The sequence below is a fragment of the Eretmochelys imbricata genome, chromosome 4 (genome assembly GCF_965152235.1).
Source record: "Eretmochelys imbricata isolate rEreImb1 chromosome 4, rEreImb1.hap1, whole genome shotgun sequence".
Classification (NCBI taxonomy): Eukaryota; Metazoa; Chordata; order Testudines; family Cheloniidae; genus Eretmochelys; species Eretmochelys imbricata.
The window spans coordinates 35068990-35357347 of NC_135575.1; the positions used below are offsets into that span (position 1 = coordinate 35068990).

At 41.5% G+C, this 288358-nt stretch overlaps 3 protein-coding genes across 6 annotated transcripts; 2 read left to right on the forward strand and 1 right to left on the reverse strand.

Moving 5' to 3' along the window:
• The first annotated feature begins 9988 nt into the window (after positions 1 to 9988).
• Positions 9989 to 28006, forward strand: CYP2U1 (cytochrome P450 family 2 subfamily U member 1). Its single transcript, XM_077815115.1, has 5 exons — positions 9989 to 10452; positions 18511 to 19146; positions 23405 to 23566; positions 25468 to 25635; positions 26170 to 28006. Exons 1-5 carry the CDS (start codon positions 10041 to 10043, stop codon positions 26346 to 26348), a joined length of 1557 nt encoding a protein of 518 aa, XP_077671241.1. The 5' UTR covers positions 9989 to 10040; the 3' UTR covers positions 26349 to 28006.
• Positions 28007 to 38687: 10681 nt separating this feature from the next.
• HADH (hydroxyacyl-CoA dehydrogenase) lies at positions 38688 to 73957 on the forward strand. Its single transcript, XM_077815116.1, has 8 exons — positions 38688 to 38868; positions 44669 to 44797; positions 49969 to 50126; positions 57070 to 57196; positions 63933 to 64022; positions 65683 to 65755; positions 70161 to 70277; positions 73453 to 73957. Exons 1-8 carry the CDS (start codon positions 38740 to 38742, stop codon positions 73569 to 73571), a joined length of 942 nt encoding a protein of 313 aa, XP_077671242.1. The 5' UTR covers positions 38688 to 38739; the 3' UTR covers positions 73572 to 73957.
• An 11125-nt stretch (positions 73958 to 85082) lies between these two features.
• LEF1 (lymphoid enhancer binding factor 1) lies at positions 85083 to 183256 on the reverse strand. 4 transcript variants are annotated; one of them, XM_077815118.1, is made up of 12 exons: positions 183037 to 183256; positions 180467 to 180530; positions 178900 to 179033; positions 124274 to 124406; positions 119621 to 119711; positions 116490 to 116573; positions 114565 to 114687; positions 113294 to 113456; positions 106988 to 107095; positions 102364 to 102412; positions 101703 to 101743; positions 85083 to 86127 (listed from the first exon to the last, which is right to left on the reverse strand). In XM_077815118.1, the coding sequence occupies exons 1-11, from the start codon at positions 183247 to 183249 to the stop codon at positions 101709 to 101711; spliced, it is 1197 nt and encodes a 398-aa protein (XP_077671244.1). In that variant the 5' UTR covers positions 183250 to 183256; the 3' UTR covers positions 85083 to 86127; positions 101703 to 101708. The 4 variants fall into 4 exon arrangements, with proteins under 4 accessions (XP_077671244.1, XP_077671245.1, XP_077671246.1 ...); XM_077815119.1 differs by lacking the exon at positions 116490 to 116573; XM_077815120.1 differs by lacking the exon at positions 101703 to 101743.
• Positions 183257 to 288358: the final 105102 nt, after the last annotated feature.

The following is a 288358-nucleotide window of genomic DNA, read 5'->3' on the forward strand; positions in this document are numbered from 1 at the left end:
GTCGTTGAACCCCCTCCCCTTCCCTTATTCACTTGCACAGGGTCAGTCGCTATCTGGTTTGTTTTTAGTAAATTAAAATATTGTAAAGCTAGATATAATGCACAGTCACTATTGTAGGGTGGAAACTCAACTTCTTAAAGTGCCTGTATATGGGCTTGATTCTAGAGAAATATGTCTAGTTCCAAGCCATACAAATGTACTATTGGTTAATTCAGGGCCTGTATTTCGTATTTGTCCAATGCATAATAAGGGCTCTGAGAGGTTAACTTCTGTAAGGCTGCAGGGATTAACCACACATCAGCAATCTATAGTGTCAAAATTAGCCTTCATACTAAAACACTACTTTTTCTGGATAGATCTTACAATTGCCTGAATATGTATTTAGCTGATGTTGATTTTGTTTTTAATTACCTTTATAAAATTTTTCAAAAAGAAAAAAGTTCAGGGAGTAGAAAATATGCTAAAAGATGAACTTGAATTGCTTCTTTATACGCTCTTTAAAATCCAATCATTAAGAGCCCTATGAAAGGCTGCACAGAAGTCCGTGATATATGTGGGCACCTCCCTCTGCAGGATGAGGTTCTAAAAAATTGTGAGTAGCCTTAAAGTACAGATTCATTTTAAAAGAAAACTAAGTATTTTGCTATTCACTAATTGAGTTCAAAATTCTGTGTTTCTCTTGCAAGAGCTGCTGTTATTAGGCACCTATGTCCTGATTCAGCAAGGTATTTGAGTATGTACTGACTTAAAGCGTGTGAGTAGTTCTATTGAAGTCAGTGGGACTATTCTCATGCTTAATACTGAATACATGCTTAAGTACCTTGCTGAACACTGACTGCTTGGCATAGCACTACGATCATGAACAGTCCCACTGAAGTCAGTGAGACTGCTTCCAGTAGTAAGTGCTATGCCCATTACTAACTGTATGCAGGATTCTTATTTTGTGTCTAACCATTAACATAATGGGCCAGAATTTGGTCCACAGAATGCAAAATGTGTAAGGAGGCTGTAGCTGTTTGTGGCAGATCTCTCAATAAAGTGAACCCCCTTTGTCTCAATAGACACCCCCTTTTTGCTGCTTTGTGGCCTGTCATGTGCTATGAAATGTTGCATCCTCTACTACAAAGTGTTGCAGTATATACATGATCAAGTTATTGTAATATTGGTGCTCTGAAAATAAGAATCAGGGCAATAATCAGTAGCATTTCTAGTTACACATTTCAATGGGGTGTTGTCCTCGCCCAATCAGTGCCTCACCTTCTACACTGCTATTTATACTCATGCTAGGCAGCGTGTACTCTGTACACCACCATAAGTGTAGACGTAGCCTAAGAAGGCCATCCTGTGAGTTTGAAACATAAGCTGAAACTCTTCTATGTCCAATGTGAAGGCTAAATAGCCACAGTATATGGCACAGCTGTGTGCATGGGTCTGCACACCTACAGCTGTAAAATAAGGTAGAGTCTGATTCCAAGTCCCTACCTTGCCCATGTGTCATGTCGAAATTTGCAAGTTAGGGACTACATATTTGCCTCGGAGCTCCATGCAGAACCACCATTGACTTTGTGACTATAAGTATCGCAACTTTAAAAATAAATCAGAAACAAATTCTGTTCTTTTGAAAACTGTTAAGAGTATTTTTGTTTGTAAATAAAGCTTTTAGCTTCTCAGTTTTACTTTTAATTTGCAGTTTTATATTTAAGTATAACAAAAGGAAAAAATATTATGTATAGGGTGCTGCAAGAGGAAATAGGGATAGTTCATGGATTTTAAATACATTTTAAACAAACCATACTTCTGTGAGATGGTATACAGGAAATCATGGTATGAGGTTGGAAAGAGGAGCTGGTTTAGAAAATCTTAGATATAACTTGATCTAAAAATGTAAGCATGCCACTAGGTAGGTTTGTGGCATGGACTAATGGCTGAGTTTTAAAAAAAAAAAATGATACGGTTTCATCTGTATATAATAGTGCTTCAGTAATGATGTCAAGAAATAGATAAAAGCCTGTTTAAAAAGAGAGAGACATTGGACATCATTCCTTTGTTCTTTTCTAGTTTTAAAATGTAGATTTTTGGAGGAGGAAAACTACTGAGTAAAATCTCTGGTCTTTTAGCTCCCATTGAAAAGCAGAATCAGAAATATTGTCACATGATAAAATAACATACTTGGCATATCTGACCATCTATTCTTAAGAGAGGCCTACCAAGGAGCTAACTTGTCTATGGCCTAACTGTAGTTAACCTCTCTTGAGCTGGGTCTTCCATGTCAAGATATGTGTCAGTGCCTTGAATATAAGAAAGTTGTTTTAAGGAAGCTTACATTATGGACTGCTTGGACTATCAACCAGAAACTTCCATTTCCTGTTCTACTAATGCTTAAGTTCCACAAGCACAAACGTCTACCAGAAAAATGGATTCTGTGCCTTCTGCTAGACCTGAAGAGGAAAAGTATTTTTTTCAAACACACATCATGTAATCTAGGGCAATGCTCTATTCAAGACTAAAAACACAAGGAAGTAGGCCAGCGAGTCCAGCTTTTGAGAAAAGTAGTTCCTGCAGATTAAAGTCGTGCTGCTCTGGCTGAGCAAAGTAGGGAAACACTCAAGGCAATATTACCCATCTCCTGGAGGATGCAAGGCCTATATTTAACTAAGAGTTTCACTGTTAAAAATCCCTTGTCTTGTATTTGCACAAAAGCTTTATATATAAAATGTCAATTATATGTATTGAAATCCTGGTATAGTGAACTTCGATTCAAGCAATTATTTTCAAAAATCTTACAGTTCTAGAACTCATTCTGGTTATGGACACAGGTGCATAGTTTGCTGATGGAATGTGTGCACAAATATATACTGAGTCAGGCTGCATTCTTGCTTTGCCATACATGTTAGAAAACTCTTAAAATCTTACACAAACATCTGAGTATTCTGTTGGTCATTTACATAGTGTTGTAAGATGCTGCCCTTGTGAATCAGCTAGGCAAAACTCCCCTTACAGGTCATGTTATAGATCTTTTTACTTGGGCATGGATATTTTATTGTATGTTTACAATCTTAGTAAAAAAGACAAGGTAACGGTTGAAAAATGAGTGAGGGGAAGTGTATTTTTGCATTGGATAGTGTGCACATTTTCCAGGTGAACAAGTGGTTGGGGTCTTTTTAGTTAATGGAAACAAATACTTCTGATTAGTAGCAGTAGTCTAAGCTCACCACCTGCCTAGCCATTCTTGTATGGAACTCTTATTGACATCAGCGGGAGATTTGCACAAGAGTCCAGTTGAAAATTACATAATAGAGATCCACACTGCTATTAAGCCACAGTGCAGATCCAAAAGCAGAATTTTGCCCTTACAACTTGTCTTTAACTACATGTATGGTAAATGAAAAAGTAGTTTTTGTTTTTTTTATTTCCTAGATAAAAGTTCACTTAACAGGAATACATCATTGTCTTTGTAAATACATACTACCTGTCCAAGTTACTGGTGTACACTTCAGAACTTTCATGCTTGGTTAGTGGATCACAGATGTCAGGCTTTAAACTATTCTGTAACTTATGGAAGATGTTATGTTTATCTATGGCAAGTGTTTTATTCTGAGAAATGTGTAAGATTTTGAAAGGACATGTAACATTAGAACAGCTTTTTTTTTTTTTCAAATAAAGTGCCTGGGAAAGCAAAGATCCAAATGGTTGTCAACAATTTGAAATGAACTTTATACAGCAAATAAAAAGACAAGCTCCTTGCTTAGAAAAGTCTACAATCTAACTCAAACACTTTACATTAGTCAATAATGCAAAAAGTGATAACATTAACTGAATTGGAACCTACAGAAGTCCTTTGTATCCATAAAACTACAATGGTACTATAGTTTTGAAACAGAGAAAGACCAAGATCTGGATAGTTTAAAAGAGTTTGATAGTAAATTTACCAGTAAGTTAAGAATTATTTTTTTACTAATTAATAGAATTTCAAAAGTTTTGCAAGTTTAATTTTGTAACTATTCTCAGTTGCTTTTTATAAGTACAGAATAAGTGACTGTTCTGAATGTATTGGATATTTCCTTATTTTAAAAAGTGTGCATGGATCATTAAGAAGTAAATGGGAAGGTGGTGCCAATACATTAACACGAGTATTGAAAGGGTTACATCTGCAGGAAAGTGAATAGAAGGGAAGTTGAGGCCTGTTTTAGCCATTCTATTTTTCCAGTGCTATGACTGACCCCCTAATTTCTGCCATCACATTTCCAGTCTCCATCCCCCAAGCCTTCTAGACTTTCTGCCTTCCTTTACTTATCTCCAGCCTCTCTACCTCTAATTCCTGTCCACCCAAGCTTCCCTAAGATTTTGTGATTTTATGTGCCTTCCCTTCAATGAAGCTGGTGCCCCGCTCCCTCTTGTGAGTTCTGGTGATGCTCTGCTTCCAGTGACTGATGCAGTCACCCTCCTCATTCAGTTGTTCCTTTGCTAGTGTGCTCTAAACTCAAAGACATCCTAATCTGTTGTGCTTGTAGTAGGAGTGGGGCAGATTAGATGGAGACAGAAAAATGAAGAGGGAAATAACTTACTGCCACATTTACTTGTGACAGAAAGGAGCCCAATTACTGGAATCTATGCGGGTGCATCTCTGGTGCCCTGGTCTTTCTGAAACTGGAGAGCTTAGCAGCTCTTTCACTCCTCGGGGAGGGAAAGGCATCAAGATTTCAAAATTTTAAACTTTAATGTTGTCATAATTTGAATTTTAGCTTTTTTTTTTTAATGTGAAAACCCTATTTTATGAAATTTCACCCACAGGTGAAATTTTACTTGCACAAAGTCACCTGAAATGAAATCATGAAAAATGAAGGACATATCCTGTTCAGAAGAAATGTAAAACTCATTGTGGCTAATTTTTTCCTCAATAAATTTTTCTCACACCCAGCCCAACAGAAAAATAAATAAGAAGCCTGTAAACTGATCAAGCTACTTCTCCAACAGATTATGAAAGAAGGAAGAAGAGAAGTTATTCCTATTTTTAAAGACATTGGAGATACTCTGATTTTAACATAATGGGAGCCATATAAATATGGGGATAGATAGAGATAATCTTACTATGCCATGTGGAGGGGGTTTGATAACTCTATATATACCTTTCTTCTCTAATTTCTATGGTGGCAAAGTTGAATTAAAATAGTGAATGCTGCTACAATGAGTGGAGAGGAAAGAGGTTAGGAGAAGGCACATATTCATCTGATACTGTTTCCCCCCCATAAAAACAGCAGAATTCTTCAATACTCTATTTATTGGTTCTTAATGCCTTAGCCTCTCTTTTTCCGAATTAAGACTGCAAAATATACTGTAATTTTTCCTTATTCTGATAAAATGCCTGGTTCAGCTAAACTGCTGCGTGCACACACTGTTTCATGCTATGTTTTCTTCATATTGTTCCAAGCTATCCGCATTCTTTTAAATGTTACTTCCCTATTTATAGAAACATGTTTTCTGCTGACAGTTCTAATTAAAGTACTGAGAGTTTCAGGCAAATCCAATGGAAGAGGCTGCATTAGGCTTCTTTTTCAATCTGATTTGTCTTTGTGAACTTCATTTCTTTTATATTGCATTGTATGGCAGCAGCTAATAAAAATATCAGCCCCTTATATGGAGCAGATTAGAGAGAGACTGTATCTAACTGTATCTAACAGTTTCATATTTGTTTGAAGAAAAATTGGCCTTGACTATTTGAAATTTCAGATATGCCCACTTCAATACACTCCTTTATAATCACCATAAATTGTTTTTAAATATAGCTCAGCTAATGTCATGGAGCTTTTTGTGGTAAATTGCTGTAGAGTTAAAGAGACATTCTAATACTGAAAAAATAAACTATTTGGGGTCGTCAGCAACCCACTTCCTCCTTTACAGCTGCTTTATTGGAGAATTAAGGCTACAGTGCTGGTGTATATGTGCCCTTTATCAATAACCTTGTTTAGTAAATGCTACTGATATTCTGCCTTAAAAATAATGCATCAATTTCATAACATAATACGGTTGTGCAGTAACATGTCTTCCAGCACAGTGTCCAAAGATGGGCAAAACACACACTGTGTGTTATGGGAGGTGCAAGAGTGCCTTTTTAGATGTGAAGCTCAGAATTGTGATCACCAGTCATAAAAGATCCACATCAAGCCCTCCTTCTCAGAGAGCAGGCCATTATAACAGCAGGGTCTTAGAGCATCAACAAATTAAAAAGATAGGTGAAATGGAAAATATTTCTGAAAAGATACAGTTCTGTTCATCAGAACTTCTTTGGCTCCAACTACAAGCTTAGAGTGGAATCTCCCCAAAGCAAGGACTGTCCTCCTGAAGGCTTTGAAAAGCATCTATAACATAGTTACAGTTGTAAGCAGTGTCAGGATGAGCTCCACCCTGACATCTAGTGGTGAGGTGTGGCAAGTTGTGGAAAAGAACTTCAGGGGCTGATCTCATTTGCATAGGCACACCCACACCGCCTAGAATGAGGCCATAGCTGCCCAAATGGTAACCTTGGCTGCTGTGGGATCCCCAGTGTCTCTGTTATTGGGGCAGGAAGAATAAATTGTTATTACCCTGATTATGGGAACTGTGCTTGGAACTGTCCTTGGCCTTTTGTTATGATGGAAGGACTCACCATCAACTAAGTAGCACTCGCTCGGCAAGGGTCATGGGTTTTAAAACTCTGTGAATGAAGAGAGGCTGGGGACAAGTATTAATACTTGGTGGTATGGGCTCCTTGGAGAGGGCCTTACATGCTAATTGCACTTCCTCCTCTCTCCACTGTGGAATATCAGAGCTAATTTTGATTCCATTAGGAGTCTAGTTACAGGCTGCTGAGCTCACTTTGGGCTAATGGTGCACCAGCACTGAGGCTTTCCTACTACAAGCTGAATTCACCAAAGAGCTGAACTGACTAAGAGCTGAAATCACTGAGCATTGTGTTAAGTAGTAGGGGAGCCTGAAGATATATTGTGGAGCAGTTTGCGGGACAGCTGGAGTGCCTTGTGGACAGGCTGGTGGAGCAGTTCGTAGGACGGCAGGAGCTGCTGGTGGGACATGGAGCAGTTTGTGGACCGGCTGGTGGAGCAGTTCGTGGGACGGTGGGAGCTGCTTGTGGGCCGCGAAGCGGAGCTGAGCGAAGGAGTTCGTGGGGCAGCTGGCGGAGCGAAGCGAAGGCCTATGGAGCTGTGGGGCGGTCAGCTTCAGATCATGTAAGGTGCCTCTTACCCTCCGTCCCATCTCCACCCAGGTTGGGAGGTAAAGCTCCGCAGATAAACTTTCGAACTCTGGGGCTGCCCTGACCAGGGACAGAGACTTTTGGGTCATTGGACTTTTGGGAGTTTGGGTGATTTGGGGTTGCTGGACTCAAGAACCAAAGGGAAAGGGGCATGCTCCAATTTGCTTGGGGTGGGTTTTTTTGCTCATGGGTTGTGTTATGAATCCTGTTGGTGGTGTTTCGCCAACATAATGCCACATTGTTTCTCTCTGTTATTAAAAGGTTTTTTGCTACACTCAGACTATGTGCTTGTGAGAGGGGAAGTATTGCCTCTTGGAGGCGCCCAGCCAGGGTGGTATATATTTGTCCCAGGTCACTGGGTGGGGGCTCGAGCCGGTCTGCAGTGTGTTATTGGAATGGATCCCCTAGATATTGAACCCGGCCCTTGTTGCTGCCAACTCTGACGGGCAGAAGGGTTACACAGTCATGGCAAATGAATAAATCCAGGCTGATTCCAGATGATAGTAGGTACACCCTGGTCAATAATTAAGATAAGAAATTGATCAAAGTTCTATAAAACAAATACATGTTTGTCATTGCTAACTACGAATTCACCCCTCCTCTGCTCCACCATTCCTACACTCTTGTCTACATTGGTGGCATCTGAAGGTGAATAATTCGGGGGTGAGGAGAAAATCAATGGCTTAAGACAGACTCCATGCTATCAGATTGACCAATGAAATGAAAAAGAGGATCAATTCTTATTAAACAATTAGTGAAACTGAGCAGAAACGAAGGACTTCTTCCTTTTTAATAGTTTGGCAGCATTCTGAGTTGTGCAAATCATTCATAATAAAAACAAGTGAACCATCGTGGCCTTGGCTGAGTTTTGGACATTGTCCTAACTACTGCTCAGGCATCCTGGCCTCTTCTTCATTAACAACATAGGAGATCTTTCCTGTTTCTGCATCCCGATATGGTTTGGGGGCTATAGCTCGAGTTTGAAGGTCTAATGTTACTACAAACTTGCAAACTGTTCTTGTGAGATGGAAAACTCACCAATTCAGCTGATTTAATGAGAATTCTACACTCATGAATAGTGCAACCTACTTGAAGTCCAGCAGTTCTCACAAGATTTCAGTTCTGTGCCAGAATCTCATGGAAATGGAAGTTCTTGTGAGATTTTGGTTACATGTGAACTAGAGCGGAAACATACAATTTTAGTTGTAGATCCAACCCAGAACCAAAACAGCAGGGACAGGTTCATACCTGGGAAGTTGAATCAAAACCTCCTCCTGAAATTTGAAATAGGTTGGACTTCAAATTGTGGTTTTGGCCCATCTCATATTACTTGTGGCCTTTGACATCAAACACACTAGAGGGTGTGTGTGTGCAAGGGGAATTTTGTAAAATCATACTTGAAAAACACAAAAAAGTTAACCAGTGATATTACTTGGTGAAATGTTGCACCTGTGTATGACAAATCTTGTCACAACTGGCTGATATTTGTAGTTCATGCCTATAGTTTATGGCATCATAGACGATAGTGTGGATAGGCCCAGAAATGCACAGTTCCAGTGCCAATAGAAGCTTGTTGTGGGTGCAGGGTGGTGCTCTAGATGGGGAGCAGGGGCAGTAGGAGCAGAGGGGAAGGTTGGGGTGTTGGGGATCGGAGAGGGAAGGGGTGGTGCTCAGTGAGGAGCATTAAAGACACTCAGTGTGGGGGGGAGATATTGCAACCTATTCCCCATGCCCATCCCAGATGTGATAACCAGTCCTGCCCCTCTGGGTCCTGCTCTTGCCTCTATCCCACCTTGCACCAACTGTGTGCAGTTCACAGGCAGTGACAGAGGGGCAGAAACATGGATCAGTCGTCCCCCCCCGGCCCTATATTTCCACTGCAGAGGCGCTAGCCCCCATTCCTCCCACCTCTGGTTTTGCTGTTCCTCAAACTATGTCTGTCTTTGGGACATTGTCATCAGTGGTGGCCCACCAGAGCTTCACGGTGATTCAGCACAGCACATAAGTGCTTTGGTAAATAGGGATGGACTGAGGCACATGCTTAAGGTTGATGTGCTTAATTTATTCCTTTAAAAGGGATTTAAAGTGAAAGAAACTAAGGCTTCTTTACTTCTGAATAAGAGCATCCACACAGGGGGCTGATGCACTTTAGCTAATGCACTTTAAATTCGTGTCTTTAGTTAATCTGGTTTAATGTTCCTGAGTGTCTCTGAGCAGAGGTACCCCCAGACTGTTATGCTGGTTTTAATTATTAGCACACCAAGGTGCCACGGGAGTGGGTGGGGTCCAGAGAAAAATGAAAGCGGATATTTACTGACCCTATTTATAGACAGTCCCATTGCCAAATATCTGAATATCTAGGAGTCGCTGAATGGATTAGACAGGTGCCAAGTTCCTCCTTCCCCCTCTGCCTGCCACCACCCTGGGCAGGAACTGCAAAGCAACGGTTGGGGGCGGGGACCATAATTCAACCAGAGCCTTGCGCTGCTTTATTTGCTCTCTTCCCACCGCCGATCTCTTTGCGGGGCTGGGGGCCGCTGCTGCTGCAAGGGGCCACTGAGCGGAGGCAGGTCTAAGGAGAAGCCTGGGGGCGGGGGTCTGGGGACGTCACGCGGCCCGCTGCGGAGCGGAGTCGGGGACTCTCCCCGGCTTCTGGGACGAGTGGCGACGGCCAGAGCTCCGCCCGCAGCCGGAGGCGGCCAACCCCCGGACGCGAGGCGGGCGGGGCGCTGGCTGGCTGGCTGTAGCCGCGCCTCGGGGAGGTAGCGGCGCGCGGCGGCGCTCCCGGGGCTGGATGGCCTGGGGGGGGCTGGCGGGCTGGCCCTGGCCGCCCCGGGACCCCGTCTGCTGCGCGCTGCTGGCGGCCGCCGGGCTCTTCCTGGGGCTCTACTGGCTGCTGAGCCGCCCGCCCCGGGGGCTCCCGCCGGGCCCCAGACCCTGGCCGCTGGTGGGCAACTTCGGCTTCGCGCTGCTGCCCGGGCCGCTGCGGAAGAAGTGGCAGGGGGGCTCCCGGACGCTCTCCCCGCACCTGCTCCTGACCGGCCTGGCCAAGGTCTACGGCAGCGTCTTCAGCATCTTCGTGGGCAGCCGCCCCATGATCGTGCTCAGCGACTTCGAGGCGGTGCGGGAGGCGCTGGTCAGCCAGGCCGAGGTGTTCAGCGACCGGCCCAGCATCCCCATCGTGGCCATCCTCACCAAGAAGAAGGGTGAGCGCAGGGCCTGGGGGAGCAGCCCAGCGAGCCCTCCCGCCCGGCTCGGCCACTGTCCTGGCGCCGGACGGCTGGGGCTGCAGATCCAGGGGTGCCTCCCCTTGCATTGCACGGGGGTCCCTGCAGGAGGAAAATGTGGGCTCCCTTCGAGGTGGAGCGTCCTCTCCAGGCAGGTCTTCCCAACCCGGCCTTGTGGGAGGGGGTGCCAAGAAAGGGGCAAACCTCACCTCTCCAAACAGGAAAGCCCCTAGCCCTGGTAATGGAGCCTAAAGGGGTGGCCGGATGGATTTCTTATCCTCACAACAAAAAAGGTTTGAGACACAGTGCGGGGAAGAGATTGGTTTTTATTTCCTGGCCCCAGTCAGTTGACATGGGTCAGATGATTAAAGGTCCCATGGCAGCCAGGGTCAATAGCCACTGACTGTGATGGCTGTTGTCACTTCCCTTCCCCCATGTACGCCGGTACAAACAAGCATAAGACAAAATGTGTTGGGGTGTAGGGTGTATCCCAAGGAACTGGCTTGCTTACCTTTCCCAAAAGTCTTAGGCCCTGCTTGCAGGGAGGAAGTATGGTGTCGCAGAGGCCTCATCTACACTCAAAGTTGAGTCAACCCAGCCACGTCACTCAGGGCTGTGAAAAATCCACATCCCTGAGTGACGTAGTGAAGTTGGCCTAGCCCCTGGGGTAGACAGTGCTAGGTCGACGGAAGAATTCTTCTTTTGACCTAGCTACTGCCTCTTGGGGAGGTGGATTAACTAAGCCGACTGGAGAACCCCTCTTGTCATTGCAATGAGTGTCTACAATGAGCGCTATAGCAATGCTGCTTTAGTGTTTAAAGTGCAGACAAGCTCTAAGTCACTGAATCGGGCCTTAGGATATCTGGGTTCAATGATCAGATCTACCACAGACTTCCTACAAGGCTTGGGCAAGACTCTCTCCCTCTTTATTCCCCATCTTTAAAATTGGGAGAACAGTATTTATGTATGTAACGGGGGAGGTAGTACAGTAAATTCATTACTTTTTTGCAAGATGTTTGGATACGACAGTGATGGGTTGGGACCTACATAGATAAAAGTTGGATAGAAATTAGTTATATTTAGGCCTGGTCTATGCTAGAAAATTAGGTTGGCTTTTCTACCTTAGTTGAGTGAAATATCCACACCTCTGGGCACCATAGTTAAACCAACCTAAGTACCCCTGTAGACAGCGCTAGGTTGACAGAAGAATTCTTCCATTGACTTAGCTACTGCCTCTCAGGGAGATGAATTACCTATGCCATCGGCAAGCTCTGCAGTGGTATGGCTGCAACCGTACAGCTGTCTCTCTCTAGCATTTAAACTGTACACAAGCCCTTAGTGGGGATGAATGAGAAGAACAGGGACTGTTTTGTATTATTAGTCAAGTGTCCAAGACTTGATATATTTAGTTCTAGATCAGTGCTAGAATATCACTACCATTCTGAGGGGCCAATGACCTCTAATCTGTCCCATGTCCATCATGCTGGTATCTTGAGTGTACATCAATTACATGAAATAAGTGGTTTCCTGACAGGGGGGGTGAGAGTTCTTAGGCTTTGGCACATCTTACTTTTGGGAAATCTAGGTTATAGAGGGGGAGTTTTGTATTTTGTCCTGACTGTGGCATGTTCTGCAATCCAATCCAGACATGGAGCTCCATGTCTGAGGGCTGGCTTCTGCGAGCTCTTCCCTGTCTCTTGTGAATTTCATCCATTGATGTTTTTCATTGTTTCTAATGAGTATAATAGATTTGGTGGCTCTTGATCTCTGAAGTAGTCCAGGTGTGGCCCCACTGAGGGCTTTAAATGTCAAGGCCAGAAGTTTGAATTTGGTCTGTATCTCGGGGAGCCAGTGAAATGTGCAAAGTCTCAAGGTGACGTGGTTGTGTGGGCTAGAAAGCAAGTTGCTGCATTTTTAACCAGCTGTTGATTTTATCAGACTTTAAGTTCTGATGCCTTGTGAACCAGGGCTGAAAAATTCACTGGACTCCTAGTAACCAGATGTGAAAGGTTGGGGCAGGAATGCTAAAGGCCTATGGTAGCATCTTTTCTCCTCTTTGGACCTCTTGGTTGCTATGTATACTTGAGGGGTAACTATCAACTGTCCCTCCCATGGAAAATTTTGGCTGCTGTTAGGATAGAGAGTGTCTGTCGCTCTCCCAGCCTCCGTTTGTTGGGTCCTCTCATGAATAACTTCAGTGCCTGCCTCTGCTGCTGTCTGTAGCTTTCTTGAGCAGCAGCGGTGGATAGAAAATGGAGTGATCTTTGACCATTTCACTGCAACCCACCAAGTTCTGAATAGAAGCTCTGAAACTAACTGTTTCTGTTAGCCCATATGTACACTACACTAACATTTTTCTTCACGTTTTCCACCAGTAAACTGCCAGAGCTCAGCTACACCCGTGGCAGCAATGTGGGGCATTAATGTAGACTGGCAGCTTCTGGCAACCTCTGTTTTAACCACCACATCATCCAGACCTGCTCTGAGTGTTAGACAAGGTGGTGATAAAAGCACCAGCAGCAAGTCCATCCTAGCATTCGCACCATTGCTGTGGCCACTGAAGCTGCACCAGTGGCTATGCAATGATGAGAAGGCTGATGAGAAATGCTAGTGGAAACAAGGCCTACAGGTACAGCTGTTAGTTTTTTGTCAACAAGGTGAGATGAGGTCTGTGTTGTGTCCTCTGCAGTTTTTCTGCTACAAAACGAAGGCTGGACCATAGCTCTTTAATACTACCATACACCTTAATTCAATAGGATAGCTGGTGTATTTGGGGAAAATCTGGGCAGGTAACCCATAATAAATACTTCTATAGGGCACATCCCTATATATCATCCCTAATGCCTCACTCTCCATGCTTCTCCTGTAATCCAATCCAAATTTTTTAACAAAGAGCCTACATTTTCAGTTGAATGTAACTACTGTATTTGTCCTATTTACATTACCATAAAGAGTTACATTTTTATTTCATAAACAAATACATGATGCAAATTGCCTGGAAAGTAAACATGATACATGTATTGTTTTTTGTAATGCACATTCCCCATAGACAAATGCCACCAAAAAGTAACAATTCTCTTGCTTCTCTGTGTATTGATATAATTGATCTTAGATAAAGTTAATCCTGAAACCATAAATAAGTTAATTAAGTTCATCATCTCGTCTAAAAACTTGTTGTGGTGACTATTACAACTTCATTTCTGGATTTAACCCAGAAGTCATGTTGACATAATTTAAAGTACATAGATTTGTGTTTTATGGGAGGTCACCAGACTCTGTGACAGTATTTGAAATTCTGACCCCCCACTGAACAAAGGTTTTGATACATATTCTTAGCTTGCGATGATGCCTTTAGTCTCTGTATTCCAGATAAATAAAGGCAATTTAAGGTCGTGACCCTGCAGTCTGGCCCACATGGGTGGACCACTATTAAAGCCACTGGGGCTCCACACAGAGAGCCTAAGCCTGCCCCCCCCCCCAGTGGTCCCCCCGGGACTCCTTGCCCATCCACACACACCCCGGCCCGGGAACACTGCCAACCTCATCCAACCCCTCCTCTCATTCCTGACTGCCCTGCCGGATCCCTGCCCCATCCAACCACCCCTTCTCCCTGACCGCCTGCACTGGGTCAGGTCGCGGCTCAGCAGCTGCGCTGCCTGGCAAGAGCTTGCAGCCCGGCCCCACCACCCAGAGCATTGCGCCGGTGGCACAGTGAGCTGAGGCTGCGGGGGAGGGGAACAGCAGAGGAGGGGCAGGGTGCTAGCCTTCTGGGCCAGGAGCTCAGGGGCCAGGCAGGAGGGTCCCACAGGCCAGATGTGGCCCACAGGCTGTAGTTTGCCCACTGTTGTAGTAATTGTTGGAAGACATCTTGGATAACTCAGAAATATATACTGGGAGATTTCTGAGCCCATAGCTGAACGGTTGTATGGGTTTCTGCCATAAGTGGTAGGCCTTGCCTATAGATGTGGAGGTTTCTTGGTTCGGGCTTTTTGGCCAAAAAACCCAACGTCTCACTGATATAACTCCAACAGTGGTAGCAATGGTGTGAACTCTAGCATTATGAACATAGAAGCCTAATAAGACTGTCTAATTCTCGTTGCTTGATGCATTTTTATGGCTTCTTCAAATTCTTCCTTGTATACACCCATTCCTGGGTACACTTGGCTCTCGGCTCATGTACAGAGCAAGTGCTGTTTTCCCTAGCTGCTTTTTTCAGTGATCTTCTGTTAATAAACAAAAGTGCTGAATCACTCCTCTTTATTGTTACCTGGCACTCAGCCAATGGGTTCAGGTTTCTTCTCTGATCTCTGTTGTTGTTCTAACCTAGTGCTATTTTAATCTGTTTCTCCATCTCTGTTAGTTTTTGCCTATAGTAAGCTAGTTGTCAGTGCTTCCAAATGAGCTGGGATTTTTGTGTTTTTGATGATCTCATATGACAGTCTTCTCTGTGGAACGATGTCTGAAAAAACTTTTTACACTAGAACCTCGGAGTTATGAACACTTTGGGAATGGAGGTTGTGCGTAACTGAACAAAACGTTACTGTATTCTTTCAAAAGTTTACAACTGAACATTGACTTCATACAGCTTTGAAACTTTACTATGCAAAAGAAAAATGCTGTTTTCCCTTCATTTTTTTAGTAGCTTACATTTAATACGTTTACTATATTAGCTTTTTTTATTTTATTTTGTTTTGTTTTGTCTCTGCTACTGCCTGATTGCATACTTCCAGTTCCAAATGAGGTGTATGGTTGACTGGTCAGTTCCTAACTCTGAGGTTCTACTATAATATGAAATTGGGACAGTCTCAGTTCGCCAGATCAGCTTTTAATGCATAAATTGAAGGGAGTTTGCTCCCTTAAAAGATTATGAGACTGTCTTCACCTGTGGATGGTATTCATGTCCTCAAACTACTCTTTCCCCCGCCCCTCTTCTGGAGTCAGGAAAAGGTTGTGCTGAATTGTGGTTTGGTTTTGTTGTCGTACTTGCTTTAGGCCAAGATAGAAGTGTTCTGTTTCACTGGAATGATTAATACGTTCTTGGTCGATTTCAGTATCAGATGTGCCTTAGTTTTTCACCTGTCCTAGTTGATGTTACTGCTGCTACCTAGAAACACTGCCCTGGGGAGGGTAATCTGACAAGCTAAGAAAACCAACAAAAACAAAAAGTGTTCTGTACAGAGAATGTATTGCTGAGAAGCTGTCCTTCAAGGCATATTTATAGGAGACAAAATGAGGTTCATTTGAACACCTGTTCACTCAGTTGGTATAGTACAGTGACTTTTTTCTTAATCAAGTACTGATCATAATACTTTGCTTACTTCAAGATCTTTGGAACTAAACAATGAGTTCAGATTTTTCAGCCTAATGCAGTCACTTTAATAGATAGTTCAGTCAGAAAATCTAATCATGAAGACCACATACCAATCTTCATTTTGCCCTTTCATATCTCTTAGATTGTCCTGAGTCTGAATAGTTTACATTCTCTTGGCATATACTATTCTTGGTACATTATTATACCCACTCTTTTAAATAACTTTTCTGGATTTATTTTAGGGTTATAACTCATTTTATGTTTAGAGTTTCGACTGTTAGGTCCTTTTATCAAAATGTGGATGCCTATCCAGTATCCAGAAGACATACCTTTCTGTTACCAATTTCTGATGGCCACTGAGTTTCTCTCTTGTGTTTATATATCTGGACATTTGTTAAATTAGGTATTAAACTCTTATCAAAGTGCCTTTCACAAATCAATTAATTTTTAAAAAAAATCTTTGAAACTTAACATTAATAGTGAGACATGTGGTTGTCATGTAGCTTTTGTGAAACAAGCTGCTCTTTCTAAGAAAACATAATGTGAATTCACCATAAGTAGCACTAAAATATTGTTTCTTGCTCTGGTGGCTTAAAATACTTTTCCAAGTTACTCTGAGGTTTAGATTGATTTGGTTAAGTCACTGTAGATAGCTGGTTTTTTGTTTTGTTTATATCAGAGGTGGGCAAACTACGGCCCGCAGGCCACATCCGGCCCATGGGACCGTGCTTCCCAGCCCTTGAGCTCCTGACTGGGGAGGCTAGTTCCTGGCCCCTTCCCCGCTGTCCCCCCTCACCCGCAGTTACGCTGCTGCGTGGGCAGCGGGGCTGTGAGCTCCTGCTGCTCTGAGCGTCATGGTAAGGGGGCGGCAGCGGCGGTGTGCATGTGCAGCAGCGAAGGGGGTTGGGTAGAGGGTCCTGGGGGGCAGTCAGAGGACAGGGAGCAGGAGGCGGTTGGATGGGGCGGAGGTTCTGGGGCGGGGTGGTCGGGGGGCCTTTCGGGGGTGGGGGTGTGGATAGGGGACAGGGAGCAGGGGGGTTGCATGCGGGTAGGGTCCCGGGGGAGGGGGTGGTCAGGGGACAAGGAGTTGGCGGGGTTGGATGGGTTGGAGGTTCTGAGGGGGAGCAGGAAGTGGGTGGGGTGAATAGGGCATGGGGGCCAGGCTGTTTGGGGAGCACAGCCTTCCCTACCCGGCCCTCCATACAGTTTCACACCCTGATGTGGCCCTCGGGCCAAAACGTTTGCCCACCCCTGGTTTATATAGTTAGTACTATAAATGTGTACAGCGTCTGTTGTCAAATCCAACAAGATGTATCTATTTGCATGTAAATTAATATTTATAGTTGACTCCAAAGAAGCCCATGAACAAAAAAAAGTTTAAAGTATTGACTCGGGGTAGATTTCATAATAAGAAATGCCCATGGAGAGCGTGTATCTAATGTTTTGAAAACTCCCTAGTGATGCAAATCCAAGGGCATTTTTACCAAGAAGTTTTAAATACATAAAAAGAAAAGGAGTACTTGTGGCACCTTAGAGACTAACCAGTTTATTTGAGCATGAGCTTTCGTGAGCTACAGCTCACTTCATCAGATACATACCGTGGAAACTGCAGCAGACTTTATATATACACAGAGAATATGAAACAATACCTCCTCCCACCCCACTATCCTGCTGGTAATAGCTTATCTAAAGTAATCGTCAGGTTAGGCCATTTCCAGCACAAATCCAGGTTTTCTCACCTGTGTGGGGGGGTGGAGGGTGAGAAAACCTGGATTTGTGCTGGAAATGGCCTAACCTGACGATTACTTTAGATAAGCTATTACCAGCAGGATAGTGGGGTGGGAGGAGGTATTGTTTCATATTCTCTGTGTATATATAAAGTCTGCTGCAGTTTCCACGGTATGTATCTGATGAAGTGAGCTGTAGCTCACGAAAGCTCATGCTCAAATAAACTGGTTAGTCTCTAAGGTGCCACAAGTACTCCTTTTCTTTTTGCGAATACAGACTAACACGGCTGTTACTCTGAAACCTTTAAATACATAGTCACCTTCCCAGGCTGTTTGCAGCTTTTATATCCTGTTGCCTAATTGTTTCATAAAAATGTAGGGGTTAACTTGAATTTTGTCTTTGATGGGAGTTGCATGCACACAGACAGTACTGGGAGGTGTGTACCATAGAGAGAGTCGTCCCATAATGTTACAGTGCAGAACAAATTGTGTTTGAATATTTGGTTTTCTCCATCTTGCTCATGGCATTTATGTAGGAGGTCCCCCCTTTTTTTTTCTTTTCTTTTTGTTTAAAGGGTTACTGCTAACGTATGTCCAAAATTTGACATTCCTGTGAAATGCTTACAAGATGGTAAGCAATAATAATAGTTCTATAGTGCCTTCCAACTGAGGATCTCAAAACGTATTACAGACATTAATTAAGCCTGTTGAGGTAGCCATTATATCCAATTTACAGATTGGAAAACTGAGGTACAGAGTTGCCCAAGGCCATATAAGAAGTCTTAGATAGAGCTGGAACAGAGTCATCTTTCTCTGGCTGCTAGTTCTGTGCCTTGATCACATGACTCGCCTTCATTTTTGGAAAGTTCCTGATCTGGTTGTGAGGGTTTTTTTTTTTCTTTGTTTTGTTTTTGGGTGGGGGAAGTGGAATTAAATGTGTCACCTTGAGAATATAGCTGCTCAATTTGGGATTCACTTTTTTTTTTTTTCTTTTTTCAGGTGTCGTTTTTGCACCATATGGTCCAGTATGGAGGCAACAGAGGAAGTTTTCTCACTCAACTCTTCGTCATTTTGGATTAGGAAAGCATAGCCTGGAACCCAAAATCATTGAAGAACTGAAGTATGTGAAGGAAGAAATGCTAAGATACGGAAAGGATCCATTTAATCCCTTTCCCATTATCAGCAACTCTGTGTCCAATGTTATCTGTTCTATGGCCTTTGGTAGGCGCTTTGACTATGAAGACATTGAGTTTAAGACCATGCTAAGTCTCATGTCACGTGCGCTAGAGATTAGTGTAAATAGCCATGTACTTCTGGTCAATATTTGTCCTTGGCTGTATTATCTTCCCTTTGGCCCTTTCAGAGAACTGAGACAAATTGAGTTTGATGTCACAGCTTTTCTAAAGAAAATAATTGCACAGCACAGGGACACCCTGGATAGAGAAAATCCCAGAGACTTCATCGATATGTATCTCCTCCAAGTGGAAGAAGAGCGAGAGAGCAACAGTGAGAGCAGCTTTAACGAAGACTACCTGTTTTTTATCATTGGTGACCTCTTCATTGCAGGCACTGACACCACTACCAACACGTTGCTTTGGTGTCTGCTCTATATGTCTCTCCACCCAGAAACACAAGGTAAATGAGACTTTTCTAACAGTACTTATTCTACACTGGACTACAAGACTGTGTTGTTGTTTTTGTATAGGGCTGTATTTTATCAGGAAGGCAAACAGGCAAGTAACCCAAAATTTTGTTAATCTGAAATTCAAGTTATAAATAGGTATAAGTAACTTAAAGGGCTAATACTCAGTAGATCACCTCAATACCCTAGTTTTATTATATATGTAATAAAATCAAATACAAGTCCCCCCCAAAAAAAACATAAGTGCCCCAAATGGCATTAACGTTGCCTACGCAATCCCTGCCATACTGTGCATTTGCCATGTAAGTTTTCTAGATATGTATCTAAGGCAAGTATTGCAGCTAGTTGACATGTCAAACTTGGATACATTGATGTTTTGGCCAGGAACCCCCTCTCTAGGTTTCAGAGTCTGAATTCCAGCCCGAGCTGCAATATCTACTAGACAAAGAAGGTTTAAAGTACGAGGCACTGTGACGTGGCTGTAGTAAGTTTTGCCTACAACACTTCTGTCAGTGCCTCCTAATCTAGAGTAATCTTTTTAAAAAGGTCAAGGTAATAGTTTATTGGAAAATAAATCTTCTTCAGGCAAAGATTGTACAATAGGACAGCAGTTCAGCGTTTTGGAGATAAATGAGTTCGCTCAGTGCTAATTTAAAACATCATTTTATTGCCTGTTGTTAGATTGGAACAGGAACAGCCAAACACCGTATCACCTAGGGACAAACTCTTTTCTAGGGTGACCATATTTCTTAAAGTAAAAATGGGATGGTCTGGGGCTTGCCCAAGCCATTGCATTACCTGTGTTGACCTTAAGTCTTCCAGCAGCTGTCCCACAATGCCCAATACTGACCGTTCTGGTCACAATTCTGAACTCCACTGCCGAGGGCTCACAGGGAGTGGAAATCGCCCCCCTCCCCCTTAAAACCCTACAAAATTTTTAAATGCATTTTCCTGATTGTCCAGCTTGGAAGTTGGTGAGCACACCTAGCAGTTTTCCATTGTTGTGTGCAATGCCCCAGCTGACCATGCCGGCGGCATGCTCTAGACATGCTCTGTTCTGGAGCAGACAGGAGATATTGGATCTCTTGGGCCTGTGGGGAGAAAAGACATGGCAGGCACAGCTATAGACCAGCTGTAGAAATGTGGACATCTGAAAGCTGATTGCTCAGGGAATGCAGGAGAAGGGGTAGGATGGGGATCAGCAGCAGTGCCTCATGAAAGCTTGTCTCTGTCACCAACAGAAATCTGTCCAATAAAATATATTTCCTCCCCCAACTTTGTGTGTCTCATAGGAGTTGGGGTATTTTTACCACTTCGGCTAACAGAGCAATAATATGAATGAAAAGCCTTCTAAAATTCACTTCATGGGCTGGGGTTTAGAAGGTTTTTATGAGTTTCGTGTCTTTAGCTTCTTTAACCACTTACACATGCTAGTAATTTTTCTCTTTTTTGCTGTTGATTTGAACCATTTTTTGTCACTTGTTTCTGACCCCATCTTCTGTTTTGAGACGAGATGACCAGAACTGAGCATAGTATTCTAGGGGAGTGTGCAACATTTTGATTTATATAACTACACTATCTCCTTACCATATCATGCTTTATACATCATAATATTCTTCTCTGCTTTCATTTGGCCTGCCTGGGAGTCTTGCTGTGCCACCTCTTGTTCCTGACCATGAGGCTTCTTCAGCTCTTATGAGGAAGCAGCATGGTCAGGCAGTTCACAGAAGTAGCACTTGCTGGGGGCAAACTCTTCCTGTTAAGGAAGAAGCTGGGCTAGAAGGGAGGCAAGGTGAAGAGAAAGAGTTGGTTCTCGCTATCTGCTGGAAGGAGGAGCCCCACTTTTAGCTCTTGTGGGAGCTAAAGAGGGAGAGACATGGGGGAGGAGGAAGAGAGAGAGAAAGGAAAGAGACATACGTGATCAAAACTAACTGGGCTCCAGTCCTATCTGGATTCCAAAGATAAGTATATTTGTCCAGGATCTGAGGGACTTTTAAGTACTGATTTTTTTTTAATTAAGCAAAGATAATGTAGCAGTTTTGACCTGCTATTAGCTTAAAAAGTCAAGAAATCTTGCACCTTACAGTCAGCAGTGCAAACAGGGCAAAGCATCTAGGTGGTTTTATTACAGTCTCACAAACCTCTGCAGGATCTACAGACTGCACCATGGGGATACAACACTTTGGTGACATAGTGTGTATAGACAAGTGAACAATCCGGAGATGGCTCATCCTCAAAATAAAATTATTTTCTGCCCCTTGAAAAGTGTTTTCCATTGAACCACTCTGAAAATGCCAGAAGGATCAGAATCAAGGATCAGAATCTATCAAAGTGAAAAGCAACTCTGGTATCCTAAAAAGAAAAGGAGTACTTGGGGCACCTTAGAGACTAACCCATTTATTTGAGCATGAGCTTTCGTGGTTCCACGGTATGCATCCGATGAAGTGAGCTGTAGCTCACGAAAGCTCATGCTCAAATAAATGGGTTAGTCTCTAAGGTGCCACAAGTACTCCTTTTCTTTTTGCGAAGACAGACTAACACGGCTGTTACTCTGAAATCTGGTATTCTAAACAGGCAAATGGGTAACTCACTGCCATCACTGCAAAAAAGTTTTTCACTTTGTGTTCCTCATTTGAGCAGCAATTTCCTTAACAAATCCATAGATGGCAGCACGTGTCTGTTTAGCAAGTGACAATTGCTGAATCCCTTTCCCTGCCTTAGTGGTAATACACAGAACTTTTTCTTATGCTGACTGAGCAGATAATTAACCTTAAATCACAGTTGAGGAGATGGCAGGTCTAATGCTGACAGGTAGAACTGGCAAGCAAAACAACCACTACAGGCACAGGGTTTCCAGGGAAGTTGTGGATAACTAATATTAGCTATTACTTAAAATCCAAACTGTGTTATTTGGTTATTTTTTCCCCTCTGGCCTGCCCTTCATCTCTTGCTTGTCTTTTTAGGTTGAGAGTTCTTTGGGGCAGGGTCTCCATCTTCATAGTGTGGAAAGCACCTAGTGAATGCTGCTGTAGTGAGCTTAATACTATGTGAGGAGCCCTCAATGCTATGATAAATAGATTGAAAGAAGGAGCTTGCACCTTCCTCCATTACTTTGGGCTTGATATACATGAATGGGTAGGATAGAGAGTCGGCTTTCAGTTATCCTTTGGTAGGTTGGGTGAGATGGGGCAAGGAGGAAAGAGAAAGTGGGTAGAAACTCTTTCCAACACCGTGGCTGATCACAGATTTTTGTGTACTAGTAATGGGTCTGGTGTTTTTTGTTAAACTATTACCCACAACTCTGAGGAAGGCTGTGCAATTCCTGAGCCAAGGAGAGTGCTAGAGAGCCAGGACTGAGAACCGCAGACCCAAAGGGAGAGACTTTAGTTCAAGTTGATATTTGGATTTAATAAAGTAGAACCCCAGTCCATTACTACAGAGGTCTGCTGTGTATCTGAGAGGGCTATTGCTGCTACTCAGGTACTCATATACTAACTAGAGCTGGAAACCCTACAGCTATGGCTACCCCTCCATATGCCAGTAAAAGAAGGTAATCATCTTGCAGCTAAGGAAGGTGTGCCTGGTCATCCTTCCTTGATCGAAGGGCCAGGTAAGAAGGGGAGTCTCAGAATCCCACCTTTGGTACTAGATGTCATGGGGTATGCCTGTCCTGGAGCACCCCTGCTGAGCTAGTGTGGCTCTGCAGGCACTCCCTGCCTTGGTTTCATTACTCTGAGGGACATTTAAGACCTCACGCAGCCCACCCGGGTATAAAACACAATTCCCCTCTTGAGGTTGTAGTTTAGTTCCAGATTATTTTGGGTTTTAAAAGGGCTCTTTCCCTTGTCTCAGGGGTTGCACAGCCTTCCTCCTGGGGGCCTGTGGTTCTCAGTCCTGGAAGCTCGTTTCCTTTGGGAGAGGTTCTCTCTCTGTGAGCATCTACCTATAACTGAGCTCTGATGACCTTTTATTGGCCCAGGTGCTCATTAGCCAGATGGGATCTTTAATTTAGCTCCTCATGGGTAGTCTGGGCACAGACTCCCTTTAAAGGACCAGCAACTTCTGAACTCTCATTAGAAAACTCCTATGCACTTGGCTGCCTCGAAGTGAAAGTCTCTAGCTATCCTATTATCAGTACCTATAGTTTTCCTCAACTATATCATGATTGATGGTAATGTAAATATGAAAGTGCGACAGTGCCTTTGCACCTAGTTTTCATCTTTCTCTTTACTCCTCCCTTCTTTTGCATAGAAAAGGTTCATGCAGAAATTGAACTGGTCATCGGGCATGACAGAGCTCCTTCTCTCACTGACAAGACTCATATGCCCTTCACAGAGGCAACCATCATGGAGGTGCAGAGGATGACTGTGGTTGTTCCTCTTTCTGTTCCTCGAATGGCCTCAGAAACTGCTGGTAAGTGTTTGTATGTTTGTTCATTTGGGTTCTTTTTGTTTTTTTTTTATTTTGTTTTTTTACATTTTGTGGCTGAAATGTCTGATGGGACAGATGGTGAGAACTTTATGAAGATTGCAGTTATGCAGATATAGATGTAAATTCAGTGTGTAAAATGCCATCTCTTTAGAAAGAAGGGCTAGGAATGTTCATCCGATCATCCAAAGTGGTTAACTTAAGATGCCCAAGTATTTCATAATTAGAGTCCTATCTGCTGATGAACAGGAATTGCGTGAGCCTTTGTTGATAGACCCAGCCTTTGAGAACAGTAGAGAGAATCTCCGCTTTAATTTTACAAAAACAAAAAAGTCTCTAGCCCTTTTCCTGGCACAAAGAGTCTTGGAAATATTAACATGATGTAAACCGATTGCTAAGATGGAAAGGAATGTGCTGCTGGTTTTTATTTCTACAGAAAACAATAATCTCTCCAAAGTCCTCTTGTTGGTCCCTATTGTCAGGGGTGTGATGGTGGTAGACAGGAATGGGTTAACCTATGTGGGAGGTGTAGCAAAAAAATCATCTTGCAAGCCACCCAAAAGCATATCCTTCTTTAAATATTTTTTAACATCTGCTACAGTGATGCTGGCTGCTTCAAGGAGAATTCCCTCCTTTTGTCCCCCAGCAGTGTCTCAAGGTGGTCTTGGAGAGATGAACTACATAGTTCCCTTTACCTTCTGCTAGACTCTACAACAGTGTATGTGGAGGAGGAGAGCTGATGCCAAACCACTGCTGCTTTGAGTGGGATTCCTGTAGCTGTTACAGGCAGACCCTCTCCTTGCCAACGTTTGCCTTCCCCTCAGAGTCTTACGAGCTGACACTGGGTGCTCTGGCCTGGAGCTCTGACACCTCCAGCGCAAAGCCAGAAAGAATCCAACTGACCACTGAACTGGACATTAAAGGGGACATCATCCCCACCCAGTCAAATAGCTTGCAGACAGACTGCAGGACAAATTGCTGGTTGCAGTTAGCTTTTGTGGGATGGCCTGCCAGCTCTGATAAACAGCTGCCAGATAGGGGAGCCTCAGTGAATTACTAGGAACCAGAAAGGGGAAACATGATAGGCCAAGACTTACTAGACTGGAGATTGGGTAGGATTACGTGTGTGAGGATGGGGAAGGGAAGATGAAATTAATGGACATTGGGGAGAGGGCAAGGTTTTTGGAATGGATAGATTTTTGTGGGCAGGGGAATATTGTTGAAGTGGAATACATTCTGAGGAAGTCCTGTGTTCAGAATGCTGGCAGTATAGGCCTGGTCCAGTCTGTGTTCCTGTGAAACTTTTTGGGTTAGCTTAATGGTTGCAACAGTAGAAGATCTGAAATGTCTCTGCTATTCTAGATAACGGTAAATGATTTTAGTAAACTAAAGGGATTCGTGCACATCATGCAGTGTTTGCTTTGCACTGCATCACTGGTGAATTCTAGTTTTATCAGCATTAGCTAGTCATGGGAGGATCATCCCAATGTAAGGGGTTCCTCTTGTGGGACAACATCTTCTGTTCAATCTTCCTGTCTGCTGCTGGCATGTTGAGTGAGACTTTCTGGAAACATAACATGGCTGGGACTTTCCCACACTCTGATGATCCCTGACTGTTAGCATAATTTAGTATACTTGGGGCTGCTCTAAGTTGTGCTGAGAGACTAAGCTGGAGCACAGCCAGCCCAGAATCAGGGGAGCACAAGGACCATTGCACCCAGGCTTCCACCCTCTGTCCTGAGATGTGGTGGGTGTTCCTTGTCCATAGCTGAGGATCTGGGCTCTTGTTTAATTACTATAGTCCCTCTTTCATTAAGCATGAAATCTCTCACATTTGCTCCTAACAAACACCTATCAAATCTCCTGTCTCTGTTCTTGTTTTGAAGTGCTACGGGGATATACTGTTCCTAAGGGCAGTGTGATTGTGCCCAACTTGTGGTCAGTGCACAGAGATCCAAATGTATGGGAGAGACCAGATGACTTCCAACCAACAAGATTTCTGGATGAAAATGGCCAGCTAATCAAAAGAGAAACGTTCATTCCTTTTGGAATTGGTAAAATATCTAGATACAGTTGGAATGGGCTTTTTTGTTTAAAGTTTGGGGTGAGAGTTATGCTTCCGAAAAACCTTTAGCATTTGCCATTTTCTCATTTCATCATAGAAAATATTCATTTTTAAAATAAAATAAAAGTTGAACATATATGGTGCACACTGATCACTTAAGCTTTTTATGTTTTTTTTTTAAACCTCTTGGGAGTGTCCTGCAAAACACAGTAATTTAGTTCCTACCAACCCCAGCTGCCTGTTTAAATAAGTGCAACCTTCTCCCAGTAGTTTCCCCAAGATGGATCAGGTGATAGTGTTAAAGTGGTTTTACTGCCATAAAGTGTTAAGACTGTACGTGCTTCTAATGTCAAGCAATAAAACCAAATGAAATCCAAACCAAGACTCTGAATCCCAAGTTTAGAAAGTTCAGCTCTGAGTCCTTCTGTGCTTGGAACAAGATTGTAGGGAAATTGTAGGGCTGTAATTGAATGAGTCAACAGTATAAGGATCAGTAATATTTACCTTTCTAACCTCTTGTTAGGTAAACGTGTGTGCATGGGAGAGCAGCTGGCAAAAATGGAGCTGTTCTTGATGTTTGTAAATCTCATGCAAAATTTCACCTTTTTGTATCCCGAGACTGCTACAAAACCAGCCATGGAAGGAAGATTTGGCCTAACTTTAGCTCCATTTCCATTCAATATAATTGCTTTGGAGAGATGAAGAAACTTCAAAAAAGACTAAATGAAGAGATACTGTACTTAGGAAATTCAGCTTTATATTTTTATCATTCTGAGGTATGAAAACATGTTCAATAACAATGATTGGTGAACATTCCTTGATTATGAACTAGTAACTCAAGTTTAGCTGCTGAATTCCAAAAGTGACTTGATGAGAGCATGTCAGCCAATTTAATATTCTTCGTCTTTTTATTTCTTTAAGATACAGTTTACCCAATCTGCTAACGTTAATTTTGGGGCAAAGGACCAAAATAACACATGACGCTTTCAAGTATCAAGTGTCATTTTGGTCAGTATGTTCTCAAAGTGTTTTGTGTATACACTTGCCAAACAAAAGGAAGGATGTGATCAACTAATACTAAAGGAAGCATAAAATGATTTAAGGGATTTGTATGTTTGTATGAAGGAACATGGTGACTAAATGCTATGTTGCTGAAGAGTGTTAGAAATGACAAGAACAGGGATACTCAGACTAAGGCTCACAAGTGGCTCTTTAATGTTTCTCCTGCGGCTCTTTGCAGCACTAGTTGTTAAAACTGTGTGATTTAATTATTAACCAATCAGGATGCTTTTACTATGTTATTAACCAATTGTCGGTGATAAAATAATACTTGGTCAGTCATTTTGGTGTGAGAACTACATATAATAAACTATATATTTCCACATCATACTATTTAAATATGAGTGTTTTGAAACCATGAATTCACACTACTACTACTGTGGCTCTTTTGGATAATGTCAATTGCTACTTTGGTTTCTGAACCACTGAGGTCTGAGTATGACTGGACTAGACGACACTTTCTGTAACTTGAGAGGATTTTTTATTTTTTAATTTAAGTGACTTCTAATTTATAGATAGGGGCCAAACCAAAATGCCTCACTGGATCCTGGATCAGAACACTCCTGAGTATTGGGAACCTCATGAAAATTCAGGTTCACACTCCAAGGAGAACCCTATCTCATGCCGTCTCTGGGTACGTCTACACAGCCAGTAGGAGCGAGCTTTTGACCGAGTCGATAGACTCGAGCTCACGCTACTGTTCTAGAAATAGCTCTGTAGACAGAGCTTAAGTTGTGGGCTGGCATCTTCCCCCGCCCCCAGGTTTAAGAGCCTGAGCCCCAGCCTGAGTTGCAATGTTGTCATAAATATAAAGGGAAGGGTAACCACCTTACTGTATACAGTGCTATAAAATCCCTCTTGGCCAGAGGCAAAACCCTTTCACCTGTAAAGGGTTAAGAAGCTAAGGTAACCCTGCTGGCACCTGACCTAAAATGGCCAATGAGGGGACAAGATTCTTTCAAATCTGGGGGTGGGGAACAAAGGTTTTGGTCTGTCTGTCTGATGATTTTGCTGGGAATAGATCAGGAATGCAGCCTTACAACACCTGTAAAGTTAGTAAGTAATCTAGAAGTAATCTAGATAGAAAATGCGTTAGATTTTTCTTTTGTTTAATGGCTGGTAAAATAAGCTGTGCTGGAGGGAATGTATATTCCTGTTTTTGTGTCTTTTTGTAACTTAAGGTTTTGCCTAAAGGGATTCTCTATGTTTTGAATCTGATTACCCTGTAAAGTATTTACCATCCTGATTTTACAGAGGTGATTCTTTTACCTTTTCTTTAATTAAAATTCTTCTTTTAAGAACCTGATTGATTTTTCATTGTTCTTAAGATCCAAGGGTTTGGGTCTGTGTTCGCCTGTACAAATTGGTGAGGATTCTTATCGAGCCTTCCCCAGGAAAGGGGGTGTAGGGCTTGGGATATTTTGGGGGGAAGACATCTCCAAGTGGGCTCTTTCCCTGTTCTTTGTTTAACACACTTGGTGGTGGCAGCATACGGTTCAAGGACAAGGCAAAGTTTGTACCTTGAGGAAGTTTTTAACCTAAGCTGGTAAGAATAAGCATAGGGGGTCTTTCATGCAGGTCCCCACATCTGTACCCTAGAGTCAGAGTGGGGAAGGAACCTTGACAAATGTCTACACAGCTATTTGTAGTATGGTAATAACATAAGACTGGCCCTACTGGGTCAGACCAAAGGCCCATCTAGCCCAGTACCCTGTTTTCCGACAGTGGCCAGTGCCAGGTGCCCCAGAGGGAATGAGTGTCGCTCATTCCCAGCTTCTGGCAAACAGAGGCTAGGGACACCATGTGGGCCCAAGTCTGTCAATCTGAGCTCAGAGGCTTGCTGCTGTGGACTGTGTAGACCTACACTAATAGGCCAAATTAAAATCCCAGATCCAACAACTATCAAACTGTGAAAGTGAAAAGAAAACTGGAAAATGTATATACAACATGACTATAAAAGAAGAAATAACAAACTGTAATTTAATGAGCTGTAATATGTCTCTTCAAACAAGCATCCTCAAACAGTTATAGGATAGTAGAGTTGAGTTGGAACCAATACTAGCAGTGTTAGTTGTAATATATTTAACTTTGCCAAAAATTGACTGCTTTGAAATATTTACTACTCTGTTATATTGCTTTCATCTCTTGCAAGACAAAAACCTTCATGTGGTGCTCCCGTTACATGTGGTTTGTTTGTTGTCAAAAGGCTATGAGACATCCATTTGTTGATCTCCAGGTATGGTTTTAGCAATGCGAAATTTGAGTCCCTGTCAAGGACAGCATTGAAGAACCGTTGGACCAGCTCCACATGTGTACCAACTGAATTCTAGTAGGCTGTCACATGCTAAGCGTGACTACCTTTCAAGAGTTCTTAAGGAGACTGACATTTTCTTGTAGAGCAATATCATCACTCATGCTGCAGATTATGAGCAAGAGATAAAATTCATGTCTATTAGCTCATTGCCACCATGGACGACACAGCGTATTGCCATGCCGTGTACATTAGGCACGGTCTTAAAGATGCCTCAGTCCTGGAGGAGTTCAAGACCGTGGGAATCTCTATTGCTGCACGAAGATTCAGACAACTGATCATAACTAATGTCTACAGACTTCCAAATCTTGAATAGCTGAAGCAAATATTACCATTGCCCCCTCACCAAGCTGTGTATCTTGGTGATTTTAATAGCGACCACTCACAGTAGGGCTATAGCAGAAATGATGCAGCTGCTTAGCAACTCACAGGTTGGGCTTTGTTTGCACATGTCCATCTTTTTTGACCCTAAAACTATTGACTTTTCACTTGGCCAGATGGAATACTCGACCTATGTTTTCTGATTAAAGACAATTCTGGTGTTCCTCTGTAAGCTTCAGGAACAGTCCTTAGAAATTTCCTTGCAGCCAACAGTGGCACATTATTCTGCATGTCTGCTTTGGAGTTCCATTTATTTGAATCAGCACCGAAACCATGCAAGAATTTCTGCAAAGCAAACTGGGTTGCATACACTGCAGAAGTTGAAGACTGGATACACTGTATCAAACCAATCCCAGAAAACTGACTGCTTTGATCATCTTATTAAACGCATTTCTCACAACTATCTATATTTCTTGCTGGCAGCTGGAGACAGAAGCACTCTTCAAAGAACATGGGAAGAGTGGTGATCTAGACACCGAAAAAGCAGGAATAGAGTCCTTGAACTCCGCTCGCCTGAAGAGATTGAATGAAACCATGGAGGATCTGGACTTCACTCATTTCAGTTGTAAAGCCTGGGCATTCCTCCATAAGCTTGGAGCTGCTGACTTAGTGAAACACCATCAACTGAAAATTACAGCCAATTCTGTTAACGCATACCTTCTCTGTAATTCAAAGATCAAAACCGACAAGGTGACTAGACAAAAGATTGAGGAAAGAGTTCTTTTCAAATGTCCAACAAAGCCCTGCCACTTTGCTGCGATCATCTCCTTATACTGCAGAAGAAATAAACAAGGCCTTCATGGCCTCCAAAAGTAGAAAAGCTACTGGCAAGGATGGCATTTATCCTGATTTTCCTTAAGAATTTGGGACCAAAGGGACAAGTATAGTTGACAGACCTATTCACTGCCATGTATTTAAACAGGGAAGATTCCTAAAAGCTGGCATGAGACAATAGTTATTGGCCTCCTCAAACATGGGAAACCACCAAATGATGCTGTCAGTTATCACCCAATATCACTCCTCTCCACAACCTGTAAGTTAATGGAGCGGGTTTTACTGTCCCATCTCACCCTTATCTTTGAGGCCATCCTGCCAAAGGAACAGGCCAGCTTCAGACTGGGACAAAGTGGCTGTGACCAGGTTCTCACCGTTAATAGTTACATTCAGAAGAATCTAAAACCCAGAACAGCACTAATAGATTTATCCACTGCCTATGACATGGTATGAAGAGATGGGCTATGGCTCAAGGTATCAAGGGTCATCGAATACCATAGCTCTGTGCAACTCCTGGCCACAATGTTGAGCAACTGTAAATATTGCATCCCTTTTGAAAGGGCAGATCAGCAAAGCATGCATCCTCAATGATGATTAACCTCAAGGATCCCTGCTGGCTCTTTTACTGTTCAAGATCTATATTAGTGACTTATGTTACACAATTTCACATACATTGATTTATGCTGATGAAATTCCTCTTATGGAACAAGGCAAAAGGCCTCACTATCATGGACAACTTCCTCTTCACCAACGCCAAGATAATGGCAGAATACTTTAAATATTGGGAACTCTGCCCCAGTGGCTCCTCCAAAAATCTTGATAACTGCCTTTCTCCTAAACAACAAAGCTGCTAAGAAACTACTTAGTGTGACCTTCAGCAATCAACAGGTCCAAAATGAGCCCTATCCAAAGTACCTGGGTGCAACTTTGGACAGAAGTTTGACTTTTAAAGTTCATCTGAAGAAGACACGCAAAAAGCGAAGACTAGCTTTGTCCAAAAACATGTAGACGCAATATGGGGTGCCACGACATGCGGACATTTCAAACAGTGCATCGAGCACGTGTTCTTAATTGCTGAATGTTGTGCATCGGTCTGGAGAGGCAGCTTAATGCTACGATGAGAATTATAACAAACATGAAAATCAACACCTGTTCCATGGTTGCCCACTCTGGCACATGCACTGTCACCCAAGATCCAGAGAGAGAGAGAGAGACATACAGCTTGTGAGTACAAGTGAACCACGTCCAACCTGAACTTACCAGTTCATCAGGACCTCTAGAACCTTCCAAAGACATGCCTGAAATCTCTCCATCCTTTTTGGGATTGGGTAAAGCTCTTAAATTGTCCTCATTCAATCCTGAGGCCCACTGGAAAAAAATTTGGGATAATGTCTCGAACACCTGATTGCAGACACCAGAAAAAACTTCTGGGCTTCAGTCTACCCCAGAAACAATATTCCACTTCGAACTGTTTGAGAACATCAGATGGCAGATACTGTCAACTCTCTCAACTCTGGAAGTTGAGAGACCATGCACGATGTGTCTATGGAACCCAGCTGCAAACTGTGGGACCAGTCTGTAAGTCAGTGCCCACTTCAGTCATTTGCCAGTGGTATCTTAGGGTTGTACCAAGCCATTTCTGAGACTACCCGTTGGCTCACCAATCTGGACTTGGCTCTACAAATGTTGCTAATTACCCCTCTTACCATACACAAGAAATCTCCTTAGAGCAGGTTGAGGTGAAGAGGTTCCTGCACAGCTGATTCCAGAAATCTTCAGTTGCAAAGCTACAATAAAATGCTGATAATTTTTTATCTGACTTCTGTTTAAATGCCTACCCAAACACCATGGCTATGCAACTGATTGATTGATTATACAAAGTACGTACACTTACCCTCTACTTAAGAGGGTAAGTACTTTAAAATTTTGGCAGAATCCAAAGAAACGACACATAAAATAATAGGAGTACCTACATATTGGTTAAATGGATTTGCACATAAATTGCTTTTGCTGCAGTCTGCCTTCAAAACCAGTGATCTGCAGAGAAATTTGGTATGTAAAAGTCACATTACTTCTGAAAACTGTTACTTTACAAGTAGTTCCGTAAGAGTTGTAGCTTCTGATTGTACATAGAATCCAATGCTGCATAATGTGAAGTGCTGCTATACATACACTATAGGGGTAACCATTATCACTTCTGCCAGAACTAGTTGTTGCTGTAACTGACACAAAGGCCTTTCATCCCTGGCAAATAAAATTAAGGCTTCCACTAGTTCCTGAGAGAGAGATTGGAAACTACATGACCCAGAGGAAGTAAATTACTCGTTTGTGTAATTTATACCCTTCTGCTGTGGAGCAAAGTTAAATTGGTAACAGATGTAAGCTGAGAGGAGAACTGGATTGTGCAATATTGACCTACATTGTTTTTGCAGCAGATAAGTCTTGAATGTGCCCTTGCTGAATGGTGCCTACCTTTATTCAACTTGAGAATTAGTTTCACTGTAGTCTTTTGTTTAATTTTTTAATCAAGTCTTTTCTAAAGCTATTACACATTCCATTTTATTCACTAGGAGACGCATAGCAGTGACGTTGACATCTGGTTAGCAGAGCTACCAGCTTCAACCACCTCTATGCCAGCATAAGAATCCCTTTCATTTTAGTACCGCCCATCCTTCCAAAACAGTCTTAAAATGTTGACACCCTGTAAAAGGAAGAATGGTGGAGTGGGGAATAAAGAGGCATGGGGGGTGGGAAAGGGACTGCACAGAGCCCCAGCATGGTGGGAGAAAATGGGGTACCTTGGCATGGGAGATGGGGAAAGGGGTGTTGCAGAGAGTCTTTGAAATGGAACAGGATCAATGGTGGCACAGCGGGAGCTTGGGTGGAATAGAGGGATGTAAAAAGCCCTAGCACATTGCTTTTATAGACTGAACTCACTTCACAACTAGTGTAAGTATCTTCATAATTTTACATTGGACTACTTCTTCCCCTCTGTACTCCTAGGGGAATTTTTGCTGCTGTTAGCATTGTAAGTATAAAAGTGAAGCTACTATAACATTAACTTGGCCTGATTTTACCTGTATGACCTACTATCAGTACTGCAAAATTATGGGGGTTTACATACACAAGATTTAAATATAATAGAATTAGGCTTGGTCTATACTTAAAATTTAGGACAGCATAGCTACAGCACTTAGAGCTGTGAAAAATTCATATCCCGCAGCGCCATAGATATGCTGCAGTTACCGCAGTGTAAACTGTTGACTAATATATGCTAGCCAGCATCTCAATATATATAGATAATATGCATTAAGCACACATATTGTAACAGTGATATAGTCTAAATTGTTTTATACCATAATCCTGTTAATTTATTCTAAGTATCCCATAACACTTTGCATTTGGTGAAGTAAGCATTTGGTGCAAAAAATTAGGAAACTTGTCAAGATACGTTCATTCTCTGTCCTAGTACACAGCTAGGGAAGTACCTTCACGCATAAGTACTGTACCTGGAATGCTAGTATCCAACACGAAGATAAGGAAGGAACAGAACAACAAGTTAGGGAACTGGAACAAATGGATAGGTTGGATTTTAGTGATGCATGGGTGGATTTGGGTTGGATTTTTATGTGTAAGGAAATGTAACTTGTAAAATCATATAAATAATGGCAGCTGACATGTGTAACTTGGGGCACGTCGCTACATGGGATGGCTCCTCACAGACAGGTATTGTATAGAACCTTTTCCCTGTACCATATTAATAACTTCCACTAAGTGGTTATTTGGTTTATTAGTTCATTATGAAATATATGGTCAAGAGACCAAATACCCAAAGTGTGATTTAAGCAATTGACTATACAATTTCTCAACAAGACACAGCTGGGTCTATGCTTGTCAACCTAACTACCACCATCGCTCAGGGAGGTGGTGTTCCTAAAACGAAGGAAATACCTTTTCCATCACTGTAGGCTCTCTCTCCACGACAGGATTATGCTAGGATAGGTTTGGTGACAAAGCTACGATGCTATAGTCCCTGTAGTGTAGACATGGCCTTTGTAAAGATATAACTAAATTGGTAACTTCATGAGAGCAAACAAGTTGAACAGGGTCACACCCTGGCACAATAGGTTAAAGAACTTAAATGCCAGTGGGCTATATTGCCTACTTGAAAAAGGGATGTGAGTTCGGATACCATTCAAGCCAAGCAGACCATGTGACAAATTACCCATTTAACAGGGCAAGAATATTAAAGATCATTATTGTTACTGTTTATACAATGCCACACTTGGGAGTAGGGAACGTGGCAACTGGGAGTGTCACCTTAATAGCACCAAGAATTGGAACCTTGTCTGTACCAAAATCATAATCATTCTATATTATTTGTATTATTGTAGCACTAGAAGCCCTAGTTATGAACCAGGACCACCTTGTACTGGGCATTGTACAAACACAGAATGAAAAGATGAGCCCTTCCCTAAAGAGGTAACAATCTAAGTATAGAAGATAACTTTAATCATGCCATGTAGGCTGGCAATGCTACCTGAAAACCCCACCCTGTTACTTGATGATTCTGTCGAGAAAGGATTTTTTTAATTTGAAATGGAAGAGGAGTAGAAAGTTAGCAATGGGGGTGTACGTTTGGTTGCAGCAGCAGCAGAGGAAGACGTCAGCAGAAGCATTTTGGAGATACTGTAAAGAGAGAGATTATCAAGACATGCATCAGATAAAGGTGAGAGCAGTTCTGTTTCTCCTGCTGAACCTAATAGGAGAGCTCTCCCCTCCTCACATCTTTCATACAAAATACTGTGGGGTCCACCTGGCTGAAGAGAAGCGGATCTTCTTTTTCTCTTGTGCTCCTGGGAGTCCTGACTAGGGAGCTCTGCTTATTTTGCTTAATGTTGTTCTGCATATGTGAATAGGATTTGAATGTTTGGTAGTGTCTCCCTCAGGCAGAGCTGGGGTGAGCTCAATGCAGGCGTTCAGTTCATATCTGTGAATACTGAGCAAAAGAATTTCTGTTTGGGTGAAGCTTGTTTCCAGCTGTAATTGGCTAGCCTGAATAATCTTCAATCAGATAAAGTTTACTAAGGAACAAAGCACCTCATCTGTATCTCAAAACCAACTTTTGTTGCAGTGATCTTTTAGCACAAAATGCCAAAGATAGTTGAGTGCACTTAGTTTCTCCTGAGGAACCAACTTAATTTGGTGAACCTCTCAAATAAAATTTGTCACAGCATGTTGCTAACTGGTGGGATTTTATAGAGAGTCTCTTAATACTAGGTGTTTTTCTTAAAGTCCAGCACCTACATTCTTGTGATTCAGATTGTAATTAAAAAAAAAAAAATTATACCCATATGGTTGGGAAGAAAAGCCTGAAAGTGTGATCCAAGTGTAACCCAACAGACTCAAAACACTACATAGATTGTAAGGCCAGAAGGGACCATTGGATCTAGTCTGACCTCCTTTATATTGCAAGCTGTAGAACTTCCCCAGAATAATAAGCTGCCCAAGCAAGCACTTGAAAGCAAATAAAAACACAATATACTTATGACAGCCTGACACCCCAATAGTCACCACTGTCATATAATTAGGATATGTTTTGTACCAAGTATGTCTTGTGAGGTGTCATTCTAAAAGTCTTGATCTGCTAGACATTAATATCTCATTGGTTTGTATGTGCTATCATCGTATGTGAAGTTACGAAGTTTGGCTGTGTATGCGTTCCTGAAACGTTGTGAGTTTGAAAGCACCCACAAGCAGCCTCTCAGGTACAACAGTAGAAAGGCCAAACAATGTTAATGGTTTATTGAGGAAATGCACACAAGCACAAGGATTACCCCAGGAACTGTATACAATAGAAACCTCTCAGAGATAATACTACACAATGGGAACTGTTTGACCAAGGTCACAGCAAAAGAGCTTTCTAGGAAATGGGAAGAAGGTATAAAAGGGGGGACAATGACATCATAGGGGGACCTCAATCTCCCTGAAACAACATACCTGGGGGGCAAGGACTGAACTGTGGGAAGTGGTGGTCCCAGGCTAGAAGGATCTTTAGTCTGTGTATGAAAACCTGGGAAAACCAAGGCAACTTGTGCCTTAAGAGTCTGCCAGACTGCTTATCACACAGCATGAGAATTTGTTAATTTATATCCTACCTATCTAATATGTTAAGCTCAGTTTGTGAGTTTAGTTTATTTACTAAGGTAATCTGCTTTGATCTATTTGCTAAACCTTATGATCACTTTAAAATCTATCTTTTATAGTTAATAAACTTGTTTTATTTTCTCTAATCCCAGTTTGTAGAATTCATGACTGGGGGCGGGAAACTGCATATCTCTTCCCCACATTGAGGGAGAGGGTGAATTTCAATTTTTTATGCTGTACAGTTCTCTGTGCAGCACAAAACAATTTTGGGTTTACTCTCTAGAGTGGGAGTGCACTTGAATGGTGGGCAATTCCCTAGCTGAGTCTTCCCAGGCAGAACTGATTTCAGTGTCTGTGGCTTTCTGCAGCTGGGTGTGTCCCTACTTGTGTGTGTGTGTGTGTTTGGAGGAGGCTTGAGGCCCTGGCTCATCAGGACAAGGTAAGGGAGTCCAGGCTGTGGAATAGGTGGGATCATTGGTACCCACTGCATCAGGTGGCACCCCAGAATGGGGGGTAACCCATCATAATCCTTTTTTTTTAATAAACACTTTTGGTTGCAGTACTGCAGTTGGTGCTTGCTCAGGCTGTCCTTAGTAGATCAGAGAGGGAGAAGTGAGATTCCTCTGTATACCAAAGTTCATGTAATCACTGGGATTAAGCCAGTCCAGTTGAGTATGCTTGTGCCAGCGTTGAGGTTGAGCTAAAATCTTTAGAATGATCTCATGGCAGGGCAGTTGCTAGTGAAACAGATTTATCAATCATGGAACAAGCTGGGTAAAAGGAAATGTAAAATTATTGCTTGCCTTGAACAGATGCAAAATGCCAAATATTTTTGTTTTCTTTTTAAACTGTTCCTGTGAATTTAATGTTTGTATTTTTTTCCTACACAAACTCAATATTTCCTACAAATGTTGAACAATCTTTTGAACTCAACAAACATTGGGGTAATGCTTGTCATGTACAAGCAAAAATGGTTCAATTTGTTTTGAACATGTCAAATAAGATTATACAATCAGCTTTAAGGGCCTGAATCTGTACCCTATTTGTAGGTGTAACTCAGGCCCTAAGCTTTTACTTACATTGATGGTATCAAAACCTGTCTCCAAGATCAATTATTATGGTGTAGAAGACCATTCCAATTAAATGATTATAAATAATCATGTTTAAAGCTTGTTTCATGAGTCCCCTGAAAGCCGAATGAAGTCAGTGGGAATTGATGGAGCTTGGTGCCTGGTATAATTCAGCCTTCAGTATCCTACAAAGAAAAGATCACCTGTTAAATAAGGGATTCATTTTTGTTTACTGCCCATTAGAACTAACACCAAAACTTACTAGCCTAAATTGACTAGTTATATATTATAGCATATAACTGTTATATGTTATAGCATACATTTTACTGTGAGGTATTACTGTAATCAGTAACTGCAGTTGTGATACCCTTGCATGCAATCAGATTTGACCTTTGCTATGGTATTTATCTTAGGCAGCTGCTTTGTTGAGTCCACCAGTAGCAGATTCTACCAAGTGGGCTGTTTTGAACATGCATAGGATTTTTGTTGTAGGGGATTTTTGTTTGTTGGTGTTGCTGTTTCAGTCCTTTTTGAGGCGTCAAAATAGGGAGTGGTACTGTGGAAGGTGCCCCGCTTCCCCCAGAACACCTCATTCACTTTATGAAGTTGGTAAAACCTTTTAAGAATCAAAATCAGGGCCTCCATTGTATGCAATTTTTTTTCTCTCTCTCTCTCTTTTTTTAAACTAGTATAGGAGTGAAGGACAGCTTGGTTGTAGGGACGCTTATCTCTAGCACAAGAATTCCTGCTAACCATGGCTTGTGGATCCAGTAAAGAGAAGAAAAAAGGGACATGCATTTTGAGGCATGGTACAAATGTAACCGATTTTTTTGTAAAAAGAAAAGGATGCATCCGATGAAGTGAGCTGTAGCTCAGGAAAGCTCATGCTCAATCCTCCTTTTCTTTTTGGGAATACAGACTAACACGGCTTTTACTCTGAAACCGATTTTTTTGTGTGCACATTTTGCCTTTTGCTGGTTATTAGGAAGTAAGGCTAGTTAATGATCACGGGGGGGCGGGTCAGGGCGGCAGCGCATGCCTTCGGCGACGGTGCACTGGGGGGTAGGGGGTGCTTGGGGGAGAGGCGGGGGGCATGCCCAGGGACGTGGTGGGGGTGGCTCTTGCCCCTGTGGAGGGCACTCTGCCTATTTTCTGCCCCAGGAAGCCACGCGGTTGGCTCTTGCCCTCGGGACCGGGCGGGCAGCAGCCGCCCTTCAGGGCCGCGGGGTGGCCGGTGTCGCGGGGGGCCCCCGGGGTGGGCGTCGCCCGAGGCTGCCGCGGCCCCGCCCCCCCCCGCTGGGCGGCTGTTGCTGCTGCGTGCGGCCGCCCCCGCCCGCTCACTCCGCTCGCCATGGCCTTCGCCACCCGCCGCTTCGCGCGCGCCGCGTCCTCCGCCGCCACGGCCGCCGCCGCCAAGAAGCTGATCGTGAAGCATGTGACCGTGATCGGGGGCGGCCTGATGGGCGCGGGCATCGCCCAGGTGAGCGGCCGGGCCGGGCCTCACCCCGCTGGGGAAGGGGGACCCGCAGCGCGTCGCACGGGGCGGCTCCTCCCCCCACGGAGTCTCTGCCCCGCCGGGCCCCTGTCACTAGGGACAGCGGGAGGCACCGCTGCCGGGGGCCCAAGCAGCCCCTGGCCCGCCTTGAGCTGCAGCCCGGGCGCCTTGGCCTGCGCTATCCCCGGACGCCGAGCTCCCGGGGCGGGGCGGGGCGGGCCTGCCCAGCCCTCTGCGCCCCCTTCCCCCCCCCCCGGGCACGGCAGGAGGGGGCTGTGCTCCGTCTCCGGAGGCGCCTCCGGAACCGGCTCAGCCAGTTGTCACCCCAGCCATTGTATGTGAACTGTCATAGATTATTTGAGAGCAGGAGCCTCCTGGTATGTGTTTGTACAGTGCCTGGGGCCGCTGAGGATTACCATCGTATAAATAACGCTGCCTCTGCCACCTTTTTGCTCTTTTGGTTTCTGTTGTTATATCTTGTCGTTTCTGGCACAGGCTGTCTTAAAAACTTTTCTGCCATGAGTCACTTACCTTAGCTTGATATTTTAACTCTGAGCATATTTAGCTGCATAAATGCTCTATGTAGGCAGGTCTTCAAAACTTTGTTCTTAAACATCTGATAACCTGAGACTTTGGATTTACGTAAACACTCTGTTTCAACTTTTGAATACGTTCAAACCTGTATGTAGTCATCTCTTATCTCTGCATAAAAATGTGTGAGAAACTGCAACAACCCGTTCAGCATAGAGTTGATGCATTCATTTTCTTCGTCCCCTTTATGCTCCACGTTCCTGTTAGCATAGATATGAATTGGATTCAGTTTCAGTAGGGACGCAGTAAACATGTAGGGTGGTCCGTTTTCAAAAAATGAATTAAAAGTAGTTTCAGATATTGCACCTACTGCTGAGTTACCCCGTTTTGTGATTGTACAGTAACATTTTCCAGTCTTTTAAAATGTTTGTGGGGACTGACAAAACAATGGAGAAACTGACTATGAAGGGGAAATGGTAACTATACACAAAGTGTGGTTATGCACAAAGCAAACGCTGCAAAAACAAATATTTTTAAAGTCTTTCTTATAGTAATCCTAGACCCCAGTCTTGAAATTAGCTCCCATGCTGTCCCACTGAAGCCAGTGGGGTTCTGTGTGAGGCATGCAGCCTGTCCATTTGGACTCAGTGCAGGATCATGCCAGAGGGATTACTTGCAACACTATGAGATACAAAATATGTAGATGTGATTTATTGATTTTTTTAAATTTTAATATAAGCCGTGCCTTTCCAATGTATATTTGTGTTCAGAGTGTTCTTCGCAATGCTCCAATCTTTATTTGTCACGGAAGAGTACAAAGTTTGGGTTTTTCTTGTGAATCTTTCACACATTGCCTGACTGATAAGGCAGAAGAAGAAAGCCCTGTGAAAATGATTTGGTACCAGCTTGAGGAGGAATAGATTGATTGACAGTCTCGTTAAATTGCAAGAGAACTAAATTTCATTTTGTTAAGATACTGTATCCTTATTTGTAATCTTGTGTTTTACAGTGGGTTAATATTTAAATGGGATTTGCTTGTTTTCCCTTAGTGTTCAGCCATTATAGCCTTTGACTTGTAAAGTTCACTTTTAACTTGACATTTTTGTCCATCAAGTGGCTGATCGCTAAGCCAGGGACAGGACTATTTCAGATATATTTACTTATCTAACGAGGAAAATAATACTTTGAACATCTACAGCACCTTTCATTTACAGATCTCAAAGCACTTCACAAACAATAATTAAGCCACACAACACTCCTGTGATGTAGGTTGCTGCTATTTTCCCCAATTTACAGACATGAAAACAGGCACAGAGAGGTATAGTGATTTGCGCAAGGTCACAAAGCAAACTAGGAGTAAATCCCAGAAATTCTTAACTTTGGATTTCCTGTTTTAACAACTCATTAGTGCTCCCTCAGAGGTATAGCTTTTTCTGATATTCTTGTTGCCTCTATTGTGGAAGGAGGTCCACACATTTGTCTGCTACCTAAAGTGAGGTTAGTCATCTATAACTTTAATTTCTCTATAAAAATAATCTCTCACACCCTTATCACTGGAATTTGGGATTTCTTCTGAAAGAGCCTTCAAGGCCTTTCTCAATAAATGCAGTGCCACATGAGTGTGTGGTGAAATCCATAAATATGTGCGCTGAAGTTTCAGGAAGGTGCACATTATTTAAAATTCATTAGTTCAGAGAGACAACTGAACTCCATTGTGAATTCTGTTACACATTCTGACTCTTATTGGCAATTGTTTATAGAGAGAAACATGCATGGTTCTTGACAGGGACCCTAATGTGAAGGAATGCAAGTCCTCAGGGTGAAGGGATGCTTTAGGGTGTCTTTGTTCCTTGTGCTCACTGCATCCTATTGTAATTATAAATATGGGGGTTATCCCAGAGCCATGGTGACTGGGGTACTGCCTGGGAGCAGCACTTCTTTCTTTCTTTGCAATGACTTGTTTTTTCTTTTAAGGCTTTGGAAGATGCCTTCTTTTAAACCTTTGCGTACTGCAAGTGGGAGAGGTTGGCTGTTGCTCAAGTATAGGTGTAACATATAGTAAAATCCAGACTAAGAAGCAGCTGTGTCACCCCTGCCCTGCAACCTGGATTGCCTTGCAATGCCTTGCTTTACAAAACCTCACAAACAGCCTTCCAGCATGCGTGCCCCACCCTCAGTGTCTGTGTGCAACTATAGCCTGCGGGCTTCACTTGGGTTACACTCTTGCTCTCACTAGCCTAAGCTATAGTGCAGGGTGATCCCAACAGTCCTAGATTTTCCTGCAGAAGTGTATGTCTTGTACTCCCCAGCCCTCTCCTGCACAATACAAGTTATATTAAGCCTGTTATTCCTTTAATAGAAATAATATGCACACAGCTTGTAACCCCAAATGGAGTTTCCCACGCACTTCAGTTTAAACACACTGGATTAAATAAAACAATAAAATTTGTTTATGAACTGCAAAGAGAGAAATTTTAAGTGAGCAGAAGTAATGAGGCATAAAAGTCAGAATTGATTACAAGAAAAATAAAGATAAAATGTTGTTGGTGCTTATTTAACAAATTGTTAAATTAAAAAAAGTTTTCTCACCACATGCTTTCAGCAGTCTTACTGATCAAACTTCTTATATCAGGACCCCTCCCCCAGTCCAACAGCTATTTTGTCTCTTCCGGTGTAGTGAATTGATGGACAGGGGGTGGGTGGTTCCTTGGTGTTTTTCTCCCTCCTTTTTATAGTTCCCCCCAACCCCCTTGAAAAACATTTCCAGCTCAGTACCAGGAGATAAAATGTTTATGTGGAAGGATGTTCCCTGCTGCTTTTTTCTCAGCTGTTAGCTTCCTTTGTTTCCCTTCCTGCTTGATGCCTCTGTTTACTGCTTAAATGCAAATTAAGCAGTGCAAGTATTCCTTTGTTCAGGACAGACTTGTTTCTCAGTTTCTGTTTGGAACATGTGTTAATAACACAGTGGAATCTTGTAATTTCACGTGCAGTATTGCCACACGTATTTTGCCATGACAATAACGACCAGCAAATTATGAGTTTTTAAGTAATACCTTAAAATACATGATTTGTACAAAGATTATTATAGTAGTGTGTAGGGGAGTGGTTCTCAACCTGTGGCCCAAGCAGCGCATAGCAGCAGCCCATGTAACACAGTCAGGGACATGCAGGTAGTATATATATTGTTTGGATGCAGCCCACATAACACAGAGAGAGCTGCATATGTGGTCCACAGTGGTAAATAAATTGAGAACTACTGGTGGAGGGTGTGAATACAAGAGTACATTCTGTCACAATGGGATCAGGAACCGGGATTTTGTTATTCTATTCCTGATTTTGCCACGTGCACCTTGTGTGACTTCAGGCAGGTCACACATTTCTTTCTGCCAGTTCCTCTTGTAAAATGGGGACAGTGCTACTTAACTCACAGGGTTGTCTTGTTTCTTATTGGCCATTTGTAAAAAGCTTTGGCTCCTTGGATGGAAAGTACCATTAGTGCAATGTTACTACAATAAATTGACCAGCACCTCTTCCTGTTTTTCTTCTCTTTTTTGAAAGAAGAAACTGTGAATGTGGCTGTGTAAGAGTGGGCCTGAAAGAGGTGGTGGTCTTTTTAATAAGTCCCTTCTCTCTACTAGTTTCTGCCACCTGCTATATTTTAGTATAGCACCTTAGAAAACAATAAACTAGCTCAAGGGAATTTTTGTTGAATAATTTCTTTCTCCAAGTTGGAAGCATTACTTTGTTCAGCATCATTCAGAAAGACTAAACAAAAGACAGGGAATACATAGTAATAGCACATTGCAATGCAGCCTCGTAGAACAGTAATTTTGAACCTTTTTACATCTGTGGACCCCTAAAAAATTTCAAATGGTGTGCGGACCCCTTTGGATCATTGGGGCCTATCCATGCGTCTCACAACATGTGGTTTACCTCATCCAGTGCATCAAATGCCCAAAAAACTATGTGGGTGAAATCTTACAATCAGTATGTCCTTAGAGGAACTCTCACAGAAAAATTATCTAAAAAGACACAAATACCATCTCTCCTGTGGGCAAACACTTTTCACAAAGCTGCCACTCCATATCTGACTCTCAGTACTCATCCTTTAGGGAAACCGGCACAACACCTTCAAAAGGCGAGCCTGGGAACATAAAGTCTTAACTTTGTTAGACACTAGAAATCATGGACTCAACAGATTTCAGAGTAACAGCCGTGTTAGTCTGTATTCGCAAAAAGAAAAGGAGTACTTGTGGCACCTTAGAGACTAACCAATTTATTTGAGCATGAGTTTTCGTGAGCTACAGCTCACTTCATCGGATGCATACCGTGGAAACTGCAGCAGACTTTATATACACACAGAGATCATGAAACAATACCTCCTCCCACCCCACTGTCCTGCTGGTAATAGCTTATCTAAAGTGATCATCAAGTTGGGCCATTTCCAGCACAAATCCAGGTTTTCTCACCCTCTACCCCCCCACGCACAGTTTGGAAATGGCCCAACTTGATGATCACTTTAGATAAGCTATTACCAGCAGGACAGTGGGGTGGGAGGAGGTATTGTTTCATGATCTCTGTGTGTATATAAAGTCTGCTGCAGTTTCCACGGTATGCATCCGATGAAGTGAGCTGTAGCTCACGAAAGCTCATGCTCAAATAAATTGGTTAGTCTCTAAGGTGCCACAAGTACTCCTTTTCTTTTTGCGGACTCAACAGAGACACTGGTTTTATATCTCATGACAACAATTTGTAACACATCCCTTTGCCTGCTAACCCTCAGTTGCCCACTTCATTTTAAGTGGTCTCCCACCATGTGTGTTTAACCCCTTACGTTTAGAAGTCTGTGTCTTGTATATCCTGGAACCAACACAGCTGCAACATCACTGCAAATAAATAATGAAGTAACATATATAGTAAAAAGCTGACTTTTTAAGATTGTGTTGTAATAATCTGAGCTGTTTGTAACATAAGTAAGAATATTAAGTGCTTTTTAAGATTTTAAACTGACAGTCTCTCTCTTTTTTTTAAATGTTGTTTATAGATGAGCCAATATTTAGGTGCCAAATACAAAATCAAGATTATTTGATATGAACTCAGTTCTCTTTATCCTATGGTGTAACTGCTTAAATTTAATTTTCTACCCACCCCTTTTTCATTTTTTCTCCTATTAGCCCAATTGACTTGTCTGTTTTACATTCTTAATAGCTCCTTTCTCTCTCTCTCTCCCTCCCTCCCTCCCCCTTCTCCCCAGGTTGCTGCAGCAACTGGTCACACTGTGGTGTTAGTGGACCAGACTGATGAAATCCTGAAGAACTCCAGGAAAGGGATTGAGGATAGTTTGAAAAGAATGACAAAGAAGATGTTTACAGACAAGCCTGAGGTGACATCTTGGTATTTTTAACCACTGGACAAATTTTATTGAATTTGGTAGAATTACTATTTTAATGTTGTGATTTTTGGCAATTAATGCACAGATGAATACAGGAGACTCAGATTGGTAGAATAGTATTATAAATACATTCAAAAAGCTGGGAAGATAAGAAGTTAAAATATTTGCAGGGTTTTTTGATTGGGAAAGTTGGTACATCGTGTCTTTTTCTGGTTTTTCAGATTGTAGTCTTAAATGACAGATTAACCTCAAAAGCTGGTAAGTCTTTGAAAACTAAGGTTAAAGCCCAAAGTTTGAGTGGTACGTTACTTATCCTTATCTAATAGTAAGATTTCTTTAAACCATTATAAAGCACTATACACCAACTTTACCCAAAAGCAGAGATTACAAGATTGTAATGATACCATTTAAGGAACCTCAGATAGACTTGCTTAAGTCACTGCATGGGGGAAGGGAGAAACATAGCTTTGCATTTTCCACAGACATGTTCTCCCTTTGTATCAGAACTGCAGCTTACTGGTGGGCATAACTAATGTGCCTGAAATAATGGCTGGCTTTGAAAGAGTGGGCTTTCCAAACTGCACTGGGGCCATTGATAACACCCATTGGCCCATAATGTGCCCTCCTAAAGGAGCAAATGAATATGTCAACCGCAAAAGGTAATACTTCATTGTTCTGCAGGCCTTGGTCAACCACAGAGACAGGTTCCTGGACACTGAGATGTACTGGTTCTGTGGACGTGCCATGGACACTGAGATGCCAGGGTTCTGTGGAGATCAGGCATTTTCCATTTTGGACAAGTGAGAACCACGTACCCCCCCCCACATTATTATAAGTGGCGTCTCAGTGCCCCCTGTTCTATTAGGAGACCCTGTATACCCTCTTCTGCCATGGTTCATGAAACTATACCCTAGTGTTAGAGGACTTGGCAAAAGAAGGCTCAGAAGTTGCCGGATGTGGTGGAGTGTGCATTTGGCGGACTCAAGGCAAGATGAGACTAGAATCGTGGAACCATAGGGTTAGCAGGGACCACAACGGTCATCTAGTAAAATGTTTGGATGTCAGTGTTGTCAGTGCCATCCATATTATTGTGGCCTGTTGTCCACTGTACAATTTCTGCAAGACAAAATGGAGAATGTTTTTACCTGAAGTGGACTCAGAATGCTGCTGGTTTGCAAGCCTGGTACAGACAAGTAGACAATGCACCTGACACGACTGAGGTTGGATCCGGACAGGCAGGGGAAATCAGAAATGCCTTGTGTGTTCACAGGATGCTATGCATGAGAGGATGTGATTTTTAACATGCTAACGAACAGGGCACATGGCAATTTATGTGCCACTGCTTTATTGTATGTAGACATTAAGCTACTGCTATGTCGTGGATTTTGATTCTTTGGGATTTAATAAATCCTTTGGATAGAACTTTGAGACTTATTCTTCTTGCAAACAAAATAGTTTATTGAAAAATATTCATTCCAATTATATTGAAAAATCCTTGGCATCCCAGCTGCCATCAAAAAGCCAAAACAAACACACACAAAGAGCAGAATAAGCAAACCGCCAGACAGAAGTAGCAAACTGTATAAGTTCAACCACTACAGTTGTACTGGTAGTGAAACTGAATGTCTCTTGCGTGCCTGTTCTCCTTTGCCCTGGTGGGGTATGTTGTGTGCGATGTCTGTAAAAGTACTGTTCCGTGTGTGGTTCATGGCCCACCGAACCCCTGAATTGTCCAGTGGCTGTACAGGCTGCAGGAAGTGGTAGCATGGCCGGGATTCTGTGTTTGCTAGAGTTGGGACTTGCTGCCTGGTGGCTATGAGTGCAAGCAGCCTCTCACATGGGTGCTTCTGCTGCACTCTGTCCTCCTCCCTCGGTTTCTGTTCATGATCAAGGAATGATGCCACCATTTTCTCTTCCAGCTTGGCTGTCTCCCTCCCCCTCTGAACCTTCCAGTCCTCCTTCCCTTTCTGGAAGGCCAGTTGCTCATCTGCCATAGCCACAATATCCTGCAGCATTTTGTTCCGGACACTTTTCCTTTTGCTGGTTGCGTGTCAGCTCCCCAAGACTTCTAGTTTGATGCCTAGAAGTGGAAAGACCTGCCAAGGAAATGAAAGGGTGCATTATTTTGTGTCCATGGGCAGGGCGGGGGAAGAAAGCAATCTCTTTCCCCTTTTTACATTCTGCATTATGGCAAGACCACAGGCTGATACTTTTATCTCCTTGGTGGTGTTATTTTTATTATTATTCATTCTTTAGTCACTGGCCTGTTAAGAAGGTCTAGCCAGCCACATTGCTAGCCCAGATACATTATAGTAAGAATTGCATATTAGAGTCATTTAAAAATCATCTTTAAAAAATTTCACCCACAGCGGGGGGTGGAGCGGGTCTTCATACCAAAGGGCCTGTTATAAGTTTCTATTTTAACATTATTTCAGGCTAAGTAAGTCTTAGAAGACATACATCTGCCAGAGATACCAGAGGGATCTATTCAGGCCAGCAGAGGAATACCATTCCTCTGTGCAAAGGAGCTTTTCCAGTGTCAGGTGACTGAACAGCATATCTATGAAAGGAATGGGCTAGTGAGCTACAGAGTTGGCTGTAATAAGTTGCCCTGCCCTGGAATCTGACCAACCATATAGTTTCTGCTGCATGAAAAGTTTTCAAGCACTTACCAGCTAGGAGTGAGTGAAAATTCAGGCAAAAATCAGTAAGATGCTGAACTAGGATGGAAATGCTTTATAGCTATGGAAAAGACCACCTTCCACGGCCACTTCCACCCTGGATGATCCTGGACAGCATGCCATGAGTGGACAGGGATCCAGGCGACGAAATTCAGCCACCGCAGCCATTAGGACTGGTAATCCAGAAAGAGACCTGCACCAGTGCTGGCGGTGATGAAACTCAAAACAACATGCTGGTGTGGCAGAGTTGCACACGTAGTACTATGTGGTGAAATATGCACCCACACTTGCTGAGACTAATACCCCTTTTCTAACAATAACCATATAGTCAGTAAAAAGTTATCACTAGCTGCTCCTTTTCATTTTTTTCCTTTCTTGACATCCATCATGGACCCCACATGGGATTGAGGGGTGGGTGGGGAAATGGCCTGACTTGTGGTCTCAGTAAAATACAATTCCCTGCATGTAATTTTTCTTTATACCAATAATTATATTGGTTATAGCCTGGAAATCTCTCCTACTTGTTATAATAACCAAGATTTTGGGTGCCATTTACTAGATTACAGCTCCTGCTGCATTGTCACTTCCTCTCCTGGCAGTTTCAGATCAATCCCCAAACAGTTAATGTGAATATGGGCCCAGGATGTCCCCTAATTGATCCAGTTCCATGACCTGGTGCAGACCTGATGCCAGCACCCTGCTGTGTTTGGGGTTTTGCTCCTGTGACTCTAGTGGTCTCTCTCTCTCTGCCTCCAAGATTCTAAGCATATCATCCTGACTCAGGAGACAGGACTGTAGTCTCTCTATTGGGGTGCTTCCCAGCTTTTGATTGAATTCCTTGTAACAGAAGTGGCCAGGGAGTTCCCGGGCTGACCATTCCCATCCTTTGCTTTGCAGTAGATGATCCTGAGGTGCATGATTTTCACTCCGCACTGGACAGTGGTCTGGTTGATCCCTGACTCTGCCAAGCTCTTGTACTGGTTTTTGTTGCTTTTGCCAGAATCTTGGGTCTTGTGGTCCTCACACCACAGACTGACAAGAAACCTTGTATGGAGTTCTCTCTGCTTTTTGGACAAGCAAGGCTCAGCTGTGTTTGAAGTTGAGCAGTCTGCATGCAACGTAGGGTTAAATGTAGAGCAGTTGCATTTGAACTAACAGGTTGCTTTCAATGCATTGGGGGTGAGTGAGAAGTTGAGAGGTAGAAGAGCTGGAGCATACAGGCCCCAGGAATTGTGGGATAGCATGGGTGGTTTATCAGAACACAAGCATTGCAACACATGCTTTAGCTATGTCCTCACTGCAAAGTGGGAAGGCTGGGACATGGGCCACAGCAAGACACTTATATCTATGCCCCTGCATGAGCCAGCAAGCCTGTGTTCTGAGGCGGTAACAAGCATATGATAGAAGGCTTTATGTGTGGATGGTAGGGAGATTGGTTTTAAGCATGTGTCAGAGCCTGTGTCTGCACTACCATGTAGACATACCCATGGCAGGAATAAGGTCTTGTCTGCATGGGGAAATTTGCCAACATAAAAATACCAGTATAATTATACAGCTATAGTTATAGCGGTATAACTCCCTGTAGGAACATTCATATTCTAGAATAAGGAATGTCTTTTTCCACTTTAGCTTATGCTGCTCTGGAACCGGTATAAGCTAAATTGGGAAAAGGCACTCCTTATTCTGGAGTACAAGTGTCCACATGAGTTATACCGGCATAACTATCGCTGTATAATTATAGTACTATAGTTATGCTGGTAAATTTCCCTGTATAGACAAGTTCTTAGACCCCAAAATGTAGTATACAAGTGTCTGTTTTCAGCTGTACTGGATCTCTATTCTCGTTTAAAAAGCCTGCCTTTGTATTTGATCTGTCCTCATAAACTGTGTCAGTGATTAACAGTTCTGGCAGTCACAAAAGAGATTCGAAATTTTGTTCCCATTCCCAGCAGAACTCTAATACAGTGGATGTTGCCTGTAAGCCATTTCATTTCCTGAGGTGTCTGTGAAGGGCTTTGAATTATAACAGTGAGCTGTGAAACCAGATATCTTGCTTATGGAAGGAAAAACAATATAATGGTTTAAAACCAAAGAAGTCCATTTTCACTGAGGGCAGGTCAGAATTCTCTTGGGAAAGTATTGAAGAGATAAGTCAGTTGTTCACTGGAACTGTCATTCTGAAGGTTGAAATAAAGGGTGGGGTGGAGAACAGTCATCGTAAAAGAATGAAATAAAGGATCTCTTCCTTGCTTGTGAGAAGACTTGAGTTGCTGTGAAAGTTTAGTCCATCTGTGGAAGTATAGTACTCTCATAAACTTAAAGCTTTCTAACTGATCTGGAAATATAGTACAAGTTATAACGCCTAATATTTTTAAGGCTTAAAAAAGCAACCAATGAAATAAATTGACCTATGAGAACTTTCATACCAAAGAAATGAAACCTTTTAGAAATAGGTTTTGTGACTTCTGTTTAACCTTTCAGGCTGCTGCTCAGTTCATTGAGAAGACCTTAAAGAACCTAACGGTGAACACAGACCCAGTAGCAGTGGTACACAGCACCGACCTTGTGGTTGAGGCCATTGTGGAGAACCTGCAAGTGAAAAATGATCTCTTCAAGAGACTGGACAAGTTTGCTCCAGAGTATGTATGATTAAACAGAATGAACTGGAATCCATCACCACTTGTCTCTTACGTTGTTTTGAAATTTATAGCTAATATCTTTTTCTTTAAATGACAGTTTTATGTCATTTTCTTAGCTTCTACACTGAAGCAAGAAGCTTTTCTTAGGCTCCCTTTGCTTCCAGACTATCATGTGATATGGAGTATTTGACATGCCAATTGCTGATTTTCTGAACACATGGCAAGTGTAGTTACCCAGTTTATTTTCATGTTATGCCTCATTCAAGAGATTTCATGGTATGCATAGACAGAAAATGAGTTCATTGCAAATTCCTTCTGTTCCATGGATTTGTAGTATACTTTTGCTTGTCATGTTAAGGATCTCTTTGTTTGTTTAATTGTTCCAACAATATGTTTTTCAGGTCAAAGAGAAACGTTAGGCCTGAGCTTTTCTTTTTCTGTAGCAGTGGTTTTAGGGTTTTGTTTTTATAACTTTTTAATATTGGCAGTTGTTTAGCATGGCAGCCAGCAAACCAAAAGATGTAATTGTCCAACTTATTTCTGTGTAATATTTTACACATATTCCATCTTTCACCCAAATATTCTTCACAAATTATATGCATACAGCACGAGTGCAATGCAGAATTCTTTCCCTCCCCACATTAAAATAGGAATTGACTTCTAAAGGGAACAAAGGGAGAGCAATTCTCCAGTCTCAGCTTGTGAGCAAAGATTAAAAAAATATAGAGAAGCCAGTGAACCAATTAGAATGAATTATTTAACTAAACTCTTCTCCTGCTCCCCTCCTTCCCCCCCTTTCCCCCAGCTGCTCACACCAAAGAGGTTTAATCTTTATTGGTGTTATAGAAATGGAGATCTGACAGGCCCTGTCCTAAAATGGAAAATATTATCAATTACTTTGTCAGCCTGATAAATAATCAATCAAGGTGGCTGAAGAGGCGAGAATCATGATTCCAAACTCATTTTGTCATGTGCTTTTCAAAAATGGCTGCAGAAGTTCTGATCAGTAAAGGATTAGCAAATGTCAGAGTTGCATTTAGGCAGCTTGTATCCTCTGAGATAAACATCACTCGCATACAGTGGCTGGGGTGGGTACCAGCACCCATACAAATACTGTTGGTACCACTGAGTTGTAATCCTGCATTAAAGTGGTTGAACTAGAACTATCTGTGCAAGACCTAACCCAAATATACCCACAGAACGATAATTTAAAGTTCTCTTGACACAGGTATTGGTAGGATTATTATACAGGTAATACGAAGCGCATACAATACGTGAGTTCTAGTCTGTGGTATTTAAATCAAGTAGGGCTCAGGGACAAGATGTGAGATTTCCCTGCATCTAGTGAAGATGACTTCCTCCTTCCTCTCTTGCTAGGTACAGCAAACCATCCAGGGTGGGGTGACATTTTATTGTGTGGCTCACAAAGTTACATGTGAATACAGTCCAGATTCCACCAACTGGCAAGTATGGGAGGGCAAGAAATTCCCCAGGGAGGAGAATTCCATACAGAATCCCTCCCCCTTTAAAGACCTCTATTCCTTTCCTGCTCCTCTGCAAATTATTCAGTTCAGGCTATGGAGAAGTGTTTGTATTTGCGGGAGATTGTCTACCTGGATAAGTACCCAGGATCAAATAATTTTGTTTGTATTATAAAGATAGCATAACAGTTGAAATGAAGGTATAGAGTGTGCTTCAGCCTAAAGTGCAGTATATCTGGTTTCCTTTCACTGGTATCACTTGTTCGAAAAAATTCAGGAAATGCACTAAGTGGTTGAGGCACTCTGTAAAAATAAAAAAAAATAAATTAATATGTTAGCACAGTATTTACCAGCTGCTCTCATTCTTTGCACCAGCAGTAGTGGCTGCATATTATATGTTTAAACATTATGTAGCATTGGATGCCTGGCTCTCTCTACTGAGATTTAAGGTAGTGATCTACAACTTCTCACGTGGAGAAAATGAATGGTAAGATGGAAGCAGACCTATCTCTGATGGGTCACTAAATAGATATCTGTAAATGCTAGTAGTTGTGGGTTGTTACTTTTTCTAACAACTACTGCATTTTCCCTACTGTGTATTTTGATTGATATTAGGCTTTTATTTTCATTATTGGTGGTGGGGAAGGTGCGTGAAGGAAAGAAAGAAGATCCTCCTGCCCCCACGCTTTCTTCAAATCGGCACAGAAATCAAAGGATGGTGGCAGAAGGGAATTATGTTACTTCTAAGTGTCTTTTCTCCACTGGCTCAATAAAGTGATAGGATTGTAGCCAAAAGGAATTCTAATATATTCCCTACCCTAGAATGAAGGATTTTGCTTTTATTTTTATGTCTCCATCTTCCTGTGCCTTCCCCATAGCTTGGAATAATTTTGGATCCCTGTGCCCTGTATGTGCACATGCCTATAATTCTCATACCCACAAAAGAGCTGCTAGTGGAAAGGAGACAGGTTCCTAAGTTGCTTCCTTTTTTCTCCCTTCGTTAACCAGCCACAAGCCTAATTGGCTTAAGAGCTGGTGAGATGGATTTGGATGGATTTAAGAGCTAATGAGGTGTTGGGTTAGTTGACTTTTCTCCCTTTCTTCTTGCAGATCATATATGTTGCTATATGTCAGGTGGAAGGTTGGGTCTTTCCTTGTAACTCAAACCACTGACAGTGGCAAAGCTGGGCAGGGTCAGAGCCGAGACTCCTGCTCAGCAAATGTGGTGGCAGCTCCTTGTGGAGCCACTCTGAGCGGTTGCAGTGTTGGAGGGTGAGCCAGGTGTCTACTACTGCTTTTCCCTCAGAACTCCAGCATGCTCGTAATTAGCCAAAGCACTGAGCAGTGCTGCATGGAGATATCAGCCCATTCTCCCTTAAGAGAAGAATCCAAGAACTGTGGGAGCTATTGAAAACATACCTAATCCCTGTGACAGTGCAGCAACCTTTAAAACCCTGACTGATCCAGTCACAGTTTTTCTCTGTGGCAAGGGGCGGTACAGACCTTTCCTCCCCAAAATATCTGTAGCTTGCTTAGGTTGAAGTGAAGACCAAGAATTGTATAGGTAGGTTTGAGCTGGAACCGTAAACTAATTTCACATAAGTAAGCTCAAGTAGCATTTCAGCTTATTGTTAAGAAAACTGTTTGAGATGACTTAAAATAAGTTATTTATTGTACTTTGCTGCCCTTACCTCCATTTAGTATGCAGAAGCAGGTATACATCTGTATCCCACATAGTAAACTTAGTTAACTTTATAGCTGTGATTGCTACAAGAAATATAACCCTTGTGCAGAACACATAATGAGCCCCAGCCTACTTCCTTTCTCTCTCCCCCCCCCCTTTCACCCCCCATCTTAAATAAATAAGAGATGGAAAAAAACCCAAATCCCTCTGTGTGGAGAGCATAGTTTTCTACATAAGTTCTCCGAGGAGTTTAGACACAAGAAACATTGTGTCAGGTGAATTGTTTTCTACTGTTGAAGGCTTAGGGTTCACAGGAGGGGAGCCTGCTGCTATGAATCTTCTCAGGAACTTGTAGAGGTAAATTAGCTTATAGCTCAGCCAAGTTAGTGAGCTTTAAGCAGATTTGCTTCTACAATCATAAGTCTTTAAGATGCTCAAATAAGGTGGGGCTGCCTCTATCTCTCTGTGATGATGCTAAGCTTCATTAAGCTACCTGGCAGCCCCACGCAATTCACTACTTTGTGGAGCTGCTGAACTCTGTTGGGGGTGGGAGGATGGGACATTCAGGCTTGCCAACTCTCTGTTTGTACAGCTTAATACTTTTGCAGGGGAATGAAAGCTGCATGGGGCAAACAGGTAGTCCGTGGGACTTTAGCATCCCCAGAGAGCACTGGGGAATTGGGGTAGGTATTGTCCCTGCTGACTGCTTGAAATTTTATGCTTGTAGATACAAATTGACTTAAACTAAGCCAGTTAAGTGCTTTAACAGTACAGAAGTTTTGTACAAGCACAACTCAAAGCACTAAATCTGCACTCAGCAGCTGAAGGGGCTCTGGCTGCAGCTGTCACACAGGGTTTCTATTTCAGCTTAGATGAATCATGCCATTGATTCCATTGATTTGTATGCGTAGTCCTCTGCATTCTTATGGCACCTTCCATTTGAGGATTTGCTGGCACTTTACAGACATTAATGAATTTACCCTCATAGCAACACTGTGTGACAGGGAAACAGAGAAGTGTAATTACTTTCTGGGGTTTTGCCTAACTGTGTTTGCAGGTTATCTTGTTTTCAGTATTACATTTGAGAATCCTCCTACTATTTGGAAATGGTTATGATGCCTCCTCTTCATACATAATCAATGACCCTGGTAATGTCTCTGAGTTTCGTTTTCAGAATAGTGATATGGGTGGGTTCCCCTCCTTATGCACCACATGTTCTACTGTCATTGAATCAGTTCCTGTCCTGCTCTAAATAGGCCAGTGCAGGATTGTCATGTCACTTCCTGCGTCCATTATTATGTGTGCATTTAATTTATGTTGCTTCTACTTTAGACAGGTGCATCAGTTGTCATATAGTGAGAGTTCTTCATTATTTCTTTTTCTGTGAACCCCCCTGCCTTTTCTCTCTGCCTCCCTAACTGTACACTGCCAATTTCTGTGCAGTGGGCATTGCATATCATCATTTCTGTTGATCCAGGATTTATCTTTCTGTTAGGGCAGCAACCCCATCCAGGAGCTGGCTGATGTGTCTGGCTTGTGGTTTGTATTCTGAAATTGTGTTACAAAACTGGCCAGAAGGAGGCATTCTTTCATCCACAACTTCAGCATTTTTAAAGAAGGAGCTGGACAGTCTGGATAACTTCATGGAAGGCGACGTTTCTTTTCTCTTGTCTTTTGAGTTTTGAGATTCTGTGTGATTCTTCCTGGGCCCCACTAGGTGGTACTGCAGGCAAGGACACCTGATTCCAAAAAGATTTCATTAAGGGTTTGTCAATATTTCCATTTACTAAATGCTATTTTCAAAGGTTGTTAAGCATTGCTCTAAGCTGGAACTTTTACTATCTAAATTTGGTTTAAACCAGTTTATTAGTTTAAGTAGATAATGTGGGCAAGGTGCACTCGGACACAATGTAGCTTTAATGAGGATTTTTTTCTAATTGTATCTATAGAACAATGCAAAGCTTTACTTTAACAGTAAGGTTCTGATTTTTAAGCACAGAAGTGGGCATTTCAGAGATTAGAAGCTTAACTAAAAAATTCTGACCCTGCAACCATTAGTTTGTGAGAAGGAGTCTTGTCTGTTAGGTTTGCTTCTGGGTTTGTTTATTTATGAGAGACTTCTGTATGGAAATTCATTGGAAGCAATGGTGAACATTCTGAGTAAGGGTGGGTCGTGAATTGTTGTCCTTCATATTCTTTGACCTTCAGAAATCGTAACTACTGATATCAGAATTGTGGGTGCAAAACATTCTTTCATTGCCCTGCCCAAGAATAATCTGGGGGTTTGTCTACACAGTGCATTAGTCTGCCTAGAGAGGTGTAAATGCTAATGTGCACTAGCATGTTGCATACTAGCTGGCCTATGCGGACCCTGCAGGCACTCACTAAAAGTTCCCTAGTGCACATTAATGTAAGGAGTGCAACATGCTAGTGCACACTAGAATTTACATCCCGCTAGTGTGGACTAGTGCACTGTGTGGACAAGCCCTAAGGCTTGTTTTGTGGTGCTGTTGCCAGGGAGAAATGATTAAAGGATAGCTGCTGGGGAGATGTGTAGGTAAGACTTTTTAGAGACATTTATGTGATTGTCAGACTCAGAAATTCAGATATTTTACATAAAGTAAAAATGCAGTGGCTTTCACAGTCTCTTTTTACATAACAAGTGTTTTTCTAACCCCTCAAGATCTATGATGCTCTCCTGACTCAAAGAAGAAACAGTTTCTCGATTTAACAGGTGTTATGAGGTTTAATAATTGAAAAGTGCTCTGAAATCTAATTAACAGAAGGTACTATATGAATTATTTAAATTTAAGAACTGGTTTATGCCAATGGATGGATTTCTTTTCCCTGCCATTATAAATCTAAAAAAAACACCCCACCAACCACATATCTGGATATGGTCCTGTCTACTGAATGACTGTGCTGTATGCAGCAATTCTTGTCTCTTCGTGGCATCTGTTTTCCTGCTCTACTTCTTCCTTTTGCAATATGTCTGCTGTCTAGATCTCTCAGTGTATACTGTAAAAAGATTATTGGCAAAAATTTTCAAAAGCTAGACTCTTAGATCCATATTTAGATTTCTAAGAATAGGATTTTCAAAATCATGTAAATGACTTAGCAGCACAAGTCCCATAGGCTCTTTTGAGCCAATGAAGAATTTTCCTGAAATAAGAGATTTGTGATGGGGACTACAAAACTTTTCTTTGACCTTCAGAAATCTTAACTACTGATATCAGAATTGTGGGTGCAAAACATTCTTTCATTGCCCTGCCCAAGAATAATCTGGGGGTTTGTCTACACAGTGCATTAGTCTGCCTAGAGAGGTATAAATGCTAATGTGCACTAGCATGTTGCATACTAGCTGGCCTATGCGGACCCTGCAGGCACTCACTAAAAGTTCCCTAGTGCACATTAATGTAAGGAGTGCAACATGCTAGTTTTCATGGAAAAAACTCTTTTCTTGATCCAGTGAGGAGACCTATATATTCTTCTTGGAGTTACAAATTCATACAACTTTCAGAGACAAGCTTAACTATTGGTCATTGCGGTGCTATTTTTAGTTGCATGCTATGGAAGGACCAGTGAAGGTTAGTGTCAGCTATGTATGATGGGGTATTTTTAAGAACAGTTGGCCTACAATAGGCTAGCTGAAAAAAAAAAGACACTCATGATTAGCCACTGAATGCCCATTGAAATCTGTTGATCTTTAGAGCACAGACCTTCTTGTTGACAAAGATAGCTGTCATTTTTACACAATCCTCACTTCCTTTCCCCACAGAAACACAATATTTGCGAGCAACACTTCGTCTTTGCAAATAACAGACATAGCCAACTCCACCACTAGGCAGGACCGCTTTGGTGGCCTCCATTTCTTTAACCCAGTGCCTATGATGAAGCTTGTGGAGGTAAGTGTCTGATAGTATTCTGATAATAAATATTATAGCATGGCAATATACTTGTACTTCACTGAGAGTTCATTAACGTAATAGGATGTATCCCAGTGTGTAGCCCTCATGACCAGGAGGAGCTACCTTTAGAGATAAGAAGATGAAATGACCTCCATTCCAAGAGAGGGTGATGGACTGAACAGTCCAACAGGACTTTTTCATCTCTGGTTGATCCATCTCCATGCCCAATCAGCTTCTGGCTTCTCTGCTGAGACTGCCAACAAGAGCATCAGGTTTGATGATGATTTCAGTCACATGGACAACTGTCTGATAAGAACTTTTTGTGTTTTAAGTCATCAGGCAATGGGCAGAGGAATTTGGGTTCCTATGAGCCCAGGCTGGATATGAACTGATGTTAAAAGAGGTGAAAGACCCCACGTCCTGTTGCCAGTCCCCTGAGTCATTAGCTCCTTTATTGTGAATGTTTCAGAACATCCGAATCTAATCCTTAGCATCTTTGAAACAATATGTATTTTTATGCTTCTGATACGTTTCAGGTGAAGTGTGTGGAGATTTTGAAATAATTTGTTTTTAATACCAGGTTTGGATCTTTATTTCTCAGTTGTATTAAGGTACGAAAAATACAATTATTTTAAAGCTACTTGACCATTCATCTAAAGGCACATGTGCCTGGTGTCTGTCGTTTTAATAGATCATAAAATATGTATTCATCTTGCTACTTAGAGTAGAATAATAAATGCATCCCCTGTGGAAGTGTACAGGAGCACATGAAGTCCGTCCCATCATAACAACATTACTATACTCCTTACCCAATTTATCCCCCTCACCAAAATATAATGACCAACATAACAATTTTTTTTAACATCTGATGCCTATGCAGTGGGAGTAGGGGTGAGCCAGAACCCCAGATCTGAAGCACTTACCATAATTCGCTCAGACTTGGGGGGCGGGGTTGAATTTCACAGCTGGATCTATCTTTGAAATAGGTCAAACCAAAAACTGCAGAGACAAACACATATGAACTTTTGGGTATGTCTGAAAGTGAACTTTGGGCCCATCTCTGCTACGAAGCAAGATTTCTTCCTCCCCATGCCCTAAAGTGCTGTGCTTCTTTCTCTCTCCCCCGCCCCTCCGACCCCCAATATATGAATAATTCTAGAGTTTCCTCAGTAACAAACATTCATCTATGTTGTGCCTTCTGTTATAACTTCCTAGTTTTTTAGGCTTATTTTTTTGTAATAATTTTCTGGATGAAATCTTCCATGTGTTATCTCAGTCCTAAAATAAATGATATTTCAGGAAAGTTTGAACAAAATCTGTCCATCTGTTGTGTTCTGAAAATGCCAATTGATACACATTTTCTGCTGTAAAAAATACTTGAGTCTCTCTCTCTAGATGCATTAATCATATGGCAGATCTTTGCAAGCTGAAATTTTCCACCTCAGTAGTGAATATTGGGGACTGATCTTCAGGCCAACTTACAAAGTGGTATTTACAGGACTGTGAAATAGCAGAGATGTATCATCACTGGAGCTGGTCAAAACTCAGGATCAATGACCATGAGAAAATATTTTCCCACGGAAAAGAAATTCTAAACAAATTTCATTTTGGAAAACTCAAGATGTTTCTGTTCAACTTTTCCCAAAATGAAACTGAGCAGCCAGCAGCTCCTGGCTCCAAGGGACTCTGAGGGCTGCCTGGGGAGTCCCCTGCTATGGAGTAGGGAATCTTAAAAGTCCTGAGAGCCCTGGTTCGAGCCGAGGCGGTCATACTCCTGGCTCCACAGCAGGGAGTCTGGAAGCCCTGGGGTCTGTGACTGAGGCAATCTGTATGGCACAGTTGCCCCAGAGCTGCAGGCTCTGGAAGCCCAGGCTTCCTAGCAGTTCCCCAAGGGAGCTGGTAGAACACCAGGCATGTAGCCGGCAAGTTTCCATCAGGACTCTTGGAGTGCACTGGCAGAAGTTTGTCAAACTGAAATGGTTCCACAAATATTTTGGTTTGAGGAATTGGCATTTTCTGACGAAAAAAAGTTTTGTTTTAAAATTCCCAATCAGCTATAATTGTCACTAGCCTGATCCGGCAAAGGCTTTTGGCGTTGGGACTTTATGTGGGCATAAATATCTGCCTGGGATCTCTTTGTAGGGTTGAAACCAATGTTAAAAATTGAAAGAGACATACTAGTTTTTCCTTTTGTCTAGAGGCTCTTTCAATTTCAGGCTGTCCTGCAGCATCATAATGTTTGGATTGGCAAACGCTGCAGACCTGTGTTCCCTAGGTAGAATAAATGATTCAGATGGAAATAAAGAAAAACCGTAGAAATGTGTGTTTTATTATTACAATAATGAGCTTTTGTTTAGAGTCATTCTATAGTAATACAGTCATCAGACCTCTCTAACAGGAGGTTACCATATTACATAGTGAGCATCTTTACACTACCCATGGCACGTCATCTCCAGTGATTTTACTGAATTGAGTGAAAACTCTCTGATTACACATTTAACAAACCAGGCATGGCTACAAATGTTAACATTCATAAAAATTGGACAGGTATGTTGGGGTTTTTTGCAGGTGGAACGTTCTCTCTCTGAATACTGAATAAGTGGTAACCAATATGTAGAAACATTTCAGTTACCCAAGGTCTCATGAAGCTTATTTTTGTGAAACCTCAATTTGGTGCCTAATTCCAGTTGACATTAAACATTTATGTAAAGAAATGCAAGTTCAGATTCCTCTAATAATATTAACTCATTCATATTGCATATATAGAATATATTAGATTAATAGTTTTGCTATTAAATGGTTGACATAGATCTTGTCAACCCATAGTTTTGCACTGATTTAATTAAACTAGTTTACTTACATGTGCAAACCCCAGTGTGAACACTTCGATTAACAGCGGCTTATTTCAGTTTAGCTTAAGTATGTTGCCAACTTAAGTTGAACTGGAATAAGCTTTTTTTAAATTGAAATAAAAATATCCACATGGCCTTTTGAACTGGCTTAACTAAATCTGTTTAAAATCACACTTTAATCATAACTCTGTGATTCTAAGGTCAGAAGGGGCCATCATAATCATCTAGTCAGACTACCTGCACAACGCAGGCCACAGAATCTCACCCACCCACTCCTGTAACAAACCCCTAACCTATGTCTGAGCTATTGAAGTCCTCAAATCATGGCTTAAAGACTTCAAGGTGCAGGGAGTCCTCCAGTAAGTGATCCTTTATATCAATCCTGGGCATCTTTGTTTATAGTGTGACAAAGTTCCTCCTCTATCTTGGTGGGTCTTGCGCTTATTGGCAGATTTGCTCGCCTTGGAGCTTCACGGCAGCCCTCAGTTTGACCGTTTTCGTGAACCCACAGTCCAGGTCAACTCCTCCTGTGTCTGACCAGGAGTTGGGAAGATTTGGGGGGAACCCGGGCCCGCCCTCTTCTCCGGGTTCCAGCCCAGGGGCCTGTGGAATGCAGCTGTCTAGACTGCCTCCTGGAACAGCTGTGTGACAGCTACAACTCCCTGGGCTACTTCCCCATGGCCTCCTGCCACCACCTTCTTTATCCTCACCATCGGACCTTCCTCCTGATGTCGATAATGCTTGTACTCCTCAGTCCTCCAACAGTATGCATTCTCAGCTCCTAGTGCCTCTTGCTCCCAGTTCCTTACGCGCGCACCACAAACTGAAGTGAGCTCCTTTTTAAACCCAAGTGCCCTGATTAGCCTGCCTTAATTGATTCTAGCAGCTTCTTGATTGGCTGCAGGTGTTCTAATCAGCCTGTCTGTCTTAATTGTCTCCAGAAGGTTCCTGATTGATCTGGAACCTTCCCTGTTACCTTACTCAGGGAAAAGGGACGTACTTAACCTGGGCTAATATATCTGCCTTCTATTACTCTCCTGTTGGAGAACAGCGGAAACTGAACCAATCAGAACAAATGAACTCAAAGTGCATTTGTTAGCTCCACGTTTTATTTCGTGCACTAGGGACAGGATGAAGAACATATTGGAAAGCTTTCACAAGAACCGATCCTGTGCATTGCTGAGATATTGTAATGGCAACGAGACTCAGCACTTCACAAAATAGGGACCATTTTTTTTCACAGAGCTACTTCATTCCAATTCAAAAGTCACTATGGGGAAACCGAGGCAGGAGGTGGCAAAGTAATTTGCTCAGGGCCCAAGGTCTCCTGTGTTCCAGTCCAGTGCTCTGTTATCGTTGGCTATGTAAATCATCCAATCAGAGATGAGCAACAAGACCACATGACTCCAAACTCACCAACACAGCATGAATGGCAAATATTTGCAGTTTGTGAACCACCTGCAAACCAAGTATTATTGACCCAATAAATGTGTGAGTAATTTTGCCAAATTAAAAAAAAAAAAATTACTCTCCTGTAGCCGTCTGCCCGGACCCTGTCACAATAGACAGGTCTTAATGTACAATGGGTCTGATCCTGTTTTTCCAAAAGTGTCATGGGATCTTTCATGTCTGTTTAGAGAAAATGAACCTGTGTGTCTTTTAAGGCTGAAAGGCCCTATATGGTGACTGAATGGCACTCAGTTTCTTTGTTTCAGAATGACAAAGGGCTGAGGTCAGAACAGGTGAAATCCACTTGCATTGCATTACCTAAAAGTGGAGGTCTGGAAGAAAGCAAACATCTCTGACGAGGAAAGAGATTCAGAACAGAATTGCAGGATGAGCGATACTTTTGATTATACATCTGGAGAGAACGTACCCATGCCACTGCAGCAGGCTTCAGTATCAACTTAAAATGTTCTAGTGTATTTAAATTTTATATAGATTTTTCAGTGGGACATGCATTTTGACCCTGTGACACTTAAGCACTTGCTTTAGGGATCAACGGTTTGAACTCTGGACTTGCCAGTGCCAAACGGCTAACTAAAACTACACTGGTTTCAGAGTAGCAGCCGTGTTAGTCTGTATTCGCAAAAAGAAAAGGAGTACTAGTGGCACCTTAGAGACTAACCAATTTATTTGAGCATGAGCTTTCGTGAGCTACAGCTCACTTCATCGGATGCATCACGAAAGCTTATGCTCAAATAAATTGGTTAGTCTCTAAGGTGCCACAAGTACTCCTTTTCTTAAAACTACACTGTTAAGATGCTGTGATGCTGGGGTCAAATCCGTCACAAATTTCTTTGAAGATTGTCTAAAGGGCACTTATTTAGTCCATGCAGAAATTCTCACTGAATCTAACGGGACAGCTTTCACAGACACATATTCTCTTACCTGGCTGGTTCTTATTTGCATGCTCAGGGTTTAATTGATTGCCATATGCGGGGTTGGGAAGGAATTTCCCCCCAGGTCAAATTGGCAGTGACCATGTAGGGGTTTCACCTTCCTCTGCAGCATGTGTGTGGGAGTCACTTGCCAGGATTATCTGGATATATCTCACTTAATCATTTCCCTGCCATTGCAGGGGTCTCTGGCTTTGGTGCCCCTCAGTCCCTCCTGTTCTCTGTCTGTGGCGTACAATAGTCTAGTCTCTTATGGACCATAATACTTGATCTAATTTTGGTAGTTGGAATTAGTATGTGGGTGCTGGGTGGTGTTGGTGGCCTGTGATGTACAGGAGGTTAGACTAGATGATCTGGTGATCTCTTCTGGCCTTAAACTCTATGACTCCTTTTCAGAAAAGAAGAAGAGAGTTTTTAGAGATTTTTCCTTTGACAATTTGAGAGACTAGTATTTAGCATTCAAAATTCCTAGAAGTAAAATAAATTTGAGCTTCCTTGAAACTGGTGTACAGTCTTGTGTGAATGTCTTCCAGATGCTTAGCTCTAACTTCAAAAGAAGCACACTACCATTTTACTGCTGAGAAACAAATCTTGCTGCTTTTATTCCACGCTCACTGTTTTTGTGTTGATATCAGTAGTCATTCTGGTGCTTAGGAGACCAAATTCCACTGAAAATCTTGTGATGATAAAGTCTATCTGTCACTGCTTATGTAGCATAGTTGATTCTGCGTGGATGCATAGAGAGTCCAAGTTAACTAACAAATGTTATTTCCAGAGCTGCATTGGCATCATTTCTCGTTCTGGGGCGCTAATAAATAAGTAAACAGATACCTTGTTAAGTTCAAACTCTGTTAAACTCTTTAGAAAAATCCAAGTTTGCCAAAGGGTAAGGATAAAATTGCTAAGAAAATAACTTGGGTCCTTCCTACTCTTAAGCTTATAAGAGGCCTTTACACAGTTTGAAAAGTAGAAATTAAAAACTGTTTTCTTTAGACTTCATGTGTTGATATAATACAGTGTCTGTGTCTGTCCACCTGTTTATATTGGCCCAGGAAGCCATGTTACACCCTTTCTATCAAGAACTGTGTGTAAACATGGTTCTCTAGAATGTCGCCAATGTGTTTCCCTGGGCATTAGGGACCATATGGCTTTTGAAGTTTTTATACTATCCACACAAGAGCCTTTACAGTAGAATTCTAAAAAGATGAACGCCATTGCTTTGAACCTGGTGCATGTTTTAAATGTCTTACAGGAACAATTTCAGAATGTGGAGGGTACTTTGGAGTGCTTTAAAATAGGTTTCACTGTTTTGTTGTTACATGTATATTAATTTTGGTTAGTGTGACTGTTCTTCGTAATATAGGTATTTTGTGGAATATTGAGAGAACATCCTGAATCATGGTTTAATTTTTGGCACAGTTATTGGGGTGGGGAGAGAAAAGGCTTCTGGTTGCTTATTAATGCATGTTGGTTCCCTGCTAGGTCATCAAGACACCAATGACCAGCCAAAAGACTTTTGAGTCGCTCATGGAATTCACCAAAGCATTGGGAAAGAATCCAATATCTTGCAAGGCAAGTAGGTCTAGATTGTGAGGAGAGACGTGCAATGCTCAGGGGACTTCAGGTCTGCTCATTTTTAAAAAAAACTATTCATTTTAATGTGGTGTGTAATTGCATGAACACAATGAAAATTTTCTACTCTGCTTCTGGCACAGATTATCCATTCCCATGCAAATCCCTTCAGGAGAGAACAACTTGCTTGCTAAAAGTCCTTGAAAGAAAGAGAGATCCCAATCTGCCATATCATTGTGTGAATGGAGTGGGTCTGGCTGTTGCGTGGAAAGAGCAAGGGATAGTTCTGGCAAACCTAGTGCGGGTCAGGGATCGCAGTTAACTGCTCCAGTCCATTCAGACCCTAACTACAGTGGAGAATCTTGGTCCCCTTGCCCTCCAAACACCTGAGGCATCACAGCCAGTTCATGTGCTGTGTTGCTTTTGGATCCTCCACTATGGGTAGTCTATGCACATTATTCTCTCTCAGTGTGGGTCAGAGCAGTATTAATCTTCACTGCTTTTTGCTCATTCGCCTTATAGAGGGCTTCTGGGGACTGGAGTTGTGGGGAGGGGGAGGCAGCGTGATGGCTCCTCCCCTTTCATGGAAGCATCTGGCCCATAGAAAGGAGGAATTATTGTCAAGGAGTTGTTGGCATCCTGGGTTCTGTTTTCAGCTGTACCACCACATTGTTTTGTGGTCTTTGGCAGGTTTTTTTAAATCTCTGTACTTCAGTTTCCCAAATTGTAAAGTGTAGATAACTCTTTCCCTTCTCATCAGTTACTGTTTGTAAAGTAGTTTGACTTCCATGAGCAAAAAGCACGATGGAAGTGAGACCTTGGACAAGTTCCTTCGCCATTCTGTGTGTTAATTTTCCCCTTTGTAAAATTGGGATTATAATGTTGCCTGACATTGTGAAGCACTTGGAATATATACTTGCTGTATAAGAGCGTGAGGTGTGGTATTTTGTACTATTATTTATTATTATCCTAACATGGGATAGTATATTAAATAATACTGGTGTTTACAATACTCTTTCATATGTTCTATTTCTCATTTCCCTTTACATTTTTGATTACTATAGAAGCTTACATTAAAACAAGATCTTGGTTGTTTGGGAGTCAAGCTGCCCCTGCTGCATAATTCTCAACCCAGTTCATCACTTTCTGTTTGCAAAATTGACATTGGTTGCTGTTGAAGTGATTATGATGTCACAGAAGTTTGATTTACAATGATGAATAAACAGCAGGAGTAGAAAAGCTCTTAAACCATGAATGTGTTTGTTAATAAATTCACACACGAAAGGGAAGAACTCCTCTCCCTAGATTAGATCACCAAAAAAACCCAGTATCAGCAGAATTTTTCTGACTAGCTTGTATTTTCCAAGTAGCTTTCTAAGAGGCAACATTGAGTCTTTTAAGACCAGTTAATAATTAAGAATGGGGATGAGGCCCTTTTATGTTCCTCAGCCATATCTGATCACATAATAGCTCTTAGTTATGAGATTAATTTCTGTTAAACAAAAGTAGTGAACAGGTAAATCAGGCAAAAGACCGGTAGTCCAGAATGAACTGAAACTTGGTGAGCTAATCAACTTCCTTGTTGAACTTGTAATACAGCATTTGGCTATAGTATCGGTAGAGAGGGTTTATTTAGAAACTCTGTGCGTTTTTTTTACAGGATACCCCAGGATTTGTTGTAAATCGTCTCCTGGTGCCATACCTGATAGAAGCAGTCCGGCTTTATGAGAGAGGTATTTACCACTGGTATTTACTTTGTGAGATGTTGACATTACTCTGCTAAATATTAATCTCTTCAGATAAGTGTTGGGATTGTTATAAATGTTTGATCTTTTAGGAATCAGTCGGATGATAAAAAGTTGTGATCATGTCAAATGTCAGCCTATAGATGTAATTAAAAGAATTTCTCATCTGAATTTTGAGATGCTGAGCAATCCCTGGATGCTGAATCAGTATTTATAAATTGCTTATTTGAATTTTCCAATGGCTGGGAAATGCTTTAGAGATGATGGGGAGAGTTGGCTTGGTTAGAACACCTGTTCTTGGGTTAAAACGGGTGAAGTTTTTGAACGTGTTTTAGAATCTTAAAAGCATATTTACACATGAAAACTAATCCAGGATAAGGTAGGATATGGATTTAAAGTGGATTAACTATTCCAGATTAACTCCATGTGTGGACGCTCTTATTTCTGGAATAAGAGAGTCAGCACCTGAAGTTAGTCTGGAATAGCATTCTGGAATAACTCCTCCTTCTAGACAAGCCCTAATACCCATTTTCAAATGTGTCTTGGGCACATAGGAACCTCGGGCTTTCTGCCCTTGAAAGTTATATCTGCATAGCTACAGCGGTCAAGGATTTGAAAAAAACAACCCCCTGACCGACATAGCTATGCCAACAAAATTCTCAGTGTAGGTGTAGCTGCTGTTCCCACACCAACAGAAAAACTCCGGTCGCTGTAGGCTGCGTGTATACTAGGGTGTTATGCTGACTGACATACGCTCGATAGTGTAGACAGAACCTCAGTCCCATTGCCTCCCAGTAACCTCCTGCTCCTCTCCCACTAGCTCTAGTTGCTTTGGGGACTCCTGCTTTAGTGGTAGTCTCTTTTGCATTAGGATTTGGAAGGGAAGGAATCCTGACTCCCATAACCAAACCCAGCTAATCTTAAAAACCTAAACCATTTAAAAAAACAAACAAACAAGCTAGTAATGTGAGTGGATAAAGGGCAAGTTACAGACGCCATGTCTACACTAAAAAATTAAGTTGACCTAACTTACACTGGCATATAGCGTCCGCAGTAATTACATTGTGCCTATCTACACTTTTCTCCTTGTATCAGCAGCGTGCATCCTCACCAGAAGCACTTGTATCAATTGCACTGTCAATCTGGGGCATTGTGGGACAGTTCCTGAAGGCCAGTAACAGTCAATGTAAACAATGCAGTGTCTACACTGGCACTGCGTTGACCTAAGTACATCGAACTTGACTTTATGCTACTCATGGAGATGGAGTTAAGTCAGTGTAGCGGGGCAGTTACATCAGCAGGAGCAAAATTTAAGTGTAGACACTTCCATAGTTAGGTCGACATAAGCTGCCTTGCGTCGACCTAACCTCGGTAGTGTAGACCAGACCTTAATGCAATTGTTCTTATTTCAGGCACTCTGTTCGTCACTGCATGCTATTAACAATGTCTTTCCAAAGTTTTGTTTTTGAAAGCAGCATTTTCTTACAGATGAAAGCATTCCATTACCAGCATTCCAGCTAGTACATTTTAAATATTAAAAAATCTCCTTTATAGCTTATGGAAGTGATGGTTTGATCTCCAAGAGAAATTTAAACTTGTGCTACTTGTTTATCCATCAACAAATGTATCTAATTACATCTCGAAGGGAGAACAGAGCAAATTACAGTGACTTGAAAGGCAAAGGAGCGGGGGTGGAGAGGGACAGCTTTTCTCTTAGTAAAATATCACAATTTGGAATACATTATGTGGGTGTTCTAATGTGTTAAGGAGATGGCTTTGTTAAATGATAGATGTAATTTTATGCACTTAGGGAGACGATAGATTTTTAAATTTATAGAAAAAATTCTCAAGGATTTTATAATAAAATCAACTCCCCTTTGCCTAAGCAAAAACATTATTTTGATTTCAGCTTTGTTCTGGTTGGTCTTTTTTGTTGAAGAATACAAGGATTCTACACTTGTTTAAAATTTTATTAATGAACTTTAATTATTTAATGAATAAATTTAGGGGTTTGATTGAAGTTGCGTTAAAGCCTGAAGACCTGACGTTCACATTGATTGATACTCTCTGTTGGAATGTGTTAAACTTGTATCATATCTGTTCCTCTTGTGTTGATCCTCATGGTAGTGACTTGAATCAGGTTAGAAAAAGAGTATTACTCTACTAACCTTGGCAGGGAATCTAGGATATTTCTTGACAATAATAATCATTGAAACTTTAATTTTGTGGGGTCAATCATTGAAGTCCTGGGCATGCAAAGTATTCAGGCACAATAAACATTTGAGTCTGTGGGTAAAGATTTCAGGATTTCAGCTTTTGCATGGGCTTTATTCCTCTAATGAAACATTGCAAGTAATTATTTAAATTGGTGCCTTATTATGAGGATTAATATAGGAAAGTTCATATTGCGCTCTTTTTATTGAAAAACCAAGAAACCCCAGTAAAGTAGTCTGGCTTACATGGAATTCCTGTATTTAGGTAGCTCTGACTATGAATTGGGGGACAGCTTTTTTTGTGCTGTGGTCCTTCTAAGTGTATTCTGTCTTTATTGTTTCCAGGGGGCAGGGAGTTCTCCTGCAACTAGTTAATGTCGGTAGGTGGTCAGGCATCTAAGGCTTTGTCTACATTGGACTTTCGTCAGCAAAACCTTTGTTGTTCAGGGGTGTGAAAAAAATCACACACACCCCACCCCGAACGACAAAAGTTTTGCTGACGAAAAGCACCCATGTGAACAGTGCTTTGTTGGCAGGAGAGTTCTCCTGCCAACAAAGCTACCGCCACTTGTTGGGGTGGAAGTTTTTTGTCAGCAGGAGAGCTCTCTCATGCTGACAAACGGCAGCACAGCTGTCGCTAAAAGGTGCGTAGTGTAGACATAGCCTAAGTGGTAAAGTGTCTACTGAAGCTAAGAAAGTGAACCAAATATTTTGCTGTTGTAAGTAGGTATAATTCCATCAACTTCAGTGGATGAGTTGCATCCATTCTGCTGTGATGAATTAGGCCCAATAGTTTAAATCACATTGAAATTAAGTGTCATTAAAAATTATTTTCCATTAGTGAAACAGGCTAATTCTTACCATCTTTCAAAAGTAAAATGCGGATCCCAAACATTTCAACATGATTTTTTTTTAAAAGGGCACAAGAGAACATATCAGCCACAGAAAGGGAAATGAGTCTTATCAGCTGCTTTAGAAGTGGATCAGCAGTTGAAGATGTCCTGCTTAAATAAAAGGCAGTTTGAAAACTTCTTGCTCATGTTCCACAATTCAGAGTATTCTCGTTGATTTGTGAAAAAGAATGAAGCCCAGGGGCTTGAATCCTACAAGCTGGCTGCGCACTCTCCTTTCTCATCAACCTTAGTGGAAGTTGACTTGACACTTCACAGAATTGGGCCCTTTGAGACTTGTGTAACTCGATCACTTCAGGCTTGAACCAAAGTCCCTGGAAGTCAATCAAAAGATACACAAAGTTCCTTGGAGTCAAAGGGAAAGTCCCTTTAATGGCTAGCCTGTCTCTGACCTCTTTCTCTGTATCTAATCTCTATATGGCTGAGTTTTATTCTACGTTCCTTTCCTTTTTTTTTTAAAACCACATGAAATTATTTTTCAGATTCACATTATAAATTAAATGTCTCAAGTCTTGGTGTTTGGGATTTTATTAACGACATTTCTGTATATTTTGTATTTTTTGCAAGTCTGAAATGTATAGACTTACACCAGAGCAAGATATTTTTATGAAAACTTAATAATAATCAAGCACAAAATTTCTTCAGAGTGACTTGTTTGCAAGGTTTCAAACAACTTTAACTTTAGTTAAAATGGTTTTCTCTTCTTCTCTTGTTAGTGTGCCCTGGATCAGGGGTCTTTTGTATCATTATCCTCACATACAGCACAAAAGCCTCTACTGAAATAGGCAATACAATAAGGACGAAGTCAGGAAAATGGGCATTAGGCCCACAAACATACTGTGGGAGAGGCCCAGCTTTGTACTTTTCTTTCTAGCACTTCCTGTCTGCTCCTGCTTTGCTGGCTGGGCCCACGTTTAGTAGCAGTTGAGTCCCCAGGGATCTATCGGTTTATTGGCTTCTAGACTTTTCTCACAACTTTGATCTATGGGTCCATGTATTTGTCCTTGAAAGTATGCCAGTGAGGATACTTAGCGCTATTCTGGATACTCCTTAATGTTTACTGTTTTATATTTCTGCTGATAACCATTCCAAACACAACGCTTATTTCCATAACATATTTACTATGTGCTGGCTCAGTTTTAGTGGACCTGCAAAGATTACTGTAAAGAGCTGTGCCAGCATGAAATAACACTGTGTTAATTATTTAAAAATAATGGCAAATGGATACAGAATCTTCTCTGTTCATCAGACTGTCAATATTTTCTCTAGGAGATGCATCAAAGGAAGATATTGATGTTGCCATGAAGCTGGGGGCTGGCTATCCCATGGGTCCATTTGAACTGCTGGACTATGTTGGGTTGGATACCAGTAAATATATTATAGATGGTACTGTATACACATTTTCTTTCTTTCTTTCTTAGATAAATTGTAACTGGAGGTGTCAACTTAAGTCTGACTTTCCTCAGTTTAAATTCAGTGTAAGTGACTTTGCCTATTAATGAATGATCAGTCAGCATCAATAATAACATGCCATCATTTTCAAAGGCATGTGTTTACAACATGGGGGAGGTTCATCCCAAGTGACTATGGTTGTTCTGAGGGTCCCTTTGTGTGTGTCTGCACTAGAAAAATTAGTCCCCTTGTTGCAGCACTGGTGTTCGGCTGCTAATGCAGCCATGGCTCAGGCTTTGAGCAGTTTGCTAACATAGACCACTGCTGGAATATAGGTGCTTTTCAAACCGAGACCAGGCCACAGTGTGTTGTGGGGGTGAGAGAAGCATGAAATGAGGCTAAACTGTTGAACTCTTCCTCTTCCTCTTCAAGAGTGTGAGGAGAGATGTTGTGCTCCAAAGAACACCCATAAACTCACTCTGTAAAATCCCTTCCAAACTTCTCTGGCTTTAATTTGTAAAACTGACTTACATTTCCTTAGAGAATGGTGCATGTGTATACATGAAGCGAAATAAGAAACCCTTTTGCCTACACCATTTTTGTTTTGGTTGGAGGAGCCCTACTAAGTGATTTACAACAGTTATTTTGGAGAGAGAAACCCACCTCTTTAAAATAAATGTGGTTTCTGCAACTCTAATCAAACAATTAGGAAAATGGATTGCATACTGTATAAAAACAAGTTGGCAGCTTTTGAGTGCCAGAATGACTGGAGAGTGTGGCAGTGCATAGCAGCATAAGAGGGGAAAGCTATAAAGATTGAGCAAAAATATGTAATAGGAATCACAGCATGATAAGGACGTGCACATTCTAAATGCAGGCTTGTGTTTACTGGAGGTAATTATGAGAGGTAACTTGGAAGTTTGCCATAGAGTTAAGCAAGTTGGGAGAAGGGGAGCTCCATCCTTGTGGAACAGTGTAAAGATTGTGTGGAAAGTAACTGGGAAACAGTAGGAAGAGCGGTCAGAGTCCTCAGTTTACAGACACTTTTCTTGATACTATGAGGGAAAAAGTGATCATTGGGAATCATCTTAAACTAGTCTCTTTGTCAAGACGATCTCCTGTGAGTGAGCTGGGAGTATAAGTCTTCAGATTGTGGGTAGTAGAGGCTTAAACAAGAAGCATAAATATGTACATACCACTTCTAATGAATTTCTCATATAAATATTATATAGCCTTCCTTCTGTAATAAATGTGTGAGAGAGTTCCCAGTCATGTGTTTGTCATTATTGTTGCTCATACTCTACCTCTGGTGTTAAAATGTTTATTGCTGAGCACTATACTTAAGTGCTAACATCCTGAAAGCCTTTTTCAAACAAGAGCTCAATCCTCAAAACATCTCTGTGACGTGTAGGGAAGTAGTAGTATACCCAGTTTACTGATGGGAAAACCAGGAATGGTTATTTGGCTGATTTAGACTGTGTTTTCAACAGAAAGGTATCAATGTGGGTTAATAATCCCAGTGAAACTGGAGAAGCTAATGAAAATGGGTGAGGAAAGGGAGAAGAGGAATGAATTGGAAGTGACAGATATTTAGGAATGTATTCCCTCCAGTCCATTTTCCTACATGTTTTACAAACCATATTTCCCTACAGAGCTAATAGGGAAGTCATTTATATGTGTTAAAAGTTGAATGTCTCATCATTTGTAAGTGAACAACAAAATATGAAGTGCTAAAGCTCTTGGCTTTTCAATAGCTATAAGATGTCAAACCCCAAAGAAGATGGTCTTGCAGAAGCACCTCAGAGATGGGATGAATGTTTGAGCTGATTAGCCAAATGGGATCTGGAAAAACTAAAACTGAAAACCAAACTAATTGGGACTTTTTATCACCTCAGACTGAGTTTGATTCCAGCCTATTATCCCTAACCTAATGCCTCCCCTTGCTGCTTTGCTGTGCTCAATAACAAGGGCCCATAGTAATTGTGTTCCTGTAGAATTATTCTGGCAAATGTATTTTGAGGGGTCAGGTATAAGTGCTGTCCTTGCAGAGGTTACCATAGTGACACCTTTCATGACAGCTGCTCCCCAGCATGCAGTGGGTCTCAAGGTGAAGGGAAGGCCCCCTCTCACCACAGTTGATAAATGGTTGGACACTGATTTAATGACTGGCCCTGCTTTCCTGGTCAGAAATAGGAGGCTGAGGCGCAATTGATGACAAATTGTCTGACTGTAATTGTTTAAACGGCTCAGATGTATTCAGCTGGTGTTCTAAAAAGGTCTGCTTGAAACAAAATCTCACTTTCAGAAAATTCTCTTCAGTAAATCGCTTGGCTTTCTATTAGTCAGTACTTATGAGCAGTGTTACATTTTCTGACTGTTGCACAGATTAAAATCCTTCTTTCACCCTTGCTCTTCCAGTATTTTTATTACTATAGAATACCCCAGCTGCTGGGACACTGGGGATAACCTCCTTCAATAATATGTAGAATATACTTAGGGTGTAATCCATTAAGGTACATAGGTGTCTAAGTTCTGTTTTTAGACCCCACTGCAATGCCCAAAACTTCCATTCAGGTGCCACCTAACCCTATAGGTACCTAAGCTCAATCAGCACCTAAGTTTCTGCATCTGGAAGTGCACACTGCAGCCTCTCTCTAGGGACTTGGGCAATCTCCCACTGAGCAATTCTCATCTCAGGGAAGATGGCCATTTAAATCACATGCGGGGACTTTATCCAGTAGGCATGTTCAGTGGTGTGCTCCACCTCCTAGATTGGCCCCCTCAGGTGAGTTCACACAAAACAGCTGGAGGGAGGGAGGGGGAGAGGAGGATAACCTCTCACTATCTTTAGTCTAGTGGTTAGGGAACTCCCCCAGGATGTGGGAGCCCTGCAGTTCAAGACCTGCCCCCCTCTGCCTGATGAGGAGAGAGGATTTGAACAGGCATCTGCCATCTCAGATGAGTGCCCTTATCACTAGGCTTTACTGTCACACTAACTTTCTCTCTGGTCCAATTAATTAAAGTGGAAGAACTTAGATAGGAGAGAATGACAAGACCCACATGAGAATATTTCATGGAAGAGTACTGAAGTGTCCCTGACATCTAGGAGACTGTCCTCTTTGCAAATAATAAATATCACCACTAACTTATTCTTCCTTTCTCCTACCAGGGTGGCATTCATTAGAGCCAAACAATCCTCAGTTTGCTCCCAGCCCACTGCTGAATAAATTGGTAGAGGAGAGGAAGATGGGTAAGAAGACGGGTGAAGGATTTTACAAATACAAATGAACTCCAGCATATGAGGGGTTGTCAAGCCATCTATATAAGCATGTGCCATGCAGCATTTCTCCTACTACACTAGGAATGCTGCTTGACCAAGCCTTTCCTAGAATGTCTCAGGTGGTTTTGTGCATTTTGATTGCAATCTGTCTCTGAAGTGATTGTTTACACCAGTTAACAATTTCTGGGGTGAGGGCCGATTTGGTAGATTAATTTTTCTTGTAATTCTGAAAGCTTTACACACATGGTGCCTTTGTGCAGATGTTGATCTTTCAGGCACAAGACATTTTCTTGCAGACAAAAATGAAAACAGCATTCATGTATTTGAACAGTTTATTATATTAACAAAATAACTCACGCACATTTTAGTGAAAATAAAATTGTCAACAACTCTGTATTGAATCCACTGGTTTTGAATTGGTGTACTTGGTTCTAATCCACCGGGTGGCAGTCTGTTTGCATCCTGGCAAATGTAGAGGCAGAAATGCAATGTCTGGTTTTGTTTTGACATTTTTTTTTAAATTATGCTAATCTATAGAACATAGTAATAGCTGGATTACAATATAATAGTACCTTAAACAGATTATTTTTATAGATTCTGTATTTTTAAAAATTTAATCTTGAAATGATTTATACTGTCATTTGTGGCTGACTCCTCAAGAAAAAAGCTGCTTAATACTGTGTTTTAAAGCAGTAATAATTATTTCAATTGGGGTAACACTTAAAGGCTCAAATCATGGATCAGGGCCCCATTGTGCTAGCCGCTGTACAAATATATAACAGAGATAGTCCAGCCCTGAAGAATTTACCATTTTAAGTACATGGATTTATTTTAACCAGCTAGAATAAAAAGCTTGTAAACATTTTTATAAATGTTGGGGAGTCCTTTAAGCTAGCTTTTTTACTGGAACTTCTTCAAAAACTACATTTATTTTTGTAGTGTCACTCTCCTTGTACCAGGCTGCTGTAGCTGAGCTCTTTAAGATCAGGTCCCATCTGTGTAAATGTATAGGCAGGACACTCTTTGTAAGGGTCCTTGGTTTTGGAATTTTCTTTTCCCTGGGCTTGCGAGGGAGTTTTGTTAATATTTCATGCCTGGTTCAAAGCCCCCATTTTCTCAGGCTATTGTGGAAGAAATGGGTGGAGGGTTGGGGTGTTCATTTCTTTGGTAGCCCTTTTCTATTATTTAGTTTGTGATACTTTATAGGATGGGTGTCTATAACATAAATCGGAAGAAATATGAGGACAGTTCTTCCATCCAAAGATCCTGCAGAGCTTTGCAAACTCTCATTGTTCGGATAGAGAAACTGAGGCACAGAGCAGTTAAGTGACTTGCCCAAGGTCACACAGGAAGTGTGTGTGTCAGAGGCAGGAAGAGAAATCATTAACTTCAGTGAGACCAGGATTTCAGCCCACATCTGATTCCCAGTCCTGTGCCTTCAAAGAACAATGTCACATTAAAGAAATCTTACTGTCAACAAAAATTGTTGGTACTGATCACAACTTAGCTTGTTAAAACTGAATGAATTTTTAAATTTTAGTTAACTTTTCATGATCGGTGGTCTTCACTTTTTGAAATTCTTCCAGCGTGGACACAGAAATAGAGGAAATCAGTTTCACGTTAAGGTTCTCAATGTTTGAATTGTGAATCTTGTGTTTTGTGGAAGCTTTTTTGTTTTAAACACAAAATCAATATTTGGGGCCAAATTTGAGTTGATAGTCTTCCCTTTAATCATAAAATCATCTTTCATTTAATTTGAAGGATTGATGTTTAAAGTCCTGCATGAGCTATTTCATCATAAATATAATCAATCATCAGTAAATGTGATATTTTGGGAAAACAAACTTTCCCTTATGCAATGTTTTCTTTTCAAGAGCTCTAACAGATGCACTTTGTATGCGTGTGTACGTATATATAAAATATATACCCAAAATCTGCAAGTGGCATTTGGAGGTTCAGCTTGCTATTCCTGAAAAGTTTTCCCTCCAAAACAAATGGGACGTTTGGAGGTGCTTACTCTGAGGGAGTGGTGTTTGTGTCCGTCAGGAGTGCTTGGCGTGCCAGACAAAGCAACATAGGTAAGAGATACCAGGTCAGCATTCAAACCTGAGTGCCTAAAGTTAGCCCCATAAATCCATGTCAAGGCACAGAAATATAGAGTATGCATAAGTCCCATTGAAGATACACTTTTGAAAACCAGTCTACTTTTGTTGATGCATCTTAATATGGATTTAAGGGGCTAACTTTAGACACCCAGGTTTGAGAACATGGGCCAACAGCCATCTTAAAAAATAGCTTATTTTTGATTTGGCGTACTGTTCTCAGAAATGCATAAAACTTGTTGTAAGTAACTTGTGTTCAAGAGATTATGATGAAACAAATCTGAAGTGATAACAGCTACAAAAAGTCATTGTGCTACAGTTCAAATGTCCCTTCACCAGAGAGGATTATGCAGCAGTCAGAGTCAATTTAAGATTCACATTAGGGCAGTGATAATGCACGAGGGATCATAACCCTAAAGGAAGGATTTCTTTTAATGACAAAATGGGATTCAAATCAAGCTTGAAATGCAAATAGTAAATGGAAAATTGTAGAAGAACTTTTTCCACCATTTTCTGGCAAAAACTTGTTTAAAGACACCTTTGGGAAATTAGCTTAAAATGATGCCTAATGAAATTCAACAAAGGAAACACCTGTTTGCACCTCCCCTTCCATCACTAACGATTGTCCAAGGATTCTGCTCCTTGACCTCAAGGTGTTGAAAAGAGGATGTGGTATCCTGGCCCTGCTAACTACTTACGCTCTTTCTGATAAAGTAAAGGAAAGCAAATTGTGAAAAACTGGGGAATAGGGAAGAACAAAATGTTTGTTGTTGTTTTTCCTTCTCTACTTGCTTTTAAATCCTTTGTCTTCCTTGTCCTTTTTCTCAGCAGGAGCATTGACTGCATTTCCCTCGAAGCTTTGAGATGTGTGCATGGCACACATCTGGGGGGCAGCTTGACAGTCAACAGCTGAGGTGTCCAACATAAGCCCAGATACTGCAGCTGGAAAGATGGTTCAGAACTTAGCATCTGGGTCATCTGGCTGCCAAACATGTTCCCTCTATGGTCATTCTAGCTGCTGACTCTGTTGGGGAGAGCACAGGAGCACAGCCTATTTCACAAATGTAGTTTTAACTAGAACCTTAATGGGGCTGTCCTAGTCGGAATGCTTTGTACTGCTCCGTGTCGAGAGGGAGTGAGGTGTAAAATGCAAGCCATGGCACTTAGTGTGACAGGGATGCTAAGAAGGATCAAGCCTTGTGCAAAGGTTGTAGATCGGGCTGCCTGTTGGTAGAGGAAACACTCCCTATGTTGTATCAGCACCAAAAGATATATTCCTTCTAATCTCTCAATTTGGCTCATAATTGCAGTTGCCCAGTAGATGAATGCAAGCATATTTTGGTTGTAATGTTTGTACTTACAGGTGTCAGTCTGATTCTCTAGCATGTTACTGTGTGGGATGGGTGCACTACTCTTTGCACGATGGCACCTGCTGGCAGTTCTGGGGATTAGCTCTGCCAGGCTGACACACCTTCTAGTAGTTACACTCTGCCACTCTCTCGCTCCAGGAACTGCAGAGTCCTCTTTGTGACTCAGCCCTTGGGCCAGGTCACTATGTGGTTTCCCCTTCCAGGGATGTGTATCAAAGTCCCTGCTTACCAGCAGTCTCAGGCAGTGCACCCATTTGCTGCCCCCAGGTGCCAGTCCCTCAGTGGCTGGTAGGGGAACCCGAGCCTGCCCTGTACTCTGGGTTCTGGCTCAGGGACCCTCTAAACAGTAGCTAAGGTAGGCTCCCTCCTGTGCCTTGCTGCCTTTCCCTGAGCCTCTCCCTTACCTCTTGGCCCTCCCCGCTGCTCTGGATTTGCCAGCTTCTCAGCTCTCTCCTTTCAGGGAGCTTTTTGTCTCTATATACCCACTTCCTCCCAAGGACTGAATGCAAACTTACCTCCCTGCAGTTTGCTGTCTTTCTATAAGCTCTGCCTGTTCCCACACAGGTGAGCTTCCCTTAATTAGAGCTTTCCACCCATACTTAGTTCTCCCAGATTGCAACCCAATTGACTGATTGGGGCCACTTGGCCCAATTCAGCTCTTGCAGGCCCAGTGTGGAGTGTACACCCCATCACACTGTGGTAGATATTTTCCTCCCTAGATAATGAGGACAGTAGCTAGATATGGATATTTAATTGAATCTAGGAGGGGCCTATATGTAGCTGTTTTTTAAATGGTGTGGATGACATTTGAGAACACATTGTCCTGGGCACCACCTTTTTCCATCGGCAATCACAGAACATCTCTGCGGTAGCTGTAGCAGTGGTTTAGATGAAAAAATATTACAAAAACAATTACATGTATTGTAGGTGATTTTAGATGCACTTTTGGCTTCAGAATCTCTGTTGTATTTTGTATGCCAGGAGAAAAGTTTGATGGTGGGGCCAAATAAAGCTACTTGGAAAAGGTAACCCTTTTATCCCTTAGACTGATTGCCCCTTGTGTCTCTCCCAAAAAGTGTTTGACCTAGTGGTTTTGGAGCTAAAATGCAAATGTCGTTTTAAACTAGATTTTTGTTTTTTAAAATGTCAGAGAATTGTGACACAAATGGGGCTACTGCAATAGTTAGGGCAGGGGCCCTTAACCTGTGAGACACAACCAGGTGTCAGGGACTCAGTACCACAAGCCCCAAGCATTCAACAATCATGAGTCTGGCCTCAAAAAATCATGATGTTGGCTTGAAAATCATGAGGTGATTTATTTTTTTTTTTAAATGATAAATGCTTGTTTCATTAATGTGGTTTCTGAGTCTTTAGTGTGCACTCTGGTCACATTTTCAAGCTTTTCTCTAAAACCATCAAGCTGGAAACTTACTCTCTTTTTAAATGAATGCTGAGATTCTCAGGTAATTGCCTGCGTCCAGGAACTTTAAGAAAATTTCCTGTATCATGAGAGCTGGCAGTGTGGGGTTGCAACTACTCTGCCCTTCCCATATTGCTAATATGGGTAGATCCCAGCTAGATGGGAGAGGGGCCTCTGGGGAGTCTTGTTATGGAAAGTGGTAAGAACAACTAGTCTAAGACAAAGCCTTTTTACCTGTGTTCCTCTCCTTTAGGATGTGTGTTGTTGTAGTAGCAGCTTCCACATGGTGGGATTCCACCATTCCTTTAAACAAAAAAAACGGGGGGGGGGAATTGACCACAGTTAGAAATCTCTGAACTATTTGTGCTGTTGCTCTTTGAAGGGCATCTGCTAGCTTTTATATGATGAATTATTCCCATTCTTGCAGGAGAACTAAACTGCAATTACAATCTCTTAAATGCAGTCTTCCTACTCTCTTGGATACTTGGAGTATCAAGGAGCTAGGATTTTTTTTCTGTCTCATTTAGACTAGTGCTCTTCAAACAAGTGTATTCCTGATGCTGATTTTTTTAACTGAGGGTTTTAAACATTTGAAATATCAGCCCATAATTGTCAGATAACATAACATGCTTTTTCCATTCTCAGAACTGGAAAAAGCCACTTGCCAGTAGCATGTTAGAAACTGTCCCTACAAAGATGAAGGGGAGTTGTATCTTGCACTGTACTTCAGGAGACTGCATATACACCATACATTCCTATTGGTGCATGTGGAGGTCCCTGTGTTGATCTGGGTCAGGAAATCTACATAAGGGCCTGGCAGTGAACCAGTGCAGAGCAATGGGATTGCTGCTATTTATGTTAATTCACCATTCAGTTGTGTTTCTGTAGAGCAGCTCTGTGCTTGTGTTATAGTTGGTGTGTGTTTTTGTCCCATTCCTACCCCTTTGTGTTAGTTTCTAGTTTTAGTCAGTTTTTGCATTAAATTCTAGTGCAAGTACTTTGGGGCAAGGGACAGAGACTTCCTGTGTGTTTGTACATGGTCTAGTGCAAATGGGACTCCACTCCTGCCTGGGGCCTGTAGGTGCTCCTGATGGATAAGTAACTTAATAGTAAAGTGCTATTCCAGGTGGCTAACTCATGTATTTCTTCTGCATGTGGTGATGTTTATAATAAAAATGAAGCAGGAAGTCAGGTTTGGTTTTCAGCCTTGGTTCAGATGCTGCAGGTTGGGCAGAGTGCAGGAGGATATTTAAATACAGGGCAGCAGCTTAGCAGGCACTAAGGGCTAAATCCACAAAGGGACTTGGGTGTTGCAATGCTGAGGGCCCTGCTGCCCAGTTAGACATGCAGGATCCCCATGCATGGTGTGGGAAGAATTGAGGCCTAAGAGGGATTCTCAGAAGTCCGCAAGATGAGTGGAGTGTTTCCTGAGAAAGGCAGAGGAGGGTTTAGGTCCCATCCCTCAAAGATAGTTGAGTGCCTAATTTTTGGGCTGAAGGGAGGCACCTGTTGCTGCTCAGGATTCGCAGCTGTGAACCCTCTTCTGGAGTTAGGCACCTATGCCAGGTCAGTCCTTTCCTGAGAAAAATGAGAGAGAGATTTGGCTATAATGGAGTGGGAGTCACAGTCCAGTGGTTAGATCACTCACCTGGGATGTGGAAGACATTTTTTCAAATCCCTGCTCTGCCTGACTGGAACTTGGCTCTCCCATAATCATGGTGGGTGCACTGAGCACCAGGCTTTTGGTTTTTCTGGTGCAGATATACACATATTACACTGTCTTCCTGATCTGATCACCCTGGCTCTCTTGGGTGGGTTATCTGTGCTCTCTGAGCATGGCCCTTGGATCAGGTCTGGCAGGCTAGATAAGCAAGAGAATGCCTAGTATAAGAATCCCACTGGGCCTTAGGTGACTTTTGAGCATGCCTTCTGGCACAAACATAGGTGCCAAGGGCATTTAATTGCCTTCAGGGTTAGGTGGCAGCTAAGCAGATTGAGGATCTCAGTTGTACCTAAATGTTGGACTTAGGCACCTAAGTCCCTTTATGGATCAAGCCATAAGTAACTGCGCATATCCTGACTGTGGTGTTGGCTGTTCCAGACAATAGGATTTTTCCTATTCTGGTCTCTGATACTATTTTGTTGGTGCATTTCTCTGCTGCCTAGTAACAGCCTGAGCTATTCTGGTCCTACATTTCTGCCAGCAATCACTTCTAGGGTGGTTTGCCATAAGTGGACAAACCCTTATAGTAGACACACCATTCAAAAGAATGCAAAACGTTTGTCACTGGTAACCTAACCTCCCACTTGGGGCCTTATCTCCAGCATTGAAAGGTTTGCAGATTTTCACCAGCAAGCAGCTTTCTGCTGAGTTGTGGGAAAAAGGTTGGAAGGCTGCTTTCATGAAGGTTGGTCTACAATACACAGCTGGTATATGTATATGGGGAATTAACACCAGCTAAAACCCCCCTTTATGCTTTGTCCCTGTAAGTTAGCATAATTGATTTAGTAAACATGTATACAGTACAGCAGAAACTTGCTCAACTGTACATACAATTAAAATGGATTTTTGAGTCTGCACTGACCAATGAGATTGGGCTGCTGTGATGAAGGCAGGGGTGGTATAGGTAACATGATGCTCCCATTAAGAGAGCATCATGTCCACTAGCCCTTCTTCCTCTTGACATGCAATAGCACGCTTTCAATCGAGCATGTCCACATCTAGTCTGTAAACTTCATCAAGCCATTGTACAGCTACTGTCTGTTCTGGTGCCGGCTCTCTTGATTCTTCTGGGAGGTAGGTTCAAGTACCTCATCCAAATCGGGCAGAGGGAAGATTTGATCCCTGCTCTCCCACATCCCAGGTGAGTGCTCTAACTATAGGGCTGAGGGTAATAAATAAAAATAAAACCACCCTGCTGCTAACCATCACCTCCATATTAGTGAGAAAGGGCTGAGCAGGAGATAGGCACTTCCCATTTCACTCCTGGCTAGTTTAGGTAGCTCCCCCTCAGCTTGCGGGGTTCTTTGGATTCCATGGAGAAAGAAGGTGCCTAGCTGTTGCAAGAGTGAGCCAGAGTCCCCCTTGCTGGCTAAAGTCTTTTCAGAACTGGCCCTCAGGCTGAGATTTTTCAAATGTGCCTAAAAGATTTATCTGGGAGCCTAATCTTAGATAAGCAAGAAGAGTTTTCAAGAAGTTCCCCACCAAGAGCTATTGGGAAAGCACAGGTCTCCCTTAGATATCTCAGTGCATAAAGGAAAATGGAACAGAATTCCCTCTTAATGTTTTCTTTGCTGGCCTGCTTAGACACACTCTAGGAACAAATAAATGCCTACTGATGCAGCTAGTCAGTCACTTCAGCCAGTAGCAATAACAGCAGGGCCCTTAGGGCAGAAAGAATACTGAACTGCCACTGGATTGGTTTGTTTGTTGTTCAGCCAAATGGTTACTAGATTTTAATATAAATTGTGTACTGTCAGGGTATTTGTGTCAGCCTGTGAGCTTCAGGACTTGAAAACCAAAGCTAGTGTTTGGATGTTAAATATTTCATAGGTGTAAATGTTGCCTAAACACAGTCTTTCGTGAAATGAATTAAATGAAACATTCCACCATGAGTTGGATCGCTTCAGAACAAGTATCAGTGTGGAGTTTGAAGTGAGTCCTGTGACAAGCTTCTGCTAGTTTGCTCAAGAATTGGAGGTTTATTAAGAGATTGATTGTACCAAGTGATTGTTTCTTTGGTATTAAGACAGATGTTTGAGCGTGGTAGGTTTCCCTGGAGAGAGAGACTAGTGTGTGGATGCTCTTATTTTAGAATAACTAACTAAGCTTGGTGTTTGAATAAATTACACCAATCTACTCTTTCCCCAACAGTTAACCCCTTACCAGATCTTCTCTAAATCCTTGCACATGTTAAGTGCAAAAGGGTGTAAACAGAGCCAAGGGAAGGCTGTGGGGGGCTGGTCTGTAGTGTACATACTGTTATATGGCTTAAGCTCCCAAAAGCAAAAACACAGGGTTGCTACTACCAAGATGCCTGACAAAACTACTAACTGCTTCCCAGTGAAATGGTGTTAGCCCTAGTATCCCTAAATATACCTTGCATACAGGAAGTGGAAGTCCTAATATTATAATAAGCAGTAGTAGATATGGATTGAATATTTCACATGCACTAATTTGTACCTTATTCCATAAAACAGCGGTTCTCAACCAGGGCCAGTGTTAAACTCACTGGGGCTGAAGCCAAAGCCTGAGCAATTTAACTTTGTGGGGAGCCTTGGCAAATGCACTGCTTGCCCTTAATGCCAGCCCTGGCTTTTATAAGCAGAAAACCAGTTGTGGCACATGTGGGCTGTGGAGTTTTTATAGCATTTTGGGGGGCCTCAGAATGAAAAAGGCTGAGAACCCCTGCCCTAAGAGACGCAGACTGCTGCTTAAGTTACTACTCACTGAGTTGTCACCACTGGGAGCTGTCTCACTTCCAAACCACAAAAAAGAATCATTCTACCCCGCCAACTGTCAGCATAAAGCAGAGTTGAAGGTCCCTCGCAGCTGGGTGACTAATGCATTGCATGTCATCCGTTTGTTTCTATAATCTCATGGGGGTAGCAATAGCTGTGTGATAGATTACATGTATCATGCAGCTTTGCCTGTTTTACCCAGTCTGCCCTCTAATCCATCTCCCTGTGACTTACTCTAGTATGACCATTACCACATCATCTCAGTTCCTCTCAAAATCCCTGAGCTTGGGACCTGCTGAGGAACTGAAACAAGTTAAATGATCTGCCCAAGTTGAAATTCAAACAAATTATTTTTTTCACTTTAAGCCCTTTCTTAAAATTTACTTTCCAGAGATGTTGCTTCTCTTTTCCCAAATAGCATTTGGTGAGAGGCATTAGATCAAATATAGTCTCCCCATCCTGTAAGTGTGACCTTGTATTTAGCTATATTAACACGGTTTTCAGTTTGAGGCTGAAATCTTGTAGGGTAGCACACTGTTAAAAGCACAGGCAGAGTTCAAACTACGGTGTAAGTCCTCATGGATGTAAACAGAAGCAGAGGAAGTTCTACTGAGGTCCCTTAGGTATTTGTTCTTGACCTAGTGCTATTGTCAGTGATCTGAAAGAAAAAATTCATTGTTGGTAAAGTTTGCAGATCACAAAAATTAGTGTAGTGATAAAGACAAGTCAGTTCTATATAGAACTATCACCTGCTAAACTGGGCTCACTTGAATAGCATTATTTAATGTAGTTAAATGCAAGGTAACACAGGATGGGGAATTATTTGGGAGAGTGGTGACTCAGGAAAGGATGGAGTGAGGTCATGGTGGTTCACCAGCTGCACATAAAGCAATGCTGTGGTTAAGAGAGCAAATGCAAGCCTTGGATGTATAAACAGAGGAACAGTGAGAAGAAGTTGGGAGGTATTACCATTGTTATGGGATTTGTGAGATTACTGAAATATTGTGGACAAATTGGAAAAGGTTCAATAAATATCTACAAGAATGATTCAAAGTCTGGAAAACCTGCCTTACTGTGCAATAGTAAAGCAACTCAATATTTTTATCTTAAAAAAGAAAGTTAAGAGGGGCCTTGATCATGGTCAGTAAGTACCTAGGTGGGGAGATAGATGCCTCTTTAATTTAGAAATGACATGAGCTGAAGGTAGTCATTCTGATTTAAGGAACACTTAATAGCGATGGTATTTAATCATTGGAGCAACTTACCTTGAAGTGTGAGCTCTTTCTAAAAGATATGCTTTTGATGCAGGAACTATTGGATGAGGTACTATCACCTTTTATGAAGGTGGTCAGACTAGAGATGATTGTAGTGGTCCCTTCTGATCTTAAAATCTGTGAATGTCTGATAACACCAATAAATACTACACCCCTGCATTTTTCAGAATACAGAAGAGCTGATGCTGTTTCCAGAAACCCTTCTGTGTGCATTTCTTCCAGCAGTGAAGTCAACCTCATGTTGTCCATGGCAATGTGTATTCACGGAAGTACCAACTTTCAGGAAAATAGTTCAGAGATAATACAAAAGAAGCTCACCATACCAGCCAGGGCCCGCAACCTCCAATTGGATCCAGCCCCACGGACATCAATAAGATTCATATTTAGGCACTAGCCTCTGACTACATGAACTCAGTTGGCAGGTTCAGGACCCTTGCTTGTAGGTAAGTTTTTTGGACACAACAGTAAGAATGGAATATGTGCCTCTAACTTGCAAGGCTAACACTGACCATTCAGTACCTCTCAGTAGGAAACTGAGAAAAAGAGTGAGGGCCCTTTAGGTCAGATGTCTGAGGAAGAGCCAGCCCCACCTCTTCCTCATTCCCAGGATGAGATTATGAGGACAGGTGGTTTCAGGTGCATTAAAAAAAAAATCCTATTTTTTCCCAAGACCCTTAGAAATGCAGCTGGGTGAGTAAAAGAATCATGTTACCCATAAAAGGGATGTTGAGCTGAAGATCTGTAAGCCCCAAAATATGGATTCAGCTAGAACAATCTTAAGAATTCTGCAGTCCTTTTAAACTAGAGATGGCTCATGCTAGATCATGTAATCACTCTTAACCAGACAAGTGATGTTTTATTACAAAGCTTTTATTAAAAAAACAAATGCTCAGCACATTAACTCAAACTGGAATGACAAAAAAAATACAGTTGACAGTATTTTTGGCAGAGGCTGTGCCTTACTATTTTAAAAATGGGTACATCGATGCTCATTTCAGTAACTGGCATAAAATCCCACTAACAGGCTAACAAACAGATACAAATACAGAACAAGTGAAGTAAATTCAAGTGCTCGGCTTTTTGTTTTTACAAGGAGGAGGGAAAGGGGTGAGAACTCACTGCAGTTGAATTTACTGGATGTATTGCTTATGTTTATAGAGTGTAAATGAAACAGGAGTGACATGTCTACTGACCAGCTGACTGTGATGTTACATTTATTTAGTTCTCTAGGACACTCTATTACATAGACTGAGAGGCCACTATTTGTTACAAATAGTTTAACAAAAAGCCACATTTTCCATACAGGTTTTTTCCTCTGGCAGAAAAAAAAAACCCTTTAAAAAAAATCAGATACTTGAAGCTTATTTAAAAGCTCACAGCTAGTAAAATATACACCAGTGACATTAGAAACTAAAAAGTTAAAATATAAAAGCATTCAAGTTTCTTAAAGCTAAAACAAAATTGATCCTTTTGCACCATTAAATAAAAAAAGGGTGAGCGTCTTCCTCAACCAGATGAATTCCATTCTTCAATGTGCTATACGGGGGTAGCTGTTAGTCTACATTATTCAGTTGGCTGACGCAGGCAGAGACAGCTGACCTACCTGTTGCCGACTCAGTATGGAGAGAGAGGCTTAGGAGTGCAAGGAGAAGATGAAAGATGTTCTGCTGACCTGGGAGTTCTGAAATGCTCATTTGTTCCTTTTTATAAATCAGGGTTGGGGTCCTGTGGTAGTGAAGGGTTTTGGCAGTGATTGTCTTTATGATTCAGTGTCTTTAGCAGTGACATCATGGTGAATTCGACCTCCTAGAAAGACCCTGGGGGTGGTCTGTACAGATGAAGGACACACCTGGGGTTTTAACAAGCTTCCATCTCCAGAAGGGGTCCCGGCGTCGCTGCCTTTACTTTGCACGTTGAGAAAGTACTTCTTTTCCCACCTACAGAGGGAGAGGAGAAAAATGTCAACCAAAACTAATTTCCTTGAAGCAATCTTCAAGGAGCCCTCTGAACAAATACACCTTAACCTGTCTTCCTCAGGGGAAGCCTATGATGATGGTCACAGTAATCTCATGGACCAGCTGCACTAGGGGAGTGCTTTGGGAATAACCTGAGTTTCTAGCAGTGCTTTGGCTCCTGTTGGAAGCCAAGTAGAATGTTCAGAGCTCTTGTTTTATATGTTTACCAGATTATTTTGAGTTATTAACATTTAAGGTCCCCATAGCTCTAGAATGTGAAAGTCAAAAAGTGTTAGGTGATGTCTAACACTGTGCACCTTACAACGGCGTGGCTGTATCACCAGAAGAGAGCGCTCCCGGTAACAAAATAAACCACCTCCACCAAGGGGCAGTAGCTTCCTCCATGGGAGCGCAGCTCCTGCCAGTGAAGTGCTGTCCACACCAGTGCTTTCCATCAAAACTTGTCATGGGGTGAGGTGGGGGGGGGGGTGTTTTCACACCCCTGAGCAACAAAAGTGCCAGTGTAGACCTAGCTTTAGAGAAGTAATTCCCTTTTGTGAGGGGCTTTATTTCCTTGCAACAATTGACCTAGAAGTTTGTTAGAGAATTAGACAGCCTCACATCTCATTATGACAATAGTAGGCATCTATTAGAACTCCAGCTTGGTTGGTGCCTCACTCCCTACTCTCTTTAGGCTATGTCTACACTACACAACTTTTAGCAACATGGCTGTGTTGCCACAGCTGTGCCACTAAAAATCACACAGGGTAGTGGCTGTTCAGCAGCTCTCCTGCTGACAATGCACTGTTCACACTAGCACTTGCTGCGAAACTATTTTTGTCTTTTGGGATGGGGGGGTAGGGGAGGGGTTAACACCTCTGACTGATAAAAGTTTTGTGTCATTCAGTTGCCTGTGTAGACATAGCCTTAGAAACAAAAAAATTGTCTTTTATTTAAGCAACTAGGGGGAAGGCCAGATGGGAGGCTGCTTAGCAGTGTCCTCTGAACCCCTGCTATATAGTGTGGAACAGAGAACAAATTGTCCTATCAGCTAGGGGATGGCTTGTAGGTCAGAGACCACAGGGCTCAATTATCTGACAGAGTTTGTAAGGATTTTAGGAATAGCTAATATTGTGGCATGCAGAAGGTCAGCAGTGCAAGCCTTAAGTACTGCTCATTCCCTGTCCAGAGATAAACAATCCTGATAGTTAGCCAGGTTGAGGTAATACAGAGACCCATAAAGACTAAGAGCTACCCCTTTCAAACAGAGACCTATGTAACTGCTGATTCAACAGTCACCCATGCCCTCCTGACCCAGACAGCAGGATTATAAAATAGCTCCTCCCAGTGCTTGTCTAGTGAGTCATGCCACAGTGCTAGATGGTGAATCAGGTATTTTCAGCATAAAGATCAATCTTGAATGGTGATCTCAGTGTTGCTGTTATGCCATCAACATCTACTTGAACTGTAACCCTTCAAGTACTGCACAACTGTCAGTGACTTAAACTTTCTCATTAGAAGAGCTTTTAAAATTGCTGGAAATTATATCAGGCACAGACTTCATAGATAATCCAAAGATTTCTTCAGCTGTCCATGAGAAGAGGTGATATCTTATTTGACAAACTTCTCATGGAGAGAGAAAGCAGCTTTGGAGTTTACACAGAGCTGCTCTATGGGGTCTGGGAAAAGGTACTCAGTGTCTCTGCTAAATAAAAGGTGAAACACATGGTTTAGCATAAGCAGTTAACTGGCCACTTCACCTTCTGTGGTCTCTTAACATCCCCAGTCATTTGGGGTGGGTGGGGGGGGATGGGGGGGAATTACAAACACTAAAGAAAAGGTGGTAGTGATTTAACAAATGAGATAGTATAGCACTGTGGATGAGGTAAGCCAAGAGATGGTAAACCCTTTTCAAGCAAACAAATGGGTTAAGTGTACACATTATTCCAAGGGTCAGGAATGCTGTTAGTTTATTATAATATATGTCAAATCAGACATCAGGTTAGAGAATCATATTGCTGAATGGCTCTATCATGTCATCAGAGCTGTAACTAAAGCCTACTAAACTTAGGGTGCAAATATTTATCCGATGTGCCAGACTGGAAAATGCGAAGTACATTCCTGCCAGCAGTTTAAATTGAAGTCTCATTATAGAAGGTGTTTGTACAGTGCATCTTGGCTATTGGTTAGACGGTGGTTAACTTATTACTTTAACTCAGCAATTACACAAGCTAAAGCTCTCTAGGGACCAAATCCAAACACACACTGAAATCAAGACGTTTCTTTACTTTAGTGGGCGCAGGATCAGGTCCTAAATCCCAACCAGTAAGTTAAATTATCAAAATAAAGTCCACTAAGAACCATTATTTTGATGGAAGAGAAAAGGTGAAGGCTGACAAACATGGAATAAACAAGGCTGCTTCAGAAAAGCAGAACTGCACTAGAATGAAAATGCAAATCCTGCTGCTAAATCCATTCAGATCTGTAATTTGAGGGAGAGCTGACACATTCTGTATCACCCTCCTCCCTGCTTAGCTGAATAAGGGAAATTTTCCACTTGGTGCTGTGCTTCCTAGCCACAAAAACAGCATGTAAAGCTGTTGTGCCCTTTGCAAAGAAACAGCTGTTTCAACGGACGCAGTCTGTATTGACTAATTCAGTTCCTATTTCCTTGGAAAACCATCCCAAGCCCCAACTAAAAAAAGCCTCTTCAGTTTCCTGCCTTTTTTTTTTTTTAAGTAGCACATTGCTCCATAACATATGGGGATCAAAGAGTTATGAAGGGCTCTACCTTTCCAAGGAGCACGAAAGAGGCCAAGCAAACAGCAGAGGAACACTGGTGAGAGCACCCTGCAGATTTATATTTACTTTGTGCCTTTTCATCCCAGGTTTTCAAAGGTTTGGTCCAGGTTGCTCTTCCTGGGAAGGTTTTCCTCTCAGTCTTACATGAAAACATTCAGCTTCCTGTTGAGGAATGGCCTTGAGGCGCCAGGCCAGTAGTTCACAGCAGTCTGATACAAGTGCTGGGATTCAGAACTACTCCCCATTAGCAGCCACCAATGTCTACTTCACTGAAGGAAATGAAATGCTCTTCTGTTGAGATGATTCCCTACCTCCTCCCCCTTCCCTTCCCAGCAAGCCGTCTTTGAAGTCATAAGGTTAAAATAATGACCACGGCCTTGCTCTGGCCTTACATTTTTAAACTGGGACCTTTACTTTCTGAGTCAAAGTACAATCGTAGCAATTTCTGGCTCACATTTTCATAACCTCTCCTCATTCCTTTTTCCCCCCAGTAAAAGGAGGCTGCTTACGTGATTCCAATTGTACAAGAGGGTGTTAAAAAGGAGGCCTAAAGTTATTGTTTCCAGGGTAATACTACAGAAAATTACACAGTAGTTACCCTGAAAATGAGGACCAGGATATGGTTTTCCATAGCTGCCTGTTTTTTAAGGCTATGGATTTGAAAGTAACTTCTAATGCTGATAGACCAAACAGTACCTTTAAAAAAACCTGAACAACTATGGAGTTGCCTTAAAGATATAAAACAGGTCAAATCAGGATTCTTTTCAAGAAACCACAGGCATGTGCTAAGGAGACTGAAGACTTCCCACATCTGAGACTTCACTGGGGGGCTGCAGCTGAAGTCTGTCCAAGCCAGGCATGCCCCAGCAAAGCCCAATCCACAAGTGAAGTCGGCGCAATCAAAGACTGCAATTACAGTTCCCTGGCTGTGGTTAGGCTTCAAAGAAAGTGCTGCAAGTCACATTTTACATATGTGAAGTCTTGAGCCTGAGCCACAGCCTGCCATTTGCACTGTACATCAGACTGCAGAAAACATACACACCCCTCTCTGTCTTTGGAATAAGTAACTTCAATGGAAATAAACTCAAACATAAAAAGCTCTTAGATTTTGATAAAGCTGAACTTCAGCAACTAGCAACCCCAGACTTATGATTCACAACTGGCTGTTGGTGAAAAAACAAATGATTTTTGCTTTCCAAAAAAAAGAGTGACCAAAGTTTTGCACCTTTTTCCTCCCTACTCCTTGCAATGAAATGGAATGAATCCTAGTCCCTCGAGGCCTTATCAGCTTCATCTCACAGAACATTACAAAATAAAGTTACTCATCTTCATGATTAAACAAAGTTTAGGGAGGATGATGGGGATTACAGAGATTCATCCAATTCAGACCAGTTATTGGAAGTGGGGTGTGTAAATAGCCTTACAAGAAGTGGTGGATAAAAGGGAGAACTACTAGCCCTCCGGAAAAGGCTATTTGAGAACAAATGTGCTTTAAAATGGGCTGTATTTGCCTGGTTTTTCCAGAGCACTTTGGTGTGGGGCAGTGGAAGGAAGGGTAGGGTAGAGGGTGGGGGATGGGGAGGGGAGGATTTCAATTACAAAACCTGCTTTTTATTAGTGTGTTTTGAATGACATGTCAAACTATTCCTGAGCAAAACTAATTAGAAATCCAAATATGTTATTTTCTTTTGGAGTTTGCAGAACTATGGCTAAAGGCCCAACTTATTGCTACTGTTTCTCAATATTAAAGACACAACTAAATAGAAGAAAAAAAAAAGCCACTAGTACATTCTTAGACTGAAGCATTTAAAGTCTCTCTCTCTCTCACACACACACACACACACACACACAGAGGCCTTGTCTACCCAGGAAATTCTTAGTTTCTTCATCCATGCTAGCACCAGTTCAGCTCCATTGCTGGTAGTTACAGTGGGATTACTAGCGTGATGCTGATGCAGCAGCAGCTGCTGCTGTTTTATATGACATGAGTCAAACCTACTGACTTAATGACCTAATGACAGGGCTTAAAGTGCCAGTGGCTATACCTAAAGCCCTAGGGCTCCCTCCCACTGGTGTAGAGTGGGACCAGCAGCAGATTTTGTTAAAGGCATTCTAGAGAGCCTGAAGATGACCCTCAAACTATCACTGTTACAGTGTTTGAAGGGATGATACTGGAAACTCTGGACCTGTTCTTTCCATTTCAGACAAGAACTGTGTAGTTTATAGTAAAAACATCAGGTTACCTCTAGGCAGCCAAGACTCCAGCAGCTTCTTTGAGAGAAGAATGATCAGTATATTAAGACCTGCAAGGGAGGAAAAATGGGTTTGTGCCTTTTTTGCTTCTTTATGATGTATAATGAACATTTGAAGGAATAAACCTTTCAGAAGAGGTGGAGGGGTTGCTTTATTTTACACATTAGAAATTCAGTTCATGTCTACACTATTGCTGCTGAAAGATTTGGTCTGATAGAACAAAGAGTATAATATCACAAGTATCAAGGAAGTAAAACCTGCACAATTGAGAGGAGATGGAAATTTAGTCAAGGTTTCAAATTTTGTAACTCACAACACTAACTCAAGCACCTGACAGTGTCAGGAGGAAAGATTCCCTTCAATTCTCTTATGTTCCAAGAAAGTAGCTTGCAATAACAGGGAAAACTGGATATTCTTGATACTTTAAAAGTAAATCAAGTAAAAATTTCTTCAGATAAAAAAGAAGCAAAAAATGGCAAAAACTTTTTTCCTTGTAAATCATATTTAAGCTTACATATTTTTTTCCACTGTATGCATCCGATGAAGTGAGCTGTAGCTCACGAAAGCTTATGCTCAAATGAATTTGTTAGTCTCTAAGGTGCCACAAGGACTCCTGTTCTTTTTGTGGATACAGACTAACACAGCTGCTACTCTGTAACCTGTCATTTAAACTATAGCAAGTACAGTTTTTGGTTAGACTTTTAACACTGATTTGAAGAACCAACCTCAAAATTCAGCCTATGCTCATGAATGAGTTAATTCAGAAATAATTTTATATTGGAACAAAAATCTCTCCGATCTCTCCGTTACAGCCATCTGTTTTTACATAGCTCCATTAACTCCCTCTTTCCCAAGTCCAAAGTTTCCAGTGCAAGTAGCAATGCAAAGAACTCACTATCCCAGCACCATGGATACCAAAGGCTCAATCATCATTTCCTAACAACCACCAACTGCTACAAACAAAAACCTTATCTCTGTTGTGATCTCAAGTGGAGTAGGTACATAAGGCAAATAGCAATAAACATTTGTCTCCAATTCTAACAACCAACAACAACAACTCAAGAGGGGATAAATTTGCAAGAAAAAAACATATCACCACAATTTTAACAAAAAGCTTTCATCAACTTTCAAGTGAGTGCAAATTTTTCCACAATGGAACCTGGAGCTATTTTTGCACTAAAATTCTACCTTCTGACCTTTGAATATACTGAGGGAGGCTGTGCTTTCCAAAAGCATATGCTGGGAATCAGTGTCAAGAATTCTAATTCCACCTAAATGAGAGCAGATTTCATAAACATTATCCCTATTTTTATAATGAGGAAGCAGACTCAGAAAAAGTAAATGGACCTGCTCACATAATAGCACAGATGAATCTACATCAGCAGATCCATGCAGGGGAAGAGGTGTCCTGTCCTTCCTCATCCAGGCCAGGACTAGCAGCTAGGAGCCCCCTCGCTGGGGTGCTCCCAGCAGCACAGGGGAGATCAGACCCACCTCCAGAAACCTCCCCTGACTTCAGGAAGCTGCATGGCTGCTGCTGTCAAAGCTCAACTCTGAAGGTAGTGCAGAAGTGAGGGTGGCAATCCCGTCACACACACACACACCCACCCCTCCCCTCGTCACAACAGCTTTGCAACCGGCCGACTCCTTTTTGTATCGGGACTCTCACAGTTACAACACTGTGAGCTTTCAGATGTAAACATCTGAAAATGACTAATTTTAAAGCCCTCTGGCCATGAAATTGATCAAAATGGACCATGAATTTGGTAGGGCCCTACCTATATGTATAGCTGTGGAAGCCTTAACCCTGCACACCTTCAGATTTTTGCTCATGGGTCAAAGACTTTAAACTGGGGAGAGGATCAAAGATTAAATAAATAGACTGGTCTGGGGGGGCATTGAGAGCTAGTTGTTTAAGTACCAGATCAGGCTCAGGAGACTGGCTCAGTTAACAATTTGCAGAAGTCACTTTGCCAAGTCAAAACCTCTGAGCCTAGGTTGTTTATCTGTAAGATGGTTGTTTTCATGTTTACTTTACTACATAATGTTAGAGTGTTTCCTAAGTGCAAAGTACTATAAAATGCCAGCCAGTGGTAGAGGGGAAATAAAACTCAGGACTAGAGCTGGTCAGAGAAACATCAATGGAACCATATTCTGTTGGAATATGCAGTTCCATTGAAACTGAAATGCTTCATGATTTGCTTCATTTTGCCAAAATTTCATTTCAGGAGGGGAAAAAAAGAAAAAATTCTGAAGGTCAAAACAGGATGTTTTGAACATTTTTAGGACAAAATATTTTGATTTTGAAACTACTTATAACTTTTGTAAAGGAGAATTCTGAACTTTTCAGGTTTCCCTCTCATTTGAAATTAATCTAGATTTTGAAATCTTAAAATATGTTGTGAAACGATTTCCATCCTCTACACAAGGTTCTACTCAGAACTTCAGTTGCCTGTCTGGTGCTAAATTCACTAAACCATGCGATTTCGAGCAGGTGTGGAGGTGGACTATCAGCAGCCTCCCCTCCTCCTTCCCAAAGGTCAAAATTAGAGCAAAAGTTTCCCATTCCCCCCTCTTTCCAATAACACCTTAAAATTTTTTGTTTGTTTTAATATTGTCTATGGAGGGGATGATTATAACATTTCAAGATCTTGTAAAACAACCCCTGCCTCACAGAAATTTCCTTTGAAATAGGGTTTTGTTTTATTAATTAAAAATGTTGGTTCTAATTAGTCAACACTGATTTACTTACTTTTTGGACTTCATAAGTTTGGAGTATGAAAAGGGACAAGTCAGTTTCACTTGTGTATAGCTCATCTGATTTCACTTTCTAGCTCTTGTAGCAGAGTATGTGGGTTGCAAATATTGCAAGTTGGGATTTCAATACCAATCAACATAATAGTTTAAATCCATGGAATCACTTTGACCTTAAATTTATAAAAAAAAGTTAGAAAATGTATATGTTCACCCTAGATTCACCTGCCACTGGTCCCTTAAAAATCAAAAGCAACAAACCACACACTATGCCCTAGGTAACAGATGGAGACATGGCACAAAAACTTAATAGGGTTATTCTGTTATCTTTTGGCATTTGTAGTAGATAAGTAGAAGAATTCTCTATTCCTCATCTCTCCCAACAGGTGTCACTGTATTCTCTACGTGTAACCTGAATAGGACAATTTTTTTTTTAAAAACATTTTTTGTTTTTTGAACACCTGAAGGGAGGAGACTTCTTCCTTCTTGTTTGTCTTTCACCTTAGAAATGTCACTATCAAATCTGATCTCCCCTTGGTTTTCTGGCAGACCTGCTGTATACGTTAAGTCCATATGTGCTTTTACACATTCTTTGAAGCTTCAACAAAAGATACCTATTTCCAAAATGTTAGTCCCTGATATTAACACCTGTTTCAACAAAAACATTTTAAATAGCTTGACAAATTATCTTCTGCTCAGCGGCCTGGTTCTCACTCAACACATGTTATCATCATTACCCTAGTTCTCCAGCCAACAGAGAGCTTCCAGGGTAGACAAGACCTAAATTTCTCATGTGATAACAGATTTTTTAAAAAATGTAAATAAGCTTCATACATCATAAAGCATCAGAGGAGACCACGCACTTTGCTGGTCACTTAAGACTTAGAATTAGATTCACTGTTGTAGTCATATTGCCATTTTTAAGGGAAAGTGGCGGGGTAATTATTTTCACCATTATAGTTTAGGGTATTGATAAACCATACTAGAGTGAACACCTCTCTCTTGCTTCTCTGCCAGGGTCACAATGTTTACACCTCAAAAATATTTTTGCTGCCAGCCACCTTGCCTGTATCCAAACACACTTTACTAGAACACCACTGTGAGCCACAAAGGAAATTTATAAGCATTAAAGTAAAGTAAATAACCACCCCCCACAACTCCTGACACATTAACACATCCAGGGTCACATTTTTTATGTTCTCCACACCTACAGGATCTCTACTTACTGAACTCTCCAATCTGTCACTGGATTGCTTTTATTTTTTGCTCATCTAACAGCAATTTAAAGAGCTTTACCACACAAGCGATAAGATGTGTACTTCATCTTTATGTTTCTACATGACATCGGCCAGGAAACTATCTGACCAAGTTCTTTTCCATGTATTATATTATTTATGGAAGCAGGTTTGATCTAGTTTACATTATTCGTGTCATCGTCTCACTCATTTCCACTACTATTTAGAAATAAATTTTCTGGTTTTGGATTCATTAGTTACCCACTATTCAAAATGTCATCCCCTTTTTTAATAGCATTTTGCTCCAATATTCCTGATACTTAAATGTAAAATAATTCATCTTCCACTTAAGCTTCACACACACACACAAAATCAAAATAAGCCTCTTTAATATGTTTTGATTGTAAATAAAAATTATTCAGGTTTTGTCCTCATGTTTGAGAGTGCTGCTGAACTAAATGCTAGTCCTACCAAATTGTTGAAAGCTGCAAATAAAGATATTTAATTCTCCCAGCTTTATTCCTAATTATTTTATCACTCCTTAACTAGTGGAGAACTTGACAAATGGCAGGGTGCAAATCATTAAGTGATATGCCAGTCGCAGTTCTTGTACATGTCAAGTTAAATATTTCCACATTTCAGTGTAACAATCTAGAGTAGGTTTTTTGTAAATTTGTTTTTTAGTTGCACCTTTCCAGCAATTTAGTAGTTATTCTCAGTTCATAATGAGAAAAAGCAGCTTTTTTGATTCTGTTAAAATAAAAATTCAATAAAGGAATCTGAAATCTCCACTTTCCGTACAGAAGTTGCTGCCATTTATGGGTTTGCGAAGGATGCTTGCATTCAGAGTATACAAGCTGTCTCACCTGCCTGCTCAAGAAAGATGTTTTCATTATCAATTCATTGATCTGAAGCCACCCTCTCCACCAAAAATGCAACTTTTACCATTGGTAAGTTGTAACCTTAAGATTTATTCTAGAAAAAGCATTTTCCCAACAAATAGGCAATATCTGTTTAAAACCATCACCACAAAAATACATTTGGAGACCATTCTGTAACGCTTTCAAATCTGCCATATGCATTTGAGGATCACAGAGTAGTTTCCAAACACTGGAATGCCAGGCACTGAGCTCAGCATTGCAGCATGCCATTTTCAAACAACTTTATTAAGCTTAGTCAGAATCCAGTCTCCAAGTCTCATGCAGCAGACAGATCAGCGTGAAGCAGGGTTTCAAATGAAAACTAACTTTAAATCACCAACAGTGGAGCTGTAACAAGTTTACTGGTATTCACACGTGGAGAGGTGAGCAACTCGTAAAGCAATTAGTTCTCATTAAATGATGGATGAGCAAAAAGTTTGAGGCCCTGGCTTAACTTGGATACACTCAAACACGTGTGGGCACACCTTTCCATATACCTTAACTCAGTGGCTCTCAACCTTTCCACTCTACTTTCTGTACCCCTTTCGGAAATCTGATCTGTCTTCAAATTCAAAGCTTCAGCAAAACTAGTTGCTTACAAATCAGACACAAAAATACAAAAAGGTACCATAGCACACTATTACTGAAAAATTGCTGACTCATTTTTACCATAACTATCAATTGTAATATAAATATTGTACTTACATTTGAGAGTATCATATATAGAGCCGTATAAACAAGTCTTATATGAAATTTCAGTTAGTATTGACTTTGCTAGTGCTTTTTATGTAGCCTGTTGTAAAACTAGGCGAATATCTAGATGAGTTGATATACCCCTGACTGAGAACCACTGCCTTAACCCATCTCTCTTTGAATGTATCTTCTGCATCTTTCTTTTTCTAACCCCTCCCCCGTCTCATCCTTCTTTCAACTACACTCCCCTTAGTACAGAAGTCTCAGGCTTATCTCCCCTGCTTAGACTTAAGGATTCTCTCTTTTTGCTCCCTCTCCCAACCATCCTCAGAGCCCTGACCGCTTGCCCTCTGACCTCGAATGGACTCCCTACATTTGTAGAGATGGTGCGTGGTGTGCCAATTTAGCACTTTCTGCTTCCCTGAGATCTTCAGTTCTCAGACCCTTTAGTGAATCTCGTTTTAAGGGCACTCCCAAATGCATCATCATCACTCATCCCCAGGGAAGTCCCAGAGACAGATTTCACAAATGTCTGGCCAGGACAGACTGCAACAGCCCTATTGTGGGCTTTGTAGTACATTAAGGAAACTGATGCCTATTGTAGGCAAACTATACCCTGGACTGGGTTTGGAAAGGACACCTATCCTAGCCTTCAAAGTAAACGTTGTCCAATCTTAAGTTTGGTGGACTTATGTTTTCTGAATCAATCTGCCCATTTGTATTTCTCACTGGAACACATTTGCACTGCCCTTATAATCACACACAGAATCACTGTATCAACAAGCGTCATTCAAAAAAAGCTATCTGCACAGAACAAACAAGACAGCTCAGCTCCAATGGAGAAAAAGATGCCTACCATTCTCAAATTCCATGTTACAAACTGCTTGAGGATAGAGAGACAGATATTATAATACTTCCCATGCCAGGTAGGGAAAAAACACAAACACTTGCAACGCATTCATCCATTTCTATTTCAGCTTGTAAGAACATTCTCTTTGTTATCTACAGAGTTCACAAAAATATTCCAAACACAAATAATTCACTTGAGGCAGAGCATCTGTTCTGAGAATCAAAGCAATCCAAGAAAAAATGAAAAATGTCCCAATAGTCAAGAGGTTTAACTGTTTCATCTAGAATGGAATCTATTGAAGTTTGATAAGTCCTACACGTTAACAGATTTTAACCACTTAAGTATTTTGCCCATCTACAAGAATTCAGAAAGGGTTTAAATTTGGACTGTGATGATAGTAAGTCAAAAGATCAGTTTTATCATAACTCTAAAGTCCAAGATTAAACCATGTACATGACATCTTTATTAAATTCATTGAGGAGATAAAAGTTGAGCCAAGCAGGATATTTAGTCACATACTGAAGTATAATGGTTTGTATCTCCCAATTTTAATACTTGGGCCACCATTGTTCTCTTATTGAGCAAATGATTCCATAAAAACAACAAGAACCATCCTACCTGGTATACCTGCATAATAAAAGTAGACAAGTTCCACATGACCTACATGCGTATAATCCGCAGAAAATGACCCTTCCTAAGTATTTTCAATTTCAATACAATTGACAATATTTACTAGAGACTCCTTTTTCTGTTTTATCATTAGGGATATGATCTTTGCTGTTTAGGCATCAATCTGTTCCTGCTTCTTGTTCCTCATGAGCTTTTCACTATATAAATCACCTCTACAAATAATAGTGAGGTCTCAGAGAAGAGGATTTCAGGTGAATAAGCAACAGGACTTGCTTGCAGAGGAGTTTCTAACAAAGAATGAGCCTGTTTTTATGCATGGTACAGAGCGTGCGTTTTAGCACAGTACTCAATAAAACTTGTATTTAGAGACTGCTAGGAAGGAGCTGCTGAGTCTAATACTTAAGGCATTCACTTTTACTTCTGAGAAATCTGACTGCCGAGCAATATTTGCTGTGCAGACTAATAAAAAGTCAAGTTTATTATAGAAAGGAGTCCGGGTCAGATTTTCTGAAATTTTGCATAAAAGGCAAAACATCCAACCCTACATTTACTTGTATATTTTCCTCCACTCTATTCATTTCGACAAAACAGCACCCCTCAGATTTCACTATTGAAAACAACAAATAGCTCTTCAACACAACCCACTTTAGACTGAACAACATGACAGCATAACATGCAGAAGGGTAGTGAGTTGCATTCTGAGTGGCATATAACACAAAGGAAATAGAGTAGCTTAGCTTGTATTCCTCTGGTAGAGCACAAGCAGCTGTACATTCAGTAGATAACAGTTTTACTGGCTACTTTCAAAGCATGAAGTCAGCCATGGAAACAAATAATAGAAGATTCAGTAGCTACATGCATTCTCTTTCTGTAGCAAAAAGTTTTTCAGGAGGAGGGAGAGAAAGAAGGGACCTGGAATGTGGTTCATACTCCACACTGGCAATGAAAGGGTTAAGGGGCATTGGTGAGCTCAATTAGCAACTACAAGCCATGTCAGGCTCAAGTAAGGCTAATATGTAGGGGAGGAGCTTCTGGCAAATATAAAGAGAAGGTTTCAGGGCACAAGGGGAAAGAAGCCCAGGAGAGTAGGCCCTGGAGTTCTCTCCTGAGAAAAGAGCTCTGAATTAGTCAGGAGAGAGACTAAGAAACTACAGGGGTGGATAAAAGAACCAGATCTCTTGGGGGAAAAGCTCTAGGCAGTATTGCTCACTACCAGAGCCAGAAAGGAGCTGGGCAAGAGGGCCGAGGAACAGACCAACATAGGAACAGCAAGGAGTTGGAGGGAGCAGACCTTGGCTTTTCACTACTATGTCTTAGGACCAGAAACCAGAGGGGGTGGGAGGATCTGGGTTCCCCTCCCCAAACTTAGGAAGGTGGTGTGAAACCCCTGATGCACGATATAAAGACTACCGGAAGCCCTGAGACAAGAAAGTGGAAGGACTACTGGACTCAGGTTTAGGGGCCAAAAACCTGACATAAGGTCATTGAACTCAGAGGGCTGAGCCTGAGAAACAGCAGACCGCTGCAGGGCCAAAGAGGCTGTAAGGAGGGGGTGACAGAGGAGGCGATCCTGCCAAGCTCAGCCATGAGAGGGCATGCTGGCTGGTGAGTCACTGCTCTGTAGGACTTGTCCATATTAGTATTTAACCTTGTTATGGTGCCTGAAACACTTGAGGTACAATCTGGGCTAATTAGATTGTGAAAATGAAATATTTCAGCTGACTCAGTGTCCTCTAAAAATGGATCTCCTTACAGAGGAGGAAGCTGAACGTCCTTCCAGCACAAAGATAGAGAAACAAAAATTCTGCTGTGGTACAGTCAGTGATGAGCTGCCAAAATCTTAACAGGTTCCCTCCTCACCCCACGAGGGGGTTGTTGCCCACCCCTACCCCCCGGGACTCCTGCCCCATCCAACCCCTCCCCTGTCCCCTGACTGCCCCCAGAACCGGGCAGGAGGGTCTTGTGGGCCACGGTAGTGGGTGCCCACCCCTAAGAGCCAGAGGGACCTGCCGGGGGCCGAGGTGGGGAGTCCCGGAGATGCTTACCTGGAGCAGCTCCCAGGAAGCATCCGGCAGGTCTCTCTAGCTCCTAGGGGCAGGGGAGCATAGCTGGGGGGGAGCAGGGCTGGAGCGCCCATGGGGAAAATTTGGTGGGTGCAGAGCACTCACCAGCAGCTCCCTGCCCCGCCCCCAGCTCACCTCACCTCCGCTCCGCCTCCTCCACTGAACACGCTGGGCTTCTCCGCCCTCTCCCCCGACTTCCCGCGAATCAGCTGTTCGGCAGGAAGCCTGGGAGGGCTGAGAAGCAGGTGGTGGCTTTCCGCTCAGGCCGAGGGTGGTGGAGGTGAGCTGGGGTGGGGAGCGGTTCCCCTGCACTCCCCCTCCCCCCGGGTTACCTGCTGCAGCGTGGGCACGGCCCCCCCCGTGCCCTCCCCCGCCCACCTCTGCCTCCCTGGGCCTGAGCAGGAAGCCACGGCCTGCTTCTCAGCCCGCCCCGGCTTCCCACGTGAACAACTGATTCGCAGGAAGCCGGGGGGGGGGGGGTGTGGGGGGGGCGGAGTGGAGAAGCAGAGCGGGGCGGAGGCGGAGGAGGCTGGAGCACCCATGGAGGTGGCGCCCAAGGCACCACTTTTGGCTGGTTAAATTTAGAAGCCCTTTTAGAACCGGTTGTCCCTCACGGAACCACCAGTTCTAAAAAGGGCTTCTAAATTTAATAACCAGTTCTAGTGAACCGGCTCCAGCTCACCACTGGGTACAGTCTATACTGATAAGCATACCAGATGCCTTTAGTGGCTATCCATTGTGTAAATTAATAGTGATCTACCTTAGGAGAGTGAGATGGAGAGAAGAATCTCAAAAAATCTCTAAAATGGAGAACAGATATTTTTTTTTTTAATCACTTTGAGACTTAGCCAATCATTATGGGAGAAAAATTCTTAATAGCTGAAATATAGTCTATTTTCTTATACCTTGCTTTTCATTAGTGTTTATGAATCATTTTCAATTAAAGAAAGACTATGAGAAAAAACAAACCAGTGCACCCAGCCAACCAGCAACAAGTTAATTGCAGTGCTATAAAGCACAACTCTAACCTGCCCTTTATGAATTTTGTGTGGCATGCTGGCTGGAAGGGTTTACATTGCTTAATAAAGCCATCCTTGTGCTTCACAGGCAGACTTGCAGCTAGTCAGTGAGGTATGGTCTGTTTGAAAAATGTAAATAAGAAAAGGGAAGTGGTAAATCCCTAATACATAGCCGGTATAAAAACCATCAATAATCAAAACAAGGTTTCTTTGGGATATGGTATTTCTATAATTTGTGCTAAATTTAGATTTAATTGTAGAATTAAATCTAAGTAGTTTTACTAGAGTGTCTCTTTTACAACTAAGTTTTAGCAAGAAAGCTTTAGAGATGTTCTTACCATGCTTCAGATGTAGGCAGCTGTCATTCTGGGGCCTGTACCTGTAGAAGATTGTTGTTCTTTAACAAATTTCCACTGAAGAGATTTTGCACATTCCAAATAAGTTTTATGATACAATATTATATAATTTGTTTTGTTCTTTTTTATGGTTCTTATACCAGCCATTTTGTTGTTTTTTAAATATATTTTTCAAGTAAAAGGAAAAGAAAGAGACCTCACTGATGCTTTGAGCCAACCTATAAGGCAGCTGTTAGTGTACAAAAACTAAAATGTAAAAACACAATGGAAATACTACAGTGGCTACTAAAGTTACATGAAAGGATTATTTAGTGTCAAATCACAGGTCTGACACACTTTCTTCTAAGTCTAAGTATGATAGGGAAATGGGCATAAAGGAAATAAACAAGCAAACAAGACAATAAAGATGGCAATGGATAAGTTCATCCAAAGTGAAAATGCCTATTTGATGCATGTTTAATCACTCACATTCAAAATAAAATATTTTAAATATAAAAAGATGTGAATCAGAAACAAGTGAAAGAGCTGAAATGGAACAGTCAGTGCTGGTGGTTGCGTGTGTATGTGTGTTTGTTTTTGTTTGGTTGGTTTTTAAAAAAACAAAAACAAAATAACCACCACAAGAGAGCCACTCTCAACATACCTGCTGTTGACTCCTGTAGCTTCTCTCTCTTCCTCTTCTTTTTCTTCCCCTGGAAGATAGATGAATTTACCATACCATTCTATATATAGAATTATTTTCCCTGTGTCACCTCCACCCACTAACTATTAAACGAATTCTGTGCATAACATCCCAAATCGGAGGATATTGTGAAAAAGTGGCATTGAAGCAATAGCATTTTCAATGTAGTTAAACCCAATCTCACATTTCTTCCAGCTGTTCCAACTGTAGTCACAGTTTTACCCTTTTCATGCTTATGGAGAAACAGGTGCAAGGGCCTTAGAATGCGGTTTTTAAATGTGACAAGTCTTCCAGACACCTAGCATTTGCCAGCATTATTTGGTCACAGGTAGATCACCAACAGAAAGATTTTTCTTGCCGATGTAGAAACACTAGGTCAGTGCCATAATTTACAGTCCTAAGATGTCTTCATAGATCATCTTAGAATCTAACAGGAAAGAAACAGTTTCATGTGACACCAACAGAAGGGTTTTCCAGGTGCAGAAATAGCTGGCAACTAAACTTGCCCTCATGTTATAAATCACCCAGTAAGAGTTTGGTCCAGTATGTTAACTGTAAAATCAAGGTTCTGTGTGTCCTGAGGCTGAAGAATTCGCCATAGAAGCCACCCTTGGAGCAGAATTGTGTTCCAGAAACTAAATTTTCATTAAGAAATTGCTAGTCCTTGTGCTTGCAAAGATAACCTTTTAAAAACATGAACCTAGTATAAAATCCATGCAGCATGGTCTCTGAGTTTGCAAAGAGCCTGAAACAACATCTCAAAGAGTCATGAATTGCCCCACTCATGTAGATGTGGCATTAACTGCGGAACGTTACCTCTGAAACATGACGACATGCATTTATATGCACCATAATAGATGGAAAACAACAAACAGTAAGACATTCTGACTGGAACAACTTTTGTTACGTAAGTGCATGCAACATTTGTGTTATTGGTATTGAGAGAATGGATTACTCCTTTGAAGCTCTCCATGATCATGCCAGTCAAATTGTGGTCATCAAGATTGCTGTTCACTCACGAATGCCATTTCAATTGACTACAGTATTCTTACTCACTGTCAAACTGTTGGATGTATAAGTGTTCCATCTCTTAGTCAGCTACATTTCAGTGATGGACAAAATACTTTATTATATAGATTGCTTTGGCATCCTTCAGAATTAAAGATACTATACATAAATATAAGGTAATATTTAGTTTTCAATCCAGTTTAGGGGAATCGAAAGTAAAAGAGTTACCTTCTAATTGAGGTTTTATGCTATAAAAAGTTGTACTACTTTTAACTCGGGCTAATTTGCTTTCTGCTGCCTGATGGATTGCTAAGTAGTGGCATAATAAAAAAAAAAAAGGTAGGTATAGCCAGTCCATCTGAACAGGGACATATTTACACAGAAGCCCTCCTTGCAAATCAGATCTTGTCTACACTTGAAATGCTACAACAGCACAGCTGCGCTGCTGCACCACCATGTGCACCATGCTGCACCACTTCAGTGTAGACACTACCTATGCAGACAGGAAGGGTTCTCCTGGCGGAGTAAGTAATCCATTTCCTCAAGAGGTGGCAGCTAGGTCAATGGAAGAATTTTTCTGTCGACCTAGGGGGTATGTCACACTGGAGGGGTAAGTCAGCTTCACTATATTGCTCAGGGGTGTGGATTTTTACACCCCAGAGCGATGTACCTGAGTCGACCTAACTTTTTAACATAGACCAGGCCTAAGACATTTTTAAAATCAACTACATGATACCAGAAGCTTGCTCGGAATATATTGAGTTCAAATGCAGTTTGTGTTTACCATATTACTCATGAGTGGCAGGATAAAGCTCTCATGTTAATAGGTAAAGTGATCAGCCAAAAGGATTGGTGAACAACTCTTGATTTGTATCAGCTCCTCTATTCAAGTATCTCAAAGCACTTTTGCAGACACTAAATTCCAAATACACGTGTGTTAGGTATGTCTACTTCACATGTAGAAATGAAGGCACAAAGTGTTAGATTTTACAAAGTTTTTTTAGCCACTGAATGCAACAGAATGGATAAGGATAGGCCATGAAAGGCTTTACATGTGACCAGAACTCCTGCCTTCCTTTAACATTACATGAGCACTTATGTGACCACATGTCAATCATGCCAACCCACACAGTAGAAGAATGTGTCAGTAACAGTTTCCCCCTTCATACATGAAAGAGGGCAGGGCCCCCATCTGTGATCTTTTACAAAGCTTCCATTTTTAGCTAGGCCCACAATTTTAGTTTCTGTTGGCCTTAGCCCATTCTAACTGCCATCTCTACATCCTTCAGCGACGTTTCTTTCCTGCCCTACATTGCTATCAAAACTCTGGTCTTCTAAACCTCCTTGGGATGGTGACCCAGCTAGTATTCATTAAGAGTCTGTTACCAAACATTATGCCAATTTCCACACAGCACTCTTCCAATCCTGGCCTGCATCACTTCTGGTGTTCACCTCCTTGCCTGTCCTCAGCAGAGCGCCAATAGCAACAGATAATTGGATATGAATAAACTTCCAGAGGCTAGATCAAGACCAAACACTTAACTCCTGAGCTAAACCAAACTTCAAGGTCTTCAAAAGCGCATCAGCACCCTGTTCCACTTATACCGCTAGAGAGAGTGCCTCTTTACAGAGCAGCGGTCATGATGCAACATGCAGTTTGGGAATACCAGGAGAGCAAGACCTTTTTTGCTTGACCCTGTCATCTGAGGTGAAGTTATGAATACACTGGAGCATTAAGATAGATGAAAACAATTGGAAATTAGATCAGGAAATTCGGGAAAAGCTAGTTGTCAGCATTCCCCAAAAAAGGTATTAAATTCTGGCAGCTCAGACATTGCTACATTAACACTATTTTCTTGGGTCTCCCGTAATGGTGTTATCAAATGACAGACATAGTTTTGCTAGCAATTTCTCCCTCTTTACTGACGAGGATCCCAATACAATGTCTTTTCAAGAATACCATGAGATTTTTTTTTTTTTTTTGCCAAGAAATGTTCCTTCTTATGAGATTTCTGAGAGCACCCGAATAAAACAAAAGCATCACACTGAAGGGGTGGGGGTGGAGGGAGAGACTATGTTGTGTAAAACTAAGCCACCAGTGCATTAGTAGCCCCAAAACATAGTGACATTCAAGGGTATTTACACCTCATGTACTAGATGTATATTGACCAGTCTAAAGTCCAATTCAAACATAACCAGGCAAAGTGACCATTTAAAAAAAAGCAAATCACTGTTGAAGCAATTTATTTTAAGTGATAAACTGCTCTTTACTGGGCTCTTCTGCTCATCACCCCTGCTAACACAGAACTGTATTCTGATGAGAGAAAGGTACTGCAACCTTGCGTCCAAGAGCATACGGTATAATATGCTGTGTCCATCATATGCATGCCCCCAGAGAAGCGTGATGAAGTACTACACAAAACAGTCGGTGACACCAAAAACAGGAGTGCCCTCATTTGCAGTATCAGAATACCCAAGAGTCTCAACATGGCACTTCTGCCTCATTGTCAGAATGTAATGGCTAGCAGCACGCTCTGATTTGGGGTTGAAAATAATGTTGACACAGTCATTAATCTGGATGTGCTGCACTGGAGATGGACATCAAACCTAATTTCCCTATATCTTGTAGTTGCCCAGGTTGAAAGGACAAGTGTATTAGGGTAACTAGTTTATTGCCAGCGTTTCCTCACACAGGTGCTGGTTCTCCTACCCAAGGCACTGTTACAGTAAAGGATCATCCCATCAAACACTGAAAATAAGTCTTTTCCTCTACTTTGGATCTTACTCAGGGTGGCTTCACATGCTGAAAACCTTAGTGACAATTTGATTTGGTATTTCAAAATAATTTAGGATTTTTGGAGAAATGGAAAATTTTAAGATTTGAGATAAAGATCTGTTTGCCGCAAACACACTGATTTTTATGTTCTCCTATAAAAGTGGCCATTCTGTGGAAGTTCTCTCAAAAGAAGATTTTTGGATAGTCATCGGCCAAGACCAAATGGAAAACAGCACGTGAAATTTGAAGAGAGTTACTTTCACAGGGCTATACATAGTAATACAAGAAATTGTATAGGACATATGATAATATTGGGGAGGGGGAGGAAATCTTAATGCAATAATTCTACATATTGAACTTTGAGTTTCCTCTTTCACAAAAATATGAGGCATCATGCTCATGCATTTCAAGACAGAATGCATCAGTCAGAAAGTATTATGGCTACAAAGTTTTCCAAACTTGGATGTTTAAAGTTTTGGTCTTCACATCTATATGTATTCTCATTTTAGGCTAGGATTTTCAGAGAAGTCTAAGGGACTTAAGGTGACCAAACTCCCTTTGGTTCTTTTGACAATCTCAGATTTATTTAAACATTAAATATCTACTTCACTCACTCAGTTCTACACTAATTTGTTGTGATGTAAGCAGCACTAATGCAACAAGCAAGCAGATTTCCTTAAAGGAAAGTAAATACAAGGCTAAGTTTTTATGGTCCTTGACCACCCCACCTCCCAGAGCCTTTCACAGTAAAAATCAGTTAGGAAACACTAGTTGAAAATATCCATCAAGTGAATGACTTACATAGTTATCTCTTGCAGACCAGCCTGGGTAAAGCTGCATATGTAGCTGCCTTTCTTTCCGAGCTAGTTCATAATATTTAGCTTGTTCTTCACGGGAGAGAGCATGCCACTTGAAATAAAACAAAGTGTTAAATTAGGAAATACATCATACCCAAACAATGTGTCTCATGAACAAATGTTTGTGACCCTTTTTTGGTCCTTTTCCACTGCAAGTGGAGAAGAAATTCATTACTTATCACAAGCTCTTGCATTTCCTACCCAACCATTTGAACATTTGTCAGCATTATAAATGTCAGCTGCCTGGAGCTAGACAAAATTTGTTTATGCCAACTACAGGATTCTCCATATAATCTATTCAGGGAGCCATGATTGCCCACCATCATGTGAGAAGTCCACAGTACTGGTAATAAAAATAAATGTGCCTTTACGCTGTCTTCTCCATTTCACATATCTGAGTGCAAACATTAAAGATACATCTACACTGCAGCAGTGAAACTCTGCAGTTGTAGCACCATAGTGTAGATGTTTCTTACAATTGACGGAAGGGTTTTTCCATCAGCGTAGTTAATCTCTCTCAAAAGGAAGTCACTAGATCAATGGAAGAACTTTTCATCAACCTTGCTGCATCCACTCCAGGGATTAGGTCAACCTAACCCCAGCACTTGGTGCAAATTTTTTCACAGCCCCAAGCAACGTACAGAGACTGGTCTTTTTTAAGTTAAGACTAGGCCTAAGGCTCGGTCTACACTCAGACGTTAGGTTGCGATAGCTACATTGGTCGGGGTTGGGGAAGCCACACTCCTGACAGACACAGCTATGCCAACCAAACCTTCAGTGCAGGCACAACTGTGTCAATGGGAGAATGCTTTCATCAGCAAAACTAACTTCATTCAGGGAGGCGATGTTCCTAAATTTATGGAAAAAACCCTCCCATCAGCATACAGGACATATGCCTACGGGACAAGGGAATGCTGGCATAGCTATGCCAGCATACTTTCCACAGTGGAGAGACAGCCTAAGTAAGGCTCCAATACAAGAGAGCCTCCTGTCTTAGGTTTAAAAACAACTAATATATCCATATTCCTATAGGCGCGACTCTAACTTGAAGGCTGGTAAATGAAGTTACAGAAAGAACGTCAGAAGCTATTTGGGGAAGGGACTTTTTGTTTGGTATTTGTACAGTGCCTAGCACAGTAGGATCCTGTTCCATGATTAGGACTCCTAGGCACTATTGTAATACAGAAAATTAACTTTTGCAAGTTTGCTCCAGTAAGGCAACCAGATAGTCCAACTGCATCCTAGTAACCATCAATTCAGCATTATAGTGGCATCTGCAGCTCTGCCTGTGACCTAATGCTGTGACCTGTCCCCCTGCAAACACTAAGCCAGTCTTTTGCTGGCTCCTTGGTGCAGAGAAAAGTTTCTAAAAGTACTGGAACAAGGACATTTCTCCTTTCCATCTTCCTAGCTTCATTAGTGAATTTTCCAAAGGCCAAAAAAGGGATGCTTTGTTATTACCCACATTTAAAATCTAACCTGCATAGTTGGTGGGGCACTGCCAGATAACAGGGTCAGTGTCCAACCCTTTTCTACTTCAGAACTAAAGGGTTTATATAACTTTTTAAACTTGTGCAGAGTCAAGTTCACTGTTTTCCCCAGAAGAGCCATTTCCCTTGTTTGTTTGGATTCTTCACACAACATGGAAGAGTTGTTTTTAAAAATAAATGATGTGACAAACTAGCAGGGAGACTCAGAAGCAGGAGTGCCCACCTGAAATTAACTACTTTTAACAAAGGACTAGGATTTCAGGTCAAGAATGTCCTTTTAATGTCTTTCTTTTTGACACTTAGGTTTAAGATGCACAGTAAAGGTTTGGGTTTAACTTAGCAAATTCCAATATGTTGCTGAAAGCATAACAATCTATCCTATTTATGGCTTTCTACCAGGCTAAATGCATGGTATCTCTATGCTATCCAAAGAGCACTGACTACTCCAGAATAAATAATGTTTGTCTTTTACATCTGAGCAGTCAGTCAATCTGGGACACCCAGTAAAAGGAAAGTAACAGCTAGGGAACAAATTCCACACAAAGAACGCCATTCAGGCAGCAGGCAGACACAACTACGACAGCCAGATTTCAATAGAAAGAGAGGCTAGACGAGAAAGGTCAGAGTACCTCAAATAGCTGCCAGTTTAAGCATTTCTGCTCCAATGCACGGAAAGTGAAAATCCTTAGGAAAGTGTTTAAGACAAGACACATTTTTGGGAAGATTATGCTGTTCAGAGCAAAATGATGCATTGAATATAGCTGCCATATGACCATGAAAATAGAAACATCTTTCTAATAAAAGAAGCTCACCTTTCTGTTCAAAACTTAGTAGGAAGTTTACATGTAACATGAGGAGGTGAAAGTGCAGTGGCACGAGGAATTCCATTCTATTTTTTGGGGTCACCGGTTCCTAAAGGTCATGTAACTGTTTCTGATGTGGCAGAGCAGCACAAGTTTCATTTCTCATTGTCTTAATTGTTCAGACCCCTGGACTATCCAACAAAGCCTGGACTTCAAAATCTTGCAGAAGATTTTCTTGTACAAGTGCAGAGGCCCCTTTGCATAAAGGAGATGTTCTCCCATATCACATCTCTTGCAAGTCAGCTACACATGCAAATTAAGGTTTCATTTTTTATTTTTATATAAATAAATAAAAATATAAAGGATTTAAGTTCAGGGTCTAAAAAAAGAACTCAGGACATCAAAAGAATTCAGAGTTCTTTTCTCTCTTTTTTTTTTTTTTAAATCAGAAGACATATCTAATATTTGCCTGTGGTGGATGCAACAGTTAACAGTTCTCACTGATCCCAGAGTGCTGACAACTTAAAACCTAGACTCTCGAGAGGCTCAGAGGATAGGAACTCTTCCCACTTGCATCTAGGAGTTTGTCAAAGAGGTCACCATTCCACAATAGCATCAGAATGCCCAAAAGCCTGCAAAGGTGTCAGAATACAAGCTCTTTGAGGCAAAGACCACATCCCTGTGTTTAATTGACAAAAGGCAATGAAAGGGGATGAAGGAGAGATAGCAAATAAGGGCTCATCTGCACTTGACACACTAGAGTGGTGCAGCTGCAGCATTTCAGCATAAACACTACTTACACCAACAGAAGGGGCTCCAATCAGCACAGGTAATCTACCTTCCCAAGAAGAGCTAGCTAGATTGACAGAAAAATTCTTCCATTGGCCTAGCACCGTCTACACCGGGGATTAGTTGGCTTCACTGTGTTACGCAGGGGTGTGGATTTTTCATACCCCTGAGCGATGTACCTGGATCAACCTAACTTGAGTTTAGACCAGGCCTAAGGTTACAAACACTCAAAAGGTACATGTACACACACACACCATAGGTTTTGTGTTTGTTTTGTTTCGTTGAGGGAGATGGGGTGGGGTGGATTAGTTAGAAAGTAAGAGCCACATAAAGTTGTTGACACACCTTAAAAGTAGGTCTTGAGGTACATTAGTGAGATTAGCGGGGTAGCCTGGATTAAAAGATTCTGAGATTTGTGAGATAAACAAAATGAAGCATCAAGGCTAGAATGATTAGTGGAGAGGAGGAGAGCGAGACTCATTAGGCAGGGCCATGAAGGCAGTAACAAGAAACTTGAGTTTGTGATGGAGAAGGGGCAGCCAATGAAGTGATTCACAGAAGAGGGGGAGGGGTGTGTGGTCAGACTGCCAGGCACAGGAGATACCGTGGTAGTTTCATTTTGTAAGTATTCAAAGGAATAACATGAATGTTGGAAACTAGAGAGAAGAGCGGTTGGAGTAGCCAAGACAGGAGGAGAAGGGTGTGATGAGAGACTTCACTGTTTAAACAGATTTCTTCATTTGGAGGGAACAAGTAGCCATGTTATAGCAGAGAAACAGCTCTGCTATAGACATAGTTAAAGTTGTTTCATTTTCTGTTTTAAGGTGGATTCTACAGGCTCTAAAACCCATACACAGACTCCAACTGTCTTGAAATTTGCTGTGACTCATGGGAGTGCTGGGTAGTGTTAGTGGTCCAAATTTGGGGTCATTGTTCCCAAGAATCATCCCTTCTAAAAACCCAACATTTTACAAAGTTGTATAATTCACGGAGCAGCACGGGGATGTTGGAGCAGTGAAGAGTGTGCAGAGATTGGGAGGGGAGATTAGGAGACAGGGCTCTGGGGCTTTGGCAAGGGGAGAGAGATAAATGGGGATTGGTGGCAAGAGAAGGAGATCAAGGGGAGACGATGCAGATGTAGGCAGGATGAGGTGTGGTAGGGAGATATTGGGTGGGCAGGGATTAGGGGCAGGGGCTCTGTCAGTTCCATATCTTCCCCTCTTGTTTGAAGTGCCACCCCCCACCCCCGCAGTCTTCTCCTCTTGTCCTAGCTGAGCTGCGAAGTGTGGGCAGATGCTTTCCATTCACAGATCCATCAATTGGGCAACAACTGAGGGCCAGAGGGGGAACACCTCACATAATGAGGAGGATGAAATGGCAGGAAATGATCCCTTCTTTCCCTGACCCTCCGTGTGCCAGCATCTGGGAAGGTTAAGGGTACATCTACACTATGGAGATTACACCAGCATAGCCGTGCCACCATAATCCCATATAGTTCAGAGCTTCTTCAAATCCCCATTTACACAACTGAAGTCAGCCAGCTCAGAGATGTGTGAACTGCTCCACTAATCTCAGGCAGAGAAACAAGGAGATGATGCAGGGGCAGTGAAGGAATTAACATGCAGCCAGTTCATTCTGTGGCCAGGTTAATCACTGCCAAGGAGCCAGGGGCAGTGGTACATGGGGATGCAGAGAAATTGTTTTAAATAAACCAGATTAAATTAAATACTCCAAAACTTCATTAATGTAGAGTTAAGGTTACTTAGTGGTGCTTCGTGCCCTTCCAGAACATAAAGAGTGGCTAATTTTAAGCCTCTAAATACCAGGAAATGAATTAAGGTACATGTTACCCCTTCTTTGTGCAGAGACAATCGGTATATTTCTACAGCACCTAGCACAATGGGGCCCCAACCTGGTTGGCTTCTAGATGCCACCACCATATAAAAGGTTAAATAATTTTTATGTCAAGTACTGTGTATTTAGAGGAATATTCCAGGGAGAGGACAAAAGTTACACAGGCTGACTGCAATTGCGTAAACGGGGATTTGCAGAAATTCTCACATCTAAAGTATTGCATAAGGGAGGAAGAAAACGTTCAAGATGCACACAAAATAGCTTATTCAGTCTTTGTTAAAGCACAAATAGGAATTTTCAATCTTCTGGCCACATTAAAAAAGAATAATCATAATCAAATAAAGCATGCTTTGATGGAGTCAGGAAGCAAAGTTTACAATATTCTTTACAAACAGAACCAGAATGATATTGACACCAAACTCTGATTTAAAAGCCAAGGGCTTTAGGTAGCTGGCACGCACAGCTCAAACTAAAGAAGTCCCAGAAGAGAAAGAAAAACTGTTGTTGGCAGTCTTAGAACTTGCACAGACAGACAGAGGCTTTTTAATCAGGTTACTTGGCACGTATTCTGATCTGATAATCTCTAAAGTAAAGTAAAAATGCAAAGTACCAAAGCAACACAGCTTCACTATATCTCCTTGGCTAGTTTAATCATGCTGGGCATGGATAGTTCTAAGGTCTGATCTACAGTAGGAAGATAGGTTGGTATAACTACATCACAAAGTGGTGTGAAAAATTCACATCACAAACAATGCAGTAAACCAACCCAACCCCTGGTGTAGACAGCAAAGATTCCTCCTGTCAACCTAGCTACCACCTCTTGACGATTATCTACAACAATGGGAGCATCCCTCCTCTCAGCACAGGTAGTGTCTACACTGAAGCTACAGCTATGCTGCTGCTGCATTTTAAGTGTAGACAAGTCCTAGGGATGGATTGTGGTCCTACTTAGAACCTGCATTTTATTTTTAGATCAATTGAATCTAATAAAAGTCTCTTTCCACTTGCTTTTTACTCCCAAGATGGAGTTAGTAAAATATTAAGACAGTCCTTGGTAACATACACATTAGACACAATCACAACTTTTTGATTGCAGCACTGGACCTAAAAGAGAGGGGTAAGTCTAATGATATGGCTAACTCCCCTGCATGAAACCAAGATGACCATTTTTATTTTTAGTTGCATATCCTTGCTTCTACTAACGATGTAAATACGTGTATTCTAGTTAGCACATCAAGCCAGGAAGTTAGCCTTTTTAGAGGGTTTTGAGGCAATATACACCAATTACTAGTATATACACATTACTGTACATACCCTTCTGCCAAGAATCTGGTTGATAGCTGCGCTCTCTTTCAGAGTACACTCTGCTACGACGTTTGCTCTCATTTCTTTCATGTATAACATAAAAGCATTCAGAGGTTTTTTAATGTGAGGTCTTTTCGGCTCTTGCTCTTTTCTCTGTTCGTGCTGAGGCTTCCTAAAACGTGGTGGGGGAAAAGACACAGTATCTATTTACCTTTAGCCTAAAAGTTATTGAGAGGAATATTTCCAAGCTTCAATTTCAAATTAAGGATGTGCTACTGTATGTTAAGTGTGAGAGCTCGTATTTTATCTACTACTGCAACTTTTGAACTTACAGTAGAATCTCAATGTTATGAATACCAGAGTTATGAACTGACTGGTCAACTACATGCTTCATTTGGAAAGAGAAATGATGGAGATGGAAGGCAGAAGAGGAAGATGAAAAAAGAAAAGCAAATACTGTACACTACTGTGTTAAAGTACTAAAAAATAAAAGGGAAAGTTTAATAAAAGTTCTGACGAGTCAAGGAAACGGTTTCTGGGTTGTTGCATTTAAATTAAAATGGCTAAAAACAGCATTTTTCTTCTGCCTAGTAAAGTTTCAAAGCTGAATTAAGTCAATGTTCAGTTGTAAACTTTTGAAAGAACAACCGTAACATTTTGTTCAGAGTTATGAACAACCTCCATTCCTGAGGTGTTCGTAACTGAGGTTCTACTGTATTCTGTATTTAGAACTGAATTTAGTGCTCAAGGAGGAGAGTGTTGGATTGGCAGTCCTTGATGATGAATGAAATTGTACTTTATTTATCCATGAAACAAACACTCTGCCAACATGTTTCCACAGTGCTCCAGAAGGCCATCTTTAGGGGTAAAAAGGTAGGTCAGTCTCCTTGCCCATTTATTTCTTGAGCGCTTTTGTGTTCATCTGCTAAAAAGAATGCCAAAGTATAGTGGTGGTTTTTACAGTCAACACCTTTGCACTAGAAACTGACTATCAGCTCACAAGCCTAGCTTCAGATAAGCCACCAAATGACAAAACAGCGTTCGGCAGCTACCATCTTAGATAACATTCAAGGGAGTGGCCGAGAAATAAAGGCTTCATATCAATAGTGCTCCCATGAGCCATCCACTCCCCACTTTAGTTATGGTAAACTTTTACAGAATCATAATTCAGAGTGACCATGAAGGACACTTGTTTTGTTTTTTATTTCTCAGCTCTCCTTTTAACTATTAATCTGCAAACACTTCAGGATTTAAGGGCTAGCACAGAGAGGCAGACTCACACATGCATTAAGTCGCTGTCAGTGTGTGGATGTTCTTGTTTGACTTGAGGTGTTACAATAGCTGGGTGAGGGATTCCAGTTGTGTGAGGGCCTGGAGGACCAGGAATCATATGATGTGAAAACCTAAAAACAAACCAAGTAGAGAGTCTGTAACAATAGGAAGAACAGGCTGCATATCCAAAACTTGTACTTTAGCAGTAGAACACTACAGAGCTTGCAACGAAGAAGATGTAAAAATTAGTTAGCAAAGATTCATGCATTGTATCTAAGCTTATTCAAAATAGGCCAACATTTTGGACTGAAGAAGTTATTTTATTACCTCTCAGATAAAGAGATGGCAATGTGCACAAGGAGGTGTAACATACCTATTGTTGCACTAGACATCAATAAAAATACACATTCCCTTAACCAAAAAGTGCATTTCCACAGCAGCATATAAATACTGAAAATATCCATCACCAGCCAACAAAGGAGGGAACTGCCATGCGGGGGGGGGGAAGAAAGGGGGCAGAAGCAAAAAGGAAGAGAAGAGTCCTTTCAAAAAAAACCCCATAGGTATGTCTTTATTTAGTTTTGAACCTTTTGCTTTTCAAAACATTTTATAGTAAACATGTAAGGGTCCAAGATCATTTCCCCTATAACCCTACTTCTCCAACACTCTGCACTAATCTTTTAACTCTGAATGCAAATCTGGTATTCTGGAAGGAAAAACCAACTGGTTCTTCCAGAACTAGATATCTTTCCCTTTCATTATGTCAAGGCAGAAGAAAAAAAATCATCCTCTTAATCCGGGGTGCGCTCCTCGAAGTGCTGAGCATTCTAACTCCAGTCAAGCAATGCACTTAAAGCACATGTTTATCTTTGAGCATGCAAAATAGTCTCACTGCTGTCAAAGCAAGCACGTGCTTCAGTAGCTTGCTGGATTGCACTCCCAAGTAGTCAGTACTTGCAGGATCAAGCCCAAAAAGAGAGCAGTTTACTGCATTTGTTAGTGTTAAAGCTTATGCTACAGTGATTTGCACAAGAGAACGTAGTAACCCAACAGAATGAGGTTGGGAAGGGGCAAAGTTTGTTGTGGAGAGAGTAGCTATTTTCCTCTTGGATACCCTGACTGAGACATGCTTGTAGTTTACCTGAAAAGGAGTAGAGGAAGAGTAATTAAACACAGAAACCCATATAAAAAGTTGTGAGGAGACCACCACTTAAGTGGACAATCCAAATCCCAGTGTGAAAGCAAAGCAAAATGCAGAGATGGGACATTGCAACCTTGTGTACACCAAGCACAGGATGTGTAAGGCATCTTTTGAGAGTGCAAAAGCATTACACAGAGAAGATTTGGAGTTTGGCATGGCTAAGTCTCAGTTAGCATTGCTTGCTTGCACTAATATGCAAACATAGTGCCTGATTCACACACCAGTACAGACAGTGTGTGTATTTACAGCTTGTTGGCATCCCTTTCCTTCTAATAGCTCTGGGCTAAGAAATTCCAACTTCGGAGTAGTTCTGCATATTTCCACATGGCACACTACCCAATTTGAACTATTTAAGAGTGTAATTACATAATTCAAACTAGAATGAGAAGTTTTGCCTGGTTTCATATTTGAAGAATAAAATCTTGGGTATTTCCTAATATAGTGTGTCTAACAATAATGCCCATTTTATATTAAATGGTTTGATTAATGGTTAACACAGTTTGTAAGTGTTTCTAATGTCAATACTTCACTGACTGCCAGGAAAATGCTGAATGAGACTAGTGTGGGATCCAGGCAAACTGTACATACACAAACATTTTAAATAAAAATTATACATACATTTTTTGCTGACTGAAAAGTAAGCAAAGGCAGACCAAGATGCAAGCAGAAGAGCAACTTGCCCTTTAATGCCAGCAGTTACTCCCCATTCAGTCATTCACCTCCTACACCTACCTGGACATGGAAGGGTCGACTGAGAGTGAGGATGGGTAGGGCTGCCTGAATCCACTCGAGATGGGATATACAGGCTGACCTTGCCTGAGGTCACAGAAGAAAGGAACCCATCAATAATATGATATTGTATTAAAAGATACCCTAGAGTCACAAGCACTTGATGGGAACTCAGCATGGTAGCATAAACAGTTATCTGCCATGTATTCTGTAGCTCATGGGTGTCTGCATGCTTGCACTGAATAAGATTTCTCTCTCGCCCACTGAAAAGATATTCATTATCTAGGTTTTGTTTAAAAAAACCCAAACCATTGCCTAATTTTAAGTCATTGGGCCAGATTCCAATACCCTCAACTCCTGTGGAACAGTAGTCCCAATGCAATCAATGTACGAGTACCAGAATCTGGCCCACTGTTAGTGTATTTACAGTGAGTCCCACAGAACTATTTGGAGAGTTTTCTTTTTTTTTTTTTTGGGGGGGGGGGGGAGGGGGAAATCTTTGAAACCACGGGACTGTCTTCATTTTGCATCTTGTATAGTATGTCACAAGTTGTCAGCACTTTTAAGAAGCTAAAGAAAACTTTATATTTATTAATAAAATATAAATAAAATGAAAGTACATTTTAGTCACTTGGGCTTAAGGCTCTTTTTTGTTTTTGCGCAATCAAGTGACTAAAACCAGCTCATTTGAAATCCTACCATTCTTTAGAATGTCTTAAAGATATTGTCTCTCTATATGGAATTCTATCACCAATTAATGCTTCAAAACACTTTGAACTTTTTCTGCTTAGTTCACATCATCTTTACTTCCAGTTGGTGTTGATGCAACTCTTGAACAAGGATTAATGCACTTAAGTAACGAAGTTCAGACAGAATAATTGATCCAGCTTTGAAAGACTAAGCACAATCAATTCTATTCAAACACTTATTGATAGACAGATTTAGTGTTAAAACTGGGATTTCCAAAGCTGCTGGCATTTTTTATGCTCAGGATAACAGTTTTCACACTTCAAGTGAGCGTGTGTGTTGGGGGGTGGGGGTGGGGGGGAGAACAGTGCTCAAAACCAGAAAAAAAGAAGAGGTAGAAATCTCAGTAATGCTGCAGCACAGAATTGAGCTGGAAGGAGGCAGAGCATAACGGACTGTGGAATATGTTCAGGTATGAGCGAGCACTGCTGAATAGATTTCCAAATTTGACAATTAGCTAGTCTCTCCTTTTCTTCCTTCTCCTTTCAGTTTCCTTCCTCCCTTCCACACCCTCCCACTTTCTGGATCAAGAAACTATTCAGAAGTGCTGTCACTTAACCAAAGCTGGCAAAAGGACCACCAGAAATCATCTGGTAGTGGTGGAGGCAGCGGTTCAGTCTCGAGACCAGTGAACATTAAACTGGAAATCAGGTGCTCTGTCTTTGCTATTAACTTACTATGTGGCTTTCAGCAAGTGATTTTTGTCCTGATTCCACAAGGCCCAGAGCTCAGACTCAGACTTTACGTCCAGAAGGGACCATCATGATCATCTAGTCTCACCTTACCTCTTGCACACTGCAGGCCACAGAACCTTGCCCAGCCACTCCTGCAGTAGACCCATAACCTCTGGCTGAGTTACTTAAATCCTCAAATCTTGATTTAAAGACTGCAAGTTTCAGAGAATCCACCATTTACTCTACTCTAGTTCAAGCCAGCCAGTGACTTGTGCCCCATGCTGCCAAGGATGGTGAAAGACTCCCTGAATCTCTGCCAATCTGATCTGGTAGGAAATTCTTTCCCAACTCTAAATATGGCAGTCAACTGGACCTTGAGCATGTGGGTGAGACCCACCAAACACCTGAGAAAGAATTCACCAGAGCCCTCCCCATCTAGTGTCCTATTTCTGGCCATTGGAGATATTTGCCACTATAAGCAATCATCATACCATCCCCTCTATAAACTTATCAAGCTCAGTCTTAAAACATGTTATGTATTTTTGCCCCCCTTGGAGGGCTGTTCCAGAATTTCATTCCTCTCACCACCAGAAACCTAAATTTCAAGTCTAAACTTCTTGATGGCTAATTATATCCATTTGTTCTTGTTCCAACTTTGGACCTTAATTTAAAGACTCTTTCCCTGCTGTTTATCCCTCTGATGAATTTAGAGCAATCATTTCTCCTCAACCTTCATTTGGTTAAGATAAACAAGACACGCTCCTTAAGTTGAGAGGCTGCTCAGCACCTTGCATATTCTGGTCTGAAATGTATGTTGGTTTCCCCTCAACCTAAAATTGGGATGATAATACTTACCATTAGGTATAGGGTGACCAGACAGCAAGTATGAAAAATCGGGATGGGGTGGGGGATAATAGGAGCCTATATAAGAAAAAGACCCCAAAATCAGGGCTGTCCCTATAAAATCAGGACACCAGGTCACCCTAATTAGGTAGGGCACAGAACCGAGTGACAAGGCGTGGGATTCTAATTCACTTAACCCCTCTGCATTTAGTTTGTCCTCCTATAACTATATATATTTGTTATCCATTCTAAAATGCTTGGAGATTCTCAGACAGTAAGTGTCAAGCATTATTGATCATCCTGTGATGGGAGACCCTATACATAAATACGAGCTCCTGAAGGAATCTACTGTGAGCATTGGGAGTAGGATCCTTATACTGCTAGTGTTAAAAATTAACAAAATATATGAACTCTCCAGTAACTGAGTACTAATCTCAAATCTTACCGTTTCTGTAAGGAATGTAATATAAAGTTTGTTCTCTATTTTGGTGCAGTTTTCAGTTAAAAAAAATCCGTACTTGAAAGTTTGTTACAAGTCATTGCAATTTTGGGTTGTTAAAAAAATTGATCTTTAATTCCTTGAGACCTGTTTTTCTGCAATCCTACCAAATGCCAAGAGCCATAAGTGTGAGCCATAAGAACTATTCTCACTTCAAAGTGAAATCTATGTATTTCAATTTCTGTACATGTTAAAAAACAGATCCAATTTATTTCAAAGATCAACATTTTTGATCTTTCAAGCTAAAATAAAATAGTCACTTCTCTCACTGTAGTAATGTTTTTCTTAGTTCATAAATTCTACAATTAATTCAATAATCCTAGAGAGGATGTGTATGAACATATGTCTAAGCAGCAGCAAGAGGATCTTACCAGCCAAGAGGTGGCGTTATCTGTCCTACACCACCAGGAGACAAGGGATAGAAGGTAGGGATATCAGGAGCTGGAGGATGTCTGGACATGCCTGTCAGAGAGTATGAATAAGAAGTTTGGTATTTGAGTGAAAATGTGGTGATTAATGCTATAATACAAAACTAACATGGTGAACATCACAGTAAAAAACTGTTGTTCTATACAAGAAAGTCTAGCTTCATTTTTGGTTAGTATTAGAAGAAAACACCATTAATTCCAGCCTTTAGAATAATAAATAGAGCTTGCATCCTCGACTAGGGTCAGGATTAAAAAGAAAAAAAAACCTTGTGGAAAAAGTAAAGGGGAAGGAGGGAAAAAAAACAAAACAAACATGACTATGAATGCAGCCACCATGAGATCTAAAAAATGTATGGAGATGCTTTGGCAATACTTCATCTCTGAAGTGTTGCACTGAAACTACTGACAGAGTCTTGAGCAAGTGTTCTGAAGAGCCAAATGAAACAAGAAAAACAAAGCATTTTCAAACAGGCAGCACACCAGAGCTAACAGCTGAGGTAAATTGTTACTTGTACATTTTTCACTGGTTCCCTTATGAATTTACAGATTTTGGAAACTTGCTACCACAGAGGATCAGTAGTTAATTAAGAAGCATTTTCAGGCCTGTAATGGTCACACTTGATATGATTCATTTGGCTTCTGATTGTCACTCCAGCTCCAACTAAGCTCTTCATCAAGTTGACTCCTGTGGGCTCCAAGGTCAATCTGAGTTGCACTAGTAGTGTTTCATGGAAAAAAATAAGAGTCCCATGAGAAGTGATCCATCAGTTCACATTCCCCAGAATACAAAATCCTACAAATGTAAAAATCACCTCAAGATTAAAGCTAATCCTAGTCCCAGCTGGGTCTGTGGTTTTCATGTTTTACCTAAAACTCATGCTCCAAGGAGAGAAAGAATTATGGTTAGAGGCCAGAGAGACATTGGTTTATTTAAAATGTGTTTCAGGAGGAGGAGGGGTTTGGAACAGCAAGAATTGCAAATTTAACGTCACATGTTAAATCAGCTACTTTAAATTCTATATTAAATATTTATATAGAGACACTCTAAAGGTGAAAGATGGAACATTGTGATCTTTACTTTGAGACTCTTATTGTTGATATTTTGACCATAAATGGAGATTTAAAAAATCAGTTTAAGATTAAGGGATTTAAAAGGGTAGGTTAGAAATCTTAAAATTGTTTTGGGGGAGGGGGTGAGCATGGCAAAAATGTCACCCTAATGATGTTGCTGCTACTCTCTCAGTTTTGAGATTTCAGTAGGAGCTGAAATGAACAATTTAAGACCAGAAACTGAAAATTCATCTATGTTAAATTCATGGTTACAGGAAAAGTGATGGCTGACAGAAGAGAACTTTCATTCGGCTTATTCCCAGAGTACTCCATCTCCTTTTTACAGATTCTATAACAAGAATTGTCATACTGAGTGAAAACAAGCCCAGTGTCTCGCCTCTGGAAATGGCCAATCCCCAATACTCCCAAGGAATAAGAGACCACTATATTGTGTACAATCAAATTGTTCAATTTTACATAAGGGGCTGGTGCTATTCCTTCCCCAAGCCCTGAAACATGCGATTGGATTGCCCTTATTGAGCTAACATACATGAGTTACTCCTGGTCCAAGCTATTCAGCCCTTTAAGGACTACAGCTTCAGTATAAAACATGTTGATCACTTGCTGTACGGCAGTAAAATGCACAGGCTGACTACATACTGTGTGAAAGTGGTACTTTCAGTTATTTGTGTGAAATTTACTGACAGTTTGAGGGACCCCTTGTTGTCATACGAAGGGACAGCAAAAAGGAAGGACTGCTCTCCTTGGACAATGCCTTTGCGCGTGTGAATAAACACATAGCAAAGAGTAAGAGTTTTGTAACTATTTACTAACCCTCAACTCCCAGATGATTCACTTTAAAGTCAGGCTGCACATGCATGAAAACTGAGAAGAAATACTACATGATAGCCATTTCTTCAGGAACACAACAAAGCTCAATGGCAACCATTAAAATCTCTGCCTTTAGTTAAGAATGATTTGGGTGTGGCAAAACCAGTTCAAAGCCAGCACAACTCTTGCCAATTCTGTACCACATGTTCCCAGAACTCATAATACAAGGCACCTTAAAAGAAGAGCGTAGCAAGAGCCAACGGTTTGCTGAGCAACACACCTCTATTGCCAGAGACACACCAAGTCCCACAGCCAGATGCCAAGGTCTAGCAGAGCTCTGAGCAGAGAATACCCAGAAACTAGGATCTGAAGCAACTCATTTTATCAAGTCCTCAGATCAAAAAGTAACCAGGAGGTATGACACAAACACCAATGGAAGCATATAGCAGCAAACATTCTTGTAGAATGACCAGATGTCCCCAGTAAACTTCATTTTACTAGGTTCTGGTGCACGGATAGCGTTTAAACTGGGAGACCTAGTTTGACTAAAACCGTGGAATGTGTGTCACCTCAAAGGCCTCCAGCCTTCTCATTCACTCCCACCTCCAGCAACCTCTCATCTGCTCATCAGAGGCATGAGCACTGCAACATCCCCCAGTTCAGTGAGAATAGGATCTATTGCCTTGTGTTAAGGGCAAGAGAGATCTGGCAAGTAGGGAGAAAGGACCAACAACAACAGAAGGAACCAAAATAAATAAGGGAGGACTTTGAGCTAGGGTCTATGGTGGGGACAAGAGGAAAATAACTGTAGTACAGAAGTGCAAATGAAAAGCAAATCCTGGCTGAAGTCGCAACATCTTCTGAGTTACCATGCCATTTCAGTGCTGTGCACCCGATGAGCCACCACAGGCTGACAACTCTCTGAGATAAGGGATAAAATGTCAGTGTCATAAGGGGGAGGAGGGCGCATCAGAGCAATGGAATGGAGTAATTTGGTTGAAAGTCCCTGAGGAATTAATTCATATACATATTGCTCTCTGGGCATGAATGCAGAAGGTAAAGACTCACAAGGCCATCAGAGTCAGTACTATTGTCCACGTAAAAGGAGCTGGAGTAGTACACTGGTCTATACTTAGTTGCCCCAATACTTAAATTCTGACTATCTCACAGGCTAGACTTTTAGGAGTTGAACAGAAATCGCACAGGAGTGTGACTGGTTCTTGGATACAGTCCATTGATATTGTTGGCATAGGAAGAACAATGAGCACGCAAGGGATACATGGGATGAGTTTCGAAAACCTCCCTCAAATGGACAATACTGACAAGTACTCAACCATTTTTCTAGAAATAGGCTTGCACCAGGACCCCAATCCAGACAAACCAGAACTCAATGGACCTTCACATTCTAGCTGTGCAGCTTGGCAGTCCTCCAGGCATATACAAGAGTACTGAAACCAAGGGGTGCAACAATTCAGCCTATAGATTATGCACATAGCCAGACCCCTACACAACCTGAGCCAGCTGCCACCTGTCCCTTAACAAAGCCAAGTCTTCTGCCTTTGTTTCCCCAGTATAGACCATGACCATCACAGACCCAAGGGAGCAGCCTCTGAGCAGGCCCTCTATGGAGGGCCAGGAGCTCTGCTTTCTCTTCTCCGGTGGTACTGGCTACCCTAACATCCAAGGGAAGCAAGAGACTTTTCTACAGCCTCCTAACTACCTGTTTTCATAATCATAGAATCCATTATATCTATGCCTCTGTTACTTCATCTGCAAGCTACCCTGGCTCCTGAACCCTCTGTTCTTCTTTACCTATCTTCTGCTCTGGATCACGCCTCCACTCTCCCCATCTTTACCTTGTTCATCATTGTGCCTCTGTGCCTAGCTTCTACCCACCTCGCTTGCTCCTTCCTTGTCCTTGCCAATCCCCTGCCCTCACCACACCACACCCCCCTCATCTCCCCTCTTGGGGATCTCATTGGGAGCTTGTTTCCTTGCTCTCAAATCCACTCATCTGGTTTTGGTTTTGAATGTTTTACATGCACAGAGAAAGAATTGACATCTTAAGATGCACAGTTCAACTACATGCCTAAGATTCTGTTATACTTACATTGCCTCAAATTGTGTGTTCTGAAAACTACACATATATCTTACAGACCACTACTCTATTAAGGTAGTGGCAATAAGGAGAGAAAGGGAACAGAGAATCTTCCTCTTACATGGCACTACATTTTGGAGTATGATGAAATACGTAAAGGAAATAAGGACATGAAATACAAGTTTGACAAAAGAAGGAACTTAAGGTTTTAAATATAGAATTCAACTCACCTTCCTGGGTCTCAAATCACTGACATTTCCTATTATGCCTGTATACTGCAATACCTGGGCACAACAGGGGGCGCCAAGGAGATAAATTTTTTTAAAATCATTTTAAAATATTTTTATGAGCAAAATAAGGCAAAGTGGTAAAAATGTGCATTATCCTCCAACTTTAAACAGCCAGGACATTTATATGACGCAAGAATAGCTGTCCCATACTAACATGTTACATGTCAAATTTCAGAGGAAGATATTTTGCTAAATTATGAGACCCTCGAAACCAGGATTTACAATAGATCCTTTGATATGTTGGCGGGCTCCAGGGTACTTGAGCTCCAAAAACAGCATTCACAGTTGTTTCTTGTGCTTTCCTTTAGTTGTTAGAAGTAGCCTCACCTTGTTTTGAGTTGACATCTGAGGGGATGTGTGAAGGGTGTGACCCTGGTGAAAAGTGCTCGTCGCTGTAAGTGATAAGTGGCGTGAGAGGGTGAACCGCATGGGAAGGCTGCACCACTGGAACCTTATTTGACTGCAAGAGAGAGTAAAAACAAGCAGCATTAGCAACAATTCTCAATTCTCTAATAGGTTTTTTTTGGGGTGGGGGGGAGCGGACACTCACGGTAACTTGTTTTTAAAAGATTCTTATTTGTATTACTAACCATATTTAGCCTCCTTGCTCCTGAACATACAAAGCATGGAATCTTACCTGCTGGGGCAGAGTGCTTTTGAGGGGGATGAGACATGACAGTCACGCTTGTAGTGGCAGCCTAAAGACTGTTGGGGTGGACCAGATAGAGAGGGTGCTGAAGCAAGAGCCAAGAAGTGGCTATGGTTAGAGAGACAGCTGCAGCTGCTCTTGGGAGGCCTAGTGGAGTGGGAAGAAGCAAGAGGAGGAGCTGACTAGTAGGAGGGCAAGTAGTCCACATAGTACCAGAATAGGACCAACTTACACAGCAGAAATGAAATTACAGGAAAGCTCTACACCACCAATTACAGTTTGCATTTCTTTGGCCTTGAACAGTGAAACCAGTCTGATCAGTGTCATTTTTGTTTGAAGTCACTGTCTGGTTCTTATGCATTAATACAGTGCTATACTGTTGAAAATTTCCAACACTGCTGGGGTATCATCTCCTTCCTTCTGCCCTACCCCTACCTCCCCCAAAAGAGTCAGGAAATTTTAAATACATATTTCAGTTCATAGCAGGGAACAAAACAGCCCCCACAAGAGAGTAATTTAGGGTATAAGGAGTTGACAGTGTCCCTTTAACAAACTAGGTTGCTTATGAGCAAAACATACCAGCTCAGTTCTGGAGAAGGGTGTCAACCTAAGCAGCAGGGGTCTGGTACTAAGTTTCTAAGAACAGAAAAGTGCTAAAAATGCCTGAAGACCAGTATTGTCATGTTATGCTCCCAACTGGATGTTGGGGGGGGGGGAACCCACAGACATAAAACAAAACACTTGTATTTGATATTTTCTACAAATTAGACACAGTCATTAAAAACAAAAGTGTTTGCCTGATACATGCAGGAGTGCCCTGAAGCTAAAGAAACACCACCAGCAGTAATTCTTCTCACAGCCCAACATTATCCCCAACTCCTTACAAAAAACACAGAACTAGAAAACAACTGTTTTGGGGACTTATGTGCACGTTACCTATTTTCCTATATTTTACATCCTCATTCCTCGTTTCTCATAGCAGGACTATGCTATAGTAATTCCGGCATGTAACAGATAGATTACTCATCATTTCTACCCCAGAATTCAGTCTGCTGCCCCTCTGCAAAAATACTTATGCCACAAACAGAGGTTTTAATTAAAAACGAAGAAAGTCAGACAAAAATGCTCTTAAAGCTCAGCAAGGACACTAACTGCCAAATATTTGGAATTAAGAGAAAAAAATTAAGAGCCCCTTGAAATGAATTTTATTTGAATCCTAATACTCAAATCCTGGCATAATAATAGATTTTAGGACTATATTTAAAAGCATAAATCAAGGATTTCTTTAGACTTCTAGAATGAGAAGTGGTAAGTGGATAACTAAATTTAAAAAAAGGCTGATAAAAGTGCATGCAGGAGTGTGGCTGGGAACCAGTGCAGTATTTTCTGCTTTCCTTGTTTTCAGAGCACCACCTTAAGGAACTTGCATTAGAAGGCTGTATCTTCTTAATGTCTGACCTATCCCTCCAGTCATATAGCTCAGAATCTAGTGCCATGATATTTTGCTAAATTATGCTATCCTTGCTCTCCTCTTAATTTTACGGTTTTCAGCACAGATTTGCTTTCCTGTGGGAAGGAGATAAGAACCTCAGGATTTTAATTTAAGCTTTGGCCTTGTCTTATATTTTGCAAGATGGAGAGAGAAAGCAGCGCTAGTAGGTGTTTTAAAGCCAACAAGCATTAGGTCCATTTTTATAACCAAATAATAGAAGCAATATGAATTTTCAATAATATGAGGAGTTCAGTTCTAAAGGTGATCGCTCAGACTGCTGTTCATCCCTCCTTTTTGTATAAATTAAATAAAATAGGTGCCAAATTTCAGATGATTTGCAAATCATGTCTCAGTCTTTAGCTGCAAGATTCGTGCATTGACTCTCCAATCAGCAGTTACTTTAGCTAGCTTAGTCAGTGTATTGTAGGTCTGTAGATGTGTTGACGTCACGCACATCAGTTAGGCAGTATTGATTGTTCAAGTTTGGTAACTAACCTTTTGTACCATGTTGAGTATAATTAGTCTGCATGTTCCACAGTAGCAGGGTTACTCACGAATTAGTTTTAGATATTATCCATTTATGCTTTTAGTTAGCCCTTCCTTCTATCCTCTAGGTCTTCAGCGTCCTGGTGACTTATTTATTTAAACATCTTATTTCACACACCATAGACATCAGGTTATCCAGCATGCCTGCCACCTGCTGCTTTTAAGTGCTTGGAACAGGCAGAGCAGGTTGTTTACCGAGCCCCCTCTCAAGAGCAGTGAGGACAGCACTCAGTAGCTTCTGTAAGAGGAATGGTGGCATCAGTCCACTTCCTACTGGATAGATGTTTACACCAAAAAACCAGTAGCCGGCATGGATGGCAAAGGCCCCAAGGACTGAATGGACAGACTACTGAACAATCCACTCATCCCTAGAGATTGTACCTTGTATATGAGGGACCAGACACTGGTGATGGGACTGTGGGGATGGGAACTTTATTACCACTGCTTGTGCCATTACCATCCTAAGAACAGAGGAATTCTCTCTAGACCTCTCCATCCAGCTCTACCAATGAACAGAAAATAAGAATCAATGGATACTCTTAGAAGTCTGACATTTCCAGAAGTACCAGGTCAAAAAGTGATCTTAATTGGCTGATCCATGCATAGATACCCCTTCAAGTCACTGCTTACCAGAAGTTGCATTTCTGGTAGTGGCGGTGTTTGAGACCCCCACAGATCAGTGGTGGGCAAACTATGGCCCGTGGACTGTCCTGCCCAGCCCGAGCTCCTGGCCGGGGAGGCTAGTCCCCAGCCCCTCCCCCGCTGTCCCCCCCCACGCAGCCACACTGCTGCACGGGCAGCACTCTGGGCAGCGGGGCTGCGTGCTCCTGCAGGGCAGAGTGGCAGCGTGTCTAGCTCTGGCCAGGCAGCGCGGCTGCCAGACATGCTGCTTTGAGCATCATGGTAAGGGGGCTGGGAGGTTGGATATGGGGCAAGGGATCCTGGGGGGCAGTCAGGGGATGGTGATCAGAGGATGGTGATCAGGAGACGGGGCGGGGGAGTTAGATAAGGGGTAGTGTCCCGGGGAGCGGTTAGGGGACAAGGAGAAGGGTGGTTGGATGAGTGGGGAATTCTGAGGGGGGCAGGCAGGGGGCAGGAAATGGGAGGGGGTGGAGGCCAGGCTGTTTGAGGCTCGGTGGCCTCAAGCCAAAAAGTTTGCCCACCCCTGCCATAGATTCAGATTACTTATGGCAAGTAGCAAAGATGTACCCTATTCTACAGATATCTAGATTTCATTTCAAATCTGAGCACTCAATCAAACTCTGCTTGGAAAGTTTCATGTTAAGTTTCAATATTTTTTTTAAAATGTATTTTATCAATGTTCTTCAGGTGATCACTGAGGAACGCCAACGTTCCACAAACTCATTCAGGGAAAGGGATTCAACCTGGGCTCGGCTTTCATTAAAAGCCTTTTGTAAGTCTGGTACTAGCGGAAGAGTGATACTGTGCTTTTATTCATTTCCCTCAATCTTAAGGTCCCTGACTGGGCTCTCCAGGGCATGGGCCCTCATGGGCTGATAAATCTGCCAGAAGCAAGGGGCAGAGAGCAATGCAAGTCACCCAAAATCTCCACTCTACTGAAAAGGCCAGAGTCATCCGACCTGCTAATATAATGGGATAGGCCAAACATTCAATCAGGCCTTGTCTAAATGGGTGGGAAAGATTCAGAACAACATGAATGAATATAAACGGATATAGTTATGCCACTATTATCCCCCATGTAGACACTTTTTCCAGGATAGGAGAGGGCCTTTTTTCAGTTCAGGTCACATATCTATACTGTGTACAGCTATATTGTGGTAGCAAGCTCTCGGTGCCTCTTCCAGCTGGGTTCTTATAGAGCCCTGATCAGTTTTAGAGCTGCCTCTCTCCTGGTGAAATTCCTGAGGGAGGACAACTGGTACAGGTTTCTAAGGAGAGGGAAGTGAAGTTACAGAAGTGAAGCTTGCCCATACACACACACAGGGTGTTTTAAAGGGGCAAATTTATATTTGCAGGTTATGGCATTTTAGCATTATATGCTGCATCCACCCCCTTCCCCCCCCAATAACCAATCTAACAGAGGAATATTATAAAAGTTGCTGCCAAGTCAATTTGCTTAAGCAGGATTTGTATCATGTTATAAGTGTTATCGCTTAATATTGTAGTTAACTGCAATTAATCCTCCTCATGCTGGAAAGCCAGAAAGGTTATGTTTTTCACTCAGAGGGTCTCCTTCCCAGAGTGTGTTTTATTCATGTATAATGTGACAAGACAGTTAGAGGGAGGGTGGGGGGAAAGGGTGGGGAATGTAGATTTTTTTTTTTCTTTGCAAAAAGAGAGGACTAGCTAAAACATGTAGGGAATGTGTTGAGTTCCAGCTCTCTCCAGGCCACACTCAAAGGTAATAGGATGTTGTACTTAAGAGCATCAACAGACACAATGGCCACAATCTAGGTCACGTAGAGTAGGAGAAGAAATCAAATAATTTGGTTTCTTTTTGTACAGCTTGATAAAGGAAACCAATCTTCAACCATTTTAGAGATTAGTTTCCCTTTATCAATCTGTATTATGGACTGCGCACATCAGCCTTTCCCCAATTATTCTATGAAGTAATGTATTTTACTGCAAAAAGACTTGAGCAATTCAAATAGATCTGAACCTAGAGACTATCACAGTTTGGGTCACAGATACTGTAAGCTCCAGGAAATGGGGACTATTTATGCCTTCTATGTTTTGCACAGTATTCAGTATACACTCAACAACTACACAATTTAAAAAAATAGCCATTGCTACCATATGCAAGTTTTGAGGTTTAGATTTTTATACTGCTGTGATACTTTCATCCCAAATAATTTACAAACTTGGAATCTAATCCTGTAAACCCTTAATCATTTTTTGATCAATCCCATTGAAGACAATGAAACTATTTGAATGACTATGGATCACTTCGGTGGTGAAAGTTTCAGGACTGTTCCTATACAGGAAGTTGAATCCCCCATTGAAATGCAATGTTTGGGTACAATACCATAAAGCAGTTTCTGATGAAGTTCTTCTTATAGATTTGTCTTTTAATAAAATCATACATATGCTAAAATGGCTCCTCACCCAACTCCCAGATGGCATATAAAACAGACTGAAGCCTATGTATTTGGGGGAAAAGTGAGTAGTTAAGCATGTTGGTGTTTGTAAATACACAAACACCCATTTCATCATGGTTTTGAAAAATATAGTTGAACTTAAACTTTCCTCAAATTCCACAGAAAATTTAACAACTGTTTTGTATGTCAATCAGTGTGTACCGAAAAAAATTACATGCCTTTTAGGAGAAAAGAATCAGTCCAGACTTACTGAACAAAATATTTCCTTCCACTTGTGTTCAGAAGAATGCTATAAGACACATACATAACCTCATCTTTGTGCAAAGGGTGGAGGATACCCTTCCATATGACAACCAGCAAAAAAAAACCTCTCAAAGAAGCAGAGGGTCACAGATTTTCAAACCTAAAAACCTGTTATGCTTTAAACTACCTTGATGTTATACCAGGTTTATGAACATTAAAGGTTAATTAGAAAGAAACACTTAAGTCCATTAACCTGAGTGTGTGCCAGTTATGCTCTCACTGACCAAGCTCAAAAGGGCAGTCACCCTGGAACAGTTAAAAACTAACCCTGCTCTTTAAGGTTGAACAGAATCATGTCACTGGCTCCATCTCTGTTGTTACATAACAAAAAAACTCCAGTGGAGCATGGTGCTGGCACACAGGGTCTCAAGTATGCGGTGTGATTTTCAGAATCTCTTTTGGAAATAGTAATGTACATGGAATAGCTGGTACTTACTGAACCCTCTCTGGGCCACTTCCACACTTCATGGAAGTTTTGCCATTACCTGTGGCTTCACAGAATGATGCATCATTATTTGTTACTAGCATAGTGCTAACAGACTGCTAGAGACTTTGCAAGCAGGTAAGAAGGTCCCTGCTCCAGAGAACTTGCAATCTAGACTGAGGGGTCACAGCAGAGCTGGCTGGCCTGACAACCAAAGAAAAAACAAACAAAACAAAAACACACAAAAACAGTTTAGCTTAACTGTGTACGCTAAACTCCTCTTACATCTTGAGACCCCTCCTGGGCATTCAGACGACACTGGTCAAAAATTACTAGTGAAAGATTGGATGTTGCCTTAAAGTCATCCAAAATGTTACAACTGCACTATTTCCACAAATGAAAACCAAAAACATGTTTAATAGAAAAAGTAAATGCAGCCACAAAAGAAACCACAATTTTCTAGTAGGATCTTTCCCATATACAGAATGTCAGCTTAAAAAAAAAGTTATGAGTTTATGATCAAATGCAGAAAATTGTTAAGAGTTCATACAAATGCAAACAGGTTTCCTGGCTGATGGCTCTTTCTTTCAGAGACTACTGGGGCTTTATCTACTTTAGACTAAGAAGTCTACCATGATGATATTACTACAACTGGAATTTCACTGCTGACAATTTCCACAAAACACTCCAATGTAAGAAAGGCTTTAGAGAATATATGCCACATATTTGCGAAAAGAAGCTAAGCCAAGGTTTCAGGAGTGAGTAGTGATTTTAGGTGCCTTACTCCTTTGGGGCCCAACCTGAGATGTCTCAGAAGGGCCTGATTTTCAAGTAGTGAATGCCCAGGACTTTCTGAAGAGTGCATTTAAAGGTGCTCCAAGTTGAGCAACCAATAATTGGGATATCCAAAAGTAGTCACTTTTGGGAAAAAAAAAAAAATCTTGGCCATAATTTTCACTTTCTTTTTTTAAAAATCTTTGGATGAGCACTCTTCCAACACCACTCAAGAATACATTCAAATCAATTAATCTGAGAAGACTTTGGGGGATAACAATGCCATATATTAGATTCAGTTTAAGCTCTAAATGTTTTTGTTCTATTTTTAAAGGTCTGTGAAGGAAAAATGATTAATTGAAGCTTCAGTAAAAGCTAACAGCTGTAAGATATCCTATATGCAACAAGTGTGCAAAACTATAAAAAGCCCAAGACTGAGCTACCACAAAAATGTTTGTTGGTTAACACTAGCGATGAGTCAAGCTGTTGTGGAAACTTGCATTGAGCTGAATGGAGACTCTGTTCCACCAGGTGCTGAGAGAAAGATATTAATTTAATAATCTTCCAAAGGGCTCTTGTATCCATGACGATGAGGTGTTAACAATTGGACAAGGAGTTTAAAAAAAGGTACAACCTGTGATCCAAACACCATGAGCAAAAGTGGAGAATATTGTGGTAATAAGTGGACTGATTACTCATCTTCAGTAAGGTTAAATTCATGCTGTCATCCCCATTCATTTCAATGGTAGTCACTGCAGGTATTAAATGTGTATATACAAAACAGACTCCAACAAATAGTAGGATGGAGTCGAATCAAGTTCCCAAATTACCTTTGCTGTTCTGGGCTGTACCTAAACTGCTAGGTAGCTCTGATATTTATTCTTGACATCCCTACCACCACCCAGCATCTGTTTGCACACTAGAGGGGCTTTAATCCCAATCTTTGTTTGAAATCATTCCGGAGAATCCTCATAGCTCTTCATTTGACGTGATCCAGACTGACCTGATCTCAGCTACACAAGTTTCTGAAGTGCAACCATCAGTAATTACTCTGATTAGTTCCCTGCCTCTAGGCTAAAATAGCTCAGAACCTCAGCCACTGGATGGATACAGTAGCATCACAAAAACGTAACAAGACTCAACAAGTCAGGAGTATAAAAATGATTTAAGAGTAAAAGATAGCCTGCCTGTACTTTACACAGAAAGGAAACACCAAAACGCAACTGTTGCACTGGCTGATTTTTATGTTCTGTTAAAATACTATCTGCGCTCTACTTGTTTCATGCTGCTGTTAAGAGATGAAGATACTGTTATTTAATTCAACAATTATATGAACTTGCTATAGTGACACAGAATTTAGTAGTACACCTGTTTTATAGCCTACCTCTCCAACCCTATCCCGTTGGAACCTCTTAGACCACTCCGCTTTTCTCAGCAACTGTAGAATATTTCATATATCATTTATTTTCTCTTTTTTTAAGCAAGGCATGTTTATGCAGATTAAGTTATAATTACAGCTGAAACAATAGTCAGTGAAGTACTGTTACTATGTTACACTCACAAAATTCATGTACCAGGGTGAAGCCACTTGTCGGGGGGGGGGGAAGGGGGGTTGGGGGGGCGGCAAAAGGACCTGGAAATCTATTAATTTGATCCCCAACCAAATTAAAAACATTCGGTCATTATCAATGAGAGGCACCACACCCTGCCTAGCAAATTCATGTTCAATATCCTTTGCAGGGAATATTCATACTTTATTCCTGAAAATAGAGTTGCTAATTTTTTTTTTAAACCAACCCAATATTTGACACTTTAATGAAAAGTTTAATAAATAAATAAATAAATAATAAATAATTTGGAAAATTTCAGCTAGCTCCTCCAGAAAAAAAAAAGCAAAACAAAACACTGAGAGCATTGCTAACATAGCAAGTGTTTTAAAACTCTCTTGAAACGAACGGAGACCTTGTGGGAGAGCGATCATCTCACCGGAGAAAGATTGGGGGGGCGGGGGGGGGGAAGACATCTGTCACTCGGTATCTAATTTAGTCAATTCCAAGAGCGAGTGTTGTGCTCTGATATATCAGAGATTAAAATTATTTTTGGTAAGGAGTATTTAGCAGATCAAGAGAGGGGCAACTCCAAAGGCAAGGGAAATTATCCCAATCTTCCCATCAAAACACTGACTGAATTGTAATGGATTAGCAAATCCTTAGGTTTTTCCATATGAGGACTGTTCTTGTTCTAATAAATGAAGTTTTGAATAATGTAGGAAGTGACGAGCCTAAAAGACCTTCAGGAGCTTAGCCTCCCATTGCCACAAAGGTTTTACAGGCAGAAACAAGACTTAACAAGTGGGTGAAATGAACATGTGGACTGGGTGGTGGGTGGAGAGGATGTGGGTAACAAGAATAGAATGTTTTAGCATGAACTAGCTACATGTAGATATAATAAGATGATCAGTGTCATAGTAATTGAAACTCACCACTTTCCTAGCACGTATTAGATAGCAGCTTTATGGGGACATCATGGCAGAGATGTGGCAAGCTTGAGATATCTAAAGTTCAAGTTATTTTCCCTCCTCCCACCTAAAAAAAAAATTTTAGGACAGTAATAATTTTTATATAGAATGAACACTAAACATCCTTCTCTAGGTGCTTGCAGAATGAGGACTCCTGATCTGACTTGCAGAGATTATTTTAAAGAGACAGAATAGAAAATAATGCTATACTCAGAAGGTATGGCAGTCTCTGAATTACTGCATTGAGTTTTGATCACCTGACCGTAAGTAAACAGTAGCAAAGATGAAGAGGACCAGACAAGGGCAACAAAAATGATTAGTGATGCAGCAAGAACTAATGGAAGGGGTGTCCACACACACACACACACACACAGTTAATATACCCTGTAAGGAAGAGAGTCACTGGTGGCTTCAGGAAAGCATTCAAAGTTGTGAAAGTCACTGTAAAACCTGACCCAGACCATCCTTTTGCCCTGCTTCATAACATGACAAAAAGCCACTTCCATAATGTATATGTATAACTAAAAAGGAAAATGTTTAAGTGCATCAATCCATGGATTTGCTATTACAGGAGGGCAGAGTCAAATACTGCAGCCACTCTGAAATAAGGGATTGGTTAGTTCTATAAAAACTGAAAACGAAATCTCATGCTTTAGGGGATAAATTGATCGCCTGCAGAATCAGAAAGGAATTCTTGTGCAGTTGCTGTCAGTCAGGTAAGTTACTGGAGAGGGGTGGGGGAAGAGAAGGATTATGCTCTGAATCAGGCATTCACAACAGAGGCAGAGGCAGATACCCAACTTGGACAAAGAAAGTGGTCTGAAATGGTATGGCAAATCCTATATTATTCTTATGCAGAGGACATTGTGAGGGTGCAGTAATTCTCTTCATTCAAAGGCACTAACAGCTCATTTTGTAAATGAAGTGCTACACATTCAGTATCACTCTCCACTTGGAGCTTTATGCAAAACAAGATAAGAGCTGCAATAGCATGGGAGACCAAAAGGATGGGGGGGGGGGAGAAGCTGGGGCCGGGGGGGTGGGGTGGGGAAGAAACCAGGACTAGGCCACCTGAGCCAAAAAACAAACAGATGACCAGTAGGGGGCAGAGAAATGTGCTAAAAATCTCCACCTTATTGCAGAAAATTCCTGCTGTTGCTAGGGTGCAGAAGAAAGCAACTAGTAATGAATTTAAAGGAGCCAGTTTGTCTTCTAGCTGTCCCCTAGGTCCTGGGCAACCCTGTAGTAACTGGCCATAGCCGCAACACGTGGGAAGACAGTCTGGGAAAGCAGCAGCCAAACAGATGTTTTTACCAGTCACCAACGGGCTAAGGGGGCAGACAATAAGGAAAGACACAGAAATGCCCGGGGGGGAAGGGGGGGATTTAATATGTTTAATATGTGGATGAAGAGGATGGGAAAGCCCCCCTCCCGAAAAATGGGGGTGAGGGGAAAGCAAGGGTGGCAATTTAAGAAAGGCAGGTTGTGGGAAGGGTTGGAGGCAACAACCCTAAATTTGTACTTTGTGGCCCATCAGCTGCATCAATTTCAAGGCCAGAAGGGGCCATTATGAGCATTTAGTCTGACTTCCAGTATAACACAGGCCAAAACCCATAACTTCTGTTTGAGTTATACCATATATTTTAGAAAGAGAATATATCCAGTCTTGATTTAAAAAGACTTCAAGTTTGGAGAATCCACCATGTTGCAAAGTAAGCTGTTCAAATGATTAATTACCCTCCCTGTTAAACAACGTGCACCTTATTACTAGTCTGAATTTGTCTGGCTTCAGTTTCCAACCACTGGATCTTGTTATGTGCTTTCCTGCTAGAAAACTATTATACCCCTGAGAGACAGTGTTTTCAGCATGGCCAGTTCAGAGAAACCTGTGGGTCTGCAGAGTGTGACATGAGATGGGTTACATTAGTAGATTTAGATTTGCTTGCTGTTGGTATGTTTCACAGTCAGATATTTTTAAATCTGGCAGAATAGAGTTTGCTACACATTCGCCAGGGACACAGACCAGCATACAAATCAGAGTTTTAAGCATAAAAAAAATGGAGCAAAGAGCTGGAAAATAAAGGCAACACATAAGCAGGAGGAGCAAAACTTAAGTGCAAGCCAGACTGCAAAAAAGAGGTTCATTCTGTAAGGTCTACGTAGTTAGAGCATATTATGAGAAGTGAAGCATGGGAGCAAGCAGGGGAGCATTCCTTTCTTCCTTATGTCAGGATCCTGAACTCGACCATCTCATGGTCACTCCTCCCAGGTTCCCATCCACTTTTGCTTCCCCTACTAATTCTTCCCAGTTTGTGAGCAGCAGGTCAAGAAGAGCTCTGACCCTAGTTGGTTCCTCCAGCACTTGCACCAGGAAATTGTCCCCTACATTTTCCAAAAACTTCCTGGATTGTCTGTGCACCGCTGTATTGCTCCCCCAGCAGATATCAGGGTGATTGAAGTCTCCCATGAGAACCAGGGCGTGCGATCTAGTAACTTCTGCGAGTTGCCAGAAGAAAGCCTCGTCCACCTCATCCCCCTGGTCCGGTGGTCTATAGTAGACTCCCACCACGACACCACCCTTCTTGCTCACACTTCTAAACTGAATCCAGAGACTCAAGTTTTTCTGCAGTTTCATACCTGAGCTCTGTGCAGTCATACTGCTCTCTTACATACAGTGCAACTCCCCCACATTTTCTGCCCTGCCTGTCCTTCCTGAACAGCTTATATCCATCCATGACAGTTCTCCAGTCATGTGAGTTATCCCACCAAGTCTCTTATTCCAATCACATCATAATTCCTTGACTATGCCAGGACTTCCAGTTCTCACTGCTTATTTCCCAGGCTTCGTGCATTTGTGTATAGGCACTTGAGATAACCTGTTGATCGCCCCTCTTTCTCAGTATGAGGCAGGAGCCGTCCCCTCTCACGCGCTCCTGCTCGTGCTTCCTCCCGGTATCCCACTTCCCCACTTACCTCAGGGCTTTGGTCCCCGGGGAACCTAGTTTAAAGCCCTCCTCACTAGGTTAGCCAGCCTGCTTGCGAAGATGCTCTTCCCTCTCTTCGTTAGGTGGAGCCCATCTCTGCCTAGCACTCCTCCTTCTTGGAGCACCATCCCATGGTCAAAGACTCCAAAGCCTTCTCTCCGACACCACCTGCATAGCCATTCGTTTACTTCCACGATTCAACGGTCTCTACCCAGGCCTTTTCCTTCCACGGGGAGCATGGATGAGACCACTTGCGCCTCAAACTCCTTTATCCTTCTTCCCAGAGCCACGTAGTTTGCAGTGATCCGCTCAAGGTCATTCTTGGCAGTATCACTGGTGCCCACATGGAGAAGCAGGAAGGGGTAGCGATCCAAGGGCTTGATGAGCCTCGGCAGTCTCTCCGTCACATCGTGAATCCTAGCTCCTGGCAAGCAGCAGACTTCTCGGTTTTCCCGGTCGGAGCAGCAGATAGATGACTCAGTCCCCCTGAGGAGAGAGTCCCCGACCACCACCACCCGCCTCCTTCTCTTGGGAGCGGTGGTCGTGGAACCCCCAACCCTAGGACAGTGCATCTCATGCCTTCCAATCGGTGGAGTCTCCTTCTGCTCCCTTCCCTCAGACGTATCATCTGGTCCACTCTCCGCATTAGTACCTGTGGAGTTCAGGATCCTGACACAAGGAAGAAAGGAAAGCAGCAGAATGTGGACCCTAGACTTCAGAAAAGCAGACTTCGACTCCCTCAGGGAACTGATGGGAAAGATCCCCTGGGAGAATAACATGAGGGGGAAAGGAGTCCAGGAGAGCTGGCTGTATTTTAAAGAATCCTTATTGAGGTTACAGGGACAAACCATCCCGATGTGTAGAAAGAATAGTAAATATGGCAGGCGACCAGCTTAGCTTAACAGTGAAATCCTTGCTGATCTTAAATACAAAAAAGAAGCTTACAAGAAGTGGAAGATTGGACATATGACCAGGGATGAGTATAAAAATATTGCTCAGGCATGCAGGAGTGAAATCAGGAAGGCCAAATCACACTTGGAGTTGCAGCTAGCAAGAGAGGTTAAGAGTAACAAGAGGGGTTTCTTCAGGTATGTTGGCAACAAGAAGAAAGTCAAGGAAAGTGTGGGCCTCTTGCTGAATGAGGGAGGCAACCTAGTGACAGAGGATGTGGAAAAAGCTAATGTACTCAAAACTTTTTTTGCCCCTGTCTTCACAAACAAGGTCAGCTCCCAGACTACTGCACTGGGCAGCACAGCATGGGGAGGAGGTGACCAGCCCTCTGTGGAGAAAAGTGGTTCGGGACTATTTAGAAAAGCTGGATGAGCACAAGTCCATGGGGCCGGATGCGTTGCATCCGAGAGTACTAAAGGAGTTGGCGGATGTGATTGCAGAGCCATTAGCCATTATCTTTGAAAACTCATGGCGATCGGGGGAAATCCCGGACGATTGGAAAAAGGCTAATGTAGTGCCCATCTTTAAAAAAGGGAAGGAGGAGGATCCTGGGACCAACAAGCCAGTCAGCCTCACCTCAGTCCCTGGAAAAATCATTGAGCAGGTCCTCAAGGAATCAATTCTGAAGCACTTAGAGGAGAGGAAAGTGGTCAGGAACAGTCAGCATGGATTCACCAAGAGCAAGTCATGCCTGACTAATCTAATTGCCTTCTATGATGAGATAACTGGTTCTGTGGATGAAGGGAAAGCAGTGGACGTGTTTTCCTTGACTTTAGTAAAGCTTTTGACACTGTCTCCCATAGTATTCTTGCCAGCAAGTTAAAGAAGTATGGGCTGGATGAATGGACTATAAGGTAGATAGAAAGCTGGCGAGATTGTCGGGCTCAACGGGTAGCGACCAATGGCTCCATGTCTAGCTGGCAGCCAGTATCAAGTGGAGTGCCCCAAGGGTCGGTCCTGGGGCTGGTTTTGTTCAATATCTTCATAAATGATCTGGAGGATGGTGTGGATTGCACCCTCAGCAAATTTGCAGATGACACTAAACTGGGAGGAGAGGTAGATACGCTGGAGGGTAGGGATAGGATACAGAGGGACCTAGACAAATTAGAGGATTGGGCCAAAAGAAATCTGATGAGGTTCAACAAAGACAAGTGCAGAGTCCTGCACTTAGGACAGAAGAATCCAATGCGCAACTACAGACTAGGGACCAAATGGCTAGGCAGCAGTTCTGCAGAAAAGGACCTGGGGTTACAGTGGACGAGAAGCTAGATATGAGTCAACAGTGTGCCCTTGTTGCCAAGAAGGCCAATGGCATTTTGGGATGGATAAGTAGGGGCACTGCCAGCAGATCGAGGGACGTGATTGTTCCCCTCTATTCAACCCTGGTGAGGCCTCATCTGGAGTACTGTGTCCAGTTTTGGGCCCCACAGTACAAGAAGGATGTGGAAAAATTGGAAAGTCCAGCGGAGGACAACAAAAATGATTAGGGGACTGGAACACATGAGTTATGAGGAGAGGCTGAGGGAACTGGGGATGTTTAGTCTACGGAAGAGAAGAATGAGGGGGGATTTGATAGCTGCTTTCAACTCCCTGAAAGGGGGTTCCAAAGAGGATGGCTCTAGACTGTTCTCAGTGGTAGCAGATGACAGAACAAGCAGTAATGGTCTCAAGTTGCAGTGGGGGAGATTTAGGTTGGATATTAGGAAAAACTTTTTCACTAGGAGGGTGGTGAAACACTGGAATGCGTTACCTAGGGAGGTGGTGGAATCTCCTTCCTTAGAAGTTTTTAAGGTCAGGCTTGACAAAGCCCTGGCTGGGATGATTTAATTGGGGATTGGTCCTGCTTTGAGCAGGGGGTAGGACTAGATGACCTCCTGAGGTCCCTTCCAACCCTGATATTCTATGATTCTATGATTGTGAACAAAGAATGAAGGGGAAAAAAACGCAGAAAAAATGAGTTGATAAATACTAGAATAACCACCACCGAATTGGCCAGTTTAGAGTAGCTACTGCATTGATTCAGATTGTGCATCATAGAGAAACAGCAAAATTGCAGAAAGGTGACCTGTAAAGAATTTTTTTTTTTAAAAAGAGAATTTGTGCCATTTTGCAATTATCATGCTACTTATTTATTAACTGCTTTAAGATTTAAAAAGAATCTGGCCTTCTTTGGTTTTGCTGGATGACCTCTGGTTGGGGCAGGGAGAAGAGGAAGACTATCTCAGATATGTTTATTGTGAACTGACACTTAAAGAGACATGCCTTTATTGCATGTGTTCAATAGGCACTGGAGTTAAATGAGTGATTTTAAAAATAAAAAAGTTTTGAACATCTTGATTAGAAATTCATTGCCATATCAACTGTTATTATTAGGCACTAGGACAATGCAATCAACAAGACATTCATTCTCTGGAAAATATGTGTATTTACAATGTAAACTACATCACATTAAAAATAGTCCTCATATCTAAACATTTATCTTTCATTTTCATCATATAGCAAATTTCCAGGAAATGCTCTGCAATTTGAACACCGATTAAATAATTTACTTAAAAATCCAGTATTTTTCACTAGTGATTCCTTTAGTTTTGTCTAGTCTTAATATAGTTTATATTACAAAAGACATAAAAAAAACTATGTTAAAAATATCAAGGTTGCAAAGTCAAGCACTCAAGTTAGGAAATGTCAGAATTAATGTTGCCCGTGCATCCTTAATTCAGCCCCCTTGTACATGCATCCTTAATTCAGCCCACTTGTACATGTGTTATGAGAGTCTCTTTAATTACATGTCACACACCTGTTTCCACAGGACTCATGGGCAACTTTACTTTTGGCATTTCATAGTTTGAGTTTTTGACTTTGAAACCTTAACATTATGAACAAATTTTAAATTTTATTTCCTTTTAAAAAAAGGACTTAAAAATGTGAAATTATGTGGAATCTTTTTAACCCCCAATTTGGGTCAGAGTTTGGATCCTTGGATCTGCAGCACAGTCCTCTGCCACTCGAGAATAAGGAGTAACTGGTAGCAGTAGTAGGGGTTTTATCCTCTCTGTGGAGGAGCCACTGCCAGAGGGTTTCACAGTTATTTCCTTACAGCAGAAGAATTTGGAGACTTGGGACTCCTGGGTTCAGTTCCAGGTTCTGGATGGGAAAGTGCTCTAGTGGTTATAGACCCTTCTGTCCCTGTGACCCCATCTTTCCACACTCCCATTCTGCATCTTTCCAACTCCTCCCTTGCCCAACCTTCCCCTCCCCATCATGCGATTGGCAGATCCCCTCATTTCAAGGTGGTTTGACCTCAGCTCACACCCTTTGTCCTGGGCTTTGTTATTTTTATTGTCTCAGAGGAGCACAGTTCTCTTGGTTTATAGATTGAAATTTGATCTTCAAAGCAATTAATGGACCAAACTTCAGAAACACTGAAGATTAGAACTGAAGACAAACTCGCATATGAAACTGCCTGGAAGCCAATGCAGGGGACTGATGTCCTTCCTCACATGCTTGTTATGCTGCTTCAGCACTGCTGCCCAGACTGGATTTGGTGAAGTAAGGATGTGCACTGCATGCAGTGGCAGGAAGCCAGGTACTTTGCTGGGTGCCCTATCCCAATGATCATCACCACCCTGTGAGACAAAGGTGACACTGTGGCTATTCATGTCCCTATGTTCAAGAGGTTAAGAGGCTGCAAGTTTTGCATACTGTATATAATTTAATTGGTTAGTAATAAGTGTCTTGATAATCTTTAGACATTAAGGTAGAAACATTTTCAGGGCTGTCATCTTCAAAGTCTTGGAGTCCTTCAGTTTAGGATAGGATGGTTAAACAAAAACCCCTCAAACACTAGAAGCTGGTCCAGCAACAGACAGTTCACATCAAGACAATAAGAGGACTACTTCTGAAACTCCTGGTGTCTTACAATGATATATGGTATTGAAACACTGTGGGAGAGTAAAAATGAATGTGCAAAGATTCTGCTAATTTGTATTAATCACTAGGAGATCCTTTACAGATTGCTTATTCCACATGATCTAGTGAACAAAACAAATTTAAAATCAGATGCATCACAAAACATACTTTGCTCATTTATTTTGTAAGGTGACATTTAAATTTACAACATAGCATGTTATAAATGTTTATATACTATGCTATATAAATATCATTAAAATAGTAAGGACTGAAGAATTCTGTAATGAGGTCTCATTACAGAGAATGAGGTGAGATTAGTAACAGTATTGTTTTTCTTTGAACAGCAAATTGTCAGGTTTATGGATTAGAGGGGCCTTGGTTTAAAATATGCAAGAATCACAGAAATTGGAAATATTCCCCAGTCCTGTCTTTTGTCCCTGCTTACAATGCAAAAGTTCTTGTGGTTCAGAGGGGTGTTTATGCAGACTGTGTTTATATATTTGAAACATCTGAAAGTAAAAAATGTATTCACTATGTTTGAAGTTGTGATTTTTTTTTTTAAAATCAGAAAACCAGAGACAGGCATCACCTACTAACTTTTAGCCAAAAAGCACCAACAAAACTATACAAGCTATGCTATTAAGTATAGTGGGAAATTGTTCTCAAGTGTTCTTGCCTTATTTCAAAATGGAGTCACAATCTCAACAAGCCAAAAACACTAATTCTTATATTGGAAGTAATAATGCTTGTAGAGATCAATACACAAAAAGCCAAAGGAGCAAACTGCTAACTGCAGCAGCTGCTCAGTGATCAGACTTTGCTTTTACTAAGTCTTCTTCCCTGCAATGCCTTCATTACTATTACACATTTTATATTGCGGTAAAACTCCTGGAGAACCACCAGATTAGGGCCCCATTGCGCTAGACATTGTGTAAAAGCTTACAGTCTCTGCCCCAAAGAAATTGAAATATATAAAAACTCATGACATAATAGGTGGGTGGGACCTTTCCCCCCACCACACTGTTGCTAACTTCAACAAGGTGCTACCAGACACTGGTCTTTTTACCACCATCTACACTTGCTCTGAGTCTGCCACAGAATACATGTCCGCTTGAAGCAAAGTACACAGACCCTTGATTATGTGGTGTAGTGTCACAAGTCTCAGGATCTTGTTCAATGTAGTTAACATGCTGGTCACATAATATACAAAAAGGGAAGAGAAGCAGAGGGTCAGTTTATTGAAATTCAAGACTTCTGTAGACACTGACCCTGCATACTCTCAGTGGGGGAAAAAATAACTTTTTAAACTAACTTCGAGTCCAGTTAAATCGTATTAACAGATTTATCCAATAATATGCAAATTTGGGTTTAAAAAAAGTCTTAAGTCTCAGCTCTAAGTGATTTGACTTCTCTGCTGATGGAGTCTGCTAATGGCTGAAGATTTAAAGCATCAAGTCTTAGCATACATCAGTGCAGACAACAGTCATTTATTGAAGGTAAAAAAGTCATCTCATTAGACATCCATCATTGGATATGGTCACGATGGTCCAATGTCTTTAAATAAAATATTCATTTTAAACTGAAAAAAATCCACTACAGGTATAATGATTACACCAAAAGCAGCAGTTTAACAATGCAAGCTGCAACATATCTGGAGGTAAAACATCTGCAAGTACCTGAAATTGTGCCTTCTGTGGAATAGTTCTGTGGAATAGAATTTAACAGAAATTAACACAACAGGGCCCTACTGCAGTCACTCTATTAAAGAAATCTCATTTAGACAGGTTATTTGAATCTTCCTACAGAATTTTATTGCCAGGATTAATTTTCTACTAAATGATATAAGAATTTGTAAGAACTGCAGAAGCCTGTTGAAAAGATGTGGCATTTGAGAACAGGACTTTTCTATCAGAGCCCATAATTCAATTGTGACAAGAATAAGATGCAGATTTGACTTGATTTGTAACCACATCTTAATTATGTTTATAAGAGAAGAACAAGAATAATTTGGAAGAGTTTAGGTACTTTTCTATGTAAAGGGCATTCAAATCTACAGGTAGAAGACGACTTGTAACCCACACAGTATATATGGGAACTGACTGTGGCTAATAACTTATTCAGATGCCAATCGGAAGACTAACTGAACCCCAAGCTAGCTAGCTATATCCTAGATGCCCAGTGCTTTTAACCATCATCAACATGCCATCTCTCCACCACATGTACAAATATGAAATGCTAATGGAAAGTAACAAGGGAAGTCAATGGGATTAGCATGCTTAAAGTTAAGTATGTGCTTTGCTGGATTGGGGCCAGTACACTCAGCAATTTTTAGAGAAGATTCTATTAACATTTTCATTTTACATGTAAAGGAGATGCTTCAGTATGAGTTTTCTGTGAGTATCAGTCAAGCACTGAATATCCCCGACACATATCTGAGCAGATCCATGAATTTGTTTGTGCGGGGAAGAGAGGAAAGCAAAAGAGAAAAGGAGAGTGGTTTGAGGAGGATTCACATGTGCACGCACACACACACATGTACATCTTTGCTCGTGTGTGCAAAGATCAGAATTTTTGCAACAGTCTCCAAATGCTGAGGAAGGACTTGATTGAGGCTTGCTTCACAATTCAGCAGCTCAGACTTTGGATAGACATCTGAATGCTGACCTGCTAGCGGTTTGAGATTCGTCCATCATTACTAAGAATACATCTCCAAGATTTATCCAGTTAATTAAGAAACATTACACAGCTTCAGTACTCAATAAGTCAAGTTTACAGTACTTTGGAAAGTGAAAACTTGCACTCTCTCAGCATTACTGAAACCAAAAAAATGTCTTTTAATTGATCTCAGCATCTGTTTAACTTGCTGTAGGATTCCATCTAGTTTACTATGTATCACTTCCTCTTCCACACTGACCAGATGAACGCTCAGGGTATTAATCCTGAGGGTGATCTGGACTGCTTTTCTAGTCGCTGTTGCTTAGGTTTTACAGAGGAGCCCAAACTGCACCTCAGGCCTGTGACAAAATGAACACTCTTCTGTCTATGTTTAGGCATTGACTATGCTAGAAAAAACCACCAATGGTTGAAAACTGACTCTCACAGGTCTGCTCAGACTATTTTCAGTCATCACTAGGAGTGGGTGAGGGAGTGAGAGAACCTGGATTTGTGCAGGAAATGGCCTAACTTCATTATCATGCACATTGTGTAAAGAGTTGTCACTTTGGATGGGCTATCACCAGCAGGAGAGTGAATTTGTGTGGGGGGGTGGAGGGTGAGAAAACCTGGATTTGTGCTGGAAATGGCCTAACCTGATGATTACTTTAGATAAGCTATTACCAGCAGGACAGTGGGGTGGGAGGAGGTATTGTTTCATATTCTCTGTGTATATATAAAGTCTGCTGCAGTTTCCACGGTATGCATCCGATGAAGTGAGCTGTAGCTCACGAAAGCTCATGCTCAAATAAATTGGTTAGTCTCTAAGGTGCCACAAGTACTCCTTTTCTTTTTGCGAATACAGACTAACACAGCTGTTACTCTGAAAACTGTTTTTCAAGGCAGGAAGAAGGGGTCCAGAAGACCTATGTCATGCATCTATTAACTAAGGATAAAATCAGCACAGACTGAGTCTTAGAAGCCCCGACTCCTCACTGCTGACAGTTGGACACTCCTGCTGCTTGAATGCCATACCTGCATGCTAGACCATGATCTGCCACATCAAGCACCTAGAGGGAGAGGCATGAACAAACTTCACAATAGCTGAGACTGCAGCAATGCTTCTTCCCAACCTTTCCCTCCACCCCACACCCAGTCATTTCATTCTGTTACTCCTGAGCATCGTCATCCAGCTGGCCAAAAGGCTTTTTTTTTTAAAAAAAAGTTGTTGGTATGCACAACAGAGGTGATGCCTTTTAAATTCTATGTAGGAACTTCCTGTCTGCTGCTAGGCTTAATTTTTTATTCAAGAGCTGCCTTTTTAAATTTAAAGGAGAAAAAATATTTTAAAAAAGTTTGAAGAGTTAAACAATTCTAACCTTTGCTCACTGTAAAGTAATCCTGTATACACTTGTCTGGCATATAACCAATACAAGGTCTTTTTGCAAGGTTTAGTTTTTTTAATTCACGTCTTTAATCAACACTACTGGATGTAGTTCTGTTGTATACAGACCTGCTAGCATTAATAGATAATTGCAGACTAAAGTCAATCCTACCGAACTCTTTGGAACATTATAAAACATGAATTATGCTTTTAAAATTAAAAAAAAGAGAGAGAGAGACTTCTGAAGTTCACCATTATCCTTCCATTACAAATGGCTCTTTCAATTTTTCATGCAATTAGCACCTTCCCCTAAATACGTGAGGAGGATGGATGATTTTCAATCGTAACTGCTTTCCTCCTTAGCAGTTTATATACAAAGACCATAGTATCCTCTGGGGAGAAACAAAAGCATTATATTACGAGGGGCACATTGCAAAACAATTTAATCAGACACAAAATTAGCATGTGTCAAAACAGCTTTTTAAGGCAATAAACTTAAGATTTTTCCCCCCATCTCTCTTCATGTCACACAGAGCTACAGGAGGTTACAAAATATAATCTTCAATAAGGGATATTCTTGCTTTAAAAGATTCTCACAATTCTTCCTCATCACTAGATCTGGGTTCTCACAATTATTCTATACATTAAAGCAGTGCCATTACCACCAAAAGGAGTTTAAGGGTTCAGGACTTCTGTCAGCTCTTTCATTTGTTCCAGGTTAAAAAGTTTAGCACATAAAAGGTCTTAGCCAGGCTGAGATTTGAAGGAGAGAAAGAAAAAATAAAAACAAACCCATGACAAAAAAAGAAAAGAAAAACATACAACCAGCCCAGCTTTTAAAAAAAGCTCAACAAGTGAGAAAGTGTTCTGACTGGCAAGCAGGCACCGCACTTTTATTCATCGTCCCATCCCCTACAGCCTCTACTAATATCTTGTTTTGACAAAAAAGTGAAAAGATATTTTAGGTAGCACAGGAAGCAAGAAATATTTGGATTGCCTGTGGAAAAAAACCAAGAACTTTTGAAGGTCTATCCCCTCAGGGGACAGAGGAACAGCAAAACTAAGACAATTACTGAGTCCAGGAATAAACAACAACATTCAGAACAGGGATGGAGGGGTGCAATTCATAAAAAGTGCCAGCTCGACAGGCTTAGAGACTTAAATCCAGTGTAAATTTCACCTTGTTACTCTGCCAATAAGATGACCCACCATGAACCCAGACAGACCACCTTTAGTGGCAACAGTACAGTTCACTTCAATACTCATCACCAGGTCTCCTAGACCTCGGTCTATACAAGGAAGGGAGTCTGCATTAGATGAACCGCTGGGTTCAGACAACATATTTCTTGTCAGACTGAACTCTCAGCTGTCAGTGTCCTTGGCTGTCTTAAAAGCCAATTTCAATGGTTTTTCTTCGGGGTTGTTTGGTTTTGGTTTTTTGCACTGTAAAACTGTATTGAGACCCACTCATTTCCCACAGGCCACTGCATAGCTGTCACATAGCAAAACATCAATATTGCGGTGGAGTCTGGTGGCCAGCCAAGGTAGAGCCCCATTGTGCTAATCACTGCACAGTCAGTGACCATTACCATCCAATAACCATTTCAGTTGCTACCACCAATGTTAGCCAGATTTGAGCCGGTGACTAGGAGTGACAGGTTCTGTCCTATTAACTGGAGATAAAGTAGGGGGAAGGGGTAGGGGGGCAGAGAGGAAGGCAAGGTGTCTGCTTAAAGATTACTGAGATACTCTTGCAAAAGGAGCAGCATCCAACCACAGAAGCGATATCACAACAAGGAAAAAAGTCTGGCTTTGAGAGAGTGAGTTGCTAGGCAAGCAATTAGGAGCAGTAATTATTTGAGGTCTGGTGTGACCATAAACCAAAAGGCAAAAAAGGGGTTATGTTGCTGACACGGGGGATTTGATAGCAGCCTTCAACTATCTGAAGGGGGGGTTCCAAAGAGAATGGAGCTCGGCTGTTCTCACTGGTGGCAGATGACAGAACAAGGAGCAATGGTCTCAAGTTGCAGTGGGGGAAGGTCTAGGTTGGATATTAGGAAACACTATTTCACTAGGGCCTGGTCTATACTACGGGGTTAGGTTGAATTTAGCTGCATTAGGTCGATTTAAAAAATGACTGCATCCACGAAACCAACCCCATTCTGTCGATCTAACGGGCTCTTAAAATCAACTTCTGTACTCCTCCCTGACGAGGGGAGTAGTGCTAAAATCGACTGTGCTGGGTTGAATTTGGGGTAGTGTGGACGCAAATCGACAGTATTGGCCATTGGGAACTATCCCAGAGTGCTCCATTGTGACCCCTCTGGACAGCACTTTGAACTCTGATGCACTAGCCAGGTACACAGGAAAAGCCCTGGGAACTTTTGAATTTCATTTCCTGTTTGGTCAGTGTGGCGAACTCAGCAGTACAGGTGACCATGCAGTCCCCCCAGAATCGTAGAGCATAGAATGTTTCTATGCTCCCCCTATCATCTCCGTCCCTGAGGTTATCACAGATTAGAAGGTGGGAAAAAAAATGCACTCGCGATGACGTGTTTTCTGAGATCATGCAGTCCTCCCGCACTGATAGGGCACAGCTTAATGCATGGAGGCATTCAGTGGCAGAGGCCAGGAAAGAATTAAGTGAGCACGAAGAGCGGAGGCAAGACACGATGCTGAGGCTAAAGGGGAAACAAACGGACATGATGAAGCGTCTGTTGGGGCTGCAGGAAAGCCAACAAGAGCACAGCCCCCCCACTCATCCACTATATAACTGCCTACCCTCCACCCCATGTTCCATAGCCTCCTCACCCAGATGCCCAAGAACCCACCGGGGGGGAGAGGGAAAGAGAGGCTCCAGGCATCCAGCCACTCCACTCCAGAGGATGGCCCAAGCAACAGAAGGCTGTCATTCAAGCAGTTTGATTTTTAGTGTGGCTACAATAAGCCATGTGGTCTTGTTCTTCCCTCCTCCCCCACCTCACCCTACACAGCAGCAGCTCCTTGCTTTCAGAGCAGATGGTGCAGTAGGACTGATAACCGTCGTACGTTCTCTCTCTTTTTTAAAAAAAAGAAAGAATGCATGGTTTCAAAACAATAGCTACTTTCTTTCGAAGGGGGGGATGGTGGTTGGCTTACAGGGGATTAAAATCAACAAAGGGGGTGGGTTTGCAGCAAGGAGAAACACACAACTGTCGCACCAAAGCCTGGCCAGTCATGAAACTGGTTTTCAAAGCCTCTCTGATGTGCAGCGTGCCTTGCTCTTCTAATCGCCCTGGTGTCTGACTGCTCAAAATCGGATGCCAGGCAATTTGCCTAAACCTCCCACCCTGCCATAAACTTCTCCCTCTTACTCTCACAGACATTATGGAGCACACAGCAAGCAGCAGCAACAATGGGAACAATGGTTCCGCTGAGGTCTGACCTAGTCAGCAAACAGCGCCAGCGAGCTTTTAAACATCCAAAGGTACATTCTACCACCATTCTGCACTTGCTCAGCCTATAATTGAACTGCTCCTTACTACTGTCCAGGCTTCATGAGCCATGGGAGCAAGGAGTAGGTGCAACCACACAGTGCTGCTGGCTGGGAGAGCAGCCTGAGGCAGAAGCCTCCAGCTTGCATGATATTCCAGGCAGGACTGAATCTCCATGAGACGAAAAACTTAAAGAAGAGAATGACCTGGAGTCACTCCCATTTGGTGCTCTAAGAGGAGAATAGCCATGTCTATCCAGGCGCCCCTGATCGACCTCACCGAAGTCTGCCAGGAGCACCCAGGAGACGTACGACAGCTATCAGTCCTACTGCACCATCTGCCGCAAAGGCAAGGAACTGCTGCTGTACAGCAATGCAGTACCACGTCTGCCAGCAGCACCTAGGAGACGTATGGTGGCAGTGAGGTGAGCGGGCTCCTTGCTTGCCGTGGGTATGGCATCTGCATGGGTAACCCAGGGAAAAAAAAGGCGCAAAACGGTTGTCTGCCATTGCTTTCATGGAGGGAGGGGGGCCTGATAACGTGTACCCCAAACCACCCGTGACAATGTTTTTGCCCCATCAGGCATTGGGAGCTTAACCCAGAATTCCAATGGGCAGCAGAGACTGTGGGAACTGTGGGATAGCTACCCACAGTGCACCGCTGTAAGTCGATGCTAGCCACGGTAGTGAGTATGCACTCCACCGACTTAATGCGCTTAGTGTGGACATACACAATCGACTGTATAAGATCTATTTCTAAAAATCGACTTCTATAAAATCAACCTAATTTCATAGTGTAGACAAGGCCTAAGAGAGTGGTGAAGCACTGGAATGGGTTACCTAGGGAGGTGGTGGAATCTCCATCCTTAGAGGTTTTTAAGGCCCAGCTTGAGAAAGACCTAGCTGGGATGATTTAGTTGGGGTTGGTCCTGCTTTGAGCAGGAGGTTGGACTGGATGACCTCCTGAGATTTCTTCCAACCCTAATCTTCTATGATTCTATGAACCTTCCAGAAGGCTTAACGTTTTTACCAATCTTTTTTTCAGCACAAACTGGCAGAGTCTTTTTTAATGACTATTTCAAAAAGTGGAAGCCAGGATCCAGGGATACATCAGATCCTCCCATATTCCTCAGAGAAGGATGTTCTTTAGCCTACCGTTCTCAGATTTCAGGGGCAGTTCAAGGTTTAGTTCTTATTTTAAGAAGGAACACTCCAAACTTAATCACATTGCTGTCTGAATATTAAAATAAGTAAATAAATAAATAAACAAACAAACAAACCAACCCTGACAGGGAGGGGAGAAAGCCTTTCTACTTACTATATGCATTTGACAGAACTTTGTATCTAGGTAGTTTCACAGTTTCCCCAGGTTATTTCGCATTCAGTAACAAGGAAGATATTTTAAAAAAGAAAAATGGCATTATGAAACCACAGAAATAAGGAAGGGGACTCAGACATCTGAAATTACCTTTAAGTTAAGACTGACAAGATTTAAAGTTGATTGCCTGGAACTTTTTTTGCCCATTCCCAGCACAAAGTGCCTCTTGCCCTGTAAGTTTATGTATGCTGGTACCCATTCTCTCAGAACGTTGCTTGAATTTGTATTTCTATGCCTCACTCCCAGTCTAAAAAAGAATCTGCTTCACAAATCTACGGATCCCAACACATTTTCATCAGCTGCCTTGTGTCAGTACCAACAGGACAGCATGCCATGAAAAGCAGGCAAAGGCATCAGTTAATCCTCCACCTATTGCCTCTACCCTTGAGGATTAAACTGCAAGAACAGTTTATGCTGAACTCGTTTTTTAAAAAGAACAGTTTTAAACTAGTTAAGGCTGACACTAGTTACAGTTTGCCTGGTTGCTGTGGACAAAGTTTTAAAACCATAATTAGGTAGTATAAAACTGAGTTCTTTAGAAGACTAAAATCCCCACCACAACCACTGAGGCTAGGCATATTTAACTAGAGCCAGTTTAAGGGCTTGTCTACACAGTTTTTGTACCAATCTAAGTAGGTGCAACCCCTTGTTGTGGGCACAAGTACAGTAGTAACTGCATCTATTTACTCGCCTCATTTTTACTACCAATTAGTTAGATACAAAAAACTGCATGCAGCCAAGCCTTAAAACCACTTCAGCTAAACTATCTCAACACACACTTTTCTCTAACACCCTTCTCTCCTCCCACACATTCTTTAACAATCGCTGCCCTTGTAGGACAGCTGGCAAGAGACCAATATTGTACCTAAAACTAGCAGAACAATGCAAGTCAGATTAAGACCATTCTCCTCCTACTGGAGAGCTTCTCAGGTTTGTAAACTAAATTTTGGAATCCCAAACAGTATAATCCAACACAGCCAGATCCTTAGAAGTCTACGTTATTCAGTTGCTTCAATATACCAAAGGATACACCCTCCTCAGCACACTATTTATATGTTGTTTGGAGGGGCGGGGGGGCGGGACCAAGGAAATGCTGCCTCCTCCACAAAACTAAGCAGCTAAGCCCCCACCCCACCCCACCCCCAAAAAAGTAATTTTTTATACATACAGGGAGATGGCTTTGCCACCTCAGAAAACCCAGGCCAGGTGTTTCATGCTTTAGACTTCAGGGTAAGGCCAGGCCAACTAATCTGTAGGCTCACTCAGTAACGAGATAAAGGATTTCAGTTAGGTGCTGAAGCTGCTGCTGTGAGAGTCGTGGGATGGAGCAGTGTTTAGCAGGCAGCAGTGTCTCACTCCTACTGGAATGCCTGACCTTTCCCAGGGCTTTGATCATGCTGACTCACAGTGTGCGATAACGAGCCCTCTGCAGAATCTGGTGGAGTTAAAAAAAAAAAAAAAAAAAACACAAAAAAACCCCCCACACACAGGCCACCGCACACCAGCAGCTTTGAGGCCTCATGTTTTTAGTGCCAGATAGTTACTGTATTTCCAGCTCTCTACCCAATCCCCAGCTTTCCTTTCTAGATATTGTTTCTAGACCTGAATTTTAAACGGATCCATTGTCAGTATTTACGCTGAAGAAAATGTTTTAGAAGGGGAGCAGGTTAGACCCATCTTCAAGCTTTTGCTTAAGACTGGTTTGTTTAAGAGTCAGAGCAACAGTCACACACACAAACTTGCTTGTGGGCTGAAATCTTTAGCCCTACTTCCATTTTGAATATTTAACCCATATTATTTCTTATATATAAAAGGCTGCTATTAAAAATAAGTTACATCTAATTTATCGGCATTACCTCAGAATGGCTCATTTGGAATAATTTAAAATTAACAGCTATGGTACTAGGTTAGTAAAGTATGAAACATCTGGAGCCCTGGGTAGACTGCTGAATATTGTATGTGCTAATCACATCAAATCTTGAATCATTTTCTTTAATAAGACCCAAACCCACGTAACACCTAGCCTATTTTTGGCTTTGTTTTACATAAGTTTGCAAGTAGATCATCTCAAATTGTTTTTGCTCATGCAATTTTAAAATGATTTAAAAAAAAGTTGGTTACAATTCCTTAAATGGTATGTTGTGGACTGTATTGTCTATAATGGTTTTACCACAAACATGGGTCACCGAGCAGAGCTCTCATCTGCTGCAAGCGGACTGAAGCTATATCTAGCAAACCTGGACGTTATCCCTGTTGAATAAAAAGTTGTAATCAGTCATGTTGTCTTCCTCTAGGACAGAGGTGGGCAAACTACGGCCCGCACGCCACATCTGACCTGCAGCCCGATCCCTGAGCCCCTGGCCCCTCTCCCGCTGCCTCAGCACGTGGCGCAACCAGCGCTCTGGCCTGCCACTCCTGCCAGGCAGTGCGGCGGCATGGCTGGCTCCAGCATGGTAACGGGGCAGGCAGGTCCTGGGCCTGGGCAGTCAGGGGACAGGGGGGGTTGGATGGGATGGAGGTTGTGGGGTAGGGGGGTGGTCAGAGGACAAGGAATAGGGGGCAGTTGGATAGGTGTGGGAGTCCCAGGGGGCCTCTCAGGGGACAAGGAGCAGGGCGGGGTTGGATAGGTTGGAGGTTCAGAGGGGGGCGGGAAGTGGGAGGGGGCGGGAGCCAGGCTGTTTGGGGAGGCACAGCCTTCGCTACCCGGCCCTCCATACAATTTTGCAACCTCGATGTGACGCTTTTGCAAAAAAAAACGTTTGCCCACCCCTGCTCTAGGAGGTTAGCTATGTAGATTTCAGATACAAGTTTTACTTTAGGGCAGGCTTTAGGATATTAAGAAAGTCTCCTTTAGCCTGCTGAAATTTCATGTGTATATATACTAGCACTCTCTCATCTCTGTTAATTGGGTTTTGTGAAATCTTAAGGGCAAGAGGGAGGGTTGCCTATTAAAGTGTGCTCTGGAGAAGTGGATACAGAAGTGTTAAGTACTACAGTACCAGGAGAAAGAAAGAGACAACTCCTCTTAGTTACCTGTCTTAGTAAGCGTACTATTCAACTTTTGGAAGAACCTTTCTTCAGGTTTCAGGACAGATTTTCTTGAGTGTTTGAGGAAACCCTTATGCTGCTGCTTCTCGCCCTGGTCAGAGCTATGCTGACCTTTTGTCAAGGCACACTCCCCTGGAACCACAGGTGAATTTCTGTACCTTTTCTATTCAAGTTTCACAGAATAAAGATTTCATAGATTTTCAGAGCTGAATCTCCTCACAAGTCCAGGTAAAGCCACCTCCTGGAATTAATACTTCCTTTAAATAGCAGTTATTACACCTAATTAGATAGCGATCCAAACTCTAAGCCTTTGAACCATCAATGAGCTGTAACCCCTGCACCCAAATAAAAAAATTCAGCTCGTTTTCCTCCTCCCATACTATGATCTGATGCATACGACTCTGTCATTAAGGACACAGTGGCCTTTTTAGCCACAGACTCATGTGCAGAATACATGTTCGCTTTTACATTTGATAGAACTGCAGCAGCTGGTTTTGAGAGGAGGGAAACAGAGATAATAAACCTGTATGCCCAATATGCCAGGGTAGCCTGTGTCCATATGGAGGCAGAAGATACAAAAGCATGGACACAAGCTACCCTGGCATATTGGGCACGCAGGTTTATTCTCTCTATTTCCCCCCTCCCAAAACCAGCTGCTGCAGCTATTATGAGGCTTACCCTCTTGCCAGGATGCTAGAAGGCTGGCCTCCAAGGCAGTCATTAATCTCTCTGTTAACCAGCTGAGAGTGGGTGTTGCTTACATAGAGTCAGCTCTCTACCCTCCAAAACACCACTGGCATCTCCTACAGCCACATGACAGGCCCCCAAAAGCTCACAGTATACAATGTAAGCCCTAAGGCTACTGCCCAACCCAGGTTTCTTACGTACCCAGATAATGCACCAGTGCTGCTAAATCACTGGACAGGCTAAGACAGCCTCACTTTAGAAAGGATGAGCAGAAATAATGCAGGAATATTAATGTATGTTTATCTACATTTTGATGAAGCAAGCTTTGATACCATGGTGATGAACGCTCTAGAAAACCCTGTGGTAGGTAGATACAGAAGGCAGAGGTGCATGGCGTTTCCGAGGGAAGCGCCTAATGGTCTGGATCAGAGATGGGTTTCTCATAAGTTTAGAGAAACATCCTAGACATATGAAGCACATACAAGGGGAGAAACAGGTACTTTTAGTGTAGGTATCCAATATATGCAGGTCATGCACATGAAGAGGGGAAGATGCAACATTTACATGCAATGTGTGAAACATGAAGACCGTTTGACCATTTTACTCTTGCTGTTCAGCTAATTCTTAGTTTTGACCCAATCAGGGAAGAAGAATTCAGAAAACGGACAGACATCGGTGTAAATAAAAATCGAAGGTGCATCAGTCTTAGACAGTTGAGACTTGTACAGTTGCAGTTCATTGAAGTGATGATGTAGCCAGAAAGTGGGTTTCGTTTAAGTTTTACTGTAAACAAAATGGTACGTCACTTCTGTTGCAAGATTAACTAACTGTACTTTCCTGAGGTAAGCTGGAATGTGTAGGATTGAGTTATATAGTGTGCTGTAGAGATCTCCCTCTTCAGTCTGCACCATCACTCAATCCCTATCTATCTCAGCCTCTTACTGATCTATTCAGTTACTGCTTTTTAAGAGCACTAGCTGTAAAAAAAGTAAAAGCCTATTGAGAACTCTATGTACACATCTGCAGCTACACAATCTACTAATAGGATTGTAGGGTCTCAGATATAGGAAATCTATGTACAGATACTAAAATGTTTTGTCCGCCGGAGATACTATTTATGTAAACATTTGGGGGAAGAAAGCCTGTCCAGCAGTGGGTTGGATATCAATTAGGTGGTGTGCCAATTAATTAAATTTTTGTCACTGGAGTGTGAAAGGTGATGCATGTGTGAGCAAAGTTTATTGTAATTTCACCCACTGCAGCATGCTGCTGTGACTGTTGTGGTCCCCCTCTAGATGACTGGTAGCATTTCCTGTGTCACAATCTCAGTCAACTGCTGTTGGCACTCCAAGCATTAGGCTCCACTCCCCCAGGCGTTCTCACACACACACAGAGTAATGGAGGATTCATTCATTAAGGCTGCCAGAAATAGAGGTGCAAACCAACCTAGGCAAGACTACTTTAGCAATTACAACACAATCACAACAGTTCCTAACTCAGCCCAAGGGCATCCAGCATAGGGGGGACATCAAGTAAGACTTGGGACCCCTCCACACTGCTTGCATTCTCCTGCTGTGGTTACTACTGACCTCCCACCAGCAACATGCTGGATCTCTGCCCAGCCTTCTTCCATAGCCCGCTCCCCCAATTCACCCATTCACTATGCAGTTTTGAAAGGTAAGTTTAATTAAAGTCTGGGCTGTCAATTAGTGGAGCCACATTCACCTCTGACGTGAAGTGGAGCTGCATCAGCTTGCACTAGTGGTGATTTAGCTCTATCGTGCTGGGTTTTTTTGTAATTCAATACATTTATTTCTGGGTGCAGCTGATCAAACTTTTCAATTTGAAAGAAAGAGAACCGAGCTTTCTTTGGCATTGCTAACTGATCTGAAAAGGAAGGCAGCAGGGAGGGGAATTGAGATGAGTAAAGAAAAGACAAATTAAAAAGTTTCCTATAAAGAAGTGTTCAAGGTTTGTTTTAAAAGTAAAGGATCAGTTTGAAAGTTAACTACAATAAAAGCCCAAATGACGTTACTGTGATTCACTGATAATACAGCAACTCTCAATCTACGTATCTTCAGGAACTTGGGACAGCTATACAGGAGATTTGGATTTCCCCTATTCCTGCGCAGCAGCAATAGTCCTCAAAAAGTTTAACTGCACAGCAAACCAAGATGCATTATAGAGAGAGAGCACTTCAGCCAAGTTTTGATAGTACAATTTCTATAATGCATGCTGTACCACACACTTTATGCATACAACTGCCTGTCACTTAGAGTTCCACTCCATCAGGATACAAATGGACAGAATTTAAAAACATGGATGTATTCGAGGCAGCATAACTACACAAACTTTTTTGCTCTCTGAGTAACAGTAGAGTTGTGAGAAAGACAAATGCAGAAATTCAGAATTAAAAACTTAGCTTATTCACACTCCTGTGCCATTCTCAACCAGTGTCACAAACTTAGCTTTGAGTTTTCTGCCTTTTCACCATTGGTTTCATACTATTAACATTTCAGTCCATTGGTTAAAAACTGGGGTTTACTTTAAAATGTAAGCAGGCTGACTTTCAGTGATTGTGTCAGGGCTGTCACCTTGTTAATTCTTGCTTTCAATGCACTGCTACTAGTACCCACTCAGTGTCCCAGCTGCATAATGTACATAGTTAATTTTGAATTGGGAGAATCGCTTGTGTTAAAATTTTTTAATCTAATTTCAACTCACAGTCAAGGTATGCATTTCTGATTCACTACACACTGTGCAAAAATTACAGAATTGAAATCTGCTCACCGAATGGTTGGTTGATAGAGACTCCAGTAATTTAATTAGCTGATTGTTTCTGAGATTCTCAGTTACAGACTGGATCAAAAAGAGATATCACGTTTTACTCACTACTGGGGATAGGAACAGGAACTGGGGATAGATCACCAAGGTTTTCATCTGAGGTGCTTTAACCCAGCCACACCTAAAGCAGCATTATCGGAGGATTGCAAAGGAGCATTAATGACTGCTTTTCAAGTGGCTTCCCATGACGGAGACTTCAATTAGTTTTGGCGTGTGCTTTTTTTTTTGCTGTAGAATGGGGAACAAGGGGAAAGAATGAAAGTCAAGAAACATGGCATTACTACACTTTTTAATCATTATTTAAGTTGAATGTCAAAGTTAAATAACCCCATGATGATAATGTCTCTTACTTCAGATTAAATCATTTTAAGTCATGTGCTTCTAGTCAAGACACCTCTCATCTTGGTTCAAACCAACTAATTATTCAGTTATTCCTAGAGTCCTCCAGGATAGGAGCGGGGGGATGGAAACACACACACATACACACACACCCCTTTCAAGACTTTAAGATATTTAAAAAAAAAGCGCAGGGGTCATCAACACATGTTCTCCTCATCTGCAGGGTCTGATCTTACAAACACAATGTCTTAGTCTCACATTATACCCCAAGCTAAATATTTCCAGGCTCAGACCCAAGTATTTTCAGGATCGGGCCCTCAGTTTGTGGGATTTAACTGTATTTGCCCCACAAATAGAAGAAGTTTTGTATTCTATATAATGAATTAATCTCAGAAAGGATACTTGAATTAGGTGCTATCACAGCATAAAATTATGCAAGATGCTGCTGACACGGATAATGACAATTTCAGCAGCTAAACAACATGGGTTTGAGGAGACTAATGAATGGGAAAGCTATTTCCAAAAATGAAGAAACACACACATGCACCATCCACTCTTCTGCTATGGCTGGCAGGCACCAGATTCAGTTCAGCTTCTTGTACAATTTAACTACAAACATTCCTGGTGATAGATACCACACCACTGCTCTATACTACAAAGTGTAAGGCAGCAAGGATTCCAATTAAAACAGGTTTCAAAATAAAGTGATCTACAAGATGCTAATTTAATTTGTGATGAATGTAGTTAAGTTTTTAACAGAATTTGGGGGGGAGAAAAAGGAGGAACAACTAAGCAGTCCTCTGACATTTTGAATTGGTTAGAGGTGCTGTAATTTAATGCCTTCGGCCTGTCAATTTCAGAGATCCCCAGCTATCACAATATGGACCACAACTTCATACAGAATGCCTTGTCGTCCCCTCCTTTCCCTCCCATTTGTGAGCCCATAACATCCTTCTGGCAGCTCCTGAAACTGCTTACATGGAAAAAGCTATGAATTTTTAGCTGCCTTTAAATGCAATTTAGCATCAGGCAAACAGCCAGCTCTCTGCAGATCACTAGCAAGTACTCTGTGGGCCACCGGCCACCGTTTGAGAAGTGATGCAACTATTCTGTTACTATTGCATGAACAGTACTTTCTAAAGGTAAGGAGTCCAAGTCCATGCCTTTTTTGGAACAAAAATTCCTTTAGGAATTCTACTCCCCATATTCTCACAATTAAAAGCAGGAGCTATTGTATTTTTTTGGTACAGGTCTAGTCCTGAAACATAGTGAGATGAGTTCTTGACCTTTGGCACCTACATTTCATCAAGTACCACTTAAAAATGAAAAGGAGCACTTGTGGCACCTTAAAGACTAACCAATTTATTTGAGCATAAGCTTTCGTTAGTCTCTAAGGCGCCACAAGTACTCCTTTTCTTTTTGCGAATACAGACTAACATGACTGCTACTCTGAAACACTTAAAAATGCTACTTCATAGGTTGATTGATTTTTAAAATGAGCATTAAGAAGCACTTTTAAATACAAAAGATTAGAGGTTTCAGGAGTCTGTTTAAATTTAGGGCCTAAGAAAGATCTTTCCTTTTAGCCTGGAAAGGTAAAAAGTTTTGATTCAAACAAAAAACAATTACACCTTCGAAGTTTTCCTATAAACCTTTGAAATCAGAGCTCCAAAGGCCTGTTTTTCAGAGGTACTGAGCACTTACTACTCCTCCAATTGAGGTCAAGTGGGCATTCTGTACCCACAAACGTCAGACATACATCACTGATTGTGTCTCATTAAAGAAACTAAGAACAAAGTTACATTTTTCTTTAGAAGCATTTTCTTCACTGTAGGCTATATCCACACTATGGGGTTATGCTGGCATAACTAGGGTGCCATAGCTTTACTGCTATAGGCTTGTCTATGGTTCAGGGACTAAGTCATGCACCAAGGTGAACCAAAAATGCTTCATTAAGTTGGCACACACACTAAATTTCAATTTTAACCACTGAAAACAGAAAAACCTAGGATTTCTCATCAGTGCAATTTAAGATTTGGAGGGGGGAAAAAAGCACTACAGAGATTTGCCTCAGTTGTCATTCAGGCTGTCAAGCGATTAAAAAGAGTAATCGCGATTAATCACACAATTAAATAAATGGTATTCCATTGTTTAACAATGCAATTAATTTTTTAAAATATTTTGCATTCTACATTTCAAATACAAAATACAAAGTGTACAGTGCTCACTTTATATTTATTTTTGACTACAAGTGTTTGCATTGTAAAAAACAAAAGAAATAGTATTTTTCAATTCACCTAATACAAGTACTGTAGTGCAATCTCTATCATGAAATTTGAACTTACAAATGTAGAATTATGTATAAAAAACCCTGCATTCGAAAATAAAACAATGTCAAATTTTAGAGCCTCTAAGTCCACTCTGTCATACTTCTTGTTCAGTCAATCGCTCAAACAAGTTTATTTACATTTGCAGGAGATAATGCTGCCTGCTTCTTGTTTACAATGTTACCTGAAAGTGAGAACAGGCATTCTTATGGCACTGTTGTAGCTGGCATCGCAAGATATTTACGTGCCATATGCGCTAAAGATTCAAATGTCCCTTCATGCTTCAATCAGCATTCCTGGGGACATGCATCCATGCTGATGACGGGTTCTGTTCAATGACAATCCAAAGCAGTGTGGACCATTGTGAGTTCATTTTCATCATCTGAGTCAGATGCCACCAGCAGAAGGTTGATTTTCTTTTTTGGTGGTTAGGTTCTGTAGTTTCCACATTGGAGCGTTGCTCTTCTAAGACTTCTGAAAGCATGCCCCACACCTCATTACTCTCAGATTTTGGAAGGCACTTCAGATTCTTAAAAACTTAGGGTCAAGAGCTCTAGCTATCTTTAGAAATCTCACATTGGTACCTTTGCATTTTCTGAAAGCGTTCTTAAAATGAAGATCTGCTGAGTCGTCATCCGAGACCGCTAGATCATCAAATATATGGCAGAATGTGGGTAAAACAGAGCAGGGGACATACAATTCTCCCCCCAGGAGTTCAATCACAAATTTAAATTAACGCTTTTTTTTTTTTTTTTTTTTTTTTAAATAAAACGAGCATCATCAGCACGGAAGCATGTCTCCTGGAATAGTGGCCAAAGCATGAAGGGGCATACGAATGTTTAGCATATGTGGCACAAATACCTTGCAGTGCCGGCTACAAAAGTGCCATGTAAATGCCTGTTCTCACTTTCAGGTGACATTGTAAATATGAAGCGGGCAGCATTATCTCCTGCAAATGTAAACAAACTTCTTTGTTTTAGCAACTGGCTGAACAAGAAGTAGGACTGAGTGGACTTGTAGGCTCTGAAGTTTTACATGGTTTTGTTTTGTTTTTGAGTGCAGTTATGTAACAAAAAAAATTTACATTTTTAAGTTGCACTTTCACAACAAAGATTGCACTACAGTACTTGTATGAGGTGAACTGAAAAATACTGTTTCTTTTGTTTATCATTTTTACAGTGCAAATATAACATTCACTTTGATTTCAGTTACAACACAGAATATATGAAAATGTAGAAAAACATCCAAAATATTTAATACATTTCAATTGTTCTGTTAACAGTGCGATTAAAACTACGATTAATCGTGATTAATTTGAGTTAATTATGTGAGTTAACTGCAATTGACAGCCCTACTTTTCATTTAAGTTTATACCTTTCACGAAACATTTTAAAAAGAAATCTGTATTTATATACAAAATATCAGAACCCCTCATATATTGTTGAAGTCTGCAGCAAAGTTTTACACCTTAAGTAACATGCAATCTAATTCCTGTATGGTTGTATTTAAGGGGGTGAGGGGAAGCAACTGTATTGAAGCCAATGCTTCAGGCAGCCCTGGAGCAGACTGGATCCAGTTTGAAAAGAATTGGCAACCCTAAAACTTTTTGAGAAGATAAAATTTCATTGATGTTGGCTCACACTAGGCCCACTTCAACTCTGCACTTGTCCTCTGTGTTTCCTTGGCATATCTGTTCCTTTCCTCTATCTGCTTTAGCATAACCTTATTTTTCTCTTTTATCTTTAGATAACTGCACCCAAGGACCGGAGGGATTGATTTTTTGTTTTGACTTATTGTTTGAAGATCTGTAACTCAAAGCAGCTCTCATGCCTGTGATGTCGAAGCTTGAGCAGCATAAAAGGTAAACCTAGTCCTGTGTATCAAACTAAGCACTGATACTATTTTATAATCTGTTTTATTTTGCTTTTTATGGGAAAGGAAGACTATTTTAAGGCTTTATATTATAGGTAACAAGATTTTGAATAAGGAGTACTGGCATACACAGTAGTCATGAAGACTTATTTTAAAAAGAGAAACTTTGTGAACCGCAGATTAATGCTCGGGGAAGGGAGACCCTTATTCTCAACATAAGGACACCATTACAGGTCATGTTATATATACTACATACAAGACTGCCACAGTCAACACACTACCATATAAAAGTCTCAAAACCACCACACACAATTACCTGAAGATTAATCATATGAAAATCAACTTAATACCCCACAGAAAGGGGGAGATAGTAAGAGACACATTTGTGTCAAAACAATGATGTGTCAACACAAACATTAATACTAGCATATTCTGAGATAGGAAATCAAATCAACCGACAATTAAAAAAAGTCACTTCTACATTAAACCTCCTTTGTAATGATCTGAGATTCTCCTCTTCACCTAGCAGTTCTCTTCCTCCCCTTCCCCAAAGGTTGCTAAGATGTTTTAAATAATCAGTTCTGTACAATAAAAAAAAGCAGGCACTCAGATTTCCTATACTGGTGATAGATTTTGTATTACAGAAAGCCAACACACATAACACACACATCCCTTGTTTATGATAGTCCATCTCATCTGCTCCCTGAATTTGCCCAGCTTTCTGAAATATGGTTACATATGCAAACATTATCTCCCAATTGTAACCTCATTTTCTGCTCTGCTGGACAGCGTGACCAGCATTTGTCATCATGCCTCCCCCGCCCACATCATTCAGATGTCTATAATTGTCATCAAGATGTGGCATGTCAGCAGGACTCCAGCGTTCTCTGTTCCCCATCTCCACACAGTAACTCAGGTAACAAACCCATAATCTCGTCCTGTTTTCATGATGGTTGAATTACACATAATTGTTTCTGCACAATGATTGATTTCTGCCTGAATAGAGACCTCTGCCTTTTTTCAATGCAAGCGAGTGGCAGCCAAGTCTCTCCATCTAGGAGGAGGCAGCAGCCTTTGAAGAGATCAAAGCCAAGGCCGCAAGCAGTTGTGCGCCCTGGGAATATGGAAAGCCTTTATGCTCTCAACCCCATTTCTAACATCACGTTGGATTGCAGCTGCATTACATTCTGCCAGCAATCTTAATGCTTTTAGTATTGACTCTGACATCACCAATAGCTGTTTTAAAGTAACAAAAGCAGAAAGATAACTTATTTTGGAACATGCAAAGTTAAGCATTTGTTTTTAAATATGAAATAATAAAAGAAAGCACACAAATTATACACATTTCACACAATTAAAAACATGTTTTTCATATGGAAAGAACAGAGGGGGTATTTTATAGCCTGGACCACACAAAATGAGCTAATCATTATGCACCCGCTTTTTCAAGCGTAAAGACTTCAGTAAAAATACAAATGGATAAATGAGTCAAACTGGAGAAAATATTTTTTTACTTTCTAAGCACTGATGTAAGGTGAAATAGTAGATGCCTAAGGATTGTCTCCCCTTCCCATCTTCTTGTAGTAAGCAGACAATGGTTCATTTATGCATTTGTAATGCATCACATGTTCATTTTAGAAATGCATAAAATCCTCATTAGTTATCTAAAGGACTTAAAAAAAAACAAAAAAACAAAAAAAACCACGCAGCTTCCTTCAAGGCTTTTTCTCCACAGAAGCGCCTGTACAGTCTCTCTCTCACCCTATTATGCCATCTTAAAATTGTTCCAGCCATATCAATGTTTTTAGAATTGCCAAACACTCAGATGCAAACCCCCATGCCAAATTTTGACAGTGCAAACCCAAACAAACTGGATTTGTCTTTATCAAGACAAATTTTCCAGATTCTGATTTTAAAAAACTTGCATAAACCAGATAAACTTTGAAGTTTTCTTCCAGTAACTTAACAATTTGAGGAAACAGAGATGAGGAGGAGGTAAAGAGAAAAGGAGAGTAGCATCAATAACCGCTCCACAACTCTAAATCAGTACTCTGGCCACAGATGTGCAGCACTGGGTATTTTGGTAAATACTTTATTATTCTGAAATACTTGGATGGCAGCTATCTTAAAAATATAACAGGAATCTAATAGAAACGGGTCAGCTGCCAGCTAAAAATTGCTTAAATGTGTGGGTGTGCTAATGCAGGAATGGAAGAATATGTAAAAATACAAGCAATGCAACTTTAAAATATTATGAACATCCATTTATTCCTTAAAAAAAAACACACATACACACACCCCTCCTCTTTTTTCCTGCATTGTTTTAATGTTTGCTTTTTTATTTATTTAGTCAGTGACCCTTGTCTCGGGGATTCTTGATAGGAAATATTTTCTGCTTTAGTCTCTCTTTCTTATGGATGCAGACCTTGCCGTTATATACCTTTGTCACTTCAAGATTAGACTACTGTAATGTGTTCTGCATGGGCTACTCCTTAAAGCCATTCAAAGGCTGAAGCTGGTGCAGAACATGCCAGTCCAATTTTGATTTCCTGGGCATACTGTAAAAGCCATTTATATATTACAGGGCTTTGAGGATATGTTCTTAGGGATGATTTTTCTGGAGGGAAACAGGGGCAACAAGTGGGTTTTCCATTTTCTTAGCTGGCCAAGATAGACTTAAATAATCAAGGTTTCAGAGTAACAGCCGTGTTAGTCTGTATTCGCAAAAAGAAAAGGAGTACTTGTGGCACCTTAGAGACTAACCAGTTTATTTGAGCATGAGCTTTCGTGAGCTACAGCTCACTTCATCAGATACATACCGTGGAAACTGCAGCAGACTTTATATATACACAGAGAATATGAAACAATACCTCCTCCCACCCCACTATCCTGCTGGTAATAGCTTATCTAAAGTAATCGTCAGGTTAGGCCATTTCCAGCACAAATCCAGGTTTTCTCACCCTCCACCCCCCCACACAGGTGAGAAAACCTGGATTTGTGCTGGAAATGGCCTAACCTGACGATTACTTTAGATAAGCTATTACCAGCAGGATAGTGGGGTGGGAGGAGGTATTGTTTCATATTCTCTGTGTATATATAAAGTCTGCTGCAGTTTCCACGGTATGTATCTGATGAAGTGAGCTGTAGCTCACGAAAGCTCATGCTCAAATAAACTGGTTAGTCTCTAAGGTGCCACAAGTACTCCTTTTCTTTTTAAATAATCAAATGGAGTTAAATCTATGGAGTGTGAATATAGAGAGCGAGATTAATGCTGCTGTGTGGTTACCACAGATTTAATTATTATCATGCTCAGCACTTTTCTGTGAGCACTTTTTTTTATTGTTGTTCAATACAGCGATACAGTATTCTGCTCCAAACCAGTCCCTCTCATCCCCACCCACCCTACTAAACAAGTTTGTAGCCTTGCACGGCCAGTCCTGCTCTCCTGAGGATGGACTGGTTCTTCACAGCCCGACTGTCTACTGTGATCCTCTCCCTCCACACCTGCTGATTCATGATCAGAGAGAGAGGGCTCTGATTCAGTGCACAGTCTGGCCTTGAATCCCAAGTACACTGCCTTAACCCACACCTGCTATAACGAGCCTACATGGTACATAAAAGGATGCAAGAGGCATTTTTGTAACATATACTACTATTAACAATGAAAAGGATGTAAAAGTCAACAACTATTTTTCTGAGCCTTGAGTTCTCTTCAGTTGGGGAAATATACGTTTGATTCCATCATTGAGATAAATACTGTTCTACTGTGGACAACACAGGCCATACACTTTTTGCTGTTGTTGAGCAAAGAAAGGAGGCAGAGATCAAAGTGTTACACACAAAAACTCCTTGTATCTGTTTTCCACTGAAAAAAAAAGGGAAGGAACCCAAAAACTCTACTTAACCCAACATACACAAATCAGTTTTGTTGAGAAACTGGGAAGTTTTTTTGTGGGGAAAAGCTTTCTATAATTTTTTATTTTTCCAAAAAGGCCTTCGTCAAGAAAGTTTTTGAACAAAATACTTTAGCCTCCTCTACTTGGTGCCCTTATGGCAGTTCTGTTCATACCCCTTTGCTACCAAGAACAGTATCAGTCAACTTTTACATGTCATTCTGATAAGAAATGCCAGCTATCCTATAGCCATGTACTGCAATAGTTCTCAGTAAAAAAATCCAGTACATTAGACAACAGTTAGGTGAAGGAATCTGAGTGAAGCATATCCTGTTTATTCTCCTCCTTTGTGCCCATCCATACACCAGTCACTCTCCAGTCCAAAAGCTTAATGGCACAAAGACCCAGTTTCAAGCCTTATCGCTTTATTCCAGTGGTTCTCAAACTTCTGTATTGGTGACCCCTTCCACACAGCAAGCCTCTGAGCCCCTCCCATATAAAATTAAAAAATTTTGTTTTTTAATTTAACGCTATTATAAATGCTGGAGGTGAAGCAGGATATAGGGGTGGAGGCTGACGGCTCGCGACCCCCATGTCATAACCTCACGACCCCCTGAGGAGTCACAACCCCCAGTTTGAGAACCACAACTTTATTCCTTGGGTTGGGATCACTGCAATAACCCACCTGCGCAATTTAGTTAAAATATTTACTGGTCACAAGACTTCCTCTTCTCCCAGTCACAAGGGATATAGGATATGAAAGTGAAGGAAAAAGAGGGATTCTAATGCGAACAACCCAAATCACTATTTCAGTGAAGTGACAGTTCCTATCATACACTCAGCTTTTAAGAGATTACTTAAGTTCACCAGCAGAAGGGGACAAGTTTTAAGAGCTTGAATAAAAATATTAAAATTTTGCAGTTTGGTTTAAGCTTTGGAGGAGCAAACATGGGTGTAAGGCCATATCTACCCGATGATGTAAGACTACTTCACCATTTGTGCCCTTGAGGGGAATAAAAAATGGTTTCTAGAGACACTTTTATCACAAAGTGTTTTTTGCACTATTATTTTGCTATTCAGTTCTTTTAAAAACAAAAAAAAACCAAAACAGTTCCTTTGTCATTCTTATCAGATTGACATAGCACAATGTCCTCAATTAGCACTGCACATGTTTACACATGGTTCTTTATATAAAAGATTCTTGAACATTCTTGTAGACTTTATTCTAATGTACATTGAAAGGCTCAATCCAACCCAAAAATTTTTGCAGTATCTGGCATGCAGAAGTTCTCCACCCACAGAGGAAGCTGTTTTGTATGGCCATCTCTAACAATCTGAATGTTAGATTAGGCATTCTGCAGCCATCCCATCCCCAGCAAGACTTAGGTACCCTTAAATGACATCATACTCCATTGGGGGGAGGGGAAAGAGGAAAAAAAAAAAAAGTGTGTTCCTTCTCACCTGAGCTCACTCAGTCCCAGAAAAATGTTCACAGAAGCTGAATCTGAAGTTGCTTGGCTTCCCACAGCTGGCAGCTCTATTTTAGCAGTCAATCATCAGGGGAAAGAGGAAGGAACCATGCAGCTCTAAAGGCCACAAAAGGCAACTGGGTGAGGGGTGAGCCACCTCCTGAAGTCCAGCAATCAGACAGTATAGAAAGTTTTCCCCTCCCTCTCAGGAAGTTATTGATTTGTGCTTAGTCCAGCCATCTGTCTCCAAACCCTAGATTGCCAGGAGTAACAGTATCTTGTGGTCTGCATAGCCCTAGATATTTGAAGGGGAGGAAGGAAACTCACTGCAAGTTTTTCCACTCTTTCTCCTTTGCCTATTCCCCAGAGGTCTGCAAATTCTTGTTATCTGTGCAGGCGTCGAAGTATCTCGTCTGATCTTGCCCTGCATATACTGACATGACACAAAGCCAGAATGAAACTGTGCTGTTAGAGTTTTGGAAGGAGCTGCAGATATAGTCTAGCAAGATTTTCTCCTCTTACCAGGCAATTCACATGTAACAGTCAATACCAGAAATCAGCATTTCCTGAAACTCAGGAGTTTCTACATGAAATTAGAGTAGTCAAACCTCAGTCTGCTTTCTGCTTCTTCTCACCAGTGCCTGTACAAGCAGTTTAAAAAAAGCACCACTGAATGCACTGAAGATACGTCTTACTCTGGGGGCAAAAAAACCCTGGAGTTTAGTCAAGTTAAAGTGTGATATCAGAAAGATGAAAAGAGAATTGTTTTGTAAAAGTAGCCTATTACAACCAACCGTATTCTCTTTAGTCATAAATAGTTATCCAGTGAACTTTAAAATGGTGTCACAGCAGAAGAGACAGCCTTACTCTGTAGGGCAAGACAAATGCCAAGCTTTCCTCAGGAAGACTGCTTTTAGACTGCTCCAGTGAAGTTGCAGCCATGGTGGGATCAATCATAATTATCAATATGCTCGGGGTGTGTGTTTGTTTTTTTTTAACCAATCTGTCTCATTCCCCTCACCGCACCCCCTCCCAGAGTCCATCCCCAGCCATGGTACCACATTACTGCAGTGCTTTAAAAGACCCAAACTTTGTTGTTTTGAATGATTATATCATATTGTAGTTAAAGCCTCACTAATGGCCAGCACATGCACTGCAAGTTACTGAACTTTGTAATTAGCTAATAAGAGATCCACATCAGGGAGGCAACTTTGTCTGTAAATAAAGCTACATATTCTACATTTGTAAAATGAAGTACTGCACTAGTTAATGATTTGTACTATAATTTCTAAAGGGTTTTCTTCCTTGCGTTAATCCCACAAACAGCATCTGCTCTACAAGTCCTCTACCTTCAAGGTACTCTGTTCAATAATCTCTACCACACCACCTGCTAACATGTCTTCCTTTGTGATATCCCACCATATCTTCTTGAGTCTTCCTCTCTTTTATCCTTCAGTCTTGATCTATTGGACTATTACTCGCACAGTTGTCAGGACTGCGCTTTATATGACCAAAGCATCTGAGCCCGCACACCCTCATTTTTCCCTTTATTGGTGTTACTTGTCTACACATTCCTCAATGGTATTTCTTGCTTACACCATTCATCCATCTCAACATTTACATTTCTGTTGAACAGATCTGCTCACATTTCTTCTTTGTTGCCAAACATTCAGCACCATACATTACCACTGGACGGACCACCATGTTATAGACTTTCCCTTGTAAGTGTAATTTCTAAAAGTAAAATGTCTTTTTAAATATTAGACCTCACTAAGACACTATTCGATTCATAGATTCCAAGGCCAGAAAGGACTATTGTGATCACCTGTAGAACACAGGGCAAAAAATTAAAAGCAGGGAAGTGGGTAGAGATGCTAACATGTAAGACCCGTGGGGGACAAATGCCACCCAAGTCACTTTCATGAGCACTTTGTTTTAATATATAGGAAAGGGGAAGAGGCAGGGCAGGTGCTGGAGCAGCACGCAGCTGCGCAGGGCACCAGGAAATTTGGTGCCTCAAATTGCCTGGTGCCCTACGCAGCTGCAGACTTTGCGTATGGGTAGGGACGGCCCTGCTTGTATCCATACCCTACAAAGGCTACCAGACCATGTTCCTTTTTTTCCCCCGTTTGCAGTCCTTCCCAGATACCTACCTACCTACTTGGGCACTGCCAGACTGGCTGTCATCTCATCCCTAGCACCGGCACCTGTTCTACATCCACTGCAAAGGATCGCCACTTAAGGCCCAAAGCCAAGACATGCAGAGAAAAGTACAACTCTCATTGAGATTAGTGGGAATTCAACTTTCTTCACCTTTCAGCATCAGGCTTTTAAATCCCGCTAAGTCTCACTCTCTGGTGTGTTGTTTTTTTCCTTTGTTTTAATACTTGCAGTAGGTTTAAATGGCAGGGCAGGGAGTGTCTTATAGAGTTTGAGCGTATGTATAGAGTCTAGCATAGTGGGGCCTTTAGGTTCCGCTGTAATAAAAAACAGCATGTATTTTCATTAAAATACATTTTAAGCCTCCCTTATCCTCAAAAAAGGTGAGCAAAGGATCATCTCCAAAACAAAAAATATTTTGCTATTTGAGACAGCATTACTAGAATTCCCCAGTAAACACACACCCCACACACACTGCAGCAAATGCTGGCATAAAGCCTAGAAAATTTCTAGAAGGCATATGTGCCTACATGCTGTGAATTGGAATCACAGAATCCCAAGAGACCCAGTGCATCAGTTCGGGTTAAGTAGGATCTACCTAAACCCTTATGCAGTGGCACTTGAAATGAAGCCCTGAGTGTTGATTACAGAAACTCTTGTGTGGATGAAAACCTTTGGGAGCACATCAATCTGTGTCTCACATAATGAATACAACTAAAATGGTTCTATACACAAAAGTGTAAGGTAGTGTCAACAGTATGTTTGCTATTTAAATTACACTTAATAAAAATGCAGTAAAAGTTAAGTAACACTTAGCCATATTCCCAACTACATTAAAAAAACAAAAACAGAACAAAACAAAAAAAACGCACACACAGACATTTAAGTCTGCTTTCTTCTCCATAGAGGACAGTTAATTATCCACATACAATCTTAATTTTCCTAGCTCAGAAATAAAATGTCACAAAACTGGGTGACTGGGCAACAAAATGGCAGATGAAATTCAATATTGATAAATGCAAAGTAATGCACATTAGAAAACAATCCCAACTATACATACAAAATGATGAGGTCTAAATCAGCTGTTACCACTCAAGAAAGATCTTGGACTCATTGTGGATAGTTCTCTGAAAAATCCGCTCAATAGGCAGCAATCAAAAAAGCTAACAATGTTAGAAACCATTAGGAAAGGTAGCTAATGAGACAGAAAATATCATAATGCCTCTATATAAATCTATGATACACACATCTTGACTACTGTGTGCAGATCTGGTTTCCCCATCCCAAAAAAGGTATTAGAAAAGGTACAAAGAAGGGCAACAAAAATCATTAGGGACATAGAACAGCTTTCAGATGAGGAGAGATTAAAGAGACTGGGATTTTTTAGTTTAGAAAAGAGATGACTAAGGGGGGGAATATGATAGAAGTCTATAAAACCTTGACTTGTGTGGAAAAAGTGAACAAGAGAGCATTAGTTACTCCTGCATACAACATGCGAACCGGGAATCACCTGATAAAATTAATAGGCCTCAGGTTTAAAAACAAACAAAAGGAAGTACTTCTTCACCCAACACACAGTCAACCTCTTGGAACTCCTTGCCAGAGAATGTTGTGAAGGCCAAAAGCATAAGAGTTCAAAAAAGAACTAACAAAGATAAGTTCATGGAGGATAGGTCCATCAATGGCTATTAGCCAGGATGGTCAGGGATGCAACACCACGCTCTGAGTGTCCCTGTCCTCTGTTTGCCAGAAGCTCGGAGTGGATGACAGGATGGATCACTTGATTGCCCTGTTCTGTTCATTCCCTCTGAAGCACCTGGCATTATCCTCTGGGCCTGAAAGTAGATAGTGGCCGATAGACCATTGGTCTAATCCAGTATGGCCGTTCTTATATCTTATTTAAAAAACAATTAGCTTTAGTTACCTATCGAAATCTAAGTCAGTGAACACACATGTCCGCTGAATACACTCAAGTTCCTCTAAAATCATTCACATCACCATTTTTCCCTCTTGTGGGAGTGGACAATTCCTGGCTGATTAGCACAGCTGGGGCATACTTTAACTCAATACTGTACTTTTAGTTCAAGCCCAAAGATTCAATTAATATATTTTTATTTAAGTGCTCAATCGCTTTCTTGCTGAGTGGGCAGATTCCTTTGAAGTGGGAAGCCAAAAATAAATAAAAGCTATCCCACAAGATGAGAGTCTCAAAATAGAAACTATTAGGCTGCTAAATTAAGTTATTCTGCATGTAATTTTACTATTAATTTAGTGCTTATGAGGGCCAAAACAATAACTAGAGAGGCTAATCCTAGACACCCAGGGTAGGAACAGCATGCAAAGTAGCTATACAAGCTTCTCCACAATGACCTACCAATGATCCTGATAGATCAACACTAGTGGCAAGAATGACATTCAGACTTCTTGCCCAGTCTAATCTCTTTTCTCTCTGCCAGCAAGAATGCCAACTATGTATCCCCACCAGGAACTGCCCTAGCAGTAAAACTAAAGCACCTTATCTTCAGTCTTGGCATAGCTAGTACACATTCATATATGCACCTCCTTCCCCCCCATCCCGGTGGAAAAACCATAGCATTTTTAGCTGTGAAGGCAAAAGCCCATAGAGTGTAATTAAACCCACTGTAATGTCACTGCAAGTGTGGTGGTATACCAATCCCCTCTAGATGCGTGCTAGTATGCTAAGCGTACCACAAGCTTAAAGGCAAAACACAAGTGCCAAGCACTAGGCTCTTCGATTTCTTGTCTTACTTGAAGCATGAATGTTCAAGGGAAACAACTAACAGGATTCTTTTTATTAATGCCACCAAATACTACAAAGTGCAAATATTCTAGGCACAGTGCCTTTAGCTTATAACAAACAGTAAGCCAACAGACCCAGCCACTCATGACAGTCCAGGATGGGTTACAAGGATAACTGTACCTATGGGGACCCCTCAGGCTGCTACTGACATGGCTAGCATTTTGCCAGCAAAAGGCCACTTCTCTGTCCAGCTATCTGCATTCTCTGGGCTTACTACTCCTGCTCACATGAAGCCACTGGCTCTCAACCTCATCCTCTGACTTAGGCTGTCCCTTCCTATACTCTGGGAAAGAAGGATCCCTCTCCTTACTGGCTTTCATATGCGGGTGGTAACATTGCATAGTAGTGATCCGGCAGATTTGTTAAAAACACTTTGTCCTCATCTACACGGTCCAGTTAAGACACACAGGGTCATTGTTTAGCCATGCCATAGTAAGAAGAGGAGTTAATTGTGATTTAGCTAATGTAGACATGGCTTATTTTATTTGTGGTTCGACAACTCAAAATTACTAAAAAAATAAAATTGTTCTGTATACTAGTGGTAAGAGGCAACTTTCCATCACTATAGCACATACATCTAACAAGGTTTTTAGAAGACATACACTAACATTTCACTGTTTTAGTGACATTTCCTTCTCATATCAGAGGAGCTTTTCATACCCAAGACAGATGTTAGAAACTTAGTCAATCTTGCAGCTCTTCTGCATCCAGACTGAATGACTATAGGCATTGAAGAATATGACATGTATTTGGCAAGGTTTCTTCCCCCTTTCTTCTTGGCATCTAACATTATGGATGGGATAACAAATGAATGCCCGTTTCTTTAGCACCAGATCCTGCATGGTACTGAGAGCCTGCAACAAGCAATTCTGATCAACATTTTCTCTGGAGCATGACTGAAAAAGAAAAGATGACCACCACACCAACGGGATGACATTTTACTTTTAAACCTCCTTAAAATGAAAGTTGCAGTTTCCAGTTTTTAAAAGTTGCATTAAATTTGCTTGTCTATACACAGACTCTGGCTATAGGGGGAAATAAGAGATTATGTCAAATAACCAGATCAACTAAAGCTATGAAGAATCAAAAGTGGAGCAGTGAGCAATTTTTTTTTTTCCTATAGCTCAGTCCAAAGCCAGAACGGTGTCACTGACTGCTTTCTATTTCTCCACAGCCAGTAAGGATTTTTAACAACTGTTCAGTTGTGGAAGTTCATTTCCAAGTAAGGGTTGCACCAGCTTAAGAAGGAGACGAAAGCAGCGGTAGAAAACCACTATGTGCTGAATGCCCTCATTAATGGCAGGAGAAGGACAGTCAATAAACAAGTGAAAAGTCTTTTTTAAAAAAGTGCACTGTATATGCATAGGGCCTTTCATAAGGCCCCAGGCAGCATCATTCTACATTGTCACAGCTACTACAGTAGTCCTTTGAAACAGGGGCAAACCAGAGGCACTCAGGTAACTTCTGTTCTGTCTCACCCATTCCTCTTCCCAAATGTCCAGCGTACTTTGTTTAACAAATGAGAAACTGAACCCCATGTAGTTCGTCTCTGTTTCAAAGGACCTATCTCAGACATCACAGACTGATGCTCCATGCGGCATCACAGCTGATCAGAGCCAGGTCAGCTGGCAGAAATGGTTGAAATAGTAAGGTTCACTTGTTCATGCTGAGGATTTCCCTTTTCTCCCCTCCATGTATGAGCTGGATGCCCACACTGGAGTAAAAAACAAAAACTAAAAAAAAAAAAAATTCAAATCTTCCATCTGGTCTAAGGGCCCCACTTCACTTCTATCCAGACTGTACCAATGAAGTACCAACTTAGGTACCAAATTTTGGGCAGCTCCACACGTGATTTTTTTAATGTATGGTATTTAATAAGCGAATTTGCTTAACCCCAAAGTTAATCTTAAAAAACAAAAAAAAAAGTGTGGAATTTCAGTGCTGGTGAAAGAGTGTCTTGACAGCCTTGGTGAATAAAGTCCTCTGTTTACCTATACACTGCCTACCAACATGCCACCACTCTGATTATTGTAGGTGGAGGAGGGTGAGGAAAAGAGACAACTGTTTAAAAACAAAAAAAAGAGTAATAGGAGTAGTTTTGTCTAGGGCCCATACAGGTCTTGATCTCAGTTTATTCCCGCTCCCCCATCACTCATCTTATCTTGCACTCAGACTCACAAAATATCCATTAGAAAGTTAATTCCTGAATTAGGCTGGTTTCAAACTGGTGACTATCCAGTCTCCCTGTAAGTGCCAACGTTGATACCTTCAAGAATGAAGCTTGCTTTCTCGAAAGGTAAGTTTAAGAACACAACTTTGAGCTATTTGAAGCTTAGCCAGGCAACATCATCTACTCTGGATATAGAGGCACCAAACCCCCACCCCAAAATCCCATACTGTTATTAGGCTCCCACAAACACTCAGTAATCAAATGCCCTACCCTGTTCTTGAAGGGACAGCTCCCACTGACCAAAATTGTTAGTCTGTATAATCATTTTTTGTCTTAAGCCTTCTCCCAACTATGTTTCACTTATCTTGAGATGTAAGCTCCACAAGGCAGAAACGGTCTTGTGCATCTGTACAGCACCTAGCACAACCTGGGCTCCAAATGCAATTGGAAATTTTGAACATCACTGTAACAACTTTCCACATTAGAATTCCTTCCTGTGGAACGTCTAATGAATTCCATATGCATTGTCCATAGGGGACTATATCCAAGCCTTTTCCAAATGTTGCTGAGAATATTCTTCAGTCTACTTAATAATTCCAGCTGCTAATCAAAAACCAGTTTGGACATTAAAAGAATTCTTACTTTCTGCTAAGCATGTATGCATGCACATTGGGGGTGGGGGTGCGGGGGGGGGGGGGGAGAAGGGTGGAAATAGAGTTGCAGGAATTCTATACCATACAATATAAAGCCTAATCCCTAGGAAAGAGATGCATTTAATAGCATAGTAGGAATTCATTAAGGAATTTTAAAAATACAAAGGTTTTTATGAAGGTTTTGCTCCAAGAATGCTACTTGAAACTAATCTTGCTCAAAGGGCAAAAAACAAACAGCTGCCTACTTTTTCCTGTCTTCAACACCCATGCTACGCACCAACAAAGAGAAACCACTAAAAGAACTCTCCACTTCACGGGACTCATTCACCAGGTGTTATTGTGGTTTTCATATTATCCTGTGTGTGCGAGCATCACTTTTGCTGCAGCTACCTAAATGTATTTCTTTGCTCTTTCGCCTACCCAGCTATCTGATAAGGAGTATACTGTTATAGTGGCTTCTATTCTACAGTGCTGGAGGTGTAGAAGAGCTTGTAGCTTGTTTTTCTGCAAGTAGTAAATGAATGATCAGTTACCGGGGCGGGTGGGGGGGAGGGGGAGGAGAGAATGCAGGAGGAGAAAGTAGCCTAACCCTAGTAAAAATTGAATGCAAATTTGACTTTCATCTCTCTACATCAGTGGTTCGCAAACTGGGGTGCCACTTGTTTAAGAAAAGCCCCCTGGGGGGGCCGAGCCAGTTTGTTTACCTGCCGCATCCGCAGGTTCGGCCGACTGCGGCTCCCACTGGCTGCAGTTCGCCACTCCAGGCCAATGGGGGCTGTGGGAAGGGCGGCCAGCATGTGCTGCTTCCCGCAGCCCCCATTGGCCTGGAGCGCCGAATTGCAGCCAGTGGGAGCTGCGATCGGCCAAAACTGCGGACACAGCAGGTAAACAAACCGGTCCAGCCCCCCAGGCGGCTTTCCCTGAACAAGCAGCGCCCCTAGTTTGAGAACCACTGCTCTACATCAAGAACAGTGTCAATATCAGCTCATCAGAAACTAAACTCTATAGTAAAGTGCAAGATGTGTACTAAACATCGAAAAAGGAAAATTAAAGTCCAAAGAATCAAGTATGCATGAAGAAAATTTTAGCATTTTAAACATCAGTCTTTTGAGTCATTTTTCCATTGTTCTGAAATTTTCAGTAATCTTGACTAGTTTTTTCACCCAGCATCTTTTCTAAGCACGATTACTGACAGTATTGTTCTTCCTCTCCCAAATCAAATTAATCTTGACAATAACTGCTTGAAAACTTAGCTACAAATATCACTAGTACTCCCCTGGCCCTTGTATACAAGTCTGTACATATTGCATATAAAGATCCAGAGAAAAAAGCGCAAGTTGAATGCCTGGACACAATTTGCCCACCCCAAACTGCAAGCCTCAGACAGGAGCAGCTCCATTGGCATGACTGGTGTCCCCCCCAGGCAAAAAATAGAAGTTATTCAACCATGGGTGTAGTTTGACCCAACCCTGCTGGCAAATAGTTGCACAGCTTTATGCATATACCTAATTCCATTAAGATCAGTGGAATTATTCACATGCATAGAGTTAAGCACATGTAGCGTTGGCAGGATCAGGGCCTGAGCTTGTATCCCTGTCCTCTGAAAGAAGAGCTGGTTTTACACTATTATGTCTAATATAACGAAATAAAATTGTGTTAATTAGAAAGGGCCACTGCAGCTAATATCTATTCAGTTTAATGAGCATTTTACTGGATTATCTGAATGTAAACAAGTCAGACTGTTCAGATAGTGTGGGGAGAAAATCAGAATCCTGAGGTTGTTTCAAATTCTGTCTAACATTCCCAGGCAACAGATGCGGTAAACAAGCAGTTGCTTTGTTATGCAAATGAAGAATCTCAGGTATACCACAAGGTTACTCCACACGCAAATGGTCAGGCTGACACCACTGATGAGAGCTTGGGTCTCTTAAACCGACTTATCTAAACTGTTTTTCAACCTTGCTATCTGCAAGGAAACAGAGGGAAGTTGAATGGGTGACAGTTAGAAGCCCAACAAAGGTAGAGAGCAGAAGTGACGAGGTGGGAAGGCATAACTGCTTACCACATAGGTTGTGGTTAATAGCAAAGTAAGCAAGTATAATCTTCTGGATGCAGTGTTTTGATCTCTCTCTCACACACACACACTCTGAAAGACAGCTGTCAAGTATAAAAACAAAGATGATAGTTCAATTAAACAAACAAATAAAAAAAGATTAACTCAAGCATGTAGCCTTGTGGTTAAGTCTGGAGATTTCAGTTTATGGTCAGCATTAGTATATTACAAGAACACTATTTTACAGGAATTGTGGTGCTGCTCCAATACGCTCCCTTAGACATTAGGCTGAGAGTATTGCAATTAAATCCATCTGCTTTCTATCCCCGCCAATATCACAATAGCTACTCAAATATTTCTACAATAAAAGGAAGCTGATCAATTTAGTCTGAAATATCGTTCTTCCACTATCTGAAGAGATGTATCAGTAGTGTGCAAGTAAATAACTGATGTCCCACTGTGACGCATTTAAGAACAAAACATTTTGAAATTTTAAATTCTCTAGTCATTTTTATAGGGCAACATTAAGAAGTTGGATTTATTTTGCTTCCAAATCTTGCACTCATGTATTGTTTCTTGGAGAAAGAGAAAGTAGCACAGGGTCTTATTAAATTCCTGATCTTCAAGGAGACATGGATCTGAGCATTAAAGACTTCCAACTGACTGCATCCTTTTTGTCAGCAAGATAGAACTGCAGTTTAATCTATCAAGAATTTTTATTTTACATATCTTTCAGCAGAAGCCAGTATACAAAGACTACATGGGATATAATTTGAATGCTTCAAAATTAAGTATATATAGACCTAAAAACAAAAAAAAAAACACCCCCAAAAAACCAACAGGTTTTTCCATCTTCTTATTCAAGACAGATTTTTTTTAAAGACAAAACTGTAACAGTATTGTATACTCCTTTTTTTATTCTTTCAAATGTAAATAAGGTTGCAGAATATAAGCAACATTTGCAGCAGGGTTCAGAATGCCAGAATCGATTGTGTCATTCTGAATTCAAGCACCTATATTTGGTGGAGACTGTCTCCAATGTTTAAGTATAATGTTTTGCTGTTAAAAATACCAATATGGATTAATTCAAAGTTTTTCCAAACAAGTTTAAAAAAAAAAAAAAAAACACAGAAATAAAGTTAGAGTAGAGAAGTTGCCAAACACTTTTGCATTTTACTAGCTCTCCATTACTAGGGAAAAAAAATGCACAGCATACAAATGAATAAAATGTAAGAAACAATTTCATACCATCAGTGGAATTCTACAACAGGAGACACACAAACAACTTCCGGTTTTCCAAGGCAATTCTGCTAATGTGATTTCCTCAACTAGAATTAAATTTACAAAAAATTCCCACTAATTTACAAAAACAAGTGGGAATTCAGTGTACAGATGTTAATCAAGCACACTTCTACACCAACCAGAGAAAATTACTCATCTTGACAGTAAATCAGGGCCAATGGCCAACACATGGTAGAGCACAAACACAAAAGTTACTCTCAGCTACATCTTATATAGTTATCTTAGTTCATCCACAATTGTTTCACATGCTATATCTTCAACTATGGTTATTTTTCCAGGTGACATTCAATCTCACAGACCCGACAACTTCACACAGAGCAGCCTGTGTTAGAAATAAATATCAGCTAAGAACAAGTAGATGAGGAAAAACATTTGTCAGCTCTTTTTGAATGTCGTGTACAGATTAGCAATTCCAGTAGTCCTACCCCCAATTCTCTATTTTCCCTCCTAAGCAGGAGGGACTAAAGCCAGTATAGGAGTATTTCTGTCCTGCCCATCACTATAAAGGTAGCATTTACACCATTCCATCACAGCTTATTCCATAAAGTCACATTAAAAGGTATCTTTTTCAGCCTTATTCAAACACAAAACTCAATACTTCACTTATTAGATTTGCAGCTTTTCCTCCACCAACCCAATCAAAATCCTCGGGAAGTTTATACCCCATATGAAAGCAGCATACAGAATAGCAATGTATTGTTCATCTTAGTTCTATTTAACATATAATATCAAAAGTGTAATATACGGAACAGAAAGCAATTTGTCTCTCCAAAGACTATTTGTATAACAGGTAACTCACTGTTCTAGGGATGGGTGGAGACAAAGATCCATTAGACATGTAGGGATCATTGTTCATATTTGGCATCATGATATACCCAGAATAACCAGAGTATGATGGGCCTTTGCTGTATAAACCACCATCCGGATGTTTTCCTGGGAAAGAAAATAAGAGTTGTTAATTTAGCTTCCACTTAAGTTTTTCTGGTACATTAGAGGCATTTTACAGTAAGAAATGCACAATATCTTTTTTTTTTTAAATCTTTGGAGAGGTGGAGGGGGGCAAACTGCTAGGGACTTCCATTTTATTTTTATTGCTTTCTGACAGCAGTTACTCACTTAAATGGTTTATTAAACAGGCATTTGTTAGGAACTGCACTTAAGATATGGGAAGACTTCAGTATAGCCAGTCTATTTTATGAGTCTATTCAAACACAAACACAGAGATTGTACTAGGATGATTTGCATAAGAGCCTGGAAGAATAGACACACATGTAATGCACTACATTAGATTCTAAAGCTACTTGGTGGTCTTTGGTTTTTGCTCATAATTTTTAGACACCATAAGAGAAACACCATTTCTAGGCTGTGTTGGTGCATTTCCATTGCATGAACAACAAGCAATGCTACAGACATCAAATAACAGCAATGGAGATCAAATGTATAAAGCAGTAATTCTTTCATTTTAGGTAGCATATGGACTTCTCCCATCAGTTACACAGCTGGTTGCAGGAAAGTGCAGTAGTATGGTTAGACAGAGACACTTCCTTCACTAGCTGACATACTGCATGTATGAACAATTCTTTCTGGTCATGCTAATTGAAAGCTATTAAGGAGAATAGGAATACAGGCTGGTGTGCAAGGATACCCTACTGCTTATTGGGGCCTATTTAAAACAAAGGGGGTTCCACTTCCAATTTGTGGAATATCTAATTTAAATAATAACAGGCTATCAACAAGGACCAGGACTGACAAAAAGCTGAAGCCCCAAACTCTCATTTTAATTCTAATGGAGATCCTCCTTCTTATGAGCTATACCCCACTATAATAATATACTGAAGACAATCCTACATTACTGTCCAGCTTTCTAAACTAAATATGTACACTGTCAGTTTCACTCATCTTCCTTAATGAAGTATTAGAGTTCACTGATTTGCACATCAAAACATTAAAATGTTGTTCCTGATTTTTTTTAAGTGACAGACTTGGGTTGGAAAGTGAGCACACAACTTCTTAATATACATAACTCAGTAAGGTTGTCAGAATGAGAGAAGAGAAAAGATTTATATATGAACTACTTATATTCTAAAAATAGTTATTTTTTCAGCAAAAAGATCTGTTTGGCCTACTTACTTCAACTGGCAAACAACTGAAATACCATTTAGTTACTGAAGTTAGATGAATACACACCAAATCTCATTTTTGCTCAACTTCGAAAATGTTTGGATTTTTTCCATAAATACAGGTCACATTTTATATACAAGTTCAACTGATTAATATTGCCTTTTAGTAAGCAAAGTTACATCTGTGTACACATTGAGAGGGACATAGGAAGTAACAATGTAGAGTAAAGAATAAGCACATCTCACCTTCTTCAGAATGTTCTCTGCCTTTGTCATGATAGGATTCCTGAGCTTGGCCTTGCCTGGAAACCTAACCACACAGAATCCACCATTAAAAAACAAAAAACAAAAAAAATGGTATTTTTATGCATATCTGTTCACTTTTGCTTAGCACTTGATCTTTCAAAAAAAATTATTAAGTGTCTAGGTCAGGAGAAGCGATTGTATATTTGTCCTACCTCATGCTAAAAAGGAAGTGTTCTAAAACATAGAATGGTCATTTTTATTACAAATGTAATAACCATGTGGTTCTACAAAGCAGTTCTAGCACAAGTAGTGCAGTAATTTACTAAAGGGCCTTATTTCTTAAGAATACTTTAAGCTTTAGGAATCAAAATAGTATTCCTAAATTGGTATCAAAGAATAATGAAAATTGAGTGCCCCCACTATATGGGCTTTTAAAAATTCCATCCTTGTTCTTAAGTTGTTTTCATGTTAATAAATTGCTACCAAAACAGTTTGTGCAAATCCTTTAAAGAGTTTACGATTAATGCTCTGACCTTTGATTTTACCAAAGAAATTCCATGGCTACTTTAGGCCTAATACTATTATAGGATCCTGTGACTCATATGAACTTGCTTGTCCTGGGCTATGGAAATGGACATCTGAAGGAGAGAGAAGGTCCTCCTGCATACACACTAAAAAGGTGTTTAGCACTCACTTGAAATACGACAGTGCAACACTGCAGATTCCTTTATTTTTTAAAAGGCTATTTTTACAACATGCAGTTTGGCTTGATCATGAGACAGCCTGGAACTGAGAAAAAGCCAGTTAAGCTTTTGGATAGTCCCCTAGTGGAAGCTGCAATAGAAGCCAAGAACCAGCATGTCAGTTCTGACTATAAGTGAAAGGTTGTTTGTTAGTTGGCAGAATTAATCTACAGTCAAAAATAAGACTTCCGGAGTCAAAGCAAGGTAACTTCTAATGCTTTTATTGGCAGCTCATCTCAGTATTGCAACCCCAATATATTAGCTTATTGCAAAACAATTCCCAATCAATATATCAGAGGGGTAGCCATGTTAGTCTGGATCTGTAAAAGCGGCAAAGAGTCCTGTGGCACCTCATAGACTAACAGACATATTGGAGCATAAACTTTCATGGGTGAATACCCAAAACTTATGCTCCAATACGTCTGCCAATCAATATAGTTACTACAGATCCACCTTCTATTACTCCCTCCCCCCCACAAAAAAACCTACCACGCCCATTCATTAGTTACTAGAAGTAGCACTATATAAACTCCAGCAGTTCAGTCCATTAGTTGTGCATTCTAGTTTCCTAAAATCATCACCAACTGAAATGCAGGGATTAGGTACAAAAAACAAAAAAGGTAATAAAATGGTTGAGATGTGATCAAACTTGAATAGGAGTCTTCACAAATCTTGTTGAGCAATCTCAGATTGTTACTCAAATCCACCACTTAAACCTAAACACCAGAAATTCATGTTGTGAATGCATCAGATCTCGGGCACCAGATGTCAGTCATCTACAAAATCTGACTCCCCAATGCAATGAATTTCCCCAAATCCCTCTGTGTTTGAGGGTAAATCTTGGGATTTTTCTAGGTCTGCCTCTTAAATGTTTTCACAGGCCAATGCATTTTAGTAAGATAGAGGGGTGACCTTCTCCCCGCGAAAATTTCCTATCAGATGCTGAAAGATGATCTGCAACTTCTCCCCCCTCCTTTTAAAAAAAAAAAAAAAAAGCCTAGTTAGCTCCCTCCCACAGGCACCCACGTGTCTCTATTTACTCTGCTCTGATAGCTTACTGTACTAACAAGGCGTTCGAGCCGAAGGAGCCCCTAAGCAAAGAACAAGTTTGATAATGCACAGCACATGGCTCCAAAAAGGGGGTTTTATCTCAATTCGGGCTGGAGCACACGAGACAGACCGGGAGAGAGCCGACGCGGCCGTGCTGAATCAATCATCACGGGTCTCCCAACAGTGTGCGCCCAAAGTTGGGGGCAGATCAAAGAACCGCCGGCCCTGAATGAAATAGTACCATTGCCCAGGCTCTGCACACATCTCTCCGGTTTGCAAAGAAGGTCTCAGAGTTCGCTCTTCCACTCCCCGCACCCCTTACACGAACTCCCAAGCGCCTGCCCTCCCATTCACGGGAAACTTGGCGTATTCGCTCACAAAGCGCGTTGGTCAAAACCGCATCTCGCTTGGCGGCTGACGACGTCCTGTTTGCCTTTGCACCCCCGCCGTCCCCTGCCTTCGCTAAAAATAGACGTGCCAGGAGAGGTGCCCACAGTGCTGCTCGCATTTGACTGTACCGCCTTTAATTCATCCAGGTCTATTAACCCGATCCAGGACCCTGGAGGAGTTTGACTGTAGAACCAGAGGGGCCAGGCTGGAATCAAGGTGCTTCAGAGCCCTATAATGAGCAAAACCGCGAAGAGGCGTGTTGGTCTTCCCTGGCCGAAGTCTCTAGAGCTGCCCCCTCCCAAGATCCCTGATCAGAGGGTCTCTGAACGCTCCGTTGGCATCACGAACTGCACAGCAGCTGGCTGCCCTGCCCTCGGACCCCCTTACCTCATGCCCATTGCTGTTGGGGGTGATCTCGGACTCGTTAACGAGAGAGGACTTGATGTCGGCCAAATCTCCTTCTTCCTCCGGGTGGCTGATCTCTGCGAAGATTTTCTCCTTCTGGGGATCGCCTTCGTCTTTGAAAGGGATCATTTCATCTGTGGCGCACAGCTCCGGATCCCCCCCACCGCCTCCTCCGGCTCCCGGCAGCTGAGGCATAATTGCTCTTTAATTCCTGCTCCGCCCGGGGAACAATAATAATAAAAAGGAAGAATAATATTTATTACGTCTTTACGAGCCGCTTGCCCTCGCTACTCTAAGCCTCCCCCTCTCCATCCCACCCACCCCCCTCTTCCCGAAGGAGGCCAGGCGGGCACAGCCACGGGGGGAAAGGAGGGTCTGTCTGTCTGACTTGTCGGTCTGTCTGCTGCTGGGGGGGGGGGGGTTCCCCCCTCCCCCGGTTTCCGTTGTGTCTGCAAGAGGACAGAAGAGTTTGGAGAAGTTGGGGCCCTTCTGGATCTGCTTTTATCTTCTCCGGGGCTTCTTTAAAAGGAGAGGCTCCCCCCCGGTTCCCATTCCCCCGCAAGCTACAGGGGGAGAGAAGATCCCGCGAGCTCCAGCTCGTGCAGCAGCCAGAGGGGCGAGCCCGCTGCCCGGCAGAGCAGGAGCGTTCCCTGCAGCCCTGGCCCGCTGCCTCTCCGGTTCCAGCGCAGCCCCGGCGCTCGGGCTCTCCTTTCTTTGGGGGAAGGGGGCTACAAAGTTCGCCTCTAAAGTTAAGGGGGGTCCCCGCCGGCCAGTCAGGGAGGCGGGGAAGACGAAGGAGGCCCGGAACGCGCTTCCACCGCCGGCTCGCAATAACCGCCCCACGCGCAAAGCCAAACCCACCAAGACTCTTTGCTTTTGTCCTCTCCCGCCCGAGCTCTCCCCGGAGCGCCGCTCTCGCCTCTTCGCCGCGCCCGGCTCGCCCGGGCGGCGTGAGAGCCACGAGGAAAAGCAAAACCCCGGGCGCGGGTGTTGAAATCACGGCGCGCGCGGGCGGCGCGAGCCAGGAGGAGTTCTTCTCTCTCTCTCTCTCTCTCTCTCTCTCTCGAGGCGTCCCAGCGGCCCAAGGCGCCTCCGCATTCACAACCCCTAAAGGGGGCCAGCCCAGCCGCCGAGAGCCGCCCGCTGCAGGCCGGGGATGGAGCACCCCATGGAGGAGAGACACCCGGCAGCGGCGGCCCCTTTTGCCTCCCCAGGTGCCGCGGCTTCCTGGCTTTAGGGGCGCCACCGGCAATCCACGCGCGCGCGGTCCCAGGGCACCGTCTCCCGCCTCTCCTGGGCTGGCCGACGGGAAGGTGGCGAGGCGCGGCTGGAAGCCTGTAGGACGAGTTCCCGTGGCCCGTGCGCGTCTCTCTCTCCCGGGGCAGGGGCAGGCAGAAAGTGGAGAGGGACGGACCGAGCGCGCCCGCCAGAGCGAAGTGGGAGCCAGTCTCTGTAATGTAACTTTAACATCCCCTCCACCCACTCCGCCCCCCGCCCCCGCCTTCTCTCTGTGGACAGGGCGGGGGCGGGGGGGGAGATGAAAGAGAAGCCGCCGCTCTGATTGACAGCACATTGATAGACACTCTGGAGAGGGAAGGGAAATGGATCCGCGCCGCAGCCCGGCTTAGCTAGCTCGAGTGCGAGCCGCCAAGCAGCGGAGAGAGCTGCTGCAGCCTTCTCGTTAAATACAAAGAAGTCGCCTCGGCTGTCACAAGCCAGTAACGAGGAATCGGTAAAGCGATCGATTCGTTCAGTTCCAGGGCAGAAAGGGGGGGAGAGGATAGAAAGTGAAGCGATTTGGGGGGAGGGGACAGGGACACTTTTTAAAAAAAAAAATCTGTCTTTTTTTTTTTTTTTTTTTTTGAAAGTGCAGAACTACTGCATGGTGCAAACCTTCAGTAGTCTGCATTTAGCCAGTGATGATTTTGCAAGTTCTCAGCATCTTGCGGTAACACTGATTATTTCTATAATGCAGAGCCGCCAAGGGCGGGGGGAGGCTGTGAAGGGAATTACTTACTCTAGGGGGTGGAGGTTTATAATTCACCCAAAACGGAACACACACACCCCGAAGAGGGCAAAGAATAGCTATCTAAACATCCCCAGACAAATCTGTAACAAGGATGTGTTTAGGATGCTTTGTTAAGACTTCCCCTTTTCCGAGACAAGGGGGGATGCACACGCATTAGATTGTTCACAGGGGGAAAGGGACGCTAAATATTTTTTTAAAAAAATGTTTGCAGTAATTTCAGATGAAGGGCAGAGTTATTAGATCGTCATTCAACATAGCAATCCAGCAACTGACGGAGAGAAGTACCTGGCTAGTAGTCCTTGAACAGACAATGAGATAAACAGGTATCAGGGTCTCACGTTTCAAGTCATCAAAATAAACTCTAATAAACATTTTAGGAATAGCAAAAGACAATCAACTCTCCTCCCTATCCCATTCATTTAGAATTTTTATTGTTAGCCCTATGTATTAAACAGCATCCAGGGTATCTGTATAAAACACCCAGCGTTCAGGGCATTTGGAAATGTCATTAATATGCATTTACTCTGATTATCCTATCTACGTGGTGTCGTAAACATATGTTGTGCAGGAACCAGCTGAAATTACTTTGGCATCGGACGACTACAAATCATGTTTTGTATAGCCGTTGTAAAATTGATAAACATACAAGCTCAAGAACACGGTGAAATAGAAATGTAAAGATATTTTCAATCCGTTTTTAACCTATTATAATTTTACGCTTTATAAGAGACCCCCTAGACGGCAAAACTGCTTTCGCTGAAATAATCATGAAAGTTAGGATGAAATTCCAAAAGTTAAATATTTTCTTTACATCATTTCCCATGCAAACTGTAATTAAAATCCAGCGGGAATATAAAACTGACAAACCGTGATATGAAAATAGAAAAAGAAAAATGAGGATATGTTTGTCACGTTATTAAACAAGTGCACTAAATACATTAGAAAGCAAGACATTAAAATACAGACCCCCAAAAGAAGCTAACGTGTACAATGTCCCCTTAATTAAACAAACATTCTATTGAAGATGGTTTGAGTAAAGTAATTAAGAGGCGGTTGTTTGGAAAATGGGGAAGTTAGTGATAATTTGTAAAGTCTGAAAGTTACACCTAATTCAAATCCTATTTTCTCCTTCATGTTAATTGTTCGGACTTCCATACTCATTGCAGACACCTCCCTTTGCTCTCAAAATTATTGCAGTCAAGAAGAATGAGTTTAAGCTACCTAATGGGACCCAATTTAGAGAGAAGGAGGAGGAGAAGATGTTCCATTTGGTGTTTTCTCGCAGGGATCTTCTATTTTGGAAAACTAACGAAGCCCATTAGATGCTCTAGGAATTTTCTTTAACATACACATGTGATTTTTAGTGGCTTGACTGTATTTGTGTATATTGCTGTCCTGCTCTTGTCACGCGTCCAGTTTAAAAGGAACTCATGGTAGCCGAAAGGGTTCGCTTACAGATCCAGAATAAAATAGTTTTGGCATGAAGAATAAAAAAAAATCTGGAGAAGATGTTTTCAACCTTTTTATTATTTAAAAAACAAATCTTGAACAGACATGTTCTGTGAGAAGACTACACTAATTGTCACGACCATTAGCATATGGATCCCCAATCAACATGCAAACACCCACGTAACTAATCGATTGGAATTGGCATTAAATCGGAAGGAGATGTTGCCATGTTGAAATCCTTTCCAGTCCCCATGAGATGTGTCTATTTTGTTGTTTACTATGCAGAATACTGGAGGATGATGAGGGGAGAAGTCATGTTATAGGTTTCTTTTTACCAGGGTGTGAGGTTCACGTGGCGGATTTAACAATTAGCAAGAGATTTGTTTGTGTTTTGTCCTCTCTCTCTCTGCTCTCCTTACGTACAAGCACTGAGCAGGCTTTCTCTCTGTGGAGGTCCAAACAAAAGGGGTGGTTGGAAAAGTGGAGTCATGTACACATTTCTGCCGTGTTACAGAGATGCCCTTCTCCTTATAGCCAGAGGGGGTAGGTAAAATCCGAACAGCAGTCCCCTGCCAAATTAGTCTGCACAAAAATAAACTGTGTTTAATTAAAGAGAACGGAGCTGTGTCCCTTGTTAGAGAGCTCCCCGCGCCACCCCCACCAGGCTTTTCCCCTTCATGTGGGCTGGAGTTTTCCCCATAGCAGTTTTTTGGTGGGAACTTTTTAAAAGCGGGGGGGGGGGAAGTGTAATGATTTATGACAAGAGGATAAACTCAGGAAACCTCAACTCCAGCGCCAGACTTGACTGGAGACAACAAAAAGCTGTCGGTACTTTCAATTCATAGGACTGGAGGGAGAAATGAAACAGGAGGAAAAGGCAATTTAAGTCTATTGCAAACAAAAGCAGGGATGTAGAGTTAAAATAGTGGGGGAAGGGGGAGAGAGAGAGAGAGAGAGAGAATGAGAAGAGAGAAAGATTGCAAACACTGAGACAGAACAAATCAGGTGGAAATCGGACACCTCCCCCCCCCCGCCCGCCCGCCCGCAATAAACTAGTCAAATAGGCTATATTCCCCTTTACCTCTTCCCTGTCTATACACACACACACACACTCCCGCAGCCAGACCTAATATTCTTGCAGATTTGGTCTAAAGAGTTGGTGCAATGCAAGTGAAGGAGCCAGTTCATTGTTTGACAAATCAATCCCCCTGTAACTTGATACATCCTCTGAACTTCGGGGGGAAGGGGGTGAGAAGAGAGAAAGTGAGCTGCGCTTTTAATATTACTTAAACATAAAGGGCTGGATTTTTACCGCCCCAGATAATCAAGCTCAATTGGCCTTGGGGGGTGGGGGGAATAATTATAGGAAACATACTAATCAGTAATGGAGCTGAATAAACACCAGCGGATGGACCAGTGGGATAAATCACTAGAAAGAGAACAAGGGTATTAGCCAAGGTCTGACATCAGGATATGACTATATCGACCCGAGGCTGTAAATCCTCCATCAAAAGCTAACGAGACATTTCCAACAGCCACAAATAATAAAGAGGAGAAACGGCGACCCAATTGCTTGCTAAGAGCGGAGCAAGAGAAAATGGGGGGGGGGGGGGAGAAGAGAGAAAGAATTACAAATGGAAACTAAAAACCTACCCCCCTCCCCAAAATACTGTCAAGTTCGTAAAGTAGAAGGTCCGCCTGGAATAAGTTTGTGAAGAAAGTTAACGCCCAGCAGGGAGTCCGCCACCTTTCCCACCCTGTCTACAAATGTACATTGAAAACACAGCTTTCTAATTTGCTTCCATTCAAAATAGATCATGGCAAATCTCTGGGAAGCAGAGAGAAGGCAGCGAGATATGTGGAGGGGGGAGTAGGCGGGATTGCGTGAGAAGAGCCTGCTACTGAGAGCCTCCCCTTAAATAGGCAGAGGGCGGGGTATGGGGAGCAGAGGGGCGGGGCGGCAGCTCCCTTTGATGTCCCGTCGGCTGCCTCTTTCATCCTCTCCCCCTCTGCCCCCCATCCCCTTTCTGGCCCCTTTGTGTGACTAAATTTGGCAAGAACATGGAGACGCGCCAGGCTTTCCACGTGTGCTCTGAGCTCCCAGCTGAGCAGGGAAGGGTTCTCTTCCGGGTAAGGAGACAGAAAGAAAGATCAAAGAGTTTGTGGAGTTGGATCTGAAATGTGCACTGAAAATAAAAAATCAAGCCTTGGACGCATTCCAACCCTGAGCAGCCTGAGTGAGACACACACACAGAGGAAGGAGCGTTGAGCACGTGGGGTAAAATAGAAGAAATCAGAGGGGAAGAGTTATTTCCCCCCCCCTCCCCGATTTTTTATGGAGGTTTTGCAATTATTTTTTTAAGGAAAATCTCACGTGTATACTTACCATTTTGTGCAGCCAAATGGCTTCAACTAGAAGTATTATTTTAACAGAAATGCGTCTTGCTCTTTTCTCCAGATGTGACAATCGGACCGACAGTGCTGATGAGTGAGCTTTGTTATGACTCACTGCAAAATTTGTCATCAGAGGAGTGAAGTACTTTACTAAACAAACAAAGAAAAACAACAATCCTCCCCACCCCCTCCAAGTTTAATCCACAATGAGGGAGGGAGGGAGTTTTGGCAGGTCTGCTGTAATGTTTAGAAATATGCTGTGTAGTGACAAAACATACAACAGTGTGTTCTTACCAAGTGAAAATATTTATAGACATATGAGTGAGCTACTGCCGGTATGCTCTGAAAGTCAAAAGCCTAAGGCAGACTTCACTGTTGGAATCGCAATCAGTGCCCCTCCGATAATACTATATAAAAAAATCCAACTCGGCAGACTTAAAATAGGGTCTAATGAACAGATTTTAAAAACATTGCTGATACAGAACATACCATTTTTGTATTTGTATAATTATTAACCGTGAGGTGTATTTGCAGTATAGCTACAAAGTTGGAACGAGAGAACCAGCATTGAAACATTAATTGTCACAGCCTGGTGTTTGTTTCTCTGTAAACTTGCCACTTACTAAACTGTGTCAACATTCTGAGATAAAGCTGTCTCTGCTTTTCCTGTATTTTATGTTTGCTGTCTTTGCCCCACTGGGATTAAAAAGAAAAGAAAAAGAAAGAAAAAGGATGCTAGAGTCTAAACTAGCAGTTGAGCTTTTCTTTTTTTAAAAAGGCTACCTGATTGAATGAACATGCTTCCCCAGTCTTTGTTCTCCACTGTATTTAGATAACATCTTGATTTATACGAAAGTTTAGTGTATAGGCTAAATCCTGAAGTTCCTGCTCAGGCAAGTCCCAAATGACAGGCGGCTTGGGTTAAATAAGGACTGAATAAAGGATTTATAATAACTAATTAATCCTTTGTACTTATAAAGTATTATTCAGCATTTGGTTTCCGACAATTATTTCAGCACAATGGGTCCTTCTAAACTGACCAGCCCTTAGTTACACAATCACTAGCAACACAAACTTATGTACAATGTTACCATTACAAGGCAAAACTTCAAAGAGTGCAAAAATTCTTGAAAGGTTTCAATTGTTGGATACCCAACTCAAGACACTTAAAGGTGCGGAGCACCTGCTATTCCGATTGACTCACTTCACTAGGAGTTGTGGGTGCTCAGTACCTCTGAAAATAAGTCCAAGGTGCCTTAAAGCAGGCACCTTTCTCTCTGTAATCTGATGTACCATCTCTAAAATGGGAATATTCTCTCCCTAATGGGGATTTGTGAGGATAAATTCATATGTGTGTGTGAGATGCTCATGTACTACATTATGATATACTACAGTCAAGAGCACCATAGGAAAGCCTATAAATAATGAATTTGGATGGCCATTCTAGAGAGTCTGTTTTAAGGATGTCTCCTTTAACAATGCAGGTATCCCTCTGCTTTTTCTAGCACTGGGTACAAGACCAACACTTCTTGCCTAAACACAAAAGTGCTACTAACAGATCCATACTGACTGCAATGTAAAAGGAAGACAACAAGTATCATGCTAATCCAGCTGTTACTTTTGATCACAAATAAATGTAAATGTCAGCTGCAATAATTACAGTCTCCCTTTACTCTTTTTAGTCTATAAAGGAAGTTTTAGTGAAAGGTACCAGGTTGACAGCACTGTAACCCAACCAAAATGCTTTGTTTATCCACAGGTCAGGTACAGCATGGGCAATGGCTGTACAACCGCCCACCCAGAGCCTATCAATTATCTTCATTCTTGACATAAAAGGACCACTTCCAGAGGTGAGGGGGTAGTTCAGTCTTTGGCCTCTTTGCTGAGACAGAGGTACTAACTAGTGCTAAGGTGACACCTATTTATGAGGCACTGGACTGTGACCACCCAGCCCATTTCCCATAGGTTTCTGAGCTGTCATCAGACTGGAACAACTTTCAGTCACTGCTGATGTGGGCCAGATTTGAATGAGTGACCTAGAGTTGACAGGCTATATCTCAATCCTGAATCATGCAGTTCCCAAACCTTTGATTTCAGCTGCAAATGGTTTGAACTCAGATAATGAGGAAGTTACATGTTGCAGATTCAAAGTGTTTCATCAGTGGGGTGTCTGGTACATAAAATGATGCCATCCCATTTGGGTGGTTAAATTGAAGCACACAGAAAAGTGATGTTACTGGAACTCATTACAAATGCAGAATTTCTTATGGAGTTTCCATTAAGTTACTAAAAGGGGCTAAATCCTGAAGTTTTGACTCAGTCCTCACTCAAGCAAAAGTCTTATTTAAGTCAATGGGTTGCTGAGTAAGGATCATGTAATAACTTCTGTACTTGCCCCATAATTTGGCCTTCACAAATTTGTTCTTTGAGAACAAGAAATATAGAATGAAATAATCTTATGGTTTTTTTCAAACTCAGCTGTCATAAGAGTCTTTATAAAATAAACAATGTTATTTAAAGTAAAAGGGCACTTCAGTTATATATCTAGCAGCAGTATCAAAGGCCAAGAGTATTTTGGAAGTGGTCATGTATAATACATATCAGATTAGGATGTTGTTTAATTATTATTTATTTATTATTAGTAGTAGTATCATACACATCCAGCTTTTCAGTTCTGGGATGCCATCAGTGTTCTTAACTCAGAATGACAGTACATAAAGTGCTGTTTTTTCTTAACTAAATCCCCTTGAGATGAAGTGGGTTTTATGGGATTTTAATGGGCAATTTCAATTATTTGTTTTTACTTGAGAAATTTTCTTTAGATGAAGATGTTGGTGGCCTAGAGCGCATGAATACTTTAAAAATAATTTTAAAATTAAAACAGTTAACATTCTGGGGAGCTCCCTGGAATTATTTCTGTGTCAGAGAGATGAGAGTCAAGCTGTGCAATATTGTCTCATTTAAGAAACAAATCGATTGCAGGTTTAACAAAATAGAATTGTGATGTCAGAGGCAAACTACCCACCATATTTCCCCTTTATTCTCTATTATCTTCTTTTCCAAAGTACAGCTCTTCTTCTGTTTTGTTATTTAACCTTCACACAGAACGCATAAGAAATGGTGTGGTTTGTTCAAATAAACTCTGTCACAGGAGCTAATTTTGCTGACTCATGCTGATGTAAAGTATTAGGACTGCATGGATACAGAATGGTTTCTGCTGACTCACCACAGCAGGTGACTCCTATTCACTCCAACCCAGGTGTATAAAAGAGGAATGAGGCCCATTCTCTAAAGGGTACAGAATTAGTGGCCATTCCAGACATTCAGGTACAGGTGAATGCTTAGGCTGAGGTTTATGTTTTGCTTTCCTTAATACAATAATAAAGGCAAGCCCTGTGAAAAGGACAATGATTCACTGGTTGTTCAGTGTTTTCAGATCCTGCTGAGGACTCTATCTGATTACACACTCCTAAAATATGTGCTACTTGGAAAACATTTAGGCCCCTTTGAAAATTCTATCTGTAATTACCCTCACATAAGGTAAAATGGGCAATATAAGACACTGCACTTAGACCTTCCATTTGAAGAAGGGTGTTTCATTTCCAAAATAGCAACTTTGTCAGGTGATGCTGAAGTTTTTTAGAGTGAAATTCTGCCCTTGAATAGTTTGATGTTGTGCATGGACCAGTGTGGGGACTGGAGGTAATGGAATTCTCCCTTTCAATGAGCTAGGACAGTGGATACCTAAGCAGCAGGTACATGGCTAAACTTCCAAAGGGACCTAAAATCAAGCTCCATTTGCACATGTACAGCTTTGCAATCATAAATATTTGTGCACACATCTTTGAGTATTACCACTTGCATGCACTAGTGACAATGCTCAAAATGCCTATGCAAGTGCTGTTGTGCACACCCCAATGGAGGTCACCTTCTGAAAATGTTATGTATTGTTATTTACATAGTGCCAAAAGTATGCTAGTTTCCCTACAGGCACATAATCCTTATAAAATACCTCTTTGCGTGGTACATTCTCATGTTTCTCATGTTGAGGCTCCTCACCAGTTAATACGCAGAACTCTCTGTATATCACTGTTTTCCCTTACCTGAAAGGGTGACTTGCTACCATCTCCATTGATTGAGGAAATCTGTGATAGTAATTTTTAACTTGTTTTTAAATAACATTATTTCCCTGTGCTCTAACAAAATATTGCTAGTAGGAGAGGTCTGGTAGCTTCAGACAAGGTTCTTTGAAAGAGGTGGGAGGGGGTGAGTAGGAATGGGCAACTTTCCAGTGGCAGCTGTGTACTGAAGGCATGAGAATGTGGGAGTCTTCTGCTTGTTTAGTAAGACAGTTAAGCAATGCAATGAATGTTTGCTCCAAGTGCATGACTCCTATATATTTTTTTAATTCTTTGACCGCTGTCTGACCAAGTCCATTTCACAAATGCAGCTGGAGATAGAAGGGGAGGATCTGTGGGCTATGCCACAGAATTGTCTTTATTGTAAGAAGAGCATTTTCCCGAGGAAAGTTTTTAAAACAAATAATATGGAAATGTCTCTTCCACCCCCACCCCACCCCATCCCACTTATGAGACATTCAGAGGTTTATTTTATTGTGAAGTTGAGCCTCCTACTTCCTGGTGAAGTAACTGACACTGAAGGTATGAAGGTTCATAAATTAATAGTAACAGATGTATGCCAGCAGAATCCAGTGTTGTTTGCTAAAGAAATATGCCAGAAGAATACAATTGGAAGGGTATTGTAGAAGTCTGTGGTATAGTTTTAGAGGGTCCTTATTAAAATACCATAACTGCATGGTTTAGGAGCCTGATAATAAAAACATGCAGCTTGATAGTGACTGAAATACAAAGTATATCAGAATAATGGTAAGTTTTCTCTTAAAAACACAATGAAAGAAAAATCTGAGTTGAGGCTGAAAACTTCACCTTTAATTCAGTCCTGTTACGCATAGGCATTGTATAATTTGTCAAGAAGACCTGTTTTAAGTAGAAAATATACTATTCCTACTGCTGAGTGATTAAGTATTCCAAAATCACTCCCTAAGAATCAGGAAAATGAGGGAGTGTGGGCAGAATTATTTAATACAAAAAAGAGTGACTGAGTTGTTAGAGAAGGAGACTGAAACAATACAATATGCTCTTGAGAAAACAATTTTAGGCTAAATTCTACAGACATTAATCAGGAGTTTTGCCTGAGTAAAGACTGAACATTTAGAAATTGAAAAAAGAGAGAATATGAATTTAGCGAGAATGCAGGAACCGAGGTGGAGCTGTATTATTGAGTCTAGTGTCCCAAAATTCCTTACACTACATGCGTCTGACTTTCAGAGCTGCTGAGCATCTACACTTTCTATTGACTTCAGCTGGAGTTGTGGCTGTTCAATATTTATGTAAATCAGTCCCCATATTTGTATCAGTCGTTGTGGAATTTCCTAGAGGGGCAAAAATACTGCAGTGCCTACTCCTAGACTCAACAAATATTTAATATTGGGGTGGGGTTGCTATGATTGTTTTAAACTTTAAAATCTCCATGAAATTTGCAACCACTGAATGTAGTTGTACTGTGCTGAAGTGCAGTCAGGAGCAAGTTGCTCAGAGAGGTCCATACTGTTGCAACAAAGGTAAATTAGTGCCTCATTAGTAACTAGGAAATGACAAAAATAATGAGGAGTCCTGGTGGCACCTTGGAGACTAACCCATTTATTCAGGCATAAGCTTTCATGGGCTAAAACCCACTTCATCAGATGCCTGGAGTGAAAAATACAGTAAGAAGAATATATATTATAGCACATAAAAACACGGCAGAAAATGACACAGATACTTCTGGGCATAGTGGACAAGATTTTCAAAAGTGATTAGTGTTTTTGGGTGCCTCAATTTTTGGATGCCCAACCTGAGAAAACTTTTAAAAGAGCCTGATTTTGAGAGGGTAGGTCCTTGTCACTTTCTGAAAATCAACCCCTTTAAGATATCTCAGGTTGGGTACCCAAAACTGAGGTATCCAGATTCACCAGTCACTTTTGAAAATCTTGATCAGTGATACCTATATTGCATTTACTGTTTAAAGGGCCTTCAGAACAAATCATGTTTTAATGCCTAGTAGTCTAATACTGCTAACCTTCGTCATCTTAGCCAAAAGAAATATTATAATAATTGGGGTCCACTAGGCCTACTCCAACTGTGAATTCAATTATTAAAAAATGTGTGAAAGTTCATAAAATGTTACATTAACCTATGACAATCTTTAACTCCCTGGGTCCCTTTAATTTCATCAAGAGTAACACAACAGAAGAACCTATAAAAAAATGGAACATATAGAAAACAATATAAGTATCTTACGCAATTTAAAGATCAGACAACTTGCAGTCTTATCTGAGTTAAAATGAGATTTAATACATAAATTAAGACGACCATATTTTTCCCCCAAAATATTTGAGTTTACAATGTACCATCAATCACTAATTACAATGACTGAGCCTCAAGCAATAATGATGATTAATACCAGCTGATGTGCATGTGCCACTATTATGTTGATAATGAAATTAAACACTCCCTGTATCTAGCTCTCCTATCTATGAACTCAGTTCTGCAATTCTAACTCAGCCAAGACTCCTGTTCGTATCAATATGTTTGGGTTGATGATCACCCAAACAATATTTCTAATTAAAAAAATATACGTTCTGGAGTTTAAAAAAACCTACATCTCTGTATAAATACCATCAATGTTACAAGGGATTTATGTTCCTTTAAGGAAGATAACATTTGGCATGAATACAGGCAGGCTGATACTGTGCCTTAAAATAGTATGCTATTAAAGGTTGTTTCATGAAACATTCACCATGAAGACAAAGCTAACCCACAATAAAAAGAGAAGGCAATTTTTTTGCAGGAGATTTAGTTTCACTTTTTATATAATATTTTAGGTTTCTGCAAAGCATTTTTTTGTTTTAATGCAAGCCGATTTCACAATACTTTGAGCTATTTTCTTTTCCTCCTGTGAACCCCAAGTTTAGCTCAGATACAGACGTCAAATTCACCAGATTATTTTGCATTAGAAGAGTTTTATCTTTAGCAAGAGCAATTAAAACAAAGGGGCTTCAGGCCAAAGTGCTAGAGCTGCATAAGGATAGTGAAAAATGTAGATTAAACTATATATTAATTATTGGATTCCCTACTGGGAGCTATGAATAGTTAATTCTTTAATTTATGTTGCGTTTTTAAGGTAGTTTATAATTCAGTAAAAACCACCGCATTAGGAGTTTTTGCATGGGGATTTTAGAGTGAGGCTGTTTTAGACAAGTTATTTATACTCTGGAAAAAAGCTCCGATGCACCAGGTATACAGGTATCCATAATTTTTATGGGTTCTTTGCTTTTAGATGCAATGTTTTCTGCAACTCTGACAGACTTGTGCTGAGTAACTTTTATTTTAAAAAGTTCTTGGACTTCTGCCTGTTTTTATTTCATTTAGCTGAATTTGTGGTTAAAGAATTCTGACAACTGTGGGATGGTCTTCCAGTTCCTCACTCCTAGCCTCACCTGTGGTGTTTGCTATGTGGATGCTAATTTATTAACATATTTGGATAGGGTCAGTAGTGTGCAAGGTGCTATACAGATAGGGCCCAAATCCTGGGGTAGTTAGGGGCCTAAAACCTTTGAGGATAGGATACTGCCCTAGACCTCTGCCCCAAAGAGTTTACAGTCTGCAAGAAGCTTGCCTCCTGGAACCAATAACTAATCTGCTTAAGTTAGTCTGATTTGGGGAAATGAAATTATCCTTCTGTTGTATCTGGAGTTCTCACAGATGAGGATGAGAGCGAACTGAATGCTGACGGTGTTCTGAATGTGACAGATCAGTACACCACTCCACACTGCCATGTGTGAGTCAAGGGCCATGAGATGAGGATGTTAGTGGATTCTGTTTCACCTTCTTCAAATGATATTAAATCCAAATAGTACAGGACCTGTCCTGCAAACTGAGGAGACACCACAACCAGGAATTGTCTCTGACTTTCCAGAAGGTTTCACCAATACCATAGGTGCTGGAAAAAAGTTCAAGCACAAGATCCAGCTAAAAAACTGTGTAGTGCCTGTACACCATAAAATGTGAAACATACCAATTGCACAGAGACAGTTACTCAAGGAGGAGGTTCTGAATCTATACGAAGCAGATATCCTTGAACCTGTTGATTCATCAGAATGCGTTTCTCCTGTCATTCTCACCAGGAAATGTAATGGTGCTATCTGCATGTGTGTGGACTTGAGAGATCTAAACTCCAACATTGTTGTGGATTGTCAGCCTCTACCCAATATCAGTGGAGTGCTTTTCACCTTGAAGGAGGCAAGAGTCTTTACTATACTTGATTTATGCTCAGCTTAACACCTGATCCCCTTAATGGAAAAATCCTTCAAGTACACAGCTTTCATCACACCAGAAGGTTTCTGCCAATTCAAACAGATACCTTTTGGTATCTGCAGCATCCATATTCCAAAGAATGATGCTTTGGAGAGACAGAGGGAATCGCTTACGTTCAGGATGACGTTCTAGTCTATGGAAAAGATGAATCTGAACATGATGTCATCTTAAAATAGGTTATAGAAAAACTTCAACGACCTGGACTTATCAGCAAGAAGATATATCAATTCCGTGTTGACTCAGTGACATATCTAGGACATACAATCTTTCAGAACAGTATACACGAAAATGAGACCTAGTGAAAGTCATTTCTGATGCACCAGAGCCTGACAACAGAATAAACTTTTATCTGTCTTGTGATTGTGCAAGTACCATTCAAAGATTATAAGTGATTTGCTATGAAAGTAGTTCCTTTGTGTCATCTCCTAAAAGAGGAAGTCAGGTTTGAATGGGATGAAGCATGCAAGAACAGTTCAATGAGATAAAACAAGCAATTTCCAACAACCTGGCTCTTAGCCCTTTTGATTCTGAGAAGCAAACAATTGTCACAACATATGCATGTGAGTATGATCTTGGTGCTGTCTTGACTCGGCAAAAAAAAGGAAAAGAAGTCACTACTGCATTCACCTCCAGAGCCTTAACTGATCGAGAAAAATCCTATTCTGCCATTGAGAAAGAAGCTCTGTCATGCGTCTGGGCAGTAAGACACTTCAGAACTTATCTGTGAGGTAGGAGATTTAATGTCTGATCACAAACCTTTCAGCTTTATTGACCACATGCAGTTCTGGACATGCAACTCCAAGAATTGCCAAATGGGCCACCAAATGAATGGACTTTGATTTCCACTCAGTTCACCTTACAAGTGCCAAGAACACTACTGCAGATTGTCTGTCTCACCTGCCCAGACCTTATCAAGAGGGTGCCATAGACATAGAGAAAGATGATGAAAAGATTGCCATTGCACAGATCTCTGCTACAACTCAAGGAGTGATCACAGAGTCTCAGAGTAGGCAAGAACTGAGAGAAGACGAGGTACTTTAGAACCTAAACACTTGCATAGTCCATGGTTGGCCTTACAAGCCAGTGACACCAGAACACTAGCAGTCATGTAGACATATATCACATTATCTCTCTTTAAAATGAATTAATTTTGAGAGTTGACTGTCTTGTTGTGTCTACACTTCTGTGAGAATGATTAAATCACCTGGCACATGAAGGACATCTGGGAATGAGTCTAACCAAAAGATAACTAAGACAAGACTTCTGGTGGCCAGGGATGGACAAGTAGGTTGAGGAAATAAGAATATCAAGGCTTGTGCTAGTAGTGATAAGTCTCAGAAAACCTTCAGCATCCCTCTCACACCAGTTGACTATCCCAACTATCCCTGGGAGAAACTGGCTCTTGACATAATGGGATCATTTGAAGATCAGCCTGTTACACAAAGATTTGCCATAGTAATGATAAACTATCTTTCAAAGTGGCTGGAAGTTACATTCACTGGTGATTAAGTTCATGTATCGGTCTTCGACACAGAAGGCTTTGCCCAGAAATTGATAACTGTCAATGGAATGCAATTCACCTCTGCTGAAATGCAGCACTGCCTCATTTGCAATGTCATCAAGCACAAAACAGTTTCTTTATACCATCCGAGAGAATGAGCAGACTGGTGAAAGAAAGTTTGCCACTTACCAGCTTGCAGCAAGACCATGCAAAGAAGCGTTATGTGAAACACTATTTGCTTACAGGACCACTCCACACTCCACAACAGGAGTATCACCCTTTATACTATTAGAAGGACTCAAGGCCAATACATAACTTATTACCTTTCAAGGGCTTACACCTTCTACTTTTTCAACCAAGCCTTCCAATGAAACTATTTGTGGACATGTTAAGAACAAACAGAAGATATACAGACAGTATGTACGTCGTAAGAAAGGTACTAAAGCTTACAAATTTAAAATTGGAGATTTTGTTTGTGTGAAGCTGTCATACTGAGTCAAAAAGGATGTTCAAGATATTCATGTCCTTTGTGGATAACAGAAATCCAAGGAGATTCTGCTGTAATAATAAATGGAAAGAGATGGAATATTTCAAGATTGTCCACAGTTCTTCAGCCAGCAGTTGAAGAAAAGAATGCTGATTTCTGTCTTGGACCAGAGAACATTGATGCCACTGTTCTATTGTCTTGGGGGAGGCTATGAATTAGCTGGCTGGAGGGCTGACTCACAAGAAATACACCACTGTGGAGCCAAAGTTGCTGTTGGTAGGGGACACTAGATGAGAAGACCCTGGAATGCCGGGCACTGCCATGAAGAGACATGCAAGTGGCGAGTCACTCTTGACATCATAGCGCCAGTGGGTGTTGCAAGTGCTCAGCATCTGTCAGAATTCATTCCTGTGTCCTTAGAAGCAATAAGAGGGTTACAATCAAGGACAGGAACTGATCCTGCTCCACTGAAGGCAGTGGGAATTTTGTTACCGATTTCAGTGGGGTCAGAAGCAGTGCAGTTAAGAGCCACATTTTGCATTCTTCTCTCCTTTCTTAGACAAAACTTCCATATCAATGGGAATCTTGCCCAACTAAATGCAACAGCAGGGTTTTGTCCAAAGTGCCACAAGGGACTTCTTTTTTAAAAAATAAGAAACCAACCAGTGTTGTGCAACAACATCCCTTGCAACAGTAGCAAAACAACTCTCTGTGACAGTTCTGTTCCCATCTGTGGCCAGTCTCCTCTTTGATCCTTTGGTTCACTGTTATGTGAACTGATACAAGAGCAATAAGACAGACACCTGGCTTGCATCACTTGGTGCTACAGCTCAGCCTTATAAAAGTTGCTGCTTTGGGTACTGCTGCTACTGGCCGCCTTCCTGCTTCTTTAATTTTCCATCTTTGAATCCTCACTGTACTATGTAACAATAACAGGTGTTTCTGGGTAAGCTTAGTTCCTCTCTCATGGCCAGATTCTGCTACGTGTACCCATGCAGAATAATACCTGACACTGGAAATAATCCTACTGATATCACTTGAACTACTCTTCAAGTACTGTTCAGTGTGAGTATGAGTGACAGAATCTGTCCCTCAACCACTGTCCTCCTTTAACCAAAGAAAAAGACACACACAAATTTAATCGTTGACAATTAATTGCCTGGTAATTTAAAGGTCCAGTCCTGTAAGGTGTTTAGCATCCTCAGCTCCTGCTTAAGTCAGTGAAAGTTGAGGGGGTGTAGCACTTCATAGCATCTGCCCTAAACTTGCTAAGATTATTTTAAATATTACATTGAAATTTCCTATGCAGCTTCACAAATACTAGGCCACTGTAATTTTGTCATGAACCCCTTAAGAAGTACGGTTGATCTTATCTAGTTTGTAAGCTTCCACTAGGAAGGACACTGAAAGAATTAGTGGGTACGTATTTCAGAGAGTTTAAAATTAATCTTTGCTTATGGTTTTAGGGGCCTAATCATGCTTTTTTGAAGTCTGCTGGATCCCAAGCTATGTCTGTGTGGCCCTGTGCCACCATAAGCTTCTCTTATGCATTATGAATCCATGCTGGTTAGATCTGCAAAGTTAGAGGCCAACTTCTGCCAGCAGACCAACACAAGGTGGCCACAGTGTTAGGTTAAACTAGAAGGAAGACATATCTGCACTCTCCAGAAGTGATCCTGTGTCCTAAAAATTAAAATGTCACACTCAGTGTTCCTTGTGTAAGCTCCTTGAGCAGGGCCATGTCTTCCATGTGTGTGTGTGTATACAGTGACCAGCACAATGGGACCCCAATCCTAATTAGGGCCTTTGGATGCAATGGAAATGCAAAGAATAAATAATAATAGCAAGGTGAAGATCGTTGCAACCAAGACAGTGGCTTAAGAGAATGGATCCTGAAATTCCATAAGGCCAGGTCTTGCTTCCACTGAAGCCAATGGCAAAACTCCTATTGACTTCAACAAAGCAGAATTGGGGTCTTGGACTCCATTCAGACAAAACTCCTATTGAAGTTCCTAATCAGGCTGAAATCAGGATTTAGCCCCTCATCTTTAGGATTATTGAATTTTATCTCTCCATTTTTTTTTCCTATGGTGATGGAAAGCCCAAACGTCCCAGAACAGAAAAGAAAGGTGTGGAGTGCTCCTCCTGCTTTTAAATTAGCATCTGATCAGTAAAGAGAGGAAATAATCCCCACCTTCCAATTTGTGTCTTTGATCTTAAAACTTTTTGTGTGGCGTGCAGCACAGGATCCCGCTGTTCTATTCTATTGCACAGGCCTGATTCTGCCCACCTACATGCGCACTGGTGAACAGTTTGCTCTTGTGCGTAGCCTGTTTGACTACAGCACTACTACTTGTGTGAAGATGTGCTCCCCAGCCTGGGTAAGAGTTGCACAATGAGGCTTGAAGTGTTCATCTGCTTGCTCTCCTTTTAGGCATTCTTCTTACTACTAGAATAACGTGAGCGTGATTGGAGAAACTTGGCCACTGTGCAGCAGCACTCTCATTAATGCAGGATCAGATTTAGCTTGCACGCTCTGTCCCTTGCGCTTACGTGTGCAGCACTCCACGCCTGCTCGACGCAGCAGGTTCAAGTCAACGTGTGCTACTCTGTGTTGTTCTGATTTTTTTTTAAGGCTCTCCTCTGTATTACATTGTTAGCCTAAGAAGAGTGACATATCTCTGGAGATGCCCCGTCTAAGCACCAGCACTCGACGTGCATACCATATGAAAGCACAGGACTAGGGAAATACTTCAAAGAACCTGAATGCACAATACACTTATTTTCAACTGACTTTTCTTTTGAAGAAAGCAAACACAACCAAACTGAGGCGCAATGCGGGCTTTACAGTCTGTTGTTTCCTAATGGGAAAAGAGTGGAAGGGTCTCAAAACCTGGGAGGGCTGCTGATGAACCAGGTGTTTTATTTGTCTTTACGGCTTTATCATGTCTGACGGAGGGCAGTTCAGGTAGCAGCACTGCAATGCACAAAGCTCTAGTAAGGCCATTTTATTTTCAGTTTCCCCTCCTTTCAGATGCAACATTCTGCATCAGTGCAAGGTATTGTGTATGAAAACAGCCCTTTGTGTGGTCAGATTGGGCTACGCAATTAACCACATTCACTCAGCCTAGAAGGGTTTCTGTAGAAAATCTACCATCTGTTTAATATAGTGTGTGTCTGTCTATAGAGAGAGATGATAGTGTGATGTGAAGGATTTATTGGCAGGAATTTGGGAGTTTTATTTTATTTAGACATACACAAACTAAAAAAGGGCACCTAGCCAAGGTTCTAGGCACCCCAACATAATCCCCTTAATCAAATGAAACAGCTAAAAACACACAATTTCTCTTTCTGTTCCCACAAATCTAATTCCCGCCTCAACAGCCCATCTCTTCAGCAGACTTTGCAAATAGAGCCCCCTTGTAGCATATCCTGAGTGTCAATAGACCTGGGCTATTCTGGACTGGGAGGGAAAGTCTGTTCTGAAGCTGCAAATGCTCACAGAAAATGCTATACCAATAGGCTTGTCAAGGTTCCTTCCCCACTCTGAACTCCAGGGTACAGATGTGGGGACCCACATGAAAAACCCCCAAGCTTATTTTTACCAGCTTAGGTTAAAACTTCCCCAAGGTACAAACTATTTTACCTTTTGCCCTTGGACTTTATTGCTGCCACCACCAAGCATCTAATAAATATAGAACAGGGAAAGAGCCCGCCTGGAAATGTCTTTCCCCCCCAAAATCCTCCCAAACCCTACACCCCCTTTCCTGGGGAAGGCTTGATAAAAATCCTCACCAATTTGCATAGGTGAACACAGACCCAAACCCTTGGATCTTAAGAACAATGAAAAAGCAATCAGGTTCTTAAAAGAAGAATTTTAATTGAAGAAAAAGTAAAAGACTCACCTCTGTAAAATCAGGATGGTAAATACCTTCCAGGGTAATCAGATTCAAAACATAGAGAATCCCTCTAGGCAAAACCTTAAGTTACAAAAAGACACAAAAACAGGAATATACATTCCATTCAGCACAACTTATTTTCTCAGCCATTTAAACAAAACTGAATATAACGCATATCTAACTAGACTGCTTATTAGCCCTTTACAGGAGTTCTAACCTGCATTCCTGCTCTGGTCCGGGCAAAAACAACACAGAGAGAGAGAGAGAGAACCCTTTGTTTTCCCCCTCCTCCAGCTTTGAAAGTATCTTGTCTCCTCATTGGTCATTTTGGTCAGGTGCCAGCGAGGTTATCCTGGCTTCTTAACCCTTTACAGGTGAAAGGGTTTTTTCCTCTGGCCAGGAGGGATTTAAAAGCGGTTAGCCTTCCCTTTATATTTATGACATGGCTCCTTCTTTTAAACTTGGTGGGCTGCAGCTCGTGCACCTCTGCTGACCACAGCTGTGACAAGTAGGAAACTCCCAAGCCTTTTAGGGCTTTGTAGGTAGGTCAAAACAAGCACCTTAAATTCAATCTAGAAACATAAGTATTCATGGCAGATCATGGAGCATAGGCGTGTCACTACCAGGAAGCACCACTTAAGTGGGCCACTCCATTCTGCGCCAGCTTAAATTTGTTGGGTTGTTTTAGGCATATCCCCATGTAGAGGGATGTCTGTATTCCTCACAGGTAGCAAAGTTGCTTGTGAGTTGTACAGATTACTCCAAATGAGCATTGATTAAAACCTTTATGCTATACCACACTGTTGGGCATTCTATATAACCAACATATCTTACTGAAAACTCTACTTTAGAGATATTTTGGAGCAGAGGTTTTCAAATGAGGGCTGTCAAGCAATTTTAAAAAATAGTCACAATTAACCACTGTTTTTATCGCCCTGTTAAACAATAATAGAATACCAATTTAAATTAATTATAAATATTTGTGGATGTTTTTCTACATTTTCAAATACAACACAGAATTCAAAGTGTACAGTGCTCACTTTATATTATTATTTTTATTACAAATATTCTCACTGAAAGAGAAACAAAATAAATAGTATTTTTCAATACAAGTACTGTAGTGCAATCTCTTTATCATGAAAGTGAAACTTAAAAATGTAAATTTTTTTTGTTACATAACTGCACTCAAAAACAAAACAAAACAATGTAAAACTTTAGCGCCTACAAGTCAAGGCATAAAGGGGCATACAGATATTTAGCCATGCACACACCTGTTCTCACTTTCAGGTGACATTGGAAATAAGAAATAGGCAGCATTATCTCCCATAAATGTAAACAAACTTGTTTGTCTTAGCGATTGGCTGAACAAGAAGTAGGACTGAGTGCACTTGTAAATTCTCAAGTTTTACATTGTTTTGGTTTTGAGTGCAGTTATGTAACAAAAAAAATCTACATTTGTAATTTGCACTTTCACCATAAAGAAATTGCACTACAGTACTTGTATGAGGTGAAATGAAAAATACTATTTCTTTCGTTTATCTTTTTTACAGTGCAAATATTTGTAAAAAAAAAACTAATATAAAGTGAGCATTGTAAACTTTTTATTCTGTGTTGTAATTGAAATACATATATTTGAAAATGTAGAAAAACATTCAGAAGTATTTCTAATAAATTTAAATGGGCATACTATTATTGTTTAATATTGGCATTAAAACTGCAATTAAGTGACTATTTTTTTAATCTAGTTAATTTGTTTTGCATTAATTGCATACATTAACTGAGATTAATTGACAGCCCTATCTCAAACCTTTCCATAGTATGCACTGTATCTTAATGGAGTATCTTGTGGGCCTTTTCCTTCCATTCAAGATTTCCCAGGCTACTACCCCATATGCAATTTCATAGCATCCCTTGATGAACACAATTAGTGATATGAAAAAGTGCTGTACAGAAAGAACTTAGTGTATTCACTTCTTTTAATGCACTGCACAGCTGGAAACAAATAAGAACCAGCAACTTATCAACCAGCTCCCCATAGAACACCAGTGATCGACAGTTTGGAAACTTCCATTTTACAGAGTTTTTGCAAATGTTATTGGGACTATTTTTTCATATCCCTCCACCTGTATAATCCAAATCCCTTTAGTGTTACAGCTATATGCCAAGGCTCCTTCTCTGATGGTCTGTTCAGTGCTGTGTATTTCTCCAAAACCTGAACTCACTTGTCCAACTTGCTGATCTGCCTGGATAGTGTCACTTGTCTCAAGACAGAAAGGGGATATGATAATGTCATTTAGCTTGCTTTGGAGTGAATCTAAGGAGATGATAGTTGAGTCTGTTCTGTGACGCTGTCTATGGGGTTTTCATCACTGAAGAGAACTGATTTCCTTTTTCTGATGCATAGAGCACTGGAGCAGAGCTCTCTGGGGTGGGCAAAAGACCCATTCCCTCCCATTTTTCTTTGTATTTAGACATGATCTAGCCAGTGGGAAGTTTCTCTGCACTTTTACCTTAATATTTCTGTCTATTTTACTCTCTTTCTCTGCCACCAGAGCTAAGGGTTTTAGGAGTTAAATTCATGCAGAGAGTTGACAGAACTTGACTGCCACCATTGTAGCTAGAATCATTTCACTGACTCTTCCCAAAAACTCTAATGGCACCCCTATACCTGTTAATGTCATAAGAGTGGACAAGAATAGGTCCTGTTTAGGGTTGGGAGAACCTCCACAAACATTTCACAGGTGAGCTTTGTCACCAGGCAACAGACTTTTAGTGTATTCTACTTGGTCGGGTGTGGAATCTCTCCACTCTATCAAGCAGGACATGTTTTTTGGGGTGGGGAAGAGTTCTCAACAGTTTGTAGTTGTAGGCTCAGGAAGCTAGAAACATAACGGGGAAAAATGCTTTTTTTGGTAACTAAAATAAAGTGAGTATCAATGATCATTTAAAAAATCGAATGGTATTCTATTTAAGGGAACTATGACACCATTCTGTTAATACAATACTGGAGGCCACCAGGAGATAGTGTAACGGTTTCTTCATGTATTCTGTTTCCTGGAGGACTTTCTAGGGGCGGGGTTGGGAGTGGGGGGAAATATAGGTAGAATCTATAAGGTAAAATAGTACAGCAGGGATAGCTATTTCTGAAAGAGTAAACCCAATTTTCAAAAATGGTAATAATTGGACAATAGTTTATCCAACTATTACAGTTGAATATTCAAGTCAAGAGTAATTAAGGGCCAGATTTTAATTGATATTTAATTGCAGATAAGCACTCCTGAAAATCCCAGTAGGTGCCTAAGTACCTTCGGCATCTACATGCTTTGAAAATCCCACAAGGCAACAACTTGCAACTTTAGATGCTTAAATACCTTTAAAAATCTGACACTAAATGTATATTTTTTTATGCTTATCTACTGTTGTGAGTATCCAAATATGGAAGATATATGTCCTGTCTAGGAGTTGACAATCAGTTTTTAAATATGGGATCTACTCTGAATAAAGGTGAGTAATACATTTGTCCATCTCATTTGTTCTTTTAGAAATGTCTCTGTATAAAACCATCTGTCTAAAATTTCACACCTTTATAAACTTTGTCCTTTCATAAAAGATGTCTCCCCCTTTTTTCTCTCTCTCTTTTTTTGCACATGTTAAGTAATAATAATCCCCATACAGGATGTTTCCTGGGGAATATTGACTATGAATTGATTGCCCAGGCTGGTAATTAAGATCCGGAAAATGTTTCTGCTCTGAGGTTTATATTGCTCTTTTAAACTAAATGTGTGAAGATACCTGAACACCTTGCACTGACTTTCCTGTATTCCTTGTTTTCCTTTATGATTTTATGGCCTTGTCTATGCTACTGCGTAAGTCGATGTAACTTACGTCGCGCAGGGGTGGAAAAAAATCCACCCCCTCTGAGCGACGTAAGTTGCATTAACTTAAAGCGGGGTCTACACCTCTTGTTGAAGTGGAGTAATTACGTTGAGGGTGGAGCGCTCTCCCGTCAACATAGTGTGTCTTCAGCAGGTACACTACATCGATGCAGTTGCGCCGATGTAGCATGGTAGTGAAGACAAGTCTTATGTATGTTATGCTGTTAATGTGGCTGTGTAGAGAATTGCTGCCTGAATGATTCACGTTTGTTTTTAACTTGACTTCACACTGAAGTATGCAGGGCTGTTGTAGCTGTGTCAGTCCCAGGATATTTGAGAGAAAAGGCCAGTGAGCCAAATATCAGGGGATAGCTGTGTTAGTCTGATTCCACAAAAACAACAAGGAGTCTGGTGGCACCTGAAAGACTAACAGATTTATTTGGGCATAAACTTTTATGGGTAAAATACCACTTCAGATGCATGGAGTGAAAATTACAGATGCAGGCATTATATAATGACACATGAAGGGAAGGGAGTTACCTCACAAGTGGAGAACCAGTGTTGACAGGGCCAATTCAATCAGGGTGGATGTAGTCCACTCCCAATAATAGATGAGGAGGTGTTAATTCCAGGAGAGGTAATATCTTTTATTGGACCAACTTCTGCTGGTGAGAGATTCAAGCTTTTGAGCTACACAGGGCTCTCTTTCAGGTCTTGAAAAGGACAGGTACTGAGAATGTCACAGATAAATACAAGATCAAACAAATAGTTTAGCATAAGTAGTTAGCACATATTTTAAAGGACAGTTCAAGGTGAAGTGGGCTGTTAACACCATGTTCATAGAACAAAAAGGGAGGTTAGTGGGCTACAGATTGTTGTAATAAGCTATAAATCCAGTGTCTTTATTAAGACCATGATTTTTAGTGTCTAGCAAAGTTATGAATTTAAGCTCCCAGGCTTGTCTTTTGAAAGTGTTGTTCAGGTTTACTTTGAGGATGAGGACTAATAAATCAGATATAGAGTGATTGCTTTGTGACAAGTGTTCACCCATAGGTGATGTGGTGTTTGTCTTTTATCTTTTTCCTGTGTGAACTCATTCGGGAGTGTAGCGATTGTCTAGTTGTCTGGTTGTATGAGGTACACCACAAGTTGTGATAGGCATGTTTAGGACTCCTGGATCTTGAAAGGTGTGTTGATCTTTGTGGCAGTGAACATATGTCTGCAGATTTTGCATCTACTTCTGGTAAGATCTGGTGCCACACTGAAGTGCCTATTAACACCGAAACTATGGCTTAAGTTCTCAGGTAGGATGGATTCTGCCCAGCCCAGGACCTGGACGTGGGAGAAAGGTAGCTCTAGAGCCTCAGGGCTGCCCAAATTTGCTCTTGGCTACTATAGCCTCAAGAGGCCATTCTGGCAGCCAAGAATAGAAGGAGTTACATTGTGCTTTCTGGCCCTGTTCTCTTCATACCCACTATACCAGGCACTGTGAAGGAAAGTGCTATATAGAGCCCTTGTAGGACCTATCTGACACGCAGGGAGTCCCCGGTGGCTGGCCTGCCCCTTTGTCTTTGATAAAAGCAGTGGCTGCACAGCTCATCTGAAAACAAGGCCCTTTCTCTGCCTCAGTGTCCGGGTTTGTAAAACAGGTAATAACTTAAGGCAGGGTAGTCTTATGAGGTATAACTTATAATGTGTGAAAGCATTTTCAGATTCTCAAGTAGAAAGTGCTACAGAAGTTACAGGAAAGATGGTTCCTTATTTGATATAGGCTACATGCCTCGTTGGTCTCAGCAGAGTGGGGTGAGCTGCCTTTATGGGCTGCTGTTGCCCATTCCATACAGGTAGGTGAGGAGTGGGCAGAGGTTTGATTTCACCTCAAAATGTGCCAGCTGGCACAGGTTTAGATCAGTAACAGTTCACTTCTGTCATGGAACAATGATTCAGTCACCAAACCCTCTTGTTCAAATGTTTGGTGCTACTGTGACCTATAGAAAAAAGGGCTACTGTCTGACTCTTGCAACAGAATCAGAGTTGTTAGAAAATAAAATGATGATGCACTGGCCATCTGAATTAATATTTTTAACTATGAAAAAGTGATTTCTAAATGGCTTTAAAATTATTATTTCACCTTGTTGGATTTTTACGAGGCTCAATTTATAGTTTATAAATATTGTGAGATTGTTAATTCAGTTGTAATTTATCTGAACCCAAAACTTGTGTCAATGCTGTTATCTATTATAGAAATGCAAACATGCTCTTTGATGTGTTGTTCTGAGTAACTTGGGAGGATAAAGATGGAATACTCCATGGATATGTATAAAAAGAATCCACAAATTGTAAGTCTACTAGGGCCCAATGTTTCCATTTATTTTTGTTCCTCTCTCAATACACTTGATGACAATAACTTTAATGGGAAAGAAATAATTCATCTATCTACATTCACTTAGCAGAAAAGCCCAAGCCAGGTTTCCTGCTATGTTGAGAGAGAGAGAGAGTTTTCTCTTTCTATAGTAGAATGGTGCTGTATCTTTCAAACATTATTGTATTTATTTTAGAAGAGAAACTTAATGCAAACTGTCACATAGAGCTGTTGGGCAGAAGTTTTTGCTACATGAGCACCTCGTGCTAGTCACATCAAGGAACAGCATCGACCTTGAATGACAATGGAATCTTATGTATTTCTGGCTTGGAAGAGCCCCACAAATGGGAATACAAAATAATCAAAGTAGGATTTCCTGAAATTTAGGTGTAAAGGGATATAATCTGGACTGGCCTTCCATTAGACTGTGAATGTAGTCAGTAACTGCTGTGGGGATTACCAGCAGCACAAGAGCTGCAAAAAATACCAACTTGTTAATGGAGTGTTGGTATTCGAGATTCAATGTAAGGGCCGGATTTAAATCCTCATCAGTCACAGCTGCAGAAGAAGCAATGCAGAATACTCTTTAACTCACCTTAACTTAGTTCTACAAGGCTCATGTTAAAGTGTGTAGAGATCTGTGTATGTTAATGTGTCTGTAGGAGCTTTTTTGGACAGAAACAATATCTCAAACATTTCTGGAAGAGATTAAAACTTTCACTGGGACTATTTTTCAAATCCCACCAGAGGCTCCACCTCTGAAGCCAGGCTCCCTTAGCACTGTAAATCCAAGTATAAGTTCAGTGCACAGGACTGAAAGAAGACAATTATAACTAATGTTTCTAAAACCTGTAAATATTACCTAAAACAGTCTTTTCAGTATATAACAATACAATTTAAGGCTTGGAGTTTGAAAGGACCTTTTGTAAATTAGGTATCTATGAGCAGATTTTGCTCCCATGGAAGTAAACGGTACTTAAATAGTGAAGGATCAAGTCTCCAACTCACTGCATTTTAGTAGGGGTTGGGCGCCTAGCTCCCAAATACCAGCTGAAGTCTAACTTCTGGCCTCCTACATCAAGAAACAAGTGTTGTGTCCCCCATTGGGAAGCTGGGAATCTAGAGCAAAGGTTAGGAGATATTGGACCATAAGCTCATCACTGGTGCAGGAATGAATATAACCTATTCTGGGCCTCAGACCAGTGTAATTTATTCAAGGGTCAGGAAGAATCCCACATTTAGACAACAGAAGGAAACATTTTTGTGGCTGTTGCAGTGTTTGGGTTTTATTTCGTGGTTGAGCAGCTTTCAGACAGCAAATGTTTGGGATGTTAAAAAGCAGGCTTGGCTGAGAGAGATTAATGGGCAGAGTGTGGGGAGGGGTCGTCAGAGGTGTATGATCCCATATCCCCACCATGTATAAAGTCAATTAGATCTGTGCAGTGGTCTCCTATGCCAGCACAGAGCTAAATGGCTGATAATGGGGCTTAGCCACTATATCAAAGCGATGTGTGTTTGCACATGCGTGCATGAACACTCAAGCAAGGGTAATAGCAACAGTACATGACATAAACCGGTTTTACAACCAAAACTCCAGAACTTTGATTTCTAGCTCTGGTGTGGTTGGAAGAAGAAATATTCATATATCAAACAAGCAGTGCTGTTTTATTTACGATTGCATTCAGAACAATGATAATTAAATAGAGTTTTGGTTAGTTCTGACATATTTACTGCACGAAGGCGATTTTATGGCACAAAATGGATTAACCTGTTTAATGAGTACATGAGTGACCAATACTGACCTCACATCAAAATGAGCTATTGCTGCTGTGTGCTGACCTGAATTTTAATTGTTCACTAGGTTCTTTAATTGAACCACAGATGTGCTAGAGAATACGCTGGGCATCTTAGATGGCAGTGTATATGTTCTAAAACATCAGATGCTAGCTTCAATAGATTAGACATCTAACATGCTGCTTTACAAGTATCCTAATTTTAAAAGAAATCTTTGGCATTGTCTTAAAATAGGGAACAAATTTCATTTATATACTAAAACTTATCTACATGCACTACTGTATACCCGAGGCTCTTGAATAAAGGTATATAAATAAATCAACAATGAATAAATTAGGATTACAAGTGTGTGTGGGGGTTCCTGTAAGGCTTATACATTCAGTCCTCTGAGTCAAAAAAAGCTCCTACAGACAGATGTTTTTCCCTTCCCTTCAGTATCATCAGTGTGATACATCTGTTGCTTCAGCCAGTGGCTATGCCAGACTCAAGAGAAAACATGCTGCTCCTTAGATGATGATAACTGCGGGAAATAAAATTTAAACATTCAGAAAGCTACTGTGCTTTGCTTTTTATTGTAACAAATATCTTTTTTGGATGCCCTCATAACATAAAAGGGACCAACTCTACTTTCTCTGCCCCCATTCACCCATTTTTTGTTGGAGAAACATGCCTACAAATTTTCTTTCTCTATCCTTTGTTGTCCCTCCCCCATCCACCCACCCAATCGCATCTTAAAGGAAAAATGCAATGTCCTTGTAGGCTTTGTTCCCATGATGTTTGTGACAGGTAAGATTAAGCTAGAACCTAGTGGCTTCTCAGGAGATGGGTGGGTTGTGCTAGAAGGGAAACGAGGTTCATGTTTCATTAACATACTTTGAAACATACAAAAAGATTTAGGAACAAAACTCATTTCAGTGAGTTGGGATTTGTGAACATAGGCTCATCTCAATATATACATTATGGAGTTATCATCCTTAATTCTGTAGTTTGTAACAGAATGCTTATGAAAGACAAATGTTTACCCAATAAACATTGGTGCCTCCAAAACAAAATATCTTGGAACACTCTTGCCAAAAAAGAGAAAAAAAATTCTGAACCTCCTAAAATCAAGAAACTTGCCAAAATAAATTGATTCTCAAAATAAAGAAACTAGTATTAAAATCAAATTAAAATGGGGGTATTCCAAAATTAAATACTAAACCAAGAGGTAATGGGAAAGAAATTTCTTACGCTTACTAAAATATAACTTTAAGGTGTATATGTTAAAAAGATATACAAAATTATTTTACATTAAGACATGTAATTTCAAGAAAATAACCAGTTTAAAATTAAAATAATTTATTAACTATTAAAAATTATAACACAAGTGGAGGAAGGTTGGAGGTAAAATATTGGGTTTCCTTAGATAGGTAGCGTAATTATGAAGTGTGCTTTTGAAGTTCATGAAGACAGCCTTAGGACAAAAACATTTTTTAAAGTAAAAATTGGCTTGCCCTCTGTTCAAGTGATTTATTTTACATTAAGAAATGGGTGTGAGACATGATGTGATTTAAAATTTTCTCCCTTGATGAAACTGCTTGAGGGTGACATTTTTTCTATTTAGTTTTTTGTTTTGTTTTGTTGGCTGTTCGATCTCTAAAATTTTCTATCTCAAAGCACATTTGCTGAAAATATTTAGGAAATAAAAAACTCAAGAGTGAGTAAACTTTCCCTTGATACTCAGGAAGCTACAATCTAGAGTCTAGAGAGAACCACCGGGAAGGCATACATTTTTCAGAGTATGACATTCACCTTTTCTAATTTGTGCAGTTCACTGGACCATTCTCTTTGAAATAAACAAAAGTTACTTACATGAACTTGATCAAAGGTAACCGATGAATCTTGGGGTACCCAGGACTGAGAGCCACCTTGTTACCCCCTGCCTCGAGTGTGAGAGTTTCTGTCTTGTAGTAGCTGGCTGTCAGCTCCCTGTCATCACCAGCTTTTTAGGCACACAAACGCTCTCTTCTGGGCTATGCCAGCTCTAATTTCACCTTACAGGTTAACAGTAGGTGCACCCCAATCCTTGAGTTACTTGGCAGTAGTCCCCTATGATAACCAGCCCCTCATGCTATCTACTTGCAGAAATGCCAGATCCTCTGCACCCAAAAGATCAGTGTACCCAGTTTACCAGTTTGACTTTAGACCACTGCTCCTCTAAACCACACAGTGCTCGTGAGCACTTATAAGAAAACAAAAACAGATTTATTTAAGAAAGAACAAAAATTTAACTAGAAACAAGAGAGGGTGCAGGAAACAAATGGTTACAATACAAACAAAATCCTAAAATGTAAGCCTGGGTCTATACTTATCAATTGTTACCTTTCTGATCTAATAAAGTAGATTTTTTTTCTCCCACAAAATACAGTCTGATGCAGAGATAGCTGGTTGCTCAAGAACCAGGCTCCAAATGTTCATGAAAGCACCCCCTGCCCCACAAGAGGTTTCCTTGATGAATGGATACAGGATGCTTTTCCCCTCCTCTGTGTTATACTGAAAGCAGCCTTTTGTTTCTTTACCACCTGTCTTGTGGTAAAGTTTCTTTTTTTTACCTTTAAGTGGTTTTATTTGTTGTTGCCTCTGTTGGTTTCCCACTCAAAGTCTTAGTACTGTGCAAGGCTAAACAATTGAACCTTGCATTGTCTCCCTGGCTGAACAGAGTGGGGTGACAACTCCCCCTTGCCTCCATGGGTCCTGACTGAGCGGCGTTATCTTCTGGTGACTAATTTCTACGCCAAGTCCATAAAGCATACTTTCAGTATAAATACATTATTCATTAAATATTACCCATTCCATATGTCTTGCAATGGTTATGAATTTTGACAAATTACAAGCTTTCTGTGGACACCTTACATGTTCTGCTTTATGGATAAATAGCCTGTAAGATGTGTTTGGTGCAATGAGTTTGTCTGCTCTGAGGTGAGAGTTGTTTGCCAAGAACAGGGTGCTTTTGCCAAAGGGGTCTCTGTCACAGAAACTTTTCTGTTGATTTCAATGGATACAGAAGCAGGCCCTTACTGAGTAACATGTCATAGACATGCTTGCTCTACTAGTCTTTACAAACAAAAGCGGGGGGTGGGGGGAGTCAAAGATGTCTGTGCTGGTAATGGGCCTGAGTGGCAAGGATGGTGCTACAGGTCAAATTATGCTCTCAGTGACATCTGGGCAACCTCAATGTCTTCAAAGGGTTTGCACAGGTATAATGACGCTTTTAGACAGTGCTGCTCACTCTTGTGACTTCATCACAAGTCTTGCAGTGAGTTCTTAAAGCCCTAGCTACTGGAGTCAAGTGAATATTTGAGAATCTTTGCCTTTATTTATAAACAAACAAACTAAAACCCCAGTAAGTTTCTAGCCCTCAGGGATGCAAAGAAACTTGAAAATATGACCAGAGTGCACCTTAAAGGCGCAGAAACTAGAAAGCAAAAAAGAACCATAAGTTTATTATTTTTAAAAAATCTCATGGGGTTTTTAAGCTAACAGCATGACTTTTGGGGGCCTTCCTCATGACTTTTGAATTCTTGGGGGTTAGAAGCACTGCATATGTTCTGTTAAAGCACAAAAAGGGACAGAATCCAACTTGCTCCCTCTTAGCTGTATCAGCTCTGCAGTGCCAACAGACTAAAACATAGTAAGATACATTTAATCACTAACATGAGCAGGTAAAACTGAATACACACAGGGAGCAGATCTGCTGGGTAAGAAGGTGCCACTTTTTCTGTTTGTCACTTTTCAGATTAGAAATCCCATTTAATCTAAAATAAATCACTCCGACTGAAAGTCCATGGATTCTTTTTGTGTGTGTGGAGGGGAAAACATAACAAGGGTTATAACCAGACTCTCTATGACACTAAGAAGGTTAAAAATAGTTGTGCAATCAAGGAGCAGAATTCACCTCTAAATGGGTGGCACTGTTTGCTCACACTTTCTACTATATTAAACAAAATCTTTTCTTTTTCTATATCCCAGGCTTCTTAACTATTATGTGTGGGGCTCCAGAGCTGATTTTATAGGCCCCAGTTCAGCAATACATTTAAGCATGTGCTTAATTGACTTCACTAGGACTTAAGCACATGTTCAAGTATTATTTTGAGTCAAAGCCTCATAGAGGAAGAATGGCCTCATGAATAATATACTAAATGGGGACTCAAGCAACCTCAATTCAATGCTTGTCCCTGACTCCCTATGTAGCTGTGGACAAGTTACTTAATGTCTCTGTGCCTCAATTTCCCCATCTGTACAATAAGGATAATACTTCTCTTCCCTCATAGTGGTGTAGAGAGGATAAATCCATGAATTCTGTGGAGGCACTCAGACACTATGATAAATGGGTACCATATAAATACATGGAAAAAGTAGGTAATCACTTTCCCTTGAGTGCCTAACTGGGTCCACAGTCCTTGCTTTCTTTCTTCACCCTGCACACCTGTGGGATAGCTAAGGGGTGAGTTAAATCTCTGTGTGCTGGTATTCAGGCAGAGCTTCAGAAAATTGAAAAAGTAGCTTGCTGCATGCCAGAAAGTGCAGTTCCAATCTTTGATGAAGGCAAAAAAAACTAAGAACACCTGCTGCAGCCATCTTTGATATGGGAAGAGCACTGACTCCACTGATTAGAAGCACTTAACAGGGAACAGCTCATAAACTCAGCAGTAACAAAAGTGCATAGAACTCAGGAGGCAACAGCAATAAAGTAGCTAAAAGCCTAAAAGAAACTATATAAAATCACAGGTAGAGAAAAATAACAGCAAAGAATTAATGCAAATGCCCTGATGCTTTTCCTTTTATCTTCATCACTGGCATTTAATATCCAGGAGGTAAGACAGTTGCTCAGCAATGGCAGAAATGGAAAAGTACATTCAGAAATCTGTTCACTGCACTTCGAATTGGAAGTCTAAAATGACAGGGTTCCCACCTGCTACACTAGTTGCCTATTGCAGGGAGATGAAAGACATTTGAGTTGCTGCCCAACAAAATATTTAGCAAAGATTAAGATCTCCTTGAAAGAAAAATCCCTTAATGTTCTGATTTTCCATTTATCTGTAAAAAGAGAGCGTTAAATAAAATATTTATCTTCAGCAAGAGAGACAAGAACCAGGGAGACACTGACCTTAGGCCAGATTCCCTTAACAAGCACTCACATGTGAGTTTGTTGACTTGGGTCATGAGCAAGGTGCAAATTGTGTAACATTGTTCATCAATCAGCTTTGACAGAATAGCTGTTAGAGAACCAGAGCTTACATTGCACAGACTGTTAGGCACGGTTATAGAAATGACAGAGTCCTAGGCTGTGAGTGTGGAAAAGAATGTACAATGTGTGTGTATGCTGAAGACATATAAGCCTATGGTCCTCAGCAGGGCAAGCTTCAAGAAATGAGATTAATTTCCAAATCTTTAAAGAAGTTGCAGGGGATCATATCCCCACCCAGAGGATACTTGACTTGTTTGATGCTTGGGATAAAATATTGTAAATGTGGCAAGACATTAGCACTTCATAACACAATGCCAATCCCAGAGAACAGAATTCAAATGGAAGCCAGGAAAAGGGAGAGCCAGCTGCTATTGACAAAGCTAGGGTGACCAGACAGCAAGTATGAAAAATTGAGGTGGGGGTGGGGTGTAATAGGTGCCTATATAAGAAAAAGACCCAAAAATCGGGACTGTCCCTATAAAATCGGGACATCTGGTCACCCTAGACAAAGCAGACATACTGTCAACAAGCAATGATTCTGAGTTGATCAGGGTGTGGCAATAAAGGCTATATTCTCCCTTCTGGATCCTGCTCTGTTTTTACCTGAGGCCCTGATTCAGCAAAGCACTTAAGCAGATGCTTAAAGTTAAGAATGTTTTTAAGTCCACTCCTATTCAGACAAGCATTGAAACCTATGCCTAAAGTTAAGCATATGGTTATGTGTTTTGCAGAATCAGAGCCCGAGTTTCTCTCCAACACTGTTGAGGGTGCTGAGTATGATAGAGATCTATGATAGAGGTCTATAAAATCATGACTGGTGTGGAGAAAGGAAATAAGGAAGTGTTATTTACTCCTTCTCATAACACAAGAACTAGAGGTCACCAAATGAAATTAATAGGCAGCAGGTTTCAAACAAACAGAAGGAAGTATTTTTTCACACAACACACAGCCAACCTGTGGAACTCCTTGCCAGAGGATGTTGTGAAGGCTAAAACTATAACAGGGTTCAAAAAAAGAGCTAGATAAATTCATGAAGCTGGGAATGGGTGACAGGGGATGGATCACTTGATGATTACCTGTTCTGTTCATTCCATCTAGGCTACCTGGCATTGACCACTGTCGGAAGACAGGATTCTGGGCTAGGTGGACCTTTGGTCTGACCCAGTATGGCCGTTCTTATGGTCTTAATACTGCCTTGCCTCACATGGGTGATGTGAGGATAAACACACGAATGATGTGAGGTGTTCAGCTACTGCAGTAATGGGGGCATATAAGAACCTAACACGGACAGATTCATCGATAGCTATGTTCTAAGCTCAGTTGATTGAATGTTACTGAGGTTCCCAAAGGATGAGTTTGTCCTTTGTGAAGGACAAGGCCTATAAGAACAATTTTGGAAGATTCCTGCATGCCATAAGGCCAGTAGAATTTGTGTTCTATTCTGCTCTGTGTGGAACTGTTTGTGGTTTCCATAACTATGCTTCTGGCATGGATAGATATGTTCTTTTGTGCCTAGCATGTGTCTTATTTTGGGTATGTAACCCAAAAATTATTTCCTAGTCCTTTCTTTTTCACCTGCAGCATGGATCAACATCAGAGTGACGTTTTATTGTATAAATGGTTCCAGTAATTAAACAAATACATTATTTATTTATTTTATTATAGCCAATCAACCTAATGGATTTGATCACTATGTATGGTTTCACATTGTGTATAGTAGAGCAAGGAACACAGAGTGAGACTTCATTCACAATGAATTTCCAGAAGGGTTGCAACGTACAAATAGTGATGCTGGCTATATGTAATGACTGGAACTGTCATAAATTGAATATGAAATGTGTGGACAAATACGGTATAGCATATTATATTTCATGCTCATAAATTTTTGTGAGATAAGCTGTTGGGACTCTGCAAATTCAAAATAAGATTGCTTATTTCTTAGAGAGTTCAGGGGAAGTTACAGATGCTCAATAGCTCTCAGGATCAGGCCTACATAATTCTGAAATAGTTAAGTGAAATGCAAAAGATTTTACACATATGGTACTATCTTATTTTAAATGTTTGGGTTAATTACTCATTGAAGAATACTTTTTAAATGTTAACATGGATTCTTTCCCCCGTTTTATACCTGTCACAGCTGGGAAAATCTATGAATATATGTAATCCATCTGTTGATTTACTGGCCCAACTTCTTTCAGAGTGTGTCAGAAATCCACATGCTGTCTCTGGGTGCTGGATTTTGTATTTGGACCTCTGAATAAAAACTCATGTAGACTGAGAGCTCCCTATTGGCTATACATCTGAGGAGCCGCAAAAGTTCCAGTTATTCCAGCAAGGATCTGGTATAAATTAAACCCAGTAAATTGGCTCCAGATAAGTCTATTTTGGATTGTGGAACATGAAGAACTTGTGTGATGTGCTAAATCCTCCCCAATTTTCTCAAACAATGTCCCTTTTTGGGGAGCTGCCATCACAGATGTGGAAGACATATGGATGTGGAGACTGGCACAAGTTGGACGGCAAAATCCTAGTAGTGGATCAAATTTTGTGCCAAGGCCTCTGTCACCCCCTTAGACACATAAATTATTAAAAACTGGGAGACATGCAGTGAGGAGCTGAGCGTAGAATCTGATCCTTTAGTTCACTCCAGTGAGACCATTTTTATATGTCAAATAAGTAGCAATATGTATCTTGATCTCAATATATAGCTGATTATGTGTAGTTAAATCTCAAAATTTGTTTTAAATCATTTGCTGCCATGCATCTAAAATAAAGTGGTTATTCAAAACATATTTATATTTACAAAAATAGCAGCATGAAAAAATAAATACATATCAATAGTTAAAGACCTATTTTGAGGTTTTAACACTGAAATAGATGTGAATATCTATTCCATAGTGGTAACACCTCAAATATTATTTTAGTAATTCTTTGTGTTTATATATTGAACACAGAAGCATCTTGTTAAATTTGAATTTAGATTTCAACTGTAAGATAGGCGATGTGGGTTAAACTTACAAAAAAATCTTCGAAATTTGTACCTGTAGTGTTGCATACATACACAATTACATATGTACAATGAGGAGAGAGTAGTGATAACACAGTTCTGATTATTGAACCACTTCCAATGCAGATTGTCCCCCACAGTTGAGTTTGATTTTCTTTATCTATATTAATTTAGGAATGTTAGGCCAGACTCTCTAGTCTGTTAAGGACAAGCAGCGCTAACTGGCTTTAAAAGGTTGGAGATAGCCGATGGAGAATTCCCCTTGAATAGGGGAACGCTCCGCTAGAGTAATTTCTTATGTCAGTGGCTTCCAAATCTCCGGCATAAGGGCAAGGAGACATGTCTGGGGCTTTCCAGAGACAGGGCATGGGGAAGGGGAGTGGAATTCTGTTATGTCCTGATATAAGGGCCAGACTTCATGCCAATAGGCCCCCTGCTGCTCTAACTTCTACCAGGGTTGAGCCACTTGAACCATTCCCTGTGGCTGCCATTGTCCACTATACTTAATGTAGTGGAGAATTTGGGCCACAATCTTTATTGCCAGTAATTCCTAGCTGTATGGTCTCTCAATATATATATTTATACACCATTAGCTATATCTCCTAGTTTAATCGCACATGGGCAAATCCTGCAGTTAGGGTGACCAGACAGCAAATATGAAAAATCAGGACTGGGTGGAGGGTAATAGGAGCCGAAAAAGAAAAAGACCCAAAAATCGGGACTGTCCCTATAAAATCGGGACATCTGGTCACCCTACCTGCAGTCCTCACTCAGGCAAAGGTCCCACTGACTTCCCCCTGGGAGTTTTATATGAATAAGGCCTACAGAATTTGACCCAAAACCAAAATTGTAAGGAATATACAACCTGGAACCTTTTATATTCTAGTGTGCTACTGCTTGGCTGTAGGCTGTTCTCTTCCTGTAGTAAAATGGGTGTCATTTGAAACCCCTTTCAGACAGTGAAGTTCTTTTCCTATAGAGAGATCGTCTTTAAAAACAAAAAACAAAACCAAAAAACCCCACACACAAGAGAGGGAGCGGGTACAATGAGCTAATTGTCTCGAAAGTGTGCACTCTGAGAGTTTCATCCTGACCTCATGCCAATTTTTCACTGGCACAATCCTATTGACTTCCATGGAGACATTCCTGATTTACACTAGTGTGAGATCAAAATCAGGCCCTATCCCTCGAAGCCACTTGTCTTCTACTCTTTTTGCTTCTTTACTTTTCCCTTATTTAGTAGCATGGATATATGGTCTGTTCCTGTAATATTCCCTCCCCTGGAATTTTACAATTACAATCTTAGTGTTTCACGTTTGACACGCGCTCTCTCTCTTAATGTGATGATGATATTGGTGTATTTATTCTTAGGAAGCCTCTCAATCCCCACAGTGGAGAAGTTTAGGTGGATATCTATCTTCCACACTATCAGACCCTATTTTGAATGTTTTTGTGAAAAGGGTAATGCAACACAGAATGCTGTACATGGGTTCTTCCAGCTATGAATTAGTCTCTTTTATCTGTCTCTGACCACAGCAGAAGTTGGCAGCCTTTCTATTCCATATCCTCAAGTCAGACTAAGAATATCAGTTCCGCTTAGGGAAGCTGCTGGGAAAAGTTTAACCCTTTCAGCAGGTCTTTCCCTAATTTTTTTTAGTTCTTGACCTTCCTAGTTTAGAAAGAAAGAAAGAAAGAAAGAAAGAAAGAAAGAAAGAAAGAAAGAAAGAAAGAAAGAAAGAAATTGTCAGTAAATGTCCACAATGATGAATTCAACTTTAGGAGGTTCCAAGAGTTGGAATTTAATAGGAGCACTTTTTATCATTTTTACATTTGCAGATAGCTTTCCTGCAGTGGGGATGCATGGAGGGAAGCTAGGGGGACTGCTGTACATGTTTCAAATGTACAGTTAGAAAGAGAATTTGTATAGAATGACAACAGTACCATAAGCTGTTGAGGGTTATAATGCCCAGCACTTAAAATGTGCTACTGTGCATCATGGTAGGATATGGGTCTTTTCTGTGGAAAATGAACAGTCTTTCCAGTTAGTCTTTGTACAATAAAGCTCTTGAAATGTCATTTGGAGGGAAATAAATTAATGTGAAAGGTGCAGGGAGCTAGTATAGGAAGAGGGGAAGGAGAAGAATAGTTCATGAAATTAATCCAAATATTTGAGCACAAAATAAAATTATTTGACATTATGACAAACAGTAAAATGCAAAGGAACACATTAAAAGCAGAAGCAAGAGACAGATGCAGTGTGTGTACAATGAATCTAATACTCCAGAAGAAGAAAGAACTCTTTAAACAGAGAGGAGGGTGCCAGTTTCTCAGTTCTGGATGTCTGAGTTGTACCCAGGTGTGGGAAAGGAAATGGAGAAGTCTGTGAAGATTTCCTAAATGCTATTGGTATTCTGCGTGATTTTTTTTTTCTTTTTTGTATAATTCAAGAAAGCATATTTTGCTGAAGTTTCTTTTTAAATTTCTCTTGAACCAGCGGGTGAAAGGAAAATGAAAATGCCATGATTATAAGTAATACCCATTTTAAAAAATGGGCTTATTTTAAGTTCTCAGAATCTGGAATCATAAGTCAGAGGAAACAACTTTCTCTTTGACCTACAGGGAACTTGAAGAGTTGCAAGAGAGAACTCTGAGCCACATTGTTAGAATAAAGTTTTCAGATATCTGGGACTGCCACAAGTTTTAAGGTAGAGTAGAGGGGGGGAATCTACCTTCCATCTTTGCCATATTAATGTAGTTTTTATTTTCATAACTTGTTTGTGCCAGTTTTCTCTGATGTGAAAGTATATGATGAAATGACCAGTGATTTTCTTTCCAATATATAGATAAATCACTGAGTATTTCATTATATTGAGATTATAGTGACTTGAAACATTATTTTAAAAGCTTGACAAGATAATGCATATTTTCCCCTATAGGTAGAATTAACAAAAACCTTGCATACCTAGATTCTCTTCAGGGTAACCTTGGACTACGTACTCATCTTAAAACACAAATAAAAACAAGCAAGAAAAAACAAAGCCATAAATACATAATGATACTTAATTATGAGTGTGCAAACATCTTATAAATTAAAAATGAGTTAATCTGAAAGCCTTAATTAAAAAGCATTCCATAAAAAGCTTGATAATGTAAGGTATACTTCACAAATTGCACTACATTCTTCCTAGTCTTCAGACTCATGGTTAACCTCCGCCTCTGAGGTTTCTGGCTAACAGTAAGATTGTATAGTGCAGTGCCAGAAACCAGCCTAGTGGTTCTTCTTGCTGTTCACCCACAGTACTCATGTGTGAACTCTGGTCCCTATAAAGCCTAATGTGCAACTCATTAAATGTCTTCAAGGAATGGGGCGGGGGGAGGGGAAGGGGGATGGGGATGTAAGGATCTAATTTTATTGACTGACTTGGAGTGAAGAAGTATACGCAGCTTGCTCACATCCTCTGTGGGATTGGATGTGGAGACACCTCGTTTTTCCACTGCACAGAGACGCCGTCACATATGTTCAGAGGCTAATGAACTAAAAAGATCTGCAGGCCACATGTGTCCAGCGGAACGTGTATCAGCCTGGATAAGAGTTTCTGTGGGAGATGGCTTTTGGGAAAGTTCCCACACACAAGCCAGTGTAGCATTTCTTTTCTTATTGAGCCTGACTCTCCTTCACACTGAGTCGGCCTGATGCTGCTTTGGCAACGTAAGAAGCCCTTTAGTGGACATAAGTGATATTTACACTCACTTTCGGGTTCCTTTACCCTGACAAAAGGGTATAAAGGGGGCATTGGTGTAAATGAGAATCAGGCCGACTGTTTCTTCACACAGTAGCTTCTGCTGAGTCACAGAATCTGCCCCACAACCAGTAAAAGGGAAAGGCTTGTTTTAATGAGGGTATATCAATACTATTCAGTGACTGCAGAGCAGCCGGGAGCAGAGTGTGCAGAGGTTCACAGACGACATTTTGGTACCTTAGAACAAACACATTTCTGAGTGATGGAGGCTTAGATGGAAAGATTATACCTTAAACAATAAGGACAACATTATTTTTGTGGCTTAGCTTCCCACTGTGGATGGTGGGTTGATGTCCTTCCCTGCTTTTGTCCTGCCTCATGGTGAAGAAGGCAGCAAGTGCCTCAGACTGGTGTGCCATCTTCTAGGCCTCAGCCTCAAGAGCCACAGAGGACATGACAAGCTGGACATTCCAGCCAGTTCAGACAAGAAGTGGAGAAGGTGCTGCTCCTACTGGGGTACGTTTCAATACTCCAGTGCCAGGCTGATGTGCCTGCAATATCCAGCCAAGCAACAGCTCAGCAGTTTCTCTGCCCAGCCACCTCCCAGCGCCAGGGGACCCAAACTGGATAGATTCACCTCACTTCAGAGCTCTCCCAAAATGTCCATGTCTATGGGCCTACTCGTGTGCCTTCTCACAGGGTGAGTCGGGGGTTCACAATCTGGCCTTGGGAACCTTCTTCCCTGGGAAGTGATACCTTATGCTTAGTGTGCCTGACACAAAAAGAAAATGCAGCAAGTACTAAAATAAATTAACATTGTCTTATAAAGAATGCCCAGCCTGCTGGTAAATGTTTTCTAATAAGTGATAGGCAAAGGATTTTTTTTTTTTAATAAACTTGCTTGCAGTAATGTGGTCTTCCTCTTTGCAGGATAATCAGTCTTTTAAGTGGGATCCAACAACTTTCCTCAAAAGATTGGAACCCTAGACTCAGCCAAGAAACACTTTGAAATGATATTTAACCTAAGGCTGCTAGCATTACAGAACATGAAGGGATAATATTCTCTTTTTCTTTCCTTCAGACTCACATGCACATGCTTAATTGCATTATTTATCCATATCTAAATACTGTGTAAGGTGCTATCTTTATCCATCTCCATTGCATTTCAGCACTGAGGTATTTTTAGATGCTCCATACTGTATCTGCTCAGTGTTAATCTTTCTATTTCATTCATCTGTAATTTTGCATATAAGTATAATCCTAATGATTCTTCCTTTAGACTTGATAACCATCTGCTAGCTTTGGAAGGGTGCAAAGTGGGGAAAATTATTATTTAGGGTAGACCAAATAGTATAACTAAGAGCATATACTTCCCTGTGGTGTAATCTGTTAGCTTGAAGAATAGTCTTGTGAAGGAAATGGTGGAAGCCCTATATGGGGATATTTAAAAGTAGTCTGAATACAGTACTTGAGAATATACTGAAGGGAATAATGGGATGGACTTGAGGTCTTGTCTTTCTCTACATTTTGTGGGCCATATGCTGCTCTCAGATGCCCTGATGTAAATCTGAAATCAGTGTAATTACTTCAGATTTACATTGTTGTTAATTATTATGTTTATCATGGTAGTACTTAGGGGTCAGCTTAGAATGACTAGGAATCACCGTTATGAACGACAAGAGATAGTGGGCCAGGGGGGCCAGGGACCTACTGTGAGAGTGATTCTATAGCCTGCTGGTTTGGCTGCTCATGTGGGAGGTGGGAGAGCCGAGTTCAAATCCCTTCTCCACAGCAGGCAGAAAGAGGAATTGAACCCTTGTCTCATACATTGGTGGTGAGTGTAGTGGGCTAACGCATTCACACGCTTTTGTCAAAGTGCCTGAAAATCAAAATGAATTTTTTGGGGGGTAGAAACGAAACAAAGAGTTTTGTGCCAACATTAGTGAAATATTCGGACTCTTCCGGTTCAATTTAAACTGTTGGGCAAACATGACACAAACTCACCAATAGTTTAGCATTTTTTTTGGTGAATAAACTATTAATTAGAAAACTTTTTGCCCACCTCTACCAACAGTCGCTGTGATTTAAGATATAACCGGTCACACACTTGGTGCTGTTTTAAGTACGTTGGCAAGCGGTACTAAAATGTATCAGTAGAGCTGGGCAAAAAAACAAAGAAAGGTGCCAGTATTTCTTAGTCTGTTTAGTTTTGTTGGATTTTATAAACTGTTCACTTTTTGAAACTTTCCACATGTTCTTTGGGTTTTTTTAAAAGGGTACTTTTTCAAAACGAGCATTTTTTTGATTTTGAAAAACCGCACCATGTGACTAAGCTTGCCAATTTCCCTTCAACTAAAAAGCACGCAAACCCTTGAAGATGAAAACTGAGAAAAGAAAACTGATAAAATGTTGCCTAAGACTCCCCTCCCCCCATCAACATAAAACGTTACAAAAAACAATTAATGTTGTCATGCGGGTTTCTAGTTTTGTTTCGTTTTTTTTTTTTAAGGGTCACATTTAATTCAAAATCACTGGAACAGAAAGACTATGCTAATTGTAGTTATTGGGCAGCTATTCAATGGGGAGGGGCAAAAAGAGAAGCCTACCTGCCCTCCGGGAGAGAGAGAGTCTGGACGCGGAAAGCTCAGTTACGCATCAGGCGGATAATGCCACTTCAGCATGTCTAATTGTTTAATGCTTCAGTCTGTGTAAACTAGGGCAAGCTGCATATCATATAAATTGAAACAACCCAAGGCTGTTTTCGCATTGCATGCACTCTGCTGCTGTTGGAGTGGAGACTTACCATTGACTCTGATGGGAGAAGGAGCTGGCTCTGTGTTGTCTACTTTGTTGCTCAGTGGTTTCTAACACTAGGAAGGTGAGAATGTAATGTGATCTGTTTTAGAAAACAAAGTCACATCAGCACCAAGTTAAATTTTAAAAAAACTTCCTGGGATTCCTGTTTTTCATGGTCCCTGACAGTCCTTCAGATGTATCCTCTGCAGAGGTTCAAGTGGGGGAAGTGCCGCAGCTTTGCTTTGACTTCCAGCTGCAGGTGAGCATTGGGGTTGGGGTGAGGAGCACCATTCAATGGAAGCTCTGGGAGAGATTGCGCCTGGAGGTCTGGGGAGTGCAACCATTGTGCCAACCTTCCCAAGGATTGTTAGAGGTATGGAAAGACTCATATGGAGAGAGTTTGAAAAGACTGGGACTGTTAACCTTAAAGAAAAGATGAATAAGGGAATATGATAAAAGTATACAAAATAATGAATGGAGAAGAGATGATAGATTGGGAACTTCTGTTCTCCCAGTCTCATAACATGCTCCATTCCAAAGTCACTAAGTAACAGGATGACTAGAATTGGCCCGTTTCACTTGTTACTCATCTTTGAGGATTTACTGCCACTAACTGTAGTTCTCTGGATCTTTCCAATCCACCAGCTCTTGGATCCATCTTCTTATCACACTGTAGCTCTTTATAATTTTTGATTATGCTCCGCTATCTTGTCAATTGTTAATTTAATCCAGAGAAGTCACATGCATTTTCTTGTCACTGTGGCATTGAATGTATTGCAAGTGCTGTTCAGTTTACAAGGAGTTAAAGTGTGAGCTAATTTTGCTAAAGGGGGAAGGTCTTGAAAGCTTGTGTCCCATCACATATTGTTCGGACTCCTCTAACTCTGAACCCAGCCAGTCTGGTGGTAACAAGTTATTCTAAAGAGCTCCGGCTAGTTCTAGGGGTGCTGACAGCTGCCTGTATGGGTGCTAATAAAGCCTCTTGTGTTATACCTGTGACTGTAAGAAGAGAAATAATTAATTTCAGAGCTATCATAGCAATCTGTATTATTTTAAAATTTCTTAGAAGAGTAAGTTAAATCTGCAAAAATAAAAATGCTAAATTACAAACAGAACTTTTAATGTAAGGGTAAGAGGAGACATTTAAAAATATGCAAAGCATCCATTTATGGTATACACATAAAAAGTGAGTAGGTGTTTCCCTTTGATAACTGTATTTTAATTTGTGGTACAGTGTGGGAGACTTGAAACACCTCCATGATGTGCCATGATGGTAGATTGCCCAAGTGTAATGAGAAAAGATCAGAGTAGTAACTTGCCTTTCACCTTTGCAGACCTGAGGCTAGATTGTTATCTCAGTTATGCTGCTATAAATCAGGTGTAACTTCCCTGAATTAGGGGAGTTACTACAGAATTACACTAATGTAGAGAGACCATATTCCAGGCCCCGAGTTCATATGCTGCTTAAAGATCTTGTTGGTTTCACTGTAATCCACATTTTTCCACATTACAGAAGAAGAACCTAGTATTCTTGGTGGAGGACTAAGGCCCTACTCCTGGTCCCACTAGTGAAGTTAAAGGGAGTTGAGATTTACTTTTCACGTTCAGATCTTTATGAACTTTTTAATTCTGGTTGGGGTTGAAAGTAGAAATGCTGAAACCTCGTGAGAGGGCTTAGTCTCATGGGCTTTCTTGGTCAGTTTGAAGACTCTAGAAATGTGGATAGTTAAGATAAGCTTGGGTAAGCAACCAATCTGTAGAGTACTAATTAGAACTGAACCAAAACTTTGAATTGTTTGGGGTTATTCTGTCATTAGTTGCAGGTCACAGTTGAGATTCACTCTCAGGGATGCGTGAGGGACATGTTCACTGCACCCCACTGCACTATATTTGACCAGCCAGTATTATAAACCCATCACTTTTATGTAGCACATATTGATTTACCAAAAGCCTTGGGAGGATCATGCTAAAAAGAGCCTGATCCAAAACCCTCGATCTCAACACCCCCAAACTTCAGGTGGTTCAAAATTCCAATATAGATTTGAATTTTGTGTCTAAAGCAAAAACAGCTATATGTCTACACAGTCCATGGAAGCGAGCCTCCCAGAACCCCACTAAAGCTTTAAAAGTATCTGTGTGGACAGTGCTTTGAAGTTGTAGTGTGGGCTGGAGTTAGGGCTCTGAAGCCCACCTCCCTGCTTATGCTTTAGAGCCCGAGCTCCACCCTAGGCCACAACTTCAATGTGCTGTCTACAAAGCTATTTTTAGAGCACTAGCCCCACTTGCCCTAATCTGTTGACCTGGGCTGGGAGGCTCAGTGCTACAAGCTATGTAAATGTCGCCTATGAGTTCAGTGCACTTGTGCTGTTTGCAAGCCAGCCAAGCAACTACCCAGAGACCTGATTAAAATCCTGATTACTGTGGGGATAAGCGTGAGATGAACCAAGAAATGGTGGCTAATATCTGATGTCATCTTGCAACAGAACAGCCTTAGATCTTGAATTTGTTTAATGCTCATTCAGTTTCCCATATATGGATGGCATTGGTCATCCCCTGACAAACACCACTGATGATGAAGTGTATGTGTGGGGTAGGGAGTAATTGTTTTGTTTAGAACATGAGAAAGGGTTGCTCATCAAATACTGAAGGGCTAATTTTTCAGAGATGATGAACACCCGTGGCTCCCACTGATTTACTAGACGTATGGGTGTCAAATACAGCTGACCCTCTTAGGGCCATTATCAGCATTTGAACCTGGGACTGTCAAAATTAAAAGCATGTGTCTCTTCCACTTGAGCTAAAGAAATAGTTAAATTAACTAACAGATTCTTAACCCCTTGTGTGACCCAGTCACTACAGGGGGACAAAGACCCATATTGTCATAATATTTCTTAAAATTAGGCCCTCTACTAGCTATAGTTAGACACTGACAAAGAGCTCTTGTCCCTTAATTAAACTGTATGTATTAAGAACTAACGAATGGCCATATTGTGTCAGACCAATGTCCATCTAGCCCAGTATCCTGTCTCCTGACAGTGGCCAGTGCCAGATGCTTCAGAGGGAATGAACAGAAGAGGGCAATTTATCAAGTGATCCATCCCTGTTGTCCAGACCTAGCTTCTAGCAGTCAGAGCTTTAGGGACCTGCAGACCATGGGGTTGCATCCCTGACCATCTTGTCAGATAGCAATTGATGGACCTATCCTCCATGAAACTGTCTAATTCTTTTTTTGAATCCAGTTATAGGTTTAGCCTTCACAACATCCAAGCGGTTGACTGTGTGTTGTGTGAAAAAGTATTTCCTTATGCTTGTTTTAAATGTGCTGCCTATTAATTTCATTGGGGGATCCCTGGTTCTTGTGTTACGTGAAGGAGGAGTAAGTAATACTTCCCTATTCACTTTATCTACACCAATCATGACTTTGTAGATCCCTATCACATTCCTCCTAAGTCATCTCTTTTCCAAGCTGAACAGTCCCAGTCTTTTTAATCTCCCCTCACATGGAAGCTGTTCCTTACCCCTAATCATTTTTATTGCCCTTCTCTGCATCTTTTCCCAATTCTAATATCTTTTTTGAGATGGAGTGACCAGAACTGCACACAGTATTCAAGGTGAAGGAGTACTTGTGGCACCTTAGAGACTAACAAATTTATTTGAGCATAAATTTATTTGAGCAAGGTGTGAGCGTACCATGGATTTATATAGTGTCATTATGATATTGTCTATCTTATTATCTATCCCTTTCCTAATGGTTCCTAATATTCTGGTTGCTTTTTTGGCTGCCACTGCACATGGAGCAGAAGTATTCAGAGAACTCTCCACGATGACTCTGAGATCTTTCTTGAGTGATAATAACGAATTTAGACACCATCATTTTGTATCTATACATGGGATTGTTTTCCAATGTGCATCACTTTGTATTTGTTGATATTGAATTTCCTTTGCCATTTTGTTGCCCAGCCACCCTGTTTTGTAACTCTTGGCAGTCAGCTTTGGACTTAACTATCTTGAGTAATTTTGTATTCTCTGCAAACTTTGTCACCTCACTGTTTACCCCTTTTTCCAGATCACTTATGAATATGTTGAACAGCACTGCTATTTACCTCTCTCCATTATGAAAACTATTTATTCCTACCCTTTGTTTCCTATATTTTAACCAGTTACTGATCCAGGAGAAGATCTTCTCTCTTATTCTATAACTGCTTACTTTGCTTAAGAGCCTTTGGGGAGGGACCTCTAAGCCTCTGACACAAAAGCTTTCTGAAAGTCCAAGTACCCCATATCCACTGGATCACCCTTGTCCATATATTCCCTCAGATAATTCTAATAGATTAGTCAGGCATGATTTCCCTTTAAAAAAGCTGTGTTGACTCTCTTTCTCAACATATCATGTTCATCTATGTCTGACAATTCTAGTTATCTAGTATAGTTTCAACCAATTTGCCTGGTGCTGAAATTAGGTTTACCAACCTGTATTTGCCAGGATCATCCCTGGAGCCTTTCAAAAATCGGTGTTATGTTAGCTATCCACCAGTCATCTGGTACAGAGGCTGATTTAAGTGATAGGTTACATACCATAGAATTTCTTATTGGAATTCCAGAGAGAACTCTTGGGTGAATAGCATATGGTCCTGGTGATTTATTACTGTTTAATTTGCCAATTTGTTCCAAAACCTCTTCTATTGACTCCTCAGTCTGGGACAGTCCCTGAGATTTGTCATCTAAAAAGAATGGATCTGGTGTGGGATTCTCCCTCATATCCTCTTCAGTGAAAACTGATGCAAAGAATTAATTTGCCTTCTCCACAAAGGCCTTGTCTTCCTTGAGAGCTCATTTAGCAATTGTACAGTAGTCCCACTGACTGTTTGGCAGGTTTCCTGCTTCTGATACTTAAACAAAAATGTTTGCTGTTAGTTTTTGTGTCTTTTGCTAGTTGGTCTGCCTAATTATATTGTTACACTTGACTTGCAAGAGTTCATGCTCCTTTCTATTTTCCTCAGTAGGATTTGACTGCCAATTTTTAAAAGATGTCTTTAAGAGCCTCTTTTAGACACGGTGGCATTTTTCTGGTTCTCTTTCTTTTTTGTCTTCGTCTTTTCGTCTTCATCTTCTTTTTAATTTGGGGTATGCATATAGTTTAAGCCTCTATTATGATGTTTTAAAAAAGTTTCCATGCAGCTTGCAGGCATTTCACTCTTTTGACTGTTCCTTTTAATTTCCATTTAACTAGCCGCCTCATTTTCGTGTAGTTCCCCTTTTTGAAGCTAAATGCTACTATGGTGTCTTTCTTTGGATGTTAAAGTTAATTACATTATGGTCGCTATTACTGAGTGGTTCACTTATCTTCACCTCTTGGCATTATTTTTGGTAGTAATTACAATTTTTATTTCAATTATTTTCATTAAGTAGGACACCAATGACTGACTGAACAGTCTGTCTCAAAGTCAATTTTTTAACAAACAGCTCCCTGCAACCAGAAGAAAAAATAGCATGCTCTGCACAGTGAACTCGTGTGGTTTTGCAGCTACTGTACTTAACAGAGATATTAGTGTTACTATGATTTTAGAGATTTAGCTGTCGTCTTTCATTTACGTTTAAACCTCATTTTTTCCCCTTCTTATCCTGGGGGCATTACATAAAGAGTTTCTTGTTAAATTTATGATGGAGTCGTCCAAATTGAGAAAAAGAAAATGCTTACCCCACAGTTCCCATGTGAAATGTGGAAAGCAAGATGGTTAATTTCAACAAAGCTTTATTGGAAATTCTTTTTATTGAGTAAGGAATGAAGAAGGCATGCAGTTTGAGCACATAGATCAAGAAGGCATCCAAAATTGCAAACATTATACAGACTACCCCCTACACTTAGAAGCCAGATTTTTTACTAATATTCTCAGCCTTTTCAGTCAGCATAATCCAAAAAGAGAAGGAAAAAAACCCCAAAATGAACTAGTCATTTTTATAAATGAAGACCATTCTGCAAGAAACAAATCATTATGGATCAGGATCAATCATTCAGTAGGAGCAATACCCGGGCAATGATTAAAGAGAGAATTTACTTTAAGTAGGGTCCAGAGGCCCCAATCATGATCAGGGCTCCATTGTGCTAGGTGCTGCAGCTTCATGTGTCTATACACACATGCTTGCTTACTTGCTCAGACAGTCCTTGTCCCAAAGAGCTTACAAGCTAAAAAGAGAAAGGATAAACAAAGCAAAAGAAGATGTTCTAATTTATTTCTACATTAATTTAATGCCTAGCTGATGCAATATAAAGCATTTACATAGTACCAGTGTGTGACTGTTTGATGAGAATACAATACATGAATGAATGCCATGTTGTTGAAGACCTAGAATCAAGGCTTTCTCAGCGAAGGAAGGGAAAAAAGGTAACATGTCAACAAAGGAGGGAGGTTACTATCACATGTGGTAGTCCAGTTCCTGTCCTCCTTAGTTACTTCCGTGTCTCAGAGTAATACACTGGCCTAGCGCATATGATCATGCCTCCCACTAACAGTTGGTCCCAGAGATATAGGCCAAGATCCTCACTGGTATTTAGGTATCTAACTCCCATTGGCTTTAACTCAAGTGGTAAAAGCCTATGCTCTTACTCAAGCATTAACTGCCATTACTTAGGGACTCAAATTAATTTGCTGGATGATAATTGCCATGATCACTTATTCTTCCTTTAAAAAAAATTTTTTTTTAGTACATGTGCCCTTTCTCCAGTGCCCTTGTACCTCTCCAGTTCTCCCCAATCTTTTTAAACTGTGTCAGAGATTGTTATTCTTTTGCTGCCGTAAGTCCCTTCACCCCTTAAAACACTTGTTATCTGGACCTCCTTTATTTTCCAAGTATATCCTTACCTGCTTTGTATCCACAACTCTTTTTACAAACCCTATTTCCTAATTGTCCAAGGAGTCTAGTATATCAGCAATTTCAGAGTTATTCATATCAACCCTCTCCTCTTTTATGAATGGCTCTATCTTTCCTCTAAAAATGTTTGAGTCCTCCTCCTGAACATTTGTAGATCCCTACAATTCCCTAATTCCCCAAGCCACCTTTGCCTCAGATTAACTTATTTTCTTTGCTGCCTTAACTGACTGCTTCTCATTTCGTTTCTTCCTCCTCCATTTCCCATGCAGTTTATTCTTTGTCCTCAGAGCTTTGAGCAGCCCCTTGTGAAACCTCACTGGTTGCTGATGTGAGCACTGCAGTGTGCAGGAGAGTCAGCAGTGCTTGGCCCCTGATTACCAGAAGGTCCTCCCCTTGCTACTTAAAGCCTGCCTTGCAAACACTGGCAGGGAGGGGAAACATACAGTAGAGCAGATACATTAATACACTTACAACACCACCAATTACCCAGGGGGCGGAGGAGGGGAGAAGAACACGTAACTGGAGAACAACATTCATTTTTAAAATGTAGCTCATATGCTAATATATCTCCCAATGTAACCTGGATAGCACCACCCAGCATGAATGGTACCTGACAGTGCTTTTTTTGTGTATTTGCTTGCTTGCTTGCATTTTCTTTCATCTACTGTATGTATACAACTAAATTATCATTCAAGTTCAGTGGCTGGGTTAAATTGAAGAGGGTGTGATCATTTTATGACCAGTAACAAAATGTTTAATCAGACATATTCCCAAGACAAAGCTAAGGACCAAAACACCCCTGAACTTTGAGGGTGTTCCGAATGCAACCCCAGATCCATGGGGTTATATGAAAGTGATACCTAATTTTATAACACGCCTAAGCCATACGCTAGATCTGGTTTCAGAGCCAGATTTTTTGGCTTGTAACTGTGTAAGAGAGGGCTAGTCAAATCACATGCTTCATGGCAGCAACTGATTGGCACAGGATTCAGGATGGAGTTTTTCATCCATGATCAACTTTACACAACTGGCCAGGTTTATCACGGGTAACTGTTGTTTCTGTGTGTGTCTTCCTTTAAAGCCTCAAGTGTAGGCCATTAATAAAATCAGGATACTACACTTGTATGACTGATCTGATGTGATAAGGCATTTTTTTCTGTTCCCATTACAGTTTTAAGAGAAAATGTGTCTTTACCAGAGCTATCAGAAAGTTCAGATTTGGAGCCAGATGCAAATTTTCACAAAGTTCAGGGCAGTTTAAATACAGGCTGTGATGAAGCTGGAGCTTGCTGTGTAAGAATTGATGAAAACTGCACATTGACCTGGTTTTTCGGGATGTTTACATATGACTATATTGGTTTTGTTTAATATGGGGGTTTGGGGGGAAAAGGCAAGAAGGGAAAGAATGGCTCAAGATAAGCCACATCTCAGCAAACACTGAGTTGTGAAGAGACAATGCTAGGATAGGAAGAGGCCCTGAACACAGGAGATCAAAAGAACTGTAGCAGGTTTTAAAAGGAACACACACTCAAGAGAGGGGGTTAATTGTTCTGGGGAACAAACACAGGCACCTGCTGACGGTGTCTGAAGAAGTCAGGTTTGTCTAACCTGGATCAGGGGATGGTAAACTCTTAGTTGAGAGAGATTTGGATATGGAGGGTTTTGTTTTTAAATCCTTTTTCTCTAAATGCTTTGTTCCTATTATTAAAATAAACAGTATTTTTAAGCATGCTGTTTTATCGCTACACACCATTAGTCCAAGACTCCTGAAAGGAAGAACCTCAGGTCTCCAAACTCAGTTTTGCCTGCTGGGTAAATACGGTTGATACACAGAATACGGTAACCCAGAGCCCTGTAGCCCATTGTTGGGATAAAAGTGGGAGAATTGTGGAATTCCACCTCAGTCGAGGTAAAGGCATGAGGCCTGCCACTAAGGGGGGACACACAGAGAAACTGAACAGAGGTTTAGCTGGCCCTGGATCATGACACAGGCCACTTTAGTGAAAGATTTCTTTATTCCCTCTTTAGTAAAAGGGCACACCAAATACTGAGTGCCAGGACTCGATGTATCTTTTATTGAGAAGTTCCTGAAAAATGAAAGAAGTCTAGTTCCTTGAGTGAAAGCCCCATTGTCTCTCTATGGTGAGGACAACAGCAGGGTGCAGTACTGGTAGCTCTCTTCATGCTGCATGTTAAAATCAGATTACATGGGACCAACATGCAACATCGAGCTATCAGAAACTCCTTATCCTTTTGCTCATTATCATGTGTATCATTTCTTACTACTGACGGCTACCTGTATTAATCTTTGTCTGCAAAGGCTGTGTGTTTGGGAGGATGGGAGCATGAAGTGATGGGCCATGGCTTTGACATGTTCCACTTGAAGGGTCATCATATTGAATGAATGACTGTCCATTTAAACGTTTACTTAATTATTGTGGCACCAGTTTGTCTCATATTAGTTAAGGTTGTACCAGCATTTTCCACAAATAAATCTTCATTTTTTAAGTTTTATATCTACCCATAAAAAGTTGCCCCAGGCTGATACAGGGATGTGGCATAAAAGATATGGAGACACTGGGCAGGAGGGGAAGGGGGAGGAAAGAGGCTAAACACCCGTTATGAATTAAATTGCACCAAAATCTGAGGTAAGTATTTGCAGCTAGATCCTTCCTGGGAGCCTGGCATTAGTATTGTATTTGCTGTGAGGGAGCCATGGGTTTCATTCGTGGTCTAGTTCCCTCATTCTCTTTGGATGAAGAAAGGGCTGAGAGTGCTGTGCTCAGCCCCTGAATGAGGTGGGGTGCCATGTGTTGCTAACCGTTACCCTTTGGGATGGCAAAGGAAGACTGATGACGAGCCAAAAGATACACACACCTTGTCAAATCCTCCCTGGCCAGAAGGGTCATGTCTAGAGTGAGAGAATTTCATGGTGAGGAGGAAAGCTGATAGAGTAGTGAAAATGGGATATAAAAATCTCCTTCTTTATTTATCAGAAATAAGAGTGCTTTCAAATGCACCTTTCCCACCTGTAGCTCACATATCTGTCTAGGTACGTTATATGGCCTCCATCAGAGTATCCCACAATTATTAATGAATTTCACTCATAATACTCCTGTGAGACAGGGGAGTGCTGTTATCCCCATAGAACAGCTGAAGGATGGAGGCACAAAGAGACTGAAGTCTGTGGTGGAGCTGGGAATTGAACCCAGATGTCCAGAGTCCTTTGTGCAGGAGCCTTAAGCAGCATCCCATCCTTTCTTCCTTCCTGGACAAACCTTTGTTCCTATTCTGAAGTTTGTGTAAGTTTTAAATGGAAAAGAAGATTTAGTTCTGCTTCTGGATGAGAATATCCCACTGCGCCTCAGAAAGCCTAAGATACTATGAGTCAAATTTTCAAAGGGGCTTTAGCTCAGTCTCTAAATGTGCACCCACAATTGCACATACAGATTTCAGATGTGGTAACATTCGTTTTTGTTTTGTTTGTGCCGATCAGGTAGTTAAATAATTTTAAAAACCGCAAAACCCCTGCCTTGACCATGTCTTTGGTTCATTTGCCTTGTGTGTAGGTAACCACAGAGGTCTCTGATGAGTAAGTATGTTTGTCTTGTTGTTCTCATTAAACATTTGTTCAAAAGGATTGCTCTCGGAAACCTTAATTAGAGAGCATGAAGCCATTAAAAAGTAAACCCTTTTGCCCTGGGGCTGATGGGGGATGCTGGTCTTCAAAGCTACAAGCCCAGCCAGTTTTTCTACTCCCTTCCCTTTTGTCTGTGTAGAAATAGTCCATTTCATTTGCCCTTCAGACTCAAGGTACTGTCATTTCCCATACCCAAACTGGGGTTATCTTATTGGAATACTTTTGTATAGTGTCTTCTTTCAATGAAATCTTACAGACATGTTTAGGGCTGCCATCCGTTTATCTCTGATGCCTGTTACAGTGGTCTCCAAACACAATTTATTGTAGAAATGCTTCTTGTAGAAACTCATATATTTCATTGTTAAAATACGTGTAAGCAAATAAAGCATAATCTACAAATGACATACACATTTTTAATTGTATAGCAACAACATAGAATCTCTCTTCCTTGTGATTTGTCTGTTATAACACACGTTCTGCTTAAGATCTTGTAACCACTGGCATGTCCTTTACAGTGTGAATATTTTGTGGCTTCCAAGGAGCTCATCACCGAAATGAGAAGAAGAAAACAATCTGTGTAGCTTCAGAACAAAACAAAACAAAAAAGGAGGAAGAAACAAATGAAAAGAAGGAAAATGATGCGTTTTCTCTTGTTGTAATACAAATCCTGCTATTCTTTATGTTGTGATGAGCCAGATGTCACTGTGCCAGCCCAAGGGAGAGTCAGGGTTAGGCATCTGGGCATAAAGCCTGAATATTCTAAAGAATAATCATCATGAGGCACATGGTCTGAGACTATTAAGTGAACTTTCACTCACAACTTTGGCTTCTGCCAGGCTGCTTCCTTGTGATGGATGGAGAATGTACAGATGCAAGGAAGATGGAGCAGGCCACAGATGTTAGCAGCACAGGAGAAAGGAGGATAAACAGGGATGAGCTGCTGCTGAGTAAAATATGTAAAACAAGTGTCTCCAGAGAGGGAAGGTGCTCTCATGGATTTGTAACTGGTTAAAAGGTAGGAAACAAAGGGTAGTTATAAATGGTCAATTCTCAGAATGGAGAGAGGTAAATAGTGTGTCCCCCAGGGGTCTGTTCTGGGACCAGTCCTATTCAACATATTCATAAATGATCTGGAAAAAGGGATAAACAGTGAGGTGCCAAAATTTGCAGATGATACAAAATTACTGAAGATAGTTAAGACCCAGGCAGACTGTGAAGAGCTACAACAGGATCTCTCAAAACTGGGTGACTGGGCAACAAAATGTCAGATGAAATTTAATGTTGATAAATGCAAAGTAATGCACATTGGAAAGCATAATCCCAACTATACATATGAAATGATGGGGTCTAAATTAGCTATTACCACTCAAGAAAGAGGTCTTGGAGTCACTGTGGATAGCTGTCTGAAAACATCCACTCAATGTGTAGCAGCAGTCAAAAAAGCAAACGGAATGCTGGGAATAATTAAGAAAGGGATAGATAATAGGACAGTAAATATCATGTTGCTTCTATATAAATCCATGGTATGCCCACATCTTGAATACCATGTGCAGATGTGGTCGTCCCATCTCAAAAAAAGATATATTGGACTTGGAAAAGGTTCGGAAAAGGGCAATAAAAATAATTAGAGGTATGGAACGGCTGCTGTATGAGGAGAGATTAATAAGATTGGGACTTTTCATCTTGGAAAAGAGATGGCTAAGGGGAGATATGATTGAGGTCTATAAAATCATGACTGGTGCAGAGAAAGTAGATAAGGAAGTGTTGTTTACTACTTCTCATAACACAAGAGCTAGGGGTCACCAAATGAAATTAATAGGCAGCAGGTTTAAAACAAATAAAAGGAAGTATTTCTTCACACAACACACAGTCAGCCTGTGGAACTCCTTGCCAGAGGATGTTGTGAAGGCCAAAACTATAACAGGGTTCAAAAAGAACTAGATAAATTCATGGAGGATAGGTCCATCAATGGCTATTAGCCAGGATGGGCAGGGATAATGTCCCTAGCCTCTGTTTGCCAAAAGCTGGGAATGAGTGACAGGGGATGGATTACTTGATGATTACCTGTTCTGTTCATTCCCTCTGGGGCAGCTGGCACCGGCCACTGTTGGAGGACAGGATACTGGGCTAGATCAACTTTTGGTCTGACCCAGTAGGGCCATTCTTATGTTCTTATGTTCCAAACAACATCCTCAAGGGCTTTGCCACTGATACAAGTGTGTGGATTTTGGTTTTAGTTAGTTTTTATTTAAGTGAAATATAGTTGGAACTACTTAGGGTCAGATACTAAGTCAGTTACAATGGGAGTTTAGAGAATGCAGAGCACATGGATCATAAGCAGCAGTCTGGAAATGACCGAAACCTGCTTGATTATCCAGGGCATGAGGCTGGCCATCAGCAGGGCTGGGACTGAGACCCAATGAGGCAGCAGGATGGGCTAACAGACCCGTTGCAGCCATCTGGTGCAGGGGGATGTGTGCTGCATAGCCCGGACCCTGAGGCAATCCAGAAGGTCAGAAAGGACAAAGAGAAGAACAGGAGGCTGGGAAGGGAATCCCATCCTAAGTGGCCGGGTTAGAGCAACTAGTAGAAATGATGCAGTCCAGTTCTGACTAGATTGGAGCCCTGGAAATCAATGTCAGGCCCAGCACAAGCCACTCGGTATCACACAATAACTTGATTAAAAAACTAGAACAATACAAAATTAATATGTCACACATTAAATGAATTCAAAATTGGTGAACTGACAGGTCTCAAAATGTAACTGAAAAATGGGGAATCATCAAGTGGTTGTGCTTCTTGTGGGGTCCTGCAGGAACTGCTTCTCCACCGTGTGCTATTTAGTACTTTGTTCAGTGATCTAGAATGCTCCCCGCTCCCTCTCCCCCATACACACACAAAATCATCACTGATACAGTTTACAGATGACACAAAAATTGGGGGAGTGGTAAGTAATGAAAAATACAGGTCACTAATACGGAACCATCTGGATAGCTTTATAAGCTGTGTGCAAGCAAATAACACACATTTAATACAGCCAAAAGTAAATGTATACATTTGGGAATAAACAATGGAGGCCATACTTACAGAATGGGGGACTCTATCCTGGGAAGCAGTGAGTCTGAAAAAGACTTGGGGGTCATGGTGATAATCAGCTGAACATCAGCTTCCAGTGCAATGCTGTGGCCAAAAAGACTAATGGGATTCTTAGGTACATAAACAGGGGAATCTTGAATAGGAATAGAGAGACTATCTTACCTCTGTATTTGGCACTGATGTAACCACTGCTGTAATACTGTGTTCAGCTCTTGTATCACAATTCAAGAAGGATGCTGATGAATTGGAGAGGGTTCAGAGAAGAGCCACAAGAATGATTAAAGGATTGGAAAATGTGCTTTATAGTGATAGTCTGAAGGAACTCAGTTTATTTAGCTTATCAGAGAGAAGGTTAAGGGGTGACTTGATCACAGTCTATCAGTACCTACATGGGGAACAAATATTTGATAATGGGCTCTTCAGTCTAGTAGTTAAAGTTAATAACAAGATCCAATGGCTGGAAGTTGAAGGTAGACAAATTACAACTGGAAATAAAAACAATGAGGAGTCCTTGAGGCACCTTAGAGACTAACAAATTTATTTGGGCATAAGCTTTCATGGGCTATAACCCAGTTCATCAGATGCATGGAGTGAAAAATACAGTAAGGAGGTATAAATATACAGCACATGAAAAGATGGGAGTTGCCCATTCCCAACAGTTGACAAAAAGTTGTGAGTATTAACAGAGGGAAAATTATTTTTTGTAGTGACCCTGCCACTCCTGGTCTTTATTCAGGCCTAATTTGATGGTGTCAAGTTTGCAAATTAATTCCAGTTCTGTAGTTTCTCATTGAAGTCTATTTCTGAAGGTTTTTTGTTGAAGAATGGCCACTTTTAAGTCTGTTATTGAGTGTCCAGGGAGACTGAAGTGCTCTCCTACTGGTTTTTGAATGTTACAATTCTTGATGTCTAATTTGTGTCCATTTATTCTTTTGCATAGAGACTGTCCGGTTTGGCCAATGTACATGGCAGAGGGGTATTGCTGCCATGTACATTGGCCAAACTGGACAGTCTCTACGCAAAAGAATAAATGGACACAAATCAGACATCAAGAATTGTAACATGTAGGAGAACACTTTAATCTTCCTGGACTCTCAATAACAGACTTAAAAGTGGCCATTCTTCAACCAAAAATCCTTCAGAAACAGACTTCAGCAAGAAACTGCAGAACTGGAATTAATTTGCAAACTTGACACCATCAAATTAGGCCTGAATAAAGACTGTGAGTGGCTGGGTCACTACAAAAAATGATTTTCCCTCTGTTGATACTTATAAAAACTGAAGAGAAGGTTGAAAGCTGATTCAATCCATCTGATGTGGCTAAGCACCATTTGGAGTGTTAACAAGGAAGCATGGGTGGTAGTAATTCCCTCCCTTGCTATTTAATAATCAGTCATGAAACTGAGTGCCAACACCATATTTAGTTTCTATCTCTTCTCACCCAGAAAGAGCAGTTGAGTGGCTTTCACAGTATCTGGTGGGGACAGGCCTGAATTACCACAAACAGGCTTAGGCCCAGTCCAGAGAAGACAGAGGTGATATTGGTGGTTCAGAAATAACAACTGGAACATATGGGAAAAATTATATCTGTTCCACCAGTTGAAGATGGCTCCCCACCAGCTGACTGGTGGCAGTCTAGTTAGATTCCCAGTTATTGCTGGGTGGCCATCTTTCATCAGTAGCCAATATGACCTTCTAACATTTGCATCTGGTGAGCAGGTTGCAATCTTTTCTTTCCAAGCAGACATCACCACTGTAACTCATATTTGCTTTGTCACCTTAAGACTAAATTACTATAATGTGCTCTCTACTAGGGGCTACATCATAAAACCATTTAGAATTGGAAGCCAGTGCAAGACATGAGAGGCTGCTTGGTTAATAAGTGGTCTTGCCTTGCGAATATTCAACTTGTGCTCCATGATCTGTTCTGGCTGCCTAGAACTCTTTTGGACCTTCCTACCTAAGAGACTACCTCTCTCCATCCTCCTGTAGGGGTGGAGGGTGGAGTCATTTATGACCTGAGTGGTAGAGGTGGGTGAAATAATGTGGAGAAGGCACAATCATAATTCTAGTGGGTTGTAAGAATTTCAGTGAAGGATTAGCTAGTGATATCCTGGCTCATGGTTTTTATGGTTGTGTGGTATTTGCACTCGAGCAACTTTAACTGTTTTTAAACAAATTTTGGGATTTTTTTTGGGGGGGAGGGACACAGGTAAGAATAGCAATAACATTCTTAGCTATATGTAATTCCTACGGATTAATAATTGTCTGGAGTTAATGGTCGCAAGCAGTGCCTTGGGCCACCATCTCCTTCTGGACAGTCATTAAACCCCAGCAAATGTCCTGCCACTCAATTTGTTACTTCTTAAATATGGCTTTTCAAAATACATTGTCAAACTGGGAAAGATGGAAATTCCCTTTATCCTCTTCTGAAGTTTATATGTTAGTAATGTCATGCCACTTCTTTAAAAAGAATCTACATGTTCCCTATATTCTCTTATAAATTACAGCCATGAATTTAATGTATTTACGTGGGAGTGACAGAGGGAAGAATTTTGGCCCAAAAGATTGATTATAGTGAAAGGAAACTTTCAATATAGGGTTATTTGTAATCAAGTACATGGTGTGCATGAATTGTGGTCACAGTTACACCAGTGCAAATCCAGAGTAACTCCACTGAAGTCAATTAAGTTACTCCAAAACAGTGTAAATGACTTCAGAATGTGTCCAATTTGGACTATGGCCTTCTTTGAATCCACGTTTCCTTGAACCATGGTTGTGGTCGAACCATAGTTATGGCGTCACTCTGACACCATAATTCCAGTCTTTTCTGCCAAAACCTGTGAAGATCTGAGCTTTTCTTTTGGAAGAAGTTAAATTAGTTAATTTGCTGAATAAATATGTGGTTGAGTTTTGTGGGTAAGCCTAAGGGGGACGATTGAAATAAAAAAAAACACATTGCACATCAGCTTACTATGAAAATCAAGACAATGACAGTAGTAATTTTGTAGTAGATATTTAAGAAAAACTTCCATAATTTTGCATTAAAATTGTAATATTTTAGTACTTGTTTGTATAATGGTAACCTATAGCCGATCTTATATTAAGGTTTGGAGTTAGCCGTGTCCTAGTCAGCTCAGCAGCATTTGTCTATTTGCAGAAAGTGTGGGAACGTTTTCTCTCCTTTGCTATTTAACAATCAGTGATCTTTTTAATTTTACAAGTACAGTACACCAAGGAAAAATTCAGTCATAATTAGCTATACTTATTTAGGTAATTAGATATTATTTTAAATAAGAATATACTTATACTATATATATATAGTGATAATAATTGTGCGATAAATTCTGGAGCCTGGTGATAAATTGCATGTATCATGCACTTTTGAATTTCTGACCTGCCTCCTATCCGTTTCAGCAGGGCTTTCCAATATTCTGCATCTCCGAGCACATTTCAAACAGCTGCCATTTAAAAAAAGAAATCTGACTGCAAAACTGTTTTGCCAGCCCAACAGCACTTGCTGCAACAGCTGGGTCAGCTAACTAAACTCCATTGCTCCATGCAAGTGATGTCTCAGGACTTGGGTAAGGAGGAATAGAAAGAAATGGGGGAGAGGAGAGAAAGAGACACAAAGAGAGAATGGAATAACTATAAGGGAGGGAGAGATGAGGAACCACTCAGGAAAAGAAGCATCCTTAGGCTCCCAGAGAAAGAGATCGGGATATGCCTCTGAATTTGCCATGGGGAATTGGTTGAAAGGGATGGGTTAAATTTCCCTTGAATGGAAATTAAAGAAAACTTTTTTTCTAATAAGTAATGGTTATGTACATTTTATGTTAATTTATGTAAATTTGATATCTGGCTTTTACATAGCTCAGTGTAAGTAGGTGTATTCTCAATATGTGACAAGTTGAGGAAGTGATAACTGAATGCCACATAGCTACAAATCATCCTTGGAACAAGATAGACATTTAAATGGGGTAAACAGGAGGGTTAAGACAAGTTCCTGTCTCCAATCTCTTTATTCCTTTCCTCATTCTGTGTTTTATTTCACTGTTGCCTTAAGCAGGGTGTTTTAATGGCTGCATTGTCTTTTCAGTGCCTGCTGAATTGGTGAGGTCAATTTATTCTCAATTTATGTATATATTTTATTTTCTGAAGTACCCAAATCCAGGCATCTAGGACAATACATAAAATCTAAACAGTCAGAAGACCAAAACAGTTGGGGCATAATCCTACAGCTCATTAAGGGAGGCCAAAATGGTCAGCGAAGTCAGATGTCAGGAAAAAGTTCTTGAGGACACAAAGGCTTTTGTTGTTGGTTTGACTGGATAAGGGTGATTCTAGGGGAATACTGGAGGTTTTAGGTTATTCAGATGGCCTGAGGTTTGCACTAACTCCATTTTGCAGGACTAGCTGGTTTCACACTGGTGAAAGAATGATTCTGGATTGAGGCCAAGGTTTTCCAAAATCACTGGGATAGAGTGGGCACCTCAAATTTTGGATGCACAGTGTGAGACACCTTAAAGCGGCCTGGTTTTCAGAAGTGCTGAGTGCCCCCTCTCTGAAACTCAGGCCCCTTTCAGGTGTTTCAAGCTGGGTACCAAAAAATGGAGGCAACGAAAATCAGTAGTCACTCTTGAAGACCTTGGCTTGGTTTCATAGTAATATTTTATACTAAGGATCTCAAAAGTGCTTTACAAGTATTCAGTATTACCAACCCCAAGCATTCAAAATCATGAGTCAGACTATAAAAACATCATGAGATCGGCTTGCAAATCATGAGGTTTGTAAAATAATAAATGTTGGGTTGTTTTTATTTGCCTCTTCGTGTTCGAGCATTTAGGGGGTCATGTGTTCACTCTTTTCCACAACTGAGGGGGAGAGAGTGAGAGGTCTTTTTTTTTAAATGACAGCTGAGGTCCTCATGTCTCCAGGAGTTGGGGCAATAAGAAAAACACCAAATATCGTAAGACTTAAGGTAAAATCATGAGAATTGCAACACTGAGTATGAATAAATTCAGCATCACCACAACCATGAGGTAGGTAAGCAACATCAGCCCCATTTTAATGATGCGTAAACTTAGGCCCAGAGCAGTTACTTTATTTGCCCAAGGTCACTCAATACAGGAACAGAACCCAGTAGTCTTTACTTTGACTCCTCTGCTCTAACCACTGTGCTACATTGTTCTGTCTTGGTTACAGCTTATTAATGGGCTCACAGCTGGGCAACTGGAAACCACCATGACTTACTTTGGGGTTTGATTTTTGTGGTGACTTTTGTGACTTAATTTATCCAGATTCAGAATCATGTAAGTGACATTTAGTAACTGAAAGGTGTTTTCCATTTTCATCCTTTTCATAGTCCCTGAATTAAGTAATTGTGGAAATAAGCCAAACAATACACCTTTTTTGGCAAATAAATGTTAAAAATTAGATGCCTCAAGCATGTTCCATGCTTTGCAGGAAATTCCCAGACTTTTAGAGAGACAGGCAGATGTAAACTCTGCAGAGCAGATCAATATCACAGCTATTTGCATAGGTGGCAAAAACTAGAGGAGTTAGATGGTCGAGCTCATTTCCCCAAATCTAGGAATTTTCTATCTAAAAGTACCTCTTTTAGTAGAGTTTGCTTTGGGAGCAGCCACTTCCAGAGTGAAAAATGTGCTTCTACCGATATTGGGTCATGTAACATTTTATTATACAAACCAGGATTTTCATAAGCTCTCACCTTTTTAACTTGGCTTTTAAAATGCTAAGGAGAGAAAAACAACTAAATCCAAATGCATCTGCATTATCATCATTTGTTCTGGCTTTCCCAGTATGTTAGAGCTGATCTATTATTGACATATTGATGCATCTTTTCGCCTCTCGATAATAATTAAGGGCACAATTTTGCCTGTGTATGGTAGTATCTGAAAGTGTTTGGGGTGATGCCAAATGGTCAGTTCTCATGTGGCAGTGAGGAAGTGGCTAGATAACTAATTTCCTAATAATAATAGGGTGGTGGAGGGATTAGTATGTTTGTCATAGGGAGGTTGAGAACTATGGTTGGTTTTGTGGCTGTATAATATAACACTCTTTTAACCTTAACTCTCTTTTAATTAAAGTGTTTGTGTGGGATAGAACCTCATAAAACAAAACTGCACAAGACAAGACACTGAGAGGTTCGAAGACACATTAATTACAGGTCAGTTCTATCACACTGAGAGAACACAAGCAGATGACGACGATGCATTTGGTTTTGGCTGTTTTTCCTCCTTGCTATCTTGGACATGAACTGAGAACTCATGGAGAGCCTAGTTTGTATACCGAAATGGTGCACAATACAGGGGGGGCAGAGCGCTTTATCGTTAACAGGTGAAACTGAGATAATACAGGCCAGATTTGTCCCTGTATGTCTACATTCCTTTTCCTTTGCCTCCCTAGAGTGGGGTGGGGCTTTGTGTTGACAAGACACGATGCGTTTTGGAGTCCTTCCAAACGCAGACTTCTTTTTTTTATCTAGACATGGACCCAAATGGAACTCTTGGATCTGACCGCCCCTGAACTTGGAAAAGTTCAGGTAGAAACCCAGACTCAGGCTTGCAGCTGCTTCTATGTTTTAGAGACAATAGTTGCTCTCTGATAGCACATGTACCATGATTCAAACTTGAGGTGTGTGCCACTCACCTTTCTCCCCACACCTGGCTGTCCTCACTGCTGTCATGCCTGGAAAAAAAAGGAAGTTAACACAACCATCAGCTAAAGAAAACAGGTGGGGGCGGCAACTGCTAACTGCGAAGGAAGAAGTTCAGGAGGTGAGGAGGTCAATAAAGTCCTGATCCATAATTCTTTGACATCAATAGAAAACTCCCATTGGCTTCAATGGGATTTGGATCAGACCCTCCCTGCAGAGGAAAGGGTTGAAAATAATGCTAGCCATAGGAGACGCATTTTCAAAAGTGCCTAAGTGACTTAGGCTCCTAAGACTGAAATTCTGGCTCTGTTAAAGTTAATGGCAAAAACTCTGTTGACATCAGTGGAGCCAGGATTTCAAGTCCCATTGTTAAAAGTGACTCAGGGCTTGTCTACTCAAACAATTGACTTCAGCAAGCTGGGGTGTGAATCTGCCCCACACTAGCCTCCTGCATCCTGCTGATGCACATTACCAGTTTGTTAGATCACTTTGAGCTAGTTCTCTTTGCAACAGAACTAGCTCAAAGCGCTCTAATGAAATGTTAATGCATGTCAGCAGGGTATACATGGACAATTAGACTGCAGCAGGCTCGTGCGGGATGGATTCACACCTCAGTTTGCTGCGGTCTAATTGTTCGTGTAGAAAAGCCCTTACGTAGTTGGGAGCTTACGTCTCATTGGAAGTCAGTGGGATTTAGGCTGTAAGTCACTTGTGAATATGGAACTTGGGCTCCTATGTCACTTAGGCATTTTGGAAAATTATACCCAAGGTCTGTAGGGCAGCACAATTGCATGAAAAGGCTAAGGAATACTTCAGCATGAATTTGCTTTTCTTTCCCCTTCATTTTCATTCATTCATCTGACGGAGGAGTTTCAGCCATCTAAATCGGGATGTCTCTGAAAGCAGAGCTATGCAGAGTCTGCAGAGTCCTGATCCATAACTCTTTCCAGGCCAGAAAACATTCTGCAACTCAGGAGTTCTTCTGACTATTGCTGTTACTTTGCATTTGTATGTGGTGCCATCGGTGATTTACCCAGCAAGGTGATTTACGTGGCATGTAAAGAATTGCTCTGGAATTAGAATAGCATTTGAATGAAAAATTAGGCTACATGTACACTTGGAGTTAAGGTTGTGTGATTCCCAGCTCGCAGAGACCTACTTGTGCTAGCTCTCAGAGCCAGCATGCTAAAAATAGTAGTGTAGCCACAGTAGCATGGGCAGCGGCAGTGCAGTCTACCAGCCCTGAATACATACTCCTGGGGGTTTGGGTGAGTTTGTACTTGGAGTAGCTAGCCCATGCCACTATTCGCCCCTGGGGGTCTGGGTGGGTTTGTACTCAGGGTAGCTAGCCCATGCCACTATTCACCCCTGGGGGTCTGGGTGGGTTTGTACTCAGGGTAGCTAGCCCATGCCACTATTCACCCCTGGGGGTCTGGGTGAGTTTGTACTCGGAGTAGCTAGCCCATGCCACTATTTACCCCTGGGGGTCTGGGTGGGTTTGTACTCAGGGTAGCTAACCCATGCCACTATTCGCCCCTGCCTGTTCTACTGTGTCTACATTACTGTTTTTAGTATGCTAGCTCGATGACAATGAGCACGAGTATGTCTACCTGAGCGGGGAATCACACCCCCAGCTGCAAGTGTAGACGTAGCCCTAGAGGAGCACAGGTCACAGACAAGAACTGAGGGGATTTCCTTTTCTTATAATCTACTTTTTTTAGATTAAGGCTGTAATAAATAATAAAATATCAAAGAACCATACCCCTACTTCACTTTGTGAACCATCAATCATAACTCAAAATAAATCTTCCTGCAAAATGTTCAGAATTACTATTGTTAATTAATAATTACCATGAATTTCATGTTTTGTGTCTCTCTGCACTTTGGGATTTTGTCTGGGACTGAAATAGCATGAGAGGGTATATCTTCACAATATTTCTATCCTAGTTTTGCTGACCCAGATGGCTCAGATAGTTCAGCCACTCTGTAGTTAAACATTCAGACTTTCTTGGAGGTCGTATCCAGGCCAAACCTTCAAAACTTTTGGGCCTGATTCTCAGTTACACTGAATTCCATTCTCTTAGCTCTGGCATTGTAAGGGGGCCTTAAAACTGATGTTTGTTTAATGTAATTGAGAATTCAGCCCTTTGAATTTCCTTCTTATATTATTTTTAACCCCCCTTCCTTGCTGTCAGCATACCTTTCTATAGACTAATTCCCTATTCTACTTTACCTTTTTATTTAAAGACACCATCTGCTCCCTGCAGCCGTTCATATCTTTTTTTTCACTAATCCTTTGCTCAGCACTTGCTTCCTTTCACTGTTTTCCTGACATTCACTCATGTATTTTCTTCCACAATTCAAGTTTTTTGTTCTTTCACCATCTCCCATGCCCTGTACACTTAAGAAAATTTGAGAGACCTTTCCAGAAGTCCTCACAGTCAAAATGTATCTTTATGTTTACTGCCATCATCTCCTACTCCTCATCCAATAGGAATATGCAGAATCACCTGGATAGGGCCTAATCTCTTCCTTTAACTAGATTTCTAATCAATCTCTTAAAACAGACCCATTTGAAGGCCTGTCCATCTGATATCTTATAACCATGTCTGGAACGGTTTACAATTATGTTTATATTGTATCAAGAACGTAGCATGATTAGTGTGCCTGACACTCACAAAGTGTGTTACAACCTGAGCCTGAAATGATTCACAAAAAGAGAATTCACTTGTGGCCAATAAGGCCTATTCCTCAAAGGATAATCTTTATAAAACAAAAGCAAAATAAGTGGAATAAATGGGACAGTGTGCTGGAAATCAGCCACTGAACCAACACTCTAGTCACTGTTTAACCAATTAGGCCCATGGGGAGGGCTTGAATAAGTAGAAGAGTTCCTGATTATCAGGTCAGATTGGGGATGGATAGCTAATGAGCTAACTAGCCCATTAACAAGGAGCCTGGATAAAAGAGCATGGGAAGGAAGGGTGGTGGTGGGGGGGGAGGCAGAAGAGAGAGAAAAGGTAAGGTGGACCTGTCTTTGTGTAGAGAGCCCTTTCCCACCCCTAGGGAGCAGGGGTAGTTAAGCTGAATGAGTCTGTAAATAGTAGGACTGCCTGAGTATATAAAAAGATGGGGAGGTGAAGCACTGTAAATAAACTACCTGGTGGTATCTACAAAAGGAAGGTCTCTGGGCAGTCTGTGTGCGAGCAAAGAAGTCTGGAGCAGAGGGTGTCCCATCACAATAAATAACAAAGGTAATAGAAATCTCCTCAGTATGGGTTCTGCTAAGACCTGCTCTATGATCCTGCTACAGGCATGTCCCAAATGCATTCACTCTGCTGTCTCCCACCAGATGATCCTGTGCCAATTTTTGCTTCCATACTAGAAACCTATTCTTCTCCCAAGCCTGTATTACATATCCAGTGCTCTGGTCAAGTTTCCAGTACTGCACATTCCAGGAGATGGGGTGCTCCCAATTGTTTGACTTCATAGTTTATTTAAGGTGATATGTATGTTTTGGAGCAGAATGCTCCACAAGTAAAATCAGAATTCACATAAGAATATAAGAATGGCCATATTGGGTCAGACCAAAGGTCCGTCCAGTCCAGTATCCTGTCTGCCGACAGTGGCCAATGCCAGGTGCCCCAAAGGGAGTGAACCTAGCAGGTAATGATCAAGTGATCTCTCTTCTGCCATCCATCTCCTCCCTCTGACAAACAGAGGCTAGGGACACCATTCCTTACCCATCCTGGCTAATAGCCATTAATGGACTTAACCTCCATGAATTTCTCTCTTTTAAACCCTGTTATAGTCCTAGCCTTCACAACCACCTCAGGCAAGAAGTTCCACAGGTTGACTGTGCGCTGTGTGAAGAACTTCCTTTTATTTGTTTTAAACCTGCTGCCCATTAATTTCATTTGGTGGCCCCTAGTTCTTATATTATTCAAGATGATCTACCCTAGTTTTCTAGTTAATAGAAGTCATTAATAGAAGGCGTCCAGGAGAGCTGGCTGTATTTTAAAGAATCCTTACTGAGGTTGCAGGAACAAACCATCCTGATGTGTAGAAAGAATATTAAATATGACAGGTGACCAGCTTGGCTTAACAGTGAAATCTCTGCTGATCTTAAACACAAAAAAGAAGCTTACAAGAAGTGGAAGATTGGACAAATGACCAGGGAGGAGTATAAAAATATTGCTCAGTCATGCAGGAGTGAAATCAGGAAGGCCAAATCACACTTGGAGTTGCAGCTAGCAAGGGATGTTAAAAGTAACAAGAAGGGGTTCTACAGGTATTGTGACAAAGTTCCTCCTCTACCTTGGTGGTATTGTGCTTATTGGCGGATATGCTCGCCTCAGCGATTCACGGCAGCCCTCAGTTTGGCCATTTTCATGAACCCACAGTCCAGGTCAACTCCTCCTGTGTCTGACCAGGAGTTGGGAGGTTTGGGGGGAACCCAGGTCCGCCCTCTACTCTGGGTTACAGCCCAGGGCCCTGTGGAATGCAGCTGTCTAGACTGCCTCCTGGAACAGCTGTGTGACAGCTACAACTCCCTGGGCTAGTTCCCCATGGCCTCCTCCCAACACCTTCTTTATTCTCACCATAGGACCTTCCTCCTGGTGTCTGACAATGCTTGAACTCCTCAGTCCTCCAACAGTACACATTCTCACTCTCAGCTCCTCACACAAACACCACAAACTGAAGTGAGCTCCTTTTTAAACCCAGGTGCCCTGATTAGCCTGCCTTAATTGATTCTAGCAGCTTCTTGATTGGCTGCAGGTGTTCTAATCAGCCTGTCTGTCTTAATTGTTTCCAGAAGGTTATTGATTGTTCTGGAACCTTCCCTGTTACCTTACCCGTGGAAAAGGGATCTACTTAACTTGGGGCTAATATATCTGCCTTCTATCACTCTCCTGTAGCCATCTGGCCCGACCCTGTCACAGTATGTTAGCAACAAGAAGAAGATCAGGGAAAGTGTGGGCCCCTTACTGAATGGGGAGGCAACCTAGTGACAGAGGATGTGGAAAAAGCTCACGTACTCAGTGCTTTTTTTGCCTCTGTCTTCAGGAACAAGGTCAGCTCCCAGACTACTGCACTGGGTAGCACAGCATGGGGAGGAGGTGACCAGCACTCTTTGGAGAAAGAAGTGGTTCAGGACTATTTAGAAAAGCTGGACATGCACAAGTCCATGGGGCCGGATGCACTGCATCTGAGGGTGCAAAAGGAGTTGGTGGATGTGATTGCAGAGCCATTGGCCATTCTCTTTGAAAACTCACGGCGATCGGGCAAGGTCCCGGATGACAGGAAAAAGGCTAATGTAGTGCCTATCTTTAAAATAGGGAAGAAGGAGGATCCGGGGAACTACAGGCCAGTCAGTCTCACCTCAGTCGCTGGAAAAATTATGGAGCAGGTCCTCAAGGAATCAATTTTGAAGCACTTTGAGGAGAGGAAAATGATCAGGAACAGTCAGCATGGATTCACCAAGGGCAAGTCATGCCTGACTAACCTAATTGCCTTCTATGATGAGATAAAAAGAAAAGGAGTTCTTGTGGCACCTTAGAGACTAACCAATTTATTTGAGCATGAGCTTTCGTGAGCTACAGCTCACTTCATCGGATGCATACCGTGGAAACTGCAGCAGATATTATATACACACAGAGATCATGAAACAATACCTCCTCCCACTCCACTGTCCTGCTGGTAATAGCTTATCTAAAGTGATCATCAAGTTGGGCCATTTCCAGCACAAATCCAGGTTTTCTCACCCTCCACCCCCCTACACACAAACTCACTCTCCTGCTGGTAATAGTCCAATCTATCAATCTATCAACTGCATGAAAAAACTTGTACAGATACAGACAGACATCATCTTCCTTTCCAAATGCAAACAGATGGACATCGTACCAAAAGGACTGAAGGTAAAAAATCCATTACAATCTACATACCACACAGACTATGCTGACAGCTTGTGCCACACGCTCTCAAAGAAACTGCGGAATCACCTGATCAACATCCTCTACAGCAAACAGGGAAAGATTAAGAATGAGCTCTCAAAAATGGATACTCTCATAAAAAACCAACCTTCCACACAAACTTCCTCGTGGCTGGATTTTACTAAAACTAGACAAGCCATTTACAACGCACACTTTGCTTCTCTACAAAAGAAAAAGGACACTAAACTTTCTAAACTACTACATGCTACAAGGGGCCACAGCAATGGTTCCCTCAACCCACCTAGCAATATTGTTAACCTATCCAACTATACTCTCAGCCCAGCAGAAGCAGCTGTCCTATCTCGGGGCCTCTCCTTCTGCCCCTCCACCCCCACGAACATGATACAGTTCTGTGGTGACCTAGAATCCTATTTTTGACGTCTCCGACTCAAGGAATATTTCCAAAATACCTCTGAACAACATACTAATCCACAGAGGCCTCCCTACCAACACTACAAAAAGAAGGATTCTAGGTGGACTCCTCCTGAAGGTCGAAACAGCAGACTGGACTTCTACATAGAGTGCTTCCGCCGACGTGCACGGGCTGAAATTGTGGAAAAGCAGCATCACTTGCCCCATAACCTCAGCCATGCGGAACGCAATGCCATCCACAGCCTCAGAAACAACTCTGACATCATAATCAAAAAGGCTGACAAAGGAGGTGCTGTTGTCATCATGAATAGGTCGGAATATGAACAAGAGGCTGCTCGGCAGCTCTCCAACACCACTTTCTACAAGCCGTTACCCTATGATCCCACTGAGAGTTACCAAAAGCAACTACAGCATTTGCTCAAGAAACTTCCTGAAAAAGCACAAGATCAAATCCGCACAGACACACCCCTGGAACCCCGACCTGGGATATTCTATCTACTACCCAAGATCCATAAACCTGGAAATCCTGGGCACCCCATCATCTCAGGCATTGGCACCCTGACAGCAGGATTGTCTGGCTATGTAGACTCCCTCCTCAGGCCCTATGCTACCAGCACTCCCAGCTACCTTCCAGACACCACTGACTTCCTGAGGAAACTTCAATCCATCGGTGATCTACCTGATAACACCATCCTGGCCACTATGGATGTAGAAGCCCTCTACACCAACATTCCACACAAAGATGGACTACAAGCCGTCAAGAACACTATCCCCGATAATGTCACGGCTAACCTGGTGGCTGAACTTTGTGACTTTGTCCTTACCCATAACTATTTAACATTTCGGGACAACGTATACCTTCAGATCAGCGGCACTGCTATGGGTACCCGCATGGCCCCACAGTATGCCAACATTTTTATGGCTGATTTAGAACAACGCTTCCTCAGCTCTTGTCCCCTAAAGCCCCTACTCTACTTGCGCTATATTGATGACATCTTCATCATCTGGACCCATGGAAAAGAAGCCCTTGAGGAATTCCACCTTGATTTCAACAACTTCCATCCCACCATCAACCTCAGCGTGGTCCAGTCCACACAAGAGATCCACTTCCTGGACACTACAGTGCTAATAAACAATGGTCACATAAACACCACCCTATACCGGAAACCTACTGACCGCTATTCCTACCTACATGCCTCCAGCTTTCACCCTGACCACACCACACGATCCATCGTCTACAGCCAAGCTCTGCGATACAACCGCATTTGCTCCAACCCCTCAGACAGAGACAAACACCTACAAGATCTCTGTCAAGCTTTCTTACAACTACAATACCCACCTGCAGAAGTGAAGAAACAGATTGATAGAGCCAGAAGAGTTCCCAGAAGTTACCTACTACAGGACAGGCCTAACAAAGAAAATAACAGAACGCCACTAGCCATCACCTTCAGCCCCCAACTAAAACCCCTCCAACGTATTTTTAAGGATCTACAACCTATCCTGAAGGATGACCCAACACTCTCACAAATCTTGGGAGACAGGCCAGTCCTTGCCTACAGACAGCCCTGCAACCTGAAGCAAATACTCACCAACAACCACATACCATACAACAGAACCACTAACCCAGGAACTTATCCTTGCAACAAAGCCCGTTGCCAACTGTGCCCACATATCTATTCAGGGGACACTATCACAGGGCCTAATAACATCAGCCACACTATCAGAGGCTCGTTCACCTGCACATCCACCAATGTGATATGTGCCATCATGTGCCAGCAATGCCCCTCTGCCATGTACATTGGTCAAACTGGACAGTCTCTACGTAAAAGAATAAATGGACACAAATCAGATGTCAAGAATTATAACATTCATAAACCAGTCGGAGAACACTTCAATCTCTCTGGTCACGCAATCACAGACATGAAGGTCGCTATCTTAAAACAAAAAAACTTCAAATCCAGACTCCAGCGAGAAACTGCTGAATTGGAATTCATTTGCAAATTGGACACTATTAATTTAAGCTTAAATAGAGACTGGGAGTGGCTAAGTCATTATGCAAGGTAGCCTATTTCCTCTTGTTTTTTCCTCCCCCCCACCCCCCACATTCTGGTTAAACTTGGATTTAAACTTGGAGAGTGGTCAGTTTGGATGAGCTATTGCCAGCAGGAGAGTGAGTTTGTGTGTGTGTGTGTGTGTCCCGGGGGGTGGGGGGTGGGGAAAGGGGGGGGGTGAGAGAGCCTGGATTTGTGCTGGACATGGTCCACCTTGATTACCATGCACATTGTAGGGAGAGTGGTCGCTTTGGATGAGCTATTACCAGCAGGAGAGTGAGTTTGTGTGTGTATGGGGGTGGGGGGGTGAGAAAACCTGGATTTGTGCTGGAAATGCCCCACCTTGATTATCATGCACATTGTAGGGAGAGTGGTCACTTTGGATGAGCTATTACCAGCAGGAGAGTGAGTTTGTGTGTGTGGTTTTTGGAGGGGGGTGAGGGGGTGAGAGAACCTGGATTTGTGCAGGAAATGGCCCACCTTGATTATCATGCACATTGTGAAGAGAGTTGTCACTTTGGATGGGCTATTACCAGCAGGAGAGTGAGTTTGTGTGTAGGGAGGTGGAGGGTGAGAAAACCTGGATTTGTGCTGGAAATGGCCCAACTTGATGATCACTTTAGATAAGCTATTACCAGCAGGACAGTGGGGTGGTAGGAGGTATTGTTTCATGATCTCTGTGTGTATATAATATCTGCTGCAGTTTCCACGGTATGCATCCAATGAAGTGAGCTGTAGCTCACGAAAGCTCATGCTCAAATAAATTGGTTAGTCTCTAAGGTGCCACAAGTACTCCTTTTCTTTTTGCGAATACAGACTAACACGGCTGTTACTCTGAAACCTATGATGAGATAACTGGCTCTGTGGATGTGGGGAAAGCAGTGAACATGTTATTCCTTGACTTTAGCAAAGCTTTTGATACAGTCTCCCACAGTATTCTTGCCAGCTAGTTAAAGAAATATGGGCTGGATGAATGGACTATAAGGTGGATAGAAAGCTGGCTAGATCATCGGGCTCAACGGGTAGTGATCAATGGCTCCATGTCTAGTTGGCAGCCGGTATCAAGTGCAGTGTCCCCAAGGGTCGGTCCTGGGGCTATATTTTTTCAGTATGGATTGCACCCTCAGCAAGTTTGCAGATGACACTAAACTGGGAGGAGTGGTAGATACGCTGGAGGGTAGGGATAGGATACAGAGGGCCCTAGACAAATTAGAGGATTGGGCCAAAAGAAATCTGATGAGGTTCAACAAGGACAAGTGCAGAGTCCTGCACTTAGGAAGGAAGAATCCCATGTGCTGCTACAGACGAGGGACCGAGTGACTAGGCAGCAGTTCTGCAGAAAAGGACCTTGGGGGTTACAGTGGATGAGAAGCTGGATATGAGTCAACAGTGTGCTCTTGTTGCCAAAAAGGCTAACAGCATTTTGGGCTGTATAAGTAGGAGCATTGCCAGCAGATCTAGGGATGTGATCATTCCCCTCTATTCGATATTGGTGAGGCTTCATCTGGAGTACTGTGTCCAGTTTTGGGCCCCACAGTACAAGAAGGATATGGAAAAATTGGAAAGAGTCCAGCAGAGGGCAACAAAAATGGTTAGGGGGCTGGGGCACAAGACTTATGAGGAGAGGCTGAGGGAACTGGGATTGTTTAGTCTGTGGAAGAGAAGAATGAGGGAGGATTTGATAGCTGCTTTCAACTACCTGAAAGGGGATTCCAAAGAGGATGGATCTAGACTGTTCTCAGTGGTACCAGGTAACAGAACAAGGACTAATGGTCTCAAGTTGTAGTGGGGGAGGTTTAGGTTGGATATTAGGAAAAACTATTTCACTAGTAGGCTGGTGAAGCGCTGGAATGAGTTACCTAGGCAGGTGGTGGAATCTCCTTTCTTAGAGGTTTTTAAGGTCAGGCTTGACAAAGCCCTGGCTGGGATAATTTAGTTGGGGATTAGGTCCTGCTTTGAGCAAGGGGTTGGACTAGATGACCTCCCTTCCAAACCTGATATTCTATGATTCAAATAGAACATTTCCTATTAGGAGATGGAATATGTATGGGTATTCTATGTGTGTGCCTCATTCACCTTAGCAGTCTATCTTAAGGTAGGGTTGCAGCACTCTTACATTTGTTTTCTTGTTAAAAACAACTACAAAGCAGAATTTGTTGTTGAATTGCAATTGGAGTGTTCTCTTATTTTTGGGAAAATAAGTATAACATCAGGCTCTTAAGTAATGTCCTGCTAAAGGAAACATTTTGGTAGAAATCACAAATTCTGTGTGGAAAAAATAAAATTCTGCGGGGAACATTAATTCTGAGCAAATTCTGCATTGTGCAGTGGCGCAGAATTCCAGCAGGAGTATTTTAGCATCCCCTCCTACTAGCAAAGGTACATACAATGTCAGAATGATACATAAATTTTTAATACAAAGCACCCCAAAGGTATTAACACTAGTTCAATAAGGTTTAACTGAGTTGGATAAATGTTATCTTAATTCCATAAGGTTTGTTCAGGATATTGTCAGTCTGTCACAAAGACCAACAGAATGAAGATCATAAGTAAAGGGTATGATTCTTCTTCACATATGTTGCTTTGAGTCTTGATTTTTCACAGTAGAAGAAAGTGACTGAGTGAAGTGACACACAGTATCACCCACAGCATCTTCAAAATGACTATCCAGCCTCTTACACGGAAGCCAAGGAAGCTTCACTCATGAATAAGGGCTTGCCCATGAGTCATTTATAACTGAACCAGATAAAGTGTGAGATAATGGGTTATATTCAGCACTCTGTTATGTGGACAGATTTTCCATAGAAAATACATAGAAGTTAAAGACATAAATCCAAGGGCAGAATTTGGGTCTAATCTCTGAGAGTTTGATAACTGAATTGTAATAATAAATAATAATAATAATAATAATAATTAATAACAATAAAAGCCACTTAGGGCCAAAATCCCACATATCTGTATAACCTGTTAACTTCATTGGGTTTGCATGGATGTGACTGTGACCAGAATTTGGCCTACTTTATTATACCGGCCTCAGCAAAGGCTTTTTAGGTGTAGGAAGGAGCCAGTGATCCTAAAATATGAGCAGAATCAGAGTTTTATCGCACTACTGTTTCTGCTTTAAGCCAGGGCAACATCTAGTCCCAGCTCACAATTTATGACTGCTCTTTATAGTAAAAAAAAGTTTGGAAAGAAGCTTCCTGGCACTCTTTGCTGAAGTTTTCTTTTAACACAGTCAGATGATTCATAATTAGAAAGAGTGAGTGTAATCTGTTTGCTCTGTAGTGAAAAGAAAAGGAGTACTTGTGGCACCTTAGAGACTAACCAATTTATTTGAGCATAAGCTTTCGTGAGCTACAGCTCAGTTATGCATCCGATGAAGTGAGCTGTAGTTCACGAAAGCTTATGCTCAAATAAATTGGTTAGTCTCTAGGGTGCCACAAGTACTCCTTTTCTTTTTGCGAATACAGACTAACACGGCTGCTACTCTGAAACCTGCTCTGTAGTGGTTACACTGAAACTCATTAAGCACAACTGCATCCAGGTGCACTGTTTTATGTAAATAAGACCTCTGTGAAAGATATAGATGTGTAATAAAGAAGAAAAGAAAAGCAACAGACTAATTTTGGGACAAATTAATACTGTCCTTGTCATGTTCAGGAAGAAAAAATCATTTGCTGAGCAATAACTATGTTTTAAAGCAGGACAGGGGTAAGGTGAGATAGCAGTAGAGTGTGAGGAGTAAAGATTCATATAGACAGGGTTAACTGCAGATGCTACTGGTAGTAAAGTGGGTCAGCTCTAGTTGTGAAGCTGTTACAGATTAAAAATCAGCAACAAAACAGGCCAGTGTCCTGTTTGCCAATCAGATGCTTATGGTCAGTGTTTTACTTTGTAAATGCCCTTTGCTGTGACCAAGAGGGGTGGGGTGGTGCACCACATTGAATTCTTGTTACCAAAAGCATAATCCAGAACTGTTCATGCCTCACTTCTCTTAGCCAGGGATTTAGGTTATCACGTGGGTTTAGCTATGGTCTTTGCTGTTTTTAACATATTAACAAAGTCATAGTGTGATGATTCATGTCTTCACTATGCCGTCCTTTACAAAATAAAGACCTGCAATCATGTAGGGGTAACCAGGGTGCTGTTCGAAGGGCTGGGACTGTATTGGGAGTAGGAAAGAAGTTCTTGAGATTTGTATGAGCAGGGCTCACAAACCTTGGATGGTTTGGATAATCTGAACTGAACTGAACCCATACTTAATTTTCACATGACTGCACTTCCTGGTTCTGGCTAAGACTAGAAGTGGTGTACCAGAGAATTGCAAGAATGGACATTCCTGTGAAATTTCCAGTTTTGCAGACCAGAGAGATATGGATAGTTCTAATAATTAGGCCTTCTCTGTACTAAAAGGTGCCTCAGTTCAACTGAATCAATTAAAAAAATCATGCCAATAAGTTACCATTTAAGCTAAATCAATATAACAAAAGATTAAGAGTTCAAACATTGTCTACACTAGGTACTTTCACTGATTTAACTAGATTGATTTAGTTAAATTGGTGCACTCTGATAGTAAAGACAAGTTCTAAGGCTTAGGAAATCTGGGACAGGGCAAAAGTAATGTGTGATTTCCATCATATCAACCAGCTAAACAGATTTAAACTCAAAATACATCAACAGCAGTCTGTAAAAGTCAGTTATCCAGAAAATTCAAGAAAAAGCTTCCATGGAGATTTAATGGACAAAAACAAAATTCATGCTGGTTTGAAGATGCAGTTTGAACTGGAACCAGGGAGGATTTAAAGAACAGTTGGGGTGTCAAACTGATTTCATATGGCAGGCCTGCCACTTGATGCAGGCCACATTCAGAAGTTATTCAGACAGAAATGCATAAAGACAAACCATGTTAGTCATTATTTACATTCATCCTTTGATTTATTTTAAAACTATTTTTCTTGGTAGGTTGGGATATCTACTCTCCATCTGGAGGGAAAGTGCTCTTCAGTGCCATTTCCCCTTGCCGGGACACTTACCCTTATCTAAAGGGGTGTCAAACGTACCCTGCCCACAGAATAGTTTCATCCAGCCCGCGAATTTTCCATGAATATTTGGGCTTGTCTGCATGACCCTGGAGTCCGCACTTCAAGGGTATGATTTATGTTGCTCTGTAACTCCCCCATGGGGACCCTGCTGGCATTCACTAAATGTTCCCTTAGTGCACATTTATATAGGCCTATTTGAAGCAGGACTACATCAATGCACACTAGCAGGGTCTACGTGGGGAGTTAGTGACCTGAGGAATGTCAGAACTACTGCTGCAACTGGAACATTGACTTCAATATTTTTGATTGACAACGCTTAAATTTAAATATAAGTGAAGATATAGACTGCAATAGGTGTTTCTGCAGCATGTGTAGATTACTGAATAATGATTTTCAAAGAGTATGGTATAATCTGCTTAATCAGGATGTGCTTAACAGACACTTTAAGGGAATTGATGTAACCTAATGAATAGTAAATAGCAATGACTGCTGATGAATAGAGCTGGTCAGGCATTTTTTACAATATTTTTCATCAAAAATACCAATTTATCAAAATGGAAATTGTTTGAGGGTCAGTCTCAATAAATCTCCCACCTCCAAAAAGGCTGGGGGGAAAACGTTTTGAAAATTGTTGAAATGTTCCATTTGACATTTTTTGAAACAAAATCTGTTTTTCTAATTCAAAATGACTTAGGCTAAAAAAAAAAGGTGAAAAAAATCAAAATGGAAACAAAATGTTTTGATTGACACAAAGTGAAATTTTTTTTGGATTTGCTAAATTTTCAAGATTTTGACTTTTGTCTTGATTCAAGATGGGGAAAAAAATCAAACTCTTGAAAATATTTGATGGATATGAAGACTGTTTCCCACAGCTTTACTGACAAACAAAAGTCAATTGCAGCACAAAGTCTGCTCGATGGGGATAGATTTTCTTGCTTCAAATGGTTAAAGGGAGGTCTACTTTGAAAAATAGCATTGTGGGGTCCCATGGTCATTGATCTGGAAATGAGTGAGAGACATATTTGCTCAGTTTACAGTAAAATGATATGTTTTCTAATATTGCAAACTCACTCTGGAATGTGAAAGCCAAGTACATTCTGTCATTTCCAGTAAACCTGACTCAAATAAGATGTGTAATAGGAATATACACAGTTGCATCTTACCTACACTTATATGATCCTTCACATAACTTAAATATGAGTCAGGTTAGGCCAATGTTCAGTGATTTGAAAACCCACCTTAACTCAGGGCTGAGACCACTGTTAATTTATTTCTACTCCAAGGAACAACTGGCTTTCAGGGACACTTCTTTTTCTTTTCATTGCTTTTATTACTTCTCTCTTTCTATATAATGATAGTACATGTCAATGACACACTGCTTTTGGTCCAACGTTAGGAAAGTCAATTAGTTTGAGTATTTAACACCCATGACCTGGACTTTTTTGGGTGGGTTATTGATGAATTAGGTTATTCAGTTCCCCACAAAGCTATTAGGTATCAATGGTTGTAACTGTAATTTCAACTCCAGCCCATTCCTGAAAATGATAAATAAATCATGAATTACTCAGCTGGAATCTTGCATCAACCAAACATAAACAAATAGGTAGTTGGAAAGGTCATAGACTACATAGCACCTCCTAGCCAACTGTTATCTGGAAAGCCCCAAAATGTTCATTGCTAATATGCAAAATTCAAGACAGCCCAGAGTGCCCACAATGACAATGTCCACTGACAGGAGAATTCAGCTGTGGACCATGTGCCAATCCATAAGCCTTTCTGGAGAGCTCACCTCAGTCACAAACCATAAAGTTATGAAAAGAATAAATTCAGAGCCCATAAGATTCAACCACTTTAGAGTTAACACAGGATTGATTTTATGCTAAACTGTGTTACATCTAAAACCAACATCAGAATTCAAAACCAGCTCTACAATGGGATATATTAAAGCAGCAGGCTGAATGGGATTTTCCCCTTACCCATAGTTGGAGTGTGATGTATGTTTCAAAAGACAGAGGATCTGCTTTCACCTAACACATTGCCGTTTTGCTTGCCTTTCTTCCTTAATTGATTTTTTTCTGGACATCCAACTCACAAACAGGTAACCCACTGGCAGCAGGATAGCCATGTGTACAGATAGGGAAGCACTTGCATAAATCACATATTAGCCATTCACCAATGGCAGATGATATAGCCTCTCTCTGTCTTCCTCCAGTGAATATTTCACTATAAAAAATGATTTGCATCCAACAGACTTGAAAACTAAGAGTTGGTATATGCCTGACAGTTATATTGCTCTTAAATATATAGGTTTAAAAATCAAAAGGCAGAGGATTATTGGTCCATTTGTAGAAAAGCAGGTAGTGCTCTTTTCAGATACACACTGATTTTTCCACCAACACAAAAATCCCAACAAGTGAAGCGAAAGAACCATTGGCACTAATATATATATATTTGCCTGATAGGGATTCCCTCCACCACTGCCCCACTTACAAAGCACAGGCCTTAATGAGTTCCAGGGGGACAGTGACCTGTCAATCACAATATACTTTTCAAGTATAGTCATCTTTGCCCCATCACAGAACCACAAGGCATGAAATAATTAGAAAGCCCACAGTAACTGCTCTGTTTTACAAGAGCAAAATCCTTGTGTGGATCATTTACATAAACTTGTCACTTCCCATTACAGTTCTAATGCAGGCTGGGTAATAATCATGGGACCAGAGAGGGAAGGTCAAGGTACGATGTCCCTCCATGTTTGAAGCGCAAGGTACATATGTGCCCAGCTTTCCATCCCCCCAATGAATTAATGTAAAGTATCTTTTATTTTCCATTAAAGAAAAACTATTCATGCTGCTATGGCAGCAGACCATGTGCAGCCTCTTCTTCTTAAGAGAGAAAAAAAGGCTTTTGCGTCAAGCCATTGTTAGGGGAGAATTCACTTTGAGGAGCATTTCAAAGCTGATCCGATTGGGGAAAGAATAATGTTAAATATTTCGTATGAAATATTTATAAGACGCGCACATGAGCAACTGACAAAGTAGCCTGGAAAATAAACAGTCTCCTCTGACAATTTTAGCTTTATTTTTTAATGATGGGGTAGAGAGTGTGTGTCTGTGTGTGTGTGCAGGTGGGAGGGGGGGACTGTATATATGTATAAACACACACAGGCAGACACACTCACACGCAAACGGTTGAATGGGTTGATGGGATTTAAGGCAATCTGCATCTGAATGCTGCTTCCCAAATATGGTAGGAATAAGAGATTGCTGGAGACTGTTTTAATAATTGTGAACGAAAAAGCCCTACCCCAAGTACGCCAGTAGCAAGGGGCCTCCATGGAGTAATAGAAGCGGCAGTGGCTGCTGCTGCTGCTGCTGTTCTCCGGCAACCATTTTGTTGGTATTCTTCACAGCCATCATAGGGGATCATCCACAATTCTGCCACGAGAAAGCGAGCCTCTTTGCATTCTGAAGGGGACTGACCTTTCACATAATTTTTTTTTAAATGAGTGCATATAATGATGAGCCAAGAGCAGATTTGCCTACAGCCATGCAAACTTCTAAAGTATTTTTTTAACCTTTTCATCTCTTTAGGATGGGGGAAAAAATCTATCTTTTTCCATGGGTCTGGCAGAGATCTTATAAAATGGGTTGTAACTGCATGTTATAGTCCTCATGGCAACAGGTAAATATGGATTTTTAGGTGGCTGTCTCTTCAGGACTTTTACAGTGAAGTGCATGATATGGCACATGTTACATACACAGAATCAAACAAATCACATGATCTGCTTCCCTTGTAAAATAACCTTCCCCCCGAAGCAGTATTCCCTTTCCCTTTCTCTTTTGATGTCTCTCCTCTTTGCATACCCCACCTCTAATTACTGCGGTCTGTTGTCTTTTTTTGCTGTGATGTCTATCTAATTTAATCTGCAAGCGACTTGGGGCAAGGACCTTACTTGTCTATAAAACTCCATGCACACCTATGGGGCCATCTCAATAAAGGCAATGCTTTTGATGTATGAAAGAGTCGTATGTTTCTCTAGGCGGTTTGGAAGAATAGCGCACTGTCATTTTTAAAAGTGTGAGAGCAGACACGTCCAACAGACACCATATATTGTACAACATGTTTCATATGAATGATGAAAGACGGTATCATTTGCTCTATTTCTGCCAGGATGGCTGTTTTTTTCTTTTGTCTTTGAGTGGGGTACATGGGGAGATGGGGAGAAGTAGGATATGAACTGTGTTCAGCCTCTTGCGTCTTATCTCCAAGATCACCAAGAGGGAAAGCATTGTTGATGGATTTAGATCAGCTTTTCCCCCTCTTCAGGCACAACAAAAGTCTAAATCCCTTTTCAGGCCAGATTGCTCCATTTCGCTGCATGGGCTAGGCAGATTGGAAACATGTTTGTCATTCAGCTTTACTCCCAATGTAATCAGTAGACACTGGGGTGATGTTCAGTGTATCGCCTTTTAATCTATGGAGTCTGCCTTTAAAAGCTGCCGCTGCCATCACTACTATGTGCGAGCTGCTTCGGTCTGTCATCTCTGAAGACAGATATAAAAATAATGTTAACCACGAGCGTAAGCAGAGGGTTTAGCAGGGATTTGAATCTAAAATGTGATACTTCATGCAGACCAACCTGATGTGGTCCAGCAGAGCTGAACCCCTTGTTCTGTTCTAACAAAGTGAGTAGTATAATGCAGGAAATCGTAGTGAGATTTACTGCTTCTCTGTTTTAGTTCTGCTGCTGAATAGGCCGAAATGGTGAATAAACATTGGTTAGGATGAACAATGGTCAGAGCAAAGTGGCTTGGCAGACGTGACAACAGGTTTCAAAGGTCTCTTTGGTAACGCCACAGGCTCATCAGCTTCTTCAAGTTCGCTGGGGTTTAGTGCATGTGTATCAGCTCCATCTGTGCCAGTGACAGCAGCCTTAAAGAGACATGTCATTGCGCCAAACAGGTGTGAAGGCACAGGCTAGCTTTGTGCTGAGTGTTTGTATTTGTATCCCACTGATGTTTGCACAGGTTAATTTAATCCTGTTTTGTTGTGTGTATGTCTGGTGAGAAATTGTATTAAAAATAATTTAGTAGACTGTGTTGACTAATATATGCTGCCTATCATATCATATTAATAACATCTGTTATCTACACCATATTTATTGTGACAGGGTCGGGCCAGATGGCTATAGGAGAGTAATAGAAGGCAGATATATTAGCCCCAGCCTAAGTAGGTCCCTTTTCCCTGGGTAAGGTAACAGGGAAGGTTCCAGAACAATCAGGAACCTTCTGGAGACAATTAAGACAGGCTGATTAGAACACCTGCAGCCAATCAAGAAGCTGCTAGAATCAATTAAGGCAGGCTAATCAGGGCACCTGGGTTTTAAAAAGGAGCTCACTTCAGTTTGTGGTGTGTGTGTGAGGAGCTGGGAGCAAGAAGCGTAGGAGCTGAGAGTGAGAACGCGGACTGTTGGAGGATTGAGGTGTACAAGCATTATCAGACACCAGGAGGAAGGTCCTATGGTGAGGATAAAGAAGGTGTTGGGAAGAGGCCATGGGGAAGTTGCCCAGGGAATTGTAGCTGTCACACAGCTGTTCCAGGAGGCACTCTAGACAGCTGCATTCCACAGGGTCCTGGGCTGGAACCCAGAGTAGAGGGAGGGCCTGGGTTCCCCCCAAATCCTCCCAACTCCTGGTCAGACACAGGAGGAGTTGACCTGGACTGTGAATTCAGAAAAACGGCCAAGCTGAGGGCTGCCGTGAAACTCCAAGGCGAGCAAATCCGCCAATAAGCGCAAGACCCACCAAGGTAGAGCAGGAACTTTGTCACATTATATATTAGTACTTATTAAGCTCCAATAACATTAAGCACAAATATTGTAACAGTGAGATAGCCTAAACTGGCCTATACCCTAATCCTGTTCACGTATGCTAAGTATCCCATAACTCTTTGCATTTGGCATAAGCAGATCGGAAACTTGTCAGAATCAAGTTACATTTATTCTATGTCTTAGTACAAATGAGGGAAGTACCTTCCCGGCCCAGTATCTGGAATGCTAATATCCAAAACAAAGATAAGGAAGGAACAGAACAGCAAGTTAGGGATCTGGAACAAACTGATGAGTTGGATTTTAGTGATGGGGGAAGAGATGTGTAACTTGTAAAATCATTATATTAATAGCAGCAGCTGAAATGTGTAACTTGGGGAGCATACCTTCTGCAGAAGGTGAATGTAGCATTGCTATACGGGATAGCTCCTCAGAGACTGGTATCGAACAGAACCTTTTTCCTGTCCCTTTTAATAAACCTGACTGACAATGGATATTGGTCTCTTGAGCATATTTTTTAAAGAACCAAAATGTTGTCCAGAAATTAATTATACAATTGATCAACAACTGTAAATTCTTCAGGACAAGGATTGTCTCTTACAACGTGTATGTCCAGCCCCTAGCACAATGGGGTCTCAGTCATGGCTCAGACCTCTAGATGCTCCCATAATACAGTAATAAAAAAATGATGTGATCCTTGAGTGTGATGAATTGCATCTTCTGGATGTGCAGTAAAATTTCAAATCTTACCTGCTGTTACACAAATATGTTATGGATGTATGCAGTACCTTCACAAAGCCACACCAGTACACACCAGTGTTGGATATAGCCTATCCTTTTCTGTGATATTCAAGGGGATTAATAAAATAGAGCCATATGTGACGGATTTCCCCAGAGTGCAACCTGTAACTGGAGTATTGCTGAGCCCTCTGTTTTACCAGTTTGGGTTCCCTCTCACACTGTGATGTTTTGACAAGCTGCCATGCCTCCAAGTTTGCTCTCACACAAACATCCACAGTCAGGAATCACACCCAGATGTGTTCATGAATGCTCTGGCCAGCCACTGCATGAACCAACAATAGAGAGGCTCCAGCCAAAATATCCCCAGCACTCTAGCCTGGGACCCCAGAGCTGTACCATCCTGCCCTGGTCAAAAGCCTGACCAGTATGAATTTATTACCCAGTCCGTCACTTCTACAAAGGAAAGTGGATGTGCACCAACTCTTGTTCCTGAGCTGAGATTTTCCCCCAAGCACTTCACTCAAACCACACTGTTTTAGGTAAAATATGAAACAGATTTATTAACTACAGAAAGATAGATTTTAAGTGATTATAAGCGATAGCAAACGGATCAAAGTAGATTACTTAGCAAATAAAAAACGCAATCTAAGCCTAATATACTAGATACGTTTGAATTAAGCAGTGTCTCAACCTGTTAGACAGTCCACCAAGGATTCATACATAGGCAGGCTTCCTTCTTTCCTGCCTGGGACCAGCACTTTCCCCAGTTCATTCTTTGTTCCTCAGGGGTTTCCAGGGGTTCTCTTGTGTGGGAAGTGAGGCCATTTGGTGATGTCACGTCCCCCTTTTATAGCTTCTTCCATATGGTGGGAACCCTTTGTTCCAAGTCAAGTTCCCAGCCCAGTTTGTGGAAAAATACAGGTACCAAACTGGAGTTCAGTATCATGTGATCTAGTCACATGCCCTTGCATACTTCGATGAATCATGGCAGCCATTATCCATAGGCTGACTGAAGCGTCCCCAGGAAAGTTCATCAGGTGAAGATAAGCATTCCCCATGGCCCACTGTCCTTGTTGATGGGCCATTCAACTTGAATAGGCCAATCACAGTGTGCTGGCAAACTGTATGTAAAGCTTTGAAGCACATTTGAAATACAAATACATAGTTAATATTCATAACTTCAGATACAAACATGATACATTCATACATAATATAATTGTATTCAGAAAACTATAACTTTTACATAGACACCTTACATGGCATATCGTGTACAAGATGCATCATAATCGTATCATAATCATATTACTATGGTGAATATGGGGTGTGGAGTGTCACACCATAGTTACCAGCCCTGCTTTCTTTGTGTCCTATCTTGCACATGTAGGCAATGGGAATTTTGGGTACATGAAGTGGCTGTGAATGGTCAGTTATTTTATTACTTTAAATGTTAAGTAACCCCTGGATGCTTTTTGTGGAAGAACAGTGGGGAAATATCAACTTCATGGTCATAGGGAAAGCCAAAAATATTGAATTGCTCTCTGGAATACAAGCCCTCACGTTCTAGAAGATGGTCAGTGTAGCATAAATAAGAATGTTTTCCTATAAGCATTTTCTATCCTGCAAATTGCCCATCATCCATAATTCCCATTATAGGCTTCAGTTGTGGATGCTCCCAACAGTGACCTGGATCAAGGTCTAGGGCTTTTAAATAGACCAGAAGGGCACCATGAAATTAACATGGTATCAGAAACAATCAGGCCATGTAATGGATTACAGCAGAATTTTTAAATTTGGGTATATAACGATAGGCATCTAAATAAGAAGAAATAAATGGGAGTTTAGGGGGCTCAGCAATTTTCATGATTGAGCGTTAAAAGAGAATCACTAATGACTCTCTTTGATCAGGAGCAGATGGGAGGACATGGGAAGGAGGTTAAAGTGGAGACAAAAGTAGGGGGGACCCTTGGGGCAGGTCTACACTACCCCTTATATTGGCAAAATGTATGTTGCCCAGGGATGTGGAAAAAAACACCCCCTTGAGCGACATAAGTTTCACTGACATAAGCGCTCATGTATACAGCACTATGTTGGTGAGAGACACTCCTGCTGACATAGCTACCACCAATGGTTTAGATTTTTTTATGTCAACGGGAGAGCTAGTAAGCTTGCTAGTGTAGACATGGCCTTGAAAAAACGAAGAAATGTCTAGTTTTTTAAACACTATGAATGACATCCTAGCTCCACTGAAATCAATGGCAAAACCCTAATTGACTTCAGTGTCCTAAAGGTTTCACCCAATGTTTCTAAATCTCTGACCTGTGGCTCCCTATTGGATTGCAGATTGCAGTATATTAACAATGAGAAGCAAAGAGTGGGAGGTTGGGAAGAGAGGTAATCATCAAGAAGCTCACCCTCCTTCGAAGAGGCCTGCATACATAATAATTTAAAACAGCCAATTTAATTAAAGAAAATTCCTTGCAGGCTGAGACTTCACATGACAAGATTCAACCAAGAATTATTTTTTTTAAAAGCTGCTTTCAGGCATAAACCCATAAAACATAAGGGGTTGATACTGCAAGACAAAAAGCTCTACTAATGCTGGTCAAACATATTGATCAGATTTACAGAAAGGTCAAATCTCTGAATGGCTAACAAAACTCCCCCCTTATTATGGACACCAACCAGGACCATAAGAATTCAGGCTTGTTAGCCACATTAGCCTCCCATTAATTCAGATGCCTGAGAATGTAAAATTAAACCCAGGAAGTAAAAATCTTGTCTGTTTTGAACCTGAACATGCATAGTGCTGAGCACCCACAGTCCTTGGATGTTGGTGGGTGCTGAGAGTGCTCTGCGTTTCTCTAAATCACGCCTCATTTTTTAAAAAAAAGGAGTGTGAGTAAAATGATTACAAAAGACTAGAGATGAGTGGCAGGATGCAGCATTTCCTCCCCCCTCTCCGCCCCCACAAACACACCTGTTTCCTGTCCACTCTGGCCACATCTGAGGTCACACTCAAACAGTTTACAAGGCACAATAGTAGCAGTGCTGTAGGATGGAATTAAAGAAGAAAACTTTTTTAAATTAAGTAAATGCCAGGAAACACTTCTCAGTGATGATACTGATTAGATTAGAATAGTCTCCTATTTATGATAAAAGATTGGAAAAATCACCTGAATTATGGAAAGACCAGCCCTGCACTGAGAGGATTAACCAGATGATTTAGAAGGTCTTTTCCAGCTCTAATTTCTTTGATTTGAACTTTTAACTATTTTTGCTTCCTCTTCTAGCTTTCTCATTCTCTAGATAAGAACTAGGTATTATTATTATTTTATTACTCTCTCACTGCTCTATACTACCTTTTTCTACTATTGTACATGCTAATACTTATTCTGCTTTCTTCTTTACGAGCCACATCCCAGAAGAGCTGGGTGCACACTGACCACTGAAGGCAGAAAGCCACCTTTGCTACATCCTCCATTTTTTCTCTGCATCCTGCAGAAGCCCCTCTATTGGTGTTCTGTTCCAGCCAGTGTCTGTATGTAGGGAGGAGGCGCGACCAGACTTGTTGTCCCCATCAGTGGCATTATCTCCTCTGACCAACCTGGTGGGGAATCTTCTAAGGAAATGATGAGTAAATCAGCTTTAATTGAGGAAAGTTTCTTCTTTGCGCCCAGTCTCCTAAGGCTGTCCCCAGAGACCCTCCTTTATGTGGACAGTGACCATAGGGGAATATTTGCAAGTGCAGCATGCTGCCATGGAAGCAGTGTAAGACAGAGAGGCTGTAAAGCCCACTGCCTTGTGAAGTTTCCTTCCAGTCCTCTACAAAGAAGTCAGTCATGCACATAGGCCATACATTTCAGTCTGTTCATTCTCTCTTTCCCCATTACTCCCCTCTAAACTGCTTCCATTGGAGCAACAACACAAGCACAATAACTGGCTACTGTGGAAATTATGATGATGATGTCACACGTGGGGTTATGACAACAGCCACCGGAGAAGCAGATGAACTCTTAACACCTGGAAATCAAGTAAATGTTCTTAAAAATAACAAGAACAAGGGAGAGAGAGATATGCCACAGATATGTTCTCTGAACTATGTTGTTTCTAAACAGGATACTCTTCCAAATTATATACGAGACTTCAGCAGCATTTTAATTTACTTATGAGTCATGTCTCTTTGGCAGAAAGTGGTTTGCTTTTATAATTTCATTTCCAGGATTATCTTCACTTTAAAGTGAAGGCGAGCAGTCAGTCAAAATATTCCAGCTCTCATCCCTGGACCTGATAATAACCATAGATTCCTTCCCAAAACACTGCCATCAATAAGTTGTCTGCGTGAGAATGATGCCAAGCCAAACTGTTTGACGTCCCACCTACTATCAGGAATCCCAGCAAAGACTGAGAAGTTAGCTTTGACAACCACTATACTACTTAAATTACGTTCTTAGTTCTTTTTCCGCTCTAGGCCTCTGGATATTTAGACAGATGTATATAGAGACTTGCAAAACTTAAGGGAACAGCCATGTTACCTCACTTTGTACTGTTTAAATGACAAAAAAAAAAATGCTATCGCCAGAAGTGAATGAGAGGTCAGGGCCTGGCTATTACTGAGTGTACTGGGTTTGTCCTTTGTTTTCACTGATATTGGGTATCAGTCAGTGGAAGTGTGGAGTCTCTTCTGTGCTGAATTCCCCATTGGTCTTGCTCCTTGATGACAATACTTTACAGCTCTATAGCACCTTCTATCTGAGATCTCAAAGCATTTAATAAAGATTAACAAATGAAACCTCACCAGGGGCTTTGAACTGCAGTGGGAATGGGATGCCTAATTCCATTAGACTTCTGTGAAAATCCTACTCTTAATAACTGCATAAATATGTCATCATAATTTAAGCTTCTGGTGGGAGCAAGGTACTTTTCCTGAGCAATGGTTATGTTTACTACTGCTGCTGCCGCCGCTGCCCAAGGCCAGTCTTGTGAATGAAGTACTACACCTAAGTGACTGATCCTGGTGGGGGGAGGGGAAAGAATTAATTTCCTTTACAACTCAATGGACCAACAAATAAGAAACAAGAGTGTCTGTTTGAAGAGCACCAGGAGAGGCAGGTCACCTGGCTTTGTTTGGTTTGGCAGAGCCAGAGCGTTAGTATGAAATGAAGCTGCTACAACATGCCTTCCCTTTTCCTAAAGACACTAAGACTCCTCTTCCAAGAGGAGCGTTCCAGCACAGCACACGCAGCAGATAAGTGTCTGCCAAATGACAAAAATCCACAAACGGCCTAACAAGCATGTGAGGATGGGGTGGGGATTCCAAATAGAGACAAATCTATGTCCCTCGGGGAGTTGGTATTGAGCTGATCAGTGGGAGATATTTCACCACTAATTAAGTCTTGATCCTTTGGCTGCACTTGAAACAGAGCAGGAGTATATCAAGTCTGAGAGCAGGTGCTGACTAGTTTGAAAGCGCTGGTCCATCAAATCAGGTAAGGGTTTTACATACAGTAACTCCCTTTAAAAGGGAGAATGTAACTTGCTAAGTGATATATATACCCAGACCCTTTCAAGTATAATACATTATTGACAGAGTTACAATGCCTCTGATTTAGTTTTATTCACCAGAATATTTGTAAAATTCCCCTCTGCTGCAAAAGATCTATCTCTGTCTCATATTCTGTCCTTGTCAGTGTTTTTCTTGTGAGCGCTTAAGGAGGCAGGACCAGGTGCAGCTTAGAAGCCAAGAGAGATTACATTTTTGCATAGGCTGGCTTGGTGGGATCTCAGACTCAAGTAAGAAATTCTGATTTTTATGGGAGATACGTCTATCATTCAGTTTATACCCTCAAAGGCTTCAAGGGCAAGAGCAGAAGAACATGCAAAAGATCAGATATTTAGTTGAACTCTATCCCAAATTAGTAGAATCTTTTGGGGGCTGCGTCAGTCTCTTTAGTGGCACATAGATTTCTGGTGCAGGTCGGAATGAGGAAATGCAGAGGTAAATGAAAGTGAAAAATAATAATACCTCTGAGCATTTTTGAATCCCAGAAAGAGTTAACTTCAGGTTTGGATAAACTTTGTATAACATTTTACCGTACATAAAAAGCATACACATAATTTCAGTCTGAATGATCTTTATTCTAGAGTAAAGGAGAACAGCAAACCAGGACAGAATAAAAGGAAAGACCCCATACGAATGTGCAACATGGCTCCCCTCTGGTAGGACTGCCTGTGAACTGAACTCAAGATGGCAGCCTCCTCTGCAGACATGAATGCTCCCACCGTTGCCAATTCCAAGTGCTCACAATCACAAGATTGACTGAAAAATCATAAGAATTTTAAAAAAATAATACAACTTGTTTTCTTTTTATGTAATAAGAACATAAGAACGGCCATACTGAGTTTGACCATTGGTCCATCTAACCCAGTGACCTGTCTTCTGACAGTGGCCAGTGCCAGATGCTTCACAGGGAATGAACAGAACAGGGCAATTTATCCAGTGATCCATCCCCTGTTGTCCAGTCCCAGCTTCTGGCAGTCAGAGTTTAGGGACACCCAGAGCATGGGGTTGCATCCCCGACTACCTTGGCTAATAGTCATTGATGGACCTATCCTCCATGAACTCATCTAATTCTTTTTTGAACACAGACATACACACTTTTGGCCTTGACAATATCCCCTGGCAATGAGTTCCACAGGCTGGCTGTGCGTTGTGTGAAGAATTCTTCCTTACGTTTGTTTCAAACCTGATACCTATAATTTCATGGTGACCTGTGGTTCTTTTGTTACGTGAAGGGGGAAATAATAGTTTCCTATTCACTTTCTCCACACGGTTCATGATTTTATAGACCTCTATCATATCCTCCCTAGTCATCTCTTTTCTAAGCTGAAAGACCCAGTCTTTTAAATCTCTCCTCATCTGGAAGCAGTTCCATACCCCTGATCATCTCTTTATTGCCCTTCTCTGTACCTTTTCCAATTCTGATATATCTTTCTTGAGACTGGACAACCAGAACTGCACACAGTATTCAAAGTGTGAGCATACAATGGATTTATATAGTGGCATTATGATATTTTTGTCTTATTATCTATCCCTTTTCTAATGGTTCCTAACATAGGTAGTTTTTTTGACTACTGCTGCATATTGAGCAGATGTTTTCAGAGAATTATCCACGATGACTCTAAGATCTCTTTCTTGAGTGGCAATAGCTAATTTAGACTCCATCATTCTGTATGTATAGTTGGGATGATGTTTTCCAATGTGCATTACTTTGGATTTAGCAATATTGGATTTCATCTGCCATTTTGTTGCCCAATCACCCAGTTTTGTGGGATCCCTTTGTAACTCTTTGCATTTAGCTTTGAACTTAACTATCTCTATTTGCCTTCTGGTGTTTGAGAATTACCTTTTTAACCTTTCTCTGCCACCATGAGATCTATTCATTTACTTTAGTCATAGCAGAGATTCTCACATAATCAAATGGGGATTTAAAAAAATGACCAAACAAGACTCATGACAAAATTATGAGAATTGTCAACATTGAAAGGTACAGTTCACAGAAAACATTCTAAAAGTTACCTAGGTATATGCAAACAAAAGTTCCAGCTGTCTCTTCCTTTATCCAACCCAGATCACTCTGGTACATTGTCTCTTTAATGTATGACTCCTGCACCACCATCTCTCGACAAGGTAAACAAAAACAAGTTAAATTAAAACAAAACTACATTTACCCTACTCTCCATATTAAGTACACGTTACACCCCATGTAAATATATTTTGTATATTTCCAATGATCTCCAAATGCTCTATAAACTTTGTATTTATTCCTCAAAGCCCTCATATTATAGGGTATGTATAATAAGCTACATATTATAAATGAGAAAACTACGACACAGAGTTGGGAAGTGACTTATACAAGGTAGCACAGGATACATATGGCAGTGCCAGGCTTAGAACCTCCCAACTCTCCTCATTCGCAGTCCTGAGCCTTAACCACAAGGCTCTTCTTTCACTCCTCAGTAACATTTAAAAGTCAACTGTTTTCTAGCTGAAATGAATGGGAGATGAAGGCTTTCCATATCAGTGCAGTCCTTTTCAAAGGAACAACATGGCCTCCATTTATTTTAAGGAGTAAGTCTAGCTGTTTTGTTATTGTTAAATACCATGTTAATTTCAAAAGCCAAAATTTTCAATGAAATTGACAATTGACAATGAAAATTTTGAAAATTTACTAGAGATTCACTTTTTATAAAGTTACTCATGGTTTGGCAGAGGAAGGAAAATTTGCTAGTTGTGATACTTCAAAAATGGATATATTGAGAAATATTTATGGAATATGAAAGAGTAGAAACATTGGAGATAGCATGATGTGATGGGGTGTATCAGGCCTTTTGAGGCTGCAGGCCTGCTGCAAGCCTTATGGTTCTACTAAACCCTAGCCCAGGAAAAGTGCAGTAGAGGTGAGTCCTCCAGACTGCCTAGAGAAGCTGCGGGGAAGCAGCCAATCAGAGCCTAGCAGGCTCATATAAAAGGAGCTGCTGGACAGAGCAAAGTCAGCTGCTGGCTGGAGTCAGAGGTGCAAGGATGATGCTCTTGGCTGGCTGCAGGGCTGGACAGAGCAGCTTCTGGCAGGGACCGGGGAGCAAGGAAGGTGCTCCTGGCTGACTGCAGGGACTCAAGCAAGACTTCAGCCCTGAGCTAAGGGTAACAATAAAGGTGAATGGAGCTGCAGGGAAGTGGCCCAGGGACCAGGAGCTGCAGAGTTGGCTGCTATTCATAGGAGCCATGGGTTGGGACACGAAGTACTGGGTGGACCTGGGTCACAGGTGGAGTGGCCAAGGTGAAGAGTTTGGGCCACTGGCCACAGGTGGAGTGCCCAAGACCCTGAAGAAGGGGAGTTTAACCAAGCGTGGGGAAGGGGCTGAAGACCCTAGAGAGGTCAGCATTTGTGGACTTTGATACACCCCCCAGAAGAAGACTGAACTGAGAGAAGGACTCAGCTGGGATCAGTTGAGACTTGCCAAGAGGCAAAGAGTGTCCAGGGAGGGAGCCCTGGAGTGCCGCTCTATCCCAGAGCAGGGACCATTTGAGAAGGACCATTTGAATGCTAGCCCAGATGGGGGCAGAACAGTCAGCCCAGAGAGAGTCAGTAAAGATACTAACTGAGGGCACTATGATAGGCCCTGTTGGACTGATTGAGGACTGAGTCCAGGGACAGGGTTACAGATAGAGACATAGCTAAGGGCACTGTGATGGGCCCTGTTGGACTGAGTACTCCAGAGGGGGTTTATTTTGTTGTAAGCCTAAAGACTGTGTGTGACTCGGCCGGAGGGCTGAGTCACTGGAAAATCTGCCTGAGAAGGTTAACTGTCAGCAGTGGTCACCACAAGCAGCAGTGCAGGTGCAGACACACCCGGCCGACAGGGGTACCCATGAGAGGCAAGTGGGCCACCTTACACGTGAACAGAGCATTGTGCTGGCATCAATGTGAAGTTGTTCAGAGAGTATCAGCATAGAGATACTTGAAACTTGCACAGGAAATGTAAGGAAGTACTACAAATATGCAAAAATGGTGAAAACTGTATGTATTAGGACATAAAAAACTAGAACTCTGAGTAAAACATGCATACGCCTCATGTAACAACACGGGATACAGTAAAAATGAAAAAGAGTTGGGTGGGATAAATGCTTGGATCATCAGCTGCACATATCAAAGAAACATACTAACTAGGCTGCATAAATCCTAGCCATACACTTTGATAGAAGAGATCACAGACTCACAAGATTGGTTTCATATTCTTAAAACAGAAATTTCAAGATAAAGAATACAAAATCTCATTAAGGTTTATGGGTAACATTTTCAAAAGAGCCTAAGTGGCTTAGGAACCTGTGACAGAGTGGGAGTAGCCTAGGGCTGGCTCACCACTTGGTGCACTTTGTAATCACCCCTGCCTAGGCCAAATTGGGAGATAACTGATTAACCAGTTAGTGAGGCAATTCAGCTCATCAGCCCGGAAGGGTTACATGGAAGACAGGAAGGGAGAAAGGGAGGCTTGAAGGAAGGGCAAAGAAGCTCAAGATCACAGAGAAGTGAGACCTCCCCCCGTGCCAAAGGGGATATGTTGAAGCTTGGGGAAAGCGTTATCATGATGGGACATGAAGCTGCATAACATACTGTAAAAAAGTACACTATGATGACCTAATGAAAGTGTGGGTGAGGACTGCTTGCAAAGAGAAATTCAGGGTTGAGGGAGCATGCCCTGTGACACTTGGGGGCTTGTCCAGGAACTTCCTACTTCAGTGTAGACAAATGCTGGAAAGGGGAACCAATAAGAAGGCCTTTCAGGAGTTTCAATGGAGCCAGCTCACAGAAAGACAATCCTTGTTATTCTAGTAAGCAGAGGTGGATTAAGCTTTTGTGGGACCCTGGGCCAGAGCAAGTGGGGCCCCTCCACACCCCTTCTGCCTGCAGTCCGCCACTCCGCTTGGCACTCTTGCTGGGGAAATGGTATCGGGGTGGAGGGGCACCCATTTTTTCAGAGCCCCCCGATTGGGGCACCTGGGCATGGGCCCCATTGACCCAGTGGCTAATCCGCCACTGCTAGCAAGCAGAACAACAACAAAGCTGACAGCAATTTATTGCAGGTCAGTCTCAGGTGCAGCAACAGCTCTAGCGGCTGGTGAGTGTCTTGATAGAGAGTGATAACTGAATGATGGGCATGGAGCTGTGCAAAATGGGCCTGACAGATGATCCCAATACCTTTTTGTCAATGTTCAAGAGGGTTCAGGAGGGGTCTGGAAAAAGAGGGTATGGGCCATCAGATTGGCTCCTTACCTCTCTGGAGAATCTCAAACTGCTTATATGAGTCTGAGTGATGAACAAGCTGTGGATGATGACACCATAAATACAGCCATTTTAGACTGGATTGCTCTGTGGGAAGAATGATACAGACAGAAGTTTTGAGCAGCAAGTTGGTCAGAGGGGGCAAGACCTAGGGCCTTTGCACAGAAGTTATCTGATTGGGCACCTAGGTGGCTGAGACCAGATGACGGAAGAGCTGGGGAGATCAAGGATTCCATCATTTTGGAACAGCTGTTAAAGAGATTCCCTGAGGTCACTAGGGTTTGGGATTGAAGGCACCAATCTGCTACTTTAGAAGCTGCCATTAAAGTCACAGAGGAATGTGTAGACGCTGATGTCCCTAGTAAAGCAATCTGTCTATGACACAAGAAGGAAAGGCGGGAAATTACTGACATATATTTGGCATATGCAATCCAGTCAAGCCAGGCCACAGAGTTCCTACCAACGGTGTTCAAGGCACAAAGACCTCCAGGAAGGTTTGTCATTTTGCAGTCCTCAGCAATGTGTGTTAAGGTTTGTGACTGCCCACATTGACATAGTGGACTGTCTGTAAAATGCCACTGAGATTTCACTGCAGCACAAATTCCACGACCGGTATGACTGTGAGGCTGCAGGAGAAGAAAAAGTCAGGTGAGGAAGGAGATGGTGAGACTTCAAAAGCAGGGGAGCTGTGCTGTGGTGTCCAATGGTATAAAAGGTTACCCAGAATGTGAAGACAGGTGGACAGAAACAGAGATGTGGGTGTTACCCCCTCCATCGAATGCACATTTGTGGGCGAAAGATGGAGAAGTTTCCTACAGGTGTTTTAGCCCTGGTCTACACTAGGATTTTAGCTACACTAGAATTTAGCAACGTTAAATCGATGTAAACCTGCACCCGTCCACACGATGAAGCCCTTTTTTTCGACTTAAAGGGCTCTTAAAATCGATTTGTTTACTCCACCCCTGACAAGTGGATTAGCGCTTAAATTGGCCTTGCTGGGTCGAATTTGGGGTACTGTGGACACAATTCGACGGTATTGGCCTCCGGGAGCTATCCCAGAGTGCTCCATTGTGACCGCTCTGGACAGGACTCTCAACTCAGATGCACTGGCCAGGTAGACAGGAAAAGAACCGCGAACTTTTGAATCTCATTTCCTCAAGAAAAAAGGCGCAAAATGATTGTCTGCTGCTGTTTTCACGGAGGGAGGGAGGGAACGGGGGCCTGACGATATGTACCCAGAACCACCCGCGACAATGTTTTAGCCCCATCAGGCATTGGGATCTCAACCCAGAATTCCAATGGGCAGCGGAGACTGCGGGAACTGTGGGATAGCTATCCACAGTGCAACGCTCCGGAAGTCGACTCTAGCCTCGGTACTGTGGAAGCACTCCGCCGAGTTAATGCACTTAATGCGCTTAGAGCTTTTTCTGTGGGGACACACACACTCGAATATATAAAACCGATTTCTAAAAAACCGACTTCTATAAATTCGACCTAATTTCGTAGTGTAGACATACCCTTAGAGGTTTAAAGAAACTTTTAAAGAAACTTTGCTCATGGGAGGGGATGACAGTCCCCAGAGGAAAACAATGAGGAGAAAAGGTCCTGGTAGGGAACAAACAAAAAAAAGTATGAGAGTTGATTTGCCTCGTTAACTGGTTAATTGCCCAGTCCTAATCAATTATCTCCGAATTTGGACCTTGCAGGGGCATTTACAAGGCGCACAGAGCGGTGAACCAGTCCTAGGTGAACCAGTCTGTCTCACTCACACACACACACACACACACTTTTTTTTTGTTTCCTTCCAGGACCTTTTCTCTCCTCATTGTTTTTCCTCTGGTCATGAGCAAAGTTTCTTTAAACTGTCTCTTGTTTGTTTATAAGTTACCCTCATACACAATCCGAGAGAGCCCAAGCACCAATCTATGCTGTATTCATACTCATATACCCAACGATATCACAGAGTCTGGTGGATTTCCTCAGTAGGTGGTCATTGATAGAGGGGTGGATCCTGCTTGGGTAACTGTGTATGTGGTCACTGTATTCATTCTTTGTGTGCTTCTAAGAGTCTCCCAATTGAAGAGAATTGTACAGGGTACCGTTCACCCTATTGTTCTGAAAACTCTAGCACACAGGAGCTGAGCTTACCCCTAGGGACACTATCATTTAACACAGAACTATCAATTCAATTTTAAATGGAGGCTATGTTAGTGATCATAATTCACTTTATATTGAAATGCTCAGCATGGTCTTCACAGCCACAGGTGTACCTATTACCTGCTGCCATTTTGCTGAGAGCAAGCTCCTCACTCTGGCTCTGGTGGTGCTGCCTGGTCCAGGAGTGAGGTGCTTGATTTCCTTGTGCCTGAGGGGAGATGAGTGTGTGCAGGCAAAGCTATGGCACTCCCACAGGCACCTCACATTCTCAGTGCACCCAAATTAACTTGCCACTCCCTCCATTTATATTGTGAGATGAGATGCGCTCCAGTGCCTACGTTATAATCAAATCCTCCCCCAAACTGGCAGACAAGCGGATGCCTGCAGAAAATTTTTCTTTTCAAATAGCATTTTTATTGCAAAGGCCCTTACTGCATCAGTAGTGCAATGCTCATAGCAAAGCAAATGAGGCAGCATTAGTAATAAATGGCTTCATGAGGTTGAAATAATAGGGTTGCATGTATATACAGGGTTTGCATACACACATCATAGTTCTCTAACAACAGAGCAGTGCTTTCAAAACTTTACAGGTAGGTTGGCAAGACACCATAAATTATGAATAGAAACACATACAGTGCATTTAGAATTAGTAGTTCAAGATCACACAACCTACTGTACATTTCCTCTTATAGTTGAGTAGCATTGTGACATTACACTGTTATGGAGGCCCTGTACGCCATCTGGAAAGGCACCAGGAACTCCAACCACAAACTCATACATACGTAGCACCTTCATGAGGTACAGTTAGTATAGAGGGGATACACACTGACCTTAGAAAAATTCTGGGTGAAGCATGGCTGGGGTGGGGACAGAGCACAGAAGTGAGCAAACACATCTCACCCACTGGCCTTTGCAGTGCCACGGCCTCTGGCTGGAGCAGCCTGTTATTTTTTACACATTTAGCTTTCCAGTCTGTCAGTGCAGTTTCCAGACCTTTTCCAGCAAGGAATATTTAAGCTTTGCTTGGACATTGCAAGGCAGAGCTGCTTTGGCCAGCACACTGTGGTATGACACATTCTCATGCCACTCCACCAGAACCACTGAGGGGGATCAGTGTGGAAAACAGCTTGGCTGCATATGTCTCCAGGCCTCTTGAACAGCTCCTTGCTCTGCCACTCTGGGATCTGTCTCCTGGATAAATACTTAGGGATCACGACTGTCTGAAATAGGTGCAGCTGTTTTTACTAAACAGTATCCTTTTATATACCACAATAACCCCCTCTTCCACCTGTTCCTCTTAAATGGCTTGGTTAAGAACTCCAATATACTCACCCTTCTGTAGGATCTAAGACTCGTGATGCTCTTGTAATTCTGAGGTGGTGCGCATATGAATACTGCATGAGGTGGGAAAATCTGACGAGCTGCAACAGTTATCTGGTGTGGAACACCAGCCCCTACTCAGCCTAACCATTGTTCTCCGTTTGTTTATCATTGACCTCAGCCGGGAGAATCCTGAAGAGTGCCCCACGTACACCTGTAGAGCATCAGGTCACTCTCAGGGCCAAAAGGAAGTGCACAAGGGAGGACCTGTTCTCTGAGACTGTACAGGGCTCCAGGCAAAATGCAGAGGATGCTAGGGATTGGCATGAACAGCTGCTTGAAGAGAGGAGGAAGGACAGAGAGGTGCAGAAAGACATACAGCAGCTACTGGGACTGCAGACCCAGCTGCTTGAATTAATTGTTAACTAGGGAGTACCAAGGACACCACTGTTGTAGTTCCACCCACTCCAAAGCCTGGACAATATTGGCTACTGGCAGGGATCACATACCCCCAGCTCCTCGAGCCCCCCTGCCCCAGGTCATTTTTCATTACACTCTACCGCAGGGAACAAAAAGAACTGCTTTGATTGTAAGTCCTGTCATCTGTGATGCGCTGCCAGCCAGTCTGCACATTGCACTGTGTGTGCATAGCTATGGTGTGCAGTTAGTAGAGCCACAGTTGTTTGTAAGTGGCTGCCTCTCTTTTGTGATGCTGGCATGTTGTGTGGCTAATACCGTACACGTTGTTTGCATCTTTATTGTAATTGCTAGCATTGCAGAGCTGCTTATAGTGCTAGAAAGTAATCCATATGGCCAGAAAGGATTCCGTACCTCATTAACTAAATAAACAAATACTTCAAAGTCCATAATCCATATATATTACAGAAACAATTGCCTTTGCTCAGTCTATCAATAACCAACAATTATTTTACTATTGCTCACTGTCAGTCTTCTGTACTCCTGTCAGATATTTCTTAACATTAATTAATTAATGCTATGTTACAGAACAAAACAAAAAGACCCACTCAAGCAGTGTACAAATACAATGTACCACTGGTTGCACTAATAATTACTATAAATAAAAGACATACCCATGCGAGCTTCGATTGAGTTAGCACACTAGAAAAGAGCTAGCACAGGTATGCCTCCTTGAGCTAAAAAGTATACCTTCCAGTCTGGTGCAGACATATCCATAGAAACACTGGCAGGCTATTGCCCACTGTCAAGTAAGCTTTTAAAGCTTCCCTCACCTGAACTGCACTGGCGGTGGTTGTTAACTAGCTTGTTTTCAGGCTGTTGGAATTCAGCAGACAGCCTGGCCACCTCGCTCATCCACCCGGGGATAGGGTCTCAGCCTTGGTCTCACAGATGTTATGCAATGCAGAGCATGCAGCAGTACTTGGGGGAATATATTTCCCACTGAGATCAAACCTTTTCCCGAGACATCTCCACCTGCCCTTCCATCTGCTCAGGTGGCAAACAAATCTTTCCATGTTTTTCTTTGTTTGTGTCCAGCTCACTGGCATCTGAGCCAGGGAAATAAAAGGTTGACTGGGTCATGAATAATCATAATTTGCACATAAACCCCATTAATGTCAATTGGACAATCTGTTGAAAAAGTCCCCACTTTCAGCTTGTCGAAAACTGCACTGCTTCTAAAAATCTGTGCATCGTGAACTATTCAGACCTGCCAACATTTATGTCAGTAAATTGTCCATGATGATCTACCAAGGCCTTCATAACCATTGAGGAGTACTCCTTTTTGCTTATGTACTCAGAGTCCAGGGTGTGTGTGTGTGTGTGCATCTATTATTTCCTGCATGTTGCCTAACCTGACTACCCTGTACAGCCCAAAACTGCTGTTCTACATACAGTTGTTCTGTGACTAAGGATAACTGTATGATCATGTCAGTTCTGTGTGGGTATTCACAAACCAAGCACTCACCAAGGCCTAACTTGTAGCCACAATGGGACAAATTCTGCTCTTGGTTAAATTGGTGGGGTTGCTCGGATATAGTTGGGAGCAAAATTTGGCTCAGTGGAGTTACACCAGTACAGTAACTCCTCACTGAACGTCGTAGTTATGTTCCTGAAAAATGCGACTTTAAGTGAAACGATGTTAAGCGAATCCAATTTCCCCATAAGAATGAATGTAAATGGGGGGGGGGGTTAGGTTCCAGGGAAATTGTTTTTTGCCATACAGTACAGTACTATAGTTGGGAGGTGCCCCTGCCTTACCCCACACAGGCACAGCCCACTGGCACTGGGGACAATGAGGCAGGCAAGGCGGCTGAAGGTGCTGTAGGCTAGGAGAAGCACGTTGTGCAGCAGCAGCAGTAGCAGCTTCCCCTACTCTGCAAGCACCAGAGGCGGGGGGCTCAATCCTCGGCCCGCGCACTCCATCTCTTCCCCCAAGTCCCCACCCTTAACCCACCTCTTCTTCCCCCCTTCCCCCTTTACTCCGCACGCCGTGTCCTTGCTCCTCCCCCCTCTGTCCCCTGCCTCCTGCCCTCGGAAATCAGCTGGCTTGAGGCGTTCAGGAGGCACGAGGGAGCGGGGAGGAGCGAGGACTCAGTGTTCAGCCTCCCCTCTCCCTCGCCTGCCTCCTGCCTGTGACAATTAGCTGGTTGGTGGCATTTGGGAGGCAGGGGAGGGAGGGGGATCCTGTGCGCCGAATCCTCGCTCCTCCCCCTCTCTCCTGAATGCCACAAGCCAGCTGATTGCCACGGGCAGGAGGAGGAGGGAGGAGAGGGAAGGCGCTGATCTGCGGGGTCTGCCGGCGGGCGGGAGGTGCTGTTTGGGAGCGTGTAGGGGAGATGATAGAGGGGCTGCCAGCTGTGGACAAAGCAGGCAGCCAAACGACATTGTAGCGAAGCATTGCACAACTTTAAATGGAGCATGTTCTGTAATGGAGCAGGGACATAAGATTGAAACAACATTAAGCGAGAGGACGTTAAGTGGGGAGTTACTGTTTGAGTTTAGTCAAATATGCTTTGTCCTGTGTAATAAATACATGTTCTGCATACTCCACACATGTACTAATGTGACTCATTAAGAGGGAACTGGTTCAGCCCACCTGTGCCTCATTAACAGCCTCACAATGGGACCTGACTGGGGGAAGCTGGTTTTCATAAAGAGCCAGACTGTGGCAGAGACTTCAAAAAAGCTGCAGTGAGCAGTGGCTTCTGCAGGAAACCTCTAACTTGGAGAAGGGGTTGAGCATAAGGAGAAGACTCCTGAGAGTGGCTGCTGAGCAGAGCGTGTTTCAAGGAGCCCAGTCCACCCTGTGACAACTAGTAAGAGGACTTTCCTCTTCTAGCTGCAGATCCTCAGCTGGTGTAAATTTTTGTCCATTGCTTCATAGATGGAGTGATGACAATTTACACTAGCTGAGCATCTGTCCCCCAATAGGCTCTGCACAAAAGGGGTTACACAGGTACATTGTCCTGTATGTTACAATGGCAGGAAATAAATGAGATTGAAGGAGAAATCCAAAAGCGCAACAACAAATGCTGAAACCGTATTGGGTAGACATGACACTTAGAAATAGGTTAAAGAGATTCAGATTTGAACTGAGTATATTACTGTGCACATGTACAGATAAGAAACACTTTGACATTTAAAAATATATTGTTCTGCTGACAAACCTAATTGCTTTCTGCTACAATTGCTTAGTGGTTCCTCTGAACAAAGACCACTACCAGCCATTAGAAACTTGAAAAGTAGAAGTTCAAATGACAATACACAATACTTTGAAACGAATTTGCAAAATACTAAGAAAAACTATATAACTCAGAGGCTCCAGACTCAAACCTAGAAATTAAATAACCAATCAACCCCTCATCCTCAATAACCCTGCTTTATCTACACATACATCTAATCAGATCACTAAATATCCAAGAAGTACAAACATAGACACACTTAAGGTGGAGTTTGCAAAAGTGCTTAGCTTTGATCTAACTCAGCTACCATTGAAGTCAGTGGTAAAACACCCATGGGCTTCAATAGGAGCAGAGATAGGGTGACTCTGAGCTGAGTGCTTTTGAAAATCCTAGTCTAAAAGTTTATTCAGGAACAATTCACCTGTTCTAGACTGTTTTCTTAGAGTTTTCTACAAAAAATATCTACAGAGATACAACTCGTCTTTTTTTAATCACATTCTAGAAACAGGAACAAAATACCCACATAGTATAAATTTCAGATATTTCTTGCATAGAGAATTCTTATGGGCCATTTGAATATTGCTTTTGAATATGGACATTAATATGTGAACTAAAATTCTTGCAAACAGAATAAATTGTAGTGGTATCTATCCTTGATGGGGATCAGACTACTTTCACTAGGACTGACAGAACCTTAATGTTCAGCTGGAGATAGTTTGTAACAGGCTTACCTGTCCTCTTCAAGCAATGTTCCCTCTAATTTTTGACAGACCGTGTGCGCAAAAAATTTCTTCTGTGGAAATTTTTGAAGCAGAGTTCAAATTTGTGCGCCATGAGGCAAATGCGCCCAAGCAAGTAAAATGCTTATACATTTTAGAAGTTTTAATTTGCAATTTGTGATAATAATAGTTTTACACCATGTTATTTTATAAATGTCATTTTTAAATACTTTGAAAAAGGAAATTTAACCATTCTTCATGAATATGCTCATTAATATCCTGAACAGAAAGCATTGAGCTGTTCATTTTAACACTGTCAATAAGTACCTTGATTTCTTCTGGGTTTGAACGCTTTAGTTCAAGATTAATTTGCCTTCTCTGCTTTTCAGCTGGACTTTCAAGAATCATGCTAAGCAATCCGCTCGGTAAGGAAGGATTTTTGTTTCTAAGTCTTGTTACACCATCTATATGAGACTTACTTGACAGATGATGCTTTAAGAAATCCAACTTCCATACATTGTTCCACATTCTTCCCATTGAAAATTCTCCCGAAGCTCTGGCATCTCAAAAATATACACAAACCACTCCGTTGTCCTCATCATATGTGAATATTTCACGAAGTTTAACAAGCATTACCCTATGTGACTGTGGTGTAACCGTCTCTATAGTCTGATCCAGCCATCCAGATTTAAATGAAGTCGCTGTTCTTTTACGCTTTAGACCTCTAGACAGTGACATTTTGGGATTGATTTTTTTACTAGATTGGTTTATTTAAAATTAATACTTTTATTATATGGCTACTATTTCAATGCGCTTAAAAAAATGACTCGACAAAAGGGCAAATGGGAGATCATTCAGATCAGGATACCGGAAGTTTGTGTATTGCTCCTGTCATAAATATAAAGGGAAGGGTAACCACCTTTCTGTATTCAGTGCTATAAAATCCCTCCTGGCCAGAGGCAAAATCCTTTCACCTGTAAAGGGTTAAGAAGCTAAGGTAACCCTGCTGGCACCTGACCCAAAATGGCCAATGAGGGGACAAGATTCTTTCAAAGCTGGAGGGGGGGAACAAAGGGTTTGCTCTGTCTGTGATATTTTTGCCGGGAACAGATCAGGAATGCAGGCTTACAACTCCTGTAAAGTTATTAAGTAATCTAGCTAGAAAATGCATTAGATTTTCTTTTGTTTAATGGCTTGTAAAATAAGCTGTGCTGGAGGGAATGTATATTCCTGTTTTTGAGTCTTTTTGTAACTTAAGGTTTTGCCTAGAGGGATTCTCTATGTTTTGAATCTGATTACCCTGTAAAGTATTTACCATCCTGATTTTACAGAAGTGATTCTTTTACCTTTTCTTTAATTAAAATTCTTCTTTTAACAACCTGATTGCTTTTTCATTGTTCTTAAGATCCAAGGGTTTGGGTCTGTGTTCACCTGTACCAATTGGTGAGGATTCTTATCAAGCCTTCCCCAAGAAAGGGGGTGCAGGGCTTGGGGGGGATATTTTGGGGGAAAGACATCTCCAAGTGGGCTCTTTCCCTGGTCTTTGTTTAAAATGCTTGGTGGTGGCATCATTCTGTTCAAGGACAAGGCAAAGTTTGTACCTTGGGGAAGTTTTTAACCTAAGCTGATAAAAATAAGCTTAGGGGGTCTTTCATGCAGGTCCCTACACCTGTACCCTAGAGTTCAGAGTGGGGAAGGAAACTTGACAGTTCCGATTACGTCCATGCATCTGTGGCAAAAAGATGTGGGAAAATGGCAAAACTTCACGAGTAAATGTATGAAGTCCAGTGCCTTTGAAAGATTTTAAATCACAAAAACAACACTTACCTTTGTTCATTTCTGGGAAATCTTTGCAGTTCCTTAGCAACTACGGCCAGGCATTTTGATTTATTCACACATACTTGAGTTTGTACACAGCCAAATGAACAGACTACAAGGAGATGTGCGGGTCCCGACATGATCCACATTCAAAATGCTGGCGGGGAGGGGTACAATTCATTGCCCTCCTTTCCCTTTCCCCCTCTTGCCAGCTAGTACAATCTGGCTGTGTTGATAGATGGCAGGCAAACAATATCAAAAGTTGCCCGTAAATGATATTTCGGCCTGGCTCCGATGTAGTATTTCATTTTTTGTGTACGCGGGGTTTCGTCATGTGCGCGGGGTTTCAGATCTGTGTGCGCGGGCACATGTGCACAGCTTAGAGGGAACTGTGTCTTCAAGGGCAGCAAGGACCTGGAGCCCCAGCCCTATTCCAAGGCATGGTTCGAGTCAGAATAGGTGTTCAGGAAGAACTGGTGGACTCAAGCTGGAAATGGGGGCCTGATGCCAGTTAGGGTATTACTTTTTGAGCGTGATAAAGCCTTGCTCTGTGGTTTAGGGGGAGAGTCAAGGAGACACTTTCAGAGAAAATTGTCCCTGGAGTAGAACAGAGACCTAGAGAGCTGGGGAAGCCTGCTAGAAATGAAGCACAGCCACAGGAAGGAGGGGGGCTGCAGTTACCTTGCCCTATGGGGAGAAGTTTGAATACAGGATTGGGGCTAAAAAGACCTCTCTGGAAAAGCCAGTACATAGTCAGAAGCCCTGGGAAGGAAAGAGAGTGAATCTTGGTTTGAGTTGCAGGGCCCAGTTGTTTAGAGTTCCCAAGACCTGGACTCTATAGTAGGGGTTGGGGTGGGTTTCCCCTACATTGCCACCTCTTGAGGTGATGCAGTGGATCTTGTGAAGAGGAGGATGGAGAGATTGAACAGAGCTCAGAGGGACTAGAACAGGGCCCAGGAAAGGGCAGTGTTGGAAGGATATGTAAGAGAAGACAGACCCTCGAGAAGGAAGGACTGTGCCCAGAGAGGGTGGGTTAGAAGAGTTGTTTTGGGCTTGTTTGGCCTTTGGACCTAGAAGGGGTGGACTTTTTGTGACTTGGCTGGAGCGCTCAGCCACCTCAGCAACTGAACTGGTGAGGGGAAACTGAGGCAGGGTGCCTGCTGTGCTGTGAGGTGATGTGCTGGGACTGCACCCAGCCCCATAGGTGTTGAATACTGACTCTCAGGAAAGAACAGTAAACATCATTACATACTAAAAAAGAGTTTTTGACAGCAGGAATGGGTTTACCCGATAGAAGTAATTAGTAAGGTGCTGGTAGCAATAAAGTATGGAAATGATGAAGGAGATCTCCTCTGGGCTGTGTTGTTATTTTTTAGCAGGTGTGGTATCCTCACTTCTGTACTACAGATGTACAACATGGTAGTCATGTTGGTGGGATTATCTTTGTGGCCTATGGTTATATACCACACAGATAACCT

Excerpts from the sequence above, each read along its gene's own strand:
- CYP2U1 (XM_077815115.1), top strand. The coding sequence starts at position 10,041 with ATGGCCTGGGGGGGGCTGGCGGGCTGGCCCTGGCCGCCCCGGGACCCC. Across the intron at positions 19,147-23,404 it reads TCTCCACCCAGAAACACAAG|AAAAGGTTCATGCAGAAATT; the intron begins GTAAATGAGACT and ends TCTTTTGCATAG. Across the intron at positions 23,567-25,467 it reads AATGGCCTCAGAAACTGCTG|TGCTACGGGGATATACTGTT; the intron begins GTAAGTGTTTGT and ends CTTGTTTTGAAG.
- LEF1 (XM_077815120.1), bottom strand. The coding sequence starts at position 183,249 with ATGCCTCAGCTGCCGGGAGCCGGAGGAGGCGGTGGGGGGGATCCGGAG. Across the intron at positions 113,457-114,564 it reads GACAGCGACTTAATGCATGT|GAAGCCTCAGCACGAACAGA; the intron begins GTGAGTCTGCCT and ends ACCACGTTTTAG. Across the intron at positions 107,096-113,293 it reads ACCAGATTCTTGGCAGAAGG|TGGCATGCTCTCTCCCGTGA; the intron begins GTATGTACAGTA and ends TTTTATTTCAAG.
- HADH (XM_077815116.1), top strand. The coding sequence starts at position 38,740 with ATGGCCTTCGCCACCCGCCGCTTCGCGCGCGCCGCGTCCTCCGCCGCC. Across the intron at positions 44,798-49,968 it reads TGTTTACAGACAAGCCTGAG|GCTGCTGCTCAGTTCATTGA; the intron begins GTGACATCTTGG and ends TTAACCTTTCAG. Across the intron at positions 57,197-63,932 it reads CTATGATGAAGCTTGTGGAG|GTCATCAAGACACCAATGAC; the intron begins GTAAGTGTCTGA and ends GTTCCCTGCTAG.